Raw genomic sequence first — 264,413 nt, 5'->3', positions numbered from 1 at the left:
TAGACCTCATCATAGCACTGAGACTGCACTTGTGAAGGTGGTAAATTACCTTTTAATGGCGTCAGACTGAGGCTCTGCATCTGTCCTCGTGCTCCTAGACCTTAGTGCTGCTTTGATACTATCGATCACCATATTCTTTTGGAGGGATTGGAAACCCAAATTGGTCTACACGGACAAGTTCTGGCCTGGTTTAGATCTTGTCTGTCAGAAAGATATCAGGTTGTCTCTGTGGATGGTTTGTCCTCTGACAAATCAACTGTAAATGTTGGTGTTTCCTCAAGGCTCCGTTTTAGGACCACTATTGTTTTCACTATATATTTTACCTCTTGGTGATGTCATTTGGAAACATTTCGATGAAACATGGTGAAGCCCCAGAATTGCCCTCCCTGGAAGCCTGTGTTTCAGACATAAGTGGATGGCGGCAAATGTTCTACTTTTAAACTCGGACAAAACAGAGATGGTTGTTCTAGGTCCCAAGAAACAAAGAAATCTTGTGTTGAATCTGACAATTAATCTTGATGGTTGTACAGTCGTCTCAAATAAAACTGAAGGACCTCTGCATTACCCTGATCTCCCTTTTGACGAACATATGAAGACTGTTCCGAGGACAGCTTTTTTTAAATCTACGTTACATTGCAAAAATCTGAAACTTTCTGTCCAATAATTATGCTGAAAAATGTATCCATGCTTTTGTCACTTCTAGGTAATTTTTTACATTTGTTTAAGTTCACATTTATTTAACCAGCTAAGCTAGTTGAGAACAAGTTCTTGTTTACAACTGCGACCTGGCTAAGATAAAGCAAAGCAGTGCGACACAAACAACAACACAGACTTACACATGGAATAAACAAACATACAGTCAATAACACAATAGAGAAAAAAATCTATATACAGTGTGTACAAATAAGGTAAGATAAGGGAGGTAAGGCAATAAATAGGCCATAGTGGCAAAATAATTACAATTTAGCATTTAAACACTGGAGTGATAGATGGGCAGAAGATGAATGTGCAAGTAGAGATACTGGGGTGCAAAAGAGAAAAACATTTAATAACCGTATGGGGATGAGGTAGTTGGATGGGCTATTTACAGATGTGCTATGTACAGGTGCAGTGATCTGTGAGCTGCTCTGACAGCTGGTGCTTAAAGTTAGTGAGGGAGATATGGATCTCTAGCTTCAGTGATTTTTGCATTTCGTTGCAGTCATTGGCAGCAGAGAACTGTAAGAAGTGAACCCTGTGGCACCCCCATAGAGACTGCCAGAGGTCCGGACAACAGACCCTCCGATTTGACACACTGAACATTGTCTGAGAAGTAGATGATGAACCAGGCGAGGCAGTCATTTGAGAAGCCACGGCTATTGAGTCTGCCGATAAGAATGCAGTGATTGACAGAGTCGAAGCCTTGGCCAGGTCGATGAAGACAGCTGCACAGTATTGTCTCTTATCGATGGCTGTTATGATATCGTTGAGCGTGGCTGAGGTGCACCCATGACCAGCTCGGCAATCAGATTGCATAGCGGAGAAGGTATGGTGGGATTCGAAATGGTCGGTGATCTGTTTGTTAACTTTGCTTTCGAAGACCGCAGGGTAGGATAGATATAGGTCTGTAGCAGTTTGGGTCTAGAGTGTCTACCCCTTTGAAGAGCGTGATGACCGTGGCAGCTTTCAGATCTTTGGGGATCTCAGACGATATGAAAGAGAGATTGAACAGGCTAGTAATAGGGCTTGCAACAATTTTGGCTGATAGTTTTAGAAAGAGTGGGGTCCAGATTGTCTATCCCTGCTGATTTGTAGGGGTCCATGTTTTGCACCTCTTTCAGAACATCAGCTATCTGCATTTAGGCAAAGAAGAAATGGGGAGGCTTGGGCATGTTGCTGTGGGAGGTGCAGTGCTGTTGACCAGGGTAGGGGTGGTGAGGTAGAAAGCATGGCCAGCCGTAGAAAAACGCTTAATTAAATTCTCAAATATTTTGGATTTATCGGTGGTGACCGTGTTTCCTAGCCTTAGTGCAGTGTCCGGCTGGGAGGAGGTGCTCTTATTCTCCATGGACTTTACAGTGTCCCAGAACATTTGGGAGTTTGTGCTGCAGGATGCAATTTTCTATTTGAAAATGCTAGCCTTTGCTTTACTAACTGTCTGTGTATATTGGTTCCTGACCTCCCTGAAAAGTTGTATATCACGGGGGCTATTTGATGCTATTGCTGTACGGCAGAGGATGTTTTTTTGCTGGTCAAGGGCAGTCAGGTCTGGAGTGAACCATCTGTTCCTGGTTAAAAAAAGGTAATGGGGCATGCTTATTTAAGATTGTGAGGAAGCACTTTTAAAGAATAACCAGGCATCTTCTACTGATGGAATGAGATCAATATCCTTCCAGGATACCTGTGCCAGGTCGATTAGAAAGGCCTGCTCGATTAAGTGTTTTAGGGAGCGTTTGACAGTCATGAGGGGTGGTCGTTTTACCGCAGACCCATTACGGATGCAAGCAATTAGGTAGTGATCGCTGAGATCCTGGTTGAAGACAGCAGAGGTGTATTTGGAGGGCTGATTGGTTAGGATGATATCTATGAGGGTGCCTATGTTTACGGATTTGGGGTCAGACAGCTAGCGGGCCGGGGATAGCAGGCTAGCAGAAGGGCCTTAGAGGGACGTTGCAACGGAAGAAGTCTGTTGTTGTAGCCCCCTCGTGCAGTTACGTCAGCAGACCAGTCGTGATGGATCAGCAGGGTTCCGTGTAGTAAAAGGGTCCAGGCTAATTGGCAAAATAGGTATAGTAGCCCAAGAAATTGACTGATGGACCACTTCAGCTAACAGTCCGGTATGCTCTAGACAGCTAGCGGGCCCCAGCTAGCAGGCTAGCAGATGGGTATTCAGGGGACGTCGTGATGAAGGAGCCTGTTGAAAAAAAACTCTGGCGGATTATGTCGGTTGTCCAGTCGCGATGGATCGGCAGGGCTCCGTATCGGCAATAAAAGGGGTCCAGGCCAATTGGCAAAATAGGTATTGTAGCCCAAGGAGTGGCTGATGGACCTCTTCAGCTACCCGGGAGATGGGCCTAGCATAGGCTAGCTCCAGGCTAATAGGTGCTTGCTTCGGGACAGAGACGTTAGCCAGGAGAAACCAATCAGAGAGCAGCTAGCTAGCTGCGATGATCCAGGTGAAGAGGTTCAGAGCTTGCGGTAGGAATCCGGTGATATGGAGAAAAAGGAGTCCATTAACCTCTCGGTTGAAACACGCTGGACAGACTGGCTGGAGTTGTCCTGGCTAAAGGTTAGCTGATGACCGCTAGCAGTGGTTAGCTGACTACTAGCTAGTAGCTAGTTAGCTGGCTAGCCTCTGTCGGGGGTTCGGGTCCTAAAGTAAAGAGAAAAGCAGATCCATATCACATTGGGTGAGGCGGGTTGCAGGAGAGTATGTTGAAATTGGGGTTAATAAAAAAATAAAAAAAGATATGCGAAGAAAAAAGATATAAAAAGATATAAATAAAGATAAACAGTTGAAATCTGAAGTTTACATACACTTAGGTTGGAGTCATTAAAACTAGTTTTCAACCACTCCACAAATTTATTGTAAACTAACTATAGTTTTGGCAAGTCGTTTAGGACATTTGATTTTTCCAACAGTTGTTTACAGACAGATTATTTCACTAATTCACTGTATCACAATTCCAGTGAGTCAGAAGTCTGCATACACTAAGTTGACTGTGCCTTTAAAAAGCTTGGAAAATTCCAGAAAAGGATGTCATGGCTTTAGAAGCTTCTGATAGACTAATTGACATAATTTTTGTCAACTGGAGGTGTACCTGTGGATGTATTTCAATGCCTACCTTCAAACTCAGTGCCTCTTTGCTTGACATCATGGGGAAATCAAAAGAAATCAGCCAAGACCTCAGAAAAATAATTGTAGACCTCCACAAGTCTGGTTCATCCTTTGGAGCAATTTCCAAACGCCTGAAGGTACTACGTTCATCTGTACAAACAAGTGTATGCAAGTATAAACACCATGGGACCACTCAGCCGTCATACCGCTCAGGAAAAAACGTGTTCTGTCTCCTAGAGATGAACGTACTTTGGTGCTAAAAGTGCAAATCAATCCCAGAACAACAGCAAAGGACCTTATGAAAATGCTGGAGGAAGCAGGTACAAAAGTATCTATATCCACAGTAAAACAAATCCTATATCGACATAACCTGAATGGCTGCTCAGCGAGGAAGAAGCCACTGCTCCAAAACTGCCATAAAAAAAAGCCAGACTACGGTTGCAACTGCACATGGGGGCAAAGATCGTACTGCATGGAGAAATATCCTCTGGTCTGTTGAAACAAAAATAGAACTGTTTGGCCATAATGACCATCATTATGTTTAGAGGAAAAAGGGGGAGGCTTGCAAGCCGAAGAACTCCATCCCAACAGTGAATCACAGGGGTGGCAGCATCATGTTGTGGGGGTGCTTTGCTGCAGGAGGGACTGGTGCACTTCACAAAATAGATGGCATCATTAGGCAAGAAAGTTATGTGGATATATTGAAGCAACATCTCAAGACATCAGTCAGGAAGTTAAAGCTTGGTCGCAAATGGGTCTTCCAAATGGACAATGACCCCAAGCATGCTTCAAAAGTTGTGGCAAAATGGCTTAAGGACAACAAAGTCAAGGTATTGGATTGGCCATCACAAAGCCCTGACCTCATTACATCATTCTCTCTACTATTATTCTGACATTTCACATTCTTCAAATAAAGTGGTGATCGTAACTGACCTAAAACAGGGAATTTTACTCTGATTAAATGTCAGGAATTGTGAAAAACTGAGTTTAAATGTATTTGGCTAAGGTGTATGTAAACTTCTGACTTCAACTGTATACACGGTACATGACAAGACGAAGACAAGAGACGCTTGACTGCTACGCTATCTTAGACTACTGCAATGCTCTACTTTCCGGCTCCCCGGATTAAACACTTAACAAACTTCAGTTAGTGCTAAACACGGCTGCTAGAATCTTGACTAGAACCCCAAAATTTGATCATATTACTCCAGTGCTAGCCTCTCTACACTGGCTTCCTGTTAAGGCAAGGACTGATTTCAAGGTTTTACTGCTAACCTACAAAGCATTACATGGGCTTGCTCCTACCTATCTTTCCGATTTGGTCCTGCCGTACATACCTACACATACACTATGGTCACAAGACGCAGGCCTCCTTACTTTCCCTAGAATTTCTAAGAAAACAGCTGCAGGCAGGGCTTTCTCCTATGGAGCTCAATTTTTATGGAATGGTCTGCCTATCCATGTGAGTGACGCAGACTTGGTCTCAACCTTTAAGTCTTTATTGAAGACTCATCTCTTCAGTAGGTCCTATGATTGAGTGTAGTCTGGCCCAGGAGTGTGAAGGTGAATGGAATGGCACTGGAGCGCCAAACCACCCTATTAAAAAGTTGATTCACCAGCAGGATACAGTATGATTATTTAACCAGTTCTGAAAAAGAAAGACATGTTTCTATACAAAATATCATTATTGTTCCAAATGAAATACCTATGGGGGGAAATATAACTAGACTTTACAACAGTATGTGTTCGGTTTCTTGGTCCCGGTGACTCCTGGGCCCAGCTTGGTCTCATAGACTAGATCTAACATACTAAAAGTAAATCAGAGACAATCAAATGAGTATGATACAGTGTGTTACGTTCGGTATGTTTACATAAGACAGCAGGTTATGTTGGGGTTTGTTCCTTGTTCCTTGTCAATCATTGGCTCATTGGTGAAATTAGCATTCAGACAATATCTTAAAATAAATAAATCAAAAACCTTTGTTAATGCAAATGCAGACAGAAGTTAACAACAGGAACATAGCATGCATGTTTCCGAGTAAGTTCTGCAAAATAGCAAAGGGTCCAAGTTATTTTATTAAGCCCGAAGTCCAGCCTTGGTGATGTCACTGCCTACATCATTACCTTCTACTCATGAGACCAAGCCCATGCATACACAGCTATACAAACAAGAGTTTCAGTGTTATTTAAAGGCTCAGCAGTAAATGTCCACTCCCCAAGTTGATTTATAGTGGAATGTCTGACTAGTCTCTTATCTCTTTCACTCTCCTGCAGAGTTCTGTCTCACAGTCGCACATCCCTCAGACCGTTTCTATATAAGAGGCAGAGATGAGAAAAGACTGTGGAACAATATTTAACATTATAATGCATATATATATATATATTGTTAATCTGTAGTCTAGGACCCTATAAATGTAAGGAGGGAGGGGTGTTATAACCCCTCCCCTTCTATTAATACAACATAAGCATAATCAATTATTATAATACATCTAACATTTGGTACCGCCTCTATCATGACCCCACGGTGAACTTAACAATTACTGAAGGAAAAGAAAAAACGAAAGTTGGTTGGGGTGGATGGGTAGTCATATAGCGCAAATGTCTAGCAACCCAAAGGTTGCGTGTTTGAATATCATCATGGACAACTTTAACATTTTAACTAATTAGCAGCTACTTTTTAGCTACTTTCCATCTATTTAGCATGTTAGCTTATCTTTCCCCTAACCTTCATCCTTTAACCTAACCCTCACTTTAAGCCTTAACCCTAACCCCTAGCCTAGCTAATGTTAGCTACCTAGCTAATATTAGCATTAGCCACCTAGCTAACATTAGCAACAACAAATTGGAATTCATAACATAAGTTTAGCAAATCTGTAGCATATTGTACGAATTGCAATTCCTAACAAATCATACTATGTCTATTCCTAAGTCCAGGTTGCTGGGCCTCATTCATAAAGGCAGCATATCTCAGAGTAGAAGTACTGATCTAGGATCAAGTCCCCATGTCCATGTAATCTTATTAAGATCTAAAAGGCTAAACTTGTAGCATGATGTACTACAGTACCATTACTGCTCTGTAACTATATCCTGTTTTATCTTACTAAACATGCTCCAAGCTAACACCGAGGCAGACTGGGACAGAAATTCAACACTGGCAATTTAGCTACCCCAGCCTACATCACATCACCACAGCATTTCTCAATCTTTAATGTACCAGTAACAGCGAAACAGCTCTTTTTAACCAGCTCATGTTAAAAACAAATATGGTGATACAACTCACCAATAGAACTGTGCCTCTACTTCTGTTGTCTCCCTGCTGTCTGTTTCTGCATCTTCTTTGCTGCCAATGTCTGTCTGTGTTTCTCCTTGATTCACTCTGTTGTCACTCTGTCTATCTGTCTGTGCTTCTACTTCTTCTCCTCTGTTGTTACTCGGTTGGTCTGTCTGTGATTCTCCTTGATCTCCTCTATTGACTTTTCTGGGGCACTTGCCTCTCTTGCTTGCTTGCTTTCTTTCCTCAACTTTATGATGGTCCTGAGCGTCATCATTATCTGGTTCACTCTCTGTGCTAGTTCAAGCATCATCCCAGCTGTGAGTGAATAAATACACAATTATAGGAAACTGATTTGCAGATTTTAAGTGTGTCAATACGTAGACATAATTAGGATTATTGTGTTCATTAGTATTACATAAAAAGGAACTGGCAGTATATCTGTGTGTCTCCCTCTCTGCTTTCTTCGTACCTCCACTGCACTCGTCCCTGAGCTGCTTCTGTTAAACCTAGCATCCTTTCTCACGGCACTGGTACCAGAAGACCAGGGGACCACACTGCCTGTACTGAGCTCAGCAACAACTTAGGTGTGAATGAAACACATTTATTAGATAAAGAAGAAAACATATATTTTTGATTTTAGATTCTTCAAAGTGGCCACTCTTTGCCTTGGTGACAGCTTTGAACACTCTTGGCATTCTATCAACCAGCTTCATGAGGAATGCTTTTCCAACTGTCTTGAAGGAGTTCCCACATATGCTGAGCACTTGTTGGCTGCTTTTCCTTCACTCTGCGGTCCACCTCATCCCAAGCCATCTCAACTGGGTTGAGGTTGGGTGATTGTGGAGGCCCTGGTCATCTGATACAGCACTCCATCACTCTCCTTCATGGTCAAATATCCCTACATAGCCTGGTATGTTGGGTCATTGCCCTGTTGAAAAACAAATGATAGCTCCATTAAGCGCAAACCAGATGTGATGGCGTATCGCTGCAGAATGTTGTGGTTGCCATGCTGGTTAAGTGTGCCTTGATATTCTAAGTAAATCACTAGCAGTGTCACCAGCAAAGCACCCCCACACTATCACACCTCCTCCTCCATGCTTCATGGTGGAAACCACACATGCGGAGATGATCTATTCACCTACTCTGCGTCTCACAAAGACATGGCAGTTGGATTTTGTGACTGCACTTGAAGAAACTTTAAAAGTTCTTGACATTTTCCGTATTGACTGACCTTCATATCTGAAAGTAACAATGGACTGTTGTTTCTCTTTGCTTATTTGAGCAGTTCTTGCCATAATATGGACTTGGTATTTTACCAAATAAGGCTATCTTCTGTATACCACCCCTGCCTTGTAACAACACAACTGATTGGCTCAAACATATTAAGAAGGAAAGAAATTCCACAAATTAACTTTTAAACAGGCAAACCTGTTCATTGAAATTCATTCCAGGTGACTAACTCATGAAGCTTGGTGAGAGAATGCCAAGAGTGTGCAAAGCTGTAATCAAGGCAAAGGATGGCTACTTTGAAAAATCTCAAATATAATATATATTTTGATTTATTTAACTTTTTTGGTCACTACATGATTCCATATGTGTTATTTCATAGTGTTTATGTCTTCACTATTATTTTACAATGTAGAAAATAGTTTTAAAAAATAAAGAAAAACCCTTGAATGAGTAGGTGTGTCCTGGGGCCCATTGTCCTGCCATTCATCTGCTGCCATCACCTCATGTTTCAGCATGATAATGCATGGCCCCATGTCACACGGATCTGTGTACAATTCCTAGAAGCTGAAAATGTCCTAGATCTTCCATGGCCTGCATACTCATCAGACATGTCACCCATTGAGCATGTTTGGGATGATCTGGATCGACTTGTACGACAGAGTGTTCCAGTTCCTGCCAATATTCAGCAACTTCACACAGCCATTGAAGAGGAGTAGTTCAACATTCCACAGGCCACAATCAACAACCTGATCAACTGTATACGAAGGAGAAGTGTCACAGTGCATGAGGCAAATGGTGGTCACACCAAATACTGACTGGTTTTCTGATCCAAGCCCCAACCTTTTTTGGGGGGGTCTCTGTGACCAACAGATGCATGTCCATATTCACAGTCATGTGAAATCCATAAATTAGAGCCTAATTAATTTATTTAAATGTACTATTTTCCTTAAATGAACAGTAACTCAGTAAAATCATTGAAATTGCATGTTGTGTTTATATTTTTGATCAGTGTATATATTTATTATTTATTGTCAATTTCGACCAGCCCATCCCAATAAAATATGTCCGGCCCTTCTGGCATTTGCCAGAATTGCCAGACGGCCAATCCGCCCATGGCTAACACTATGGTGTCCAAGGGGCCAGGGTTCCGGTCTGGAAGCCCAATTTAGACTGCTCCTACAGTTTTGCTTCGGGTACTGCAGTTTAACTGATGCCTGGCGCAGAAAGACAATTTCCATACATGGCCACATAGAGAAGTCAGATTCAAAAATTGCTAATAAGACACTTTAGTCATCACCTTTGTGCACAAAACTTCCATTCAATTTGTTATAGAGTGATAAATGATGCTGGCTCATCTAACCAATAGGTGGCGCTTTCATCGGTCCTAGATTGGTAACCGTTCTGTGAGCAATAGAGATAGTTAGTTTAGTATTGGTCTCCGTGATAGATAGTGGAGTAAATCAGTTCCTAATAAATGACAAGCAAAGCTTACATCCTGTGTCCTCCAATTATATGTCGGTCTATTTAAGATGTTACAAAATTATTCAAACAATTGTCGCTGGGACCGATTTTTTTTCTCCAGCACTCACAGACAGAGATATTAACATTTTATTTTCATCCAATGTCTGCAATGTTTTTGGATGATGTGATGATGTCGTCGCTGCTCGCGTAGCTCCCTGTGCACACTGAGTCCTAGTACACATGTGATATTGGTCCATTGAAACCCGGATGCAACCCGGATATAGACGTCCACAAATCGGCGTATGCGAACGTAAGTAGATTACCTTGAAAACAATGGTCGGACATCTTGAACGCAGTCTCCAATTCTTATTATACCTCAGTGATTGTGTCCCGTCTCCTTACTCTTACATGGTGTCAGAAGTAAAAAAACTATGACGTTGATTGCCAATCTGTCTCCTGAAACAAGCTAACCTAATGTCATCCTCGGTGAGTGTGGACATTTACAAGCGAAAGGGAACCAGAGATGTTGTGCAAAAGAACAACACTTTTATACATGCTCGCTGAAGTCGTGAGGAAGCCCAGCAGCAGCATGTGTCTGTCCACAGGCTGACTGTGTATGTGGAGTCTTAGTTGCTAGGCAAAGCCGGGCCCTCACCGAGCAGCACGGTCGTCACTAGCTTCCATAGCCAAAAAGTCATAATTATGGATAAACCTCGCCCAGTTCTACAATTTCTCTTTTTAAAATTGTCTTTGAAACCTAACCCTAAATGTAACCTTAAAGAGATGCTCTTATAATTGTGTATACATTTTAGCCAGTAGTTCTGAAAGTAGTGCTCACGAGCCAAAAACAGTCCCTGAAAATTGCGTACAATCTCACATATGTGCAGATTTGTGCACCCTTACATTGTTCTCTCTCTGCTCTGCTGTGGGTGCATCATGTGCATCTTGCTAGCTGTCAGTCATATGGCAAGGTGCTGAAGCTTATTGGTTGAAGTCATTGCTAGCTCTCTCTCTCTCTCTCCCTGCTCTGCTGTGGGAGAATCATGTGCATGATGCGAGCTGTCACTCAGATGGAGAGGAGCTGAAGCTCATTGTCTGAAACTAGAATTGCTAGGGGGCTGGCCCACGTGGTGGAAAATGTAGGGAAATTGGCCTAGCACAGATCCAGAAAAAAAAGTCCCTTTCAAACTAGGGATTTTGTGTCTAATTAAGGTGAAACAGTAATTCTGCATATAGATTATGCTTATGAGCTACGAATTGACACAAAGCTCCAGAGCATGTCTTTAACCTTAACCACACTGATAAACTTATGCCTAACCCTAACCTTAAATTAAGATCAAAAAGCTCATTTTTGTTTGCATGAAATGTTATGATATTTCCAATTTTAACTTTGGGCATTGGAATCTAGTGGAAACCGAGCAGTACAGAAGGGACAGGAGAGGAGGGAAAAAACACTAGGAGGAGGAAAAGTGTCTCGGCAAGCAGAATAAAACAAAACAAAGATCGAAATGGCAGTGGCAGTTGTACATATAATCAATGAATCAATCAAATGTATTTAGAAAGCCCTTTTTACATCAGCAGATGTCACAAAGTGCTTTTACAGAAACCCAGCCTAAAACCCCAAACAGAAAGCAATGCAGATGTAGAAACACGTTAGCTATAATTCATCCAGAGCCCTTTGACTTCTCAAACACGGGAGAATGGCCAAGATGGATGAGGAGATTTGAGAGGTTTCGTCTGGCATCAGGGCTGAATACAAAACCAGAGGAATATCAGGTGAAATCTCTTAAATATGCTATGGAGGATGCCGCTGATTATATTTTGGGAGTATCAATGGACTGATGCAGATAAAAAATACAGTGCGTTCAGAAATGATTCAGACCCCTTGACCTTTTCCACATTTTTTTTCCACAAGCAGCTTTGGCAAATACATTTGCTAAATTTTCTAAAAACTAGTTTTCTCTTTGTCATTATGGAGTATTGTGTGTAGATCGATGGGGGGGAGGGGGGACGACGACGACAATTTAAGCCATTTTAGAATACGGCTGTAACTTAACAAAATGTGGAAAAAGTAAAGGGGTCTGACTACTTTCTGAACGCACTGTAAGTATGAAGCAGAAGAAGGAGCATTTGAGCAGCACTGTGTCTAAAAGTATTATTTTATTTTTGAGAGAGCTTAATTCAACATGAGATGTCAAGATGAGGGAGAGAGTGCAGAGGCATTCATCCCAGGTGTACACAAGCTGGCTGAGCATGGTAACGTTTTGGAGTGCTCAAAGAAAAATTGATAAGAGACAGAATTGTTGTTGGAATAATAGACTGTCAGGGGCTGTCAGAAAAGCTACAGTTTGACTCAGACGTGACACTGGCAAGAGCTATTCAAAGAGTCAGACAAAGTGAAACTGTAAAGAAACAGCAAACATTACCGCACAGCAATTCAGTAGGAGGAGTAACCACTACAAATGTGGATCCCATCAAAGCAAAATTGAATAAAATTCCAACAAAGTGCACAGACAACATACAAAGGTCAAAACAAGACGTGAAAAGCTAAGTGAAAAGAAGTGCAAAATATGTAGAGGAGGACGAGAACATAGATGGAAGGACTGTCCAGCCAAATGACATGGAATGTCAACTGCTCGGCATCTGACCGTAAGGCGCTACAGAGGGTAGTGCGTACGGCCAAGTACATCACTAGGGCCAAGCTTCCTGCCATCCAGGACGTACAGTATATACTAGGCGGTGTCAGAGGAAAGACCCAAAAACTGTCAGAGACTCCAGTCACCCAAGTCATAGACTGTTTTCTATGCTACCGCATGGCAAGCGGTAGCAAGCACGCCAAGTCTTGGACAAAAAGGCTCCTTAACAGCTTCTACCCCCAGTCCCCCCCCCCTCCATTTATTTTGTACACTGCTGCTACTCCCTGTTTATTATCTATGCATAGTAACTTCACCGTTACCAACATGTACAAATTACCTCGACTAACCTGTACCCCCACACATTGACATGGTACCGCCTGTATATAGCCTCGCTATTGTTATTTTATTGTGTTATTTTTTTGTATTTTTTTGTGTATTCAGTAAATATTTTCTTAACTCTTTATTGAACTGCACTGTTGGTTAAGGGCTTGTAAGTCAGCATTTCACAGTAAGGTCTACACTTGTTGTATTTGGCGCAAGTGACAAAGTTTGATGTGTCTCACACTCAATAAAAAGTGTGAGTTTGTCAAGGATGAAATCATTCTCTTGGGTCACAGGAATTCTGCTTTTAGGGCTCCCGAGTGGCGCAGGCACTGCATCTCATAGGCACCGCATCTCATAATAGAGCCATCACTACCGACCCTGATTCGATTCCAGGCTGTATCACAACTGGCCGTGATTGGGAGTCCCATAGGGCGCACAATTGGCCCAGCGTCGTCCAGGTTAGGGTTTGGCCGGGGTAGGCTGTCGTTGGAAATAAGAATTATTTTCTTAACTGACTTGCCTAGTTTAAATAAAGGTTAAATAAAAATATATATAATTCAGGACTGGAGCCAGATCACAACAAGGTTGAGGCAAGCAGGGAGATGCCGGGGCAATCAGTGTAAAAGGGGCCTTTGCTTGCCATGGAGTTGTGAAGACCATCGTTTCAGACAATGGACCGCAGTTCTCCACAGAGATCTTCCAAGCATACGCTCAAGAGAACAACTTCATGCACATCACGAGCAATCCGCGGCACCGCGGAGCATGCTGTACAGACCATCAAAAATCTCTGGAAAAGAGACCTGGACCAAAGCATAGCACTGTTGGTGTAGCTAGCCACACCATTGGCACATGGATTCTCTCCAGCACAACTGCTCATGGGGAGACATCTGCGCACAAGCTTACCAAAAACAATGACCAAACTGCTTGCCAAGTGGCTGGATGTACAGGCTTTCTGCAAAATGGATGAGGGAGGAAGGAGGAAGCAAGCAAAGAATTACAACCAACACTACTGCTCAAGACCACTACATGACCTGACATCTGGACAGAAAGTGTGGATCACTACAGAACAAACTCTGAGAACAGCCACAACACCGAGATCCTACTTGGTAGAGACTGACAGGGGCATGCTCAGAAGAAAGAGAATTCACCTTCATTCTGCACTTGAAGGCCTTCTTGCAAGACTGCCTTCCTACATATCCCTTGGCTACTAAGGTTCTGCTATTTTAGAGAATGCAACTGAGAAAATGTATGTTTTTTTTCCCATTCTTAAACTGACACTGATGAGGAGTGCGTCTGATATTTTCGCAGATCATCAATTCTGGATCAAAGGAATGAAATCCAATCTCGTGAATATAAAGGAAGCCTTTTGTGCTTTGAAATATAATTTGTGTTGTGCTTTGAAATATGATTAATATCATAACAATTACTGACTAAATAATAGTATAAAGCTAGGCAATTATTTTGCTAACAGTGCAAATTCATTTCAGGTTGCTTAGATGTTTTGTTTTTTTATCTTTAAAAAAAAAATTGTTCAGCCTACACCTTGAACACATAACGGTTTATTGTGTGGAGTAAGATGCAGCCAGTGCATTTGGAAATCCTAAAATGTTTCCATTTGAAGTGAAAGAATCCTGGAATCACATTGAAACTGTGACAGAGGCTGTTGCTAATCCGCAGACAGCCTGCACGGTGTTGCACAATGATCTCAGTCCTGAGAGATGGAAGATAGAAGATAGGCTAGCTATGATGTCATCATAGGAGCAGCCTGTTGACAGAGCAAGCAGGTCACCTGTGATACAAGTCAGTATTCGATGTCCATCCATGTCTGAGGACATCGGGAGATGACATGGAAACCAGCCACTAGGGGCAACAGTGAGCGCTGTTACCTTCAAGTAGACAACACTTTTGTTGAGTGTTGTGGGCAGATATGGCGGATAGGCAAAAGCACCTCTGGTTCAAATCCAGCAATAGACAGTTGTTTTTGATATTTTTATTTTAACCCTATCACAAACCTTAATCCTTACTTTAACCATTTGGAGTTAATGCCTAACCTTACGAATTCTGAGTTAACGCCTAACTTAATCTTGGAACGACACAGAGGAGTAACCAAGCACTTCGAAATTTGACATTTGGAACAACTTTGACATTCAATGTTTGAGAATCATGGATGAACATCTAATTCTGACGTTAGCCTGTGAGAGCTTGTCGCAGGACTGAAAACACGGAGCAGCCTCACAAAGGAGAAAGAGACTGTGAGTAGTTACATCTTTTGAACACAAGGAGGCACTAGGTGCATAGACAATGACCAGCATTTGTGTAGGCCATGTTCACAAAGAGACCATCTTGATCATCTTACTCACATGAGCATACAACCACTTCCTTTCTCTTCATTTTGATTGTTAGCACTTTATACCGTAGGGGTACAGAAAACGTGATTGACATTGTAACATGGAGGGCCTAATTAGGTAATAGCCTAAATTATGAATTGCGTGTGTTTGCAATGAACACCAAGTGTGATAAAATATTAAATTACTGAAAATTAAACAAATACCAAATATGATTTTGGGGTGGAGTTTTCCTTTAAGTGAGGGCCATTCTTCTGAAAAAGTGGTGGAAAAAACCCCAAGTAATTGAAAAAGACAACCAGAACCTATGAATAAACAAAGACTTGGAATAAGGCTCTATCGGCAAAATATATGATTTTGAGATGAGTCGTTTTCAAGTCTCAGATCTCCGAACTATTTCGTGACGTGTTCCTCTTTCATGACTCAATAAGTACATCACTTATATACAATCATTTTGTATTGACAACCCAGCTTTGTGTAGTTGGATTGTAGATAGAACCTTATAGCACCAAGTCCAATGGTTTTTGCACAGATACTTTTCATTGGGATGATTTACATTTTCACATATCTGATTAAAAAAAAACATGAGCTGGCGCACACCCTGAATAATAGTTTGTGTGGAGGTGCTGACTAATGGCGAATAAACTATCAAAATAAAGAAAGTTGCACACTCAATGTGTAATCTCCCAGCAATTAAATATGTATTTACCAATGTTTCGGCATCACTGTGCCTTCTTCAGGGTGAAGAACCCTGAACCCTGCACCCCGAAGAAGGCACAGTGATGCCGAAACATGGTTGTTCTGGTTGTCTTTTTCAATTACTTGGGTTTTTTTCTACCACTTTTTCAGAAGAATGGCCCTCACTTAAAGGAAAACTCCACCCCAAAATCATATTTGGTATTTGTTTAATTGATCCATTGTTGATATAATCCCAAAATGTTTTTCATGTCAGCAATCAAGTTTTCAAGATATATAACTTTTAAAATACAGAAATACAGCCAGTATGATGCATGTTACGTGTTTTGCATCATATGAGGCAACGTGCATCGTACCGGCTGTATTTCGGTATTTTGAAAGTTATTTTACCTTGATTTCTGTCATACAAAATATTTTGGGACTATATCAACAATGGACCAATGAAACAAATACCAAAAGATCGTTCTTGGGTGGAATTTTCCTTTAAGCTCTTTATGGTAAAAACAAATAAATAGGCTACATGTGCATTTGAGCATGGTTAAGGCCAATTGGAGGGACATTGCTGCGTTTGTCTTTTTCTATTTAAATATGAAAACCTTTACATAGGAGTATTTCACCAAAATTACAAACATACCACATTTTTATTGATAACTAGCAAGTCATTTACTGACTTTGGGTGTCAGAGACCAAAAAATGTGTCATTTTACTGATCCAGAGCTAAGCTTTAACAAAATTGTTAGTTCTCTATAGGATATAGTGCAATTGTCACTTTTATGAACTATCACTTTAACAAATGTGTGATGAACATGAATTAATATATTTGATGATGTGATTAGAAAGAATGAAAGCTATTATCTTTATTGAATCATTACATGTCTGTAATAAGTTTAACATTCTGTGCCATGTAGACTTTTATGGCTGAACCCAGGTGCGTTTCCACCCCCTTAAACAACGGATTTACAAACGTCTCAGGATTTTGATGCTCTGCACTTATTAAGGTACATTTAAGGTGAGGACCGTAATGGGTTATGAAATAAGAATTCACTACAACATCTGGGATGTGAAAACTTTGATGCTCAATATCTCAGAACTATGTTTTGCACAAATATAACCTTATAGGTCCATGGTCACGATATTTAGGGGTTCACTTCAAAGTCGAAGCCGTTCTGTGTGCGTATTTCAGAGGTTCCAAAGTCCTCCAGTTGCGCGGAACCACTGGCCAGATGTGTGTATTTTCTATAAATAGCCTACAGCTTTGTGCGACTGAGGTACCTCGGCGCCGCGACAACCAATCACAAACGCAGGGGGCTGGTTGACTTTGGAACGTTGTGTATGTTAAAAAATGACAATATATCGCAGATATCCATATCCGGTATTGCAGGATAACGTGTGCGTGCATGCGGAGGTGATTTGCAAATGCTTGGCCGAGGAGTGAAAAGGAAATCGGCTGAGAGGGGAACTGCACTTTATTTTGACCCCCCGGTGAGGGTGAGTTCTCTGTCGGGAGAAAGCAGGCGGAGCGCACTGGTGATGTAGGCAGCCCATACCCGGGATAGAGTACTATGTCTGTATTTAGTCTGTTCAGCAGCCTATATCAATGACTGTATGTTGCACTCCGGAAGTAATGGGATTATTCTCAATCACATAGTACTGTATATGGACAAGTGTTTATAGGAAATGTGGTGATTCTGCATGTGATATCGTGCTCAGTGTCCAAGGGCATTGTGCCTACTGTTCAATATTAATTTCATACGGGTACGAGCATAGCCTACAGGAGTGCATGCTCGGCTCAGCCTCATACTGTCACTGTTGACATATTCTACGAGTAGCCTATGAACCCAACCGATGGCAGCGCATTTGAATGATTGGTCTATTTATAGCCACCTCGATTGTTTATTTCCCCTATGCATTGTTTCAATAGCTTCTACCGAATTGCATCAACGCCCTCGACACACTCACGCTCCGATAAAGGGAATGACACTTGTCGTGACCCAGGGATAGGCTGCAGTCTATGTCTCATATAGGCTAAAGTACTGCTGTCACGTTGAATATTCACTGAGAGGGAATCATATGAAATAATGTGCTAATTTCCTCTCTTCGGAGAAAGCGTGCCGTTTAATGTGGCTCCAGGTAGTGCGAACACCCAAATTATGCCACTGTGGAGAGTGAGAAAACTGTGATTGTAATCGCAGACATAGGCGGAGGGAATCGCCGTGGTGATTATTATTTTTATGGACGCGCCCGGTGTGTATGTTTGCGCGTGTCAGTCGTGTAACACAATCATGTTACAGAGCTCGTAAATCGAGAGGAGCGCCAGTGCATCAACTACATCGATGTATTGATCTACCCTCATGCCGCTAGAAAGGACGCTCAATTTGTATGCAAACACAACGTGCCGCTGTAGCTAGAGGAGCCAAGAGAACAGAAGCAAGCAAGCAAGCAATTACATATTTGGTTGACAACTATTGCAGACAACTCACGAAGATTACCGACAAGGACTAAATACTTGCTTTTGAAAGTGGATGAGACTGTCTGCCTGTCATTCCCGTAGGACCGCAATAAGTACAGGTAACAACACAATAACCTAGCGGTTAGAGCGTTGGGCCAGAAACCGAGAGGTCGCTGGTTCGAATACCTGAACTGACAAGGTGAAACATCAATCGGTACTCTTGAGCAAGGCACTTAAACCTAATTTGCTCCAGGGGCGCCGTACTACCATGGCTGTCCCTGTAAAACAACACATTTCACTGCACATATTGCGTGTATGTGACATTTTTGTGTTGTTTTACTCTTACGCTGTTTACTAGTTTTCTGAGGGATATAAATATGTAGAACATGATGAAGGTTGAATGATCTGCTTCAGAAATCTTCCAATATGGGTGTAATTTTGCATTTGTTGCAATAGAACGATGGCATTCGTAAATTACATGTTAAATCTATTAACATAACATTATGCATGACCTTGTGTGTGTCAAAGAAATGCCATTGGCACATTTTGAGTTGTGATGATGGATGACCCTGTTTTTCCAAGGGGTGGACCCTCCCAGATGCCTTTCCTGGAACACTCAGATTGGATAAACTGACAGAGCTATAAAGCTCAGTATACCCAATTTCAAGTGAGGTGTCACAACCAATTCTGTTGTGAAGCATTTGGTTGACAAATTTAAATGGTGACATCCCCTGACAATAATTAATTTATGGTATTGACTGATGAAGCGCAGCCAAGGACGGGGACCTGGTCCGAACTGACGCCCCATAAATAATTAGAAATCAAAACACTAAACCTGTGGAATGATTTCACATTCACTGTTACCAAACAGTAATGGCTTTAAAGCTAGCTGAGGGATGGGCAATGGGGAAATGCAACCACACTCAAATTAATAGACTGCAAGGATTGATATCTAAATTACTTTGAACCATGAAGCTATACAGTGTTTGTTTGCATTTACATTGTTTACAAACATTGGAGTAAAACAAGCTTATATTTTGGGTTCTGATGGGGAATGACAGTTGAACTAAGCTCATGAGACAAGTTATATTCGTCAAGAATCAATACGTGTATATATCATTCATTTGTACGTCCATAAAACTGATACAGCAGACTCTATTCTCTTTCAGAATTCTAGATGCTACTTATTATTTATCCATATTAGGAGAACGTGGTCTAGTAAAGGCGTTGAAAGAATCGTCATGATGATTCTTTCAATCTGGACTAGTCTATACTGTATGACTCAGCTTGAATGTGATACCATGGTATCTAGAGATGTGGATAGGTGATTGAAAGTGACTCGGATCTCTGCTCCTCTGACAAGGATGTCGGACTCATTGCATCATTCACACTTAATATATTACCTTATTTTGTATCGTGAAGGGCGAGGTACATCATGGCTGCAGGCTGGCTGGTTCTTGATAGGCATCATAGTGGAGGAATCAATGTTTGAATTATAGAATTGCTGGGCACTGCCATACAAGTCACGGCACCCCCATAAAACACTGGCATCTCCTAGGCATACAAATATTATCTTTTGTCCAGGCCATTCTTACACATCACTCCTTAGAGTCCAACCACAAGGATAAGCATTGTGTTTTTCACTGGGCTCATTGTGTAGTCGTGAAATTGTCCTTTAGACCTGATCCAACATTACGTTTTACTTTCATCCCCGTAGTCAAGTTTATTTTCACAATAATCTGATCCCAGATCTGCATATAAGGGGGCATCTTCTGCTTGAGCACCATGTACAGTGCATTCGAAAGTATTCAGACCCCTTGACTTTTCAACATTTTGTTATGTTACAGCCTTATTCTAAAATGGATTAAATAAATTGTGTCGAGGCACAGATCTGGGGAAGGGTACCAAAACATTTCTGTGGCATTGGAGGTCCCCAAGAACACAGTGGCCTCTGTCATTCTTAAATGGAAGAAGTTTGGAACCACCAAGACTCTTCCTAGAGCTGGCCGCTCAGCCAAACTGCGCAATCGGAGATGAAGGGTCTTGGTCAGGGAGGTGACCAAGAACCCGATGGTCACTCGGACAGAGCTTCAGAATTCCTCTGTGGAGATGGTTGTCCTTTTGGAAGGTTCTCCCATCTCTACAGCACTCCACCAATCAGGCCTTTATGGCCAGACGGAAATCCACTCCTCAGTAAAAGGCACATGACCGCTTCTTGGAGTTTGCCAAAAGGCAACTAAAGGACTCCCATACCATGAGAAACAAGATTCTCTGGTCTGATGAAACCACGATTGAACTCTTTGGCCTGAATGCTAAGAGTCACGTCTGGATTAAACCTGTCACCATCCCTACGGTGAAGCATGGTGGTGGCAGCATCATGCTGTGGGGGATATTTTTTCAGCATCAGGGATTGCGAGACTAGTCAGGATTGAGGGAAAGATGAATGGAGCAAAGTACAGAGAGATCCTTGATGAAAACCTGCTCCAGAGTGCTCAGGACCTCAGACTGGGGACAAGTCTCTGAATGTCCTTGAGTGGCCCAGCCAGAGCCCAGACTTGAATCCGATTGAACATCTCTGGAGAGACCAGAAAATAGCTGTGCAGCGACGCTCCCCATCCAACCTGACAGAGCTTGAGAGAATTTGCAGGACAGAGAAGAATGGGAGAAACTTCCCAAATATAGGTGTGCCAAGCTTGTAGTGTCATACCCAAGAAGACTCCAGGCTATAATGGCTGCCAAAGGGGCTTTAACAAAGTACTGAGTAAAGGGTCGGAACACTTATATTTGCTCAAATTTAAGCAACAAAATGTTGCTTTGTCATTATGGGGTATTGTGTGTAGATTGAGAGGGGGGGGACGACAATTTATTCAATTTGAGAATAAGGCAGTAAGGTAGCAAAATGTGGAAAAAGTCAAGGGGTCTGAATCCTTACCAATTGCCCTGTAGATAGCATGATAAGTTGTGTTTTATATCCCACATGATCTGCTGTGTGAGCAGCACGAGTCGATGCAGAGCTAGCAGCTCTAGTTGTTCCAACCCATCTAGTGTGTTTGCTTAATCAGCCCTTGTGGCGTCGGAGTGAGATTAGCATATTATTGAGACACATTTAATCAAGCCAGGTTGTAATTATCATTGAGTTTGGAATTGAAGGCGGTGGGAGGCTAGGCATGGGTCATTCAGGCTAGAGGTAAACATCTTATTAACCATGTAGGAGTCTCTCACAGACTCTCACCACATAGGGCAACAAGGTTGTATTGGGTAGAAACGCACAGCTATAAAAAAAAGTCCTCATAAAAATACCAGAGCTTAATTAGGTTTATGGTCATTACGGTCCTCAGGTAATCTCTACTAAATGGAACAATTCCACACTACTAGCTCACTGTAGACAGAAAGGAACCCAATTTCGTAACAGCCTTGGTCACGAATAAAACATGCCGCCTCCATTGTAAAAAAAAAAACCCCAGAGCAAATAGAATCACCTAGAAGCCCTTAATGCCTGGGTGCTTGGGCGTTGGTTGGACTGTTCCTGTTTTCCCTTTTTCCCAAAAGCACTATCTGAGATGACCGCAGTCACACCTCGACCACAACCTCAGTCATTCCTGGTCAGGTCTTCCCCACATAAACACACATCTCCACAAGCACACATTGCATGGCACAATAAGGCTAGGACTAGGAGTGGCCCTTGGAATTGCCGCTACGGTTCTCCGGCCTCTAATGACAGAGTCCAGCGCTTAATTTTAGTCTGGCTTCGCCTCTCACCTCAACGCAAGATTTGTTTTTCTTTAGGAACAATTTCCCTGGACTAACGTATGTCCAGCTTTAGTCAAGCAACACATGTTTTGTGTGTGCACAAAAACACGCGCACACACACAGAGCCTACTAACTGAACACGTTGGCAGAAAACGGCCTAACAAGTAGCAGTTCAGCATTTGAGTCTCTGTGTAACTCTATCACGCAGATAGACACTGACTCAGGCATGCCGACTCTGTTCGGAAAGAATTTAGTTACTATTTTAAAATCAGATGCTGCTGGTCGAGTGTCTATTTATAGTCTACTTTATATACCTATGCAAATCCTCTCCGACGTAGTAGTGCCATTTCCTCATGTACAGAGGAAATGACTACTTCCTTCAGAGTCCAACTCAAGCTCATTTCAGTTTTATCAATGCCTTCATACATATTCCCCACCCCGTTACACTTCTGTATTATTGCATATGAGTAGCAGTCGACAGATGCTGTAAACACAATTCCATCTACTGCTGATTCAATTGCATTTCCTTCAATAGCTGCAGAGAGACTAGTTTAGTCTTGTGGGAACAGCAGGCAAAGTTGAGGGTAGGCAGTCTTCGAGGTCCTGAGGGAGGCAGAGGAGGGATGGATGGATGAGGTTTGAGCAGGCCGCCGGTCCAGCTGTCACCGACACTTGACTGAAGCTTGTGAACCAACAACAAAGCCCAGAGATGAGGATGCAGTGTAGGCATGGGAGGTAGAGACGTTAGGGTGAGGAAGGATAACTTGGAGTTTGATTGTCTTGCTAATAAAGAGATTTCACAAGGCACCTGTAAAGTTTACGGTGGGGCTTTTAATGCTCAATGCGAACACACAGGTGACAAGTAGAAGTGCTGTGTATAAACACACATTGATTAGTCAGAGGAAGGAGTTGCTGTATATTTCACTCCCTACTGCTTTGACGACCCATCTACTTCCTTGTGTGTTAGCCTTCCCACAATGCATTGCAGTATCCTCACACCTCTCAAGTGTCCTTCTTATTTGAATCCACTACTTACCTGAAAAGGCAAGTCACAGTCATCTCAAGTATCCCCCAGAGATACCTTACTCTTTCAAGTCTCAATGCCTTCTTTTGTGTGACAAATTACCTTCTTTCACCCCATATCTCAAGGCTAAGCTGAAATATTTCACAGATACCTTCTTCAGTCTGACATCAACATATTGGCGGTGGAACTAAAAACTAATCCATAACCCTTCTTTACCATATGTGTCAAAGCTTCCTGTCAGACCAGTGATCAACCATACAAAAGATGGAAGGAAGGAAGGACGCAGTCTAAGAGCTTCCAACCAGAACCCTTAAGGTTCCCCTCTGTCTGAATCCTGTACTTTCCCTCAGGCTCCTCAACAGGCCATGTGGCCTTTCTCAGTGCTAGGCCCTACCATACTGATCCATTCATCATTGATCTGTGACAGTGGAGCCACATACTCTGTTAGTAGGAGTCTGGCTGCGTAACTCCTTCTCCAAGGTGTGTGTTTATGTGCATTTGTGTAAAGGCTGTTACTGGCCAGACATGCCCGGGGTTTGTATTGGCCAACATTCATTAGCGCTCCCAGCGCTATGCCATCTCCCAGTGCTATGCCATCTCCCAGCGCTATGCCATCTCCCAGCGCTATGCCATCTCCCAGCGCTATGCCATCTCCCAGCGCTATGCCATCTCCCAGCGCTATGCCATCTCCCAGCGCTATGCCATCTCCCAGCGCTATGCCATCTCCCAGCGCTATGCCATCTCCCAGTGCTATGCCATCTCCCAGTGCTATGCCATCTCCCAGAGCTATGCCATCTCCCAGCGCTATGCCATCTCCCAGCGCTATGCCATCTCCCAGCGCTATGCCATCTCCCAGCGCTATGCCATCTCCCAGCGCTATGCCATCTCCCAGTGCTATGCCATCTCCCAGTGCTATGCCATCTCCCAGTGCTATGCCATCTCCCAGTGCTATGCCATCTCCCAGTGCTATGCCATCTCCCAGCGCTATGCCATCTCCCAGTGCTATGCCATCTCAAAGCACTATGCCATCTATTGCTACACTGCTGTTTTCATTTACACAGTACAACAAACAGGATGGTGATTGGGGTTCTATTGTTGCCTTGCATAATGTTGACAGTTGGTAATGGGGATTACTGATCGATGTGGAGGGAATTAGTTGATATTTCCCTGGTTCTTTGGTGGCCGTGTGGGATTAAACTTTTTGGTGTCTTTCATTTTGAGAAAATATCTCTGTATTAGTTGGTGAAGAAAGTGAGAATCCATCCTTGTCATTACCATCACCCTCATCATTACCTGAACTACAAATCATCAGAGACATTATAGTGCTCGGGTCAGGGTTGGAACCAAAATGTTTTTCCAATCATTCTGAGCAAAACCCCTATATCTTGGGAACAGAAAATTGACATTATTTACCGATTCTCATGATTTCAGAATAACATTTTTGTTCCGGAACACTAGAGATCACTTTCGTTCCAGGTTCTGTTTCCATTCTTCAAAATCGCTGTTTGGTTCTGTTCCCTGAACCGGTTCCAACCCGTAGCTCAGGTTGTCTTTTTTTCTGTCAGACTGGATATATGTCTTAGCCGTGTGAGAGTATGCTGAGGTAGATTGAGTTTTACTTCAGCAGGAGAGACAGGGGATATAAAGCAGAAAGGAAAATCAATGTCTTAACTAAAGGAGCTGGTAAATTATTGATGAGGACTATGTAATGGGATCCCTAGTGTCTGTTTCCTTACAACTTTGTCTGCTTGCCACTGTGCTGTGGGAGAGGAGCTTGGCTGAGCCAAAAACCAACACCCAGATTCTCTATGGCTCTCAGTGAGCTCACCATCTGAGACTACCTGATGTGCGCATACATGCATGCATACATGCATACATGCATACATACATACATACATGCATACATGCATACATACATGCATACATACATACATACAGTATATCACAAAAGTGAGTACACCCCTCACATATTTGTAAATATTTGAGTATCTTTTCATGTGACAACACTGAAGAAATGACACTTTGCTACAATATAAAGTAGTGAGTGTACAGCTTGTATAACAGTGTACATTTTCTGTCCCCTCAAAATAACGCAACACACAGCCATTAATGTCTAAACCGCAGGCAACAAAAGTGAGTACACCCCTAAGTGAAAATGTCCAAATTGGGCCCAATTAGCCATTTTCCCTCCCCGGTGTCATGTAAACACTAACGAGTCACAAGGTCTCAGGTGTGAATGGGGAGCAGGTGTGTTAAATTTGGTGTCATCGCTCTCACACTCCCTCATACTGACTGGTCACTGGAAGTTCAACATGGCACCTAATGGCAAAGAACTCTCTGAGGATCTGAAAAAAAGAATTGTTGCTCTACATAAAGAGGGCCTGGGCTATAAGAAGATTGCCAAGACCCTGAAACTGAGCTGCAGCACGGTGGCCAAGACCATACAGCGGTTTAACTGGACAGGTTCCACTCAGAACAGGCCTCGCCATGGTCGACCAAAGAAGTTGAGTGCACGTGCTCAGCGTCATATCCAGAGGTTGTCTTTGGGAAATAGACGTATGAGTGCTGCCAGCATTGCTGCAGAGGTTGAAGGGGTGGGGTGTCAGCCTGTCAGTGCTCAGACCATACGCCGGACACTGCATCAAATTGGTCTGCATGGCTGTCGTCCCAGAAGGAAGCCTCTTCTAAAGATGATGCACAAGAAAGCCCGCAAACAGTTTGCTGAAGACAAGCAGACTATGGACATGGATTACTGGAATCATGTCCTGTGGTCTGATGAGACCAAGATAAACTTATTTGGTTCAGATGGTGTCAAGCGTGTGTGGCGGCAACCAGGTGAGGAGTACAAAGACAAGTGTGTCTTGCCTACAGTCAAGCATGGTGGTGGGAGTGTCATGGTCTGGGGCTGCATGAGTGCTGCCGGCACTGGGGAGCTACAGTTCATTGACGGAACCATGAATGCCAACATGTACTGTGACATACTGAAGCATTGACACTTTGGGCCCAATTTTGACATTTTCACTTAGGGGTGTACTCACTGTTGTTGCCAGCGGTTTAGAAAGACCAAGATAAACTTATTTGGTTCAGATGGTGTCAAGCGTGTGTGGCGGCAACCAGGTGAGGAGTACAAAGACAAGTGTGTCTTGCCTACAGTCAAGCATGGTGGTGGGAGTGTCATGGTCTGGGGCTGCATGAGTGCTGCCGGCACTGGGGAGCTACAGTTCATTGACGGAACCATGAATGCCAACATGTACTGTGACATACTGAAGCATTGACACTTTGGGCCCAATTTGGACATTTTCACTTAGGGGTGTACTCACTGTTATAGCCCATTCAAAGGGAATTCTGTAGTGTCACAATACACTGGTCTAATGAGACATTAATGGTTGTGTGTTGAGTTTTTTTGAGGGGACAGCAAATTTACACTGTTAAACAAGCTGTACACTCAGTACTTTACATTGTAGCAAAGTGTCATTACTTCAGTGTTGTCACATGAAATGATATACTCAAATATTTACAATAATGTGTGTTTTGTGATATACTATACATACACAAATAGTCACGAGGCCTGCATACAGACACCGCCTGACTTACACATGGTTGCACATAAACACAGACAGAATGAGTTGGAAATGTATGTTTCAGTAGTCATTCAATTTACATTCAAAGGGAATTCTGTAGTGTCACAATACACTGGTCTAATGAGACAATGCATTGTTGATCAATATCACCCGTCTGTATGGAGCACAATAACAGGAGCTAAATGAACGGGGGCATCAATTCTACATGGATGTAGAAGGTAGAAGAATGAGCGGGAGGGAGGGAGGGATGTAGAGATGGGGAGGAAAAGAGAAAGTGAGGGAGAGCAGGTGAGACCTGAAAGCTGCCTTTGTGTGGCGGCTGGCAGTAGGAACACTGGTCTGCTCTGTGAGGTGTTCCATACACACCACAGACACACACACTGGGGAGTTATGGGGGGGATGCTTTGGCAAACATACCGGGTTGCTGTTTTCAAATGTAACAAAAAGCCACTCTCTCCCCACCCCAAGATTAACAGACATTACACTGCCATAAAGTGGCTCTATTTTCCCTTACTTTACCAATCTCCATTTTAAGTTGCTAAACGGCTCCCCGTTTCCTCCTCCACTGTATCTGACGCTGTTCAACCAGAGCTTGAAGTACGTGATAATATCAGAGCTGGCTGCTTGATGTTCGGCATACTGAAACCAAAACGCCACGGTTCCAGGACTGGATGTCAAAAGCATAACCAGACCAAACATTCAAACTACTTTGACCATTTTCAAATATAGAGTGGTGGTATGTTTAAACTTTGAGAGTCAATGTTTTTTTTATGTCTGTCTCACCAGAACTGTCTGCTATCTGAACTGAACTGAGCGAAGTCTGTGTTTTGAAGAGACTAGATTTCATCTTCAGTTCAACTCAGGGGGTTTTATAGTGACTTTTTAATGTGAATGAAATGACCACCGCTGTGCTAATTTATTGCTGAGTGTGTACACGCTTCATACTGATAGTGTATGTTTTGGTTTATACAGTATATCGGTATGAGCGTGTGTTGTGCATTACATAATGGTGTGAGACCGTGTTCCTTGACTTGTTAATGTGCATAGTGCTGCTGGCCTCTGGCTGTGCTGTTAAGTGCTCCTCGGGTTGTGTACTGAGCTGTGATCTCGTTTATTTGCGTCCTCAGGAGAGACCCGGGAGACAGCGGGCGCCATGAGGCGGCGAGGAGGGCTTGAGAGAGAGGAGACATCGTCCTTCATCATCCACAGCATCGGGCAGTGCAGGAAGTGCACGCACGCACCACAGAGACGGTCTAGCAAGAGACAGGCTAACGGCACCCGAATCTGAGCGAGAGAAACCGGAGAGAGTGGCTTCAACATCCATTTATTTATCCTCAATGGGCTCAAACTGGATGGGACCAGACTTGGAAGTGACGATGTCCAAGTTACCACACCGTTCTATATTGGACCCTCCTTGTTAGACCTTTCGAAATAACTCGCCCACTGCTGTGAGGCTTAGAACTGAGGGGCAGAGAGAGAAAAAGAGAGAAGGAGAGTGATAGAGGAAGAGAACGAGAGGCACTCTGGGCCCCATGCAGGCGCGTAAGAAGTATGTCCTGCTGGGGCTGTGTGCTTGCTGTTGGCTGCTGCTCTTCTACTGGGGAGGCGGGGTCCAGGTCCGTCTCTTCAAGCTGCTGGGGCGGCCGAGGGGTGAGGTGGTGCGTCCCTGGCCCAATTGGACCGACCGGGCCTTCCTGCCGGGCTATGCCCAGCTGGAGGAACTCCAGACGGGGCCGGGTTCCGCCGAGTCCCCCCGCCAGCGTCACCAAGCCTGGACGGGCATCTATAAAGACAGTCGCTGCCGCATGGAGACCTGCTTCGACTTTACGAGATGTCGACGTAGAGGGCGGGACGGGTTTAGAGTATACGTCTACCCGTCGGAGAAGGGCGAGCGCGTATCGGAGAGCTATCGTAAGATACTGATGTCTATAGGCGAGTCGCGGTACTACACCACGGACCCTCGCGAGGCGTGTCTGTTCGTTTTGGGGATTGACACTCTGGACCGAGACCAGCTCTCGGGGCAGTTCGTGCCCAACCTGGACGATCGTATCAAAGGTTACCCGCTCTGGAACGAGGGACGGAACCACCTTGTCTTTAATCTGTACTCGGGGACGTGGCCCAACTACAATGAGGACCTGGGCTTCAATATTGGCCAGGCCATCCTGGCTAAAGCCAGCCTCAACACGGAACACTTCAGGCCCGGGTTCGACGTCTCCATCCCCCTGTTCTCCAAGGAGCACCCCCAGAAGGGGGGCGAGAGGGGCTGGTTGGTGAGAAACACAGTGCCCCCACGCAGGAAGTACCTATTGATGTTCAAAGGGAAGCGGTATCTAACGGGCATCGGGTCGGACACCCGTAACGCCCTGCATCACATCCATAACGGGAAGGACATCGTGTCCCTCACCACATGCCGTCACGGGAAGGACTGGGAGAAACACAAAGATGCCCGCTGTGACCATGACAACCTGGAGTATGAGAAGTAAGTCAGGATTTGGCATTCTGCCAAACTTCCAATTCAGTTAGTCACTCATTGAAAACAATGCATGACTAAGTGAAAATTCGACTTAAGTGGAAGTTAGGAGTCTCCCCTTAGGGATAGGTTATTATTGTGAGGTGGTGTCATAACTTGTGTTCAGTTTCATCAGGAATACACGTTGGGTTGTACTTGTATTGCTTAGTTTTTACTTGTTCTGGCCGTTTATTGCGGCTCTTAGATTTAGGGGTTTTATGAGTTGGATTTTCTCTCATCTAAACTGAGGTCTCCTTCGGGATATTATCTGGCTTTTACAGTTACTGTTCCAGTTATCATGTTAGGATTATTGAGTGTTGGTTGCGTGTTGTGTTAGATTTAAAGTGTCCTGGCTGGCTGTGTAAGGTCTTGGTGACAAGTTTACACCCCTTTTAAAGCAAGTCAACATCCAAAGACCAATAGATTGTCCAAAGGCCAATAGAAAAGGTTCTGAAACCTCCTGAGAAGTGTATTTATTCATCCATGCGTAGAGGAGCAGTGTCACGATGCAAAGAGTGGGATTGAGGAGAGGGAAAGTTGACTGGAATAAGAATAGCAGTTGATTGGGTAAGAATAGGGGGAGGCTAGCAGTTGATTGGGTAAGAATAGGGGGAGGCTATCTTTTTATGTAGCTTCCAACAAAGTACACCAGTAATCTGGTCCTGGTCGGTTACCTCTAGAATAAGAGAGAGAGAGAGAGAGCGAGTGGAGGGACTTGTCTTACCCAGTAATAGCAGTTGTCATCTGGCCAGGACATAGCTACCTTTCTGGGTTGTTGACATTGGGCCAGTGGTGAAGGGAAGGGGATGGACCTCCCACTCAATACTGTATGAATGAGCTCATTTATTCCACACATAACAAACGGTCTGCTCAGACATCAGGGGGTGTGGGGGCTTATGTTATATGATAGTGATTTGGATATGGCGAGGGGTTAGATAGGGGTGACAAAGACCTCTCTCTGACTTTCATATCCCGAGGAGTGGGTGGGCTTTTAACATGAGAACCATGCATGGAAGTGGAGTCAGAATGAATTAAATGAAGGCTTTACGATATATAAATGTCCCATGAAGCTGAAGGATTCTGAGAATAAGGTTAGGTAACGACTCCCACCATCCATGTCTCTCTCTCTCTCTCTCCAAATGCCATTCTTCCTCTCCCTGTTTCTCCTGTCCTCCTTGGCTGTGGGCTCAGGCAGGCTGCAGCCTCTTAGCAGGTTGCACCAGGTTAATGAGCCCATGCATCTGGTCCACCAAGAGATTAACCCAGGAGGACCTGGGACTAGACAGGGTAGGGGGGTGGGAGACCTGAAGGGGAGTACAGGACAGGCAAGACATGGGGGTTAGATAAAGGGAGGGAGGGACGAAGAGGGGGAGAGAGGCAGACAGCAGGAAAGAGAAGAAGAAAAAGAGGGAAGGGGTAACAGATGGGGAGGAAGAGGAGAAGAAGGTAGGACTTCAGGCAGGGAAAGGACCCAGAAAGAAAGAGGGGCCAAGAGGGAGGGTGACGAAGCGAGAGAAAGAGGGAGGGAGAGAGGGGGATACTTTAGGCAAGGGAGAGGCTTTACCGCAGCTTAATGGCCTAGTTTCTCTTTTTTCTTACTTTGAAGGATTCCCTGAGAAAGGAAAGAAAAACCTGCATTGTACAGTGAATCTAAATGAGGGTGTGTGTGAAAAGAGGAGTGGAAATGAAGCACGGACTTTCAGGAGACACACACACATATATATATATATATATAACACGTACTAGTAGAATACTTTACAGAGTTGCTTTAGTTCTAGTTGAAGCACAGAGGTATAAGTATCAGGGACGTGGGGGAGGGCGGTGTAATGGCAAAAGGATGTACCTCTCCATTCAGCTTAAACGGATATTCCCATGACGACGGCCTTGCCAAGTGGAAGACGGTGTCAGAGCATAGGCCATTATTCATGACCCTAAAAGTACTCAAGGAGAGGGAGAAGAGGGGAATAAAAAGAGATGAATAAAAAGACCACTGTTCGCTACTGCAGTGCAGAATATACAGTAACCGTAGGAATATACAGTAATATACATAAATACACTACATGGCCAAAAGTATGTGTATACATGCTCGTTGAGCATCTCATTCCAAAAATCATGGGCATTAATATGATATGGAGTTGGTCACCCCCTTTGCTGCTAAAACAGCCTCCACTCTTCTGGGAAGGCTTTCAACTAGATGTTGGAACATTGCTTGCTTCCATTTAGCCACAAGAGCATTACTGAGGTCGGGCACTGATGTTGGGTGATTAGGCCTGGCTCGCAGTCGGCGTTTGATGGGGTTGAGGTCAGGGCTCTGTTCAGGCCAGTCAAGTTCTTCCACACCGATTTCAACAAACCATTTCTGTATGGACCTTGTTTTGTGCACAGGGGCATTGTCATGCTGAAATAGGAAAATACCTTCCCAAAACGGTTGCCACAAAGTTGGAAGAACCGACTCTACTAGAATGGCATTGTATGCTGTAGCGTTAAGATTTCCCTTCACTGGAACTAAGGGGCCTAGCCCGAACCATGAAAAACAGCCCCAGACCATTATTCCTCCTCTACCAAACTACATTTGGCACTGTGCATTGGGGAAGGTAGCTTTCTCCTGGCATCCGCCAAAGCCAGATTCGTCTGTCGGACTGCCAGACACAGTGAAGCGTGATTCTTCACTCCAGAGAACGTGTTTCCACTGCTCCAGAGTCCAATGGCGTCGAGCTTTACACCACTCCAACCAACGCTTGGCATTGAGCATGGTGATCTTAGGCTTGTTTGCGGCTGCTTTGCCATGGAAACCCATTTCATAAAGCTCCTGACGAATAGTTATTGTGCTGACGTTGCTTCCAGAGGCAGTTTGGAACTCGGTACTGAGTGTTGCAACCGATGACAGATGATTTTTACGTGCTACGCACTTCAGCACTTGGCGGTCCCATTCCGTGAGCTTGTGTGGCCTACCCCTTCATTGCTGAGCCGCTGTTGCTCCTAGACGCACTTACAATTGACCGGGGCAGCTCTAGCAGGGCAGAAATTTGACGAACTGACTTGTTGGAAAGGTGGCATCCTATGAAAGTGTCCACATACTTTTGTCCATGTAGTCTATATAGTACAGTAAAGGACAACATCATCATTATTACATGCATATTGCATTATAGGAATTATGTATCTGAAATAATTGTGATTTTTCTATAAATGAACTGAAACTAGGCATGGCCCTGACATAATAAGAGGCTTGAATTGTACTGTAGTTAGTGTTCCTGCAGTTCGACCATGGGTGTGTACTTGAAAGCATGCTTGTGTAAGTGTGTTTTGTTTGAATGGGTGGATTTGTGTGTGTGTGTGTGTGCATGCGTGTGTGTTTCTGTGAGTGCGTATGTGTATGCCTTCGTGTGTTTGTGTGCATGTATAATAGTGTGTGTGTTGGGATGTTGGCAGGCCCCAATAAGAAATCCTACACCCCACTGTAATTAGGGGCTGTGAAATTGTACCCCTGGAGAGCACGTGGTGTGTGCGGCTCGTGTTCCAGTCCAGAACAAACTCCTCTGTGTGTCTGTTTAAAAAAATGTGAATTGAGACAGAGCCTTATAGTTCTTTCTCTCTCTCTCCTGTTCTTTCTCTCGCTCTCATTTTTCCTCTTCCGGTCCTGATCTCCCTCACTCCCATCTCTCTCCCTCTGTCTCTGTAATTTTGTTCTTGACCTCCATCCCTAGCTCTCTCTCTCTCCTTTTCCCCTCTTCCAGTGTCTCGCCCACACTCCTGCACTCTCTTCTCTCTCCCTCTCTTTATTTAGTCTTCCTCTTGAACTCCACTCTTACTGCAAGTACTTCTCCCCATCGGTCTACACCCACTTTTTGATTTATGTTTTTTTTCATCACCGCCCCTCCCTCTTTTTAACATTCAATCAAATTGATTTATAAATCCCTTTTTTACATCAGCCGATGTCACAAAGTGCTGTACAGAAACCAGCCTAAAACCCCAAACGGCAAGCAATGCAGATGTTGATGCATGGTGGCTAGGGAAAAACTCCCTAGAAAGGAGAAACCTAGAGAGGAACCAGGCTCTGAGGGGTGGCTAGTCCTCTTCTGGCTGTGCCGGGTGGAGATTATAACAGTACATGGCCAAGATGTTCAAACGTTCATAGATGACCAGCAGGGTCAAATAATAATAATCACAGTGGTTGTAGAGGGTGCAACAGGTCAGCACCTCAGGAGTAAATGTCAGTTGGCTTTTCATAGCTGTTCATTCAGAGTCCAAAACAGCATGTTTGGGACAAGGTAGCACGTCCAGTGAACAGGTCAGGGTTCCATAGCCTCAGGCAGAACAGTTGAAACTGGAGCAGCAGCATGACCAGGTGGACTGGGGACAGCAAGGAGTCATCAGGCCAGGTAGTCCTGAGCCATGGTCCTAGGGCTCAGGTCCTTCGAGAGAAAGAGGGAGAGAGAATTAAATTCACACAGGACACCGGATAAGACCTCTCTGAGTCAAAGAGGGTCGCATTTAATTCAACTAAAAAGAGAGGTGGACCAGTGATCTCTCTATTGCTCTACTGCCCCCTATCAGTAAGCTGACCTCATAGCACCCAGTGGTGATGCCAGGTGGTTCCGTGTTACTATGTCTGGTTGCTTCTCAGATGGTTGTCTATTTTGTCTTGCTACACTGTAGTGGTAAACACATTCTTTTGAAATGCTAAACAGAATCTGTTATGCTTGGCAACAAAAATGTGGCTTGTTTGCAGTCCCACATTTGAATATTTTGTTACCTTTTTTAAATGTTCTGGTAAGAAAGACTTCCTAGCTCTACTGCCTCACAGTCCTTGGCTAATTGTTTATGTCTTAAGCAGACTCCCCCCAACTCTTTGCATTTAGCTATCCCTCTCCATTGGACCTGTGTATATTGAGTGGGAGAGTTCAGCCTGTCAGGTTGTCAGGTGCCTCTCAGGTTCCTGATGTGGAGCCGTTTGGCCCCTGAGGCCCACGCTGTCTTACCACCAGCCCACGCGGGGGCCCTGGCTCTACTAGTGTGGATGTCCTTAATGGGGACCATTCACCGGCCTAATCGGGCCGTTTATCCAGCCGGGCAAGCGCCATGGAGATCATTGCGGGAAAAGCCCCCGGCGTCCTCACTCCCTTTTGTCCGAGCCAACTGGAGCTGAAAGCCTTTGACAATATGGGAGAGACTATAGGAGATGGAGAGAGGGAGACTCCTGCCTTCTGCTGATAAGACTCTCCTTCCCCTCTCTCTCTGTTTTTTGCTTGTTTACCCGTTTTGATAGCCTCCACTTGACTTTCTGAACCCACAACTCTGTATCCAGAGATTATGGATGGTAGGGATTAGGAAAAAGGGGACATGTGAAACTAAGTGCTCCTTACACTATGTTTAATGTTACATACAATTAGGTGAAGTTGACCTTCAGCAAGTCTTGTCTTTCAGAAATGTCAAGACAAAAATAGAATACATTTATTAAATATACTTGTAAATGTGTGTTCATTAGTCATTTTTCTATGAGGGAAAAGAGGACTGCTTTAAACCATTGGTCTTAATGTCCCATTGGGTGGCTTGAGTCTTTGACAGATGGCTAGGGGCATGGTTCAGAGGCTATTCACTCATATATGTATGTTTGTCTGGTGTTAGGGTTAAATTGGGATTTGAAAGGGGTGGATTTAACCTCTTGAAACTAGGGGGCACTATTTTTATTTTTGGAAAAATAACATTCCCAAAGTAAACCGCCTATTTCTCAGGACCAGATGCTAGAATATGCATATAATTGACAGCTTAGGATAGAAAACACTCTAACGTTTCCAAAACTGTCAAAATATTGTCTGTGACTATAACAGAACTGATATTGCAGGCAAAACCCTGAGGAAAATCCAATCAGGAAGTGCCTCTTATTTTGAAACTGTTGTGTTCCTATGCACCCCTATTGGCCATTGAAAGGGATATCAACCAGATTCCTTTTTCTACGTATTCCCTAAGGTGTCTACAGCATTTTGAAGAATGAGCGTAAACGACTACATTGCGTAAGTGGCCAGCTGAGGGCTCTCAGAGTGATTCTTGCGTAAAAGACAGAGGTAGTCATTTTTCCTCTTGCTCCTACTGAAAAGCCAATTGTCCCTGTTGATATATTATCGAATAGATATTTAAAAAACACCTTGAGGATTGATTATAAAAAACATTTGCCATGTTTCTGTCGATATTATGGATCTAATTTGGACATTTTTTCAGCGTTGTCGTGACTGCTATTTCCGGTGGATTTCTCAACATAATGTGACCAACAAACGGAAGTATTTTGGGTATAAAAATAAACTTTATGGAACAAAAGGAACATTTGCTGTCTAACTGGGAGTCTCGTCAGTGAAAACATCCGAAGATCATCAAAGGTAAACGGTTAATTTGATTGCTTTTCTGATTTTCGTGACCAAGCTTCCTGCTGCTAGCTGGACATAATGCTATGCAAGGCTATCGATAAACTTACACAAACGCTTGTCTTGCTTTGTCTGTACAGCATAATTAAAAAATCTGAGATGACAGGGTGATTAACAAAAAGCTAAGCTGTGTTTCACTATATTTCACTTGTGATTTCATGAATAGGACTATTTTCTAGTAATATTTCTTGACCGTTGCGCTATGCTAATTAGTGTAGTTGATGACAATTCTCCGAGATCCGGGATGGGTAGTTCCAAGATTAACCTGACTTTATACTGTGATTTTCCACTTTCTGATTCAGAATACTCCTCCTTACCTGCCTCCTTTTTGAGGTTTGTTGAGCCCACTTCAACTGCGTCCGACTTCAGTCAACCCCTGTTAGTCGACAGACAAGTGGGCAGCTTTTTATAAGGCGACGACTTCATTTCACCTCATACCATACTGACGACTGACGACCAAGTTTGCATTACCCTAGCTGATTTATTCAGCTAGCATCTTCTCAACATGACATGAGCTACGGAGGAACCCTAGAATCAACAGTTACCACGTATCCACACTACATTTGCACCCAATAAAAACACTCTTATATGAAAGGGTGTGGCATCTACTACTGTGGGCCAAACCCAGACAATCTACCCTGGCCCAGATACCTCCTATAGGCAACTTAGGAAAATACTGAACACTATGAATAAGTCAAATAAAATCCAAATGTATTTGTCACGTGCTTCGTAAACAACAGGTGTAGACTAACCGTGAAATGCTTTCTTACGGGTCCTTTTTCCAACAATGCAGAGTTCAAATAAAAAAGAAATTCAGTTAATAATGAATAACAATAAAGTGTTAAAGTAACATGGCTTTATACAGGAAGTGCCGAGTCGATGTGCAGGGGTACGAGGTAATTGAGGTAGCTATGTACATATAGGTAGAGGTAAAGTGACTAGGCAACAGGATAGATAATAGAGAGTAGCAGCAGTGTGGTTGTGGCATCAGTATGCAATGTGTGTGTTGATGTCAGTGTAGGTATGTTTGAGTGTGTGGCTAGTCTGAGTTCTACTGTTCATCTCTTATTTAATGATAGCCTGGGAGCTAGCTGAGGCCAGTTTGGTGTTGAGTCCCCTGTCTCTGCAACACCTATGATAAATGAGACCGACTGGATGCTGCTCCCAGCTGCTCGCTCTGGGACTGTCTACTAGGTATAGACTGTTAAAATCCTATTCTGACGCTTGGCTATATGGGCTCTTGGGATGTTATTATTAATAATAGTTAGGTGGGTGCTTACATTTGCCCTATTTCATGTACATGTATTATATACATGAGTGTATTATATACATGAGTGAATTGGAAATTAGTTTTGTTGCACATCCCACTCCCCCTGAGACACTCTCGGAGAGTGGGGTCACGGCCAGGGATCAGCCATTATTGACTGTGACCCTGGAGCAATTAGGGTTAAGTGCCTTGCTCAAGGACACATTGACAGATTGTTTTTCACCTAGTCAACTTTGGGATTTGAACCAGTGACCTTTCGGTTACTGGCCCAAAGCTAGGCTACTCTTCTGTGCTCAAACTAGCACTTGTATATTTTTGTTCATGTTGTCCTATAGAGGACCACACATTGCTATGATATGTATTTGAACCCGGAGTTAGACCTATATGCTTTGTTACACTGTGATCCCTGTACCTCAGTTTGCATGTTGTTTTCAGAGAACATTTGAATTGCTTTACTCTCTGCCTCTTGCCTTTTTACATACTACACCCAGCCAACACACACTGCCCTTCCCACTGCCTCTACACACCACCTAGCCTATTTCAGTCATTTCCTTCACTCTTCCCTCTGACCCTACGCCCTACATTTCAAGCAGTCTCCACAATCAACTTCCTAGCCAACTCCATTCATAGCTCCATTCCGAGGACTATCCTTAGCTTGGTATCCACTACTATTACTACTGCTGCTCCTTCACCCAATACCCATGTCTCCGGACCCACACCCACCCCTCATATCCCACTCTCACACCACAGTTCAAGTTACCCACACCCTGGCCAGATTGCCCATCCTTGTCCCTGTGTTTCCAGCTGTCCCCAGGTTGTCACCCCTGTCCCTGTGGACCCACTAGCCTGTCCGGTGTAGTCAGGCTGGCAGGGCTGCAGTAACCAGAGCCTGCTCCTCTCTTTCTGTCGCAATGAGTCTCTCTCTTTCTGACACCCTCTTCCATTATCTCGCTGTTCACGCTCTCTCCTGCTATTTCTCTGCCCCATCTCCCGCTCTTTCTCGTTCTCTCTTGCATTCTTTGTTCCTCCCTTTCTCTTTATCTACCCCATCTATTTTCCCCTGCTGTCTTCCCCTAGATATCTGTCTCTGCCCCGTCTTTCTTTCTCTTAATTCCTCTCTCTCCCTCTTGTCTTCACACTCTCTCTCTCCTCTCTATGGCTGTAATGTGATCAGGTGCAGGGAGTGAGCTGTCTCCACTCCAGTAAATGCATTAGCCCCGTCTCCTCTCCCTATCCCCTAGCTAGACTACTCTGCTGGCCCCAGTCAAACCCCAGTGTGGCTGGACGGCCGGGTCACAAGGCCAGAGCCATTCCAGGAATGGACTTTATTGCTTCTGCAAACACGCACATACACAGATAGGTAGATATAAATGTGTGCATACACACACATATGCCCTAAGCAGGAAAATACACACTCATGCGCACACACACACACACACACACACACACACACGTTTGTTTTTCTGTCCTTTTGGGGTCCAAACAATTGATTCCCATTCAAAATACTATTTTCTCTAACCCCTAAACCTAACCCCTAATGTCCCCACTTTTCCTTGTTCTCCTATCCTTGTGGACTTCTGGTTCCTCACAAGGATAGGAAAACCAAAAACACACACACACTCCATCACTGCTCCTAATAGGGTGTAAGCTGACAGACAGAGCCAGAATCCCTCCGTCAGCACAGTGAATCTATATTCATTCACTAGCTTCACTGTGCGCTAGAGACGAATGAACTAGAGCGAATCCATAGATCCACTAAGCCCACTGATCTATTGAGAAACCCTCTCTGGAATGGAATCTAGGAATCTATATTGCATGGATCCATTCCCTACAGAATGGATTAGATAGCCATAGCGTTAGGACAACATAGCGAGCAGGTTATCAGTTTGCCACTACTGCAGTGGTAAGCATTTAGGTAATGTTGTTAGTGCAGCATAGAGCATAGCTCGTTTCCTGGTTCTCTTATCAGTAAATCACTTATTCAAACCTGCTGTTTTAGCTTGTAGCATTTAGCTTCAGTGGAAGCACCACAGTTGTATGCAATGAATCAAGAAGATTGAATAAGAATGTCTTTGTGAAATACCAGAGGAGAGAGATACAGTCTTAGTTAATAACTCATACTTACAGTACAAATATAGTAGGGCTATTAGCTGTGTGGTAGCCTCCAAATGAACTTCATTAACCCTTGCAGTACCCCTTCCCTCTAGGGTGGGAATGGAATAGCTGTTCCCGCTGCTGATTGGCTGGAGTCCTGCCTGTTATCTGGAACGTCTGTCTGTCAGGAGAGACGTCGTGGGGATACCAATCCATCAAAAGGTGGCTACGAGCTCCACTCATTTGAGCTACGTGTGTGGATGGGCCAGCAGGCCCTATTCGTTGCGTTCCACTCAGAGAGGAAGTCAGCCTTGTATAGTGTATATCCACCAGGGGGCTTGGGAGCAAGAGTAGCTTACCAATCAAGAGGGGCCGAGCCACTCTATTTGACTCTAGCTAGCGACGACATTTGAACTTCCGTGTTATGTGCCTGTTTACAAATGCTAGCTACATGTCAGGCTAGTCTGCTGTTCTATGCTTTACGACACTACGTTTTTAACCACAGAAACAAACACGTCTCTTATTGATTTGAACTGCAACAACTACTCAGGAGGAGAAGAAAAGAAAAAAAGACTGAGAAAATGGCAAGTTCTTCCACTGAATACTACAAGAGGGGACAATGGAGAATACATGTCTCTTGTCCAACCTATGTGAAGCATTGATGAGGAAAGACCTTTTCAAAACATTCAGAGGTTGGTTTGTTGACTTGCGAGGGGCAAGCCGCTGAAGCATCTCGCACGGGAGAACTCACAGCTCTCCAGTAAATGCTGCAGAAATGCTGAAATTTGTTTTTTGGCGAGTGGCAGCACACAGCAAAGTATCATTACGAGTTATAACTTATACAGTGGCTTGTGAAAGTATTCACCCCCCCTTTGACATTTTTCCTATTTTGACTTACAACCTGGAATTAAAATATATTTTTTTGGGGGGGGGGGGATTGTATCATTTGATTTACACAACATGCATGCAACACTTTGGGTATTTTTGGGTGAAACAAATAAGAAATAAAACTTAAGCGTGCAAAACTAACCCAAAGTCAATACATTGTAGAGCCACCTTTTACAGCAATTACAGTTGCAAGTCTCTTGGGGTATGTCTCTATAAGCTTGGCACATCTAGACACTGGGATTTTAGCCCATTCTTCAAGGCAAAACTGCTCCAGCTCCTTCAAGTTGGATGGGTTCCGCTGGTGTACAGCATTCTTTAAGTCATACCACAGATTCTCAGTTGGATTGAGGTCTGGGCTTTGACAAGGCCATTCCAAGACCTTTAAATGTTTCCCTTTAAACCACTCAAGTGTTGCTTTTGCAGTATGCTTTGGGTCATTGTCCTGCTGGAAGGTGAAGCTCTGTCCCAGTCTCAAGTCTCTGGAAGATGGAAGCAGGTTTCTCACAAGAATTTCCATGTATTTAGCACCATCCTTCAACTCTAACCAGTGTCCCAGTCCCTGCCGATGAAAAACATCCCCACAGCATGATGCTGCCACAACCATGTGGGGATGGTGTTCTCAGGGTGATGAGAGGTGTTGGATTTGCGCCAGACATAACGTTTTCCTTGATGGCCAAAAGGCTCAATTTTAGTTTCATCTGACCAGAGTACCTTCCATATGTTTGGGTAGTCTCCCACATGCCTTTTGGCAAACACCAAAAGGTGCTTATTTTTTTCTTTAAGCAATTACTTTTTTTTTTGGCAGCTCTTCCGTAAAGCCCAACTCTGTGGAGTGTATGGCTTAAAGTGGTCTTATGGACAGATACTCCAATCTCTGCTTTGCAGCTTCTTCAGGGTTATCTTTGGTATCTTTGTAGCCTCTGATTAATGCCCTCCTTGCCTGGTGCGTGAGTTTTGATGGGTGGCCCTCTCTTGGCAGGCTTGTTGTGGTGCCATATTCTTTCAATTTTTAATAATGGATTTAATGGGGCTCCGTGGGAAGTTCAAAGTATTGGATATGAATGCATACGCATGCACCACTTTTACATTTATTTATTTTTTTAATCATTTTTTGAAACAAGTTATTTTTGTTTTGTTTCACTTCACCAATTTGGACTATTTTGTGTATGTCCATTACATGAAATCTATTTAAATTACATGTTGTAATGCAACAAAATAGGAAAAACGCCAAGGGGGATGAATACTTTTGCAAGGCACTGTAAACTAGGAATCTCAACTGTTTGTGTCGTGAAAGTGTGCCAGGCTATCTGGAAAGTCCTGAAGGAGGATTTTGTTGCTTATCCCACCGTGGTACAATAGGAAAAAAATCAGCAGAGAATTTGGGAATCGTTGGAATTATCCATTTTGTGCAGTAGCTGTCGGAGGAAAACATTTTAGGATCCGAGATCCAGCAAACTCGGGCAACGATTACTACAAAGGTTTTTTCTCAATGGTCCTGATGGCACTCTGCAATGCAAGGTACTGACCATATCCAGGTAAGATACGCTAAATACATATGGATGTGAAAATTATACCAATATAGACATTTTAATGATATGCCTCACATAAAAGGGATCTGGCATCCCAATAAGAGGATGGGGGACTATGTCCAAACAGGCTACACAATTGTTAAAGTACATGTTTGATAGCCTTAATGGTACTGTTCAATAGAAGCACTTATTTTAGTCAAAGGTTCTTCTGGCCTTGATGACGCCGAGAAGATCTACAACTACTGCCACTCAAGAGCCAACAATTTCAGAAAGCTGCTTTGGGTTCCTTGCTGCAGGATGAGGGATCCTGGGATGAGCCCTTGATGTTGCCCCAGAGAAAGCTGAGACCATTGTGAAGGCCTGCGTGGCCCTCCGCCACTACCTTTGCACCACAGACACATCAACACTGTACATCCACCACACGTTTGACCACTCCACACCCACTAGGAACCTGCTTCCAGGAGAGTGGAGACAGTTGGCACAAGGCGGACACCAGCTTCCTGGACCCAAGAAACATGTAGACAGACAGGGCAACCAGAGTTGCTATAGACGTGCACAACAACCGAAAGGACTACTTCCTCACACCAGCAGGTCAGGTGTCTTTCCAAAATGCTGCTATCACACGTGGCACCCTACTCTAAATGTTGGAGTGTGGTTTAGAAAACAGGTGCACGCATACCTTCTCTTCTGGTTGATGATGGTTTGACTCATGTTGTGAGCCTCACACTTGGTTTTGCTGTTTGGATGTGGCTGCCAAATCCCAATAAAGAGTACTATGATGACTCACGTCATCCTTGTTTTAGTTTTTTTATATATTTAAAAAATGGTGAGGCTAGACCCTCAAGACATTTACCTAACCTTGTGTTACATGTAGTGGCCTTTCACCTTCCTGCTATAGTAAATGGGTTTGTCCAGCTGTAGACAACAAGGTATGCCACAAGTACAAGTAAGCAGACATACTTTAGCAGTACTTTTAGACAGGTGAAAAGTGTGATGACCCCCCGCAGAGGTGATGAACCAGGCCCGGGGAGATGATGAATCCAGGGGAGTTGAACCAACGGTAGATGGGCCCTCAGGGCTCAGCTCCATCTCTGGACTGTCCAAAACCACATACTCCTCTAACACCTACAAGCAGATGGCGAATACGTTAGAATACAATTCAACCAATCTAAAAACATGTTTCCCCAAAAAACTGATTTCATAAACATTTCAATCTAATTAACACACACATTACCTCTGCTAATCTTATAACACAGGAAATGAATATTTCCCACACACAATTTCTCCCATCCAGAAAAGAGCTGATTTCACATGTTCTAACTAAGTCTGCTAAACATAAGATCACAAACACACACAAATTGTACAAAAGGAATCGTTTGCATGACGAGTACATTGGTGTCTGTCTGACGATGTTTCACGTGAACAAGAAGCCAATCCAATTGTCTGACAATCGGTGGGACAGGCACCTGCGGCAGCCCCATTCCTCGTCTCCGTCACCCTTTTCAGATTCCAAACATACCGGTCTTTCTCTATGTTTCTTTGATATCCGTATCGGTGTTCAAATTTCGTGTTATCTCCTTCTAGCTGTTGTCTTGTGCTTGCTGGTCTGAATACAACCCCATTGAACAGCTATAAAGGTTATTGTATTGTCTCGCCAGCTCACAAAGATGCTCCTCCAAACTGGACATGGACATAATAGGAAGCTTGCAAGTAGTAGAGGCTAAGTAGCAGAACGTCCATCGCTTCTGTATTTATACCAGAGGAGATACCGGAAAATATGTGATGTAGACACTAGAGGTCGACCGATTAATCGGAATGTCCGATTTAATTAGGGCCGATTTCAAGTTTTCATAACAATCGGAAATCTGTGTTTTTGGACGGCGGTTTAAAATATATATTTTTTTTTTACACCTTTATTTAACTAGGCAAGTCAGTTAAGAACACATTCTTATTTTCAATGACTGCCTAGGAACGGTGGGTTAACTGCCTCGTTCAGGGGCAGAAAGACAGATTTTCATCTTGTCAGCTCGGGGGATCCAATCTTGCAACCTTACAGTTAACTAGTCCAACGCAATAACGACCTGCCTCTCTCGTTGCACTCCACAAGGAGACTGCCTGTTACGCAAATGCAGTAAGCCAAGGTAAGTTGCTAGCTAGCATTAAACTTATCAAAAACAATCATAATCACTAGTTAACTACACATGGTTGATGATATTTCTAGATATTATCTAGCGTGTCCTGTGTTGCATATAATTTGACTGAGCATACAAGTATCTAAGTATCTGACTGAGCGGTGGTAGGCAGAAGCAGGCACGTAAACATTCATTCAAACAGCACTTTTGTGTGTTTTGCCAGCAGCTCTTCGTGGTGTGTCAAGCATTGCACTGTTTATGACTTCAAACCTATCAACTCCCGAGATGAGGCTGGTGTGACCGAAGTGGCTGGCTAGTTAGTGACGCTATTAGCGTTTCAAACTTCACTTGCTCTGAGCCTTGGGGTGGTTGTTTCCCTTGCTCTGCATGGGTAATGCTGCTTCGATGTGGTGGCTGTTGTCGTTGCTGGTTCTAGCCCAGGGAGGAGCGAGGAGAGGGACGGAAGCTATACTGTTACACTGGCAATACTAAAGTGCCTATAAGAACATCCAATAGTCAAAGGTTAATGAAATACAAATGGTATAGAGGGAAATAGTCCTATAATAACTACAACCTAAACCTTCTTACCTGGGAATATTGAAAACTCATGTTAAAAGGAACCACCAGCTTTCATATGTTCTCATGTTCTGAGCAAGGAACTGAAACGTTAGCTTTCTTACATAGCACATATTGCACTTTTATGTTCTTCTCCAACACTTTGTTTTTGCGTTATTTAAACCAAATTGAACATGTTTCATTATCTACTTGAGGCTAAATAGATTTTATTGATGTATTATATTAAGTTTAAATAAGTGTTAATTCAGTATTGTTGTAATTGTCATTATTACAAATACAATTTTTTATTTAATTGGTATCGGCTTTTTTGGTCATCCAATAATCGCTATCGACGTTGAAAAATCATATTCGGTCGACCTATATTAGACACCGGGGCGGGACTTCCATTGCAAAACTCACTCAGTACTGCCCCTCAGTCTTCACAAGGAATGATATGTCGGGTCTCAATTTCCAGGTAGGAAAAAAATTGAGTTGAATGCAGAGCGTATTACAAGGAGCCACCCCTTTTATGACGAAAACAACATTGCAACACTGCACTATGCTCCGTCGGCCATGTTTGCACATTGTCCGTAGACCCCTATAGAGGGAGGGATAAGGAGTGAGTGTATGTGTGTGTGTGAGAGACAGAAAGAATGAGGTAAAATAGAGGATTAGGATGTGCAAGCGTGTGTATGAAAGAGAAAATGAAAGTGTGAGCGAGAGAAGGAGGGAAAGTAGGCCTACGTGAGTGTGCCAGAAAGAGAGAAATAAATACGGTCTGCTCTTTCTTTTTCTTTCTCCTCTTCTCCTTACGGTAATGCAGCATTGATCCTTGCTGGGAAAGATGCAGCTACAGTACTTCCCTGCTCTTTAAACCCGGTCTCTGCCTAGCGCTAATTGAAGTTGTCCTTATTGCTCCTGCTCTGATGCTCTCCCTGTTCTCTTGACTGGAGAGGAGACCCCGGTGAGAGAAATGTTTAACCAGTAAAGCTGACAATCCAGTTTAGGAGTGGTAGAAACAGAGGGTGTAGAAGGATGTCCCTTGGGGGTATCCATACCTAATGTAGGACATGTGAGGGTTAGGTTAATAAACAGGCTGGAGCTAGAACCTCGTTGTCGTGCTTCCTTATTGTAGCTCATACTACATGGTGTCAGAAGTGGTTTTAAAATTCACATAAACGTGAAGGACGTACCAAGTAAATCATACATTCAGGCTGTTTCAAAGCAGGGGGGGCACAGTGTTTGAGATAAAACAGCGCATATCATTATTTTGCTAGCTAACGAGCAAGGACTAAGGTACTGCTAAGCAACATGTTGCAAGAGGAAGAAGCTGGCGGGATTTCAGGGTTTGCGACTCCATGTTCAACGGGTTCTGGCGCAAACACGGACAGGCCAGTGGCTAGTGCTGACGGATTTCACATTAGTCCCCCAGAGAAATTTGTTTGTATGGACATTCAAAACTGGCCGAAATGGATCAGGCACTTTGAAAGGTACAGGGTAGCATCAGGCTTAAACGTGAAAAAATGAGGCATTTCAAGTTAATAAACTGATCTATTCTATGGGTGATGAAGCCGAAGATATATTAAATGCTTCAACGTTGACCGAGGAAGAGAAACTTAACTACGGTGCCGTTAAAGACTGTTTTGAAACGCATTTTGTAGGGAGACACAACATTATCTTTGAGAGAGCTAGGTTTAATATGCGCAAACAGGAGCAGGGTGAAACCACCAACAGTTTTTAATCACTGCTGTTCACAAACTAGCAGAACATTGTCAGTTTGGCGCGCTCAGGGAAGAGCTGATCTGAGATCGGATTGTAGTCGGAATAAGAAATATATCACTACAGTTTCCAGCTTACCTTGTCCAAAGCTGTAAACCAGGTTAGGCAGAGTGAGACAGAGAGTGTGGGAGAGAGTGGGGAAATACATGCATTTTCATACTGAGCTAAAAAAACAGAGGGGAACACAGAACAGAGACAGACGTGGAGAAAACAATCACTGACACCACCAGTAGCTAGTTCAAGAGTTTGTCGCAAATGTGGGAAATCCCCTTTCCACAGATGGACAGATTGCCCAGCAAAGGATGCGGAATGCAGGAAATGTCACAGGAGAGGACACTTTTCAGCTGTCTGTCGATTTTAAAGCAAATGCATGAGGTTTCAGAGGAGGTACAGCAGGACAGCATCTATCTGGGAGAAGTAAAGGAAAACAACGCTGGCTGGCATTCAGACATTAAACTCAATGGGGAGGTTGTGTCATTTAAACTAGACACTGGGGCAGCATTGACAGCTAACCCAACTAGGCTGTATAGATAGCTATAGCAGAGATGGCCCTTTGCTCTCTACAAACAAAAAACTGTACGGGCCCAGTAATGAGATTTTACCAGTGGTAGGGCAGTTGGTGATTAAACAGGAGAGTAAAGACAAAAGTGCCATCCAACCTGTCTTCGTCATTGACTCTCTAGCCAGACCGTTGCTGGGGCTGCCAGCAATTGAAGCATTGCAACTCATTGAGAGAGTGAGCGAACTGGAGGACCCAGGTGAGGTTTTCAAAAAGAAATTCCCAAAAGTGTTTTCTGGTCTAGGAAGGATAGAAGGTGACTACAAAATCCGCCTGAAAGAGGATGCTGTCCCCTATGCCCTTACCACCCCCCGCCGGGTGCCTATCCCTATTGGCCAGAGTAAAGGAAGAGTTGGGGAGGATGGAAGAAATTGGGGCGGTGTCTAAAATAGAGAGTCCCACAGACTGGTGTGCAGGGATGGTAGTGGTCCCAAAAGCCAATTGGGAAATCAGGATATGTGTGGACATGACTAAATTGAATGAGGCACTCTGCAGAGAGAGAGACACATCTTACCATCAGTGGAGCAGTCACTGGCTCAGTTGGATGGCTCGCAAGTCTTCACAAAGCTGGATGCCCGCTCAGGTTTCTGGCAGATACCGCTGTCATCAGAGAGTAGGGCGCTCACAATGTTTATAACACCGTTTGGACGTTACTGTTTTAATGTTTTGCCATTTGGAATCGCTTCCTGTCCTGAGCATTTCCAAAGACGCATGTCCCAGCTGTTGGATGGGCTGAGTGGCGTCATAGTCCATGCGGACGATGTGCTCGTGTGCGGAAGGGACTGAGCAGAACATGATTTAAGGCTCATAAGCAGTTCTGACCCGACTCGAGGAGACTGGCCTGACACTCAATGAAAAATGCACTTTTGCACAATCAGAGGTCTTGTTCTTTGGACACAAAATCAGTGCAGCTGGAATAGAGCCGGACCCGGAGAAGATCAGCGCCATCACAGATATGCCATCACAGATATGCCCAGACCCCAGAAGTCAGGACCTTCTTAGGCATGGCCACATATGTGGGTAAGTTCCTCCCACAGTTCTCAGATACAACCAAACCTCTGAGAGACTTACTAGCCAAAGAGAATTACTGGTCATGGAGAGGACATGCAACAAGTAGCGTTTGACAAAATCAAAGGAGATCTGGCCTCACAGAGAGTGCTGGCTCAGTACCGTCCCCACGTTAAGACAAAAGTATCAGCAGACGCATCATCCTTTGGGCTAGGGGAGGTCCACACATATGCATGACAACATGGAGTGGCGTCAAATAACATACATCTTCCGAAGCTTATCCGACACAGAGCAAAGATATGCTCAAGTGGAGAAGGAGGCGTTGGCTATCACATGGGCATGTGAAAGGCTCAGCCAATACCTTTTATTGGCCTGCAGTTTACAGCAGAGACTGACCACAAACCACTGTTGGCTCTGTTAGGGACAAAAGCACTGGACGCCTTGCCTCCCAGAGTTCTGGGCTTCCGCCTCAGATTGCTGAGGTTCACCTACAAGATGGTGTATGTGCCAGGGAAGGAACTGATCACAGCAGATGCACTCTCCAGGGCCCCAATTAAACGTCCATTATCAGAGGAGGAGCAATGTCTAGAGGGTGAGGTACAGGTGTCCATTAATGCAATAAGGGACAGTCTACCTGCATCTCAGACCAAACTGCAGCAGATTGCAGAGGAGCAACAACGAGACCACATCTGCCAACAGACTGCAGCAGTGCAAAAAGGGATGGCCCAGGCAGGAGGACCTGCCTCAACTGCTGAAGCCCTATTGGGTGCACCAAAGTGACTTCCACTGTAAAGGAGACCTTCTCATGAAAGGACAACGGATAGTTATCCCAGAGACTCTACAACCATGCTAGACAGAGTGCATGATGGACACATGGGGATAACCAAATGCAGACTGAGGGCTCAACAGTCAGTGTGGTGGCTTGGTCTGAGTACTCAGATTGCCAAGCTAGTGGCCCAGTGTGAGGTCTGTACAAAATGTCATCCGGAGCCAATGATGGCAACGGTGCTGCCGAAACGGCCATGGCAAAAGGTAGGGGTGGATATGTTCTATTAGAAAAATGACACTTATCTGTTAGTGGTAGATTACTACTCAAGATACATTGACATAGCAAAGACACCCATAACCACATCAGCTGGTGTTATCAATGGATTAAAGTCAATTTTTTCCAGGCAAGGGGTCGCTGAGGTCCTGGTTACAGATAACGCTCCCCAGTTCTCTGCGAGCACCTTTTCTGCTTTTGCCGCAGAATATGACTTCATACATGTGACCAGTAGACCCTACATTGGTAGACTCTACATTGCACACACAGTAATGGTGAGGTAGAGAGAGCTGTGAAAACAGTCAAGGGACTGCTGAAAAAGAACAAGGATCCATACAGGGCTCTGTTAGCTTACAGAGTTACACCACTGCATCATGGTCCATCGCCTGCCAAGCTCCTGATGGGCAGGAGGCTGCGTTCCCCATTGCCTGTCTCGCCGGCTCAGCTTAAACCCCGATGGTCTAACAGGAAGGCCTTCGCTGAGAGGGACAAGCGGCTGAAACAAACGCAGACTGGAGACTTTAAATCGGAGAAACCGTGCTAAGGAGAGGCCAGAGCTGACGAAGGTCAACGCGTGTGGATTACAAACTCAAAGACACCAGCAATAGTGCTGAGGAAAACGGATGCCCCACACTCCTATGTGGTGGACACAGGCTCAGAAGAGGTACGAAGGAACAAAACACACCTCAGAGCTCTTCCAGATCTACCAGCCACACAGACTGAGGCCACATAAAATGCACAAAAAGAGTGTGAAGGAGAGAGAATGCTCACAGAGCCACAAGCGCGCCCAAAAAGGGATGTGAAGCCACCAGAGTGGCTGAAAGACTATGTTACGTGAAGAGAAAACAACATACTGTTGGGGACCATACCCAGCAAAAAAGAGACTGTACCTAAGTTAATGTTCATACTGTGTGATTGAATGCTTTCATACTGTTTCAGGATGGGAAGTAGCATGTTCGAGAATAATACTGGTTTCCAAATTGCATTTCAGTTATGCTTCAGTGGTTATGCATGTTGAGTTCTTGTTCATGGGAGAGGGGAAGATGTAGTAGAATGTCCCTTGGGGGTATCCGTACCTATGTAGGACATGCGAGGGTTAGCTAGAACCTCGTTGTCGTGCCTCCTTATTTTAGATCATACTACAGAAGGTTTTTTGAAATGTTAGTTCTAGTGAAACATTTTGATTTGCTAAGAATCGGCACAAACAAACCTGTTAGAAAAACAGATCCAGGTGAAACTTCAGGTCTCCATTTCCTTTGATGTCAATTTCACGTGCCGTTTGATGTTATGGGAAGCCATACCTGTCAATGGCAGAAAGTGGGTTTTGATGAATTTATCAAGAAAGACACCATGGTCACTTGAATGAAACGGACTGTGGTATAGTGGAGACTTTGTTTATTATGGTCTGGCTCTGACTGAGGCGTGACATTTGAAAAATGCTCCATGCACATCGTCTCTGTGGTAACCTTCTCTTTGCTTAGCAGCAGCAGCTCTGACTGTCGGCTGAAAGAAAATGGCTTTCTTCTTGATGTTCTGTTTTCTCATCTGATTGGGCTAGGTGGGAAATTAATTACGTTTATAAGTCCTGTCTAACTTTCACAGATTTTTGTTGTTGAGGGCGTAGCCTTAGACTGCTAGGTTGTGTCCTGTCCTACCTTGTCAGATTGTCCCAGTCCAAAATCAACACCTAGCCCCTGTCCCTTTGCAGATCTGCAAAAATGGAAAGGTATAAGCAACAGTGCTTACATCTAGCCAATACTTTCACATCTGCCAACATAGAAGGGGCTTGGGGTTGTTTTCCCACCGACCGGGCCGTTCCATTTATATTATTCCTATTCAAATGATGGCAAATTGTATTTGTCATATGCTTTGCAAACCACAGATAGACTAACAGTGAGATGGTTACTTATGGGCTGTTCCAACAATGCAGGGAGAAGGAAAATAGATACATAATAGAAAAGTAATTACACGCAATAATAAATGCACAATGATTAACGATAACTTTGATATATACCCGGGGTACCAGTACCGTGTCGCTGTGCATGGGTATGAGGTAATTGAGGTAGATACAGTATGTACATATTAGAGGTCGACCGATTTTTAATTAGGGCCGATTTCAAGTTTTCATAACAAACGGTAATTGGCATTTTTGGACACCGATTATGGCCGATTACATTGCACTCCACGAGGAGACTGCATGGCAGGCTGACTACCTGTTATGCGAGTGCAGCAAGGAGCCATGGTAAGTTGCTAGCTAGCATTAAACATATCTTATAAAAAACAATCAATCTTAACATTATCACTAGTTAACTTCACATGGTTGATTATATTACTAGTTTATCTAGCTTGTCCTGCATTGCATAGAATCGATGCGGTGCCTGTTAATTTATCATTGAATCATAGCCTACTTTAAACCTGCATATTTAGTTAATATTGCCTGCTAACATGAATTTCTTTTAACTAGGGAAATTGTGTCACTCCTCTTGCTTTCTGCGCAACAGAGTCAGGGTATATGCAGCAGTTTGGGCCGCCTGGCTTGTTGCGAACTGTGAAGACTATTTCTTCCTAACAAAGACAGCCAACTTCGCCAAACTGGGGATGATTTAACAAAATAATATTTGCGAAAAAGCATAATCGTTGCACGAACTTACCTAACCATAAACATCAATTTCTTAAAATCAATACACAGAAGTATATATTTTTAAAACTGCATATTTAGTTACAAGAAATTCATGTTAGCAGGCAATATTAAACTAGGGAAATTGTGTCCCTTCTCTTGCGCTCATTGCACGCAGAGTCAGGGTATATGCAACAGTTTGGGCCGCCTGGCTCGTTGCGAACTAATTTGCCAGAATTTTACGTAATTATGACATAACATTGAAGGTTGTGCAATGTAACAGAAATAATTAGACTTATGGATGCCACCCGTTAGATAAAATACGGAACAGTTCCGTATTTCACTGAAAGAATAAACATTTTATATGATAGTTTCCGGATTTGACCATATTAATGACCTAAGGCTCGTATTTCTGTGTGTTATAATTAAGTCTATGCTTTGATATTTGATAGAGCAGTCTGACTGAGTGGTGGTAGGCAGCAGCAGGCTTGTAAGCATTCATTCAAACAGCACTTTCGTGTGTTTGCCAGCTGCTCAAACCTATCAACTCCCGAGATTAGGCTGGTGTAACCGATGAAATGGCTAACTAGTTGCTTTTGTGGAGCGATGGGTAACGATGCTTTGAGGGTGGCTGTTGTCGATGTGTTCCTGGTTCGAGCCCAGGTAGGGGCGAGGAGAGGGACGGAAGCTATACTGTTACACTGGCAATACTAAAGTGCCTATAAGAACATCTAATATTCAAAGGTTAATGAAATACAAATGGTATAGAGGGAAATAGTCCTATAATTCCTATAATAACCTCAACCTTATACTTCTTACCTGGGAATATTGAAGACTCATGTTAAAAGTAACCACCAGCTTTCATATGTTCTCATGTTCTGAGCAAGGAACTTTAACGTTAGCTTTTTTACATGGCACATATTGCACTTTTACTTTCTTCTCCAACACTTTGTTTTGCATTATTTAAACCAAATTGAAAATGTTTCATTATTTATTTGAGGCTAAATTGATTTGATTGATATATTAAGTTAAAATAAAAGTGTTCATTCAGTATTGTTGTAATTGTCATTATTACAAATACATTTATAAAATCGGCCGATTAATCGGTATCGGCTTTCTATGGTCCTCCAATAATCGGTATCGGCGTTGAAAAATCATAATCGGTCAACCTCTAGTACAAAAACTAGGAATAAAGTGACTAGGCAACAGGCTAGATAATACAATTGTATTTATATTGGTTTTGGGTGTTCTGCCCCCTGCAAGACTCAATATCATTGGCTCAGGACTGGTTCTGTGCATTCCCGTCAACTTGTCAAACTTAATGTACCACTAATCTCTCTTCTGTCAGCTAGAAGGTGGGAGTTGGATGAACTTCAAGCTTCTCTCCTCTTCGTACTTGTTCCCAAGAGCTTTAGAGACCCAACCAGATAAAAATGACGCCCTCCTTCTCGAGCACCTTATGCGAACATCAGCCCGAGACAGAAAATTGAGAGTGGGGTCGAGGAGAATGACTCAATAGTTGGGCGGGCACATCTCAACAGTAGAAAGTAGCTTCCTTACTTTGTCTTAGCTTTTTTAACAAAATGCACAAGTGACACACTAGAGTCATTCTAGGTTTCCTTCACATTGCTTTTACCGATCCTTTGTTCTCAGATGAGACCAGATCAAGGAGAGGAGACGAGGGGAGGAAGCCACTTTCGACTATTGAGATGCACCCCCTCCTGTATATATTTGAACTCTGTGTTCTTTATGCTGGAAGGGTTAATGAGGCTATACTGGGTCATGTTTGTGTAACCCTCACACACTAGTCTGGGGTCAGTGTTAAAGAGACACATTTGGACACACTGGTCAGAGAGTAAAAGCTTTGGTCTACTAGTATCCATATAAGTCGTCTTTGTCAGACGATGGCGTCATAATGGATGTGCATATTTGGTGGATATGAGTTATGTTATTCATTACTTTGACAGTAATAAGCTTAGCAAGCAAGGACGCGTATATCGTTAGCTCTTGTTTTCATATTATCGGGTTGAATATTTAATTGGGAATGTACTCCGTAGCACGTAGTATAAAGACTAGCACATTCTGCAAGACAACAGTTCTTTAATTATCAGATACCATTTCCCCCAGGGTCTTCCTCTTCTATCCATCCTCCCTTTCATCCACTCCCCTTCCTCCCAAGCCCATCCTTCATTCTCTCTCCTCCTCAGCCAAACATCTCCCATCCTCCCCCTCCCTCTTTCCCTTCCTCCACCGTCTCTCTCTCTCCTTCCTTGTCCATCCCTCCATCTACCTCTTTCTCTCTCTCTTCATCCCTCATCTTCCATCCCTCCCTCCCTCCCTCTCTCCCTCTCCATCCCTCCTCCCTCGTTCACCCCGTGTGTTATCTGAGATGGCCGTTCATACGTCTGTGGCCCAATTACTTGTAAACAAACAGTCAAACAACCCCCCCCCCCCCCCCCCCCCGAGCCTCTGTCGCGCCTTGCCAACCCGCGCTGTGCTTCACCTGAATCCATTTGAGTCTCTCCTATCACCCTGACCCTCTGATTAGAGAATGAGAAAGTGTGTGTGAGAGAGAGAGATGTTTTTACTGCGCTAGCTGTTTTTACTGCGCTAGCTGTTTTTACTGCGCTAGCTGTTTTTACTGCGCTAGCTGTTTTTACTGTTTTTACTGTGCTAGCTGTTTTTACTGTGCTAGCTGTTCTAGCTGTTTTTACTGTGCTAGCTGTTTTTACTGTGCTAGCTGTTTTTACTGTTTTTACTGCGCTAGCTGGTTTTACTGTGCTAGCTGGTTTTACTGCGATAGCTGTTTTTACTGTGCTAGCTGTTTTTACTGTGCTAGCTGTTTTTACTGTGCTAGCTGTTTTTACTGTGCTAGCTGTTTTTACTGTGATAGCTGTTTTTACTGTTTTTACTGTGCTAGCTGTTTACTGTGCAAGCTGTTTTTACTGTTTACTGTGCTAGCTGTTTTTACTGTTTTTACTGTGCTAGCTGCTTTTACTGTTTTTACTGTTTTTGCTGTGCTAGCTGTTTTTACTGTTTTTACTGTGCTAGCTGTTTTTACTGTGCAAGCTGTTTTTACTGTTTACTGTGCTAGCTGTTTTTACGGCACTAGCTGTTTTTACGGCACTAGCTGTTTTTACTGTGCTAGCTGTTTTTACTGTTTTTACTGTGCTAGCTGTTTACTGTGCAAGCTGTTTTTACTGTTTACTGTGCTAGCTGTTTTTACTGTTTTTACTGTGCTAGCTGTTTTTACTGTTTTTACTGTGCTAGCTGTTTTTACAGTTTTTTTGCTGTGCTAGCTGTTTTTACTGTGCTAGCTGTTTTTACTGTGCTAGCTGTTTTTACTGTTTTTACTGTGCTAGCTGTTTTTACTGTGCTAGCTGTTTTTACGGCACTAGCTGTTTTTACTGTTCTAGCTGTTTTTACTGTTTTTACTGTGCTAGCTGTTTCTACTGTTTTTACTGTTTCTACTGTTTTTACTGTGCTAGCTGTTTTTACTGTGCTAGCTGTTTTTACTGCGCTAGCTGTTTTTACTGTGCTAGCTGTTTTTACTGTTTTTACTGTGCTAGCTGTTAACAGCCATGTGTGTTTGCATGTGCACATGCGTATGTATGTACATGCATGTGTGTGTGTATACATGTGTATTTGTCTCTGTGTGTGCGTGTTCGCCAATCTTAACCAGATCTGTTTGGGCACGCTCTCCTGACTCATTGCCCCTTCCTATTTCAACGTCTGTCAGGGGGCTTGTAAAGAGAAAGTAAGAAAGAGGAAAGAACTAATGAGTCACTTCTGACTACCCCCCCTCACCAAGTCCCAAAGCAGTGCTTTTGAATTCTAGGCATGCACAAGACCAGAGCCGGGTTCAGCAAGGTAAACCGGAGGCTAGCAAACAAATCTGAAGAACGGTGCCGTATGCTTATGAGGGGTTAGTTTGAAGTAGTTTGAAGAGCCGGTCGTCACGGTTTCGCTCCACCTTGTTTGAAAGAAAGACAGGGTTGAGAAACACTCGAGAGGAGGAAAAAAGAGGCAGGGAGGGTGGGGTGTTGTTGGGATATCTTCTCAAGGATGTGTTTGTGTCTGTCTGATTGAAGTGCCACATCTGAAGAGGTGCTATTAGCTAGAGAAGGCCACTGAAAGCTGAAAGAGAGATGCTCTCTGCCAGACGTTTATGTTATACTGCACACTGGAGTTGACATGCTACTGAGGGTTTTTTGTGTGTGTGTGTGTGTGTGTGTGTGTGTGTGTGTGTGTGTGTGTGTGTGAGAGAGAGAGAGAGAAAAAGATGAGTGGGTGGAACACGGGTGCTCTTTAATTAATGTGCGTGTGCATGTGTGAGCGTTTGTGTGTGTGTGTGTGTTTCCATTTGTGCGGATACGAACGGTGTATGCTTTTATGTGATGTCTGTGTGCATGTGCGCGCTTATGTGCGTTTGCGTGTGATCATCCTCCCTGGAGACGTGGTGGAGGAGTGCAGCCCAGCAGGAGCGTTCCTCACCCTGGCTCCTTGGTCTAATTAACTGTGCTACTAATTACAGCACCATGCAACAAGGAGGACTGCGTGTGCTCGTGTTTGTGTTTAGGCAGAAGATCTGTCTGTGTGAAAGATCCAGATAATGTGTGTTTGTGTCTCTCCTATGTAAAAGTGTAATAAAAAGCATGAGCTGGCGCACAGCCCAAACAGTTGGTAGAGGTGCTGACTAACGGCGAGTAACCTATAGGCTGTAAACAAAGAGTACGGAGACTCGTACTCTATATACAAGCGCCCAGTCATTTATTGGGTAAACAACCGGCGTTCCGGCACCACGGTGCCTTCTTCAGGGAGGTGTGGAAGTGTGCCCTGAAGGAGGCACAGTGATGTCGGAACACCGGTTGTTTACCCAATAAATTACTGGCCGCTTGATTTTTATTTTTAAAAAGCTTGATAGAGATCCCAGATGCTGTCATATTCCACACCAGACCATTTTATTTTCCTCCAGGCCCCCATTATTAGCCAGATAATAATAATTTTGTGAAAAATGTCACGATCGTGTGGACCAAGATGCAGCATGGTATGTTTCCATCCTTTTATTTGGAAGAGAAACTCAAAGAACAAAAACAATAAAGTGAAAAAACTAAACGTGAAGCTCAAAGTAGTGTTCGCAGGCAACTATTCCTAGACAAGATCCCACAAAGCACAGTGGGGAAATAGCTTCCTAAATATGATCCCCAATCAGAGACAACGATAAACAGCTGCCTCTGATTGGGAACCATACCAGGCGAACAGATCATTAATCACCTAGATAAACCACCCTAGTCATGGTCATGCTCCAACCAACATAGAGAATAAACAGCTTTCTATGGTCAGGGCGTGACACAAAAACCCCAAGTTAGACATGCCCACTAGGTAAAAATGGGCCAGCCCATCTTGCATTTGTCCCTGTGTGTGTGTGTGTGCGTGTGTGTCTCTCTAGGTGTGAGCTTATTGCCAGAGACAAGCACTTAGCCATCAGACTGGGACAGATGTTTGAGTGGCTGCGGGTTGGCACGGTAACCATGGTGATAATGAGAGGGGGGCTTGGTTAATTGGCATGTGTGAGCTCTCTCTCCTGTCTCTGTCTGTCTGTCTGCTCTCAATGTCACCTTTTACCCCCTGAAGAGGTGCTCTATTCAATGCAGTGTGTGTGTGTGTGTATGTATGTGTGGGTGCGCATGCGTGCGTGGTGGAGACAGGATGGGGTTAACTAAATTAAGATATGTCAATCAAACAGAGTTTAGCTGTGCAGGATTATATACTCTCACCTTTTGCACAGATGCACACACACACACACACACACCTGCAAGCAGTCGTGCGCACAAGATTAACACATACCATCACATGTAGCCTATATCACATTCTTAGAATACTGTCAGATGAAAACCTTTTTATAAAATGTTTGACATGTATTGAAAACAGTAACTCCCTTCATGTATTGAAAGCAGTAACTCTCTTCATGTACTGAAAGCAGTAACTCTCTTCATGTACTGAAAGCAGTAACTCTTCATGTATTGAAAGCAGTAACTCTTCATGTACTGAAAGCAGTAACTCTCTTCATGTACTGAAAGCAGTAACTCTCTTCATGTACTGAAAGCAGTAACTCTCTTCATGTACTGAAAGCAGTAACTCTCTTCATGTACTGAAAGCAGTAACTCTCTTCATGTACTGAAAGCAGTAACTCTCTTCATGTACTGAAAGCAGTAACTCTCTTCATGTACTGAAAGCAGTAACTCTCTTCATGTACTGAAAGCAGTAACTCCCTTCATGTATTGAAAGCAGTAACTCTCTTCATGTACTGAAAGCAGTAACTCTCTTCATGTACTGAAAGCAGTAACTCTCTTCATGTACTGAAAGCAGTAACTCTTCATGTACTGAAAGCAGTAACTCTCTTCATGTATTGAAAGCAGTAACTCCCTTCATGTATTGAAAGCAGTAACTCTTCATGTACTGAAAGCAGTAACTCTCTTCATGTACTGAAAGCAGTAACTCTTCATGTATTGAAAACAGTAACTCCCTTCATGTATTGAAAGCAGTAACTCTCTTCATGTACTGAAAGCAGTAACTCTCTTCATGTACTGAAAGCAGTAACTCTTCATGTATTGAAAGCAGTAACTCTTCATGTACTGAAAGCAGTAACTCTCTTCATGTACTGAAAGCAGTAACTCTCTTCATGTACTGAAAGCAGTAACTCTCTTCATGTACTGAAAGCAGTAACTCTCTTCATGTACTGAAAGCAGTAACTCTCTTCATGTACTGAAAGCAGTAACTCTCTTCATGTACTGAAAGCAGTAACTCTCTTCATGTACTGAAAGCAGTAACTCCCTTCATGTATTGAAAGCAGTAACTCTCTTCATGTACTGAAAGCAGTAACTCTCTTCATGTACTGAAAGCAGTAACTCTCTTCATGTACTGAAAGCAGTAACTCTTCATGTACTGAAAGCAGTAACTCTCTTCATGTATTGAAAGCAGTAACTCCCTTCATGTATTGAAAGCAGTAACTCTTCATGTACTGAAAGCAGTAACTCTCTTCATGTACTGAAAGCAGTAACTCTTCATGTACTGAAAGCAGTAACTCTCTTCATGTATTGAAAGCAGTAACTCCCTTCATGTATTGAAAGCAGTAACTCTTCATGTACTGAAAACAGTAACTCCCTTCCCGTACTGAAAACAGTAACTCCCTTCCCGTACTGAAACCAGTAACTCCCTTCCCGTACTGAAACCAGTAACTCCCTTCCCGTACTGAAACCAGTAACTTCCTTCCTGTACTGAAACCAGTAACTCCCTTCCCGTACTGAAACCAGTAACTCCCTTCCTGTACTGAAACCAGTAACTCCCTTCCTGTACTGAAACCAGTAACTATTAATGTACTGAAACCAGTAACTCTCCATGTACTGAAACCAGTAACTCTCCATGTACTGAAACTAGTAACTCTCTTCATGTACTGAAACCAGTAACACCCTTCCTGTTTTGAAAGCAGTAACTATTAATGTACTGAAACCAGTAACTCTCCATGTACTGAAACCAGTAACTCTCTTCATGTACTGAAACCAGTAACTCTCTTCATGTACTGAAACCAGTAACACCCTTCCTGTTTTGAAAGCAGTAACTCTTCATGTACTGAAAGCAGTAACTCCCTTCCCAAAACAAGTTGTTGTTTTGTCATCCTGTGGAAGTACTGTAAAGGATATGATATTTGGCAAGTTCTTTTCTTGACTGCTGAGGCCTGATTTTGCAAAGGCAGTTACAGTAGCTGTTGGCTTGTTTGTGTTTCATTGTTTTGTAGAAGGAAGTTTGGCAATGCAAATGGCCCTTTGGGGATAATGAAGTCTCTAAGCTGTTGGAGTATTGGTGCTGTGTAGGCTGAGTTAGGGGGTGAGGAAATGGGTACAGGCAGGCGGTAGTTTTCTGTATTAGTATTTAAGTCCTATGTTAGGAGAGGCTGAGTTGTCTGTGTGCCATATTACCAGTAGTTTTGTGTTAGGGGTGGGTAAAAGGCAATAGTCTGTGTCAAATTATTGTGTTAGAGTGGGTCAGGGGTTGGTATACAATTGTTGTGTCGTTTGTGTATTGGTGCGATGTAAAGCTAAATGTTATGGGGTGGATAAAGTGAAGTGGGTAAAGACAGTTGTTGTTGTGCTTGGTGTTTACAACCAGTCTCTGGGCTGAATGAATGTTCTAGACAGCCTCTGGAGCAGGGCCAGTCTGGCCACACTGGGCTCTGTGTGTGTGTTGGAAAGGCCACTCTGTGGAAAAGCCAAAAACAGGACAGTTACTCAATAAGGCTGCAGGCTGCATGATGTGGCTCTGACTAGGTGTGTGTGTGTACAGAGACAGCACCTTGTCAACTCAACACGACCTTCACAGACCATTCTAACCCCATTCCCACAGTATTTGGTAATGGGACGGTTAACGGCCCTTAAAGGGATGGTACAGTGATAGGAGCAGTAAGTAGCCCTTTAAGGTTCCGTCTGGTTATAGGGAGGTTAATGGTCATAAGTTAGTAGCTGGACCTTAACCTCAAGCAACCAAAATGTGGGCATAATTATATTTTTGTTAAAGGAATGGTCAGTGATACAGGGCAGGTAATGGGGCAGTAGCTGGCCCTTAAAGGGATGGTCCATTAAATGAACAGTACCAGTCTCTCCTCTATAGGGGGTGGTCACAGGGTCAGGTCACACACTATAACACAGGATAGGAATTCTACTGAACGGCGTGATCCAAGGGAGAGCTAAACATTCCACACGTTCCTATGGGAGGGTGTGATGTGTGATGCATGTTGAAATCAGAGCGGTCACACGGAGTAGAAGGCCATATGATGGGTGTCAGATGCTATGTGAAATTGGTCTATTTTGATCCATGTGTGTGAGTGTGATGTACAGTGGGGCAAAAAAGTATTTAGTCAGCCACCAATTGTGCAAGTTCTCCCACTTAAATATGAGGCCTGTAATTTTCATCATAGGTACACTTCAACTATGACAGACAAAATGAGAAAAAAAATTCCAGAAAATCACATTGTAGGATTTTTTATGAATTTATTTGCAAATTATGGTGGAAAATAAGTATTTGGTCAATAACAAAGTTTATCTCAATACTTTGTTATATACCCTTTGTTGGCAATGACATAGGTCAAATGTTTTCTGTAAGTCATCACAAGGTTTTCACACACTGTTGCTGGTATTTTGGCCCATTCCTCCATGCAGATCTCCTCTATAGCAGTGATGTTTTGGGGCTGTTGCTGGGCAACACAGACTTTCAACTCCCTCCAAAGATTTTCTATGGGGTTGAGATCTAGAGACTGGCTAGGCCACTCGAGGACCTTGAAATGCTTCTTACGAAGCCACTCCTTTGTTGTCCGGGCGGTGTGTTTGGGATCATTGTCATGCTGTAAGACCCAGCCACGTTTCATCTTCAATGCCCTTGCTGATGGAAGGAGGTTTTCACTCAATCTCACGATACATGGCCCCATTCATTCTTTCCTTTACACGGATCAGTCGTCCTGGTCCCTTTGCAGGAAAACAGCCCCAAAGCATGATGTGTCCACCCCCATGCTTCACAGTAGGTATGGAGTTTGGAGTGTGACTGTTTGAGGTTGTGGACAGGGGTCTTTTATACTGATAACAAGTTCAAACAGGTGCCATTAATACAGGTAACGAGTGGAGGACAGAGGAGCCTCTTAAAGAAGAAGTTACAGGTCTGTGAGAGCCAGAAATCTTGCTTGTTTGTAGGTGACCAATTACTTATTTTCCACCATAATTTGCAAATAAATAAATAAAAAATCCTATAATGTGATTTTCTGGAATTTTTTTCCTCATTTTGTCTGTCATAGTTGAAGTGTACCTATGATGAAAATTACAGGCCTCGTCTTTTTAAGTGGGAGAACTTGCACAATTGATGGCTGACTAAATACTTTTTTGCCCCACTGTACATCAGTCTACTCTGTTAGCGAATATAAAGGATATAATTGTGATTCGGAGGAGGGTGTTCAAGTGTTTGGGAAAACAGAAAGGGCATTAAACAAAAACATTGAGACACACAGGCTCCGTGAAATTGCTTCCCTTGCCGTGACCTCTAGTCTCTGCAACTTATCTGTCCAATCACTCTCAACACAGACACACCACCGATTCCACTTGTTCCCAACACACACAGACGCAGCAGGAGGCCATTAAAACACATTCAAGAAGACACATACAAGCCTGCATGTTCACCTCAGATAGACCTGAGCGTTACCTAAAGCAGAACTACATGATACCCCAAGTTCCCTTCGGTGCAAAGGTAATCACCATCACCTGACGGAGCCAATAATCTGGCAACTCCACGAGCATGTCAACTAGGCTGCATTAACGTTCAAAACAGGAAGCTTAGAATACGCCAATAGGGGATCCATGGAAATAGAATTCTAAATCCACTGGTGTATTTTTTTAAACTGTTCATGTGTTACTCAAGTTACAATTTGTTTTTCCATTTCCCATTGCAAATGTAAAATAGCACGTTGGACCGTATAATTCCAAGGTCTCAACTATTTGTCGTTTTTCATCTTAGCCACACACTGTGTACACTGTCCATAATCACAGTGTACTTTATGATGGCAAACGGAGAGATTATTTACTCCCAAGAGTTTGTAGTGTTGCAGTTGGGGAAATATGAGATCGTAGGGGTTACATGGCAAAGAAAAACCTCATCTGTCTGACATAAGAACTTCCTGAAATAGGGTGGAGTCTTTATGTAGATTGCTTGCATATTTGAAGGATTTAATCAAGACCCACAATGCAGCAGTGTCTGGTTTGTCTTCTACGTTGGCATCTAACAGAATAATCCACACACGCTGATCTATCTTCACACACCAGCTCAGATGGAGGCACAATCACAGAGCTGTGGAATCCCGCATACACATATTTGTACTGATCCACGCATACTTCCGCACTGAGACACACACACACGGACTCACACATACACTCCCTACCTCCCAGGGGAGTGTGTCAGGGCCCCAACTGATTAAAGCTTGGCAGCGGGGGCTCTGTCAGCATCATAAAACACAGGCAGTCGTGTAGATGATCTGCCACCCATTTCCTAGGTGATATATTATCTTACATGTGCATAGGCTGAGAACAGAGTATTCTCTCTCTCTCTCTCTCTACCTATCAACCAAGAGGAATGACTCATGTTGATGACCCCTAGACGACAACCCATCTGCTTCGTGCCCATCACACACTTTCTTTTTGACCTCCCTCCTTTTCCTCTCCTATTCCTTTCTCTGCTTCTCCCATGTCTGCATCCATTATTCAATAGGGTGTTATTTTGTCCATGTAATAATGGGTGAAATGAGAACAGGGAAACAAGTAAACGTATACATTGCTCCGGTAATAATCATTCTTTTGTCCATTTAGGTATTTACTACAGATGAAATTGGACAATGGTCCACAATTCAGGACTATTGATTTCGTATGGTTTGTATCGGTTTTGTACTACTGGAAATATACAGCTGCCTAGCTCGCTAGCTTACACCCAGACACTTTAACGTCTATATTGACTCCGAGTTGTTGTTCATTGAGCAATGTCTCTGTTAAAGAAGCAGTGGGAGATCATGTCATCTTACTCATTGTGACAGTCCAGACTGATCCTAGATCAGCAGTCCTACTCTGAGATGCTTGATGAGCACTGGCCCTGGTTTGTGGAGTAGCTGACTGAGATGTATAAAGAGATCGAGAAACCAGACTGAATTCTCTCACATTAGGACCATAATCCTCTCAGAAAAGCAACAGCTCATCAATGGTGGACAACTGGACACGATTCTGAATCAAACGGCACGCAATTAAATGGGAGGATAGGAGCCCAAGAGAGGGAGATTGGGTGATGGATAGAGTCCACTAGGTTCAAACGACGAATTCAAATCAAAAACCAAATCAAATCAAACTTTTTGTCGCGTGTGCCGAATACAATAAGTGTAGACCTTACCGTGAAGTGCTGTTGGTTAAGACTAAAGTAAAAAATTATTATAAAAAGTAACACAATAACGAGGCTATATACAGGGGGTACGGGTACAGAGTCAGTGTGTGGGGGTACAGGTTAGTTAAGGTAATTTGTACATGTAGGTAGGGGTGAAGTGTCTATGCATATATAATCAACAACGAGTAGCAGCAGTGTACAAAAGGGAGGGGGGGGGGGTTAATGTAAATAGTTCGGTGGCGATTGTATTAATTGTTCAGCAGTCTTTGGCTTGGGTGTAGAAGCTGTTGAGGAGCCTTTTGGTCCTAGACTTGGTGCTCCGGTACCGCTTGCCGTGTGGTAGCAGAGAAGACAGTGACTGGAGTCTCTGACAATTTCATAGGCTTTCCTCTATTATATAGGTCCTGGATGGCAGGAAGATTGACTCCAGTGATGCACTGGGCTGTACGCACCACCCTCTGTAGCGCCTTACGGTCATTTGCTATACCAGGCGGTGATGCAAATGGTCAGGATGCTCTCGGCGGTGCAGCTGCAGAACCTTTTGAGGATCTGGGGGCCCATGCCAAATCACAGATGTTTCTGATGAAAAAAGAATTGGAATGAATAGTAGCTTTATCTTGTTTCCTTAAAACGCAGCCAGTCTTTTTTCTATGTATAGTCATTAAAGTTGGGGTAGTGAATTGTGTATTTTTTTGTTTTGTTTCAAGAGTATACAATGCTTGGCTTACTGTATAAATGGACTTGACCCATTTGACATGAATTGGAGTACAAGTAGACAGAATTGATGGGTATTTTCACATTGTAAATAATGTAGAAACATTTACCATGTTATCACTAAGTACCGAACAGGGATGTTGAAAAAAAAAAAAAACATTTTCTTAAATGAATACATGGTCAAAATAGTACTACCTACAGTACCAGTCAAAAGTTTAGACACACCTACTCATTCAAGACGTTTTCCTTATTGACTCTTTTTCTACATTGTAGAATAATAGTGAAGACATCAAAACTATGAAATATAACATATGGAATCATGTAGTATCCAAAAAATAAAAAAAAGTTTCACAAATCAAAATAGATTTTATATTTGACATTCTTCAAAGTAACCACGCTTTGCCTTGATGACGTTTGACTGGTACTGGATGTCCTGTTGGCCATGGTTTGTTTCCTTAGTGTACAACTTCATAGCGGCGGTCAGTCAACTCTGTTATACTGTACCTGCACCTGTGGATGGGCGTTCCATCTTCCGTCAATGACTATTGGTACAGCTGCTTACGTATTGTTCTAAATGTATTTGTTTAAGGCCAAAGTAGGTCTAATGAATAGTCTTTGAAGCCAGTGGAGTCATTGACTGATCTATTATTGCCAATGTTTATTTATCTACTATTATCTGCTGTTGGGTTAGGCCTATAGGTGGTCTGCTAATGATGACAAGCCTGTTGACGTTTCTCTGGTTTGGTGGTGTGGCATTAAGGGTGAGTGGTTTTAAGGGTGAGTGTGTAGGGAGGGTGGCAGACAGCAGTTGGTTTCTCTCAAGATGAGGGACTCTGGCTAAACACTAAAAAGCGTCTGTCTTTATTACTTCTCAAGATGTTGGACACACACACACACACACACACACACACACACACACACTAGACAGAAAAATACGCGCACACATAGCCACTCCACAGTGTTTTAATGTGTGAGCATGCAACACCTATTTATTTGCGAGCTGCATGGAAACACTGTCATTGATGTGTAAAGTCATAAATTATTCAACACCATTTCCTTCACCCAAAAGACAGCCTATTTTCTAAATCTCTCTCAACCTCTCCATCTCTTCCCCCCTTCCCTACAACTGGTTTTTTTTTAACTACAGAGAGTCTGATTTTTCATTTGTGGTCTCCAAGTCTGATGGACATGAGAGGAAGAGGGTTTAAATCTCATGGAAAATGAAAATAGGAAATGGAGGGAAGCAAAAAGGCAGTACAAGAGGAGGGAAGCAAAAAGGCAGTCCTACACACACGCACAACTCCCTCATTCATTTAGCTGACGACCTGACGGTGGTAGGCCTGATCACCGACGATGATGAGACAGACTTTCGGGAGTAGGGTCAGAGACCTGTCAGTGTGGTGCCAGAACAACAGCAAGACAAAAAGGAGCTGATCGTGGACTACAGGAAACAGAGGGCCTAGCATGACCCCTTTCACATCGACGGGTCTGAAGTGGAGCGGGTCGAGAGCTCCTCGTGTCCAAATCACTAAGGATCTGTCATGGCCCACACACACCAACACAGTTGTGGCAACGCCTCTTCCACCCTCAGGAGGCTGAAAAGATTCAGCATGGGCCCTCTGATCCTCAAAACATTCTACAGCTGCACCATTGAGAGCATATTGACTGGCTGCATCCACCTTTTGGCCTATTTCTCTCTCCTCTCTTTCTCACCCTCTCCCCCCTTCAATTTGATTACATTCCAGCACACTATTGGAATGAGTGGTAAACACTGCCCATTGCCAAAACAGTTGATAATGAAACAATCTTTCAGTCCCACTTCCCTTCCTCCCTTATGTTTGCCCTCCAAGCAGACCTCCTAATCTCTACCATAGCTTGCTTGCCTTCTTCTTCTTCTTCTTCTTCTTGCCATCCCTCCAGCCCTTTCAAATCAAATCAAACTTTGTCACATGCACCGAATACAACAAGTGCAGACTTTACCTTGAAATGCTTACTTACAAGCCCTTAACCAACAGTGCAGTTGAAGAACATAATTAACCAAGTAAACTAATATAAAAAGTAATAATAAAAAGTAACACAATAAGACTAACGAGGCTATATACAGGGGGCACCGGTACCGAGTCAGTGTGCGGGGGTACAGGCTAGTTGAGGTAATCTGTACATGTAGGTGGGGGCGAAGTGACTTTGCATAGGCAACAAACAAACAGCGAGTAGCAGTGTACAAAAGGGGGGGGGTTCAATGTAAATTGTCCAGTGGCGATTTTATGAATTGTTCAGCAGTCTTACGGTTGGGGGTAGAAGCTGTTGATGGGCCTTTTGGTCCTAGACTTGATGCTCCAGTACCGCTTGCCTTGCAGTAGCAGAGAAAACAGTCTATAACTTGGGTGACTGGAGTCTCAATTTTATTGTCTTTCCTCTAACACCGGTCCTGGATGGCAGGAAGCTTTCGCCCCAGTGATGTACTGGTGATGCAACCGTTCAGGATGCTCTCGACGGTGCAGCTGCAGAACCTTTTGAGTGTCTGTGGACCATTGCCAAATCTTTTCAGTCTCCCGAGGGGGAAAAGGTTTTGTCGTGCCCTCTTCACGACTGTCTTGGTATGTTTGGACCATGATAGTTCGTTGGTGATGTGGACACCAAGGAACTTGAAACTCTCGACCCTCTCCACTACAGCCCAGTCGATATTAATGGTGGCCTGTTTGGACCGCATTTTTCCTGTAGTCCACGATCAGCTCCTTAGTCTTGCTCACATTGAGTGAGAGGTTGTTGTCCTGGCACCACACTGCCAGTTCTCTGATCTCCTCCCTATTGGCCTCCTCATCGTTGTCGGTGATCAGGCCTACAACTGTTGTGTCGTCAGCAAACTTGATGGTGTTGGAGCCGTGATTGGCCACGCAGTCATGGGTGAACAGGGAATACAGAAGGGGACTAAGTACACACCCCTGATGGGCCCCAGTATTAAGAATCAGCGTGGCAGATGTTGTTGCCTACTCTTACCACCTGGGGGCAGCCAGTCAGGAAGTCCAGGATCCAGTTGCAGAGGGAGGTGTTTAGTCCCAGAGTCCTTAGTACGCACGAAGCTCATCACTAAGCTATGGTGTTGAATGCTGAGCTGTAGTCAATGAACAGCATTCTCACATAATGTTCCATTTCTCCAGGTGAGAAAGGGCTGTGTGATTGATTGTGTCATCTGTGGATCTGTTGGGGCGGTATGCGAATAGGAGTGGGTCTAGGGTGTCCGGGAGGATGCTGTTGATGTGAACCATGACCAGCCTTTCAAAGCACTTCATGGCTACCGACATGAGTGCCACGGGGCAGTAATCATTTAGGCAGGTTACTTTCGCTTCCTTGGGCACAGGGACTATGGTGGTCTGAATGAAACATGTAGGTATTAGACTCGGTCAGGGAGAGGTTGAAAATGTCAGTGAAGACACTTGCCAGTTGGTCAGTGCATGCTTTGAGTACACGTCCTGGTAAGCCGTCTGGTAATCCGCAGCAGCTTTGTGAATGTTGACCTGTTTAAAGGTTTTGTTCACATCGGCTACCAAGAGCGTCATCACACAGTGATCCAGAACAGCTGGTGCTCTCATGCATGCTTCATTGCTTGCCTCGAAGTGAGCATAAAAGGCATTTAGCTCGTCTGGTAGGCTCGCGTCTGGGTTTCCCTTTGTAGTCCATAATAGTTTTCAAGCCCTGACATATCCGACAAGCATCAGAGCCTGTGTAGTAGGATTCAAACTTAATCCTGTATTGACGCTTTGCTTGTTTGATGGTTTGTCCGAGGGCATAGCGGGATTTCTTATAACCATCTGGATTAGCCTCCCGCACCTTGAAAGCGGCAGCTCTAGCCTTTAGCTCGATGCGGATGTTGCCTGTAATCCATGGCTTCTGGTTGGGATATGTACATACAGTCACTGTGGGGACGACGTCATCGATGCACTTATTGATGAAGCCAATGACTGAGGTGGTGTATTTCTCAATGCCATTGGATGAATCCCGGAACATATTCCAGTCTGTGCTAGCAAAACAGTCCTGTAGTGTAGCATCCACGTCATCTGACCACTTCCGTATTGAGCGAGTCACTGGTACTTTCTGCTTTAGTTTTTTCTTGTAAGCAGGAATCAGGAGGATAGGGTTATGGTCAGATTTGGCAAATGGAAGGCGGGGGAGAGCTTTGTATGCATCTCCGTGTGTGGAGTAGGTGGTCTAGGTTTTTTTCCCCTGGTTGCACATGTGACATGCTGGTAAAAATGTGGTAAATCTGATAAGTTTGCCTGCAATAAAGTCCCCAGCTACTAGGAGCGCCGTTTCAGGGTGAGCATTTTCTTCTTTGCTTATGGCCTTATAGAGTTGGTTGAGAGCGGTCTTAGGAACAGTGGGTTAACTGCCTGTTCAAGGGCAGAACGACAGATTTTGTACCTTGTCAGCTCGGGGATTTGAACTTGCAACCTTTCGGTTACTAGTCCAATGCTCGAACCACTAGGCTACCCTGCCGCCCCCAAAATCCCACTAGCTCTATATTGTCCATATCTTCGTTCAGCCACGTCTCGGTGAAACATAATATGTCCGGTTGGTAGGATAATCTTAATCGTAGGTCATCGATTTCATTTTCCAATGACTGCAAGAAGAATGGAAGGCAATGGGAGTACACTCGCCTCCGGATTCTCAGAAGGGTACCCGATCTTCCGGCGTCTTTTCTTCATGCAAAAGGCATGGATCTGGGCCTGTTCCAGTGAAAGCAGGATATCCTTCTCGTGGGACTCATTAAAGGAAAACGTTTTTTCCAGTCCGCGGTGAGTAATCGCTTTTCTGATGTCCAGAAGATCTTTTCGGTCATAAGAGACGGTAGCAGCAACATTGTTTAAAATAAGTTACACAAAATGCTATTTTTTTAAACAAAATAGCAGAACCTTTCGCTGGTTGGTATTTATTGGGATGACCATAACCATACTGCTAACCTTATGCCTTACCCAATTTTTTTTTACAATATACAGTAAAGCCTATTTTGACCGCTGGCCCATGTAGTGGAAATCGGGAGCTCTGCGTCCAGGACAAGATTCATCCCAATAAACGTCCACCAGCTTCCCTTTTCACAATATCTATCTCTGTGTATCTCTCTGTCCCTCTCTACCTTTGTACAGACCACAGATGGCTGGTGAGGGCAGGACAGCTCATAACAATGGCTGGAGTGAATGTTTGTGTTTGTGTTTGATGCCATTCCAATTATTCCGTTCCTGCATTACTATGAAGCCATCCTCCCCAATTAAGGTGACACCAGCCACCTGTGATACATACAAAGCCCCCCCCCCCCTCCCCCTCCCCCTCCCAATCTCTTGCTCCCCCCTCACCCACGCTGTCTTTCTTCCCCTTCCTCTCCATGTTCATGCCGGCTCTGTATCCCACTCTCCCTGCTCCCCACCTTAGTACACACCCCCTAATATTTGTCTTTCTCTGCTACTCTCTCTTGTCACAGAGAGACAGGACTGTGCTTCTGCACTGCACTACACTTTAGCCTAATGGACAGTTGTCTCATTTCTATACATAACATCCTATGATGAAGTTTCTCAAACTCTCAGCTCGGAGTGTGTGTGTGTGTGTGTGTGTCCATGTTAGTGCTTGGTTGAGGAGTGAGTAATAGTGCTAAGGGATCAACTGGTGGTCAGGTCATATCAGTCCAGATTATAGAGCTTAGTCCCTTTATCCTCATCTCACTGTAATTAACAAAGAGAGACTGAGGGAGAGAGAGACACGCTCAGCGTGAGCTCCTGATTTGTTTCTCGCTCTTTGTTTTTAAAATGAGAAACACTCAAGACAATAAATAATGAGCAACAACTCTATTCAATCAGAATAGGGGGGAGGGGAAATAACTTTGCGCCTCAAATGAAGAATGATTGACTCTCAGTAGCTAGCTAACGTTACACAACAAAAACCTTGCCAGCAAGCTAACCAGCGAGCCAGAAAAAGCAAGGGGAGTTAATGTAACTACATCAAACCACCAAATTACACATACACCACATGGCCAAAAGTATATGGACACCTGCTTGTCGAACATCTCATTTCAAAGTTATGGGCATTAATACGGAGTTGGTCCCCCCTTTTGCTGCCATACAGCCAGCAATCTTCTGGGAAGGCTTACCACTAGATGTTGGAGCATTGCTGCAGGGACTTGCTTCCATTCAGCCACAAGAGCATTAGTGAGGTCGGGCACTGATGTTGGGCGATTAGGCCTGGCTCGCAGTCGGCGTTCCAATTCATCCTAAAGGTGTTCAATGGGGTTGAGGTCAGGGCTCTGTTCAGGCTTGTTCTTCCACACCGATCTGGACAAACCATTTCTGTATGTACCTCGTCTTGTACAAGGGGGCATTATCATGCTGAAATAGGAAAAGACCTTCCCCAAACTGTTGCCACGAAGTTGGAAGCACAGAATCAACTAGATTGTCATTGTATGCTGTAGCGTTAAGATTTCCCTTCACTGGAACTAAGGGGCCTAACCTGAACCAAGAAAAACAACCCCAGACCTTTATTCCTCCTCGGCTAGGTAGCGTTCTCCTGGCATCCTCCAAACTCAGATTTGTCCTTCGGACTGCCAGATGGTGAAACATCACTCCAGAGAACTCAATTCCACTGCTCCAGAGTCCAGTGGCGGCGAGCTTTACACCACTCCAGGCAACGCTTAGCATTGTGCATGGTAATCTTAGGCTTGTGTACCTGCTGCTCGGCTGTGGAAACCCATTTCATGAATCTCCCGACAAGCGGTTCTTGTGCTGACGTTGCTTCCAGAGGCAGTTTGGAACTCGGTAGTGAGTGTTGCAACTGAGGACAGATGATTTGTACGCGCTACGCACTCGCCGATCCCGTTCTGTGAGCTTGTGTGACCTACCACTTCGCGGCTGAGCCGTTGTTGCTCCTAGACATTTCCACTTCGCAATAACAGCACCTATAGTTGACCGAGGCAGCTCTAGCAGGGAAGAAATCTGATGAACTGACTTGTTGGAAAGATGGCAACCTATGACGGTGCCACGTTGAAAGTCACAAAGCTCTTCAGAAAGGCCATTCTACTGTCAATGTTTGTTTATGGAGATCGCATGGCTGTGTGCTCGATTTTATACACCTGTCAGCAATGGGTGTGGCTGAAATAGCCTAACCCGTTAATTTGAATGGGTGTATTTAACCACTTATTGTTTTTAGCAAAATTATCCTTGGTATAACCTTCTTTAAAAAATTCCATGTACCTTAGTAGAACCCCATCCCCCTTCCCCCAGCTTAGACAGGGCTTCGACTGTAATGGGTTAAGGAGAGAACACCACCACTAGTGGCACGCCCTCCCACAAGAGAGACTCAAACAGCACTACCCTGACCCCCACTCTCGCCACCCAAAAAGGCACATCCAGCACCTCTCTTCCCACCATAGTGGGATTGTGCCCTGCGACCTAATGTACACCTGGCCCACCATCACACCCTCCACCTGGACTGACCCCTCCGCTCTATATGGCAGCAAAGTATGTGGTCCACTTTAATAATTAATTCACCAAATGGGACAAACATCCAATCGAAATACTGCATGCTAGAGTTTTGCTAGACTGTATTTCAAATGCAGAGAAAACCTCAAAATAACTAAATGTAGAGCACAATTGGGCCAATACCCCTTCCTTATTCGAATTGAAAAAAGAGACATGAAATTTTACAACCATCTAAAAACAAGCGACCCTGGAAAATGTCATCACACAGCCCTACACTGAGTGTACAAAACATTAAGAACACCTGCTCTTTCCATGACAGACTGACCACGTGAATCCAGGTGAAATCTATGATCCCTTATTGATGTCACTTGTTAAATCCACTTCAGTCCGTGTAGATGAAGGGGAGGAGACAGGTTAAAGAAGGATTTTTAAGCCTTGAAACAATTGAGACATGGATTGTGTGTGTGTGCCATTCAGAGGGTGAATGGACCCCAACCCCATATAGCCTCAGGACAACACTCAGGAAATCTGGCCCAACCAAATTATCACAGAGCAAAAATAAAACACCTATTGGAAAGACACCGCAGAACTTCGATGCTATTTGGGTCTAAACAGGCAGACGACCTGACCACTGTGGCAGATAGAAAACGGAGTAAAACACTGGCTAGGTACAGACTCAGCGAGCACAGTCTGGCCACAGAGAACGGTCGTCACAGGCAAACCCGGCTGCCCAGAGAGACAGAACTGCATTTCCTTATTACACTGTGGAAAATACTTAGACTTAAGAGAATCTTTCTTTCCCAAAATTATAATTCAGTACAAAGGATTTGCAACTATAAGTGATGAAAACATTTCGTAATTATTAGGTGAAAATGTGCCCTCCCGCCATAACCTGAGGGACGGACAGTAAGAAGAGCAATGTAACGTCAATAATATTTGCCGTTTTGTTCTGGCTTTCATACCATGCCATGTGTCTTCTCAGTCATGTTGAGACTGGCCTACTACTATTGCTTTCATCTATTATTATTGTCATTAATATTGTGGTTGCTGTTAATGGTAATGCCATTTCCACTACTACTAGTATTATTGATGCCTTATTGCTGTTATACGTGTACTTTGACCTATGTAAAAGTTATTTAACTTACCATGTCAATAAAGTCTACAGAATTGAATTGAGAGATGGGGAGAGAGAGAGAAAGTGAGATGGAGGAGAATGAAAGAGAGACCGAGAGAAATGGAGATAGGCGTTAAAAGAAGCAGGCACTGATGTACGTACACACACACACACACATATATATAACCCCCCACCCCCCCACCCCCCCCCCACCCCCCACCTCCACAGAGAGAAGAGATTGGAGTGGATTGTGTGTCATGACAGGATGGACTGTATATGTGGATCTAAGTACTATGTCCAGAACAAAAAGCAGTGAGGATATGAACTAAGCTCTGTGTGGTTTCTACTAGAGAGCAGCTGTAGTTCAAGACCTCTGTAATATCCTAAGTTATGGGTATACTATACAGGCTGGGATGGGATCCACTGGGAAACTGGGCTGGACATCGGTCTGCCAAACAGTGGTCAATCAAGCTCTACCATGTGCCATATTTAGATCAGAGGTTGACATAAAATATCAGTGCAATTCATGTTGTCATACATTGCCTGTACAATATAGCTTATCCTTTATGCAGGAGTTCCTGCACTTACGTTTTGCTAAATGCACTGTATTCAAAAGGATAAAATGGGTACATTAATGCAGCGCTAAACCCAGTCTCAAATGGCTTTACTTCATGTGTAGGAGTAATTAAGTTCATAAACATCCACGGGTCACATTTTACATAAAATTTGCACGTCCGCCACTAATATGGATGATAGACAATGTTATACTTGTATAATATATGTGTGGATGCTATCCAATCCAATATAACTTTATTATCCCTTGTGGAAATGTTTTTATGTTCAAAAACAACACCGAGAAACAGAGCAATTAGCATAGCTCTTAGATAAACGAATCACAGGGGACCGGCAGGCACTAACACAGCTTCAAAAAAACATCAATAGCAGATATCCTAGAGACCCACGGAATTTGACACCATCACATCTCCATTCCTTCTTACATGTGGATCATTATCCGTGTTCAATAAAAACACTGGACAAAACCAGAAACGCAACGTGTCGCTCCCATGTTTCATGAGCTGTAGTAAAAGATCCCGTACATTTTCCATCAGCACAAAGATATTGTTTATTACAAATGTGTTTACATCCCTGTCAGTGAGCATTTCTCCTTTGCCAAGATAATCTACCCACCTGACAGGTGCGGCATATCAAGCAGCTGATTAAACACCATTGATCATTACACAGGTGCTCCTTGTGCTGTTGACAATAAAAGGCCACTCTAAAATGTATAGTTGTCGTCACACAACACAGTGCCACAGATGTCTCAAGATTTGAGGGAGTTTGCAATTGGCATGCTGACTACAGGAATGTCCACCAGAGCCATTGCCAAAGAATTGAATGTTCATTTCTCTGCCACAAGCCGCCTCCAACGTCATTTTAGACAATTTGGCAGTACGTCCAACCGGCCTCACAACCGCAGAACACGTGTAACTACACCAGCCCAAGACCTCCACATGCTGCTTCTTCAACTACGGGATCGTCTGAGACCCACCACCCGGACAGCTGATGAAATTGTTGGTTTGCACAACCGAAGAATTTCTGAAACTGTCAGAAGCCATATCAGGGAAGCTCATCTGCATGGTCGTTGACTGCAGCTCGGCATCGTAAGCAACCTCAGTGGGCAAATGCTCACCTTCGATGGCCACTGGCACACTGGAGAAGTGTGCTCTTCATGGATGAATCCTGGTTTCAACTGTACCGGGCAGATGGCAGACCGTGTGTATGGCGTCGTGTAGGCGAGCGGTTTGCTGATGTCAACATTGTGAACACACTGCCCAATGGTGGCTGTGGGGTTATGGAATGGGCAAGCATACGCTACGGACAACTATTTCATTTATTGATGGCAATTTGAATACACAGAGTTACCATGACAAGATCCTAAAGCCCATTGTCGTGCCATTCATCTGCCGCCATCACCTCATGTTCCATCCAGCATGATAATGCACAGCCCCATGTCGCAAGGATCTGTACACAATTCATGGAAGCTGAAAATGTCCCAGTTCTTCCATGGCCTGCATACTCACCAGACATGTCACCCATTGAGCATGTTTGGGATGCTCTGGATCGACATGTACGAGAGCGTGTTCCAGTTCCCACCAATATCCCGCAACTTCACACAGCCATTGAAGAGGAGTGGGACAACATTCCACAATCTACAGCCTGATCAACTCTATGCGAAGGAGATGTCGCACTGCATGAGGCAAATGGTGGTCACACCAGATACTGACTGGTTTTCTGATCCACACTTCTACCTTTTTTAAGGTATCTGTGACCAACAGATGCTTATCTGTATTCCCAGTCATGTGAAATCTGTGTTTCAGGGCCTAATGAATTTATTTCAATTGACTGATTTACTTATATGAACTGTAACTCTTGAAATTGTTGCGTTTATATCTTTGTTCAGTGTAAATAAATCATTATGATAATTTCCCTTTTAGATAAAGGAATCAAATGAATAAAAATAGATAAAGAAGATGCTGTCTAAGCTCTGATATTTTGGCTTGCTGCTGTTGTTAGCCTCGTCTTAGTCGGAAGACGCATTGAGTAATATATCAATCATAGCGACAACGTGTGTGTCAAGGGAGGACTTGGACAGAAGCCAGACAGACAGAGAGATAGATAGATGGGAGGGAGGAACAGAGGGAGGGAGGAAAAACAGGAGAGACAGGCTTATCTGTCTGGCTTCTGCAACTGTCGTATGGGGGAGGGGAGGGGGGCATCCATAGAAGATACAGACATACTGTATACAAGATGGGATTAAACATCTGCACACACCGTGACGTGCCCACACACAAAATACTTACACACAGCAGGAGATGATGCGCGAACACATGCACACATATAAACAAACACACTGAGCATAAAACATGCACCGGTCACTCAAAGTCTTGAGTAATAATGCACAGCAACCTATTGGCGTTTTCCGTTTACAGTGGAAGCGGAGATTCTCGCTCATGTAAGAGGATACTCGGAGAGCTTATTTCTCTGCACATTGAAACCTTAACTGCCTATAAAACCTTTCCCTCTCTCCTTTGGTCGCTCACTGCCTCGGTCTCTCTCGCTCTCTGCCTCCATCTCGCTCTCTCGCTCCACCTCCGTCTCGTTCTCTCAGTCTCTCCAACTATTATCTTAGGCATGTTCTGTGTAGGGTGTAACCCTGATCTTGACCCATAGCCATCAGATATAAAATTGCTACATAATGCCTCCTTCTCACACACCATATTCCTCTCTTTCTAGTTTTCTATTCATTGCTCGGTCTCTGCTGCAAATTCTGTTTGTCTTTCTATCCCCTATTTCTCTCCCTCTCCTTTATCACTCATTCCCCATTTCTTTCCTCTGTGTGTGGTGCTGGGGCTGTCCCAGAGGCATTAACAGCTGGCCACATCCTGTGCTCTCTCTTTCTGTCCCCCCCCCCCCCCTCTCTGGAAGCAGAAATGTCCAGTCTACTGCAGTATGGAATATGGATGGAGGCAGCACTGTGGGCTGTAGTGACATATGTAGGCTGGACAGACATGGTGCATGGTTGGAGTATGAGTAGTACTTCTCAGACTGTATCATCACTAATACATTCTGCCATTGTTGCAGTGTGGCAGGGACAGTGTTATGGCTGTTGTATGTGTTGGGATTAACGTTAAAGTCCATATGAACTGTATGATGGGTGTAGAAGTACTGTATGACAGTGGTGTGTGTGTGCATGGTATGCGTCTCAGGGTTAGCCCTTTTGTGTCCGCCGAGGTGAACAGAGCATGCACGGTATTGACTATTTAGCGAATCCATACTGCCCGTCAGACACACACACGTCACTGACATCTGACCTTTGCTAGAAAGAAATGTGGTGTGGTATTAACTGACCAGCAGCCGCTGTCAATCAACTGGTCGTGCCTCCTCCATGTGTGTCCATCTGTATTGGCTCAATACTCCCCCCTTTATTCTGCTTCATTACCTTTTCAATGTTTCATATGGGGCCCGTGACCACAGAAGGGAATAGAGGGAGGGAGAAGATGAGAGGGGGAAGATGAGGGGGGGAAGATGAGGGGGGGAAGATGAGAGGGGGAAGATGAGAGAGAAGAGGGGGAAGATGAGAGAGAAGAGGGGGAAGATGAGAGAGAAGAGGGGGAAGATGAGAGAGAGAAGATGAGAGAGAGAAGAGGGGGAAGATGAGAGGGAAGATGAGAGAGAGAATAGAGGGAAGATGAGAGAGAGAATAGAGGGGGAAGATGAGAGAGGGAAGATGAGAGAGAAGAGGGGGAAGATGAGGGCGAAGAGAGCGAGAGAGGGAGGACGAGGGAAATTGAGTGAAAACGAGGGAAGGAAGAAGAGGGGAAATGAGGGATTAGAGAGGGGAAATGAGGGAGAAGAGAGAGGGAAGATAGGGAGAGACATGCACGAGCTCACACTTAAACAGACCTTAATTCATACACAACCCACACATAGTGAGTGATGCATACTTTTTAAACATCCTTTTGGTGATAGCCGTACAACAGTGAGCCCTGGGCCTCAGCATGCTGACAGAAGCTGCCGTGCTGTGTGCACGGGTACCATCTGTGTACCATGTTTGTGTGCGCGTGAGTGTTGTGCATTTGTGTGTGTGGTCTGTTTAGTAGAGAAAATATGTATAGATTGAAACAATCTTCAGATTGTGTGTGGCTGTGAGTGTTTGAGAGAGTAAAAGATACCGACAGAGGACAGTGACAATGAAAATGGTGTGTGTGTGTGGGCGTGCATGCGGGCGGGAACAGTGCGTCTGTCGATCCTGGTTCTCCAACGTGGATTTCCGTCATATTCTATGTTTAATATTTAATAACCTCAGCCCCCCCCCCGCCCGTGGACACAGGGGATCGGAATAGCATCTGTGAGGCGTTTGCAGACCACACACACACACACACACACACACACACACACACACACACACACACACACATACATACATACATACATACATACATACATACAGTGCAAGCAGAACACACACCTCACACCAGTACACTTTATTACGGCACACTGCAGTGCACAATGTAAGTCTGTACACAGGCCTACTTTCTGTATTTCACACGTCGGGCACAGGAGGCTGGTGGCACCTTTATTGGGGAGAACAGGCTCGTGGTAATGGCTGGAGTGGAATGGTATCAAATACACCAAACACATGGTTTCCAGGTGTTGATGCCATTCCATTCCAATGGCCGTTCCAGCCATTATTATGAGCTGTCCTCCCCTCAGAAGCCTCCGCTGACATCATGGTTTCCCTGGACTATCTGCACAGGCTCAGGTCAGGCAGAGGTCAGTAATCCAGAGGTTGGGTATAGGACGGCAGGCAGGCAGGGTCAGGGGAAGGCAGAGTGGTCAGGCGGGCGAGCTCAGGGTCAGGACAGGCAGGGTCAAAACCAGGAGGACGAGAAGAGAGAGACTGGGGAAAAGCAAGAGCTGAACACAAAAATTGCTGGTAGACTTGACTAACTGGCAACAGCCAAACAGAGAACACCGGTATAAATACACAGGGGGGTGGAGACAATCACAAAGACAGGTGAAACAGATCAGGGTGTGACACACACTCATGCTCACACATGCTGCTGCTACTACTGTTTTTTATTTTACTCTTATTATTATCTATCCTGATGCCTAGTCACTTTACCCTGCCTTCATGTACATATCTACCTAAAATACCTCGTACCCCAGCACATCGATCTGGTACTCCTGCTACTTGTTGGGAAGGTCTTGTAAGCAAGCATTTCATGGTAAAGTCTACAACCCGTTGAATTCGGTGCATGTGACAAATAAGATCTGATTTGATCAGCAATCCACATGGACCTGCTTTCTAAAGAGTTGTAAAGGTGCCCAACATGTGATAGGGATGGGCAGTTATCCAAATATCCGAACGGCTGTTAGTATTCCGTTACTTGGGAAAGTTAACATTTTTGTTGTTGTTGTCTATTGTAATAAATAAGATGTTTTTTATGAGCGCACCCCATTAAAAAAAAGGAGCACTGGTAGCCTACACACATTTCACAAGTGTAGCTTGTTGTTTGTCGTCTGTCAATCAGAGCAGCACTACAGTCCGAGGCTCCATGTGTAGCAATTGGGAGATTTCTCATCAATGCCAAATGGAATTTAAATAACAGAATAAAGTTGGCTAAATGAGAAGGGGTAGGCTACAACAATCAACGAACAGGTAGGCCGTTTCATATGGATGGAGTTGTTGTAGACAAGCTTTAAAACACACGTGCATTATGGGTAACGTAGTGAGTTAACTTTCGTGTTTTGATGCAATTTGTTGTGGTGGCGGAGATGTAGCCGAACTGCGAGCCACGCTCTTCTAGCTCCGTTAAACCAGTAGTTTATTTTGTCATTCAGACTACTTCATGGTGTACAAGTTTAATAAACGTCACCTACGTCAGTGGAATTCCAGACTAACTCATTAGCAGCGGATAAGATCGACAAAATGTGGGAATTACCCGGCCCTGGAGCTAGGAAGTGAGGGCTCCCCTGAGCCGTCCGGACTACGGTCTGGAAGCGAGGCAGGAAAGGTAACACTGGGGACTCGTCCAGGATTTATCCTGCCAGTATCATTGAGTTTTTCACATTATACCGGAATAACAAAGAGAGAGAAAAAAAAATAAAGATTCACACTTTCACGAGGTAACGACTAACGAAGTTAATCATCATTGCTCTAGTAGTGGCTGACATTCTAACTAAAGTTGTAAAATGGCGGCTACAAGCAGGAAATCTGTTATTACGAGAAAGAATTTGCCTGAGGATTCGACGTGCTACTCAAACCCCAATCATATCGCTAACTACAGTGAATGAAGACATGCACTCAGAAATCTCATTTGCCAACTGGATGAACGAATTATGTTGCAAATGCTAACATTAACTGCAATCCATTTTTGCCAAGTTCAGATGTAGCTAATATGCAGCCAGCCGCAATTAATATGGCTGACTCGTGCCTTGAGTCAAAGACGTCTCCTCGACAGCCAAGGAGAGAAGCGAATCCATTCAAGTCTCATTGAAAAACAGAAATGTGGGTGACAGTGGAATCGAATCACAGCAAAGTCAACCAAAACCATACCAGCTGGCATGCTAGATGCTCACCTGAAAATGTTCTCTCTGGAAATGTGTTTCAACCAACTACTGAAATGCTGTATACTCTATGCACTAACCCTTTCAACTCTGCCAACCACAGACTCTATGCAGCGAGTACACCTGTAGATGCTGCTTACTCCCATTACCCATGCAGGAGGCCAGCAGCTCTGCCCTCCACTCCAGACAGGTATCTTGTGTATAACCACCACTCACAGTCATAAGACACCCATCAATGTATCTGGCGTGATGCTCTGCCCACTGAAGGGCATGAAATGTACTGTTATGAAAATGAAGTCTCACCCCAGGCGAGCAAGATCGAGTTCACACTCAGGCAGCCCCCGCGTGTACATTATGATATCCCATCTGACCGTGAGGACAAATACGCTACTCAGAAGGAGAGGATCCCCACACTACGACCAAGTCAGTTTGATGGTTAGGGCTCATAGAAAGAGGTATATATATTCTTTAAGACAGCGAAGCACAGAGAAATGTGCTGCCTTGGCGCTGTTACGACACCATTCACCCAGACGTTAAACCTCCAACTCCAGCTATCGACTGCATTCTCAGCAGGGCATTGGTTCTGTAAATGTCAAAGGAGAAGTTCATCTGCCCATTCAGGTTGGTACCCGCAGACGTGGCGTAGAGAACACCGATGCCATCGTCGGTCATCCATTCCTGGAGCAGTCTCGGGGAAGCCATGATTTCAGCAGCCGTAGGATTGTGCTGTTTGGTGAACAGGTGCCCTACTTCAGAACGATGGGGGATGTCGTAAGAATAGCACGCACAGCCGTTTTCGAATCAGGGTGCGAGTACATCGTGCAGAGGAACGCACACTTCCGTGAACCTGTCAGAGGTGACGTAGTGCTGAGCCCAACTAAAGGATTCATTGAGAAGCATAGGCCAATAATCGAATCCCCATCAGGCTCTACAATCCAGGAACAGAGTCAGTGAAAGTAAAAGGGCGCTATTGCTGGAATCCGTTCGGGCTGCAGCTGTTGTTCAGCCCACTGAACTAGTCTCGTTTCCCCAGTGGTTTCTTCTCACTTACAGTTGGTGTATACGGAGAGCTCTGCTGCACTAAGTGCAGACGAACAAAGTAGGCTTGCTCAACTCCTTAGTGCCGATGGGGACGTCTTCTCTACTGGACCCACTGATCTTGGTCGCACTGGTCTTGTACAGCATGACATTCGAACGTTGCCGGGGCCACCTGTGAAGCAGCAACCGTGGTGGATGGCATTCGAAAAGTAGCTCAATGCAGACCAGCAGTTCCAGCAAAGTCTTGAAACTGGAGTAGCCTCTCCAAGCTACGGCAGCTGGGCTTCACCAACAGCCATGGTACGCAAAAAGGACCAGACATACCATCAATGTGTGGACTACAGGGCTCTAAATGAGTGTGCTGTTAAGAATTCATATCCACTTCCTCGTATCCAAGACACTCTAGATACCCCGTGGACAAATGGCCAAATGGTTTAGCGCGGACTTAGCGTCAGGGCCCGTAAAGCAGCCGCTTTCTGCAGCAGGAAGGGCCTCTGAGTGGAATGTGATGCCTTTTGGGCTCTGTAACGTACCAGCGACGTTTCAACTGCTAATGGACCGTGTCCTGTATGGAATGCAATGGGCGACCTACCTAGTATATCTAGATGACATCATCATCCTGGGAAGGGATGTCACGGAGATGCTCCAGTGCCTGGCAGTGTTCTGTCGGCTACGCCAAGCCAACCTGAAATTGTAATGCTTCAAGTGCCGTTTCTTCCGCCGACAGGTAACCTACCTTGAACACATCGTTTCCAAACACGGCATCACCACAGAAAATTCTAAAAAGTCCAAGAACGGCCCCAGCCTACCGGTGTTTCAGAAGTCCGTCAGTTCATCGTTCTGACCTCAGACTAGCAACTATTTGTCAATGATTTTTGCTGATGGAGCAGTCTTGTCCCAGATGCAGGACGGTGAGGAACGCGTACTAGCGTATGGGAGCCGGCGGCTGTCCTCCACCGAGCAAAACTATTGTACTACACGGAGGAAACTACTGGCAGTAGTGGAGCTCACTACACACCTCCGTCAATACCTGCTCAGAAGACTCTTCATTGTGCACATTTACCACAGCAGCCTTTGGTGGCTCATAAGGATGAAGGAACCAGGTCAACTAGCGAGGTGGCTCGAGAAGCATAACTTCAAGGTCATACATCGTCCAGGACGCCGCCATGAAAATGCTGACGTCCTGTCCAAGAGGCCCTGCCGCCAGACTTGCCCCTGCACTATACAGGACCCTACCCAGAAAAATTATTACATTCTGGAAGCTACTTTATGGAGCTCCGCTCAGTGAGGGTAGGAGAAGACCCCATCCTACAGCCTGCACTCACTGGAGCGGCCTTTGACGAGGAGTCGGGTTATTGGGACAGTGAAGAGGACACGTTGGACGTGGAAAATATTTGCCTCAGACACAAGTGACTCTGTTCTCTTCCATGGATGGACTCTGACATGGGCCCCGTCAAGAGATGGCTCGAGGAAGAACAGGAACGCCCATCATCGGGGGATGTCGCCAGAGACAGAGACTGTATGTCAAGGACGGCATTCGCTTATGCGAATGTACCGAAGGCGCAGGGTTTTACCCACAGATACTCCTACCTCATTGTGTTCTGGACGGACATCGTGAAGCAGATGCACGACAGCCCTGTAGACGGACACTTTGGCGTGGAACGCACACTTGCCCGGCTGCAGACAAGACACTACTGGTACCGAATGAGAGAGGATGTCACACTACGGTGTCGTACATGTACCAGCTGTGCCGCTAAAGCCAGACCTCCAAGGAAGCTCCAAGCAACTATGGGGACTGTCCGCGTGGGAGTACCTATGGAGAAGATTGCCATTGATCTCATAGGCCCCATGAACAAGAGAGAACGCTACATATGGGTGGTTCAAGATTTTTTCACAAAGTGGGTGGAAGCTCATACATTTAAGTGCACCAATACCAAGTGCACACACACTGGTAGACAAATACAATCATGCGTTTCACACAAAGAACATTTAGATATTAGATCACTTACTGTATATCCCACACCCATGATAGGCATTTGAAAAACGCTCACACACACACACTTAACGTACCCCTGCAAGCAAACACGCACGCACACACTCAATGGGTCATGACGATGGAGTTCAGAAAGGAGACATGCTCCATGTCCCGTTAGCAGACAGAGAACAGTCTGTTAATACTGGCTCTGCTCGACACACACGTTTTGTTCTTCAAACCTCGTGGGGACCTAAAATTGATTTCTATTCTAAATCCCATTTTCCCTAACCCCTAAACCTAACCTTAACCAAAACCTAATCACTTACCCTAACCCTGATTGTAACCATAAACCATAAACACCTGAGCTTAAAATAGCATTTGTTCTCATCCCCACGAGGGATAATTTTCCTTGTTTTACTATCCTTGTGGGGACTTTGGGGGATTTTAGGTCACCACAAGGATAGAAGAACCAACACACACACACACACACACTTACTCACTCATTCAATAGGAAAGGAAAAGAGTGAGAGAGTACGACAGAGAGAGAATAACAGAGAGAGAGCCTGTTCATTTGTTCTTGGAAACAAACTGCTGTTAAATTATTTATTTGTTCCCTTGCATTAAGTAAATTCGCTCATTAAAAAACATCAGCGAACAAATCAGCATGACCCAGAGTGGGATGAAGTAGGTTGCCAGCGACAGGCTCACTCCACTCCCACCACATGCTGGGGAGAGCGCTCTCTCTCTCTCTCTCTAATGGGTAAGTGGCTATACAAGTACATCCAAACAGACGTTATACACACTTGCATGAGAAATAACACACATTAGCTCATATCCACTAACTATCGGACACACATATGCACTTGCGCACACACACACACACTGCAGTTCTGCAGAACTGGCTAAGCTCCCTCAATAGGTGGAAAACAGCACAACATTGCAGTATAGCGGTGGCAAACGGAAAACAATGCACCCTTTCACTACCCTAATTCTCTAGGGTGTTTGTGCCTTTTGTGTGCATGTATGTGCTTCCATACTGTATGTGTGTGTGTGTGTGTGTGTGTTTGCTGGTGGATGTTTGCATACATTATGTGAATGTGTGTTGTGCTGCAAGTGTTAGTTTGTGTGTGCACATTTCCGTGTGTGTGTGTGCGCAGATTTGTATGTATGTATACACCACAACCTTGACAGTGACACTCATACCACAGTTCACCGAGAAACTCACACCAAGATCCAAATCAATGCTAACATCAGCGCCTGTATCTCATCACTCACAGAGTGGTAAATAAACAATGGTCGGTACAGCCGAGACAGAGACAGGCTAGATTAGCGGCGGCCATATTTTATGCTGACGCCATCCTTGAGCATGTAAACAAGACTGTTGCCCTCAGAGCAGGAGAGACGAGGATATAGGAACTCTTTCGTAAAAAAAAAAAGTGTTTATTTACTTAGAGCAGTGAGCAACATGACGGGACGTTAAAAAAAGGTTCCACTGGCTTGATAATGGCTTACATTTCAGAGGTATTTTTTTTGCTGGGTTTCAACGTGTTTTACATTTAGAGGGTTGGGCTTGTGGGGAGGTCACCTGAGCTGCCTAGCTCAGAACTGTGAATGGCCCACCTGGGTGATGCGTGGTACCCATTTTGTACCAGAATGCACTCCAAACATTGGCAGCTTGCCACAGTTGGTTGGGAACATTGGGTTCTTTTGGTAGCGCTGGGGGCATTTCTAATGCTGACTATGCACGGATTTCAGATCACTCTGTCAACTCCCATCATAACCTGAACAGTTCTTTTCCACCCTTAACAACTGATTTATGATCAATTCGCCCTACCCATCGTAATTATGAACACAACTGGCCCTATACCAGTTCTTAACACAAAACCACAGTCACCATAACCCGGAGGGGATGCTGGTGCCTGAACAAATCATGACCGTTCACACCCAAAACACTGTCGGAATGATATCCATTCAGATGCCAGAATGACCACAAGTATAAACATAAATAGAGAGAAAATAGACTACAACACTCCCTACCGAGTTACAAACTGCCTCTGGAAGCAACGTAATGGTTTCGGGGCTTGGCCCCTTCGTTTCATTGATTCTAGCCGATTCTGTGCTTCCAACTTTGTGGCAACAGTTTGTGGAAGGTTCTTTCCTGACAGTGCACAAAGCGAGGTCCATACAGAAATGGTTTGTCGATCGGTGTGGAAGAACTTGACTGGCCTCCACAGAGCCCTGACCTCAAACCCATCGAACACATTTGGAATGTGAATTACTAATGCACTTGTGGCTGAATGGAAGCAAATCCCTGCAGCAATGTTCCAACATCAAGTGGAAAGCTGTTATAGCAGCAAAGGGGGGTACCAACTCCATATTAATGCCCATGATTTTAGAATGAGATGTTCATCACGTAGTGTATGTTGCTGGAATGGAGCAACTCATTGTGTCAAATGTTTTGAGGTCTGTATAATGCACGTCAAATAAAGTTGGATTGGATTTGATTAAAAGCCATACTGCGTTCCATTCCAACGCTATCATCCCCATCCGCCTATACCCGAGAGAACAAAGTATTTCACTCTTTGACCACCAACGCAATTATAATCACAAAGCATTAACGTAAACCATCTACCCTTACTTATACTTTGAAATTATGAACATAAATACTTAATGGACCAGGTCATCTTAGTTGGCAATATTGCCACTTTATACCATGGTTTCTAGCATGGTTTTCTACCAACAGCCTCAAGTCAAGTCCTGAGAGGAATGTGTACAGAATATGGGTACTGTTACGTTGTAGCTACAGTTGGATTTGATAGGATGTCTTTCAGTGTGACTGACTGTCCTTTTTAAAATACAAAACTCTAGAAGCGGACACTGAAGCTGACCCTGTGTTTTTTTTCTTCCCAGTTTTTTTTCTTCCCAAATCACAGCTCATGTAGTTCATACAAATGTAGTACATGCAACAGTCAGTGGCAATGGAATGGTATAGCTAAGATGTGGCCATGTCTTCCCATTGGACTCTCTAACACAAAACCAAATTGTATTATGTAACAGGTCCAGTTATTCAAATCAATCAAATGTATTTAGAAAGCCCTTTTTACATCAGCAGGGCTTATACAGAAACCCAGCCAAAAACCCCAAACATTGCAGATGTAGAAGCACGGTGGCTAGGAAAAACTACCTAGAAAAGGCAGGAACGAACCAGGATCTGAGGGGTGGCCAGTCCTCTTCTGGCTGTGCCTGGTGGAGATTAGGGTAAGGAAATGGGGAAACCTAGTCAGTTGTACAACTGAATGCATTCAAAGGAAACTTCTGCATTTAAACTGAATCAGAGGTGCGGGGGGCTGCCATAATCAGCGCCCAGGGAACAGTGGGTTGACTGCCTTGCTCAGGGGCAGAACTGATTTTTTACCTTGTCAGCTCAGGGATTTGATCCAGCAACCTTTCCGTTACTGGCACAATGCTCTAACCACTAGGCTACCTGTCAATTATACGAGTACAGCTTGTTCTTCAAGATGTTCAAATGTTCATTCGGTAGATGACCAGCAGGGTCAAATAATAATCACAGTGGTTGTAGAGGGTGCAACAGGTCAGTTGGCTTTTCATAACCGAGGTCAAGACAGCATATTGAGTGTGGGCGTGTTTGCTTGTGAATGTCTCATTCCCCAGCCAGAATTGTGCCCAAACACTGTTGAGTAGGTCTTTTAACAGAAGACTAATGTCAATAGGTCTCTCTTAAGTCTGTCTCTAGAACCTCTGGTCTTCATGGCAGAAATGGAGCCTTTGTAAAAGTGAATGCTGTTCCCACTGTAAAAGTGCAAGCAGAATATTTTTTTGGTCCTCCAACACTAACTCTCCATCCCACTCTTTCTTTCTCGCCTCAGGTTTGATTACCAAGAGCTGCTCCACAACTCCACCTTTTGCCTGGTTCCTCGGGGGCGTCGCCTGGGCTCCTTTCGCTTCCTAGAGTCTCTGCAGGTAGGATGCTAAATAAGGATCACAACACCCTAGCATGGTCCTAGAAGAATGCCAAATACTGCTCAAAATACACGGGCATGGTCGCAGATATGGGATTTGTTTGTGCCGTCTTGCCAACTCCTATAACTCCTGGGACCAAGCTACGTGCACGAATACACCTCTGAACAAGATTATGCATTGACGTGTATTGTGTTAGCAGTTACACAATTAGTATCATAGCCACACTGTCGTATGAATGTATGTGTTCTACTAATGTGTACAATTTAAGGTTAAGGCGTTAACCATGATGGTGGTGTTGACTGATTTACAAAAAAAGGGGGTGGGGGGTATTTGGTAAATATAACATTGAATGAGTTTGTCTTTCATTAAACTCAGCTTCAATAAACCATGTAGTTAAAGAAATAATGATATGGCACAAACTGTGTGGAATTACCACCCATGTGGATGTTTTGGTGATGGAGCTGTGTTCATGGTTTTACCTACCAATGAACCTCCCAGACTCTTGTGTTCCCTGGCCCTCTCTCTTTCCTTCGCTCTCTCACTGAGTCTCTCAATGGTCCGGAAGCCTTCATAGGGTTGCCAGTCTGCCACACTGCTGATCTAAGCTGAATGGGCAAATCCACTGAACACAGGGCTTGGCAGGGAAGCTCACTCTCACACAGCTAACTCATTCCTCCTCCGCACTCCCTCCCCCGCTCTCTCTCTCCATCTATCTCCTTTGCTTTACCATTCGGGCCAGTCTGAGATTTGTAAGATCTCCTTTTACTTTTCGTGCCAGCCCACAAAAAGAACGTGCAATTACCAGTGTGGTAGGAAACTTATTGTCTGCGTTCCAACTCTTGGTGCACGCACGCACACACTGACCCTGATGCTCCTCTCTTCATCTCCCAATGTAAACAACAACACACATATGCCCACATGCTGAGCTGCACTGGGATCTAGACAGGGGAATACTTCTTAGTCAGTCCGCTTCACAGCACCATGTCTCTGGGGAAGTGGCTCAGGCGAGCCCCAGGCTTCACGTCAGCTCTGGAGGCCTCAACATCTGGCTTGACCCTGTTACCTGGAGCGTAGCCTAGCGTATCTTAGCGTCGTCTGCATGACTGCCTTGGTGAGGGCTGGTCTCTGGTGAGGCAACTAGCGGAGCTTCAAACCGCCAGAGGGGGAATCTCAGTCGGAGTCGTCTGATCTCAGTCTGTAGCTGGTTCTGGCTGCTCTCTTGTGATTTAATTAGAAAAGTAAATAAAACCATCAACACCCAGGACCGCAGCTTGGAGAGAGAGGGAGGGAGATTGAAGGAGGGAGCTGAAAAAAGAAAAGTAGAACATCAAAAACCTGACTGTCAGTAAACAACGGGGATACGGCAACATCAAACTCAGCTTTAAAAAATATGATCTATTATACCCCTCTTCTCTCTCGCTCCATTTCACTCCTTCTCTCGCCATCCTCTCTGTGTAGTGTACTTAATTAGCAGACTAGGGGTCTGTTAAATCTGTGTGCGTGTGTGAGAGACGTAGCAGAAATGTGATCTCTTTTTCTCTAGGGCCTCCTGGGACAGGCAAGATAGTAGCTGTGACTCATGCAACCTCCCCAAGAGAGTGTCACACACACACACACACACACACACACACACACACACACACACACGTGTCATCAATTTCATTATCTGCTCAGACTGCCTTATTGAAGTACCAGCTGCTACTATGGTGGTATGTGTCAGAGACGAAGCCTGGAAATCTAGACAACATATTTATATTGAAAAATGGCCCGTCTACCACAAGCAGAGCAGATGACCAACGGTAGCATTACCACTGACCCTGCCCGTTTATGTTCTTGTCACACTGACCCACCCATTTCCCAAGTGATAGATTCTCTTACGCGTACATCTGCTGAGAACAGAGTATTCCGTCTATTCTCTCTCGCTGTCTCTAGGCGGCGTGTATTCCAGTGTTGCTCAGTAATGGTTGGGAGCTGCCCTTCTCTGATGTCATCCAGTGGAACCAGGCTGTCATAGAAGGAGATGAGCGATTGCTACTGCAGGTAACACACACACACACAGCGTCTCACATGTTCACAACAGGTCTGGAATCAATTGTTTGAACCCAGTTGATACAGGAAATAACCTGACATTCAGCTAACCAATCCCCCCCTATAAAAAAAAACATTTTCATTTTGGAAAGGACATGTTAAAAAAAATCATAGAATTGACTATTACAAATGGAATTGACCACAACAACGTTAGGCCCATGTGCACTCGCATGTACACACACACACACACTCCCCCTCACACACACGTGCCCCCGGTGGTTAGGGATTTGGAAATTGAATTTTGAGGGAATAAAGCTGGTGACAGGAGGTTGAATGGGTCCAAGCACATCAGAGTCAGGAGACCATTGAGAGGTGAATCTCTCTTTCAGATCAAGAGATGTGAGAGAGGAGGAGGGAGGGCCTTGGCTTCCTCAGGTCCCTATCATTAGAAGAGCTGTTATATGGTAGACTAGGTAGAGTCAACAGGCTGGCCTTTTAACATCACTGTAGAAGATGCAGACTTCCCTGCTAGGCTAACTTGATTTAATTCTAATAAAATCACATTACTTTATCCAAAGTAATCGCCTGGTGTAGGCTTACCGGTTAGGTGAGTCTATTCGGTATGTTTCCCATTTCTTCAGCTAGCCGACATATTCATAGTAGTTTAGGAGAATGAACAGGGTGAATTTGGGCTATTTTCATTTGGTGCCAATGGAGCGACCCTTTTTACTTTCCTCTACTAGAGCGTAGTGTCATCATGTAACATGGAACTTGCCTGAAATGTTGGTTTCAGGTAAGCCATGTGCTATAAATAGATGTAGGTGAGCTAGGATAGCTGCCGGGCACCTTTCCTGAACCCAAGCTCTCCCTCTTGCAAAACAATACCATTGATAGGGGATTTGACTCTGGATGGGTTGAGATAATGTAGCTAGTCCCTGACCACTTTCCCAGTCTTCCTCCATAGTAAGGGTTATTGACTGTCAGTGGGTTGAGTCAAGTATAAACTGCTAGGGGCTGTTTAAGTGGTTCAAAAGGTTTACAGCCACAGGTAAAAATGTAACATACTGTAAGAACATTTTATTATTTTACCAGGCAGTGTAGAGAGCAGTGTCAGTCTATGAAGCACATTTCATTCTGAAGATTGTGATTGTATGCAACGCGATAAAACATCGACCTTGCCTGCTCTGCCCTCTCACCTTTGCTCTCTCAACCCTCCTCTTTCTCAACTTGCACCCTCCCTCGTCTTCCTCTCTCCCCCAGGTCCCGTCTACAGTGCGCGCGGTGGGAAATGAGTGGGTCCTGGCTCTGAGGCAGCGCACTCAGATGCTGTGGGAGGCTTACTTCTCCTCCGTGGACAAGATAGTCCTCACCACACTGGAGGTAGGTGAGGAGTCCTGTTAATTAAGCACAAAACGGGAGAAAACAGACTGAAACAGTACCTGGCCATTGTCAAATGCTTGTTTTTGTTTTCCGTGGCATTTTTTTTTTTTTTTTGCTGCGATGTGCTCTAATGAACACGACCCAGGAACTAAGAGAGAATGGATTGACCTCAGATTCATTTGTATGGGATTGTTTTGGATTGGGTGTTTTGTTGTTATACTGGCACCGGCTGGTCAAAGTGAGGAAGTGCATGTACTTAAGATTGCTGTGTTTGTATTCTTGAGGTGATTACTTCGGTTTTACACACACAAAGTTGGCCAGCCCATATGGACATCGATAATTCATGTTTGAACTAATGGGTACATCAGGGCGTTCTCCCCTCACACGTTCTCACCTTGTCATCTCTCTCTCTCAGATAATCAAAGACCGGGTGTTCTCCCACATCTCCAGAAATAAGTACATGTGGAACGCCTTACCAGGAGGCCTGCTCGTCCTGCCAGAGTACTCCACACACTTGGCCCACTTCCCCTTCTACTACCTGAGCTTAGGTAGGGAACCACACCAGACTGGACTGGTCCCGACTAGTTCAGACCTACCTGACTAGACTGGCTCATCCATATAATTATACCTCATCTATAGGGTCTCCTGTAATAAAAACACAAATGTGTATTTCATAAAGTTTATAATCATAAGTATACAAAGCAAATCTAATATTTGTCTCCTACAGTAAATGTTACTTTCAAATATGAAACATGGTAGATTGTACTTTAACTAACTTCTCCTCCTCGTTCCTTCCTGCAGGGGTCAGTCCAGGTCAAGAGTTCACCGCCATCATCCATGCCGTCTCTCCGTTGGTCTCCCAGTCTCAGCCAATCATGAAGCTGCTTCAGGTGGTCTCCAAGTCCAAATACTGTTCACAGGTGAGTGTGTTGGTGAATAAGAGGTCATAGGTAGCAAATAGACTGCTCCATATTGCTTCATTAAGCCTATTAACCCTTATGCTTATTGTGTCTCACTCTATTCCCTCCCCCTCTAGATCATCATCCTGTGGAACAGTGAGAAGCCGCCGCCCCACAGGAGTAAATGGCCACCCATGCCTGTCCCCCTCACTGTGACAGACGGTAGGAGGAAGGTGAGTGACAATGACGTCGCCAAATCCCAAGTAAGGCTACAGGAGGGGCAGAATGACAGTCATTCCTGTCTGCCTCTCTCTGTAAGTCTACCCCCCCCACCCCCAAACCACACTGAATCTATGGGATTAAAAATCCTTCCTTTGTCACTGCTTGTCATTGACTCATCCTCGCTCTCCCCGAGCCACAGACCTCAATGGAACAGACAGTGTCCCTGTCATTCCTTCATTATCCCAAACACAAACCAACCACTGTCAAACTTAACAAGGAATGGAAATGACCATCTCTCTCAATTCCCTTCTCTCCAGACGAGCAGTCGTTTCCTGCCCAACGTGGCCATAGAGACAGAGGCAGTACTGAGTCTGGATGAAGATACAGTCCTGCTGACCAGTGAGGTATGACCTTCCATTACAACTATACACTGTGGTAGAAAATACACACACACACACTTTACCCATGCAACTGTATTCACTCTTCGCGCAGGTGAACTTTGCATTCTTGGTGTGGAGGAGTTTTCCTGAGCGTATCGTGGGCTACCCCCCTAGGAGTCACTTCTGGGACCCGGTGAAGCATGCGTGGGGGTACACCTCCAAGTGGACTAACGAATACTCCATCGTTCTGACGGGAGCAGCCTTCTACCACAGGTACTGTAACCATAGAGTCCATAGAACGGGCCTCCCCATTCAAATGAACCAGTCAATTTGCCAGCCCTTTCTATGGATTCTGTTTCTATGACTACCATCGTGTACAGCTGATCTGACACACAACAGAAAAACATAGTAAACCAACGAAGACCATTAAACAGATGGTCTATGAGCTGTGGCTACTACTTGAAGCCCTTACATTTTGCCCTTAGAATGTATCATCAGGCTTAATGTACAATATCCCAAACAACAACTATTTTCTTGCCATTTTAGTGATCACTTTGTTATCTCTGACCCTTCCATTACCTCTCCAACAGGTACTATCACTACCTGTTCTCCCACTACCTGCCCCCCTCACTACGGGCGCTGGTGGACCGCACTTCCAACTGTGAGGACATCCTCATGAACTTCCTGGTTTCCTCAGTCACCCACCTGCCACCAATCAAAGTGGCCCAGAGGAAGCAGTACAAGGAGCTGCCCAGCCCACAGGTGAGGAGACACCCATCGATGGTGAATTTGACCAATGAGCTGCCCAGCCCACAGGTGAGGCCACTCCCATCAGCTGGATGTCTGACCAATGAGTTATTTATTGCTGTAGTTGTGATACTGTATATAAAGCATAACATTTGTCCAAAAAAGATACATTACGTTTTTCTCAAATTTTAAGATCAACCAATACCAGAATGACTTGATAGACCGCTTATTAACTAGGGTTAGACTTGTTGAGAGTTCAACCTGTTATAAGATGTATTTTTACACAACAATAATCATTAAATCCCTCGCCACAGATAGTCGGTTATTGCTGCATAACAATAACTTGCTCCGGTTTATTTTTGTAAAGTTGAGATTATCCCAGACCGTATGTCACAGTGGCGGTTATCTCGTCCGACTCTGTCAGACTGGAGATAAGAACCCTATTTGTAGCAGTTCCCTAGTTTTCTGACAGGCAATACACTGTACAACATCCTATAACGAAGATTGAGAAATTGTGACACCAGTAATAGTCTACATTAGTGTACAGAACCATAATTCCATTTGTACATCCCGTCTGTACGTTAATGTTGTGCGTACGACGACCTGGGTTTCTAACTCACCCTCTTCTCTCTCCACATCTTTCATCCTCCCAGGGTACGAAGATGAGCGCTCCGTGGGCCAACCCAGAGCACTTTACCCAGAGACAGGAGTGTGTGAACAGCTTTGCCAGATGGTTCGGCTACATGCCCCTGGTCCACTCCCAGTTCCGCCTGGACCCCCTGCTCTTCAAGGACCAGGTGTCTGTCCTGCGCAAGAAGTACAAGGACCTGGAACGTGCATGACAGGGACCGAGACAGAAACACTGTGTGGAGGCCTGGTCTGGTGGTTAAATGTAGACAGAGCCTGGTGATAAAAGGAGGGAGGGGACCTAAAGCTAAGAGAGACTCCGCCTCCAGGGGTCTGAGACAACAGGCTATTGGAGTAAACATATGGAGGAAGCCTTATGTCCTCGGTGAATGAACACTTGAAGATGCCACTCACTCCCATTACTGTTTGAATGAAGTGGAACTTCATATCAAAGGAAGGCGCCAAGTGGACAGTTAATGGTGCAGTGCACTCCAGCTGGTGTATTTCTACAGTACACCGGCGAGTTGAGAATGTCGCACAGGGATTGGTTCATTCCACGTAACTATAAGACCAATAAAAACAGTGCAAACGGCAGATTTCAAAACATGTAGACTTCTGACATCACAAAGCATCACTTCAACTGCACTCACCAGACCCTTAAAAGTATCCAAGGCAAAGCAGACATTTCTCACAATGTATTTATTTTGTAGAAAAAGACTCAGTAACCTATTGCTTGTGCTTTCTCCGAGATCATGCGCAGTGTACAAAAATAGATTCACACTTCCTCAGCAGTCGGCATGCAATGTTCTTAACCCTTAAGGTAAGCAGGGGGGTGTTGCCCAGCACTCAGGAAGCTAACCTCAAGAATAATGCTAAAACACACAAACACCTGAGATAAATAGCTGCCAGTGGCGATGAGATCCCATTGTCTTCAACTCCGCTTACAGGTGACAGTCACTAGTTGGGACACAAAGAATAAGGGCTGATTTTTTTGCTGATACTAGATCAGCCTTTTGTGCACTGAGTAAAATTCACAACACTGAATTCAAGTTTATTTAGCTGGTCCTGAGTCAGTGCTTACCACTCAAAAAAAGGCAGGAAATTCACCTGAGGCTTGGCAAGTCTGAACTCATAATATCGGAGTAAAAAAAAAAGAAAAGATACTGACAGTACAAAACATTTGTAGTAAACTCTGTTCATTCAATGTCTCTGAAAGCACCATACTGTAAAGGTAGATCACCAAAAGCTTCTAGCAGTCTGTCTCACACAAGTACAACAATGGTTGGAGGTACTAGGGCCAAGAGTTTTCTGGGTCAGGAAAAACCCATGGCCCCTAGTTGGAGGGCATCGTGAAGTGCAGTGAGGGAGAGTTCATCTGTGATATCATTTCCTGAGTGTCAGCATTGCGTTGACGTCCCATAACAGGTTCCTCATCTGGTCCATCAGAATCTTCATCTCCTGGTTTTTCTGCCTCATCTTCTGTGAGAGGGACCATGACACACCGAACCCAATCAGATTCAAGGAAATGTAACATCTCTGTACTAACTATTGGTTGTCATCCAACAAACGATATTGAATCAGTGACATACAGAAGTGGACACGTCACAAACCTCCAGCACTTCTAGTCTCTCCTGGCTTACAGCCGGACTGCAGGGCTCCACTCTCACAGGGGCCATCTCCTCCCTTACATATGGCACCAGCTGGAAAGACAGACGTGTGATACACTAAGTTCATCACATCATTGGCACACATAAACCAACTACAGGACAATATACTGTCAAAGGTGACAAAGTACAGACAGACAGAAAAACAAGTAGAGCTTGTGTATAGCCAGAAAGACAAACACTAGAGGGCCGACCCGAATCGTACTGTGCTGGCTCGGATATTTCATTTTTCACGTGATCCATACCAGCATAGTTCCAGCAACTATGGTGAATGCATAACCAAGCCAGCCCAGTACAGCTTGGATAGACTCAGTAGAGCGAAAGGTCAATGGAATCTTTTTTTACATAGATTTAATTGAGCCCTACCTCTGAGGGTTCTTCCTGCAGGTCAGAGGTCATCTCAACACAGCGCTCGTAGAGAAGGCGGAGCTTGCGAAAAAGCAGGGCCAGCTGACGGAGGTGCTCCTGGAGTTTCCCAAAGCGGTCCTGATACACAGCCTGGCTCTGGGTCACCCCGTTAGGCAACTGATAGATGGGGAAAGATGGGGAAAGAGGGAGGACAACCACAGAATGACACTAAATAGTGTGTATCTTTTTGAACGGCAGTGTTTATGTATGTTGGTAATACACACACACATTCAAAAGTTTGGGGTCACTTACGTTTCATTGTTTTTGAAAGAAAAGCACATTGTGTCCATTAAAATAACATAAAGTTAATCAGTAATACAATGTAGACATTGTTAATGTTGTAAATGACTTTTGTCGCTGGAAATGGCTGATATTTAATGGAATATCTACATAGGCGTACAGAGGCCCATTATCAGCAACCATCACTCCTGTGTTCCAATGGTATGTTGTGTTAGCCAATCCAAGTTGATCATTTTAAAAAGGCTAATTGATCATTAGAAAACCCATTTTCAATTATGTTAGCACAGCTGAAAACTGTTGTCCTGATTAAAGAAGCAATAAAACTTCTTTAGACTAGTTGAGTATCTGGAGCGTCGGCATTTGTGGGTTCGATTACAGGCTCACAATGGCCAGAACCAAATAACTGTCTTTTGAAACTCGTCAGGCTATTCCATGTGAGAAATTGCCAAGAAACTGAAGATCTTGACCAACGCTGTATACTACTCCCTTCACAGAACAGCGCAAACTGACTAACCAGAATAGAAAGAGGAGTGGGAGGCCCCGGTGCACAACTGAGCAAGAAGGCAAGTATTAGTGTCAAGTCCTCAACTGGCAGCTTCATTAAATAGTACCCCCAATGCTGGCCTTCTAGGCAGAGTTGCAAAGAAAAAGCCATATCTCAGACTGGCCAATAAAAATAAAAGATTAAGATGAGCAAAAGAACACAGACACTGGACAGAGGAAGACTGGAAAAAAGTTATGGACAAACGAATCTAAGTTTGAGGTGTTCAGATCAAAGAACATTTGTGAGACGGAGGAAAAATAAAAAGATGCTGGAGGAGTGCTTGACGCCATCTGTCAAGCATGGTGGAGGCAATGTGATGGTCTGGGGTGCTTTGGTGGTGGTAAAGTGGGAGATTTGTACAGGGTAAAGGGGATCTTGATGGCTATCACTCCATTTTGCAACGCTATGCCCTGTGGATGGCACTTAATTGGAGCCAATTTCCTTCTACAACAGAACAATGACCCAAAGCACAGCTCCAACCTATGCAAGAACTATTTAGGGAAGACCGTATGGTACGTAAGAAGTGCCCATCAAGCCAATCCAACTTGTGGGAGGTGCTTCAGGAAGCATGAGATGAAATCTCTTCAGATAACCTCAACAAATTGACAACTAGAATGCCAAAGGTTTGCAAGGCTGTAATTGCTGCAAATGGAGGATTCTTTGAAGGCAAAGTTTGAAGGACACAATTATTATTTCAATTAAAAATCATCATTTATAACCTTGTCAACATCTTGACTATATTTCCTATTCATTTTTTCACTGATTTCATGTATGTTTTCGTGGAAAACCAGGACATTTCTAAGTGACCCCAAACTTTTGAATGGTAGTGTGTGTGAAAATCTCAAACACACACTACCAGTCAAAGGTTTGAACGCACCTATACATTCAAGGGTTTCTTTATTTGTATTATTTTCTACATTGTAAAATAGTTAAGACATCAAAACTATGAAATAACACACAGAATCATGTAACCAAGAAAGTTAAAACAAATATATATTTTATATTCTTCAAAGTAGCCACCCTTTGCCTTGATGACAGCTTTGCACACTCTTGGCATTCTATAAACCAGTTTCACCTGGAATGCTTTTCTGACAGTCTTGAAGGAGTGCCTACATATGCTGAGCATTGGCTGCTTTTCCTTCACCCTGCGGTCCAACTCATCCCAAACCATCTCAATTGGGTTGAGGTCGGGTGATTGTGGATGCCAGGTCATCTGATGCAGCACTCCATCACTCTCCTTCTTGGTTAAATAGCCCTTACACAGCCTGGAGGTGTGTTGGGTCATTGTCCTGTTGAAAACAAATGACAGTCCCACTAAGCGCAAACCAGATGGGATGGCGTATTGCTGCAGAATGCTGTCGAAACCATGCTGGTTAAGTGTGCCTTGAATTCTAAATATATGAGAGTGTCAGCAGCAAAGCAACCCCCACACCATCCCACCACCTCCTCCATGCTTCACGGTGGGAACAACACATGCGGAGATCATCCAAAGACATGGCAGTTGGAACAAAAAGTCTCATTTGGACTCAAGACCAAACGACAGATTTCCACCGGTCCAATTTCCATTGCTCGTGTTTCTTGGCCCAAGCAAGTCTCTTATTATTGGTGTCCTTTAGTAGTGGTTTCTTTGCAGCAATTCGACCATGAAGGCCTGATTCACGGAGTCTCCTCTGAACAGTTGATGTTAAGATGTGTCTGTTCCTTGAACTCTGAAGCATTTATTTGAGCTGCAATTTCTGAGGCTGGTAATTCTAAGGAACTTATTCTCTGCAGCAGAGGTAACTTGAGGTCTTCCTTTCCTGTGGCGGTCCTCATGAGAGCCAGTTCCATCGTAGCGCTTGGTTTTATCGACTGCATTTGAAGAAACTTTCAAAGTTCTTGAAATGTTCCACATTGACTGACCTTCATGTCTTAAAGTAACGACTGTCGTTTTGCATTGTTTTCTGAGCTGTTCTTGCTATAATATGGACTTGGTATTTTACCAAATAGGGCTATCTTCTGTATACCACCCCTACCTTGTCACAACACAACTGATTGGCTCAAACGCATTAAGAACAAAATAAATTCCACAAATGTACTTTTAACAAGGGACACTTGTAATTGAAATGCATTCCAGGTAACTACCTCATGAAGCTGGTTGAGAGAATGCCAAGTGTGTGCAAAACTGTCATCAAGGCAAAGGATGGCTACTTTGAAGAATCTCAAATATAAAGTATATTTTTGGGCTAATACATGATTCCATATGTGTTATTTCATAGTTTTGATGTCTTCACTATTATTCTACAATGTAGAAAATAGTAAAAAATAAAGAAAAACCCTTGAATGAGTAGGTGTGTCCAAACTTTTGACTGGTACTGCATTTATATATACACACACACTATAAACAGTATTATTTTGAATCTCTATGAGGGGGGGGGGGGCAGACAGCACATTCTTTAACTAACCTTAATTTCATCAGGTGAAATATTTCTCCCCAAACCCCCATAACAGCAGACATTTAAATGAGACATGGATTTGAATACATATGATGTGAAAGCATAATGTATAAAATTTATGTGTCAAACCTTTGGGAAACACTGGCATTACCTGTGTGGCTCGTGTGATCTGGAAGATCTCCATGGTGCGTGTGACGATGTCCTGGACGGTCTCCTGGCCGATTCGACAGAGGAACACAGGGGAGATCTCTCTCAGGGCTCCCTGAGGGAGCATGGCAGGCTGGCCGGGGCCTAAGCCTGGGGGCAGGTGGGACTGCTGCTGCTGGGAGAGCATACCAGCCAGACCAGGCCCCTTTTGAGGTAAGGGTGTAGCCATATGGGACCTAGGGAGGGGAAGAGGGACTCAAAGTGGAGGAAGGGAATGGGGAGGGAGGTCAAAGGGTGAGAGGGGGTGTGGCACAATGGAGTTCACAGGTAAGCAAGCACTCATTTGCAAATTTGCACAAGAAGCTTTTATCAAATATAAAAATCAAATACTGCTTTACTGAAAAGATTTGTTAAACCAAGCTAAAAGGTATTTGGGGGAGGCATTAACCCGTGTGGCTCAGTTGGTAGAGCATGGCACTTGCAATGCCAAGGTTGTGGGTTTGATTCCCACGGGGGACCAGTACAAAAAAGTATAAAACTGTGGGTTCTGGATAAGAGTGGTCTGCTATATGACTACAGGTGTTTTCACACTTGGTCTCTTTCAGACAGTTCGCTTAATTTTTGTGCAGTGTTGGAACTCAGCCTCTCAAGAGCCACAAAGCGAACTGAACTCAGACCACCCCTCGAGATGGTCTCAGTTTGGTTTGCTTTTGTAGCTCTTTTGAGGGGTCAGAGTTCCGTTCTGTTTCAGGGCAAATAGAACACAAAAGTTCCCCAGGTTCACTTGTCCTTATTCCCACACCACACACTAGGCTACTGCAACACTGTTTCCCCTGCCATAGCCCTTCACATTGGTGCCACAAAAAAGATAAAATTATGATGAGCAGTAGAGGTCGACCGATTAATCGGAATGGCCGATTAATTAGGGCCGATTACACGTTTTCATAACAATCGGAAATCGGTATTTTTGGGCGCCGATTTGCCAATTTTTCAAATATTTTTACATACCCTTATTTAACTAGGCAAGTCAGTTAAGAACACATTCTTATTTTCAATGATGGCCTAGGAACGGTGGCTTAACTGCCTCGTTCAGGGGCAGAACGACAGATTTGTACCTTGTCAGCTCGGGGGATCCAATCTTGCAACCTTACAGTTAACTAGTCCAACGCAATAACGACCTGCCTCTCTCTCGTTGCACTCCCCATGGAGACTGCCTGTTACGTGAATGCAGTAAGCCAAGGTAAGTTGCTAGCTAGCACTCATCTTATAAAAAACAATCAATCATAATCACTAGTTAACTACACATGGTTGATGATATTACTAGATATTATCTAGCGTGTCCTGCGTTGCATATAATCTGACTGAGCATACAAGTATCTAAGTATCTGACTGAGCGGTGGTAGGCAGAAGCGGGTGCGTAAACATTCATTCAAACAGCACTTTTGTGCGTTTTGCCAGCAGCTCTCCGTTGTGCGTCAAGCATTGCACTGTTTATGACTTCAAGCCTATCAACTCCCGAGATGAGGCTGGTGTAACTGAAGTGAAATGGCTAGCTAGGTAGCGTGCGCTAATAGCGTTTCAAACGTCACTCGCTTTAAGCCTTCTAGTACTTGTTCCCCTTGCTCTGCATGGGTAACACTGCTTCGATGGTGGCTGTTGTCGTTGTGTTGCTGGTTCAAACAATACTAAAGTGCCTATAAGAACATCTAATATTCAAAGGTTAATGAAATACAAATGGTATAGAGGGAAAAAGTCCTATAATTCCTATAATAACTACAACCTAAAACTTCTTACCTGGGAATATTGAAGACTCATGTTAAAAGGAACCACTAGCTTTCATATGTTCTCATGTTCTGAGCAAGGAACTTAAACGTTAGCTTTCTTACATAGCACATATTGCACTTTTACTTTCTTCTCCAACACTTTGTTTTTGCATTATTTAAACCAAATTGAAAATGTTTCATTATTTATTTGAGGCTAAATGTATTTTATTGATGTATTATATTAAGTTAAGTGTTCATTCAATATTGTTGTAATTGTCATTATTACAAATAAAAAAATTTTTTTACAAATTGGCCAATTAAATCGGTATCGGCTTTTTGGGTCCTCCAATAATCGGTATCGGTATTGAAAAATCATAATACATCGACCTCTAATGAGCAGTATTGCAGAAAAAACATGATTAGTAATTGTCAAGGATGCACAGAAATTCTAAAATGCAAGGAGTTTTCAGTTCAGATTATTTGTTTGCAATATGTGATCTATAGGCTAAGAGAGCTTCATAAACTGTTTATTCAATTGTGGGGGTTGAATAGTGTGAAAAGACAACCTAATTGGTGAGAATCACAACATAGAGCTAAAATGGATGTTGTACCTTTAAAGGGATGATACAGCATTATGTAATCTGTTAACAATAATATTTACAAGTTAAAAGTATCTTCTGATTACAATTATTATGACTAATCTTTTAAGCAAATGCAATCGATTAGCTTTCAAAATGCAAGTAGGTATATGGTATATCCAATAACACATTTTGAATAGCTTGTCCTGCACTTTGTAAAAACCCAGTGTATTGAGAGAATGTTGGGAAAAGATCTTGGTTCCTTTCTAAACAGAGCAATGTGAATGCAAAGATGACTCGGATCACAAAAACTGTGAAGTGAACTGGCAAAAGAGTTGAGTCCTCATTTAAAAAGGCAAGGACAGCTTGAATACAAAGAAACAGCTCTTTAGCTTTTAGTTTGTTTTTACCACACAGTTCACTTTAAAGAGGACTATGTTAATGTAATTAACAGCACCCTTGTTATGCTAGCTACTAATTTGCTAGCCCAATAATGGACTAAATAAGCTTAATGTTACTCATTATGGTCCAAGGATCTTGCATGTTCTGTTTAAAGGAGAATCTGCTCTGGAAGCCAAAACAGCCAAATACTTCCATCTACACGTGAATCGATTCTCAAATGCGGTACTGTTTCTAGAAACATACATCCCTGTACTTTCAAATCACATCAAAAATAATCTCACAAATTCAAAACACACACCGTTTTAACCTTTTTTTGAACGATAGGCTCGGAGAGGGGGGGGCGTGCCTGCCGATTGGCTACAATTGCACACTATTGAGTACCGAAGACGAATGAGTTCAACGACTCTTCTGTGTAATGGGATTGAGAGTCTCGACCAAGGGCTACTAAGCTAACGTTAGCTAGTTATTCAAGAAATAGAAACGTGTGTAAATGAATTGTATACCAAAGAGAATCATGAAAGGTCTAGACTTGGATAGCGTCGAATCCCGCCTAGCTAAATTAAACAAGCGGCGTGATTATGTTAGCCATAGCTAGCTAGTTAACGTGTTAGCTTGCTAAAGGATGAATTAAATACTGTGAAGCATGCTAGTGAAATGTAAAAAATAAATCAACTTACGGTGTAAAATGGTGTCCTTACAATTGTCAGCTGTGACTTATCGTAGCTACGTGTCTGTTTTATTTGTAAATGTGTTGTTCCGACGACTCAACAGCCTCTTTCAAAGAAGACAACCGCGTTAGCTTGTCAAACACGTCACTTCCGGCTTCTATGGGACTGTATTTGTACATTTATCCACTAGGGGATAGTACAAGCATAGAGAGCAATGATGGGAGGCACAGTCCATATCTTGAATCTAAGGCATACCATAATAAATCACAATTCCCAAACTCAGAATTGTCCTACAAATAAGGTGCCATCTTATTCAATAAGACAGTGGAATAAAGACATATACACTCTTAAATTCAGCAGTACTATCCATAAATAAAATGATTTGTTATAAAGAAAATAAAATGTTTGTTCTATTAATGCCACAAGTTATAGCATTTGTAAATACAGATGTGTGCAGATATTGTCTATTGAGTCCAGATATTGGTTACTTTTGATAAATAACTATGGAGAACCGTTGTAACCTTTTGTACAAGGTGAGTTTAAGTGCCTTAAACTTCGGACAGACACAGTGTAACACGGGTGGGTGTTACACTTCAGTCTGTCACGATCGTCGTAGTGAGGAGACCAAAGCGCAGCGTGATGCGAATACATATTTTAATGAAAAGACGGGAAAACACGAAGTACACTAAACAAACAAAATAACAAGACGACCGTGACCGCTATCAAAACTGAGTGCAAACATGCAACATCACATAAACAATAACCCACGAACCCAAACTGGAAATGACAACCTAAATAGGTTCCCCAATCTGAGACAACGATAAACAGCTGCCTCTGGGAACCAATCCAGGCCACCATAGACCTACAATATGCCTAGACTTAACACCTAGTGCGGCAGGGTAGCCTAGTGGTTAGAGCGGTGGACTAGTAACCTGAAGGTTGCACGTTCAAACCCGAGCTGACAAGGTACAAATCTGTCGTTCTGCCCCTGAACAGGCAGTTAACCCACTGTTCCTAGGCCATCATTGAAAATAAGAATTCTTAACTGACTTGCCTAGTTAAATAAAGGTAAACAATTTTTTAAAATTATACAAAACCCTAGATGAGACAAAAACACGCAGACCTAACCAAAATAAATAAAGAAAACAAAGAATACTCAGGTCAGGGCGTGACACAGTCGTAGCCTACCGAAGAGGAGACAATGAGTGAGGTGCCTGATAAAGAGCTCCGGGCCTGTCTAAGTCACTGACTGACACTGCTCCCTCTCTTTGCCATCGAAGCTCACTCCGCTTCGATGGCAAAGAAGGTACCACAACACCTTATCTGAAGCTGTGGAAGACCATCGCCCAAGACCTGCCTTCTTCTTCATGTGGCTTTCCGGCAGACTAGATGCTGTGTTGCCTATTGCTGCGGATTACACGTTTTGGTCACAAAAAAAGGGAAATGGGGAATGGGAAAAACTTCAAATGCCCACCATCAAACCCTGCACCTAAACAGTATCCCCTAAAACCCACCATCCCATCCCCTTACCTTTGGCCCTAAACAATCCTACACCAGGCCCATCTGCCTGGGAGGAAGGAACCTCTTTCTCAAAACTTCCTGTAGATCTTCTAGATTAAAATCTCTCACATTCAAATATTTCTCTGCTGCTGCAACTACATAATCTATCATCTGTGATTTTCCACTCCATCAGTGCAGTTGTTCACCATAGCAACTTTACTCAAACTCCTCCTCTCTGGCTCATACCTCAGTCATACTCACTGGGGGCCTCTCAGTCGACTCAATCACCCTTGGGTTATCCTCTATTCTCTTCACTGCCTCAGCATAGGAAACTTTCTGCCCCACTCAAACTCTGGCAATCTCAACCTCTCTCACAGGGCACTTCGGATCCCCAGCTGCACGGGCATCCCCTCAGTTGACACACAGTGCTTTCTCTATCCCAACTGTACACTCCATCTGACTATGCCCTCCTGCACATTTCTCACATCATGGGATCTCCCTTCTACACACTGCTGCAACATGTCCGAATCCTTGGCACCTAAAGCACCAAAGTAGATATCCTAACCGACTTGCACCACCCCATCCCCTTACTATAGTTTGTTAACAAGAAATTTGTGGAGTGGTTGAAAAACTAGTTTTAATAGTCTCCAACCTAAGTGTATGTAAACTTCCGACTTCAACTGTAAATACAGAGTCATTAAAACTTGTTTTTCAACCACTCCACACATTTCTTGTTAACAAACTACAGTTTTGGCAAGTCAGTTAGAACATCTACTTTGTGCATTACACAAGTAATTTTTCCAATAATTGTTTACAGACCGATTATTTCACTTATAATTCACTGTATCACAATTCCAGTGGGTCAGAAGTTTACATACACTAAGTTGGCTGTGCCTATAAACAGCTTGGAAAATTCCAGAAAATTAGGTCATGGCTTTAGAAGCTTCTGATAGGCTAATTGACATCATTTGAGTTAATTGGAGGTGTACCTGTGGATATATTTCAAGGCCACTTTCAAACTTAGTGCCTCTTTGCTTGACATCATGGGAAAATCAAAAGAATTCCGCAGAGATCTCAGAAAAAAAGTAGACCTCCACAAGTCTGGTTCATCCTTGGGAGCAATTTCCAAACACCTGAAGGTACCACGTTCATCTGTACAAACAATAGTACGCAAGTATGAACACCATGGGACCACGCAGCCGTCATACCGCTCAGGAAAGAGACACATTCTGTCTCCTAGAGATGAACGTACTTTAGTGCAAAAAGTGCAAATCAATCCCAGAACAACAGCAAAGGTCCTTGTGAAGATGCTGGAGGAAACAGGTACAAAAGTATCTATATCCACAGTAAAACGAGTCCTATATCGACATAACCTGAAAGGCAGTTCAGCAAGGAAGAAGCCACTGCTCCAAAACTGACATAAAAAAGCCAGACTACAGTTTGCAACTGCACATTGGGACAAACTTTTTGGAGAAATGTCCTCTGGTCTGAAACAAAAATAGAAATGTTTGGCCATAATGACCATGACTATGTTTGGAGGAAAAAGGGGGACGCTTGCAAGCCAAAGAACACCATCCCAACTGTGAAGCACGGGGGTGGCAGCATCATGTTGTGGGGGTGCTTTGCTGCAGGAGGGACTGGTGCACTTCATAAAATAGATGGCATCATGAGAATAAAAAAATATGTGGATATATTGAAGCAACAGCTCAAGACATCAGTCAGGAAGTTAAAGCTTGGTCGCAAATGGGTCTTCCGAATGGACAATGACCCCAAGCATACTTTCAAAGTTGTGGCAAAATGGCTTAATAAGGACAACAAAGTCAAGTTATTGGAGTGGCCATCACAAAGCCCCTACTCAATCCTATAGAAAATTTGTGGGCAAAACTGAAAAAGCGTGTGCAAGCAAGGAGGCCTACAAACCTGAGTCATTTACACCATGTCTGTCAGAGGAATGGGCTAAAATTCACCCAATTTATTGTGGGACGCTTGTGGAATGCTACCCAAAACATTTGACCCAAGTTAAACAATTCAATGGCAATGCTACCAAATACTAATTGAGTGTATGTAAACTTCTGACCCATTAGGAATGTGATGAAAGTAGTTAAAAGCTGAAATAAATCATTCTCTCAACTATTTTCTGACATTTCACATTCTTAAAATAAGGTGGTGATCCTAACTGACCTAAACCAGATAATTTTTACTTGGATTAAATATTAGGAATTGCGAAAAACTGAGTTTAAATGTATTTGGCTAAGGTGTATGTAAACTTCCGACTTCAACTGTAAATACATTCTCAAAATAAAATAGAAGTTGTTTTACGTTCTACTTCTTTGGATTTAACTAGAGTGGCTGCAAGTACAATAGAGAAACCATTGCAAGTGCGCAGAAATAGTTCACAGTGACTATAAACAGATTGCCTTCGGCCATCAGAATTGCAACCATCGCTCCTTGTAGGACACATCACTGCACTCTATACTCCTCTGTAAACTGGTCATCTCTGTATACATGTCGCAAGACCCACTGGTTGATGCTTATTTATAAAACCTTCTTCGGCCTCACTCCCCCTATCTGAGGTACATACTGCAGCCCTCATCCTCCACATAAAACACCTGTTCTGCCAGTCACGTTCTGTTAAAGGTCCCTAAAGCAAACACATCCCTGGGTTGCTCCTTTTTTCAGTTCGCTGCAACTAGCGACTGGAAAGAGCTGCAAAAAAAACACTCAAACTGGACCGTTTTATCTCCATCTCTTAATTTAAAGACTCAATTATGGACACTCTTACTGACAAAAAAGGCATCTGCATTGTGTCTCGCCACACACCACCCGCCACCCCCTCTTTTACGCTACTGCTACTCTCTGTTTATCATATATGCATAGTCACATATCTACAAGTACAAATCAAATCAAATCAAATTTTATTTGTCACATACACATGGTTAGCAGATGTTAATGCGAGTGTAGCGAAATGCTTGTGCTTCTAGTTCCGACAATGCAGTAATAACGAACAAGTAATCTAACTAACAATTCCAAAAAAACTACTGTCTTATACACAGTGTAAGGGGATAAGGAATATGTACATAAGGATATATGAATGAGTGATGGTACAAAGCAGCATAGGCAAGATACAGTAGATGATATCGAGTACAGTATAACATATGAGATGAGTATGTAAACAAAGTGGCATAGTTAAAGTGGCTAGTGATACATGTATTACATAAGGATGCAGTCGATGATATAGAGTACAGTATATACATATGCATATGAGATGAATAATGTAGGGTAAGTAACATTATATAAGGTAGCATTGTTTAAAGTGGCTAGTGATATATTTACATAATTTCCCATCAATTCCCATTATTAAAGTGGCTGGAGTTGAGTCAGTGTCATTGACAGTGTGTTGGCAGCAGCCACTCAATGTTAGTGGTGGCTGTTTAACAGTCTGATGGCCTTGAGATAGAAGCTGTTTTTCAGTCTCTCGGTCCCAGCTTTGATGCACCTGTACTGACCTCGCCTTCTGGATGACAGCATTACCTCAATCAGCCTGACTAACCGGTCCCTGTATGTAGCCTGTATGTAGCCTCGCTACTGTTATTTTTCACTGTCTTTTTACTGTTGTTTTTATTTCTTTACCTACCTATTGTTCACCTAATACCCTTTCTGCACTGTTGGTTAGAGCCTGTAAGTAAGCATTTCACTGTAAGGTCTACACCTGTTGTATTCGTCGCACGTGACAAGTAAACTTTGATTTGATTTGACAGTTGTGGCTGCTTCGCGTGATGTATTGTTGTCTCTAACTTCTTGCCCTTTGTGCTATTGTCTGTGCCCAATAATGTTTGCAACATGTCTTGTGCTGCTACCATGTTGTTCTGCTACCATGTTGTGCTGCTGCCATGTTGTGTTGCTGCCATGCAATGTTGTTGTCTTAGGTCTCTCTTTATGTAGTGTTATGGTGTCTCTCTTGTCATGATGTGTGTTTTGTCCTATATTTTTCTTTCATTTTTAATCCCAGCCCCTGTCCCCGCAGGAGGTCTTTTGCCTTTTGGTAGGCCGCCATTGTAAATAATAATTTGTTCTTATAAACTGACTTGCCTAGTGAAATAAAAAAGAAACCTTGTTAGTAACAATAGTTAGCCATGCAAATCAGCACTTTAAATGGCAGAATTTGCATTTGACCTGCCCCACCACTCTCACAGTTTGCAGGAACGTGTGCACGCAAATCACATCGAGTGAACACATTTTGAGAATGCCTCAAGTGACATTGTTTGTATTTCACTTGAGTTCATGCAACATATCTTTGTAAAAGGAGCTCTTTCTGCAGAGAAAGGCAGAAAGATTAGAGAGGGGAGGGATTGGTAAACTAAGTTTTGTTTCTTCCATAAACACAACTTCACCTAGTGAAAAAAACTGAGAAACATGGAAAAATGCCAAATGCAATAACTACATTGTTAATTGAATAGGACCATATTGGCTTGTTGGTCTTAGATGTGGCAGATTGCTCGGAGTAAGTTTCGCTTTACCATGAACAAGCCCTAAAGCTTCCCTGTTCATGGTAAAGCGAAACTTACTCCGAGCAATCTGCCACATCTAAGACCAACAAGCCAATATGGTCCTATTCATATAACAATGTAGTTATTGCATTTGGCATTTTTCCATGTTTCTCAGTTTTTTTCACTAGGTGAAGTTGTGTTTATGGAAGAAACAAAACTTAGTTTACCAATCCCTCCCCTCTCTAATCTTTCTGCCTTTCTCTGCGTCAGAGCAAAGAGCAGTACATTGTTTTAATTAGGCTAGATTCTGATAGCTTTATTGACATAGTAAACCTGCCATTCATACGCTGTAAATGGGAGCGTGTAGGGCAGATAATCAAAAATACAACATAGGCTACTACAATTTTACCCATTTACTCAAAAAGAAGACATTTCAAATTAGCACCATGATCTACACTAACCCATTAGAGATCTACTGTATCAGTAGTAGCACCACTGGCTATTTCAATTGCTACAATTATTGCTTCTACTAATGGTATCTTCTACCTCGGCTTATCTCTCTCATAGACATAAAAGTGGCCTACAACAGGAAATGTGTGGGATGATAAGGCAGGTGATAAGGATCTCCTACAAAGCCTTTGCATTGTCCAACAGTGCCTTCACACTTGGTGTGAGTACAGGGTGTTACCGGAAAAAAAAGGCATTTCCCTCTTTGACTCTGGTGTCCTTGGGACAGTTGGGTGTTCCACCGCGCGACAGGTGAGAAATGGAGGGAAATGAGTTGTATGATTACTCCATGGACCGAACCAAGTTTAATCTCCCACTCTCTTAATTAATATGCATGATAATTGGGCATGTTAACAGGGGTCTTCAAATCAAACCAAATAAAATTGTATTTGTCACATGCGCCTAATACAACAGGTGTAGATCTTACAGTGAAATGCTTACTTTACAAGCCCTTAACCAACAAGGCAGTTTTAAGAAAAAATAAGTGTTAAGTAAAAAATAGATAAGTTAAAAGTAAAAAAATAAAAAATAAATAAAAGTAACAAATAATTAAACAGCAGCAGTAAAATAACAATAGTGAGGCTATATACAGGGGGTACCGGTACAGAGTCAATGTGCGGGGGCACCGGTTAGTCAAGGTAATTGAGGTAATATGTACATGTAGGTAGTGTTAAAGTGACTATGCACAGATAATAAACAGAGAGTAGCAACAGCGTAAGAGTGGTCTGGGTAGCCATTTGATTAGCTGTTCAGGAGTCTTATGTCTTGGGGGTAGAAGCTGTTAAGAAGCCTTTTGGACCTAGACTTGGCACTCTGGTACCGCTTGCCGTGCGGTAGCAGAGAGAACAGTCTATGACTAGGGTGGCTGGAGTCTTTGACACTTTTTAGGGCCTTCCTCTGACATCACCTGGTATAGAGTTCCTGGATGGCAGGAAGCTTGGCCGTCGTGGAGTCGTGCCTGGCCATGCAGTCATGAGTGAACAGGGAGTACAGGAGGGGACTGAGCACGCACCCCTGACTGGCCCCATGTTGAGGATCAGCGTGGCGGACGTGTTGTTACCTACCCTCACCACCTGGGGACAGCCCTTCAGGAAGTCCAGGATCCAGTTGCAGAGGAAGGTGTTAAGTCCCAGGGTCCTTAGCTTAGTGATGAGCTTTTAGGGCACTAGGGGGTTGAACGCTGAGCTGTAGTCAATTAATAGCATTCTCACATAGGTCATCCTTTTGTCCAGGTGGGAAAGGATAGTGTTGAGTGCAATCAATCAAATCAAAATCAAATCAAATTTTATTTGACCAACAATGCAGTTTTAAGAAAATACCTACAAAAAAAGTAAGAGATAAAAAAAAAAAAAATAATTAAAAGCAGCAGTAAAAGAACAATAACGGGGCTATATACAGGGGGTACCGGCACAGAGTCAATGTGTGGGGGCACCGGTGTCAAGGTAATTGAAGAGATTGCATCATCTGTGGATCTGTTGGGGCAGTATGCAAATTGGGGTGGGTTTAGGGTTTCTGGGATGATGGTGTCAATGTGAGCCATGACCAGCCTATCAAAGCACTTCATGGCTACAGACGTGAGTGCTACGGGTCGGTAGTCATTTAGGCATGTTACCTTAGTGTTCTTGGGCACAGGGACTATGATGGTCTGCTTGAAACATGTTGATATTACAGACTTAGTCAGGGACAGGTTGAAAATGTCAGTGAAGACACTTCCCAGTTGGTCAGCACATGCTCGGAGTACAAGTCCTGGTAATCCATCTGGCCTTGCGATCTTGTGAATGTTGACCTGTTTAAAGGTCTTACTCACATCGGCTACGGAGAGCATGATCATACAGTCATCTGGAACAGCTGGTGCTCTCATGCATGTTTCAGTGTTACTTGCATCGAAGCGAGCATAGAAGCAATTTGGCTTGTCTGTTAGGCTCGTGTCACTGGGCAGCACGTGGCTGTGCTTCCTTTTGTAGTCTGTAACAGTTTGCAAGACCTGCCACATCCAATGAGCGACAGGAGCCATTGTAGTACGATTAAATCTTAGTCCTGTATTGAAGCTTTGCCTGTTTGATTGTTCGTCGGAGGGCATAGCGAGATTTCTTATTAGCGTCCTGCTCCTTGAAAGCCGCAACTCTACCCTATAGCTCAGTGTGGATGTTGCCTGTAATTCATGGCTTCTGTTTAGGGTATGTACGTATGGTCACTTGGGACGACATTATCGATGCACTTATTGATGAAGCCAATGACTGATGTGGTGTACTACTCAATGCCATCAGAAGAATCCCAGAACATACTCCAGTCTGTGCTAGTAAATCAGTCCTGTAGCTTAGTATCTGCTTCATCTGACCACTTTTTAATTGACCGAGTCACTTTTGCTTCCTGCTTTAGTTTTTGTATGTAAGCAGCAATCAGGAGGAAAGAATTATGGTCAGATTTACCAAATGGAGGGCGAGGGAGAGCTTTGTATGCATCTCTGTGTGTGTGGAGTAAAGGAGGTCTAGAGTGTTTTTCCCCCTCTGGTTGCACTTTTAACATGCTGGTAGAAATTGCATGCGGTCTTAGTGCCAGCTTCGGTTTGTGTTGGTAAAAAGACAGCTACAAAAAATATAGATGAAAACTCCCTTGGTAAATAGTGTGGTCTACAGCTTTTCATGAGGTACTCTATGAGGTACTCTACTCTAAAAAAAAAATAGCTACACAGACTGGAGTTAACCATTTACTGACCTTTTATTTCAATCTGTCTCTATGCCCACTCACAGGGCCCTACACAGTGTCACTCCAAAGCACACAAAATCACTCATGCCAACATTTGCTCACACACACATAATATGCACATACATGTATACTGACTCTACACACCCGTACACCCACTCACATACAAGCTGCTGCTACTCTGTTTATCTTATATCCCGTTGCCTAGTCCCCTTACCCCTTTAAAAACGAGATGTCGACCGATTAATCGCAATGGCCGATTAATTAGGGCCGATTTCAAGATTTGATCGGAAATTTTGGGACACTGATTTGGCCATTTTTTTTTTACACCTTTATTTAATATTTATTTAACTAGGCAAGTCAGTTAAGAACAAATTCTTATTTTCAATGATGGCCTAGGAACGGTGGGTTAACTGCCTCGTTCAGGGGCAGAACGACTTGCTCTGAGACTTGGAGTGGTTGTTCCCCTTGCTCTGCATGGGTAACGCTGCTTCGAGGGTGGCTGTTGTCGTTGTGTTCCAGGGAGGAGCGAGGAGAGGGACGGAAGCTATAGTGTTACACTGGCAATACTAAAGTGCCTATAAGAACATCCAATATTCAAAGGTTAATGAAATACAAATGGTATAGAGGGAAATAGTCCTATAATTCTTATAATAACAACAACCTAAAACTTCTTACCTGGGAATATTGAAGACTCATGTTAAAAGGAACCACCAGCTTTCATATGTTCTCATGTTCTGAGTAAGGAACTGAAACGTTAGCTTTCTTACATGGCATATATTGCACATTTACTTTCTTCTCCAACACTTTGTTTTTGCATTATTTAAACCAAATTGAACATGTTTCATTATTTATTTGAGGCTAAATAGATTTTATTGATGTATTATATTAAGTTAACATAAGTGTTCATTCAGTTGTAATTGTCATTATTACAAATAAATAAAATAAAAAAATCGGCCGATTAATCGGTATCGGCTTTTTTGGTCCTCCAATAATCGGTATCGGCGTTGAAAAATCAGAATCGGTCGACCTCTAATACAAACTAACATGGTCCAAGCACCCCAAGACAGTCGTGAAGAGGGCACGACAAAACCCCACAGGAGACTGAAATGATTTGGCATGGGTCCTCAGATCCTCAAAAGGTTCTACAGCTGCACCATTGAGAGCATCCTGGTTACATCACTGCCTGGTATGGTAACTGCTCGACCTCCGACCGCAAGGCACTACAGAGGGTAGTGCTTACGGCCCAGTACATCACTGGGGCAAAGCTTCCTGCCATCCAGGACCTCTATACCAGGTGGTGTCAGAGGAAGGCCCTAAAAATTGTCAAAGACTCCAGCCACCCTAGTCATAGACTGTTCTCTCTGCTACAGCACGGCAAGCGGTACCGGAGCGCCAAGTCTAGGTCCAAGAGGCTTCTAAACAGCTTCTACCCCCAAGCCATAAGACTCCTGAACATCTAATCAAATGGCTACCCAGACTATTTGCATTGTCACCCCCCACCTTTACACCGCTGATACTCTCAGTTATCATCTATGCATAGTCACTTAAATAACTCTATCTACATGTACATATTACCTCAACTAACCGGTGCCCCGGCATATAGACTCTGTACCGGTACCCCCTGTATATAGTCTCGCCATTGTTATTTTACTGCTGCTCTTTAATTACTTGTTTTTGTGGTCACATTCCAGTTCATGTGGTCTGGCTTATCTGATCTACTCTCTCAAATCCAGGCTCAGTCACTGTTGGTTTTTCATGGAGGTGATTTAAGGTTAAACATGGAATAGAAAGAGAACAAAGGTCGGTCGGTGATGAAGTTTGCTGACTTTTTAGAGGTCGAACACATCAGACAGGTTGTTGGCCTGCACAGTAGGGGGCCGCCTCCCTGCCTGGCACAACAATAAGTAACACCTGGCGGTGTGCCCGAAGAACTACGGCTTCTCTGGAAACAGGTATTACATACATCCGAGTCTAATACCCGTTTCAGACAGAAGATGTGCTATATTACCTGTAAAAAAAAATGTAAGGCGCCAATGTTTATATGACCCGCTTTCAAACAGCCTCTTATTTACCCCTTTCTTGCAGGTATATATACCCATTTAATACATATCGGTGGGTAACTGGCAAATTGGGAGGGGTGGGGGGTGTTGTTAAACCAATCGGGGCTGTTTGCAGTTAAAATTAGGGCACTGTTAAACAATATAAGTGTTCATGAATTTATCTGCAAAAAAGCTAGGAACCATTCACACAGACCTGATACCTGTTGTTTTGGTTACAGGGTCTGTGAAAATGCAGGAATCATGACTAGTACTTTTTGTGGATTTCTGTGGATTTCTTCTTTCAGATATGCTAAAAAGCAGGTTAAAAGAAGCAGACATGGTACATTTGTGGAAACTTTGTCTGTGTATGAAAGGGGTATAAGTCCAAATCTAACAGTTGTCTCATCCGAACCTCCACTACCACCAAAACAATAAAGCCATATATACTGTTATGTCCTCTTCAGTCCACAGAAAGTTTCATGACTGCAAGAGAGAGAGCCAGGTCTGACTAAAACTGTGGCACAGATTTTCACCGTGTAGAAGGGGAGATGCTACTTATCTAGTCAAATCACATTCATCTTCTTTAGTGTCCTCAACCTCAGCTACCCCCCTGGGCTATGCCATGTTATGTTCACGACGCATCATTCATTTGCTTACCTTTTTGATTTGATTTTACATATCAGGCACATTTCAGTATCTGCTCTCTCTGTATCCAAACCCTAAATGAAGCGAACTCGCGTCAGTTCAATTACAACTTGATTATCGTGACGTTAGACGTCCCCAATTGCCTCTGTGTCCGTGACTATATGAAACATTATTACTTTTGGAAAACTGGTAGCAGTATAAAAAGCCAGAGAGAAGGTCAGCCTCTGCCACAAAGCCAGGGGGAAACCACAGAAGACCAACTGGGAGAGAGATGGGGAAGTTTGTACTGTTTGCCTCTCTGGCCTTCCTGCCATTGGTTTTCATTGAGGTAGGTGATGCTGTGTACTGTATCTTTGTTCCCCTTTAAAGGCAATGGTTGGCACACAGATTCAAGCAAGGGCTATTCTATTACGTAGCAAAATATATGGAACTTGTCCATTTGAATGTATGTTTGCAGTAGCTAACCATAATCCTTTTAAATTCACATTGACTTTGCTTATGTAAAACATAGCAAACAAAAATGAGCTGTCCACGAGCTGATGTTTCTTTGCTTAGTCAAAGGTGTTCTGTTTTCATTTTTAATCACAGTGAAGGGTACAGTATTATATTACAAACCCAAATGTAGTATATAATAATAATACTACATGACAGATTTTTTTTAATCCAAAGTGATTTAGCATACATTTTACGTAAGGTTTGTCCTGGAAATCAAACCCAGAATCCTGTCCTGGCAAGAGCCGTGCTCTACCTACTGAGATACAGAGGGCCAATGTGTTTAGTAGCCTAAAATGTATTATTATAGGTAATGTTGATGAATGACATGACAGGACAGCATACATATGTACTAAGTCCTACTGACCCTACTTATTCAATGACACTTTGGGATGTTTGGCAATGGGGGCCCCTTTACCTACTTCCCCAGAGTCAGATGAACTCGTGGATACCCTTTTAATGTCGTTGGGCCAGTAACCGAATGGTTGCTAGATCGAATCCCCGAGCTGACAAGGTAAAAGTCTGTCATTCTGCCCCTGAACAAGGCAGTTAACCCACTGTTCCTAGGACATCATTGTAAATAAGAATTTGTTTTTAACTGACTTGCCTAGTTAAATAAAGGACAAAGAAAAAAGAACAAAAATATGGTAGTTTCGCGAGCCAATGCTAACTAGAGTTAACGCAATGACTGGCAGTCTACGGGTATGTGCTAGCATGATCATTGCCAAAATCTACACACAATACCCCATAGCAAATGTATTACAAGTCAAAAACTGAAATATCACATTTACATAAGTATTCAGACCCTTTACTCAGTACTTTGTTGAAGCACCTTTGGCAGCGATTACAGCCTCGAGTCTTCTTGGGCATGACGCTACAAGCTTGGCACACCTGTATTTGGGGAGTTTCTCCCATTCTTCTCTGCAGATCCACTCAAGATCTATCAGGTTGGATGGGAAGCGTGGCTGCACAGCTATTTTCAAGTCTCTCTAGAGATGTTCGATCAGGTTCAAATCCTGCTCAGGCTGGGCCACTCAAGGACATTCAAAGGCTTATCCCGAAGCCACTCCTGCATTGTATTGGCTGTGTGCTTAGGGTCCTTTGTCCCAGTCTGAAGTCCTGAGCACTCTGGAGCAGGTTTTCATCAAGGATCTCTCTGTACTTTGCTCCGTTCATCTTCCCCCCGATCCTGACTAGTCTCCCAGTCCCTGCCGCTGAAAAACAGCCCCATAGACACGGGCTGTCCTGTGTCTTTTACTAAGGAGATGTTTCTGTCTGGCCACTCTACCATAAATGCCTGATTGGTGGAGTACTGCAGAGATAGTTGTCCTTCTGGAAGGTTCTCCCATCTCCACAGAGGAACTCTGTAGCTCTGTCAAAATGTCACCATCGTGTTCTTGGTCACATCCCTGACCAAGGCCCTTCTCCCACGATTGCTCAGTTTGGCCATGTGTCCAGCTCGAGGAAGAGTCTTGGTGATTCCAAACTTCTTCCATTTAAGAATGAAGGAGGCAACTGTGTTCTTGGGGACCTTCAATGCTGGAGAAATGTTTTGGTACCCTTCCCCAGATCTTAGCCTCTAATTTAAAATTTAAAATTCATAGCAAAGGGTCTGAATACTTATGCAAATAACGTTTCTGTTTTTTATTCTTTATAAATTTGCAAACATTTCTAAAAACATTATAGAGTACTGAGTGCCGAACGATGAGGATTTTTTAATATTTAATCCATTTTAGAATAAGGTTGTAATGTAACAAAATGTGGAAAAGGTGAAGGGGTCTGAATATTTTCCGAATGCACTGTAAATAAACATGACACTATTAATATCATGCATATCAGCAATATTTAGGTTACCTAATGATCTGGGTTGCAGTAAACATGTGTTCATCCCATAGAGATATGTGTTCAACCCAGAGCTAGACAGCACAGAAAAACTCTCTGGACACTAGTGCTTGTTCTGTTATTTATACAATTAACAGCATTTGGTAACTATAGCATTTAAGGTATTCTAATCAAGCAGATAGAATGAACAAATCTAGGCCTCTGCATGATTGCTAAATAATTGATAGCTCTAAATGCTATTAATCACCAATAAAGACAACAATTCCCTGTCACCAATCTATCCTCTCCCTCTGGTGTCTGTCTGTGTATGGGAACGCTCCGGTGAGAGGAACAAAGGAGATAGGACTTATCTGCAAAAACAAAACCGACTACTAGATTAGACCAGATGAAAAGCAGAGTAGACAGGGAACACTTATATAACAGAGTACAGACTGCAACTATCAGCCACGAGAACTGAAGCCATATGCAAAGTAAGTGTGGCTGGTGCAGTCAAGTAGAGTCATGGGTGGTTGACCTTTTGTGGCATAGCCATGAGTCATTGTCGACCTCTCGGAAACAGTGTGGGAGGACTTAGTCTCTGGCATCAGACAATTGGAGTCAATCATTGGCTAAAGGCCACTATACACAAACTACGCAAACACAGCGACGGAGCATCGTTTTCACACATGGTAATGCAGGGGAAAACGACGCTCCTTTGCTCTGTTTACACGAAGTGTGTAGTGGTCTTAACACAGTCCAACCCTGTCTCACACATCACCATAGTGGATTGTATTTTATTTATTTAACCTTTATTTAACTAGGCAAGTCAGTTAAGACCAAATTCCTATTTACAATGACGGCCTACCCCGGCCAAACCCTAACTCGGACGACACTGGGCCAAATGTGTGCCGCACTATGGGAATGGCCTGTGTGTGCTACACTATGGGACTCCCAATTACGGCCGGTTATGATACAGCCCGGAATAATGAATGACTCATGTGGGAATTAGTTTAGTGCACTTTCATCAGTGCGTCTTTTCTTGAAATGAATCGACGTAATAATTAATGACATAGATGTGATATCTACAAATGATGATTGACTATTGGCATGAGGTATGTTACGCCATATGATGACTGGCATTACATTTAGATACATGACTGATATTACATTTAGATACATGACCATTCATGTATCAGGACATACTGAATATAAGGGTATTATTGCAGAGCATTTCAATTAGCTTTTTGCTCGTTGTTTGTTTCATGAGTTATAATAATATGTTATCGGATATATCTTTCTCCTATGATCTTTGACAGGCTACCAACATAACTACCAGCGCAACTGTTACCCCTTCAAACACTATGACAGTACCAGAAACCATCTCATCAAACCCAGTCAGCAACCAACCCTCAGAGAACACCACGTTTCCAATGACAACCTCCAATAACAACATCAGCAGTAACGTTACCATGGGACCTCCTACCATATCTGTCTCCAACCATACAACAACGGCCGCCACAACCCTTGGTACGCAGTCCACACACTCAACTCTAGTAACCGCCACGACTACCACAACCAATGTGTCCATGCAGACCACTGATTATACCACAGCAAACCAGAACAACATAACTGCTGCCAACCATATGTCGCCCACACCTCATGGAGGCACCGCAGCCCTGTCGGGCTCTTACAGTCTCCTCCTGGGGCCCCTGATGACCATAATAATCCAAATGGTATAGGAATAAGAACAGAGCCCTGTGGAACACTTTACTGGAAGAGTACTCTACTTCACAGTTATTCACTAACAACTGAAAAAAAACATATCTGTGTACAGTTTCACAGGTGCAGGCTTAGTAATAGTAAGTGATAATAATGAAAGTGCTATATAAAGGTGGAAATTGTAGTAGGTGAGCTGTGTATACTATTCATTAGGCATGGACATTGTATGAAGGAGCTATGAAGATGCTTTGGGACTGAAACTCTCAACAGACTGATCAAAATGACAAGCACTGAGCCCTTCCCCTATTTTCACCACTACCAATGATTGGTCCCTTCAACCTTATAAAAAGACCATGAACATGCATATCACCATGTGCAAAATGGCTGAAAACATCATCACTAGCACACGCAAAAAAATATATATAAAAATGTTTGATTGTACTGTAGTTGTAAATAAAAGACACACTTGTTAAGTAGTACCATTGTACTGAATTGTAGTACCATTCAGTTTTTTTTCTTCATTTTGAAGTAAGTACTAATTCTGGCCTATTTTATGTGGTAAAAATGACTGCCATTTAAAGGGGCGGTACACCAGCCTTTGAAATATGTGTTATTTCTATTAACAAAAAGTGACTCATCCATTGATCTTGAGAGAAAATGAGCCAAAATATTATTTATTTAATTACCCCACAGCCAGCATTAGCATAGCTGCTAGTGAAACACTGGCAGTGGAAGGGACTTTATGGCAGAATGTTTTAAAAAGCATGCCTAAATCCTCAGAGTTAGTTCAAACCAAATGTTATAGCAGCCCAAGTACCATAACAAGTTGCAGATAGAGAATATTGGATGATATAAAAAATTTCAGGGACGTGAGCCTACCAGACGAGCTAAATATCTTCTATGCTCGCTTCGAGGCTAGCAACACTGAACCATGCATGAGAGCACCAGCTGTTTCAGACGACTGTGTGATCACGCTCTCCGTAGCCAATGTGAATAAGAGCTTTACAGGTTCAATTTCACAAGGCTGCAGGGCCAGGCAGATTACAGGACCCATGCTTCTACACCTGCATTGCTTGCTGTTTGGGGTTTTAGGCTGGGTTTCTGTACAGCACTTTGAGATATCAGCTGATGTACGAAGGGCTATATAAATAAATTTGATTTGATTTGATTCGTACTCAGAGTATGCGCTGACCAGCTGGAAAGTATCTTCACTGCCATTTTCAACCTCTCACTGACCCAGTCTGTAATACCTACATGTTTCAAGCAGACCACAATAGTCCCTGTGCCTAAGAACATCAATGTCACCTGTTTAAATTACTATCGCCCCATAGCACTCACACCTGTAGCCATGAAACGCTTTGAAAGGCTGGTGATGGCTTACGCCAACAACATCATCCCAGAAAGCCTGGACCAACTCCAAATTGCATAACGCCTCAACAGATCTACAGATGAGCAATCTTTATTGCACTCCACACTGCCCTTTCACATCTGAACAAAGGGAATACCAACGTGAGAATGCTGTTCATTGACTACAGCTCAGTGTTCAACACCATAGTTCTCTCCAAGCTCATAACTATGCTAAGGACCCTGGAATTAAACCCATCCCTCTGCAACTGGATCCTGGACTTCCTGATGGGCTGGCCTAAACATGGGGGCCTCTCAGGGATGCGTACTTAGTCCCTTCCTGTACTCCCTTTTCACCCTCGATTGTATGGCCGTGCACTACTCCAACACCATCATTAAGATTGCCGGTCGTAGGCCTGATCACTGAGACCTGTTAGTGTGGTGCCAAGACAACAACCTCTCCCTCAGTGTCAGCAAGACAAAGGAGTTGATCGTGCACGACAGGAAACGGAGGGCCGAGTATGCCACTATCCACATTGACAGGGGCTGAAATGGATCAGGTCGTGAGCTTCAAGTTCCCCGGGGTCCACATCACGAAGGAATTATCATGGTCCACACACACCAACGCAGTTGTGAAGAGGTCATGACATCAACTCTTCACCTTCAGGAGGTTGGAAAGATTCGGCATGGGTCCTCAGATCTTCAAAAAAGGTTTACAGCTGCAGTATTGAGAGCATCTTGACTGGCTGCATTACCGCTTGGTATGCCAACTACTTGGCACCAGACCACAAAACTACATAGGATAGTGCTTACGGCCCAGTACATCACTGGGGCCGAGCTTCCTGCCATCCCAGACCTATACCAGGCGGTGTCAGAGGAAGACCCTAAAAATTACCAAAGACTCCAGAAACCTCCAGCCACCCAAGTCATAGACTGTTCTCTCTGCTACCGCATGGCAGTCAAATTTATTTATATAGCCCTCCTTACATCAGCTGATATCTCAAAGTGCTGTAAAGAGACCCAGCCTAAAACCCCAAACAGCAAGCAATGCAGGTGTAGAAGCACGGTGGCTAGGAAAAACTCCCTAGAAAGGCCAAAACCTAGGAAGAAACCTAGAGAGGAACCAGGCTATGAGGGTGGCCAGTCCTCTTCTGGCTGTGCCGGTTGGAGATTATAACAGAACATGGCCAAGATGTTCAAATGTTCAAAAATGACCAGCATGGTCAACAAATAATAATCACAGTGGTTGTCGAGGGTGCAACAGGTCAGCACCTCAGGAGTAAATGTCAGTTGGCTTTTCATAGCCGATCATTGAGAGTATCTCTACCGCTCCTGCTGTCTCTAGAGAGTTGAAAACAGCAGGTCTGGTACAGGTAGCACGTCCGGTGAACAGGTCAGGGTTCTATAGCCGCAGGCAGAACAGTTGAAACTGGAGCAGCAGCACAGCCAGGTGGATTGGGGACAGCAAGGAGTCATCATGCCAGGTAGTCCTGAGGCATGGTCCTAGGGCTCAGGTCCCCCGTGAGAGAAAAAAAAAAAAGAATTAGAGAGAGCATACTTAAATTCACACAGGACACTGGAAAAAATACTCCAGATATAACAGACTGACCCTAGCCCCACGACACATAAACTACTGCAGCATAAATACTGGAGGCTGAGACAGGAGGGGTCAGGAGACACTGTGGCCCCATCCGATGATACCCCCGGACAGGGCCAAACAGGCAGGATATAACCCCACCCACTTTGCCAAAGCACAGCCCCCACACCACTAGAGGGATATCTTCAACCACCAACTTACCATCCTGCGACAACGCCGAGTATAGCCCACAAAGATCTCCGCCACAGCACAACCCAAGGCGGGGAGCCAACCCAGACAGGAAGACCACGTCAGTGACTCCACCCACTCAAGTGATGCACCCCTCCTAGTAACGGCATGGAAGAGCACCAGTAATCCAGTGACTCGGCCCCTGTAATAGGGTTAGAGGCCGAGAGTCCCAGTGGAGAGAGGGGAACCGGCCAGGCAGAGACAGCAAGGGCGGTTAGGTGCTCCAGTGCCTTTCCGTTCACCTTCACACTCCTGGGCCAGACTACACTCAATCATAGGACCTACTGAAGAGATGTGCCTTCAATAAAGACTATAAGGTTGAGACCGAGTCTGCGTCTCTCACATGGGTAGGCAGATCATTCCATAAAAATTGAGCTCTATAGGAGAAAGCCCTGCCTCCAGTTGTTTGCTTAGAAATTCTAGGGACAATTAGGAGGCCTGCGTCTTGTGACCGTAGCGTACGTGTAGGTACAGTGGGGCAAAAAAGTATTTAGTCAGCCACCAATTGTGCAAGTTCTCCCACTTAAAAAGATGACAGAGGCCTGTAATTTTCATCATAGGTACACTTCAACTACAGACAAAATGAGAAAAAAAATCCAGAAAATCACTTTGTAGGATTTTTAATACATTTATTTGCAAATTATGGTGGAAAATAAGTATTTGGTCAATAACAAAAGTTTATCTCAATACTTATATACCCTTTGTTGGCAATGACAGAGGTCAAACATTTTCTGTAAGTCTTCACAAGGTTTTCACACACTGTTGCTGGTATTTTGGCCCATTCCTCCATGCAGATCTCCTCTAGAGCAGTGATGTTTTGGGGCTGTTGCTGGGCAACACGGACTTTCAACTCCCTCCAAAGATTTTCTATAGGGTTGAGATCTGGAGACTGGCTAGGCCACTCCAGGACCTTGAAATGCTTCTTACGAAGCCACTCCTTCGTTGCCCGGGCGGTGTGTTTGTCATGCTGAAAGACCCAGCCACGTTTCATCTTCAATGCCCTTGCTGATGGAAGGAGGTTTTCACTCAAAATCTCACGATACATGGCCCCATTCATTCTTTCCTTTACACGGATCAGTCGTCCTGGTCCCTTTGCAGAAAAGCAACCCCAAAGCATGATGTTTCCACTCCCATGCTTCACAGTAGGTATGGTGCTCTTTGGATGCAACTCAGCATTCTTTGTCCTCCAAACACGACGAGTTGAGTTTTTACCAAAATGTTATATTTTGGTTTCATCTGACCATATGACATTCTCCCAATCTTCTTCTGGATCATCCAATTGCTCTCTTGAAAACTTCAGATGGCCCTGGACATGTACTGGCTTAAGCAGGGGGACACGCCTGGCACTGCAGGATTTGAGTCCCTGGCGGCGTAGTGTGTTACTGATGGTAGGCTTTGTTACTTTGGTCCCAGCTCTCTGCAGGTCATTCACTAGGTCCCCCGTGTGGTTCTGGGATTTTTGCTCACCGTTCTTGTGATCATTTTGACCCCACGGGGTGAGATCTTGCGTGGAGCCCCAGATCGAGGGAGATTATCAGTGGTCTTGTATATCTTCCATTTCCTAATAATTGCTCCCACAGTTGATTTCTTCAAACCAAGCTGCTTGCCTATTGCAGATTCTCACTTCCCAGCCTGGTGCAGGTCTACAATTTTGTTTCTGGTGTCCTTTGACAGATCTTTGGTCTTGGCCATAGTGGAATTGGAGTGTGACTGTTTGAGGTTGTGGACAGGTGTCTTTTATACTGATAACAAGTTCAAACATATGCCATTAATACAGGTAACGAGTGGAGGACAGAGGAGCCTCTTAAAGAAAAAGTGAGAGCCAGAAATCTTGCTTGTTTTTTAGGTGACCAAATACTTACTTTCCACCATAATTTGCAAATAGATTAATAAAAGATCCTACAATGTGTTTTTCTGGATTTTTTTTCCTAATTTTGTCTGGGAGAACATGCACAATTGGTGGCTGACTAAATACTTTTTTGCCCCACTGTATGTACGGCAGGACCAAATCGGAAAGATAGGAAGAAGCAAGCCCATGTAAGGCTTTGTATGTTAGCAGTAAAACCTTGAAATCAGCCCTAGCCTTAACAGGAAGCCAGTGTAGGGAGGCTAGCACTGGAGTAATATGATCAACATTTTTGGTTCTACTCAGGATTCTATCAGTCGTATTTAGCAGTAACTGAAGATTATTTAGTGCTTTATCCGGGTAGCCGGAAAGTAGAGCATTACAGTAGTCTAACCTAGAAGTAACAAAAGCATGGATACATTTTTCTGCATCAATATTGGACAGAAAATGTTACGCATATGGAAAAAAGCTGTCCTTGAAACAATCTTGATATGTTTGTCAAAAGAGAGATCAGGGTCCAGAGTAAGGCCTATGTCCTTCACAGTTTTATTTGAGACGACTGTACAACCATCAAGATTAATTGTCAGATTCAACAGAAGATCTCTTTGTTTCTTGGGACCTAGAACAAGCATCTCTGTTTTGTCCGAGTTTAAAAGTAGAAAGTTTGCAGCCATCCGAAGCCTTCCAGCAAGGGCAATTTTGGGGCTTCACCATGTTTCATTGAAATGTATAGCTGTTTGTCATCCGCATAACAGTGAAAGTTAACATTATGTTTTCGAATGACATCCCCAATAGGTAAAATATACTGTGAAAACAATAGTGGACCTAAAACGGAACCTTGAGGAACCCCCGAAATTTACAGTTGATTTGTCAGAGGACAAACCATTCACAGAGACAAACTGATATCTGTATGACATATAAGGTCTAAACCAGGCCAGAACTTGTCCATGTAGACCAATTTGGGTTTCCAATCTCTCCAAAAGATCGATGGTATCAAAAGGAGCACTAAGGTCTAGGAGCACGAGGACAGATGCAGAGTCTCGGTCTGACGCCATTAAAATGTAATTTACCACCTTCACAAGTGCAGTCTCAGTGCTATGATGGGGTCTAAAACCAGACTGAAGCATTTCATATACATTGCTTGTCTTCGGGAAGGCAGTGAGATGCTGCGCAACAGCTTTTTCTAACATTTTTGAGAGGAATAGGAGATACGATATAGTTCTTTAGATTTTCTGGGTCAAGGTTTGGCTTTTTCAAGAGAGGCTTTATTACTGCCACTTTTAGTGAGTTTTGTACACATCCGGTGGATAGAGAGCCGTTTATTATGTTCAACTTAGGAGGGCCAAGCACAGGAAGCAGCTCTTTCAGTAGTTTAGATGGAATAAGGTCCAGTATGCAGCTTGAAGGTTTAGAGGCCATGATTATTTTCATCATTGTGTCAAGAGATATAGTACTAAAACACTTAAGTGTCTCCCTTGATCCTAGGTCCTGGCAGAGTTGAGCTTTGGAGGAATACGCAGGTTTAAAGAGGAGTCCATAATTTGCTTTCTAATGATCATGATCTTTTCCTCAAAGAAGTTAATGAATTTATTACTGCTGAAGTGAAAGGCATCCTCTCTTGGGGAATGCTGCTTTTTAGTTAGCTTTGCGACAGTATCAAAAATAAATTTTGGATTGTTCTTATTTTTCCTCCTTTAGGTTGGAAAAATAGGATGATCGAGCAGCAGTGAGGGCTCTTTGATACTGCACGGTACTGTCTTTCCAAGCTAGTCGGAAGACTTCCAGTTTGGTGTGGCGCCATTTCCGTTCCAATTTTCTGGAAGCTTGCTTCAGAGCTCGGGTATTTTCTGTATACCAGGGAGCTAGTTTCTTACGACAAATGTTTTTAGTTTTTAGGGGTGCAACTGCATCTAGGGTATTGCGCAAGGTTACATTGAGTTCCTCAGTTAGGTGGTTAACTGATTTTTGTCCTCTGACGTCCTTGGGTAGGCAGAGGGAGTCTGGAAGGGCATCAAGGAATCTTTGTGTTGTCTGAGAATTTATAGCACTTTTGATGTTCCTTGGTTGGGGTCTGAGCAGATAATTTGCAATTGCAAACGTAATAAAACAGTGGTCCGATAGTCCATGATTTTGAGGAAAACATTAAGATCCACAACATTTATTCCATGGGACAAAACTAGGCCCAGAGTATGACTGTGGCAGTGAGTAGGTCCGGAGACATGTTGGACAAAACCCACTGAGTCGATGATGGCTCCGAAAGCCTTGTCTGGAGTGTGTCTGTGGACTTTTCCATGTAAATATTAAAGTCACCCAAAATTATAATATTATCTGCTATGACTACAAGGTCCAATAGGAATTCAGGGAACACAGTGAGGAACGCTGTATATGGCCCAGGAGGCCTGTAAACAGTAGCTATAAAAAGTGATTGAGTAGGCTGCAAAGATTTCATGACTAGAAGCTCAAAAGACGAAAACGTCAGGTTTTTTTTGTAAATTGAAATTTGCTATCGTAAATGTCCTCCGCATTTGCGGGATGCGCGTGGGATATGGTCACTAGTGTAACCAGGGGGTGAGGCCTCATTTAACACAGTAAATTCATCAGGCTTAAGCCATGTTTCAGTCAGGCCAATCACATCAAGATTATGATCAGTGATTAGTTCATTGACTATAACGGTCTTGGAAGTGAGGGATCTAACATTAAGTAGCCCTATTTTGAGATGTGAGGTATCACAATCTCTTTCAATAATGGCAGGAATGGAGGAGGTCTTTATTCTAGTGAGATTGCTTAGGCGAACACAGCCATGTTTAGTTTTCCCCAACCTAGGTCGAGGCACAGACACAGTCTCAATGGGGATAGTTGAGCTGACTACACTGACTGTGCTAGTGGCAGACTCCATTAAGCTGACAGTGTATGATCGCTGGATGATTCGTTTTAAGTCTAATACTACAGGTAATGGAGTCGCCAATGACTAGGGTTTTCAATTTGTCAGAGCTAATGGTGGGAGGCTTCGGCGTCTCAGGCTCCGTATCGGGAAGAGGAGAGACCAGAGAAGGCTTGGCCTTAGACTCCGACTCGCTGCTTAATGGGGAGAACCGGTTGAAAGTTTTGGTCGGCTGAATGAGCGACACCAGACGGCATTTCCCTCCAGAAGCCATGAGAAATTTGTCCGGCGACGGGGACCGTGCGAAGGGATTTATACTACTATCTGTACTTACTGGTGGCACAGACGCCATTTCATCCTTTCCTACACTTAAATTACCCTTCCTAACGATTGCGTCAACTATCCTCGCCGTAGGGCGATCGTTCTCCTGTATATTATGAGTACAGCGACTGCAATTAGAAGGCATCATGTTAACGTTACTACTTAGCTTCGGCTGTTGGAGGTCTTGACGAACCATGTCCCATCAACATTGAGATCATCAGAGGAAACCGATGCACCAACTCTGGAACTAACAGGACCATGAACAGCAGCCCCCCAAGCCATAAGACTGCTAAATTGTTAGTCTGGCTAGCTATTGATTAGCTATTTAACTATCTGCATTGACCCTTTTTGCACTAACTCTTTTGACTCATCACATACACTGCTGTTAACTGTTTATTATCTATCCTGCTGCCTAGTCGCTTTAACCCTACCCATATGTACATACAGTGCATTTGGAAAGTATTCAGATCACTTGACTTTTTCCACTTTGTTACATTACAGCCTTATTCTAAAATGGATTGAATAGTTTTTTCCCCCATCATCAATCTTCACGCAATATCACATAATGACAAAGAAAAAACAGGTCGTCTTCTTGGGTATGAAGCTACACGCTTGGCAAACCTGTATTTGGGGAGTTTCTCCCATTCTTCTCTGGAGATCCTCTCAAGCTCTGTCAGGTTGGATGGGGTGCATCGCTGCGCAGCTATTTTCAGGTCTCTTCAGGGAGTTAGACTGGGTTCAAGTCCAGGGTCTGGCTGGGCCACTCAAGGACATTCAGAGACTTGTCCCAAAGCCACTCCAGCGCTGTCTCGGCTGTGTGCTTAGTGTCATGTTGGAAACTTTGCTCCAGTCTGAGGTTCTGAGCGCTCTGGAGCAGGTTTCCATCTGCACTTTGCTCCATTCATCTTTGCCACAATCCTGACTAGTATCCCAGTCCCTGCCACTGAAAAACATCAACACAGCATGATGATGCCACCACCTTGCTTCACCATAGGTATTGTCCAGGTTTCCTCCACACATGACGCTTGGCATTCAGGCCAAAGAGTTCAATCTTCATTTCATCAAACCAGAGAATATTGTTTCTCGTGGTCTGAGAGTCCTTTAGGTGCCTTTTGGCAAACTCCAAGCGGGATGTCATGTGTCTTTTACTGAGGAGTGGCTTCCGTCTGAAACCCTACCCGTTGTCCTTCTTGAGGTTTTCCCATCTCCACAGAGGAACTCTGTAGCTCTGTCAGAGTGACCTCGGGTTCTTGGTCACCTCCCTGACCAAGGTCCACACTGTATTGTTAGGGGATCTAAAAAAAACACGGTCAATCAGTGGGAAATATAATTTAGGGCAATATCGGTAGAAATGTTACAAATAGGGAGGTTCAGGACCCTCGTAAGACATCTTAGTACACTGAACAAAAATATAAAGGCAACATGCAACAATTTCAAAGATTCTACAGAGTTACAGTTTCTATAAGGAAATCAGTCAATGGAAATATATTAATTAGGCACTAATCTATGGATTTCACATGACTGGGAATACAGATATGTATCTGTTAGAAGAAAAAATAATTAAGTAGGGGCATGGATCAGAAAACCAGTCAGTATATGGTGTGACCACCATTTGCCTCATGCTGTACAACACATCTGGAACACGTTAGAGGTTGACCGATTATGATTTTTCAACGCTGATACCGATACAGATTATTGTTATTATTATTATTATTATTATCATAGATATCATCCTAACCAACTTGCCCTCTAAATACACCTCTGCTGTCCAAGATCTCAGCGATCACTGCCTCATTGCCTGCATCCGTAATGGCTCAGCGGTCAAACGACCTCCACTCATCACTGTCAAACGCTCCCTGAAACACTTCAGCGAGCAGGCCTTTCTAATCGACCTGGCCGGGGTATCCTGGAAGGATATTGATCTCATCCCGTCAGTAGAGGATGCCTGGATATTTTTTTTAAATGCCTTCCTAACCATCTTAAATAAACATGCCCCATTCAAGAAATTTAGAACCAGGAACAGATATAGCCCTTGGTTCTCCCCAGACCTGACTGCCCTTAACCAACACAAAACATCCTATGGCGTTCTGCATTAGTATCAAACAGCCCCCGTGATATGCAGCTGTTCAGGGAAGCTAGAAACCATTATACACAGGCAGTTAGAAAAGCCAAGGCTAGCTTTTTCAAGCAGAAATTTGCTTCCTGCAACACTAACTCAAAAAGTTCTGGGACACTGTAAAGTCCATGGAGAATAAGAACACCTCCTCCCAGCTGCCCACTGCACTGAAGATAAGAAACACTGTCACCACTGATAAATCCACCATAATTGAGAATTTCAATAAGCATTTTTCTACGGCTGGCCATGCTTTTCACCTGGCTACTCCTACCCCGGTCAACAGCACTGCACCCCCCACAGCAACTCGCCCAAGCCTTCCCCATTTCTCCTTCTCCCAAATCCATTCAGCTGATGTTCTGAAAAAGGTGCAAAATCTGGACCCCTACAAATCAGCCGGGCTAGACAATCTGGACCCTTTCTTTCTAAAATTATCTGCCGAAATTGTTGCCACCCCTATTACTAGCCTGTTCAACCTCTCTTTCGTGTCGTCTGAGATTCCCAAAGATTGGAAAGCAGCTGCGGTCATCCCCCTCTTCAAAGGGGGGGACACTCTTGACCCAAACTGCTACAGACCTATATCTATCCTACCATGCCTTTCTAAGGTCTTCAAAAGCCAAGTCAACAAACAGATTACCGACCATTTCGAATCTCACCATACCTTCTCTGCTATGCAATCTGGTTTCAGAGCTGGTCATGGGTGCACCTCAGCCACGCTCAAGGTCCTAAACGATATCTTAACCGCCATCGAAAAGAAACATTACTGTGCAGCCGTATTTATTGATCTGGCCAAGGCTGTCGACTCTGTCAATCACCACATCCTCATCGGCAGACTCGACAGCCTTGGTTTCTCAAATGATTGCCTTGCCTGGTTCACCAACTACTTCTCTGATAGAGTTCAGTGTGTCAAATTGGAGGGTCTGCTGTCCGGACCTCTGGCAGTCTCTATGGGGGTGCCATATGGTTCAATTCTTGGACCGACTCTCTTCTCTGTATACATCAATGAGGTCGCTCTTGCTGCTGGTGAGTCTCTGATCCACCTCTACGCAGATGACACCATTCTGTATACTTCTGGCCCTTCTTTGGACACTGTGTTAACAACCCTCCAGGCAAGCTTCAATGCCATACAACTCTCCTTCCGTGGCCTCCAATTGCTCTTAAATACAAGTAAAACTAAATGCATCCTGCCCGCCTGTCCAACATCACTACTCTGGACGGCTCTGACTTAGAATACGTGGACAACTACAAATACTTAGGTGTCTGGTTAGACTGTAAACTCTCCTTCCAGACCCATATCAAACATCTCCAATCCAAAGTTAAATCTAGAATTGGCTTCCTATTTCACAACAAAGTATCCTTCACTCATGCTGCCAAACATACCCTTGTAAAACTGACCATCCTACCAATCGTCGACTTTGGCGATGTAATTTACAAAATAGCCTCCAATACCCTACTCAACAAATTGGATGCAGTCTATCACAGTGCAATCCGTTTTGTCATCAAAGCCCCATATACTACCCACCATTGCGACCTGTACGCTCTCGTTGGCTGGCCCTCGCTTCATGCTCATCGCCAAACCCACTGGCTCCATGTCATCTACAAGACCCTGCTAGGTAAAGTCCCCCCTTATCTCAGCTCGCTGGTCACCATAGCATCTCCCACCTGTAGCACACGCTCCAGCAAGTATATCTCTCTAGTCACCCCCAAAACCAATTCTTTCTTTGGCCGCCTCTCCTTCCAGTTCTCTGCTGCCAATGACTGGAACGAACTACAAAAATCTCTGAAACTGGAAACACTTATCTCCCTCACTAGCTTTAAGCACCAACTGTCAGAGCAGCTCACAGATTACTGCACCTGTACATAACCCACCTATAATTTAGCCCAAACAACTACCTCTTTCCCTACTGTATTTTATTTATTTATTTATTTTGCACCCCATTATTTTTATTTCTACTTTGCACATTCTTCCATTGCAAATCTACCATTCCAGTGTTTTACTTGCTATATTGTATTTACTTTGCCACCATGGCCTTTTTTTTGCCTTTACCTCCCTTATCTCACCTCATTGGCTCACATCGTATATAGACTTGTTTATACTGTATTATTGACTGTATGTTTGTTTTACTCCGTGTGTAACTCTGTGTCGTTGTATGTGTCGAACTGCTTTGCTTTATCTTGGCCAGGTCGCAATTGTAAATGAGAACTTGTTCTCAACTTGCCTACCTGGTTAAATAAAGGTGAAAAAATAAATAAATTGGAGGAACAAAAAAAAGCAACAATACTGAATGAACAATGAACACTTTTATTTTTAACACAATATATGAAGCATGTTCAATTTGGTTTGAATAATGCAAAAACACAAGAAGAAGAAAGTAAAAGTGTAATATGTGCCATGTAAAAAAGCTAATGTTTAAGTTCCTTGCTCAGAACATGAGAACATATGAAAGCTGATGTTTCCTTTTCACATGAGTCTTCAATATTTCCAGTTAAGAAGTTTTAGGTTGTAGTTATTATAGGAATTATGACGCGTCGACTATTTCTCTCTATACCATTTGTATTTCATATACCTTTGACTATTGGATGTTCTTATAGGCACTTTAGTATTGCCAGCCTAATCTCAGGAGTTGATTGGCTTGAAGTCATAAACAGCGCTGTGCTTCAAGCATTGCTAAGAGCTGCTGGTAAACTCAGTAAAGCACTGTTTGAATGAATGTTTACGAGCATGCTGCTGCCTACCACCACTCCACTCAGTCAGACTGCTCTACAAAATCATAGACTTAATTATAATAAACCCACAAAAATACAAGCCTTTGGTCATTAATATAGTCAAATCCGGAAACTTATTTAGAAAACAAAAGTGTATTCTTTCAGTGAAATACGGAACCGTTCCGTATTTTATCGAACGGGTGGCAACCCTAAGTCTAAATATTGCGGTTACATTGCACAACCTTCAATGCTATGTCATAGTTGTGTAAAATTCTGGTAAATTAATTACGGCCTGACTCTGCTTGCACTGAACGCAAGAGAAGTGGCACAATTTCCCTTCTTAAAATAAAGTGCTGATCTTAACTGACCTAAAACAGGGAATTTTTACTAAGATTAAATGTCAGGAATTGTGAAAAACTCAGTTTAAATGTATTTGGCTAAGGTGTATGTAAACTTCCGACTTCAACTGTATCTGATGCTACAGAGAGTAATGTTATCTGTTTTAATTACTGCTAATACTATGTAAGTCTATGTATTTTACACATAGATAATCCATCCACCTGACAAATGTGGCAAATCAAGATGCTGATTAAACAGCATGATCATTACACAGGTGCACCTTGTGCTGGGATCAATAAAAGGCCACTCTAAAATGTGCAGTTTTGTCACACCACACAATGCCACAGTTATCTCAAGTTTTGATGGAGCGTGTAATTGGCATGCTGACTGCAGGAATGTTCACCAGAGCTGTTGCCAGACAATTGTATGTTAATTTCTCCAACATAAGCCGCCTCCAACATTGTTTTAGAGAAATAAAAATAGTTTTTTTTGCATGGACATCCTTTGATGTTGCACAATCATACATCTTCTTTAGCCCCAAATGTTTACAGATGAAATACAGAGAAATGTTCTTTGCAAATTAATGGGCAAGGCTTTGGCAACTTTGCATTCATGGGCGGCTCCCGTTCTGTAATGTGGGCTGGTCAAGGTTGTTTCCTGGATGGACGTTATATAAGACCAGGCTCACCCTCAGCTGTAGTCAGACTCTACACAGCCAGATCAGACCAAGGATAGCAAACCCAGGATTGTAGACCCAGGACTAACCCAGGACAGCAGTTTCCTCTTGTATCTGACCCATAAGACACCTCGCCTCTCTGCAATATGAAGTACCTGGTTCTGGGACTCTGCACACTGGCCCTGCTGGCCTCCACCATGGCACAGGTAATGTACTTAAACCTAACTCAGTAATAATAGCTGAACATGTTTTAAACTCATTAGCATTCCACTCTTAGCAATGCTCTGCAGGGGGAAAAAGAGAAAGAAAGGATGAAAGATGGGGAGATGTGACTCTAAGTGCAACTAATGGTGGATAGAGGGCAGGATGGACAGTCAGACTGGCAGACTATATTGACCTGTGGTATAGTAAGCGCTTGGAAAAGCGTAGTGAATAACAACAGGGATCCACTATACGCTAGCTTCACCTTCATGTTGGTGCAAGCTGGCAGGCTTGTAATGCTAGGTGTCAACAGCCAATCCAGTAGGGTCTGGAAACTATAGCGGGCTTCGATCGATCAATAGCAAAGCGATGCCACGGGAAACACGTGACAAAAGTTCAGCTTTCCCCAACCCTTTTCACTCGCCCTCACGCATGCTTGCATCGCCAACTTCTCTTCCCTTCATTGAAAATGAACGTAGCTCCCTTGTTTCATCACCCCCTAACACGCTAGATGAATTTCTGCCTTTAGGGAAGTACCAAAACACCTTGATAGAGGAGACGCATGCAAGCAAAAGATGACATTTGGCTGGGATGGAAGAAATTATACCACCCCAGCAAATTTCAAACTGTCCCTAATTCATTTCAATTTCAAACAGGGGTGAATCAATGCTGAATTAACATGTAGCCTAATGTAAATTATTCCATTTCAACCAACAGAATTCTACAACAACACCAACAACTGAGCAACATAATTCTACAATGGGATCAACAAATGACCCAAAAAATTCTACAATACGACCAACAACTGACCAAAGAAATTCTACAGTACGCCCAACAACTGACCAAAATAATTCTACAATACGACCAACAACTGACCAAAATAATTCTACAATTGGACAAACAACTGACCTAAAGAATTCTACAATTGGACCAACAACTGCAGAAATAAAAGCCACATGGCCAACCACTCTCACCACACCAGCAGGGGGCAGCCGTGTCTTCAGTTACTCCCTGACTCTACTGTTTGGTTCGACAGCCACCCTGATCCTTCGTTCACTATGGCAATGATCGCCACCTAGACGACAAGAGTCACATTGACCGCAAAATCCTGAGAGCGTGTTGGAAACTGAATGAAGAGCACAGGAGAATGAGCTGTACAGCTTTCTCTTTTCTCTGACAATGTGTTTTTACAATGACCTTGAGGTTTGTGTGTCCTCTGTGTATTTCAAGATGCATTATTAACATACTCTGGTTGACAGGGTATATTGCAATGCCTAAAATATATGAATGTTTTGTAATCATACAAGCTGTGAGTTACTTTGAACAAAATAGCTTTCCAAATTGTGAATCATTTATTTTCTCATAGTACAAATGTTGATCAGTAACCAAATAAAAATCGTATTGCTATGTGACCCAGTTAAATATTTATATATTAATGTATCATGTATTTTATTAAAGGTATTATCTTGTATCACAGTAAATAGGTTTATCTGAATTGCTCTTGCTATTAATCTTAATATCAGTTCCATTGTTGAGCTTTGTAGGGCACTTTAAGGTTAATGTATAAAAAGTGTCCACTCCGAAAGTTCCTTCAAAGGAAAAATAAATATATTCTAATCTAATTTAAGATAAAGTTATGAATGAACCATGTAAGTATTATCAAAATCTATCACATACAGTGTGACTACACTTAATTCAGGTACAAAAAGAAGCTAAACTAACTATAAAAAGGTGTATCATCTTTAACTATGATAAGGTTTATCATCTTACCAGGCTTTATACCCCAGTGTACAAACATTAGGAACACCTGCTCTTTCCATGATCTACATAACCGGTCAAAAGTTTGAGATCACCTACTCATTCAAGGGTTTTTCTTCATTTTTACAATTTTCTACATTGTGGAATAATAGTGAAGACATCAAAATGGTGAAATAACACATATGGAATCGTGTAGTAGCCAAAAAAAGTGATAAACAAATCAAAATATATTTTATATTTGAGAATCTTCAAAGTAGCCAACCTTTCCTGGATGACATCCGTCCAACTTGACACAACTGTGGGCCAGCGTTCCTGTGGAAAGCTTAGGGGATCTTGTCCATGCCCTGACGAATTGAGTCTGTTCTGAAGGCCAAAGCAGATGCAACTCAATTTTGTACACACAGTGTATTTGTTAATCTACTTCTGCATGGTGTAATAAAGAAATAAGGAAATAGGGTGCATTGAGTTCTAAAGAGAGAAACAAAAGAGGGGGTAAGTGGGTGGTACGCTCCACATTGAGTTCTAAAGAGAGAAACAAAAGAGGGGGTAAGTGGGTGGTACGCTCCACATTGAGTTCTAAAGAGAGAAACAAAAGAGGGGGTAAGTGGGTGGTACGCTCCACATTGAGTTCTAAAGAGAGAAACAAAAGAGGGGGTAAGTGGGTGGTACGCTCCATTTCCACAGAAAATATACACTACAACGACAATGCTGTCTTGTTGTTGTGCATTGTCACGGAGTACACTTTCCAAAAGACAATTATTAAACTGTATCTACTTCCCCATTACCGGTAAATGTCTTCTCACTTCAATATAACACATCAAACAATAGCATACTTCCATGCCGTTATCAGGTTGTTATGTAACTAATGGGCCAATTTATGTTTTATGAGGCGCTATTACAGTAGTTTGTGGTTGTGACATGTCACGGTTTTCTGTAATGATAACTCAAAGAGTTATTCTACGACACAGACAAACTGAACAATATCTCAAAAGTGCATTGTAGGCCTACCTGATCTAAATATACAGTGGATTATGGGCATATATGATCTAAATATAGAATGATGTGTTTAATTTTGACTGTGAAATTCAGGATGGAGATGGGGAAGTCATCTTTGTTGCTCTTCTGTATAACATGTCTGACCTCAGCTGCTCAGCTGCTATATCAACTATCTGGTAAGAGGAAGCGTGATATCATAAAAAGTCTTCTTCAGACTTCAACTTTAACCCCATACAATCCAGCAGATGTGAGACGGTAATCTGTGCAGTGAAGCTGCAACGCCACTACCGGGAAGTCTATCAGACAAGGACGTAGTTTCAAATCCAGAGGATGCAGTTTCAAATACTGACTGGAACTAAAATGTTTTAAAAAAGAAGCTATAAAATATATATGTTGAAAACAAGGTCTACGGTCTAGGCAAAACAAAATAACTCAAATCAAATCAAAGTTTATTTGTCACGTGTGCCGAATACAACAGGTGTAGACCTTACAGTGAAATGCTTACTTACAGGCTCTAACCAGCAGTGCAAAAAGGTATTAGGTGAACAATAGGTAAGTAAAGAAATAAAAACAACAGTTAAAAGACAATGAAAAACAGTAGCGAGGCTATAAAAGTAGCGAGGCTACATACAGACACCAGTTAGTCAGGATGATTGAGGTAGTATGTACATGTAGATATGGTTAAAGTGACTATGCCTATATGATGAACAGAGAGTAGCAGTAGCGCAAAATGGGGGTTGGCAGGTGGCGGGACACAACTCATGGGTTGAGGTGAAGGAAGAGTAAGAATAAATGTTGTTGTTTTATGCATGATGTGTGAGATATAAGATATATAAGATATAGTAGATTGTCCATTCAACAGACGTCATAGAGAAGGGGGCACAAGTTGTTAGTGGGACTAATGGTCTTTGATAGCCTAGGTCTGGTGTGGTTGTTAATGGCTCATAGAGTTAAAGTCAGAAGTTTACATACACCTTAGCCCAATACATTTAAACTCCGTTTTTCGCAAATTCCTGACATTTAATCCTAGTACAAATTCCCTGTTTTAGGTCAGTTAGGATCACAACTTTATTTTAAGAATGTGAAATGTCAGAATGATAGATAGTAGAGAATTATTTATTTCAGCTTTTATTTATTTTCATCATAGAAGTTTACATACACTCAATAAGTATTTGGCAGCATTGCCTTTATATTGTTATATTGTTTGCAGATCAGTGGAACGGTAGTGTCCCACCTGGCCAACATCCGGTGAAATGGCAGAGTGCCAAATTCAAATGAAATTACTATAAATATTAAACTTTCATGAAATCACAAGTTCAATACATCAAAATAAAGCTTAACTTGTTGTTAATCCAGCCAAGGTGTCAGATTTCAAAAAGGCTTTACGGCGAAAGCGAACCATGCGATTATCTGAGGACAGCATCCATCACACAAATGCATAACAAATCATTTTCAATGACTTTTGCGACACAAAAGTCAGAAATAGCCATGTACTATATGCCTTACCTTTGAAGATCTTCTTCTGTTGGCACTCTAAAATGTCCCGGGAAACATCACAAATGGTCCTTTGGTCCAAATGGTCCTACTTTTTATGTCCCAAAAATGTCCATTTATTTGGCGCATTTGATTCAGAAATACACCGATTTCAACACGTCCAACATGCCTACAAAGTATCTAATAAGTTACCTGTAAAATTGGTCCAAACATTTCAAGCAATGTTCCTAATCCTTCCTCAGGTATCCTAAAACATAAATAATCGTTCAAATTTAAGACGGGATAAATTGTTTTCAACACAGAAGAAAAATACCACGGAGCACTCTCCTGTGTACACGCAATAAAAGACTTCAGCCCTTCACAATGACAAAAACAATTTACAGCCATACTTATTCATTCCTCAAAAGAAAAACCTCATCCAATTTCTAAAGACTGTTGACATCTAGTGGACGCCATAGGAACTGCAACCAGAGCCCATATAAATCAGGATTCGCAATGAAACCTAGTGGAAAACACAATGAGCTCAAAATACTTTTCCCTGGATGGATTGTGCTTGGGATTTCGTCTGCCAAATCAGTTCTGTTACACTCACAGACATTATTCTAACAGTTTTCGAAACTCCAGAGTGTTTTCTATCCACATCTACTAATTATATACATATCCTAGCCTCTGGGCCTGAGAAACAGGCAATTTACTTTGGGCACGCTTTTCATCCGGATGTGAAAATACCGCCCCCTATCCCAAAGAAGTTTTAACTTGGGTCAAACATTTCAGGTAGCCTTCCACAAGCTTCCCACAATATGTTGGGTAAATTTTAGCCCATTCCTCCTGACAGAGCTGGTGTAACTGAGCCAGGTTTGTAGACCTCCTAGCTCCAACATGCTTTTTCAGTTCTGCCCACACATTTTCTATAGATTTGAGGTCAGGGCTTTGTGATGGCCACTCCAATACTTTGACTTTGTTGTCCTTAAGCCATTTTTCCACAACTTTGGAAGTACGCTTGGGATCATTGCCCATTTGGAAGACACATTTACGACCAAGCTTTAACTTCCTGACTGATGTCTTGAGATGTTGCTTCCAAATATTCACATAATTTCCCCCCCTCATGATGCCATCTATTTTGTGAAGTCCCCACGTCCCTCCTGCAGCAAAGCACCCCCACAACATAATGCTGCCACCCCCATGCGTCACAGGTTGGGATGGTGTTCTTTAGATTGCAAGCCTCCCCCTTTTTCCTCCAAACATAATGATGGTCATTTTGGACAAACAGTTCTATTTTTGTTTCATCAGACCAGAGGACATTTCTACAAAATGTACGATCTTTGTCGCCCATGTGCAGTTGCAAACCGTAGTCAGGCTTTTTTATGGCAGTTTTGGTGCAGTGGCTTCTTCCTTGCTGATTGGCCTTTCAGGTTAGGTCGATATTAGACTCGTTTTACTGTGGATATAGATAGTTTTGTACTTGTTTCCTCCAGCAAGGTCCTTTGCCGTTGTTCTGGGATTGAGTCACATTTTTTGCACCAAAGTAGGTTCATCTCTAGGAGACAGAATGAGTCTCCTTCCTGAGCGGTATGATGGCTGCGTGGTCCCGTGGTGTTTATACTTGCGTACTATTGTTTGTACAAATGAACGTGGTACCTTCAGGCGTTTGGAAATTGTTCCCAAGGATGAACCAGACTTTTGGTTTTCCCATGATGTCAAGCAAAGAGGCACTGAGTTTGAAGGTAGGCCTTGAAATACATCCACAGGTACACCTTCCATTTGACTCAAATGATGTCAATTAGCCTTCTAAAGCCATTACATCCTTTTCTGGAATTTTCCAAGCTGTTTAAAGGCACAGTCAACTCAGTGTATGTAAACTTCTGACCCACTGGAATTGTGATACAGTGAATTATTAGTGAAATAATCTGTCTGTAGGCAATTGTTGGAGAAATGACTTGTGTCATGCACAAAGTAGATGTCCTAACCGACTTGCCAAACCTATAGTTTGTTAACAAGAAATGTGTGGAGTGATAGAAAAACAAGTTTTAATGACTTCAACCTAAGTGTAAACTTCTGACTTCAACTGGTATATGGGACTGCTTTAAAAAGTGATTTGGTATCTGGCAATTTCTGTAATAAAAATAGACCTTTTAATCAAAGAATGATTTCCCACTTTTACAAGTAATTTGTGTGATATGGTGCTAAGGAATTTGCTAAGCAACATCATTGTCCCTGGACTGTGTTTGTTATAGCAACTATCAGTATGATATTTATTTATACATTTACCCAAATGAAGATTTTCCATCAACAAAAACAGTAGAGTAAATAGTTATGGAAAGGTGGTGTAAAACACCTTGTGATAAGTGTTGAACCTTGACGCTGCTGTTTTGTACACTGACCGGATATGTCGGACTAAACTGCCAGGAAAAAAACCCAATCACACGTGCACATACACACATACACAATCTTCCTGGAACCAGAGGAACGTGGTGTGTTCAGGACATAGACTCTACAGCACTCGATACACTGAGGACCATATCTGGATACATAGACAAATCAATTCAAATTTGATTGGTCTCATGCACATGGTTAGCCTGATGTTAATGCGAGTGTAGCGAAATGCTTGTGCTTCTAGTTCCGCCCATGCAGTAATATCTAACAAGTACTCTAACAATTTCACAACTACCTTATACACACAAGTGTAAAGGAATGAATAAGAATATGTACATATGAATACATGGATGAGCGATGGCCGAACGGCATAGGCAAGATGCAGTAGATGGTATAGAGTACAGTATATACATATGAGATGAGTAATGTAGGGTATGTAAACATAAAATAAAGTGGCATTGTTTATAGTGGCTGGTGATGAATTCATTACATCCAATTTTGAATTATTAAAGTGGCTAGAGATGAGTCAGTATGTTGGCAGCAGCCACTCAATGTTTGTGTTGGCTGTTTAACAAGTAGTGGCTCGGGCGGTTGTTGTCCTTGATGATCTTTTTGGCCTTCCTGTGACATCGGGTGGTGTAGGTGTCCTGGAGGTAGTTTGCCCCCGGTGATGCGTTATGCAGACCTCACTACCCTCTGGAGAGCCTTGCGGTTGTGGGCGGAGCAGTTGCCGTACCAGGCGGTGATACAGCCCGACAGGATGCTCTTGATTGTGCATTTGTAAAGGTTTGTGAGTGTTTTTGTGAGGCACTGCTGTGCCTTCTTCACCACGCTGTCTCTGTGGGTGAACCATTTCAGTTTGTCCGTGATGTATACGCCGAGGAACTTAAAACTTTCCACCTTCTCCACTACTGTCCCGTCGATGTGGATAGGGGGCTGCTCCCTTTGCTGTTTCCTGAAGTCCACGATCATCTCCTTTGTTTTGTTGACATTGAGTGTGAAGTTATTTTCCTGACACCACTCTCCAAGGGCCCTTATCTCCTCCCTGTAGGCCGTCTCGTCGTTGTTGGTAATCAAGCCTACCACTGTAGTGTCGTCTGCAAACTTGATGATTGAGTTGGAGGCGTGCATGGCCATGCAGTCATGGGTGAACAGGGAGTACAGGAGAGGGCTGAGAACACACCCTTGTGGGGCCCCAGTGTTGAGGATCAGCAGGGTGGAGATGTTGTTTCCTACTCTCACTACCTGGGGGCGGCCCGTCAGGAAGTCCAGGACCCAGTTGCACAGGGCGGGGTCGAGACCAAATATACAAGCTTGCATTTTGGATTCTGATGGGGTACGACAGTTGAACTAAGGGCTCTATTCGATCCGTGTCGCAGAAATTCAACTTTACAGTGTGATTGAAATGGAAAGGCAACGCGTTAGCGGAGACTGCATTCACTGGAAACGCTGCACATTGTCCATCTCCATCGTAAATTACCTTTCACATTTCTAGCGCGCAATCTGTAACGCTTCAGCGATCCAGATTGAATAGAGCCCTAAGCTCATGAGGCCTTTATAAGTTATTTTCTTCAAGAATCAATAGGTACATATCATCCATTAATAAATCCAAAAATGGATCGAGCAGCTAAGGATTAAAGCTTTTAAGGGACATTGCACTTTCAAATAAAAGTTTGTTAGACTTTTTCTAACCTCTAAAGTAGTCAAGACGAAACTATATCCAATGACATTGGTTGTGTAGATCCAGCTCTGCGCCTCCATTTCAAATGAATGGAAAAGATGAGCACCGAATAAAACCAGGAAATCTAGGAAATTAGACAGTGCTAATCCATTAATTTGGGATTGAGGCCTATAGCCAGATCCACACAATTAATGTTTCATCTTGACACGAGTCTACTTTTGAGGTCTGAAAACATCTGACAAATCTTCATTTATGAGTGAAATGTCCCTTTAAGAATGCTTTGCAGTCCACATTCTTCTATCACACACAATCTTCCTGGAACCAGAGGAACGTGGTGTGTTCAGGACATAGACTCTACATTCTCTATCATATTATATATATTCTCTATCATTCTCTGTATTCAGGATACTAATGAACCGCTACTCCCGCAACGGCTGCTCCAACAATGGCTGCTCTAACAACAGCTGCTCCAACAACGGCTGCTCCAACAACGCCTGCTCCAACAACCGCTGCTCCAACAACGGCTGCTCCAACAACGGCTGCTCCAGCAACGGCTGCTCCAGCAACGGCAGCTCCTGCAATGGCTGCTCCAACAACTGCTGCTCCTGCAATGGCTGCTCCAACAACGGCTGCTCCAACAACGGCTGCTCCTGCAATGGCTGCTCCAACAACGGCTGCTCCTACAACCGCTGATCCTGTTCCTCCTACAACCGCAGCTCCTGCTCCTACAACCACTGCTCCTGCTCCTACTACAACCACTGCTCCTGCTCCTACTACAACCACTGCTCCTGCTCCTACTACAACTGCTGCTCCTACTACAACTGCTGCTCCTACTACAACTTTTGCTCCTGCTCCTACTCCAACTGCTGCTCCTGCTCCTACTACAACCGCTGCTCATACTCCTACAACCGCTGCTCCTGCTCCTACTACAACCACTGCTCCTGCTCCTACTACAGCCGCTGCTCCTGCTCCTTCTACAACCACTTCTCCTGCTCCTACTACAACCACTCCTCCTGCTCCTACCGCTGCTCCTACTACAACCTCTGCTCCTACTACAACCACTGCTCCTGCTCCTATCGCTGCTCCTACTACAACCTCTGCTCCCGCTCCTACTACAACCACTGCTCCTGCTCCTTCAACCACTGCTCCTGCTCCTACTACAGCCGCTGCTCCTGCTCCTTCTACAACCACTGCTCCTGCTCCTGCTCCTACTACAACCACTGCTCCTGCTCCTTCTACAGCCGCTGCTCCTGCTCCTTCTACAACCACTGCTCCTGCTCCTACTACAACCACTGCTCCTGCTCCTACTACAACCTCTGCTCCCGCTCCTACTACAGCCGCTGCTCCTGCTCCTTCTACAACCACTGCTCCTGCTCCTACTACAGCCGCTGCTCCTGCTCCTTCTACAACCACTGCTCCTGCTCCTACTACAGCCGCTGCTCCTGCTCCTTCTACAACCACTGCTCCTGCTCCTACTACAACCACTGCTCCTGCTCCTTCAACCACTGCTCCTGCTCCTACTACAGCCGCTGCTCCTGCTCCTTCTACAACCACTGCTCCTGCTCCTACTACAACCACTGCTCCTGCTCCTACTACAACCACTGCTCCTGCTCCTTCAACCACTGCTCCTGCTCCTACTACAGCCGCTGCTCCTGCTCCTTCTACAACCACTGCTCCTGCTCCTACTACAACCACTGCTCCTGCTCCTACTACAACCACTGCTCCTGCTCCTTCAACCACTGCTCCTGCTCCTACTACAGCCGCTGCTCCTGCTCCTACTACAACCACTGCTCCTGCTCCTACTACAACCGCTGCTCCTGCTCCTACTACAGCCGCTGCTCCTGCTCCTACTACAGCCGCTGCTCCTGCTCCTACCGCTGCTCCTACTACAACCGCTGCTCCTACTACAACCACTGCTCCTACAACAGCAGCACATATCCCACCCACCACACCAAGTGGCAGACGAGCAACCAGAGCATCTCTGTTGTGTTCTGTGGTGCCTCCTCTGCTCTACACCTCGTGGTTCTAAGCGGTGCAACCCCCCTGGCCTGGAGCTTGTATTGCTCAGGCTAAATAGACTGACTGGCTATGAATGATACCAAAGCTAATGAGCAAAGCAAATATGTATCTGGAAGTATGGATTTTTCTCTACTGGAACATCAGTCATTGACGTTTCATGTTAGAGGTTAAACTTTGCATATGGACATATTAGGAGAGAAGCAAGTTGTTCTTAAACTTGAATTTGTTGTAAACAGTCACCAAAGGGTAAAATTCTTTGCGCATATATTTGTTGCCGGTTTTAGGAACTTGCCTCCACTGCCCTTTTAGACCATTTTTGTCTGCTTGTTTTTTAAATGCACTGGTTAGAAGGAATGAACGTTGTAAAAAATATACTTCATTGCAATCCAATTTTTATTTTCATAAAAGTATGTATGGAAGTACACTTCAAATTAAAGTATACTTGAAGGTGTGACTTTACTGTAACATTAGGCATTATGAACATTAGCAATAGGACAAAGTTTGATTTTCTTGCATTACCGTGCAGGAATGAGACATAGAGCAATACAGATGTAGGATCTTAATTTGATCCCCGTGTTGAAGGAGAACTTTCCTGCAATGCAGGGAATGTAATGTTTAAAAAGACTTCTGAAGTTTGTAATTTTCACTTGATTTCAGACTTGATTTTTCAACCGCTACAATATTTGGTATTAATTATAATCCACATAACAATTCACATATCCAGTTGATGCAGGATTGTTTTCCTGTTGTAGCAAACTGGCTCAAATTAAGATCCTACATCTGTCTACTGTAAATACACAAATGTGAATAGTGATATGTAGGCTGAGCTAATGTGAAATTGTACACAAAACTCATTCCTTTAGTCTTCAGATCGACAGATAGCCAGCAGTGCTTGTAGGTGATCACCTTTGAATTGTTTCTGTTGAAAAACATTGGAACATAAAAATAAAAAATGTAATTAGTTTTATTGAAAGACTGTGCTGCTTGGTTGAGATACTGTAAATAGGTACTTTCATTGACATGCCTTTCTACTGTAATTTGTTACAGGAAATAAATACATAGATTTTGTTTTTCATTCCTCAAACAGGTGTGCTACTGGCATGCAGATAAGTGTGTGTACATGTGGGAGTCTAAATGTGCATTACATCTGGTGGGTGGGTACACACAGTGGTGTAGTGGTGCCTGGAGAAGTAGGCATACTCTAATTCTGCCCAAAATTTCCCAAATGGCCAGCCCGGTGAAGGAAAGGCAACCTGTGTGAGAAAAAATATACTTTGTCCTATATTTCTTTCAGATTTTCACTCCCACAAATTGGATGTTAAGAGACTGGTAGGCCATCCTTGCACGGTCATTTAACACAGCCACAAAGTCATAATTACTCCATTTCTAAGTGACTCCAAAACTTTTGAACGGTAGCGTATATCAGACATGATTTATGACAACAACATTTCTCTTTGCCATTAACCTGAACATTTGCCATTAACCTGAACATATTTCAGATGTATCTTAAGGAAATAAAAATCAGTTCCATAGCCTAGTGGTTAGAGCGTTGGACTAGTAACCGGAAGGTTGCGAGTTCAAACCCCCGAGCTGACAAGGTACAAATCTCTCGTTCTGCCCCTGAACAGGCAGTTAACCCACTGTTCCCAGGCCGTCATTGAAAATAAGAATATGTTCTTAACTGACTTGCCTGGTAAAATAAAGGTAAAATAAAAATAAAAAAAATAAACCTGACACACTTTCCATCTACACTTCACTGCCTGATGATTGCATTACAATCAACTGTGATTTTGTGGAATTATTTACTAGCCTCCTCCTGGAAAACAACACATGGTCCACAGAAGGCTCTGATGAACGACCAGGTGCAGCAATTAGTTGAGGAAGACATTAAAGAACACAAAAATACATATATAACAAGAAATGAAGACAAGTATAAATAAACAGAAATGATAAAATATGTTATGAGGAAAACTAAATAAAAGACCTAGTTAATATAACCTATAATAAATGACAATGTCTGTTTAGATTTGCTCTGGGATGCAATAGGGATGCTAGGATGTTCTAGCGCAGGGCTGTCCATCCCTGTTCCTGGAGAACTACCCTCCTGTAGGTTTTCACTCCAACCCCAGTTGTAACTAACCTGATTCAGCTTCTCAACCAGCTAATTATTAGAATCAGGTAATCTAGATGAGGGATGGAGTGAAAACCTACAGGACGGTAGCTCTCCAGGAACAGGGATGGACAGCCCTGCTCTAGCGTGATGACGTCATTGGAGAAGTTTGCGTCAGAAAAGGGAGTGCAACTGGGGAGGAAATTGAGCTGAAGCGTCTTCTTCGGCTGGAGGCACAGCAGCCATGTGGCTCTGTGGCAAACTGCTACAGTAAGTGAATCTTTTTTAAATTTGAAATCATATTTCTCTCTGATATGAAAAATAAGAGGCATATCAGCATATGTTTTTAAAAAAATGGTTTGAAAGCAACGATTATTAACGTAATACACAGCGTCGGGATTGTACAGATGTAGGATCTTAATTGGAGCTAGTTTACTTCAGCAGGAAAATAATCCTGCAGCGACAGGAAATGTGAATTATTATTTGGATTATAATTAATGGTTATTTTTGTAGGGGTCGGAATTTCCAAAATGGTATTTAAAAACTTTAGAAGCCTTTTTAAAACATCAAATGAGTGATCAAATCAAATCAAAAAGTAAGCTCCTACATCTGTAGTTCACATGAAGTCAATAGTGGGTGATGTAAGACGGAGAAGAAGGGTTTGAGAGCTGCATTTGTGTAGGCTACTTTATGCATGATTTTTCTATTGTTCTACATAATATCTTTTTTGATTGAACCTTTAGTTTATCAGGGAGTCATATTGAAACCAAGATCTCTTTCACAGATGAGTCCTGAATTACAGAAAATACACACATCAAAATACAAATACAAAATGCAAGCAGGAAGAAGAAAAAGTGTCCATAAAAAAACGAACACATTCATCAGTAATAACATCCTCAATCAGCTTTCTGAAATGCCCTCTAGGCACCAGAACCTCAAATTTAAGAACATTTGAAGATTGTTCCACAAATAAGTTGCAAGAAAACTAAAAGCTGATTTAACTCAGTAGAGACCAAATAGATTTCCAGAGTTAACCATCCCCCGAGACCGGGGGTGTTAACTCAGATGTCTAAAGTTTAGTATTGCTGTTAGGTACAGTGGGAAAACACAGCAATGTATTAACCTATGTGACACCAACCAATGTTCTGGTAGAGAATGCATTGATGAGCACTAAAATTGTCTCCCGTAATATAATATATGATACGGCGTATACCTCTACTACAATACTTTGATTCGCATCAGTGGGGATGAAGACGTGAGTATAGGCAATGCCCATGTAAAAAAAAGTGGGTATACCTGCCTGTAGACCCCACTACACCACTGGGTACACATACAGTGTACATATGACTGTATATGTTTGTGTGTGTGTGTCCATGCGTATGTGTGTGCCTGACCTGTAGGGCTGTATAGAGTGAGGTGCCCGTCTGTCTGAGATAAGCCACTCTCACACACAGCAGATCCTCCTCACTGTGGGACACCATCACCCCCTGGACTATGGCTGCCTGGAGGGCACAAACAGAGTTTAACCAACCAAACACCCCCAAAGACAGACAAGACGGACGGACAGACGGACTCATGTGTTCAGAACACGTTTACCTTCATGGTCTCCAGTCTCTGAGCCAGGTAGAGGTTTGGGCTCTGTATGCAACGCACTGTTATCAGAGAGAAAGGTTAGTGATCCTTTGTGTGTGAGTCCCTGCACATATTCACATACCTCTACTGTATGTACAGTGCACTCCGTGCTCTGCTGCTTGTGGGCACGTTTTCACCAGACATCCATTTAATTAGTAATGATGTAAGCTTATGATGTAAGATAGATGTACACATGAAACACATGAAACACATGACACACACACACACACACACACACACACACACACACACACACACACACACACACACACACACACACACACACACACACACACACACACACACACACACACACACACACACACACACACACACACACACACACACACACACACACACACACACAGGGATGCACACCCACACACATGCACACACATTCCAGTGTTTTACCCAATGTTTTCAGCCCAAGTCTCACATCTCCACTGAATGCTTTCTCTATTGCTTTATCCACTGTCTCTTGCTTCTCACTCTCCAAATTGACGAACACTGCACGCACAACACAACAGTGTTACATAAAGTTCAATCTAAAAAAGGCCCACACACATGCATACACAGTAAAACCACACACACACACACACACAAACACACACACACACACACACACACACACACACACACACACACACACACACACACACACACACACACACACACACACACACACACACACACCTTTATTAAGATGTTCAGCGTCTCTGGTAGTCAGAATGGTGATCCATGGTCCAGGATCTGCCTTCGCCTGATTGATAGCTTCAGCGAGAGCCTGCTCAGTCACAAGCACATACGATTAAACACACACACACACACCACTCAAAAATACATGGTGTTGTACACTCGTGCTTTACACACTGTACGTACCTCTGTGTCTCTTTGCACCATTCCTACTACCTTTTTCTTCTATTGAGTGTGAAGCAGTAGAGGAATAGAGAGGAAGAGAGTGGGATCAAGATCAGTATTTTTAAACATTTTTAATTATATTATTTGCCTGTTTAACCCTTGTGTTGTCTTAACTTCTTATGGCTGCAGGGGCAGTATTGAGTAGCTTGGATGAAAGGTGCCCAGAGTAAACGGCCTGCTCCTCAGTCCCAGTTGCTAATACACCGTATATGCATAGTATTATTAGTATTGAATAGAAAACACTCTGACGTTTCTAAAACTGTTTGAATGATGTCTGCGAGTATAACAGAACTCATATGGCAGGCAAAAACCTGAGAAGAAATCCAAACAGGAAGTGGGAAATCTGAGGTTGGTCGATTTTCAACACAGCCCCTATTGAATACACAGTGGGATATGGACAAAGTTGCACTTCCTAGGGCCATTAGATGTCAACCATCTTCCATCTTCCATTAGATGTCAACCATCTTTAGAAACTTGAATGAAGCTTATACTGTGTTGTAGAGCCCAGATGGGAGCTCTTTGAGTCAGTGGTCAGGCAGAGAGCCAGTTCCTGTCACGCGCATTTCATATGATAGCGACCTGTGTTCCATGGCTTCTCTACAGACATCTACAGCCCTGCATTTTCACTGGCTGTTGTCATATCGATCCCATTAACGGGATTGCAGCCCTAAGAAGATTTATGGGTCAAAAATGACCAGCCACTATGTTTAAAAGCAGAGAGAACCCCGAAAATTATATTTTTCAACTTGAAATTTGATTGCTTTTCCTAGAGTGACCCCAACATAAAAAAATGTGAAACATTGCCTTTGTTCATATTTCCATGAAAGCTGTACACCACCAGGGTACAACGATTGTCTTAGAGCAGTTATAAAATCATTTGCACACCACAAAAACACACAAAAAACAAAACGCACACAACCAGCAGCACCTGAAGAGGAAGATCACCACGGTTGGCACAGTACTAAAAAACAAACCTGAGCTCCCCCCTGCACTCCTTGCAACAAGGGGGAGAGAGGCTTTCTCATCAAAGTTTGCCTTCACCCCCACCACCACTCTAGTATCTTAACGCCCTAAAAATAAAAAAGAATGTGGTCGTCCTGGGCACACTGCACTAAACGGCTGAGATCAGTAATTGTGAGAAGAGGAAGCCAGACATCATCCTGGCCTACAACCACAACAAAGGAGGTGTGGACAACCTGGACAAGATGATTGGAACTTACAGCTGAAGGACTGCCCACTGGCCCCTGGTGGTCATCTTCCATTATATCATTGATGTGTCCTCATGCAATGCCTTCATGATATGGAACAATATCAACCCTACCTGGATGCCTGATAAGTGGAACAAGTGGAGGGTGTTCCTGAAGCAGCTGAGACAGGTACTTATAACCCCACACATTCAAAGAAGGGAGCACCTCCCCCGCAGAGCATCCTCTGCAGCGCTTGTGAAAGCTGTTCAGGGGGCTGAATCTTGTCCTTATCCACCTCATTGTACAGTATATAAGAATATATCACTATATTGCCAAAAAAGTTCAAGACTGTTATTGTTTCCCTTCAATAAAATGCATTCAAAACTACTTTCTGCACATTTCTGCTACTTTCTTAGGCTGTACAAGTGCTACATCTTGCTAAAAGTTTACACCTATGCAGTACCTTTAGCAATAATAATAAACCTCTACTTTAGTAAAGAAAACAATTATGACAGGTGTATTGTAATAAAAACAAGTGGTGTCCACTGATTAAATGCAGTCTTTCTGCATTGTGGAGAGGTAAAACCCAGGTATTCACAAAGTTTGTGATGAATGACCGGTTGTTTCTTCATGCAAAATAGATTTGGGGTTTAAAATTAAATTAAGCTGCTTTATTTTAGGGGTTTATTGAAGGCGGGTTCATTTTTTTACCCTTAGGACAAGGGGAGTATACAGAATGATAAGACTACACAAGGGTTAAAATGTACATGTACAATTTAGTCATTTATCAGACAATCTTTCAGAGGATCTTCTAATAAGTGTAACATGTTGGTGTCTTATAACAAGGCTCCAGTGAAGAGGATTTCTGTCCGGGAGAGGAGAGGGACAAAGGTTTACCTTGAGTAAGGCCAGGACGAGTTTGGCAAAGTCCCCACTGGTCTCACCCTTCAGGTCTGTCTCCAGATCCTTATTATACTCTAAACACACACAAGTTATGGGGACATTATTTGGCCTCTGAATACTTTGGTGATGACTTCATTAGAACATATCACAGTAGAACAGTATTGATGGAAGAGCAATTCTGCCATTGCGGTGTTATGAAGGGATTGCAGCGATATAGATAATGGTGTCTTTTATAATATCCTTGAAGTGTTGTAACTTACGCTCCTTGTAGGTGGAGGTGATGTTGGCAAGCGCCTTGGGTGACCTGGTGCACAGAATCTCTAGCAAACCCTCCTCATCTGTGCCAATGCCCTGGATATAATAAAAATACACTTTCTCATTTCAATTACTGTATGTTGCTCATCTGCACATTTACAGTATGTCTGATCAATGTTCAATGCACCTGCCCTCCCTCACAGACTTCACTAGGATGTATGATCAGGATCTTGGACTCATTTCTATTGATGAAGATAACATTTTTGAAAGTGTGGCATGCCTATCTGTTTAGGAACATGAAAGCGTTTGGCCTGGGTAGTGGGTTTAGATCATTGTCCTCTGGGGCTTCAGTTATGGTAAATGTGGGGGGTGGGCTGAGCCGGCCAGTCCCAGTTAGAAGAGGGATTAGACAGGTGTGTCCACTCTCGAGTCAGCTCTACTGTCTAGCTATATAACCACTGCTGTGTAGGCTGAGGGAGAGGCTGTAGGGGATGGCAGTTCCGGGGACAGTAGGTAGGGTTCAGTTAAGTGCTGGCTTATGCTGATGATGTGGCAGTGTTTGTCAAGAGGGAGGGAGATGTGGATGAGGTTAGCATGGCTTTTCTATTGTTTGAGGTGAACTGGGAGAAGAAGGAAGGGTTGGTTATGGGGAGATGGGCCAGAGCAGGATGTCCTAGACTTACTTGGGGGCGACAGTGGGCCAGAGCAGGATGTCCTAGAATTACTTGGGGACGACAGTGGGCCAGAGCAAGATATCCTAGACTTACTTGGGGGCGACAGTGGGCCAGAGCAAAATGTCCTAGACTTATTTGGGGGCGACAGTGGGCCAGAGCAAGATATCCTAGACTTACTGGGGGGCCACAGTGGGCCAGAGCAAGATATCCTAGACTTACTGGGGGGCCACAGTGGGCCAGAGCAAGATATCCTAGACTTACTGGGGGGCTACAGTGGGCCAGAGCAGGATGTCCTAGACTTATTGGGGAGCCACAGTGGGGCAGAGCAGGATGTCCTAGACTTACTGGGGGGATGCAGTGGGGCATAGCAAGATGTCCTAGACTTACTGGGGGGATACAGTGGGGATGAGCAAGATGTCCTAGATTTACTGGGGGGATACAGTGGGGCATAGCAAGATGTCCTAGACTTACTGGGGGACTACAGTGGGCCAGAGCAGGATGTCCTAGACTTACTGGGGGGATACAGTGGGGCAGAGCAGGATGTCCTAGACTTACTGGGGGGCTACAGTGGGCCAGAGCAGGATGTCCTAGATTTACTTGGGGACGACAGTGGGCCAGAGCAAGATATCCTAGATTTACTGGGTGGCTACAGTGGGCCAGAGCAGGATGTCCTAGACTTACTGTGGGGCTACAGTGTGCCAGTGCAGGATGTCCTAGACTTACTCGGGGGCTACAGTGGGCCAGAGCAGGATGTCCTAGACCTACTGGGTGGCTACAGTGGGGCAGAGCAGGATGTCCTAGACTTACTGGGTTGGTACAGTGGGGCAGAGCAGGATGTCCTAGACTTACTGGGTGGCTACAGTGGGCCAGAGCAGGGTGTCCTAGACTTAATGGGGGGATACAGTGGGGCAGAGCAAGATGTCCTAGACTTACTGGGTGGCTACAGTGGGCCAGAGCAGGATGTCCTAGACTTACTGGGGGGCTACAGTGGGCCAGTGCAGGATGTCCTAGACTTACTGTGGGGCTACAGTGTGTCAGTGCAGGATGTCCTAGACTTACTGGGGGGCTACAGTGGGCCAGTGCAGGATGTCCTAGACTTACTCGGGGGCTACAGTGGGCCAGAGCAGGATGTCCTAGACCTACTGGGTGGCTACAGTGGGGCAGAGCAGGATGTCCTAGACTTACTGGGTTGGTACAGTGGGGCAGAGCAGGATGTCCTAGACTTACTGGGTGGCTACAGTGGGGCAGAGCAGGATGTCCTAGACTTACTGGGTTGGTAGAGTGGGGCAGAGCAGGATGTCCTAGACTTACTGGGTGGCTACAGTGGGGCAGAGCAGGATGTCCTAGACTTACTGGGTTGGTACAGTGGGGCAGAGCAGGATGTCCTAGACTTACTGGGTGGCTACAGTGGGCCAGAGCAGAATGTCCTAGACTTACTGGGTGGCTACAGTGGGCCAGAGCAGGATGCCCTAGACTTACTGGGGGAATACAGTGGGCCAGAGCAGGACGTCCTAGACTTACTGGGTGGCTATAGTGGGGCAGAGCAGGATGTCCTAGACTTACTGGGTGGCTACAGTGGGCCAGAGCAGGATGTCCTAGACTTACTGGGTGGCTACAGTGGGCAGAGCAGGATGTCCTAGACTTACTGGGGGGCTACAGTGGGCCAGTGCAGGATGTCCTAGACTTACTACGGGGCTACAGTGTGTCAGTGCAGGATGTCCTAGACTTACTGGGGGGCTACAGTGTGCCAGTGCAGGATGTCCTAGACTTACTCGGGGGCTACAGTGGGCCAGTGCAGGATGTCCTAGACTTACTCGGGGGCTACAGTGTGCCAGTGCAGGATGTCCTAGACTTACTCGGGGGCTACAGTGGGCCAGAGCAGGATGTCCTAGACCTACTGGGTGGCTACAGTGGGGCAGAGCAGGATGTCCTAGACTTACTGGGTTGGTACAGTGGGGCAGAGCAGGATGTCCTAGACTTACTGGGTGGCTACAGTGGGCCAGAGCAGGGTGTCCTAGACTTAATGGGGGGATACAGTGGGGCAGAGCAAGATGTCCTAGACTTACTGGGTGGCTACAGTGGGCCAGAGCAGGATGTCCTAGACTTACTGGGGGGCCACAGTGGGCCAGTGCAGGATGTCCTAGACTTACTGTGGGGCTACAGTGTGTCAGTGCAGGATGTCCTAGACTTACTGGGGGGCTACAGTGGGCCAGTGCAGGATGTCCTAGACTTACTCGGGGGCTACAGTGGGCCAGAGCAGGATGTCCTAGACCTACTGGGTGGCTACAGTGGGGCAGAGCAGGATGTCCTAGACTTACTGGGTTGGTACAGTGGGGCAGAGCAGGATGTCCTAGACTTACTGGGTGGCTACAGTGGGGCAGAGCAGGATGTCCTAGACTTACTGGGTTGGTAGAGTGGGGCAGAGCAGGATGTCCTAGACTTACTGGGTGGCTACAGTGGGGCAGAGCAGGATGTCCTAGACTTACTGGGTTGGTACAGTGGGGCAGAGCAGGATGTCCTAGACTTACTGGGTGGCTACAGTGGGCCAGAGCAGAATGTCCTAGACTTACTGGGTGGCTACAGTGGGCCAGAGCAGGATGCCCTAGACTTACTGGGGGAATACAGTGGGCCAGAGCAGGACGTCCTAGACTTACTGGGTGGCTATAGTGGGGCAGAGCAGGATGTCCTAGACTTACTGGGTGGCTATAGTGGGGCAGAGCAGGATGTCCTAGACTTACTGGGTGGCTACAGTGGGCCAGAGCAGGATGTCCTAGACTTACTGGGTGGCTACAGTGGGCCAGAGCAGGATGTCCTAGACTTACTGGGTGGCTACAGTGGGCCAGAGCAGGATGCCCTAGACTTACTGGGGGAATACAGTGGGCCAGAGCAGGACGTCCTAGACTTACTGGGTGGCTATAGTGGGCCAGAGCAGGATGTCCTAGACTTACTGGGGGGGCTACAGTGGGCCAGAGCAGGATGTCCTAGACTTACTCGGGGGCTACAGTGGGCCAATGCAGGATGTCCTAGACTTACTCGGGGGCTACAGTGGGCCAGAGCAAGATATCCTAGACTTACTGGGGGGCTACAGTGGGCCAGAGCAGGATGTACTAGACCTACTGGGTGGCTACATTGGGGCAGAGCAGGATGTTCTAGACTTACTGGGTTGGTACAGTGGGCCAGAGCAGGATATCCTAGATTTACTGGTAGGCTTCAGTGGCCCAGAGCAGGATGTCATAGACTTACTGGTGGGCTACAGTGGGCCAGAGCAGGATGTCCTAGACTTACTGGGTGGCTACAGTGGGCCAGAGCAGGATGTCCTAGACTTACTGGGTTGGTACAGTGGACCAGAGCAGGATGTCCTAGACTTACTGGTGGGCTACAGTGGGGCAGAGCAGGATGTCTTAGACTTACTGGGGGGCTACAGTGGGCCAGAGCAGGATGTCCTAGACTTACTGGGTGGCTACAGTGGGCCAGAGCAGGATGTCCTAGACTTACTGGGTTGGTACAGTTGACCAGAGCAGGATGTCCTAGACTTACTGGTGGGCTACAGTGGGGCAGAGCAGGATGTCCTAGACTTACTCGGGGGCTACAGTGTGCCAGTGCAGGATGTCCTAGACTTACTCGGGGGCTACAGTGGGCCAGAGCAGGATGTCCTAGACCTACTGGGTGGCTACAGTGGGGCAGAGCAGGATGTCCTAGACTTACTGGGTTGGTACAGTGGGGCAGAGCAGGATGTCCTAGACTTACTGGGTGGCTACAGTGGGCCAGAGCAGGGTGTCCTAGACTTAATGGGGGGATACAGTGGGGCAGGATGTCCTAGACCTACTGGGTGGCTACAGTGGGGCAGAGCAGGATGTCCTAGACTTACTGGGTTGGTACAGTGGGGCAGAGCAGGATGTCCTAGACTTACTGGGTGGCTACAGTGGGGCAGAGCAGGATGTCCTAGACTTACTGGGTTGGTAGAGTGGGGCAGAGCAGGATGTCCTAGACTTACTGGGTGGCTACAGTGGGGCAGAGCAGGATGTCCTAGACTTACTGGGTTGGTACAGTGGGGCAGAGCAGGATGTCCTAGACTTACTGGGTGGCTACAGTGGGCCAGAGCAGAATGTCCTAGACTTACTGGGTGGCTACAGTGGGCCAGAGCAGGATGCCCTAGACTTACTGGGGGAATACAGTGGGCCAGAGCAGGACGTCCTAGACTTACTGGGTGGCTATAGTGGGGCAGAGCAGGATGTCCTAGACTTACTGGGTGGCTATAGTGGGGCAGAGCAGGATGTCCTAGACTTACTGGGTGGCTACAGTGGGCCAGAGCAGGATGTCCTAGACTTACTGGGTGGCTACAGTGGGCCAGAGCAGGATGTCCTAGACTTACTGGGTGGCTACAGTGGGCCAGAGCAGGATGCCCTAGACTTACTGGGGGAATACAGTGGGCCAGAGCAGGACGTCCTAGACTTACTGGGTGGCTATAGTGGGCCAGAGCAGGATGTCCTAGACTTACTGGGGGGGCTACAGTGGGCCAGAGCAGGATGTCCTAGACTTACTCGGGGGCTACAGTGGGCCAATGCAGGATGTCCTAGACTTACTCGGGGGCTACAGTGGGCCAGAGCAAGATATCCTAGACTTACTGGGGGGCTACAGTGGGCCAGAGCAGGATGTACTAGACCTACTGGGTGGCTACATTGGGGCAGAGCAGGATGTTCTAGACTTACTGGGTTGGTACAGTGGGCCAGAGCAGGATATCCTAGATTTACTGGTAGGCTTCAGTGGCCCAGAGCAGGATGTCATAGACTTACTGGTGGGCTACAGTGGGCCAGAGCAGGATGTCCTAGACTTACTGGGTGGCTACAGTGGGCCAGAGCAGGATGTCCTAGACTTACTGGGTTGGTACAGTGGACCAGAGCAGGATGTCCTAGACTTACTGGTGGGCTACAGTGGGGCAGAGCAGGATGTCTTAGACTTACTGGGGGGCTACAGTGGGCCAGAGCAGGATGTCCTAGACTTACTGGGTGGCTACAGTGGGCCAGAGCAGGATGTCCTAGACTTACTGGGTTGGTACAGTTGACCAGAGCAGGATGTCCTAGACTTACTGGTGGGCTACAGTGGGGCAGAGCAGGATGTCCTAGACTTACTGGGGGGCAACAGTGGGCCAGAGCAGAATGTCCTAGACTTAATGGGGGGGCTACAGTGGGGCAGAGCAGGATGTCCTAGACTTACTGGGGGGCAACAGTGGGCCAGAGCAGAATGTCCTAGACTTACTGGGGGGCTACAGTGGGCCAGAGCAGGATGTCCTAGACTTACTGGGGGGCTACAGTGGGCCAGAGCAGAATGTCCTAGACTTACTGGGGGGCTACAGTGGGCCAGAGCAGGATGTCCTAGACTTACTGGGGGGCCACAGTGGGGCAGAGCAGGATGTCCCAGACTTACTGGGCGGCTACAGTGGGGAAGAGCAGGATGTCCTAGACTTACTGGGGGGCTACAATGGGCCAGAGCAGGATGTCCTAGATTTATTGGGGCAGTTTAAAATGGCAGTGTTGAAGACCAGAAAGTATGAGATGCAGCGGGTGGGATGTAAGGATCACAGAGCTCGGCTGACACTGGATAATGCTTACTGTGGTGAACCATCTGGGGGACCTTGTAGAGGTGTGGGGATCTATGTACAGTGGACGACGAGGAGTGGCTTGGTTTGAACTGTTTATTACTGTTACAATGTAGTAAAGAGTGTACTAAAGTGATGTAAATTATTGGACCAATAAAGGTATTTGTTTTATTTAAAAAGTCTCTCTCTCTCTCTATCCCTCCCTTCCACCCTCTTTCTCCTGTCTCCATCTGTCCCACCATCCCTCACCTCCATGGATTGTCTCAGACGATAGGCCTCAAACTGCAGTGGGGTCATCAGCAAGGCCAACAGCAAATTCTCCAACTCCCCAGACAGGGCCTTCTTCAGCCCAGAGGACAGCTCCTGGTTCAGGGGGACAACACATAGTCAGTGTGTCTGAACTATGGTCAGTTTGGAATTTTTAGCTGTAATGGCTGAGTTTAGGATTTGAAGTGGGTAACCATGTCCCAGTATTGTGGTTAATAGTTACCTTCTCTGTGATGGTTTTGAAGACCTGAGCGATGATTTGTCTTTGAGCATTGCTGCGGTTGGTCAGGATTTTTATCAGAGTAGGTGCATCTGTAATCAGACCGGAAAGGAGATCTTGTTAAGAATTTTTAAAATAAAATAATGCAAATCATTTTTAATACCCAAGGGTAGAACAAAACGAGACTTGAAGCCCATATACTTTATAATCATTATGAGTTATGATGACTGAGGCTGTACCTTTCTGTTTCAGAGCAGTCTGAATGTTCAGAGCATCTCTCTTAGCATGGAAGTTAAGGAAGGGCCTTACAGTACCCAAGGTACCCCAGGACATCTCCTAGGAGAGGACCAGCGAAAGCATGGGTGAGAGAGGAAGGGCAGGCCAATGGAGGAGAGGATAGAGGGCGAGGATAGGGGAAATAGACAGATAGAGGTGTAGGGTAAGACAGAGAAAAGGCATTGGAAAGGGGACAAAATGGAAGAGGGTGAAGAAAATAGTTAAGTGGAAGGACAAGGAGACAGATGAGAGGGTGGGGGGGGTGAGAAAGGGGAGTGAGATAGAGCTCAGCAAAACAGTGACAAGATGAGGACTGTGAGGGGAGTGAAACCGGCAAATGTGCATTTTGCCTGGGCGGGCATTATCCTGAAGGTTTCACACGCTTCCATTTCACAATGGAGGATTGTAAGAATTCTAAACGTACAATCGTCAACCATCGTGCAGGAAAAAGAGGCGGTAGGACAGGTAAGGCGAATGAAAAAGTGACGAAACTAAGATGCAGAGATGTCGACAGATAAAGAAGAGATGAAAGATGGAAAGACAAAGGGGACAGAGATTCCTAACACTCACGTAGGATGGCAAGTACTCCATGTCCATGTCTGAATTTCACCTACGAAAGAGGAAACGAGAAGAGACCATTTAATACAACTACACCACTGTTTCATGCATGAATGAAGACATGTGAGGAATGAGGGAACGTGTCATTGCTGAAAACTCAGATTTGATCACCGAAGCAGTCATGAGCCATCATAAGTCAAATGAAATGCATTTGTTAAATGTTGTTAAATACATTTGAATGCATTGATAGCCTTTATAGAAGTGGGTTTTACACAATCACCACCTGTAATTAAGGTTTATTAAGTCTAAAATGCTTTGTAGTGTAAAAGGCACTATAAATGCATTAAATATGCCTTATATACAGGTGGTTCATAGAAAGTGTAACCAATGTCCTCTTTCTTTTTTCTTGACTTTTCTTTATATATATTTGTATTTGTTATACTATTTTGATATTGATTACTGCACTGTTTGATAGAGCTTGCATTTCACTATACTTGTGTATGTGGCAATAAAACTTGAACTTAACCCACAACATAAAAGTCTGAAATTCATAAAGGATGCCTGCCCAAAAAACAGAAACCACTCTAAAGTCACTCACATTTTTGTAATTTGGCAATATGGTCACTAATATACACACTCAGATAAACAATAATAGTACTAGTTCCTACCTGTGACAAAGACAACCAGTAGTCAGAACGAAAGGTGAGCAAGTAGCTAAACTGCCCTTACAACAACAAAACTGCCCTTACTGCACCCGCCTCCTTCTCTTCCACTCAAATTCCTCTTGCAAAAATCCTATTTTTGAACCAATGGGAGCTCAGTACCCACACGCAGGTCATTGCCATTGGTCCGTCAGATATCTATGGCAACTCGCGTAGATAACTAGGAAATGTCTAACATTCCTAGCTGAGGAGACATCTGGGCTATCTGGTTAAGGCCAAAGAGACCCTTGAACATCTGCTGATGTCAAAAGGGCTTTATAAATACATTTGACTTGACATAGTTGACCATAAAAATGATAACTAATAACGGTCCATAATAGTAATAGGAGGGCTGGTTTGTTTTTATATACATAAGGTATCTTTAAGCAGGGAATACTTTGATTGGGGTAAAGGAAGATGTCATGAATGGCATTATGAACAGCTGAGTTTAATCGAATAATCTACAAGATAAGCCACAAGATAACTAACCTCACCATTCAACATACCAAACCAGCTCACAATCTAGGAGTCTATTCCAGCGTTTCCCAAACTCCATCCTCGGGACCCACAGATGATCCAAGCTTGATGATGAGTTGACTATGTGAATCAGCTGTGTAGTGCCAGAGCTAAAAACCAAAATGTGCACCAAGTATGGGAAACCCTGGCCTATTCAATCAGATCTGTTATCTGGGTGTCCGGGGTAAGTTCCTTCTTGCAAAGGTAAACGCCGCCTTTGAACGCTTATGAGGGTGAGGTTTTGTGCAGGGCAAGAAAGTTTTCCTCAACGTTTAACACAGAAACGAATTGTCCGGTTTTGACTGAATTGAATCAAAAGACTTTCCTTTGTGAGAGAATTGTAAAGAAGAAAGAACATGTATCAAATTCTGAAGACAATCTAGGTAAAACGAAGCCCAAATACATTTCAGGTGAATTCAGGACAATACTAAAACAGAAAACATCTGATTTGACCCTTCTGTCCAATATGTTCATTAACTTAACTTGTAGCGCCTGAATCTTGGCGTTGCCTCTTAACTTAAACAAGAGGGACTGAAACCTTAATGTTTAGAATGGACAGAGTCCAACAAAGAAGCCATGCAACACCCAGGACATGTGAAACCCCCTAAGATCAGATATCCATTCAACAGCTCTGACCTTGTTCCTCCCGTTGAACATTACAGAGAGCGAGAGAGACAACATTCTACTTCTCTCTGTATTTCCACGTGACTCAGTCAAAGATTATTGGACTTGAAATGAGAGAGGGAGACAGAGGGAGAGAGCGACACAGAGGGGATGGTGCGTTGGCGGCAGCTCCAAAGTAAAAAGAGACGTAAATGTACAGTCACATGAAACAAGCTGGTGATTTACAATGACATTTACACATTATTTCTGATACATACATTTACACATCATTACGGATACATACATTTACACATTATTACTGATACATACATTTACACATTATTACTGATACATACATTTACACATAATTACGGATACATACATTTACACATTATTACTGATACATACATTTACACATCATTACGGATACATACATTTACACATTATTACTGATACATACATTTACACATTATTACTGATACATACATTTACACATTATTACTGATAAGTACATTTACTAGACAAAGAGGCAGCTGGGTTTCCATTACAAATACAATGCTTACCTGGTTTGGTGAGGAACTTGGAAAGTTCCACTCTCTTTTCCTTACTGTGTCCACCTTGTGCCTAGGATATTGTCTGTACTCTGTTCCTGGGGCAGAGTGAAATGAGATATGTGGGTTTTACTGTGTGTGTCCACTGTCAACAATGGGACGTTTCGGTGTGTATCGGTTGGACGGATATGATGCACGATTGTTCCACTTTAGCTTGCCGGATATAAAAGTCACCATTTTAAAATGTATCCAGTATCATTATGTCTTACCTCTATTGCCATTTAGTTCATTGTACTCTCTGTATAAATGCAGGCTTGAGATGTGCCAATCTGTGAAGGATTTGACTACGAATAAATCCGATGCATTTAACCTGGATCTACAAGTATGTACTTATGCATAGTATGTTCTGTACAGAGTAGGGTCAGTTGACTTGTCTCGCTCTTAACAGTCCTGTATCTTGTACGCACATCACCATGGTATTCAGGACAGCTTGCTCAGTGTTTCTAGATTATGTCTGTGTGGATCCTGATAGCCAATCTAGATGACGGTCAGACACAGTACAACTGCTCACCCCTCACCGTTCTGTATTATAATAACATGTGAAAGCACTGGATGACACAATACATGACAGCATACTGTAACTTATCTATAATTGAAGATCTGCGAAAGAACAAGACACATTTCAGATGAACAGCACTTCAACAATTGATATGTTTTATTTAATATTTAAACATGATATTTTAAAAACACGTTTATTTCCATTCACATATTTTTGGTATAAAAGAATGCACAGAGAAGCAAGGCATTTGGTGTTATATAACAAATAGAGCAACCTGTATGTTGACAGTGAATGGCCAATGTATGATTAATATCTATGCAAATACAGACGTAATACCATAGTGGAATAGAAACACCAACTTGATGAACATACTTGTAGCATTAGAGAAGAACTGCATAAAAGCCCACAGGGTCATTATACTGCATCATACATTATTATATGTATTGTGTATGTATTATACTGCATCACGAATACACTTCCCCATCCAATGTTTTCCCAAAACGTAGTACACTGCATAGTCAAACAAAATACAAAAAAAAATCTTAAGTCAATTCAGAAAAAAATGTGCATAGATGTGGCTTCCTTTATGAATCCATCTTTAATATACTTTAATATACTGCATATAGCCACAGATAATGTACCATTTAGTAGATGTAACTTGGACCTTCCCAATAATCATTGGTGACTTCAAGTGAATGGTTAAGTCCACTACTGTGTGTGGGTAAGCCGGGTCATACCATCCAAGTCAAGGAAGAATGTGATAGGGTTGAATGTCTGTAAATAGAATAATCCAAATATACATATTTAAGGAGGAGGAGGGGGGGAGGGGAGCATTATCCTTCCCATCCTCTCCAGTTGATTCAAAAGGCGCTGGTTGTTTATTGTCGAGTCGTTCGTATGCTGCGGCCCTCGCGTCGAGGCAAAAAAATGATCATCCTCGTAGGATTTTTCACGGAATGAAAGAAAATCCCTTTAACTACAATGAAGACGTTCTCAGATCATCTTGAAGTTGCCTGGTGATGACAAGGATAAAGTATGTGGTGCTTCCTAATGTCCATCCACAGACTGAAGAGCAGGAGTTCTGAGGGCTTGGTGATATTGCAATGTATTGTTTTGGAGGAGCGGGTGAAGGGTGTGGGTTGAGGGAAGGTTATTGGAAGGTTATAGCAGCTCCAACTCCCACTGTTGGCAAGGCCTCTCCTCACTCTCTGGTAAAATCACCACATGGTCTCTGTCGTACTGCTTGCCACCTGAGAGATACAATTATATCATTCATTTATAGCATGCTTATCAATAAGTGATGTGATTATTTCTTGAATCAACAATGCCTATTTAATACATCTATATCTTATCAGTAGCCTTTACTTCCTATATATGTGCCCATCACATCCCATAAATACGGTGGCAGCAATGTTCCCTCTAAGCTGCCGTCCACTTCCTCCAGAAGAAAGGCCAGGCCGTGGCAGAGACGCAAGAGATTGAACTTCACTGAGTTCACCCCATTAGTTTCCGCGATATAAATCAATGTTTTTTTCCCGTGATTGAATCAACATTATATCAGTCCCTTTTCAATGCAACAAGAGTAGAATTCTATTGGCGTGGGGAGCCCACGAGCAGTCTTTTAATCACCTGCAAGTGAATGTGCTGTTCAGATCAGTGCGCGTGTACATTTGTTGATATTCTACGCTAGCTAGCGAGTTATTAGCCCAGTTATATACAATGAACAAACAAAAAAATGTTTCAAAAAATATTGTGGACATTTCTGCCAATTGCACGCTCCCTCAAAACTTGAGACATCTGTGGCATTGTGTTGTGTGACAATACTGCACCAGGTGCACCTGTGTAATGATCATGCTGTTTAATCAGCTGCTTGATATCCCACAACTGTCAGGTGGATGGATTATCTTGGCAAAGTAGAAATGCTCACTAACAGGGATGTACACAAATTTGTTCACAATATTTGAGAGAAATACGCTTTTGGGCTTTTGGAAAAATCCTGGTATCTTTTATTTCATATCATGAAACAAAAACTTTATATGTTGCATTTATATGTTTGTTCAGTGCATTCGGGGAAGTATTCAGACCCCTTGACTATTTCCACATTTTGTTATGTTACAGCCTTATTCTAAAATTGATTAAATTGTTTTTGTTTCCTCATGGTCTGAGAGGCCTTTAGGTGCCTTTTGGCAAACTCCAAGCAGGCTGTCATGTGTCTTTTCCTGTGGACTGGCTTCTGTCTGGCCACTCTACCATAAAAGCCTGATTGGTGGAGTTCTGCAGAGATGGGAGAACCTTCCAGAAGGACAACCATCTCCACACAGGAACTCTGGAGCTCTGTCAGAGTGACCATCAGGTTCTTGGTCACCTTCCTGACTAAGGCCCTCCTCCCCGGTTTGCACAGTTTGGCCGGGCGGGCCAGCCCTAGGAAGAGTTTTGGTGGTTCCAAACCTCTTCCATTTAAGAATGATGGAGGCCACTGTGTTCTTGCAGACATGTATTTATTTTGGCTACCATGGCTATGCCCCCATAGGATGACAATGCCCCCATCCACAGGGCACAAGTGGTCAATGGTTGAATGGTTTGATGAGGATAAAAATGATGTAAACCATATGCCAAAGGGGTCGCGTTTGTGTTTTTCCACGCAGAAAAGGAAACACAGGTCTAATATGCTTCTTATTGTAAATTCTGCTCAGCTTTAGTCAGGGTACTCTCTAAATCATGAACGGAAAAGGTCAAATTTTGTTCAGTATAGATAAGTATAGGTCAGCAATGGGGAGTTAATGCTTCCTACAAGAGCACAAAATGTGTAGGCTACAGTTCAAGCTGTCTTTGAAAAGCTAGTCACGTAAAAAGCTTACTTAAAAGGGGCAGTGTTGTATTTTGAGACAGGCTTGTGAAATAAGCCAATGGGCAGCCTACACTGTCTAATTCTCTGTATGTTAATAATTAGAATGACTTTTATATTGTAAAGTGGTTTCTTGCATCATACAACACAACACAATGCAATTTACAGTCACCTGTTTGGCCCATAGTGTTATAGACCAAGTAAAAAATAATGAATTAATGTCAAGCCCTTTATAATGTAAAAACGTTATTAAAAGTCACATGCAAGTAGACATTGGTTTTGTTGGTATGACTACATTATGCTCAAATAGCCACAATAGCCTATTGGCTACTGTCTAAAACTGTAAGGGTACAGCCTCAGTGTTCACTGTAAATGCGCTGGAAGTTGCACAAAATACTAACACGGTTCAAATTTCCGCTCACAAGACCAAACATTTCCCCAGTGCCCCAATTTGTTTTAGAGAACATGGGGGGTGGGTTGCATGAAAGCACAAATCATGTGTGTAGTTCCTATCATTTCCCTCCTAAGATGACAGTAGTGTCTCACCCTTGATGTCCAACACCATACCAGGGAAGGTAAGGCTGGGGATGGTGCCTCTCATCTGGGCTGACCAGGTCTGGACAGGCTGCCGGGCCTCTGACCACAGCACCACCTTCGCCCCCGCCTCCACATTCCCCATCACCTGCAGGCTCATAGTAGGAGCCAACTAGAGAAAGACGGACATAAGAAAATGTAGAACTCTGGTCAACTGTCTTTGTTTTCAGTAGAAAGACACAATAAGCTTCCATATTTATTTGGATTACTATATGACTAGCAGATTGATCAACAGTCAATGTATATGTGAATCTAAGACCAGGCCTGGGAAACTCCGGTCCTCAAGGGCTACAGTGTATGCCAGTGCTCATCTTTACCTTTTAATCAGAGACGAATGTCTACCTGGACAAACAGGTGTGAGCCCTTATGGTCAATCAATCAATAATTGTGATTGATAAATGTATCAATCAAGTGCCAGGATGGTATCAAATCACATTTATTTGTATTTTTTAAACAGCAAAAATGCAGCTCTTCAGAACTGTAATCCGGGAACCCATGGGGTTGCGCGAGGGAGTCCCATGGGTCCCAAAATGATCATAAGAATAAAGAACATTTGAAGAAAAGTTCAGGTACTTTATTCCTTGCAAAGCAATACCTTGTTCTTGATGAGGCCCTCCTGGTAGAACCAGATGTCGCTCATGCCCTCCACCTGCTCGATCACCACCACGCGTCCCGACTTCATTTCCTCCACGCCGCCCTGGATGGACAGGAAGTGACCTCGCTCCTTGCTCTTGATGCGGAAGAAGCGCCGCTTCTGCAGGGAATGGAAACAGTCACATGTCAAAGCAAATAGAAGTGGCGTAAGTTATTCATAACTTTGTATAAGAAAGCATGAGATTTTATGATGTCTTATTATAAGGCTTATAATAAATTAGGCCCCTATGTAGAAAATGTTCAACTGACTCACAATGGCAGTGATTTAGTTAGGATCACTATTCTAAGCAAAACATTTTTTTTCTTACAGTGTATATTATAACCAGAATGAAGTAAAGAAGTAGAGTGGGATACGAACCTGTAGTACTGGGTACATTGAGCCAATGGTGAGAAGCTGACTGAACTTAGGCCAGTTGGTGATTTCAATGGGTTCTAATAGGAACTGGCGCCCCCTGTAGTTACTGTGCTCACACAGCACCCAGCTGCAAAGAGTGCAAGTGAGGTATAGGGTGAGAGAGTTAAACAAGATCACAGAATGTCAACACTCAGAATAATACACACACGCGCAACACTCACCAGCCTCGGTTGACTCTGACAGAGAGTAGATGGTTGTTGTAGCCCTCCTCCAGCATATTGACCACCTCTGTGTCCACTGTGATCTCCCTGCCCTCCAAACACTCCAGACCAAACAGAGAGATGGAGGGCACTGAGAATACCTGGGGAAACAAGGGGATAAAGATATACAGTGTTAAGATGGACTTTATTAGTCCACACGGGATGTCTTCTGCTTTTTTCACCCCCAACCCCTCCGATATACACCTACATTAGGTTGAATAGCCTGGAGCAGTGTTACAGTGGGTCAGGCTATGGGGTTGAGAGGAGTAATGGTATGGGGAAGAGGAGGGGGAGAGAGAGAAGGCTGGGAGCATTAAGCCAAACATACCGAAATACTATGATGAACAAATTGATTCATGAAGTGATTGAAAATAAAATGCTGAGAGACAGACAGACAAAGTGAAATGTGATGGTGAGAGGGAGGTGAAAAGGCCAGTCTATATACGAGTGGGACGAGTATATGAGGATTGTTCTTACCAGTGGGACAGTCTTCAGCGAGCGTATGACACAGTTCGGAGGACAGCCCATGCTGGTGAAGTTGGGGTAGTCTCCTTCTGACAGGATGTACAGGTTCCCTGAATACTCACGGCCCTCGTACACCACCCAACTGGGACACAGAGGTGCACACAAAACCCGTTTAAAACCCATTTACTAACCCCACATGCTCATCAGTACAGTTCATCTCCTCTAAGCCTGTGTATCCTTCCATCGCCTCCTAATTCTCCATTTGTCCCTCTCAGACCTTTGTCAACTACACTTGGTGTGTGTGTCTGCATGCATGCATGTGTTGGTTCTGTCCCACCTTCCTCCCACCAGCTTACTTGGCGATAAACTTGTCAGAGTAATAATTCCGTGATGGCTCATCTCTTATAAGTCCTCCATCCCACTGTTTCTCAACTCTGGTCATCGAGTACCCCCAAGAGTACACATTTTTGTTGTGGCAGCCGACGAAGCACACCGGATTCTACTTGTCAACTACTCATCAAGCCCATGACAAGATTAATGAGGCGTTTATCCGGGGCAACAACAACAAGATGAATCTCCACACTCTTAGAAGAAAAGGGTTACTAAAGGATTCTGCGGCTGTCCCCCATTGGAGAACTCTTTAGTTCTAGGTGGAACCCTTTTTGGTTCCAGGTAGAACTCTTTTGGGATCCATGTATAACCCTCTGTAGAAAGGGTTCTTTATGGAACCCAAAAGGATTCTACCTGGAACAAAAAGGAGATCCTCAAAGGGTTCTCCTATGGGGACAACCGAATAACCATTTTTGGTTCTAGATAGCACCTTTAATTCTAAGAGTGCACTAAAGCCTGTGTAACCTCCTAAATTCTCCTTCATGCTTTCCTCTCTTTGGTTACTGCCAGATAGTTAGCTCTGTGTGTGTGTTGGTCTCGTCCCACCTTCCTCCCACCACCCTGAAGGACTTGGCGATGAGCTTGTCAGAGAGGGACTCCTGGTTCTTGTCACACAGATGGCATTCACCCTGGAAATCTGGCTCCGTGTACAGCATCACCTGAGGAGGACAGAGACAGCGAAGGAAGAAAGAGTTAAACCATCTGTCACATTTACCGTAGACATAGTTCAAGTGAAAAGAGATGGCGTGACTGCAGAAGGATATACGATTGCACAAGATGTCTCACCTCTCTTCTGACGTTGCCCTGGTTTTCACTCGGAGCCTGAAACAGACACACGACAACTGAGTGCACGGAGTAAACATCAAAATGTCAAACATCCTTTTCATATTCCCCTCAGGCTGACAAAGCGATCAAAACATTGCAACATTGAAGGAGCAGCGGGTGTTCTCTCAGTTCATTTTCCTGTCTGTTTCCGTCTCTCCACTGTCAACTCCGGTAGAAAAGAGTCTCCAGGCTCCTACTCACCTGTAGGATGGGCTGGACAGAGCAGATGCGGTTGTCTGAAGAGCCCCAGTCAGCAGAGTTACTGTAGAAACCTTTCTCCAGGATATACTGGTCACCAGAGAAGTCCACGTGAGAGTAGGCGATCCATCTGAAGAAGAGAACAACGGAGTCAAACCTCTACTAATACTCTAACATCCTTCAATCACTGTTGGAGGGACCTTGTGTTTAATTTATTATGCCTATAATGTAATAAAAAATCTTCATATTCTTCTTAACTTATCAGCCAGGATCAAGTTATTACCAGAGCCATATCTATATTGGCTCTAGTGATGATCATATTCTTATTAACTTATCAGTCCTCTGACACACGAGCATTATATCCGTCATTACTATGCTATTACTATATAAAGCAGTGGTGAAAGTAAGGCGGTGCAATCCGGTAGAACTTCCCGGCAAAATACATAGCGGGGGTACGCTGTACCGGCTAAACTTAAGCCTAGATCATAATAATGAAAAGAAAACGACAAGAAAACTGCGCGATCCAAAATGCGATGTGGTCGACGAGAGCGCGGACATTTTGCCACGGCAGAGATGAGCTAATGACACGGAGACACGCGTGGACGGCAGTGGACTTATACATCCTGGCCTAATGACAGTCACCAGTGTCATTGCCCGTTGTGCTGTTTTGTGTAACAGGATGTCTCTTTACATTCACCACTGGTTGGAGGCTGGAAATATGATGCCAGTGGAAGATGGTGCGCGGGGTATCCTCGTTAAAGAAGCCCTTTGACGTGATTGTTTGACAAATCAGATGAGACATCATGACTGGCTGTGTTCACGTCACAATAAAAAGGTGATACATTCTAAAAGTTAAAGGACACATTTTTAGGACTAGAACCCACAGAGATCCCATTGAATTAATAGAGGTTCTATTTGGAATTCTAATGATTAGGCCCATAAAAAAATACAGGAGGTCCAATACCGGGAATAACTGTATTATACGGTCACCCTTGTATATAACAATAGACTATACCCCGTGAGACTAAACCCCGTGAGACTATACCCTGTGAGACTATACCCCGTGAGACTATACCCCGTGAGACTATATCCCGTGAGACTATACCCCGTGAGACTAAACCCCGTGAGACTATACCCCGTGGGACAATACCCCGTGAGACAATAACCCGTGAGACTATACCCCGTGAGACTATACCCCGTGAGACTATACCCCGTGAGACTATACCCTGTGAGACTATATCCCGTGAGACTATACCCCTTGAGACTAAACCCCGTGAGACTATACCCCGTGGGACAATACCCCGTGAGACTATACCCCATGAGACTATACCCCATGAGACTATACCCCGTGAGACTAAACCCCGTGAGACTATACCCCGTGAGACTATACCACGTGAGACTATACCCCGTGAGACTATACCCCGTGAGACTATACCCCGTGAGACTATAACGCTGCTCGTCACAAGCGTGTGTACTTACGCTCCACTGAGGACCTGTATGGAGCGCGTGGTGGTGTGGTAACCAAACAGCTCCACGTCAGGAATGGCGTTGGTCACCTCAAAGGTGTTCTCCTGCTCCACCACCTCCTCCTCCTCCTCGTCTGGCTGCTCATACATCACCAGCATGGGCTCCGTCAGGTCCTACAAGGGGACAGAGGGGTCAGAGGTCACATGCTGTGGCTCCAGGTAGGAGTTGTCTTTAGGCACAGTTGTCTCTAGGACCAGCTACATCCTGAACTTAACCAGCAGGGAAGGAATAGCTACAGTAAGCGCGCTGGCGCCCACAGACACAGTGAGGTCTTGATGTGGTGTGTTCCACTGTCCTTCCAGATGCCATCTGTTGTTCCGTTTCTGGTCAAAAGTATTTCACACTGATTAGTTCAATGGAACTACATTTGTTTTTGAGTGAATGGCCACGCTGCTCTATGGCAACAGGGGACAAGTTAATTCTAGATATTAATCTTAACCCCAATCCAAAAGCCTAACCTGAGTATGTCCCTGTGCCTGGGTCATCTAGATATAATACAGGTCACTGCCAAAATAATGGAAACACGTGAAATTGTTGCGTTTATATTTTCTTTGTATCCCGCATTTACTCAACAATTTCACTGAGTTAGCTTTATTACAGACAGAAATACTCCTCAGTTTCATCAGCTGTCCAGGTGGCTGGTCTCAGAAGATCCCACAGGTGAAGAAGCCGGCATTGGAGGTCCTGGACTAGTGTGGTTAGATGTGGTCTGCGGTTGTGAGGCCGGTTGGACGTACTGCTAAATTCTCTAGAATGACGTTGGAGGTGGCTTATGGTAGAGAAATGTAAATGAAATTCTCTGGCAACAGCTCCGGTGGACATTCCTGCATGCCAACTGCACGCTCTCTCAACTCGAGACATCTGTGGCATTGTGTTGTGACAAAACTGCACATTTTAGAGTTGCCTTTTTTTGTCCCCAGCACAAGGTGGTCCTTCTACACAGGTGTTGTTCCTGAGTTAATTAAGAAATTAACATCCCATCATGCTTTGGGTCATGTATAAAAAATACTGGGTAGGGAATTGTTTTGGCTACCATGGCTATGCCTCCGTAGGATGACAATGCCCCCATCCACAGGGGAACACTGAACGCAAAAGAAAGTTATGAAAATTGCGTCAACTGTTAGGACAAGGGATAACAGCTAAACGAAATCCAACTGATGCCATTGCGTGAAGATGCACACAACGTAAGCACGAGCTGACAATATTTGACTATTTTTGACTGCAGTCATATCAACACTTCCATTTATTATAATGCCATTATTTATTTTGTGCCGAATTTCACTATTGATCAAGGCCACTTGGTGCTTATAATGTTTAGGCTACTGATGTTTTCATCGTTTGACCACGCTTCTTGGTGGTTGGTGTATTTGATTTGATTTTGTCGTTATAACAATAAGCTGTTACTACGTTCAAACACATATGCGTTCTGTTTCATAGTTGTAACAAACGCACTCCATGAATAAAATGGATTGAACAGGTTTCATTATTATTATTTTTAGTTTTTAACATATAGCCTACAGTAACAAACTAATGAAAATGCTATTGTGTTATTTGAAATAAAATACAAATTCTAAATGTTACAATGTTACACTGCAGTCAGAATGACTAGCTTGAAGGGAGGGGTCCATCGACACCCAGCGGTTCCAGTATCAACTCGTCTCATACCCTTCATTTATACTCATTGAAGTGGTTTTAACAAGTGACATCAATAAGGGAGCACAGCTTTCCCCAGTGTATGATAAACATGCCATTTAGGACATGATCATTCTTGCAGCATCTGGATACAAGGTCCTGACAGAGATGGGGGTGTAACGTGATGGTATGGCCCACTCACCGCTCGTATGACTCTGACGGAGCGCAGCTCGGAATCGCAGCCCCCCCACACCCTCCAGTCGTGGTAGTCTCCCTCCTCCAACAGATACTGGTGGCCTCGGAAACCCTCCTTCTCATAGCCAACCCAGCTACAAGTACAGGGAGACAGAGGATGAGATGCAGGAAGTAAGACACACACACACATACACACACTTTACTCACCAGCCTCCCTGTACTTGGATGGATCCAGGGCTGTACATGAAGGCAGTCTGCTGTCTATCCAGTCTGGTCATGAAGTCTCTCATGTTGGTGTAGATCGTCCTCTTCTTCCCAGTGAAGTAAGGCTTGTCATACAGCACCAGCTGGAAGCAACAGGGAAAAACACGCTTCATTTGCTTCGCGTTTGTGTATTTAAATTGAGTTGATTGTTTGATTGACTCGTTCCTTCATTTCCGTATCATGGCCATGGCATTGCCGTATCTCTTACCTTTGGCTCACCGGGTTTCTCCACTCTCGGTTCACCCTGTAAAAATGCAATAAATAAATAAATACAAATACAAATACAAATGCAATGCATTTACCTTGTTCCCCTGTAAAATGACGTTGCATGGGAATGTGTATTCTACTAAATGTAAATCTAAACCGTGTACATTGCCCTGATTGTCTGTTCAATTCTAGAAAGGTGAAAAGGTGTTCCGGAGGTGGAGGGGATACTTACGATTTTGAGCGGGTGCACTGAGCCCACGTAGGGTTGTTCCACGCCCCAGGCTGCAGGGTTGGGGAACCCCCCCACCTCCAGGACACGTGGTACGCCCTGGAAAAAAGGATGCGGGTACACCAGCCATCTGAAGAGAGAACATCCAAATCAGAACAGGGATATCATAACAGAAGCTCGACCTCACAAAGCCATGTCATTATGTTCGACAAAACAAACAATATACAAAAATGTAATCATCTACTTTCATAAAAAGGTTGATCCTTTTCCTCCTAAAAAGGTAGTTGGCCGAGCCGACTCTGTTACTCACAGTCCAGCGTTGATGATGATGGAGTTGGCTTTGATGGGGAAGCCGAATATCCTGGCGTCATCTGACGTGTCTCTGAAGGTCACCTTCTTCCCCTCGGCATTCTCCTCTGGGAACAGACTGATCTCTGGCACACTGTAGTCCTGCGGGGGCAGAGAGAAATGTCAAGTATGGTACTTTGACACTAGAGGGTACTAGTTTCACAGAGAGAAGCGCATTTGTGATACAGGCTCTAACAAAGAGGACGGCATTTCGAGACAGCAATCCGTAAGAGTGCCAGAGTCTGTCAACACATGTACTGAACCACACCTAATCAGAGTGGCATAACTCTTGCCTTGTGGCATCCATCAACCCTTTTGAGACTATTTGGCTTGAGCCCATTTTAGTTGCATAATGAGTTCATTTATAATTGCATAATCCGCTTATTAGTAGTAATTGTTATTGGCTATGATGTTGGAGCTGGAAAGTGTTAATGCAACGACAAGGGAAGTACAGAAAGTGTCTGTATGTCCAGATATGTTATTGTTTTATGTTAATATTTCTAAGGAGGTTAAGTGAAGGGCCACAATTGAGTCTCAGTTCCTGGTAAGGTCAGGCTAGTTCCTGTGGAACTAGGGCAGGGAGAGACGTGGAGTACAACATTGAGGGCAGGACAACAGTTGGAGAAGAAACCTCTGGGAAGGCGGGGCTAGAGGGGACCATCTCAACAATATTCCAACTGTAGACGTATCTCTCTCACATACACAGACAGGTTCTGGACTGGGCCATGATAATACCAATAGGAGGAACAGACTCAGTTCTTACCCGGCAACAAAGAATCTGTCTAATCGGAACGTATAAATACATGCTTTTGTGAATTGTATGTGTGCTATTCAGCTGCAACATCCAGTTTGGGCGTAAAAAAATCTAGCCTGAGCTTCCTATCTGACTGGATTCGTATAAGAATTTAGAACCTAACATGCCTAAAGCCTTTGGAATTAGCGGCTACTCAAAAAGGCCTGATTTGAGAAACAATGCTCTATGGCTTATCATAATAGTAATCTGTGACTTCTTCTTCTTACCCTGACTGCTCTTCGTACTGATCCTATGATGAACCTCCTGGCCGGCTTGGCCTCCACAACTTCTTCTCCTCCCTCCTTCTGTCCGTCCACTCCATTTTGCTTCTGTTGTTGTTCCCCTTCCTCCTCAGGGGCGTCGAAGGGGTAGGTGAGCTCTATGTCCCCCTCGTCCAGAGCTATCTTTTCCCCTTTGAAGTTGGGCTTCTCATACAAGACCCAGCTGCAGAGAGGAATGGAAAGACAGGAAAATGAAGAGTAAGGGTCCATGGTCAAAACAAGATTCATTTGAACACAATGCATGACCTATATTGATTCATTCATAATCAATAATTCTACATGGAAGACATGAGGAGAGTCGAATAACCCTTTTAGGTTCTGGATAGTAACCTTTTTGGGGCCCTTTGTCTCTCCAATTTCGTGAATTCCAAACTTGTCTCATCGCTGCAACTCCCCAACGGGCTCGGGAGACAAAGGTCGGGTCACGTGTCCTCCGAAACATGACCCGCCACATGACCCGCCAAACCATGCTTCTTTATTATAAAAAAAAACCTTTTTCGTGATATCCAATTGGTAGTTACAGTCTTGTCCCATCGCTGCAACTCCCGTACGGACTCAGGAGAGGCAAAGGTCAAGAGCCATATATCCTACAAAACACGACCCTGCCAAGTCGCACTGCTTCTTGACACACTGCTCGCTTAACCCAGAAAACAGGCGCACCAATGTGTCAGAGGAAACACTGTACAACTGGCAACCGAAATCAGCTTGCAAGCGCCCGGCCGGCCACAAGGAGTCGCTAGAGCGTGATGGGACAAGGAAATCCCGGCCGGCCAAACCCTCCCCATAACCCAGATGACCCTGGGCCAATTGTGTGCCGCCTCATGGTTTTCCCAGTCACGGCCGGCTGTGACATAGCCTGGGAACAAACCCGGCGCTGTAGCGACGCCTCAAGCGGGGCGATGCAGTGCCTTAAGACCGCTGGAGGCTCCAAACCGCGCTTCTTAACACCCGCCCGCTTAATCCGGAAGCCGGCCGCACCGATGTGTCAGAGGAAACACCATTCAACTGACGACCGAAGTCTGGATGGGACCTTTGATTCTAAGAGAGTGTACAGTAATAGGTTTTGAGAGACTATTTTCATTTATTTCTTTAGAGTAGGCAAATTATAACAAGAGGGAGAGACAGGTAGACAGATATGCAAATATTGCAATAGAGCATGCCAAGATCTTAGTCCCCTTTCCAGAGATCTCCTCAAAAAGTCACAGCAGCACAGAGAAAGGGATGTGTGTGAGAGACGTAGAAGATTCCCGCTGCAGTGCTCGCACCCAGTGCAGGTGTTGGACTGCATGCCCTCTATTTCCTGGAATAAATCGTCCATTCCCTCTCTGGATTAATAAAAGGACTATAGTGTGTATTACTACTAGGTATTTGGTTGAGATCATACTGCAATTATCTTGATCATAATTCTATGGATTAGTGTGTGTGTGTGTGTGTGTGTGTGTGTGTGTGTGTGTGTGTGTGTGTGTGTGTGTGTGGATTACTGCTTAAAGCGTGTCCAATTTCAGACATTGGTGTTCAGTTCCATGTATCTCAGCGGGTGATAGGGGGGCATTCAAGATCTACATGATTTGGCAGCATTGGAGATACTTTAATAACCTTGACAGGATAGTTTAAATATTGTTTCTTGCTTTGAGGTTGGGCCAAATATATGGAAGTGACATGTGACACGAGGAAAAAGTGTGACCTTTGGTTTTGTTTGCTGCTGGAGGCAGTAAAATATAGGCACCAATGACACCATCTCTCTGTGGCTCTGTCTTTTTTCCAGGACACATAAGGTGCTTTGGAACAGGTGATTACATCCATTGTCGATCTGTTCACAACTGACCGTTTGTGTGTGTGTGTGTGTCCCTGCATGTCATATACCCGTGTGTGGGTGTGTGCATCCCCTCAAGTCTAATGTCCATGAGCAGTTCTAACTACAACAGTGAGTGAGTGAGCGAGCGTGCATTTGAATACTTACCCTCCCCTGACAACCCTGATTGAGATAGTCTCCTGTAGTTGCCAGGGTGTGGCATCAATGACATCACTCCGCACCTCAATCCGCTGGCCACACATTCCTGGCTGGTCAAAGATGAACATCTGGAAAAGACAGCACCATTTCATTAGAGATGCTCAACTTAAAAGAGCACACGGACACTGTACCGTGCTCCATCCTCTATACTAGCATGGATGCTAGATCTGTTTGTGCTTTAGCCAATATCTCTGACGCACATTAAAACGTTCTGATCAAGGCCATTGTAAAAAAAGGGAATGTCAAGCTTTTGATAGGTCGCTCAAATAAAACATCATGCTTTTAATGGTGAGCGAGGTTTGCGTCCCCGTTTCTTTTCAACGATGATGTCATTTTTTGGTTTGCACAGTTGACTCACGTTTGTGGAGCGCCCGCCACTTCTTACTGTATATTAAAGGAACAAGCTAATCACATGACCAGGCTAACTCTAGCCAGCTCTTTCCTCCATCACTGGAGGCAGCAAACAGCAACAAGAGTGTGACGCAACTTAGCTACAGCCGCTTTGTGTTGTTAGCCATGTGAACGTTCAGGCAAGGTACCGTATGCTATTGTGTATCACAGCCAGGCTTCTTTAAATCAGAACCTGTCGGAGCTAAATGTCAAGCAAGTCCGTAGGTGCCATGACGAGTTCCATGTTGACGGCGAAAAGCTAATTGGAGCATGCAGGAGCAAGCTTGACATTTATCTAGTTTCATAATCTTAATGGCAAAAGGCAAATAGGGCAGGTATGTAGCTAGTGTTACTTAGTAACCCCACCACGGTAATTTAAATACCACAGTAATTGTCTGAGCACAGGATCGTTTGACTGGAGCACAAAAGCATTGGCAAGGCATGGATGTAACTTCTGCCAAAGAGGAAGTAATTGTGAATGGCTAATAATGAGAGACTTGAAACCATAACCAACAATAAAACTAAAACATGCCGATCAAGTACGCCCAATGTTTTTGAGGAAAAGCGATCAAAGTTCATTCGAGTTGCCTCTTTGTGAAACAAGAAAGAGATAAGCTTTTGGCATAAACGCGTCGGCCATCACCAGTGAGCTGCTCATCATTGGGTAAATAAATCAGTGAAACTGGAAAGCATTTTTAGGACCATCATTTCCTGTTCATATTGTAGCCTACAATATGACTGCATACACCTAGGCCTGGGCTATTGATGTTTTTATTGATCTCAGATTGTCAGAGTAGCCTGTCATTTCGATCATTTGTACAGTATTAAAAAAGATTCTGCCAAAGTCTCCAGTCATGAAATGAGTTTAGAAAAAGAGCACATTTTCCCCGGACCCTAGGCTACTGAAATGCCTCGCCTCTACAGCTCTATTCCACTACGCAAATGCGATGATATGCATGCAATGCTTTCTGCTTCCGGTACCTCAGAGCTGCCCAGGTCACCCCCCTCTTTTGTTCACTTTTTGTTCCGGAACCTTCCGATTTACAAATAATGCACTGATTATGATTTGATTTTCTCTCAAATAAAGCACTGCAAGCTTTGGCGACCCTATGCTGGGGTTGCGACCCTTAGGTTGGGAACCCCTACTCTTGTAGTATGTTAGGACTATAGTGAATGAACTGGGCTTTCAGTAATATTGTCCAAACCACAAAGTGTGCATTGGAAAAAAGACAATGGCTTTCTTTCCACTTCCACACAGATCTAATTGATTGATCCAAATGTTCAACAGCCTAAATAGAGAATGATGTTTGGCTGAGTGAATCTGAATGGAATCGTACTCATCTCATTTCCTCAGCTTTACCATGCTCTACATGAGATCCCTCTCCTCATCCTTAATTACTTGCCTTCGGCAACTAACTGTCACTTTGGGGTACGGTGAAGTGTTAAGCCATTAATTCACTTTGAATTATCCTCATTAATCCTAACGGCTAACCTGGTGAAAAACAGCTAATATGGTGGCTAACCTGGTGAGCAGTCATCCTTCACTACATCTAAAACAAGGTTGCAATGGAAACATTGACCTTTACTTCAGGACACATTGTATACTGTAGGACAAAGACGATAGATGAGGGATAGAGGTGTAGTTGTTTGCAATGGGACATTGACCTTTACTTCAGGACACATTGTATACTGTAGGACAAAGACGATAGATGAGGGATAGAGGTGTAGTTGTTTGCAATGGGACATTGACCTTTACTTCAGGACACATTGTATACTGTAGGACAAAGACGATAGATGAGGGATAGAGGTGTAGTAGTTTGCAATGGGACATTGACCTTTACTTCAGGACACATTGTATACTGTAGGACAAAGACGATAGATGAGGGATAGAGGTGTAGTTGTTTGCAATGGGACATTGACCTTTACTTCAGGACACATTGTATACTGTAGGACAAAGATGATAGATGAGGGATAGAGGTGAAGTTGTTTCACAGTCAGACAGACACTCACCTTTCCTGGCCGAGGGTTGAGCTTTCCATGTTCTTTCTCCTTGGTGAGCTGCAGACACACAGAGAAAACAGCCATCTAGTCATTTCATACTTTATCAAACCACTATAAATAGCACATAGTTATCTCACCTATCAATCTTTTAAGATGAATGCGGTAAGTTGCTCTAGATAAAAGCGTCTGCTAAATGATATTTTTTTTATGTAACAGTGCATCACTAGACTTTCTACAGTATGTCATGTTTAACTTGTCTTGGACAACACATTAGGGATTGGAATCTAAATAGTTAACATGCCAAACCTCAAAATATCTCAACTACTGCAGCAACAGTACCCAAACAACTACAGAAATGTTCAATCTAAAAACCCCAGCCACCCTGTCAACCTGTTTTGCAATTACTGATGAACACACACAAGGCCACCCATGTCCCATTACTCCCTGAGAGAATGCAAACATCAACTTCACATTGAGAGGCATGAGACAGACAACAACAAACTACTGTGTGTGTGTGTGTGTGTATTTCTGTCCACACAATTAACCATTCAAAAGTGGGAATACCCTTTGCAGTGATTTACTACTGTTGATCTATTTCACGTTATTTCAGCCAGTAAGAGACAATTTCAGTATTCCTCCATCTAGGAGAACTGGTTCTGAGGAAGACGAGGAGAGGGGAGCGGCCATTTTGAAAGCGCAACAACCTAGAAGGAAGTGAGAAAGACGCATTCTTGTGTCATTTGTTCTCGTCTCACCAGACCTTGACATTCCTTGGTTACACCTGTTTCTCAATGAAATGTACTAGTGGCATGTAGCTGGAATGCAATAGAATGTGTCCACACTGCAGTCTGTAGTCCTTCACCTTTCTGGGTGGACAGGTAGAGAGTTTGTGTTTGTTTTGTGTGTGTGTGTGTGTGTCTTTATGTGCAAGTCATTAGGGTATCAAATGTCTGCTTGACTCTTTGCAGTAGGAGCTCATAGGAAATAGGAACTTATCCTCTAGATCGCTTTACACTCTATAATCAAAGATCAAATATGGTATGAAAGTCCTTCCTACTTCCTGGATCATATCCAATCCTGTTTTTGAATGGCCTTCAAAATCATATCATCAAATTCATGAAAACTCGGTCAATTAAGATATGTACAATTTGATTCGTATTAGTGGATTAATTTACTTCTACCCAATGTCATCTACGAAGGCTTTTGGTTACTAAAAGAAACCACTATCGAAAACCTTAATGAAAGGCATCAGGCAGAAGTAAATGAATCCCTGAATACAACTGGAATTTTACATATATCTTAAGTGACCGCATCTTCATAAATTTGAAGACAATCTTGAAGGCCATTCAAAAATAGCATGGGACATGATCCAGGAAGTAGGCGGGACTTTCAGATCATATTCAGGTCATGAACAGAATCTGTTGCTGCTCCAATCCACACATTGCTTATCCTGGCATGACTGTCTAGTAAGACTTGCTGCCTTAACACTGCACCCTGAAACGTTTGTGGCTAAATGAGTCTTGAACTATAACAAAGTGGCCCTCGACTTCATTCAGCTTGAGCATTCGAAACAGTAACAGGACACCGGTCGACTGTGTCCCACTCGCTCACTTGAAAACGAGGGGAGGATTGAGCCACAGCTTAAAAGACCTCCGATACTACCTTGGCTTTGCAATTTCACAGGGAAAAAGAGGGGTTGGCGGGTGGGACACAATGCAGATAGCACGGTTAGCCAATGTGCGAGGGCACTGGTTGGTCGGCCCAATTGAGGTAGTATGTACATGAATGTATAGTTAAAGTGACTATGCATATAAGATAAACCGAGAGTAGCAGCAGCGTTAAAAGAGACGTGCCAACATGAATGAAATAATGTCATTAAGTGCAATTGAAGATTATAAGGCAAGAAAGGTTCATGCTCTTTTTTTTTCATGCATCTTCGCTTGCAGAGGGAGATGCCTTAGTCAAAACAGTCCGGTACCGGAACGTATTCAAAATGCCGCAGGTGCGTTGTGTAAGCCGTAAGTCAACGTGTACAGTCATTAAACACACAACGTGTATCTCTGTTGTCTTTGGGGGGGGGGTAGGAAAAAACTGACTGAAACTGCTGAGAGACGAAGTGAGCACATCCCACAATAGAGGGATCATCATTTGATGACACAGCGCTGCCAAGGTCCTTTTGTCAAAGGTGATTGAGTACTGCGGTATTTATCCAGTTTGTTTACGTGCGGAGTGTGCCTTTTCAGTTTGCGACAGGAAAATGGTTGTAAAGGACACTAGTCCATGCTAAAGACAATTGACCTGCATAATTCATAACGCATATGGCGCTTTCCATGATCCATAATCCCTTATTGGTGTCACCTGTTAAATCCACTTCAATCAGTGTAGTTGAAGGGGAGGAGGCAGGTTAAAGAAGGATTTGTAAGCCTTGAGATATGGCTTGTGTGTGTATGTGTGCCATTCAGAAGGTGAATGGGCAAGACAAAAGATCAGTGCCTTTGAACGGAGTATAATATATACAGCCAAAAGCAAACAGGAAAACGCTCATCGAGAGGCAGCGCTCCGATTGGCTGGGGACTTTAATGCAGGGAAACTTAAATCCGTTTTACTTCATTTCTACCAGCATGTTAAATGTTCAACCAGAGGGAAAAAAACTCTAGGCCTCCTTAACTCCACACACAGAGACGCATACAAAGTTCTCTCTCCCTCCATTTGGCAAATCAAGACCATAATTCTATCCTCCTAATTCCTATTTACAAGCAAATACTAAAGCAGGGAGCACCAGTGACCTGGTCAATAAAAAAGTGGTGAGATGGAGCAGATGCTAAGCTACAGGACTGTTTTGCTAACACAGACTGGAACATGTTCCGGGATTCTTCCGATGGCATTTAAGAGTACACCACATCAGTAAGTGCATCGATGATGTCATCCCCACAGTGACTGTACGTACATACCCACACCAGATGCCATGGATTACAGGCAGCATCCGCACTGAGCTAAATAGAAGAGCTGCCACTTTCAAGCAGGCAATACAGGACTAATACAGGATTGAATTGTACTACACCGGCTGCGGCGCTCGTCGGATGTGGCAGGGCTTGCAAAGTATTACAGACTACAAAGGGAAGCACAGCAGCGAGCTGCCCAGTGACACAAGCCTACCAGATGAGCTAAATTACTTCTATGCTCGCTTCCAGGCAAGTAACACTGAAACATGCATGAGAGCACCAGCTGTTCTGGACGACTGTGTGATCACACACTCCGCAGCCGGTGTGAGCAAGACCTTTAAACAGTAATCCAGACGGATTACCAGGACGTGTACTCCAAGCATGCGCTGACCAACTGGCAAGTGTCTTCACTGACATTTTCAACTTGTCCCTGACTAAGTCTGTAATACCAACATGTTTCAAGCAGACAACCCAACATGTTGGTATTACAAACACTAAGGTAACCTGCCTAAATGACTACTGACCTGTAGCACTCACGTCTGTAGCCATGAAGTGCTTTGATAGGCTGGTCACGGCTCACATCAACACCATTATCACAGAAACCCTAGACCCACTCCAATTTGCATACCGCCCCAAAAGATCAACAGATGATGCAATCTCTATTGCACTCCATTCTACCCTTTCCCACCTGGACAATGCTATTCATTGACTACAGCTCAGCGTTCAACACCATAGTGCCCTCAAAGCTCATCACTAAGCTAAGGACCCTGGGACTAAACACCTCCCTCTGCAACTGGATCCTGGACTCCCAGAAGGGCTGCCCCCAGGTGGTAAGGGTAGGTAACAACACATCAGCCTTGCTGATACTCAACACGGGGGCCCCTCAAGGGTACGTGCTCAGTCCCCTCCTGTACTCCCTGTTCACTCATGACTACATAGCCAGGCACAACTCCAGCACCATCATTAAGTTTGCCGATGACACAACAGTGGTAGGCCTAATCACCGACAACGATGAGACAGCCTATAGGGAGGAGGTCAGAGACCTGGCCATGTGGTGCCAGGACAACAACCTCTCCCTCAACGTGATCAAGACAAAGAAGATGGTTGTGGAAAAGGAGGACCGAGCACGCCCCCATTTTCATCGGGCGGGGCTGTAGTTGAGCAGGTTGAGAGCTTTAAGTTCCTTTGTGTCGACATCACCAACAAACTATCATGGTCAAAACACACCAAGACAGTCGTGAAGAGGATACGACAAAGCCTATTCCCCCCAGGAGAATGAAAATATTTGGCATGTATCCTCAGATCCTCAAAACGTTCTACAGCTGCACCATCGAGAGCATCCTGACTGGTCCCGTCACTGCCTGGTATTGCAACTGCTCTGCCTCCAACCGCAAGGCACTACAGAGGGTAGTGCGTATGGCCCAGTACATCAGTGGGCCAAGCTTCCTGCCATCCAGGACCTCTACACCAGGCGGTGTCAGAGAAAGACTCCAGCCACCCTAGTCATAGGCTGTTCTCTCTGCTACAGCACGGCAAGAGGTACCGGAGCGCCAAGTCTAGGTCCAAAAGGCTTCTTAACAGCTTCTAACCCCAAGCCATAAGACTCCTGAACAGCTAATCAAAGACCTACCCAGACCCCTCTTTTACACTGCTGCTACTCTCTGTTTATTATCAATGCATAGTCACTTTAACTCTACCTACATGTACGTATTACCTCAACTAACCGGTTCCCCCGCACATTGACTCTGTACCGGTATCCCCTGAATATAGCCTCACCTTTGTTATTTCACTGCTGCTCTATAATTACTTGTAACGTTTTTTTTATTTATTACTTAACACCTATTTTTCTGCACTGTTGCTTAAGGGCTTGTAAGTAAGCATTTCACTGTAATACCTGTTGTATTCGGGGGATGTGACAAATACAATTTGATTTGATAGTAGGTGCCAGACGCATCGGTTTTTCACGCTCAGTTACCCTTGTGTTTCAAGTCCACCACCCAAAGGACATCCAGACAACTTGACACAATTGTGGGAAGCATTGGAGTCAACATCGGGCAGCATCCCTGTGGAACGCTTTTGACACCTTGTAGAGTCCATGCCTCGACAAATTTAAGCTGTCCTCAGGGCAAAGAGGGCAGAGGGGGTGCAACTCAATATTAGGAAAGTGTTCTTCATGTTTTGTAATCTCAGTGCATAAGAGTTAGATAATGACTATAACCCACACAATAGTAGTGAGACATCAGTATGTGATGTTGATTGAAATGCCAGGCATAGGTCCACACGGCAAAGTTACATTTTTACCAAAAATTCACACAAGCCGGGGACGGGCAGAGTACAGAAGCAATCTTTCCCCAATGAAAGCTGTGCAGAGGACGGGCAGAGTACAGAAGCATTCTTTCCCCAATGAAAGCTGTGCAGAGGACGGGCAGAGTACAGAAGCATTCTTTCCCCAATGAAAGCTGTGCAGAGGACGGGCAGAGTACAGAAGCAATCTTTCCCCAATGAAAGCTGTGCAGAGGACGGGCAGAGTACAGAAGCAATCTTTCCCCAATGAAAGCTGTGCAGAGGACGGGCAGAGTACAGAAGCAATCTTTCCCCAATGAAAGCTGTGCAGAGGACGGGCAGAGTACAGAAGCATTCTTTCCCCAATGAAAGCTGTGCAGAGGACGGGCAGAGTACAGAAGCATTCTTTCCCCAATGAAAGCTGTGCAGAGGACGGGCAGAGTACAGAAGCATTCTTTCCCCAATGAAAGCTGTGCAGAGGACGGGCAGAGTACAGAAGCATTCTTTCCCCAATGAAAGCTGTGCAGAGGACGGGCAGAGTACAGAAGCATTCTTTCCCCAATGAAAGCTGTGCAGAGGACGGGCAGAGTACAGAAGCATTCTTTCCCCAATGAAAGCTGTGCAGAGGACGGGCAGAGTACAGAAGCATTCTTTCCCCAATGAAAGCTGTGCAGCCAAGCCTGAATTCAAGCAATAACGACACAAATAGTAAAACATGTTTTTTATATATTATAACTGGATTAATACTTATTTTCCACCATAATTTGTAAATAAATTCATAAAAAATGTGATTTTCGGGATTTTCTTTCTCATTTTGTCTGTCATAGTTGAAGTGTACCTATGATGAAAATTCCAGGCCTCTCTCATCTTTTTAAGTGGGAGAACTTGCACAATTGGTGGCTGACTAAATACTTTTTTGCCCCACTGTATATGCAGATCCAGTCTTATACTCAGCTGGCATCTCCCTGGATTTTGTGTTAAATGCTCTACAACAAAGCTTTCTTAGTGTCCAACAAGCTTTCTCTGCCATTAATCTTGTCCTGAACACCTCCCAAACAAAGGTAATGTGGTTTGGTAAGAAGAATGCCCCTCTCTGAACCCCTCTCTAAACCCTCTGATTACTACTCTGAGGGTTTAGAGCTTGAGGTAGTCACCTCATACAAGTACTTGGGAGGATGGCTAGACGGTACACTGTCCTTCTCTCAGCACATATCAAAGCTGCAGGCTAAAATTAAATCTAGACTATTGTAATCGCTCCTCTTTCACCCCAGCTGCCAAACTAACTCTAATTCAGATGACCATCCTGCCCATGCTAGATTACAGAGATGTAATTTATTGATCGGAGGTTAGGGTGCTCTCGAGCGGCTAGATGTTCTTTACCATTCGGCCATCAGATTTACCACCAATGCTCCTTATAGGACACATCACTGCACTCTATACCCCTCTGGAAACTGGTCATCTCAGTATACCTGCCGCAAGACCCACTGGTTGATGCAAATTTCTAAAACCCTCTTAGCCCTCACTCCCCCCTATCTGAGATATCTACTGCAGCCCTCATCCTCCACATACAACACCCGTTCTGCCAGTCACATTCTGTTAAAAGGTCCCCAAAGCACACATCCCTGGATCACTCGACTTTTCAGTTCGCTGCTGCTGATAGACTGGAACGAGCTGCAACAAACACTCAAACTGGACAGTTTTAACTCAATCTATTTATTCAAAGACTCAATCATGGACACTCTTACTGACAGTTGACTGCTTTGCGTGATGCATTGTTGCCTCTACCTTCTTGCCCTTTGTGCTGTTGTCCGTGTGCAAGAATTTTTGTACCATGTTTTGTGCTGCTCCCATGTTGTGTTTCTACCATGTTGTTGCCATGTTGTGTTGCTACCACGCTGTGATGTCATGTGTTGCCGCCTTGCTATGTTGTGGTCTTAAGCCTCTCTTTAGGTAGTGTTGTCTCTTGTCGTGAAGTGTGTTTAGTTCTATATTTATTTTATGATTCTTTTTTAATCCCATCCCCTGTCCCCGCAGGAGGCCTTTTGCCTTCTGGTAGGCCGTCATTGTAAATAAGAATTTGTTTTTAACTGACTTGCCTAGTTAAATAAAAGGTCCAGGACGATAACAGTGTGGCAATACTCTTTAGTATCGTGGCAAGGAAACAAAACACAAAGCAGATGTGACTTCTTTATGAAAACAACCCTAACGTTGGAAACAAACATCATTGTGTTGTCATCCAGCGTCACATGTATTTATTTTCCAAGCTATAGCTCACAATATTTTACACACAGCAGGTTTTTAAAGGACTAAAGAGTTTGGTCTGCTTGGTGTTTTGCGATACTGGCATTGTCACAGCCCTTCATGTACCCACGCCTCTCCACCTCCCAAGTGTTAACCCCCAGCCAAGCACCGCAGGCTGGAAATGTGCTTACAGATTACATCGCGCCGTCTCAGCACGATACGTTCAGACTGTGCACAGACTTGTATAAGAGCGAGATGAACGGAACAGCGGGGGGAAAGACAGAGAAGACTTAATCGTTCCCCCCCCCCCCCCTTCCACCACCCTCCCTCCTCTCCTGGGCCAGGCTGTCGACTCAGCTCTGTCAGATCCAGCAGTAAGCAAAGGTCAAAGTTGAGGTAAACGAAAGATGAAAAGACGAGGAGTGTCAGCCCAAGCAGGATTCGATCGCTGGGTGGATAAGTGCTGCCGAGAACACTGTGCCAAAATGAATTATGCCCCTAATACTATCTGGATGGGTAGCTTTCATTCATGTCATAGATGTACAGACATAGATGTACAGTGTGTCCAAGGCCTGTTGCCATAGACGCATCTTATTAAGATCATGTAAATTCCTGTATATTCAAATTCCCCCTCCTAAACTCCAACCGTTGTGTTCTGATAGGTATGTCTCTGCATGTGTTGGACTTTCTCGTTCACCCTTTCACGCTCCCCATCTCTAGCGCTCCTTCTCTTGATGTCTCACTCTCCCTTTGCTTGTTTCTCTCTCTCTCTCTCTCTCTCTCTCTCTCTCTCTCTCTCTCTCTCTCTCTCTCTCTCTCTCTCTCTCTCTCTCTCTCTCTCTCTCTCTCTCTCTCTCTCTCTCTCTCTCTCTCTCTCTCTCTCTCTCTCTCTCTCTCTCTCTCTCTCTCTCTCTCTCTCTCTCTCTCTCTCTCTCTCTCTCTCTCTCTTCTCTCTCTCTCTCTCTCTCTCTCTCTCTCTCTCTCTCTCTCTCTCTCTCTCTCTCCTTCCCTCCCTTTTCCTCTCTGTTGGCAAAAGGAAAGCAGGATGAGGCTGTAAAAGCCAACAGTGGGCAGTGAAAACAGTCTCCAAAACACATGCCTGGCAACACCCAGATGATAACAGGCCACTCATTGTACCTGTTCTGGTGACGTAGAATTCATGTTGGTCAGATAGCCACCAGCATTACAGGTTACTGAACTGCCCGTGTGACTTCTGTCCCGAATTCTTAGCTGAGATCTAGGCTATGCATGCCCAGAAACTCTTGCATAAATCATAGACTCATGTCAACTTGAGTCTCACACGTGGATCTCACATTCAGATGTATACAAGGATTCTACCGATATAACGGAGGTCAGAGAGCCAGTTCCATTGAGGAGCCAAATCACACGGTGAAAGGGTCAATAATAGTCTCAGTGACAGAAACATGAGCTGCTCAGGTCTACCTGTGGCCTGAGGGGAGGCAGGGTTATTAGATATCCGGACCGGCACACAAACAGAACGCGCGTGCACTGTGCCAACTGCAAAACACAGTTTGCATAGGATAAGTGTCAACGTCTCGGTCGAATGGTGAAAGATAAAGCTCCCCACTGGACGAGCGGTGCTCAGTATCTCCTAATGTCAATATGTACACGCACCTGTGTGGCTGATGTATATGCCTGACAATGTCATTAGAGGAAACATAAGGATGTGGCCTCGTGGGATGTTGTAACTCCTGCCATGTCCCGTCAGAGATGCGTCTTGTCCCGCTTTTTTTTGCTGCTCATCTGTATTGTTTGCTGTGACTGTATTTATTAGAGCTGACAATGTGTATTACGAATGCAGATGGGAGGAGCTAGTAGCTACATGAGACGGGAGCACGGATACTGTGGCTGATGTAATGCTTCTAGCCATGGGATCCATTGCGTTTCATCAGCCTCCGGTACCATTTCACCGCCCTCACCCTTTCATCCGGAAAGGGCATCAGCGTCACCGCGGTGGAACTCGTCAAGTGAAAAGGTAGAAAAATCAGGAACCTACAATGGTCATTTGCACTTTTTCTCAAATCAGATTGTCACGTAAATCCCTTCCTAAACTCATCTGTTCTTCAAAACGTCCATGTAAACCAATGACAAAAATGCTCGGTAGGCGTGTAAAACATGTACATCCTGAAAACTTAGGCTGAGTTCCATTTCTTCCTATCCCTCCTATATTCTTCTCCTCTCACACTGTGTTCTCCCAATCTCTCACTAAACATCTAAAAAAAAATGTGTCATGAGGCCAATGGTGAAATACGTGTGCAAGACAAATCCAATCCAATTGCAGTCCTATTAAATGCCCCTATTCCCCCTGTACTAGACCCCTTCCCAAATGACTCTTTGTCATGAATTCTATCACACTCCTTTTACCATCCCCGTGATCCCAGTATTCACACAATCTTCCTGAAACCTTTTCCAACTAAAAGTACTCACATAGGCGTCGGGGAAAGCTCTATACTTCGGCACCAGGTTCTTCTCTGGCTCTGGACTGAAGTGAGATCCTCCATGGACAGACCCCGTGTTGAACAGTGGTGAGTTCAGGCCTTCGTTACTGAAGCTCCTCTGCAGACCCAGACCAATAGAGCCCACAGAGCCCATACCACCCAGTCCCGGGCTGAGCTTGGACTGGGAGTCGTTAGAATTGTCGAACGACCTGTGGATGTCCAGAGATGAGCTTGTGGGACTGACGAGGCTTCCGAGGGTAGAGGTGAAGCTAGGGAGGGGAGGGGGCCTGCTCATTCGAGAGTTGGTGTCGGTGTTGTTTCCGGTTAAGGAGCCAGACATCAGGGAGGACAAACGTTCGTAGCGGAAGGGGGTAGAAGGGTCAGTTCCGGCTCCAGATTCAAATTCAAGTCTGGTCCCAGGCCCACCAGCCATGCCCATACCAACCCCTGAGCTCATGCGGTCCTGGTTAGGCCCTATGTCCGGTAGGGAGCTCGTACGGAAAAGAGAGGGCCGCTGGCCTGGGCTATGGGCATTGCCATTCTCCTGTGGCTGATCAATCGATGCTGAACGATAGCTGGAGAAGAGGAACGAGTTGTCCAGGCGCGAGGGGCTTGGAGACTGTTTGTTGCTCCCTCCGTTTAGTATGGGGGATGGCGAGTGCTCTGAGGACGAGTCACTGCCCAAGGAGCTCTTCCTCACGATGATGCTGTTAAGAGCCGAGGCTCGGAGTGGGAGGTTGAGGCTTCCACGGTTCAAATGGTGGTCCCCAGCCTGCTGCTCCTGCTGCTGTTGGAGCTGCTGGAGCTTCATCAACTCCAGAGGGGAGCGCATCTCTTTGGCGGCACCCCGTTTGAGGCCCAGGTCTGCGGGAAGGATGTAACGGTTGTTAGGGACCTCCAGCGAAGACCCAGCGGGCACCTGGGGAGATTTGGTGGTGGTGGGGGTGGAGCAGGGGGCATCCTCCACGATAGGGGAAAGGGAGGAGAAGATGGAGGGGGCAGTCGTCCCACGCAGGCTCCTCTGCCTCTGGACCGGGATAGGGTTCATGCTCTTCAGGGTGTCCACCAGGCATTCCATGTCACCGTGATAGGGGGAGCCTGGGTCAGGGGTCACGGGAGAGGAAGAGGGGGAAGGGTCTGAGAAGGAGGGGTCAGGGAGCAGCTCCACGAGTGTGGCCTTGTACACCCCAGAGAAGAAGTCACTGCTGTCTCTGCTGTAGTCCACGTCTTCAATAGACTGACCCGCCGAGGAGAAGTTTGAGACTGGGAGCGACTGTGGATCACAGCCTGATTTTATCTTCTTTGCCACAGACTCTCCCGCCCTACTCTTTTGCTCTACCCCTCTCTCTCTCTGTCCTGCAGGTGCAGTGGCTAGCTCCTCCTCCTCTTCCCACTCCCTCCTCCTCCCCCTGCCTGTTTCTGGCTCGCTACTCTCATGGCTCAGCTGAACTTCGCTCCTGTCGCTCAGCCAGTGACCGTTGCCGGGGGAACTGGGCATGTTCGAGGAGTGGGAGGACAGGCCAGGTTCCTGGAATGGCGGCCCGGGGGAGGTGAGGTGTTGTCTGTACACAGGGAGGGAGGGGGACAGGGAGGAGTACAATCCATTGTACGTGGACACTCTTGACTCATTCGACTGAGAGTCAGAGCGCCAGGACACCCCTGTGGGGTCGAAAGTGGTTTGCGCCCCCTCATCCTGGTTTCTCCATTTGTATTCTGGTACGACTGGACCTAGGTCACTTTCAGTTCTATTGGGGTCAGTGATAGTGCTTGTACTGTAGTCCACACTGTATTCAGTGTGGTCTGTGGTGTCATTGTCGGTGACCTGGGAGACTTTACGGAAGTCCTGTTTTGATTCCTCCATGCCCTTGTGGGTGGGAGAGGGTCTTATAATGAGAGTGGAACGGAATAATTTCATCTCGCTGTCTGACTCCAGATAAGCCACTATCTGCTGAATTTCTGAATCAGAGCCCTCAGAGTCTTTTAAAGCAGTACTGAGAACAGCTGAAGCATCCAGAGACCTAACAGGTAGGAGACAAACAGAATGGCACAAGTTAATAATAGTCATTGACCAATCATGGCAGTGTGTTAAGGACTGTTTAGTCAAGAGGTGGTGATTATCTAGGTAAGCTATGAAAATCATAGAGGTGAACTTTAGGTCTGCAGAATTGGGTGTACTGTAAAAAAGTTAACAGAAGCTAGGCTACATGCTTCACCAGCAGTGTGGTTTTGTGTCATTGATTGGGAAATGTAACAATGATGGCCCAAAAACTGTATACATCTTCTTGTGTATAGTTAGTACATTACTATTAAGGCCAATATATATTATACGTTGTGTGGTGGGCCAATTTTCTTTCAGACTGTCCAACCTAAAATGTATACTGGGACAAAAAAAATTAAAAAAATAAACTTACACACATTGCAACAATGTTTAACCAGAGATTAGTTTGTGTTTACAATGTGTACGAAGAGTTGCTGAAAGCTAAAGGTTACTTGAAGTCAACAGGTTTCAAATGATGCCAGGCCAAACCTACTGTGATACTACTGTGGATGTAACCATTTGTTAAATGCCCTTTGAGCTTGAATGTCACAGGTTTACGTGACAAATTCATTTGAAATGAATCACTATTTCGCAATCGCCTTCAAAAATGCCTTCAAACAAAGCATTACAGGTTGAGTCACTTTTGAATCTCAGTACTATTCCACACATGACTCAAATAAGCGTTAACAGCTATAGTGATTACTGTTCTGTTACAGCTCTCTGTGTTGGGAGGTGGCATGAACTAAAGTGCCCTACCTACTCTTGGGGGGAGGGGGGGGGTTTCAAGAAGCACTAGAGGTCAAAAGATCAGAAAATAGCACTGTGTTGTGATAACCTTTCCACAAACCTGTTGGTGTACAATCTGAGCTCTCTCATACAGTGCCAGTCAAACGTTTGGACACACCTAGTCATTCAAAGGTTTTTCTTTATTTTTCAAAATGTTCTACATTGTAGAATAATACTGAAGACATCAAAACTATGAAATAACACATATGGAATCATATAGTAACCAAAAAAATCAAAATATATTTCAGATTCTAGCCACCCTTGATGATAGCTTTGCACACTCTTGGCATTCTCTCAACCAGCATCACATGGAATGCTTTTCCAACTGTCTTGAAGGAGTTTCCACATATGCCAAGCACTTGTTGGCTGCTTTTCCTTCACTCTGTGGTCTAACTCATCCCAAACCATCTCAATTGGGTTGAGGTCAAGTGATTGTGGAGGCCAGGTCATCTGATGCAGCCCTCCATCACTCTCCTTCTTGGTCAAATAGCCCTTACACAGCCTGGAGGTGTGTTGGGTCCCTGTACTGTTGAAAAACAAATGATAGTACCACTAAGTGAAACCAAGATGGGATGGCGTATCACTGCAGAATGCTGTGGTAGCCATGCTGGTTAAGTGTGGCTTGAATTCTAAATAAATCACTGACGGTGTCACCAGCAAAGCACCCCCAAACCATCACACATCCTCCTCCATGCTTCACGGTGGGAACTGCACATGCAGAGATCATCCGTTCAATTACTCTGTCTCACAAAGACACAGCGGTTGGAACCAAAAATCTAAATTTGGACTCATCAGAACAAAGGACAGATTTTCATCGGTCTAAGTCCATTGCGCGTGTTTCTTGGCCCAAACAAGTATCTTCTTATTATTGGTGTCCTTTATTAGTGGTTTCTTTGCAGTAATTTGACCAAGAAGGGCTGATTCACACAGTCTCCGCTGAACAGTTGATGTTGAGATGTGTCTGTTACTTGAACTCTGTGAAGCATTTATTTCAGGCTGGTAACTCTAATGAACGTATCCTCTGCAGCAGAGGTAACTCTGGATTTTAATTTCCTGTGGCGGTGCTCATGAGAGCCAGTTCCATCATAGCGCTTGATGGTTTTTGCAACTGCATTTGAAGAAACGTTCAAAGTTCTTGACATTTTCCGGATTGACTGACCTTCATATCTTAAAGTAATGATTGACTGTCGTTTCTCTTGGCTTATTATATATATATAACTTATTATATAACTTTTAACAAGACACACCTGTTGTTAACTGAAATGCATTCCAGGTGACTACCTCATGAAGCTGGTTGAGAGAATTCCAAGAGTGTGCAAAGCTGTCATCAAGGCAAAGGGTGGCTACTTTGAAGAATCTCAAATATAAAATATATTTTGATTTGTTTAACACTTTTCTGGTTACTACATGATTCCATATTTCATAGTTTTGACGTCTTCACCATTATTTTACAATGTAGAAAATGGTAAAAATAAAGAAAACCCCTGGAATGAGTAGGTGTGTCTGAACATTTGACTGGTGCTGTACGTCAAATCAAAACAGATGCCAGACATGCATTCCTCATAGGTCACTGTTGCATAATTACTATGTTTTGAAGTATGATTAATATGCTTTCAGCAGAAGCGGTAACACTTTAATTGGATAGTCCATCTGTAGATGCTCTACAGACAGACAATCTACAGACTAGTCATGTGGGAATCCAAATCAAACCTGGTCCTGGGGACTCAAAGGGTTGCACTCCCCTGCTCTAACCCACTGAACCATGAGAACCACTGACTTACGATCAGACGAAGCATTTTGATTTCGTGTCCATAACAAAAATGTGTTGGGTCTGTTCAAACATGTAGGGTCTCTCTCCAGGGACAGGTACAAATAGACAGATTCAACATAAAGTGTACAATATGCACACTACTAGAGAGACAAGTGGGGTGCCAAGTCAGACATAAGTGTCCTATCTATGTGTTCCAGACTAAACAGCAGTCCTTTTATGAGTTGACAACAAATGTTTACCTACGTTAAATGGAGTTCATCTATCCTCACAACTCCTCCCTGATTTCATACTACCATTTTGGAAAGATTTGACAGCACATCACTACAACAGCGTAGCAGCGCATTTCTTTTTCTAAACTACTTCTTTATCCAACTTCTTTCCGGTGTTTTTCTTGGTAGTGTGCTATGGCACTTCTCCATCCGTCCGTTTCAGCAGGTAGATCAACTCATCACAACACCTGGCCCCGGGGAAGAGAGAAGGGCTTAGCTACCACATACCACTGCACCTCTGCTGGAACATGCAGCTTTAAAGAGCGACTGCACCTAAAAAGCAACTTCTCGTTTTTTAAAATGTTTTAAGCGGCCTATGTGTCATTGGTATGAATCAAATATTTATTCCAGTGTCAAAGTTTAGTATCATGTGTAAATAAGATCATTTTGGTCATAAAATCAGTCTCGTCCAAAACTAAGATTTGTGAGATGATAGGAAAAGATTGTATGTCATGGAATGAAGGGTAACATAACAGTTTCCTATGGGTTGGGTTTATTTGAATCCTGCTCACATGCCCTTAGCTGGCAGCACCCAAGTAATCATCAGTTCAGAGCGCAGCTGCACGCGACCTGATCGTAATACCCATGATCAATTTGGTTTGACATTACTATGGGGCGAGATAGGGACCATCAGGAAATTACACAATGTACATGGGACTACATTTTAAAAGGCCAATAGGTCAACTTCACCACAGTCGCACACCAGGCGGCTGAGGCTAACTTGGCTAATCATTTGGTTAACTCTTCGCACCTGCGAACACACACAAGAGACACCCGCATCAAACCAAACCCCAAAATCAACTCCCGTTTGAATTCAATCATGGCTGCTAGCATTTCTTAAAGAACCAAATCTAAAATAAGGCCGAATCAGGAAGTGCAGTCAAATCAACACAAACTCACAATAATCTGCTCCAACATGAGAAATTGGGAATTCACACACACACATGCTGACAAACCTGTGCTGGCGGAGTGATCCCAGGAAAATAACCTGTCCCTCAACGTCAATACAAAGGAAGGATCTTATTGAGGACTACAGGAGACAGAAGGATCTTATTGAGGACTACAGGAGACAGAAGGATCTTATTGAGGACTACAGGAGACAGAAGGATCTTATTGTGGACTACAGGAGACAGAAGGATCTTATTGTGGACTACAGGAGACAGAAGGATCTTATTGTGGACTACAGGAGACAGAAGGATCTTATTGAGGACTACAGGAGACAGAAGGATCTTATTGTGGACTACAGGAGACAGAAGGATCTTATTGTGGACTACAAGAGACAGAAGGATCTTATTGTGGACTACAGGAGACAGAAGGATCTTATTGTGGACTACAGGAGACAGAAGGATCTTATTGTGGACTACAGGAGACAGAAGGATCTTATTGTGGACTACAGGAGACAGAAGGATCTTATTGTGGACTACAGGAGACAGAAGGATCTTATTGTGGACTACAGGAGACAGAAGGATCTTATTGAGGACTACAGGAGACAGAAGGATCTTATTGTGGACTACAGGAGACAGAAGGATCTTATTGAGGACTACAGGAGACAGAAGGATCTTATTGTGGACTACAGGAGACAGAAGGATCTTATTGTGGACTACAGGAGACAGAAGGATCTTATTGTGGACTACAGGAGACAGAAGGATCTTGTTGTGGACTACAGGAGACAGAAGGATCTTATTGTGGACTACAGGAGACAGAAGAGGGAGCATGCCCGCATCATCAGACGGGGACGCAGTAGATAGGATCAAAAGCTTGAACTTCCTTGGTGTACACATCACTGATGACACTGAAATGGTCTCACCACACCGGCACTGTGGTGAAGAAGTGCAACAGTGCCTCTACAACCTCCTGTGGCTGAAGAAATTTCCTGTCGGGAATATATCACCACCTAAGATTTGACTGAGTTACAGTTCATATAAGGATATCAGTCATTGAAATAAATAAATTAGGCCCTAATCTCTGGATTTCACATGACTGGGAATACAGAAATGCATCTGTTGGTCACAGATATCTTAAAAAGGGACGTGGATCAGAACCAGTCAGTATCTGTTGTGACCATCATTTGCTTCATGCAGCGCGACATCTCTTTCACATAGAGTTAATCAGGTTGTTGACTGTGGCCAGGGAAATGTTATCCCACTCCTCTTCAATGGCTGTGTGAAGTTGCTGAATATTGGCGGGAACTAGAACATGCTGTCATTCACATCCCAAACATGCTCAATGGGTAACATGTCTGGTGAGTATGCAGGCCATGGAAGAACTGGGACATTTTCAGCTTCCATGAATTGTGTACAGATCCTTGCGACATGGTGCCGTGCATTATCATACTGAAACATGAGTAGATGGCGGCGGATGAATGACATGACAATGGGCCTCAGGATATCATCACGGTATCTCTGTGCATTCACATTGCTAATCGACAAAATGTAATTGTGTTTGTTGTCCGTAGCTTAAGCCTGCCCATACCATAACCCCACCGCAACCACGGGGCTCTCTGTTCATGCCGTTGACAAACCGCTCACCCACACAACGCCTTACACGTGGTCTGCGGTTGTGAGGCCGGTTGGACGTACTGCCAAATTCTCTAAAATGATGTTGGAGGCTGCTTATGGTAGAGAAATTAACATTAAATTCTCTGGCAACAGCTCAGGTGGACATTCCTGCAGTCAGCATGCCTATTGCACACTCCCTCAAAACTTTAGACATTTATGGCATTGTGTTGTTGTGACAAACTGCACATTTTAGAGTGGCCTTTTACTGTCCCCAGCACATGGTGCACCTGTGTAATGATCATTCTGTTTAATCAGCTTTCTGATATGCCACACCTGTCAGGTAGGTAGATTATTTTGGCAAAGGAAAAATGCTCATGTAAACAAATGTGTTCACAAAATGTAAGAGAAATAAGCTTTTTGACTGGATGGAACATTTCTGGAAACTTTTATTTTAGCTCATGAAATATGGGACCAACACTTTACACTTTAGGTTTATATTTTTGTTCAGTGTAGTTTCTCTTGTGTAAATTCCCCTTGTGTACATATGTATAGATTGCATTGATACTGCTACAGTGCTATTTGGGTTGTTCATTGGATTTGTCCGTCAGTTATTTTCTCAATTTTCTCCATTAGAATTGATTGACATTTGACTGCATTGTTAGGAGCCAGTAACAGAAGAATTTCATTGCACTGCTAAAACGCCATCTAAAATGTGTACACGACTCATCAACTTATTTTTTGTAACTCTTTTTTTCCCCCCTCTATGCTGTCTGAAGGGTAAGGTGGAGGAAGGCTTTGTGGTCTAAGGAAGAACACGAATATCCACACACACTCTTTGCTTGTTCTTACATTTTAATAGCAATGCATCAATCACTAAGAGATGTTAAAATCAGGCTACTCCTGTAGCTAAACACACTGGGATGTATAATTCCCATAAGATAATTAATTTTGCCGGCATTACTGATGTACAATCTCCGGTATTTTGGCGATTAAAAATTTATTTTTTAAACATCCTGCTTTGGGCTGATGTGTCAATGTGTAGTTACACATGCATAATCTATGAGTGGAATTACCATTTTACCTCAATTAGCCACGAAATCCTTAATTTGTTAAACTGTTTTCTTAAAGCTGTGCCGTGTACTTTTCCCTAAATTTCTCCCCAAGTGGGCCAGCCCCCTACCAATTCGAGTTCTAGCCAATGAGTTGCTGCCCTGTGCATTTGAGTGACAGCTAGCAAGTGGCCTGCCCAGCCTTATCCAATGAGGTTACAGGGCGGGCCCAATGGCTCAGTGGACGCAGCAGAGAGAGAGCAATGACGTGGGGCACATATCATCTATTTCGGGGACCACTTTTGGCACGTGATTGCTACATTCAAATCTACTGGCTAATAAGTATACCAAAGTACCGGAGAATCTCTTTCACTTGTCACTCACGGCTGACTGTTTTTCTAACATGTTTTAGTGGCGAGGCCACTAAAACCTCTTATAACCGAGGTATTCTTCACAGGCCAAAATTGTCTTTTTTAATTACAGGTAAAGAAATGTTGGTTTGATATATCTCTTTTGAAAGTGTTGCCCTCATGTGGTGAACACCTATCATTGCCCATGGGTAAAACTATAATGTATGGGGCGCAGTATGCTAATCAAGCTATGTCCTTAAATGTGCATTTGTTGTCAATTGTTGACTTTTCTTGAAAGTTTACCTTTGGCATGTTTCTGATGATTGCTTCCATCCTGGTATTCATGAAAGAAAATTGAATGTCATAGAAAATCTAAGTAGGTTCGTAGACAAAGAATGGATGGCGCCAATGACAGCACCAGATGACACAGTGTCAGCAGACATTTGGCCCTCCCGAATCCCTGTAGCAAGGTGGCCTCCGAGTCCAAAACACTTAACACATTGAGGGTTATTCCCTTTAGCTTAGCTTCCACCTAGATGTGAGATGTGTTAACATCTCTGTCAATCAGAGCTCCAATCTCATACAAGAGGTGGAAGTTTTGTCAATTGGCAGATTATGACAGCACTTCCTGGTTCATAAAAGAGATGTTGGACAGAGTGTAACATACTCTACCATCCAGGACCTATATACTAGGTGGTGTCAGAGGAATGCCCCCAAAAATTGTCAGACTCCAGTCACCAAAGTCATAGACTGTTCTCTCTGCTACCGCACGGCAAGCGGTACCGGAGCGCCAAGTCTAGGTGCAAAAGGCTCCATAACAGCTTCTACCTCCTTTTATTTTTACACTGCTGCTACTCGCTGTTTATTATCTATGCATAGTCACTTCACCCTACCTACATGTACAAATGACCTCGACTAATCTGTACCGCTGCACACTGACTCGGTACCGGTACCCCCTGTATATAGTCTCATTATTGTTATTTTAATGTGTTACTTATTTTATTTGTGTATTTTCTTAACTGCATTGTTGGTTAAGGGTTTGTAAGTAAGCATTTCACGGTATTCGGTGCATTTGACCCAAAAAAAATTGATTTGATTAAAGCAGAGGCTAGCAAACCATTTTGTTTCCTGTGTGACTTTCTAGAAACTGCCTACATTCACACATGCTGATTCTTTCTATTTTTCACCCTTATATATAGTGTAGAGATATCTCTTAGTGATATTGTAATAAGTAAGTGGACCACTCCATTCTTAACTCAACCATATGTATATGCCACCATCTTGTGGGGCAGCAGGAAACAACAGCTGATATGTTTATTTTTATTTAACCTTTATTTAACTAGGTAAGTCAGTTAAGGACAAATTCTTATTTTACAATGACTCCCTGCCCCGGCCAAACCCTCCCCTAACCCGACCAATTGTGCGCCGTCCTATGGGAATCCCGATGACAGCCGGTTGTGATACAGCCCGGGATCAAACCAGGGTCTGTAATGACGCCTCTAGCACTAAGATGCAGTGCCTTAGACCGCTGCACCGCTGGGAAAGACAATGGGAAAGACAACAACAAAAAGACAACACTACTTACAGAAGGGCTATTCAACTGGTGGCCTGCGGGCCCGATCCGGCCCCTTTCTTAATTTCATACTGGCCCTTTGATAAATTCTGAAGAATAATACAAGATCTGCTAAAAAACACTATGGTCCTGGTCTACACTGAGTGTACTAAACAGCAGCTCTCTCCATGACATAGACTGACCAGGTGAGTCCAGGTGAAAGCTATGATCCCTTATTGACGTCACCTGTTAAATCCACTTCAATCAGTGTAGATGAAGGGCATTAGACAGGTTAAAGGATTGTTAAACCTACGAGACAACTGAGACATATGTTGTATATGTGTGCCATTCAGAGGATGAATGGGCAAAAGAAAATATTTAATGCAATTGAATGGAAATTGGTAGTAGGTGCCAGGGGCACTGGTTTGAGTGTGTCAAGAACTGCAATGCTGAAGGGTTTTTCACCCTAAACAGTTTCCCATGTGGTTTTTAGAGGCTTCAAGAACCTATGTGGCATGTTTGACTAACTTTTGATTTGGTTTTGACATTTGTATTTTTAAGAAATGCATATAAAAAAATAACCCTGATGCATTCCTCATCCCTTCCCATCCTACACAGCAACCAACGTTGCTTTTCAGTCCCCCTCCCACCCCTCGACCTTGAAAGAAACAAATGTATGACATGTAAAAAACTGAAATAAAAGATTGACATAATTATTCAGACCCTTTGTTGAAGCACCTTTGGATGCGATTGCAGCTTAGTCTTCTTGGGTATGACGCTACAAGCTTGGCACACCTGTATTTGGGGAGTTTCTCCCAGTCTTCTCTGCATATCCTCTCAAGCGCAGTCAGGCATTTTCAGGTCTCTCCAGAGATGTCAATCAGGTTCAAGTCCAGGCTCTGGCTGAGCCACTCAAGGACATTCAGAGACTTGTCCTGAAGCCACTCTTGTGTTGTCTTGGTTGTGCGCTTAGGGTTGTTGTCCTGTTGGAAGGTGAACCTTCACGCCAGTCTGAGGTCCTGAGCGCTCTGGAACAGGTTTTCTTCAAGGATCTCTGTACTTTGCTCTGTTCATATTTCCCTCAATCCTGACTAACCTCCCAGTTCCTGCCGCTGAAAAACATCCCCACAGCATGATGCGGCCACCACCATGCTTCACCATAGGGGTAGTGCCAGGTTTCCTCCAGACGTGACGCTTGCAATTCATTCCAAAGAGTTCAATCTTGGTATCATCAGACCAGAGAATCTTGTTTCTCATGATCTGAGAGTCTTTAGGGGCCTTTTGGCAAACACCAAGCGGGCTGTCATGTGCCTTTTACTGAGCAGTGGCTTCTGTCTGGCCGTAAAGGCCTGATTGGTGGAGTGCTGTAGAGATGGGAGAACCTTCCAGAAGGACAGAGGAACTCTGGAGCTCTGTTCTTGGTCACCTCCCTGACAGTTAATTATTATTTGCAAACATAAAAAATAAAAATAAAGTTTTCACTGTCATTATGGGGTACTGTGTGTAGATTGATGTGAAAATAAGGCTGTAACGTAACAAAATGTGGAAGTCAAGGGGTCTGAATACTTTCTGAATGAACAGTGTATGTATGCATGTATGCATGTATGCATGTATGTATGTATGTATTAGTTTTAGGTAGCATTCCACAAGCTTCCCACAATAAGTTGGGTGAATTTTGGCCCATTCCTCCTGACAGAGCTGGTGTAACTGAGTCAGTTTTGTAAGCCTCCATGCTCGCACATGCTTTTTCAGTTCTGCCCACACATTTTCTATAGGATTGAGGCTTTGTGATGGCCACGCCAATACCTTGACTTTGTTGTCCTTAAGCCATAATTTGCAAATAAATTCATAAAAAATCCTACAATGTTGTTTTCTGGATTTTTATTCTAATTTTGTCTGTCATAGTTGAAGTGTACCTATGATGAAAATTACAGGCCTCACTCATCTTTATAAGTGGGAGAACTTGCACAATTGGTGGCTGACTAAATACCTTTTTGCCCCACTGTAATTTCCTGGAATTTTCCAAGCTGTTTAAAAGGCACAGTCAACTTAGTTTATGTAAACTTCTGACCCACTGGAATTGTGATACAGTAAAATATAAGTGAAATAGTCTGTCTGTAAACAATTATTGGAAAAATTACTTGTGTCATGCACAAAGTAGATGTTCTAAACGACTTGCCAAAACTATGGTTTGTTAACAAGAAAATTGGGGAGTGGTTGAAAAACGAGTTTAATGACTTCAACCTAAGTGTATGTAAACTTGCGACTTCAACTGTACATACAGTGGGGAGAAGCTGCCTGCCTATTGTCCTGTAGCCCATCCCAGCCTTGTGCAGGTCTACAATTTTATCCCTGATGTCCTTACACAGCTCTCTGGTCTTGGCCATTGTGGAGAGGTTGGAGTCTGTTTGATTGAGTGTGTGGACAGGTGTCTTTTACACAGGTAAGGAGTTCAAATAGGTACAGTTAATACAGGTAATGAGTGGAGAACAGGAGGGCTTCTTAAAGAAAAACTAACAGGTCTGTGAGAGCCGGAATTCTTACTGGTTGGTAGGTGATCAAATACTTATGTCATGCAATAAAATGCAAATTAATTACTTAAAAATCATACAATGTGATTTTCTGAATTTTTGTTTTAGATTCCATCTCTCACAGTTGAAGTGTACCTATGATAAAAATTACAGACCTCTACATGCTTTGTAAGTAGGAAAACCTGCAAAATCGGCAGTGTATCAAATACTTGTTCTCCCCACTGTATAAATAAATAAAACAAACTGGTTTTGTATGTGTGGGGCTTTAGCTGTTCTTTAGTAACATAATAGGTCGAAAGCATTGAATATTTAAATTCATGCACTTCTAAGTGAATCATATAACTTTGACCCAGAAGTATTTAAACTGCAGAAGCATTTGACCCAGAAGCATTTGACTACCTAACCTTTTTAACTCCCAGTTACATTGTTATTTCAATTCTTTTTCAAAGTGTAGTGTACTTGGTTTAAGGGATATATCAGTGAAGACCACCTCTTCCAGGGCATATCTCTCTATACTCAGTCAGAAGTGTCATGTCTAAACCCATTTAGAAAGGGGCAAAATGCTAGAGCCTGGAAATATGTGGCATGTGATTATGTTGTCTTTATATGAATTTGTCTTTAGTGTTTGAACGGTTGAGGCTATAAAATATTTTGACCCCATTCCTGCAATGTACAACTCTAAGAAACATGTACATGCATTGGTTTCCCTCTCTGATACTAATAAGAAGTTAGTGTGAACAAACACGCACCTAATGAAGGAGAAATTCATTCAAAGCATAGTTCCTTCAGACTGGAATTTGGCATTGTCTGATTTGACATTCAGTACCAGTCAAAAGTTTGGACACACCTACTCATTCCAGGGTTTTTCTTTATTTGTACTATTTTCACGAGGTAGTCACCTGGAATGCATTTCAATTAACAGGTGTGCCTTGTTAAAAGGCCGTGAGTAATTTCTTTCCCTCTTAATGCGTTTGAGCCAATCAGTTGTGTTGTGACAAGGTAGGGTTGGTATACTGAAGAAAGCCTATATTAATGGCAAGAACAGCTCAAATAAGCAAAGAGAAATGACAGTCCATCATTACTTTAAGACATGAAGGTCAGTCAATGTCAAGAACTTTGAACATTTCTTCAAGTGCAGCCGCAATAACCATCAAGCGATATGATGAAACTGGCTCTCATGACGACCGCCACAAGAAAGGAAGACCCAGAGTTACCTCAGCAGAGGATAGCTTCATTAGAGTTAACTGCACCTCAGATTGCAGCCCAAATAAATCCTTCAGAGTTCAGGTAACATACACATCTCAACATCAACTGTTCAGAGGAGAGGAGCATGAATCAGAGGAGCATGAATCAGCCCTTCATGGTAAGATTTCTGCAAAGAAACCACTACCAAAGGACATCAACAAAGAGACTTGCTTGGGCCAAAAAACAAGAGCAACGGACATTAGACCGGTGGAAATCTGTCCATTGTTCTGATGAGTCCAAATGTGAAATTTGTGTTTTCAACCGCCGTGTCTTTGAGAGACATAGAGTAGGTGAACGGATGATTTCCGCACGTGTGGTTCCCACCGTGAAGCATGGAGGAGGTGTGATGGTGTTTTGCTGGTGACACAGTGATTTATTTTGAATTCAAGGCACACTTAACCAGCATGGCTACCACAGCATTCTGCAGCGATACGCCATCCCATCTGGTTTGGACTATAATTTGTTTTTCAACAGGACAATGATCCAACACACCTCCAGGCTGTGTAAGGGCTATTTAACCAAGAAGGAGAGTGATGGAGTGCTGCATCAGATGACCTGGCCTCCACAATCACCCGACCTCAACCCAATTGAGATGGTTTGGGATGAGTTGGACCGCATAGTGAAGGAAAAGCAGTCACCAAGTGCTCAGCATACACTACCGTTCAAAAGTTTGAGGTCACTTATGTAGTCACTTCTTCGCCTCGCCTCCCTCTTCATCCTCTTCTTACTCCTCCACCCCCTCTTCCCCCTTTTCCACTTCCTCAAACAAGAAGTGTCCTTGTTTTTGCAAGAAAAGAGACTTTTTTGTCCATTAAAACAACATCTAATTGATCCAGTGTAGACATTATTAATGTTGCAAGTGACTATTGTAGCTGGAAACTGCAGATTTTTTATGGAATATCTACATAGGCATACAGAGGCCCATTATCAGCAACCATCACTCCTGTGTTCCAATGGCACGTTGTGTTAGCTAATCCAAGTTTATCATTTTAAAAGGCTAATCTAGTTTGAGACACAGACGCCTCACAAGTCCTCAACTGGCAGCTTCATTAAATAGTACCCCCAAAACACCCTTCTCAACGTCAATAGTGAAGAGGCGACTCCGGGATGCTGGCCTTCAAGGCAGAGTTCCTCTGTCCAGTGTCTGTGTTCTTCTGCCCATCTTAATCTTTTATTGGCCAGTCTGTGATATGGCTTTTTCTTTACAACTCTGCCTAGAAGAATATAAAATATAAAATGTATTCTGATTTGTTTTAACATTTTTTTGGTTACTACATGATTCTACATTATTCCATTTGTGTAATTTTATAGTTTTGACATCTTCACTATTATTCTGCAATGTAGAAAATAGTAAAAATAAAGAAATATCCTTGAATGTGTGTGGCCAAACTTTTGACTGGTACTGTATCTTTGTGTTATTTATTGAGATCCTTAGTTTTCAGATTATTTTAAAATGACTAAATACATTTTAGAAGATTTTAATAGTTAAAAATGGTGAGCAAGCCTTGCGCCATTTCCATGACAATGACAATGAAATGTTTTGGTTGCACCTTGACTCACGTAGTTGAGGGCCCTCCACTTCTTTCCGAATAACTTTTAGCAACATTTAATTTTAAGAAAAGTACATTATGGGTGGTTGTAAATTGCTCTTTAATAAAAAATAAAAAAATAAAAAAAAAATATATATATATATTATATATATATATATATATACACATGTCACGCCCTGGTCTTAGTATTTTGTGTTTTCTATATTTATTTGGTCAGGCCAGGGTGTGACATGGGTTTATTTTGTGTTGTGTTTATGTATGTTTTTTTTCCGTAGGTTTTGGGATTGTGGCTTAGTGGGGTGTTCTAGCAAAGTCTATGGTTGCCTGAGGCGGTTCTCAATCAGAGTCAGGTGATTATCGTTGTCTCTGATTGGGAACCATATTTAGGCAGCCATATTCTTTGAGTGTTTTGTGGGTGATTGTTCCTGTCTTAGTGTTTTGTATTCACCAGATAGGCTGTATAGGTTTTCACGGTTTGTTGTTTTGTATTTTCGTGTGTCATCTTCATTAAAGATGTATCGTATTAACCACGCTGCATTTTGGTCCGACTCTCCTTCAACGGAAGAAAACCGTAACAATACAGTACTTCTGAAGAATAATGCCATGTGGAAAATGTCCCTGCTGTACTGTATGTTTTCAGATGGACTGATAACAGTGTGGCTTGGCTATATAAACTTTCCTGTGTGGGTCTACTGGGTACTTAACGGTGTTCCAAGAAAAAAGGCATAAGTCCAAGATTCCATGATCGTGCAAAAGGCCTGACAATCAGGTAGACCATGTAAGGCTGCGCCTGAGTTAGGCGGAAACAATAAACATAGTGTACCTATCTTAAAGAATGAAAACCATAGGCTACGTTCTTATGTCTTTCATGCTTGGCTACACAAAGAGTGTTCACACACACACACACACACACACACACACACACACACACGTCAATGATGTTTTAAAGCCACCAGAAGTTATTTTACTATGACTCCTCACAGCCCATCCCACTGAGAGGGTGCAGAGAGCAGTCACCACAAATACGTGGTCGGACGGGTGAGGCTAATCAGCACTTCCACAGTCTGGCTTGGAGACGTTCACATTTTTGTGATTCACCCGGAAACTGGCCAATTCAACAACAACAAAAATGGATGCCATTGTCAATGAAGAAATGTCCACAAATAAGAAATATTCCAAAAGGTGACAGATAAAAAAAAGAACAGGTAAATAAATACCTGGTAAATATTGTAGTTGTTTCACCTGAGAAATGATTACGTAATGTTTATGGTTCCGGTGGCCAGGTTACTTAGTTACTTAGAGCCACATGTCATGTATCAGGACGCTAAAGTAGACCTTGGTCATGCCTGTCTGTCTGTACATAGGTAGGAAAGTTCTGTATACAGTTGAAGTCGGAAGTTTACATACACTTAGATTGGAGTCATTAAAACTCGATTTTAAACCACTCCACTAATTTCTTGTTAACAAACTATATTTTTGGCAAGTCAGTTAGGACATCTACTTTGTGCATGACACAAGTAATTTGTCTAACAATTGTTTACGGACAGATTATTTCACTGTATCACAATTCCAGTGGGTCAGAAGTTTAAAAACACTAAGTTGACTGTGCCTTTAAATAGCTTGGAAAATTCCAGAAAATTATGTCATGGCTTTAGAAGCTTCTGATAGGTTAATTGACATCATTTGAGTCAATTGGAGGTGTACCTGTGAATGTATTTCAAGGCCTACCTTCAAACTCAGTGCCTCTTTGCTTGACAACATCGGAAAATCAAAAGAAATCAGCCAAGACCTCAGAAAAGAAAATGTAGACCTCCACAAGTCTGGTTCATCCAAGGGAGCAATTTCCAAACACCTGAAAGTATCACATTCTTCTGTACAAACAATAGTACGCAAATATAAACACCATGGGACCACGCAGCCGTCATACCGCTCAGGAAGGAGACACGTTCTATCAATCCCAGAACAACAGCAAAGGACCTTGTGAAGATGCTGGAGGAAACAGGTACAAAGGTATCTATATCCACAGTAAAACGAGTCCTATATCAACATAACCTGAAAGGCTGCTCAGCAAGGAAGAAGCCACTGCTCCAAACCACCGTAAAAAAGCCAGGTTTGCAACTGCACATGGGGACAAAGATCGTACTTTTTGGAGAAATGTTCTCTGGTCTGATGAAACAAAAATAGAACTGTTTGGCCATAATGACCAACGTTATGTTTGGAGGAAAAAGGGGGAAGCTTGCAAGCCAAAGAACACCATCCCAAATGTGCTTTGCTGTACTGGTGAACTTCACAAAATAGATGGCATCACGAGGAAGTAAAATTATGTGGACATTTTGAAGAAACATCTCAAGACATCAGTCCGGAAGTTAAAACTTGGTCGCAAATAGGTCTTCCAAATTAACAATGACCCCAAGCATACTTCCAAAGTTGTGGCAAAATGGCCAACAAAGTCAAGGTATTGGAGTGGCCATCACAAAACCCTGACCTCAATCCCATAGAAAATTTGTGGGCAGAACTAAAAAAGCATGTGCAAGCAAGGAGGCCTACAAACCTGATTCAGTTACACCAGCTCTGTCAGGAGGAATAGGCCAAAATTCACCCAACTTATTGTGAGAAGCCTACCCAAAACGTTAAACAACTTCAGGCAATGCTACCAAATACTAATTGAGTGCATGTAAACTTCTGACCCACTGGGAATGTGATGAAAGAAATAAAAGCTGAAATCATTCTCTTGTAACGTCGTTCTTCGTTTGTCGAAAGAGAGTCGGACCGAAATGCAGCGTGGTGGTTACTCATGTTCTTTAATGAAGAAAACGTGACGATACATGAAATAACTTAATAAATACAAAAACAACAAACGGAACGTGAAACCTAATACAGCCTATCTGGTGACACAACACAGAGACAGGAACAATCACCCACAAAAGACAAAGCGAAACTCAGGCTACCTAAATACGGTTCCCAATCAGAGGCAACGAGAATCACCTGACAGCTGATTGAGAACCGCCTCAGGCAGCCAAGCCTATACAACACCCCTAATCAGCCGCGATCCCAAATACAACAAACCCCAATACAAAATACAACACGTAAACTCCTGTCACACCCTGGCCTGACCAAATATATAACGAAAACACAAAACACTAAGACCAAGGCGTGACAGAACCCCCCCCCCCCAAGGTGCGGACTCCCGGACGCACCTCAAAACCAAAGGGAGGGTCCGGGTGGGCGTCTGTCATTGGTGGCGGCTCCGGCTCGGGACGTGGACCCCACTTCATTAATGTCCTCGTTCCTCCCCTTCGCGTCCTGGGATAATCCACCCTCGCCGCCGACCATGGCCTAATAGTCCTCACCCAGAACCCCACAGAACTAAGGAGCAGCTCGTGACTGAGGGGCATCTCGGGACTGAGGGACAGCTCGGGACTGAGGGGCAGCTCGGGACTGAGGGGCAGCTCGGGACTGAGGGGCAGCTCGGGACTGAGGGGCAGCTCGGGACTGAGGGGCAGCCCGGAACTGAGGGGCAGCCCGGAACTGAGGGGCAGCCCGGAACTGAGGGGAAGCCCAGTACTGAGAGGAAGCCCAGTACTGAGAGGAACCCCAGTACTGAGATGAAGCTCAGGTAGGTAGTAGGCTCCGGTAGATCCTGGCTGGCTGGCGGATCTGGAAGATTCAGGTTGACTAGCAGATCTGGAAGATTCTGGTTGACTGGCGGATCTAGCTGCTCTATGCAGACTGACAGCTCTATGCAGGCTGACAGCTCCTTGCAGACTGGCAGCTCTTTGCAGACTGGCAGCTCCTTGCAGACTGACAGCTCTGACTGCCCCATGCAGGCTGACAGCTCTTTGCAGACTGGCAGCTCCTTGCAGACTGGCAGCTCCTTGCAGACTGGCAGCTCCTTGCAGACTGGCAGCTCTGGCTGCTTCATGTAGACTGGCAGCTCCTTGCAGACTGGCAGCTCCTTGCAGACTGACAGCTCCTTGCAGACTGACAGTTCCCTGCAGACTGGCAGCTCCTTGCAGGCTGACAGCTCCTTGGAGACTGGCAGCTCCTTGGAGACTGACAGCTCCCTGCAGACTGGCAGCTCCTTGCAGACTGACAGCTCTGACTGCTCCATGCAGGCTGACAGCTCCTTGCAGACTGGCAGCTCCTTGCAGACTGGCAGCTCCTTGCAGACTGGCAGCTCCTTGCAGACTGACAGATCCTTGCAGACTGACAGCTCTGGCTGCTTCATGCAGACTGACAGCTCTGACTGCTCCATGCAGGCTGACAGCTCCTTGCAGACTGGCAGCTCCTTGCAGACTGACAGCTCCTTGCAGACTGACAGCTCCTTGCAGACTGACAGCTCCTTGCAGACTGACAGCTCCCTGCAGACTGACAGCTCCCTGCAGACTGACAGCTCCTTGCAGACTGACAGCTCTGGCTGCTTCATGCAGACTGACAGCTCTAACTGCTCCATGCAGGCTGACAGCACCCTGCAGACTGGCAGCTCAGGCTGCTTCAAACAGGCAGGAGGCTCTGGCAGCGCTGTAGAGAAGGAAGGCTCTGATAGCGCTGAACAGGCGGGAGACTCCGACAGCGCAGGAGGGAAGGAAGGCTCTGGCTGTGCTGAACAGGCGGGAGACTCCGACAGAGCAGGAGAGGCGAGGCGCACTGTAGGCCTGATGCGTGGTGCGGGCACTGGTGATACTAGAGCGAGGACACGCACAGGAAGCCTGGTGCGGGGAGCTGCTACCGGAGGACTGGTGTGTGGAGGTGGCTCTGGATAGACCGGACCGTGAAGGCGCACTGGAGCTCTTGAGCACCGAGCCTGCCCAAGCTTACCTGGCTCGATGCCCACTCTAGCCCGGCCAATACGAAGGGCTGGTATGAACCGTACCGGGCTATGCACCCGCACTGGAGACACTGTGTGCGCTCACTAGCATAACACGGTGCCTGCCCGGTCTCTTTAGCCCCCCGGTAAGCACAGGGAGTTTGCGCAGGTCTCCTACCTGGCATAGCCATACTCCCTGTAAGCCCCCCCCCAATAAATTTTTTGGGCCGACTCTCAGGCTTCCATCCGCGTCGCCGTGCTGCCTCCTCATACCAGCGCCTCTCTGCTTTAGCCGCCTCTAGTTCTTCCTTGGGACGGCGATATTCTCCAGGCTGAGCCCAGGGTCCTTTTCCGTCCAGTTCCTCCTCCCATGTCCAATACTCCAAGTGATGCAGCCTCTCCCACTGCAACTGCTCTTCACGATTAGCAGGGAGAGTTGGCTCAGGTCTGACACCCGACTCAGCCACTCTCCCTCTGAGCCCCCCCCCCCAATACATTTTTGGGGCTGCTTTTCGGGTTTCCTTGCCAACCGTGTTCCCTCGTATCGTCGACTCTTATCTCCGGCTGCCTCTGCTCTCCTCAGTGCTTCCACCTGTTCCCATGGGAGGCGATCTCTTCCAGCCAGTATCTCCTCCCAAGTGTAACAACCTTTGCCATCCAATACGTCTTCCCATGTCCATTCCTCCTTTCGCTTTTCCTGCGGTCGCTGCCTGTTTCCACGTTGCTCGGCCCGTGTGTGGTGGGTGATTCTGTAACGGCGTTCTTCGTTTGTTGAAAGAGAGTCGGACCGAAATGCAGCGTGGTGGTTACTCATGTTCTTTAATGAAGAAAACGTGACGATACATGAAATAACTTAATAAATACAAAAACAACAAACGGAACGTGAAACCTAATACAGCCTATCTGGTGACACAACACAGAGACAGGAACAATCACCCACAAAAGACAAAGCGAAACTCAGGCTACCTAAATACGGTTCCCAATCAGAGGCAACGAGAATCACCTGACAGCTGATTGAGAACCGCCTCAGGCAGCCAAGCCTATACAACACCCCTAATCAGCCGCGATCCCAAATACAACAAACCCCAATACGAAATACAACACGTAAACCCCTGTCACACCCTGGCCTGACCAAATATATAACGAAAACACAAAACACTAAGACCAAGGCGTGACATCTCTCTCCTATTATTCTGACATTTCACATTCTTAAAGTAAAGTGGTGATTCTAACTGACCTAAGACAGGGAATTTTTACTCTGATAAAATGTCAGGAATTGTGAAAAACTGAATTTAAATGTATTTGGCTAAGGTTTATGTAAACTTCTGACTTCAACTGTAAATTCAATTCGTTATTATAGCTTGTTACCATGTTACCAAGGTAAGTGTTTGCATTTCCAATAAACAACATTCCAGACACATTGCAGAGAAAACGGACATCACCATCTTGTCCTCTATTCCACCTACTACCATACCATACACATACAATTTACTGCACAGCAGACATGACAGATCAATTAGTCCTATTGTTGTCGAGTCTCCACATTCCCTCACACTCAGACACACGTGTTCAATCTGCGCACACACTCACTCATTTAGTATAGAACGATCACATGAAACTGCCTCCATTTCAAAACACACACATCAAGAAAAGTTAGAAATCAGAGTAAGGACATCAGATTAAATGGAATCACTTACCCTTCTGGCTGGCTGAGGCAGTTGACTCTGTTCTTCTGTGAGTTGAGGAATGTGTCTGCAGTGACTGACAGCTTCACTTCCACCTGCTCTGGCTCTGCACCGGGTCTCTCTGTGTCCTCAGTGACAAGACCGCTGGCTCTCTTCCGAAGTCTCTCGAGGATTGGGTCTCCTGTGACTGGATGATTCACTGCCACCTGCTCTGACACTGGCTCTCCACTGGCTCCGTCTGTGTCCTGAGTAAAAATGCTGTCTATCCACTCAGTACTGAGTGTCCCTTTGTGTTCTCCCTTTGCAGTGTATGTGTTGGACTCGGACTCAGCGCTTTGTGCGAATGTGTCTGTCGATGTCTCTTCTCTGTCTGTGTCAAGTGGGAGTCTGTTCTCACCATCTGCACTGTGTGCGACAGTGTCTATGTTTGTTTTCTGGTCAGTGAAAGAGGGTGTGCTCGGTGCACCCGTGTCCTCGACAGTACGAGTGACTAAGTCCACTATCTCTGTTGTATGCGTGTCTAAAATCCTCTCCTCTCTGTCGGCAATGTGTGTGAGTGTGTTGTGTGTTTTGAGTGTGTCCTCTCGCCCTCTGTTGTTAGAGTGTTTATGCTCAGCGCTGCGGGACTCGTTCACTCCCTCCTGTGGCTCTTCCTGGCATGGGGTCTGTGCATTTGTACAAGTGCAGGCCTCTGTTCCCGGGCAAGCATGCGTAACCACACTCCGGTTACTCCCTGACCCCTCCTCCTCTCCATGCTGCTCTGTGGTGAAAGGTAGGGCTGGCGACTCACATTCCATGAGCGTGTGCACCTGCTGAACCAGCAGGGCTGGTTCCACCCCCTCCTCCCTCTTTTCCTTCACCAGTGGCCAGACTTCTCTCGCTTTTCTCTCCTCCACCTGCACTAGGCTCGCCGGGTCACTCTCGTCTTGGCACTCAATGTTTCTCTTCTCTTTGTGGGCTTCACTCTCTTGACCTCTATCCCTCGTTTCGAACATTTCTTCAGTTTCTTTCTGCGACGCCACACTCCATCCCATTTCGGTGGTTTCATTACCATTCCTCCACTGTCTGCCCGTGCCTTTCTCTTCCTCTGCTTTTACCTTTTCATCTCCACTCTCCTCCATGTCATCGTCCAGGATGCTGTAATAGACCACTGATATAGTGACCTCCTTTGCACTGCTGTTCTCTGGTATGGTCACATAATGTGAGCTTGCCCTGACAACTTCTGCATCACAGGGCATATGTTCCTCAATCTGTCTATTAGAATCTATGATGTTGGCCTCTTCCATCATCTCTGCTTCTTGAACTTCCTCAGTAGCAATTGTGGACACGTCATTAGATTTTTCCCTGACGATGTCAGGGTCACAGTTCAGAATATTTTCCGCTTCCATAATCTCTACTTCTGCTTCTTGACCGGTCGCAGTTGCCATCGTTTCAGAGATTGTAGAGGAGCCGGAAGCGTCAATGGTGACTGGTTTTGTGACAAAGGATTCCCCCTGTGTGGACTCAAGAGAACTGGAATTCTCAGGCTCAGTGAGGGAGATATCTGTGTTAGGGTCAGAGGTGTCTATTTGAGGAACAGCAGGATCCTTTCTTTCAAGAGAAGTGTCCATATTATGAGGTGGAGTGTCCATCGTAGCGTCAGATGTCTCCATGTCTGGGTCAGACGTGTAACTAGTGACGGCAGATCTGTCAGATATGTGATGTGAGGGAAAACTTTCAGGAAAAAGAGAGTCATAAAAATCTTCAAATACTGGTTTTGAGTCACTAACAGTGAGGTTAGTTTTAGGGGAAGCAGTGGTGTCTGTGTCAGGATGGCTGGCATCCATTTTGGAGACTACAGTGGCAGGTATGTCCATGTCGGCGACAGGGGCGTCAGTGGCAAACCGTAATGGAGTTGATTGGGTGGTGCCACTGACACTAGCTTCAGTGTGATCAATGGCAGTTTCAGACTCCTGTTTAACTGGTTCAGGTATAAATAAGTCAAATGGGTTATCCAAGGACAGGTGTGGGTCAGTGTCATAAATCATGTTTAGGTTGGTGTCAAGACCTCCCTCAGTAGAGTGGGGGTCTGATATGGCAGATTTGTGTTCCGATGTGAAACTTTGAGGAAATAGCGATTCATACAGAGTTCCATATGCCTCTTTGTTGGCAGAGGACGTGTCAGTGTTGGGGACAGTGCCGGTAATGGAGTAGACCGTGCTTGCAATGGAGGCTAGCATTTCAGCTGTAGATTTGTCAGTGCTTGGAACGGGGATGACCATTTCAGCGGGAGAGGGGCCAAGATGAGGAATAGCGGTGCTGACCTCTTCAGAGGTGACGGAGTTGACAGTTTCAGGCATAGATGTACCCGTGGTAGAGACAGAGGTGTCATTGATGGAGGTGGTGCCAATGGTAGTAACAGTGTCAGCAAGGGTGTCCACATCAGTAACAGAGTTGAGCGTGATAAGAGAAGAGCTGACAGTGATGAGAATAGGGGTGTCAGTGTCATCCGCCAAAGTATCAGGGTTGAGCGCAAAGGTCTCGGTTTTAACCACAGGGACAGGTGTGTCTGTTTTAGTCACAGAGGTTTCTCTATTGGGGTCCAAGGCAATGGGAGAGGGATCAGTATTAGGGGTAACAGTGCTGATATTTTCAGCAACAACAGGTTGGCCAATGGAGAAGGTAACACAGGACTCAGCTTTGGTAAGTGAGAATTCAGTAACATGAAAGACAGAATCAGAAAGACCACTACTCACAGGGTCAGAGCTGGGTAATAGGGAGTGGGAAATGTCATCTCTCTGGTTTGTGGTGTAAACTGTAGTAGGAGGAGAGCAACATGGTGTAGGTGGGTGAGATGGATAGCAGGGTGGTGGGATAGATGGGAAAGAGGGAGGAGTCGGGTTAAAGCGATCAACATCCATATAAGTTGTGTCAGTATGGTCTGTTGAGGCATAAGGGTTGTCACACTGAACATCCGAGCTCTCCTCTTCCTCTGAGGTCTCGTCCCACACCATCTCAGGCATAGCTAAAGGGGCTTTTCCTGTAGCCTGACCCACTTCAAAAGGAATAATCTTATCCATCAGGGATTCCTGGGATTTTGATTGGTTGGTGACAGTCTTAGGACTGTCCATCAGGGGCTCCTGGGCCTGCGATACGTTGGGGACAGTGGCAGGAGGACAGGAGGTGACCCGTGTCGTAGTGTTTATGTCAGGCTGAGACATAGCGAACCTTACGCTCTTGTTCAGAGTGCCGCCCTGGCCAATGTCCCAGAGGCTGAGGTCCAAAGCCTCCTCCTCCTCTTGCCCTTTGACCTCTGGATTGGGGCTGTGGAGGACCACGACACTCTGGGATAGATCCCCGTCACTCTTCTTCTTACTCCTCTTCAAGCCGAAGGTGAAAGTGCCGAACCTCTTGGGCTTGGCACGGAGGTCCATCTCCGAGTAGCTGAGGTCCTTGGCCTGTTTGCGAGCGATAGACGGAAAGGCAGAGGGAGGGATAGTGAGTGAGACAGGGGGAGGGAGAGGGGGGACAACATGCTAAAAGAGAAAGATAGAGGCAGAAAAAGATGGGAGAGAAAAGAGAGACCGAACATTACTTGGAGTATGAAATGTTCATTCCGAAGCTATCAACTGTTTCGTAGAGAGCCAATAGGCTCACTGTATGATTTGCATGCGAATAATCTCTCGATTTCATAAGAACCAAACCCCAATTACTCAGAGCTTGCAACGCTCCACTGACAACAAAAAGGCAAGAATCACTGGTATGTATAGAACAGAAGTTATAGCATCCTGACAGTGTTTGTTCATCGGAGTTCATCTGTCTACACTTCAGTGAAAAAGGGAGCACGGAGACACCCTTCCAAGGCATACTTCAAAGTGTACTCCACCCTTAGTTTGAACAACATCAATTCCAGAGATACTTAAACCTGAGTGTGGTAATAGGAGAATGATTTCGATCCGCAGTGGTGTGTCAGATAGTGGGGATGAGGTGTGAATGATTGGGAGGAGAGCCACAAAGTGTTTGGTAGCTAATAATACAAACCATATCCTATCTGTCTGGACACCGTTTTCCTATGATTATGTTTGATAAGACATAGGTATGTTATTCTGGTGAGTGTGCCTTTGTTGAACCTTGATGACAATGGAGAATGGAATGCAAAGCTTTCAAGTCTGTCAGACTTGAATCTGGGCAGAGTTGAAAAGAATTCCTCTGAGCGAAACGCAGAAGATGACAATGGTAGTGAAACCTGAGTCAATCTACAGTATATGGATGGAGCAACTATGTGTTATGACACAAAGACACACACACACTAAATGTGGAAAAAAATGTTATATCTTTCTTGATATGCATTTCTCAGATTTGTTCCCCCCCCTTTTTTGTGGTAGCCACAGGTATAAGAAAATGTGAAATGCAAATATGATAACTGAATATATCAGAATAAATATGATGTTGAATGTTATGGGCTTGAGAGGTATACCGGGGTATTTGGAAATAGCCACGGGATGGTTTTTCAATACCATTAATATCATTGAAACTATTTCTTTGAAGTTGTTCAATACATTTTAATATTTGTAGCTCATGTTTATGTAAATACATACAGTCAACTTGTGCAATACGAGATAAAGCAGATAGCGTTCTTCATTTCACATTATTTTACATTATGAAGCTTAACATAGTTCCCCAGAACAGCTGAGCCAGTCACACAGCCAGCTACATTTCCTAATGTTTTGCTTAAAGTTAATCTTGTATTTTACAGAGAAAAGTAGGTTGTTTTACACCAAGAAAAGTACCGGAGGAAAGTAGCTACACACGGATAGAATGCCGTTTGTGAATTCTCATCTGGGTGGAGAAGCGCAACTGAAGCACAAAATGTGTAATGCAGAGCAGAAATTACAATAAGAAGCATTTTACATCTGCGTTTACAAAACGCAGCAAGATATTAAGCGTTTTATTTATTTTTCTGCGTGAAAAATGCTGAATTCTGCATTAACTAGCAAGTTAAACTTTTGGGTCGCATTATCTAAGTAAGTGGCTGAAAAAATAAGGTGACGGGGCACCATATTGTGTTAGCTTTCTGCCATGTCTGCCAATTGGATAAATTATTTGTAATTAATGCCACTATCTTGATTTCCTTGTGTATTTCTCCTGTCTGTTCTCGGCCCATCTTCTTCTCCCCCCTTTTCTTCAAGAAGAGCAGGCAGGCCCATTTCCCTAGCGACCCCAGACTCCACACAGGCACAGCGTGTACACATGCTGCTTCAGAGCCAGTACTGTTCTTCCTTCAGACAAGGATGCATCCAAAAGTTAGTTAATTTGCACAATGTCTCGTTCACATTCGCTTGTAAATGTCCAAACTCACCAAAAATGACATTCAGTATCTCATCCCTGCATTCGGAAAGTATTCAGACCCTTTAACTTTTTCCCACATTGTTATGTTAAACTTTGCAAAAATATACAATAAAAAAAACGTTTATATTTACGTAAGTATTCAGACCCTTTACTCAGTACTTTGTTGAAGCACCTTTGGCAGGGATTACAGCCTTGAGTTTTCTTGGGTATGACGTTACAAGCTTGGCACACCTGTATTTGGGGAGTTTCTCCCATTATTCTCTGCAGATCCTCTCAAGCTCTGTCAAGTTGGATGAGTAGCGCCGTTGCACAGCTATTTTCAAGTCTCTCCAGAGATGTTCGATCGGGTTCAAATCTGGGCCACTCAAGGACATTCAGGGACTTGTCCCGAAGGCACTGCTGCGTTGTCTTGGCTGTGTGCTAAAGGTCGTTGTCCTGTTGGAAGGTGAATCTTCACCCCAGTCTGGAGGTCCTGAGCAGGTTTTCATCAAGGATCTCGCTGTACTTTGCGCCGTTCATCTTTACCTTGATCCTGAATAGTCTCCCAGTCCCTGCTGCTGAAAAACATCCCCACACCATGATTCTGCCACCACAGGTATAGTTCCAGGTTTCCTCCAGATGTGACTCTTGGCATTCAGGCCAAAGAGTTCAATCTTGATTCATCAGACCAGAGAATCTTGTTTCTCATGGTCTGAGAATCGTAAGGTGCTTTTTTGTCAACTTCAAGCGGGCTGTCATGTGATTTTTTATTGAGGAGTGGCTTCCGTCATGGCCACTCTACCATGAAGGCCTGATTGATGGAGTGAGATGGTTCTCCCATTTCCACAGTTGCATGATTTGTTATTGTTTTGAATGTTCTCTTGAGGACAGATGCCCGAATGAACGTTCTACTAGCTACTCAATGACATTTTCTGAGCTGCAATGTTCTGATGAAGATTTAGTCTAAAGTGCATTATAGTTACTTGGAAAAAACAATAAAATTTCTAAAAGGAGGCAAATCATTTTGTCATCACTGTAATAGTCAGATTGACTTTAGATGGAGCATAACTTTAGCTATCTAAGATTGAGTGACAGGACCGGCTTTTAACTAGCTAATGTTAGCATTTTTTTTTACAAACGTTTCTAGCTATGGCAATTGCCATCTCTAAGTAAATTTGACAACATGATAACAATGGCAAAGTTGTTTTCTACTAATTACTTGCCTACTTTAGCAATGTCATTGTATTTCTAGGCCACTATTGTGTCTCCTCAGATAATGTTAGTTAAATTGCTAGCTACCAAAGTCTGTGAGCTAACTAATGGTAGCTAGCCTGTTGACTATTGTTCAAGCTGCAGTCAGTCAGTCACCCAAAAAGGACTTGATTTAGATTGTCGTCTTTTTGTGTTTGTGTTTTCTTTGATGACTGTACAACATAAAATGCTCTAATTTACAATTTGAAGAGTATTTGTTATTAGGTATTAGAGCTAAAATTATTGGATTTGTAGCTTCTATCCTGACAGCCAGAAGAAGGAGAGAGGGTAGCTATTATTATTAGTTGGCTAGATAACCCATTAGGTGTCTGTTTATCTGTGATATGATTCCTACAAAAAATTGTGAGCCTTCTGGCTGTTGAATGGACAAATGAATGTATAACTCCTTTGATAAATCATGTGACTTATGAAGGCTCTGGTTGGAGGTATAACTGGTTCCATTTTGCTACAGGCATAGATGATCATATTATTTTAGTTATGGACTATCAGATATCAAATTGTTACGTCTTCTCAAAATGTGAGAGTGAAAGGGATTAAAAATATAACTTTGCCAACAGGTTGACAACAATTCCCTTACATTCATGATCCCCTTTTTTATGTGCTAAAGGGTCATCACTGAAGAAGGCCTGCAGGATGAGGAGGAACATGAAGTCATGGACTTCTTGTAGGAAGATTATTTTGATGAGGAGCTACTTGGTGAAGACTATTACAAAGAGTATGACCATATACTATGGTTTAAATGCTGTAGTCCTACTATATTTATATGCTATAGTATTTACTATAGTCTTTACTGTAGTATTCATTGTAGTATACTGAATATAGAAGTAGAGTCTTTCTCCTTGCGGAAATCTACTGGAGAAATACTAAAAGAGCTAATTTTCCATAAGCTTTAGATAGATAGGACTGGGATATGAACAGAGATCAGAGCTCTTGTTATAACCTGTATGGAACACAATATGGTCAGGGTAGCCTAGTGGTTAGAGCGTTGGACTAGTAACTGAAAGGTTGCAAGTTCGAATCCCTGAGCTGACAAGGTACAAATCTGTCGTTCTGCACCTGAACAGGCAGTTAACCCACTGTTCCTAGGCCCTCATTGAAAATAAGAATTTGTTCTTAACTGACTTGCCTGGTAAAATAAAAGGTAAACATTTTTTTTTATTTTTATACTAGGCATGTAGGTTTCTCACTTACGGGTGGCATAAATTGGGATATGGGAGAGGGGAATGGGCAGGGTATTTGCTAATGAAATCCTATAGTATTTAAGAAAGTTTTAAAAAAGTACTGTTTTTGCAGACATACATTACTGTAGTAATTACTAGTTTTTTTGTTGTTGCAGATAATACTGTAGTATTTACTATAGTATTCTACCGTATACTGCAACATTCTATATAGTAAGTATTAATACACATGATCGAGGGATACTACAATGTGTAGTATACTATTCTACAATATACTACAGAATTCTATAGTAAACTGTAGTATTTTTACATGTGGGCAAACAAGTGAACATCGACTGGCAGAGAAGCAGCTTAACTTGTGTGCCCCTCCCCTCCGAGGTTGATGCTGGTGGTGGGTGCTGGTGGTACAAATGTTATAGCCTGGTCCCAGATCAGTTTATGCTGTCTTGATAACTACTAATGTATGATAGTTGTAATGCCATGTTACCATAGCAGCTGTCTTGGCTATACATATGAGTTGCCTTCAGAAAGTATTCAAACCCGTTGCCTTTTTCCAGATTTTGTTGTATTAAAGTGAAATCAAAGTGGGATTTAATTGTCTTTTTTTGGTCAACAATCTACACAAAATACTCTAATGTCAAAGTGGATTAAAAAAAAGAATAATGAACACTAAAATATCTTGATTAAATAAGTATTCAACCCCCTGAGTCAATACATCCCCTTTGGCATTGTTTACAGCTGTGAGTCTTTCTGGGTAAGTCTCAGTCTAATGCAATACACACACACACACCCACACGCTTTCAGACATGCACACAAACACTAGCAGAAAAGAGTGTTTACACCAAATATAAAAAGTTCCCATGTCTCCAGACTCTCTAGAACACTTTGGAGAAGTGTTCACTAATGTGCTAGAAATATAATAGGTTTTTCGTTTTCATAATTTAATTGAGGTTTAACCTCTCTTCTGAGGAACAATGAATCACTGATGATGACTGACAACAAAACCTATTGTATGCTTGGTGCCTGCAAACCTCATGCATGGTAACTCTGGCTCCCTCTATTGGGCAAGGGAAGGACTAACCTATTATACACTATATGGCCAAAAGTATGTAGACACCTGCTCGTCGAACATCTCATTCCAAAATCATGGGCATTAATATGGAGCTGGTCCCCCCTTTGCTGCTATAAACAGCCTCCAATCTTCTGGGAAGGCTTTCCACTCGATGTTGGAACATTGCTGTGGGGACTTGCTTCCATTCAGCCACAAGAGCATTCGTGAGGTCGGGCACTGATGTTGGGCAATTAGGTTTGGCTCGCAGTCGGCGTTCCAATTCATCCCAAAGGTATTCGATGGGGTTGAGGTCAGGGCTCTGTGTAGGCCAGTCAAGTTCTTCTACACCGATCAACAAACCATTTCTGTATGGACCTCGCCTTGTACATGGGGGCATTGTCATGCTGAAACAGGAAAGGTCCAAACTGTTGCCACAAAGTTGGAAGCACAGAATCATCTAAAATGTAATTGTATGCTGTAGCGTTAAGATTTTCCTTCTCTGGAACTAAGGGGCATAGCCTGAATCATGAAAAACAGCCCCAGACCATTATTCCTCCTCCACCAAACTTTGCAGTTGGCACTATGCATTGGGGCAGGTGGGGTTCTCCTGGCATCCACCAAACCCAGATTTGTCCGTCAGACTTCCAGATGGTGAGGCGTGATTCATTGCTCCAGAGTCCAAAGGCAGCGAGCTTTACACCACTCCAGCCAATGCTTGGCATTGCACATGGTGATCTTAGGCTTGTGTGTGGCTGCTAGACCATGGAAACCCATTTCATAAAGCTCCTGAAGAACTGTTATTGTGCTGATGTTGTGTCCAGAGGCCGTTTGGAACTCAGTAGTGACAGACGATTTTTATGCGCTACGCATTTCAGCACTTGGCAGTCACATTCTGTGAGCTTGTGTGGCCTACCACTTTGCGGCTGAGCTGTTGTCGCTCCGAGATGTTTCCACTTCACAATAACAGCACTTACAGTTGATCAGGGCAGCTTTAACAGAGCAGAAATTTGACGAACTGACTTGTTGGAAAGGTGGCATCATGTGACGGTGCCACGTTGAATTGAGCTCTTCAGTAAGGCCATTCTACTGACAATTCTTGTCTATGGAGATTGCATGGCTGTGTGCTCTATATTTTTAATATACCTGTCAGCAACAGGTGTGGCTGAAATAGTCGAATCCACTAATCCATATACTTTTGTATATATAGTGTGTCACTAGGCAGGTTTCCATTGACCAAGGTTTATTCGACAAAAGTATGTCGCAATGGAAACGGCAGATATGAGACATTGTCTAAAGATTGCAAAAAAAAATGTTCGAATGGGTGGATTTTTATTTTGTCAAACGTTCTTTATTGAGAAAAAATATCATGGAAACTGTGTTTTTCTAATAAATGATGATTGACAAATACTTTTGAAGGTAAGCGGGGCACCTGATGTCAAGTATACTCCCTTTCCGGCCTCTAGGTCATCAGGCTGCTGATTATCCCGCACACCTGTCACCAACGTCTGGCGCACCTGGGCCTCATGACACTCCCCTGGACTCAATCGCCTCCTTAATTATCTTCCCTATATCTGTCACTCCCATTGGTTCTTTCCTAAGGTGTTATTGACTCTGTTTTCATTTTGGTGCGTTGTTTGTGTTTCGTGTTCATTGTCTTTTATTTATTAAAACACTCACTCCCTAAACTTGCTTCCCGACTCTCAGCGCACTCGTTACAGAATAACACCTCACCTAAGCATCAGGGAGTGTTTTTATTTAAATAAAAATGTTTGTGTCAGAGTCATGACGTCGGGTCCGGGAACTGCTACAGGCTCTCATGCCTCAACCAGATCGTCAGGCTTCCCTGCCTCAGCCGGATCGTCCGGCTTTCATGCCTCAAACGATCTGTTTGGTTCCCGCGCACCAGCTGACTCGACAGGTTCTCGAGCATCAGCTTGTCGTGACCGGTCACCTCCTGATCCCCGGGTTCGTCCCCTACGACCGCGTCTTGCGGCGGGAGCCGCGCGTCAGGGAGGGGTTACTGTCACGTATACTCCATCTCCGGCCTCTAGGTCATCAAGCTGCTGATTATCCCCGCACCTGCGCCTCATGACACTCACCTGGACTCCATCACCTCCTTAATTATCTTCCCTATATGACTCTGTTTTCATATCGGTGCGTTGTTTGTGTTACGTGTTCATGGTTTCATTTTTTAAAATTAAAACACTCACTCCCTTAACTTGCTGCCCGACTCAACTCACTCGTTACACCTGATGTCACTGCATAACTATAAAGCACCACTCCACACTTAATTCTAAATGCCTCCTGCTTGCAAAAAGAATAAAAAAATGGATTGTCCAGACTTTCAAGAATACATGAATTGCTTCACCTTGCTTTTCTTGTTGCCTGGCAAGTTTAACAATCCAATTACTTCAGATCTACAGGAGTGCACGTATGACCATGGTGATAAGTTGGCACATGAGAATTATTCAAATGTGGGAAATATTAGTCAATTATTACCCATTTAGGAAAATTGAGTGTTCATAAATTGGCAATGTAAACACTTCAACATTTCTATTGAACACTGTATTCAATGGATGCTCACCCTAGCAGACCATTGTTACCATTGTTACCATTGTTACATACTGTTAGAAAAAGGGCCACACACTAAACTTTAAAAGACCATATGCATTTTCTAACACAAACAAAAATAAGCCCCAGAGTATATTCCTGCTCTGAAAAGCCTTGAGAAAACTAAAGAAAAATACCCCAACGGTTTCTCAATTAAAATGACAGACACCACATTAACACCAACAAAAGCAGTAGTTGCCCTTATGAGATGAGGCATTCTCAAACAGACACTGACCAGTTAGGAGTGAGCTATTGTCATACTACAGTAAAGCACATTAAAATGGATACCATACACATGAAAGCTGAAAAAGAAAGACATTGCACACAAAAAAACTTTTTTTATAGAATTGTAACTCTGTGATTCTTTGAGCACTGTGGACAATGACTAGAGACCAAATGTCCACTTTAATAATGGAACACGAGTCACTTTAATAATGTATACATACTACTTTACTCATCTACTGTATTTTTAATCAATACCACTCCGACATTGCTCGCCCTAATATGTATATTTTTCTTAATTCCATTATTTTACTTTTAGATGTGCGTATTGTTGTGAATTGTTAGATATTACTGCACTGTTGGAGCTAGGAACACAAGCATTTCACTACACCCGCAATAACATCTTCTAAATGTGTGTGTGACCAATAAAATTTGATTTAGAAGTTAGGTTCGGGTTTGATAATAAAAAATAATCACGGTTTTCAGATTGAACATTTTTTTTAAAACATGAAATACATTATGAAATAATGACATTACAATGATTTTAGAGCTTTTAATTGCAATTCCAAAGCCAAAAATGTTGAACATTCCATTGCTAAAACACATACCATTGTCTCGGTCAGGTACACATTGGGTAGACGTCAATAGAAAAAGTAGGAAGTGACTATTTCAATTGTGTATATTACTTTGTTTTTATTTGATGACCATTTTTTTATTCCTTAAAGTAATCATCTCTGTCCAGGCAATAGCAGCCAGCCAGCCCACCTAACATTTTGTGCTCTCCATTATTTTTATTTTTTTCCCCCCACCAGGTAGGCAAGTTGAGAACAAGTTCTCATTTACAATTGCGACCTGGCCAAGATACTGCTTTGCTTTTCGACACAAACAACAACAGAGTTACACATGGAGTAAAACAAACATACAGTCAATAATACAGTAGAAAAATAAGTCTATATACAATGTGAGCAAATGATGTGAGATAAGGGGGGGGGGGGGGGGGGGGGTAAAGGCAACAAAAAGGCCATGGTGGCAAAGTAAATACAATATAGAAAGTAAAACACTGGAATGGTAGATTTGCAGTGGAAGAATGTGCAAAGTAGAGATAGAAATAATGGGGTGCAAAGGCGCAAAATAAATAAATAAATACAGTAGGGGAAGCGGTAGTTGTTTGGGCTAAATTATAGATGGGCTATGTACATGTGCAGTAATCTGTGAGCTGCTCTGACAGCTGGTGCTTAAAGCTAGTGAGGGAGATAAGTGTTTCCAGTATCAGAGATTTTTGTAGTTCGTTCCAGTCATTGGCAGCAGAGAACTGGAAGGAGAGGCAACCAAAGGAATAATTGTTTTTTGGGGTGACCAGAGAGATATACCTGCTGGAGCGCGTGCTACAGGTGGGTGCTGCTATGGTGAACAACAAGCTGAGATAAGGGGGGACTTTACCTAGCAGGGTCTTGTTGATGACCTGGAGCCAGTGGGTTTGGCGACGAGTATGAAGTGTGGGCCAGCCAACGAGAGTATACAGGTCGCAGTGGTGGGTAGTATATGGGTCTTTGGTGACAAAATGGATGGCACTGTGATAGACTGCATCCGATTTATTGAGTAGGGTATTGGAGGCTATTTTGTAAATGACATCGCTGATGTCGAGGATCGATAGGATGGTCAGTTTTACGAGGGTATGTTTGGCAGCATGAGTGAAGGATACTTTGTTGTGAAATAGGAAGACAATTCTAGATTTAACTTTGGATTGGAGATGTTTGATGTGAGTCTGGAAGGAGAGTTTACAGTCTAACCAGACACCTAGGTATTTGTAGTTGTCCACATATTCTAAGTCAGAACCGTCCAGAGTAGTGATGTTGGATGGGCGGGCAGGTGCGGGCAGCGATCAGTTGAAGAGCATGCATTTAGTTTTACTTTAAGAGCAATTGGAGGCCACGGAAGGAGAGTTGTATGGCATTGAAGCTCCTCTGGAGGTTAGTTAACACAGTGTCCAAAAAAGAGCCAGAAGTATACAGAATGATGTTGTCTGCGTAGAGGTGGATCAGAGACTCACCAGCAGCAAGAGCGACATCATTGATGTCTACAGAGAGGAGAGTCGGCCCAAGAATTGAACCCTGCGGCACCCCCATAGAGACTGCCAGAGGCCCATACTGTACTGTTTTGAGTCATCCCATTTAGCTAGCCTGCCTAAGTATGCTGCAGAGCTGTCTGACAAAATCATTTTACTAAATCTCAAAGTAGATAAGGCATACTTGTTTTTGGAATGATCTTGGTGAGAGCGAAACCTCTCGCTTCGCCTTATCCTCTGATCCGTCTCTGTCTGAGCTGGAAAATTCCAAAGGATTATGGACATTGTAGTTAATTACCAAGTTTCTGCACTGAACTAGGTTGAATATTTGCTCAATGAAAACTACAACTCCCATCAGCCCAGCATCCCACATAGTTCTTGACTTGATTTCTCTTGTGAATTATTTGATTTCTCTCTAGATAAAAAAGGGCACAGGGCATTGGCTCACAAAAAAACCCTGAACTAAATGGAATTCAAGCAATTGATCTGACGTCTGTCAATTCGTTGTTTAATAACTGATAAAAAAAACTAAATGTCAGTTAATCGCTCAGCACTGGAAAGTTATTTTCGTAAAATATTTTATATAGCCTACTATTTGAAACTGTTTCCAAATACATACCACTAAGACCAAACAGATGTTTTTGTTGTACTGTATGTGTGTTTCTAGTTTTGTTTAATGTTGTGTTAGTGTATGTAAGTTGTTTGGTCTGAAACGTTGTTCCCCATGCAGCTATTGGACCAGGTCTCTCTTGGAAAAGAGATGTTATCTCAATGAGAAAAACCTGTATAAATAAAAGGTATAAAAAAAGAAAAAGAAAAAAAATTGACCTGGGTTCAAATGCACTGGTATTTTAAATATTTGTATTTTCAAATGCATGCTAATACTTTCAAAGTGTATTTCTAAATACAGTATATTCCAATACCTCTATTTTCAAATAAAAAATATTTTAAAAACACTTCCTATGAAATGCATGTGAAAGCTATTGAAAGAGTATTTGAACCCAGGTCTGGAGCACGCCACGTTCCCAGTTCTCCAAAAGAACTGACGGGGGTCAAGGAGTCCAACTGACCTTTGACCTGGGAGCAGTCAGAGATCTGGTCTTCTTGGTGCGATTAACATCAGGCCAGTCTTCAGCATCCCTCCCCTGGGCATCACCACCAGATCCATTGGTCTCAGCAGCACTGGTGAACACACAAACACATCCTGATTTGTTGTGCTTGCTGAAGGCAAAGCACGATTCTAGATTTCTTATATACTTCTTATTACAATTATTCCACTCGCTCTAGCACTTAAACCACTTGAGCTATTTAACACTAAATCAACTTAAAAAATGTGCAGACTGACCGTATTCAGGTTGCTTGAGAAAATGTTTGAAAAGTATTTATACTTTCCGTACTTCAACCATATTTGCATAAAACTAAATGCAAGTCATGACTTGAATGGTAAAAAAATTATGTAAATAAATGAATCCTCTTCCACCATTTAAGGCATGCTATCAACACTATCCAACGTTGGGGTGTTTAGAATGCTTGTCAAAGACGGATATTATAACAAATTAAAATATGCAATATTTACATCAGTCAATGGCGACCTTGAGAGGTAGATATTCACACTGCTTTCTAATCATTCCAGCTAGAAACTCTAGTCTAAACCCAACTGCAGGATGATGGAAACACTTCATATATTCTTTCATTCCTCCATCCTTTAATCAGTTAAAAATGGGCAGACATTTTCATATTAGAGCAAACGCAACAGCACTGTAACCGTATAAGCTAGAAACACAAAACAAAATGTTTAAATTGTGCAGACCGTTCCAACTTAGAATGCTTGAGAAAATGTTTTGGATAGCATCTATACTTTTTGTACTACAACCATATTTTTAAAATGAGCCACCATTTCCATGCATTTCAATGACAATAAAAGGGCCATAGACTTGCATTGGGGGATCATTTGACCGTGCTACTCCTCTTGAAGCGCTTAGGTGATCAACTCTAAACCGATGCCGAAATGTGCACACTGACTCAACATATATTGCTTGCATAGAGCCTTTCGGTACCATTTATACTTTTAGAACTAGAACCATTTTAAATGAGCATAAATTAACATGGGTTTGAATGAGAACCAAAGGACTACAGTGGTAAAAAAAATTAAAAAAAAGAACAAATCTAAAAATGTTCTGACTTAAAAACCTATCCTGACTTCAAATTTCTAAAACTTTTCATTTACACACAACTTCATGGATTCAATGCCAATCATATGAACACTTCCATTTCAAATGCTACTTCTTTTAAACCATTTCAGCAACACACATTAAAACTACTAACAGATTCTAAATATTATTAACAATTCAAATTTGCATAAATGAGCCCACTAACAGTAATTATCAGTCTTGATTCGTTCAAGCTAGAGACACCAAGCCAACTTTCACATGTTCAGGCGATCCTATCAACAAACCAACCCACCCATATACCTACTTTTCAAACTATAACCAGTCACTACCACTACTTATTTCAAAACCATACATACTTTAAATCAAGCTAGCAAGCACATCACAATTCTTTCAGGAAATGTACTTCTCTACTTATTATTTGTTTTTTATGCGTTGCCGAAAGTACCAAGGGTAGCATGTTTCTAGGTCTGTTTGTGCTGTCTTGCCAGAAACATATCTAGGACCAGGCTATACCAAAGCCACTTCTCTGTATGAAAGAGGAGTGAGTAAATAAACCTGACATGTTTTTAATCAGCAGCATAGTTCTGGCTCATAAACTGGAAGTACAGTTGGAGAGCATCGTTCATATCCACTAGAGCACTTGAGGACATGGTTACATACTTTTGAGAAAATAGAGTCTACACATTCCAACTGAAGTATACGTCAATGCACAAACTAAACATTTTAATGCTGTACATAAATCAATTCATCCGACAAGTAGAGAATGCAGAATATTTCCAATGCACAGCAGGCTTAACAGCACTGCAGGTTCTCCTTGGAAAAGCTGCATGTAAAAATAACTTTTGCACAGGCAGAGGATCTCAACAAGGGTGTCCCTGCAGTTCTGCATTGTCTTTGAAACCGTGCATGGTGAATGATTGGGATCATAAGGTTGACGTGATAACCTTGTTATCGTGCGATTGTAGGATCCAACCAAAATCTAAACCCTGACAATCGCTATAAAGTGGAGTTGGAGTTTGTACAGAAAGGTTTCAGAAGTTTGAATACACCGATACAAAATCAAATACACCGAAGTCGGACAAAATGTCCCTTTAGCATGCAAAAAGAAAAATCGACACAGTACTGCACAATCTCTCTGAATCGGGTTTCATTTTTTTTCTCGTTTCTACTGACATAATTATTACAGTGAATGACAAATGGCCCCTTCCTCAATAACGCTGCCAGTGGGTCCAGTGTGTGGCTGTAAACAGAGTGGCTTCCTCCATAAGCAGCTGTCATCACAGCAGAGCTCTCCAAAGAAGGAGCGCCACAAAAGCCTCTTTCAACACAGCTAGAATGTCTTTACATTGCTGAATGAAAAAGGGTCGAGGTAAGCTGCAAGCAAATGAAGCTACAGAAAAACGTATCTCTCTCTTTGTTACAATAGACGGACATCGACAATGTCACGACGAAGCATTGCATGTGAAGGGAGTGAGGTTGAATGATTGTGAGGTGGATGATCCAATGGAATGGTCAAATTCCATATTTTTACCTCAGGGGAAGAGCATCACTCCCTAAAAATACAGCATAAGTTTGCTGTTTAGGAGAGACTGTCAGGTGCTATTAAAAAAAGAGAATCAGACCGGTCCAGTGGCTTCTACACACACAAACAAACCCCAGCAACTCACTTCCGGGTTTCTACTCTGTCATCTAAAGTGCTCGGCCTGTCAATCATTCTGTCCATCCATCATCACACAGAGAAGACAAACATGGTGTCCCTCTAGCCCAGAGGGAGGAGTGCTGATGCATTGTGAACGGGTCACGTCCTCTTCCGTGATCCTTCACTAGCGACATGTGTACACACGGACAGAAGCACAACATCTTGCTTGTGTCAGGCTTCAAAGACTTCATAGAAAAAGGCTCATAGACTTACGCAGCTTCTTATCTAAGACATGATTTGGATGCAGTTCAACCGGGCATTCCTAAAGAGCAGGTGACAGGTGCCTCCTTCAGATTCACAAGCAGAAATATATAGAGGGAGGGAGATGGAAAGTGAGGAGCGCCTCAGTGCAACTAGGGTGCTTTAACAGAGCCGGATTTGCATAGAGATGTTGGTTGTCATTCACAGCTAGCCAAGCCACCTGGTTTTTCCTATTCAAATGATTTAATATACTGTAAGGCTCACTTTAGGGACTTCGTCAGAAGTTCATTTTGAGATTGTCAAAATGCTGCGCGAATGGTGAGTTATGCCAAGTGGAAATGTTAATACAATCACACGCCATATAGTGCATTCGGAAAGTATTCAGACCCCTTTGATTTTTCCAAATTGTGTTATGTTACAGCCTTATTCTAACATTGATGAAATACATCAATCTACACACAATACCTCAAAATGACAAAAGAAAAACAGTTTAGACATGTTTGCAGATTGATTAAAAATTAAAAACAGAAATACCCGACTTACATAAATATTCAGACCCTTTGCTATGAGACTCAAAATTGAGCGCAGGTGCATCCTGTTTCCATTGATCATCCTCGAGATGTTTCTACAACTTGATTGGGCATTAATTTATTGGACATGACTTGGAAAGGATCACACCTGTCCACAGTTGACAGTGCATGTTAGAGAGAAAAAACAAACAATCCATGAGCTCGAAGGAATTGTTCATAGAGCTCCGAGACAGGATTATGTAGAGGCACAGATCTGGGGAAGGGTAACAAAAAAATTACTGCAGCATTGAAGGTCCCCAAGAACACTGTGGCCTCCATAATTGTTAAAGAAAGTTTGGTACCTCCAAGACACTTTCATGAAAAAAAAAAAAGACTTTTCACTTCGTCACAATTTTATCCATTTTAGAATAAGGTTGTACTGTAAAACAAAATGTGGGAAAAGTCAAAGGGTCTGAATACTTTCCGAATGCACCGTATATTGCCTAATTAAGGTTGACAACTGAAACTAGTACTAGGGGGGAGATTGGTATTGACCCACATGTGCAAGCATGCATGTATATTATGGAGTGCTGTTAGAGTCTAGAGAGTTTTAACCAGAGCCTGAGGGATGAAGCATACCTGTGTAGCTCCTAGTTATTGTGTACAGTATGTGAGAGACCTGGGCCACACCTTGGTAAAGGTGCTGTAGACCTTATTGCACAACATTTGAGTTGTTTTTCAATAAATAGTGTTATAAAACACGCACATTTTATAGAGTAAACTACTATTGACAATAGGCTAAACATAAACAATAGAATGTAACGCAACATGCAGAGATGGGAGAAGGTAAGACGCTGTTATTGTGACGCGTTGTTGTTTTCACTATTGATTTAGCTATGAAGCTAAATCATTGCTAAAGGAAGAGGGGAGTGTAGAGGAAGTCGCATGTGGAGAAAACTGTACGCTGAAGTAGGATGACCGTTCTCATATTGGGTTTCAGTTGATGCTTTCATGTATCATGAAACCAACAGAGCAAAAAATATATACTGTGTAATGTATGGAGGGGACACCTGTGCTGAGTAATAACGCTCAACAATCCAGGCCCAAACTCACATCTAAGAGAGAGGAATCATATCGCACTGAATTTGTAATCTGGCAGATATTAGAATAATAATTGAAGATAAGATTAAATTGTTTTTGAATGTCTCGATATGACAGCACATTCTTAATATGCAGACAATTTATTTTCTAAAAACGGTAAATGTTTCAAATAAACTTCACTAGCTACATATTTGTCAGATACATCATTCACTTCACTTCAACTGAATGCCACTATAATTTTACTAAGACGATGCCAACAGTGACATCAAGCATAGATGCCCCCGGCAACAATAACATGTAGAGGAAATGCAGAGGAAAGACACCTGGAATGACAGGTTCCTCTTCGTGTCCCTTCGCTTAGCTAAGACACAAATAAGTCCTTAGACAGTCCTCCTCGGATACAGATACTGTAGCTCAAATTCTGGCTAGAAGAAGGATGGCTGTGAATAAGCTACGCTAATGCACAAGGACTGAACGGAGTGGGACGCGTCTCGAGTTGTGTCAAGGCCGATTTGATCTTTAAAAATTGGCACAAAGGGTTATGCTGGGGCCAGGTTGCCTCGTCACACAACGCTCTGAGCACCACGCGATAAATTCAGTTCACACTCCACACTCCCATGAAGTACTCCATATGTGGAAGTATTTTAACCTGTTTGGTTTTGGCAATGCTGACTGGGTATCGTAAAGGTCTTTCATGTAGTTCTATGAGTCGGATTCTCATGCCAAACCACACTGACATACGGGATAAATGTCCGTTTTATTTATGTATTTTTTTTACAACGATTATCTACCATTGAAGAGATTCAGACAGTGAGTTTACATTTTCATGGAGACGTGTACTTAAACCTTTTCCTTCACCACTCCCTATTGAAGAAATAAAGGTGATTTAACTAGAATGCCCTATATATAGGGTGTCCAATCAAAAACTAAAATAATGTTAATTGTGACGATAATCCTCTAAGAAAACCAATGGTCCAATGGCCAGAATTAGGGTGAATAAATCAAAGGCAAGAGAAAAAAAAACGTGGTCAAAAAAATAAATAATAATAAATCGGGAAAATTGCATCACGTCAGCAAATAATCCCTTGTTTCAAATAAAACGCTGGGTCTAAATGAATTGTTTACTAGGTTTAATGCTTGATTTGTTAAGTTAAATTAATTTGGTAATGACTCGAAAGTATTATGGGAACAATTATTATTTATTTTTTTCCAGTAAGAAAATGCTAGCCATTGGCTGCTAACAGCGGAGAACTGCTAGCTAACCAGCAACCACAAAAACATCCAACAACTTCGGGATTACAGACCCCTAATAATCGTCCGATCGCCATCTAGTGGCAAAAGTAAGAACCGCCGAAAAAGCACAGGTCTCCAAAGTGCCACGGTGATCTAAGGTACTGCATCTCAGTGCAAGATGCTTCACTACACTCCCTGGTTCGAAACCAGGCTGAATCCCAGCGTCATCTGGGTTTGGAGTCATTGTAAATAAGGATTTGTTCCTAACTCACTTGCCTTGTTAAAATGATATATATATATAGTTTTTTTTTGTTAAAGGAGAATAATTATTCTGTCAATGATTTTTTGTTAAAAAATGTATTATGGCATACTATGACAAAATAATCGTGACAGTGTGTAAATGATAACACTGTGAAGGAAATTAAGAAATGTATTAAAATGCTGGAAGTGAATGCTGGAATTAAATTATTAACTATGCAAATGAGCAAAAGCTGTGTGCATTAAGGAATTAAGACACCTGGCTCAATTAGATGCCTTGGGCAGATACAACCATGAATAAGTGCATGTTGTGTTCAGTGATTTAAATGGTAATCATATTTGTCTTGGTAAATTGTATTTTATAACTTCAGGAAGTTACATATCACCAAAGCACATTTTCACCCACACTGGGCAGGATGGGTGGACACCCTACCCTATACCAAATAGTCACAAACATGCCAACTACCCTTGATAGCCTGGAATAAGTGAACACCAAAACAAAACATTGAATAAACCTCTAACTCGTGTTTTACTGGTTAGAACCTCCTGCCTTTGAATGAAATATTATATGAAAAGGAGAAGTTTACTCTTGCTGTTGATCCAGGCCTTGAGGTGTATAGTTGGCACGCTTCAATTAAGGCGAACTGGTGTATTGGAGCCTATAAAATCAGATGTCAACAGCTGCTTTCCAAAAGGACAAACCACATGATTGTTATGTCATGTGCTATGCTACTCATTCACCGGTGTGCTCATGTTCAACCAGGAAATTAGGGTCAAAGTATCTGCTGCTCATTCATACGTGCATACTCTAGTATACCTTGACTGTCAAGGAATTTCATCACCATATGGTATACCTAAATAAAGCCATTGAGAATGTTGTAGGATTGACAGAAACATAGATATTGAATGTTCGGGCTACCCTCAGACGAGCATACAATGTGCATAGTTTGAAGCGGTGGCTCTTGCATCCTGTCTAGCGTGTAACGCCCTGCAGTGCGTGTATGGTTTCAATCAGATTCTCGATGCATGCTTAATACAGGTTGCTACTTCCATCCAGTGTGGTGTAGATCATCTTGTTGTTTTTGCAACGGTATCTTCTGAATCAGAGAGCCTATTTGTTAGACTAGCTTAACTGTTCCCACTGTTAAGAGATGATGCATGCACAAATAGAACAAAAGTGTGTGAATTCATTTCAAGTCCCGCACAACATAAATAAAGTGCGCTGTTCAAAGTCCGTGGACTACAGTAGAACATTCTAATGGTATCACGACCATCAGTTCAAATAGAAAACTAAGACACATTGTTGCAACAAGTAGACTGGAACTTTTCCAGTATTTGGCATATAGCTGCCTACCTGAAGTCCACTTGCTTCTCTTCAGCTTTGCCGTGTTTCGTATTTTTCTTGAATTTGAAGAGTTGGAACTTTTTTCCTCCACGTTCATCTTTCTCCTTCTTCACGGTCAATTTGGCTTCGCTTTTAGAAAACAAGCTTTTGAATGCCTTATTGGAACTACTCTTTTTCGCCATCTTTACGTCTATTCCAAACATAAATGGCAAGTCACCAAAATCAAAGTTTCACTTGTCACGAATCTTGACCTGAAAAACACTGCAAGGTCCTCAGAACCTGCAGACATCAACCGGAGAGCTGATCCTCGCCCTTCACTTTCTCTCCGGCATGCGCAGTCGCACACAGGTGAGTGACACGCCCTAGAGTAGCTTTGGGACACAACATCAGGAGTCTGTGCATTGATTGGACACTCTGATTTGTGCATCGTTATGGTGGGTATTCACAGAAAATAACCCTACCACAATATAGCCGGCTTCACCAAAAAACAAAACGTTTCCAGTCAACGAAGGTATATGTACTGTAATTCTCAAACAATCACGTCAAAGGGCTCTTTTACTAGGCTACCCGCGCACGTTCTTCCACTGGCAACATATTTCCAGCCTCCAAACAGTGGTGAATGTGAAGAGACATCCTGTTACACAAAACGCCTAATGACATTGGTGATTATTTATTAGGCCAGAATGTAGGCCTTTACATCCGCGCGCGTCTCGGCCAACCATCTCTGCCTTGGCAACGTTTCAGTTATTTTATCGAACCACATCAGATTTTGGAGTTCAGGCTATGCCACCCGTTTTCAAATCCATTCGCTCATTTTCATTATCATTGCCGCTGTCATACGGTAGGGATAAAAAGTGGTGTAATATCCTACAGTTTTTACCTTTATTTAATTATTGTGGGGTTCATGTTTTACCTGTATGGTTTACCCCCACTTTATTTTGCTGGGAAGCTGTACAGGACCTTACCTCCTTACTTTCAACCCTGCTCACTATGAAATAAACGTCTGTAACTCAGTACAATTGTTGCGTTTTTACACATTTTTATGACTAGGCCCACATAGAATCCCCGTTAATTCAATACTATGTGTAATTATATGATTAGGCCCAGAACTCAAACCAATACACAGACTCCCGATTTTGTGTCGCAAAGCTCACACTTGCGATGAGTTAGCCGAGCATCTTAATTAAGGAAATCCACATGCATGCAGATGCACACGTCGCTAAAATAGACAAACGACTGATAGCCAGATTTTCGGACAAATATAACATGCTTTTTGGCTAGATAGCCTAATCTCATATCCGTGCGTTGGAGACAACTGACAGCTAAAAATATATTATTTAAACTCCGACTGGGAAAAATCTGGGGATCCCGCTGCATTCAAGACAACTGGGAACTCGGTTATCTCCGACCTCTGACTTCAGCACGCTCAAGAAAAGTGGGAACTGGGAAATAAACTAGCTCTGACTGGGAAAATCGGTTTGAAAGGTCATCCAAGTCGGAAACTCAAGCATCTTTCTAGCTTCCGAGTGGTGCAGCGGTCTCAGGTAATACATCTCAGTCCTAGAGGCATGACTACAGACCTAGGTTCGATCCCAGGCTGTGATTGGGAGTCCCATAGGGCGGCGCACAATTGGCCTAGCGTCATCCGGGTTAGGGGAGGGTTTGGCGACTTTCCAACCTGAAGGTCACTGATGGTAGTGGGAAGCAGGGGTCCGTTGGCGGTCCGCCTGTTGTTGATACCTGGAGGTGGTCTTGAGAAGAGTGGCCCGGATTCTCTTCCAGGTACTGAAAACATCTGGGAAGATGGTACACTGACCTCTTCCTCTTGCTCTGGGAAGAGCAGGGCTGTACAGATGTGAGAGTGTGTCAGGTTTCACATTCTTGGACCCCGGGCAGTAGGACATAGTGAAATGGAAACAAGTGAATAACAGGGCCCATCTCGCCTGCCTGGAGTTGAGGTGCTGGGTGCTGCGGAAATATTCCAGGTTCTTGTTTATTTTTATTTTTATTTCACCTTTATTTAACCAGGTAGGCAAGTTGAGAACAAGTTCTCATTTACAATTGCGACCTGGCCAAGATAAAGCAAAGCAGTTCGACACAGAGTTACACATGGAGTAAAACAAACATACAGTCAATAATACAGTATAAACAAGTCTATATACGATGTGAGCAAATTAGGTGAGATAAGGGAGGTAAAGGCAAAAAAGGCCATGGTGGCAAAGTAAATACAATATAGCAAGTAAAACACTGGAATGGTAGATTTGCAGTGGAAGAATGTGCAAAGTAGAAATAAAAATAATGGGGTGCAAAGGAGCAAAATAAATACATGAATAAAATAAATGCAGTAGGGAAAGAGGTAGTTGTTTGGGCTAAATTATAGGTGGGCTATGTACAGGTGCAGTAATCTGCGAGCTGCTCTGACAGTTGGTGCTTAAAGCTAGAGAGGGAGATAAGTGTTTCCAGTTTTCAGAGATTTTTGTAGTTCGTTCCAGTCATTGGCAGCAGAGAACTGGAAGGAGAGGCGGCCAAAGAAAGAATTGGTTTTGGGGGTGACTAGAGAGATATACCTGCTGGAGCGTGTGCTACAGGTGGGAGATGCTATGGTGACAAGCGAGCTAAGGGGGGACTTTACCTAGCAGGGTCTTGTAGATGACATGGTCCGCCCACACCAAGAATTTATGTTCTGTCCCTTCTAACCAGTGCCTCCACTCCACCAACGCCATCTTAAATGCAAGTAATTCTCGATTTCCCACGTCACATTTCCTCTCAGCGGGGTTAAGACGATGTGAAAGGAAGGCGCAGGGATGCAGCTACTGGTCCGGGGCAGAATGCTGGAACAGGACAGCCCCCACTCTGACGTCTGAGGCGTCGACCTCCACCATGAACTGACAGTACGGGTCCGGATAGATTAAGATGGGAGCTGTAGTCAATCGCTGCTTGAGGTCTGAGAACGCCAATCAGCTGCCGGAGACCATATGAACGGAACCTTAGGAGAGGTGAGTGCAGAGAGGGGAAAGCAAGTTTGCTGTAACCCCGGATGAAACAGCGGTAGAAATGAGCAAACCCCAGGAAACGTTGCAGCTAAACTCTGGATGTGAGTTGAGGCCAATCCACCACTGCTCACTCCTTGTCAGGGTCCATCAATATTCCCTGCAGTGATGATGTATCCTAGGAAGGAGATGGTGGAGCTATGGAACTCAAATTTTGCCACTTTCACGAAAAGCTGGTTCTCCAGGAGATGCTGGAGGACCTTTCGGACATGGAGGACGTTCTCTTGAGCTAGCAGGGAATAAATGAGCATGTAGTTGAGGTAGACAAACAAAAATTGGTTCAACATGTCACAGAGCACGTCATCGACCATGGCCTGGAACACTGCAGGAGCTTTGGTCAGTCCAAACGGCATCACCAAGTACTCGTAGTACCCGCTAGCCACCACTCGCCTCCTTCCCGTATCTGAACCAGATGGTATGTATTCTGAAGGTCCAAGAAGATGACGGCCCGATGGAGAAGCTCAAAAGCCAAGCTGATGAGTGGTAGCGGGTAACGGTTTTGAACCGTAATGTCATTAAGGCCCCGGTAGTTGATACACGGACACAGGGTCTTGTCTTTCTTCTCCACAAAGAAGAACCCTTTACCGGTGGGGGTGGCAGTTGGACGTATAATCCCTGCAGCGAGGGAGTCCTCAATGTACCCCTCCATCGCTTTGGTCTCCGGACCCGACAGGGAATAATGTCACCCCCCGAGGCGGTGTGGTGCCGGTGAGAAGGTTGATTGCACAGTTGTAGGGCCAATGCGGAGGAAGAGATGTGGTGCGGGCAGAGTTGAAAACCTCCTGTAAGTCCTAGTACTCCGCGGGAACAGCGGAGAGATCCGAGGCTTTACCCAAGCCCGCCAGGAAACGTCCCGGGACAGGTTGCGCCGACTTCAGACTATGTGCATGGCAAAATGGACTCCAACCCATGATGGAACCCGTAACCCAGTTGGTTAGGGGGTTGTGCCTCTAGAGCCATGAAAACACCAAAACCATGGGTACATAGGAGACTCGAGGAGCAGAAACTGCATAGCCTTACTGTGGTTGCCTGACACTCTCAGGTTGATAGGAACCGTATTGTGGGTGACTCTGCCAATAGTTCGCCCATCCAGTGCTCTGACGTCCATTGGGATGGAAAGGGGTTGAGTGGAGAAACCCAGCTCCGACACCAGGATAGTGTCCATAAAGCTCTCGTCGGCCCCAGAGTCAATGAGCACCAGGATGGATTTGGACTGGTCTCCCCACAACAGGGTAGCATAGAGGGGGTTACGAGTAGTGAGAGTTTGGAAACTCCCCATACAACTCAACAGTGTACTCATAACTACTGATGAGCTTGGTCTTTTAATGGGCAGGTAGATAGGAAATGTCCTGGAGCTCCACAATACAGACTGCTATTCAGTCTGCGTAAGCGATCAGCAGGAGACAATATAGCCCTGCCAAGTTGCATGGGCTCCGGAGGAGGCGAGTCGACAGTCCTCAGTGATTTCCGAGGATGACACTGGATTCTCTCGGAAATGAAGACTTTGGGGATTTCCAGGATTCCTCGGAGGCGAGGTGGAATTTGAGTACGAGCGAGGGCGACAGGGATCAGACCCCCTCTCCTTCCTACGTTCCCATAGCCGCCCATCGATCTGGATGGTGAAGGCTGTGAGTGAGTCGAGGTGTATGGGCAGCTCCCAGGCTGCGAGCTCCGATAATCCGTGAAGGAACGTGTCAAACAAGGCTTCCGGATTCCAGACTCTCTCAGTCGCCAACATGTGAAAATCCACTGGAGACTTGACATAGTTGGAGCAGCTTACGAGCAGCCTCTCTCCCGGACAACAGAGAATCTAACACATTCTCCAGACTGAGGCAAACAGTGGACTGTTGCACCCACACCGGCGTAGCCCAGACGAGGGCCCTCCAGGACATCAGAGTTATCAAGTACGCTATCTTCAAGCGGTCCAAGGGGAACGAAGAAGGCTGCAGCTCGAAGATGAGGGAGCACTTTGAAACGCCCGACAGGTTCCAGAATCTCCAGCGTAGCGCTCCGGAGGAGGTAAGCACATGGTCATGGCATTCTGCCAGGGTATGGAGTCCATCCATAAGGCTTTGCAGTAACTCCTCATGTCTTCCAAAGGTGGCTCCTTGAGGCTAAGATGGGAGGGTAAGATTCAGGTGCAGACACAGGTGGCAGATAGTAAGAGTCTCAGAGTTTGTTACAATACAAGGGGCAGGTAATCTATAGGTCAAGGCAGGCAAAGAGTCGTAATCCAAATCAGAATCAGGCAGGTACAGGACGACAGGGTCAGGACAGGCAGAAAGGTCAGAGCTGGGAAGACTAGAAAACGCAAAAACTAGAGCACAGGAAACACGGGAACATGCTGGTAGGACTAGACGGGACAAGACGAACTGGCAACAGACAAACAGAAAATGCAGGTATAAATACACAAGGTAATGGGAAACACCTGGTGGGGGTTGGAGACAATCACAAGACAGATCAGGGTGGAGATGATCATACCTTGGTGCGAAAAGTGCAAATCAATCCCAGAACAACAGCAAAGGACCGATGTTAGAGGAAACATGTACAAAAGTATCTATAGCCACAGTAAAACGAGTCCTATATCAACATAACCTGAAAGTCCACTCAGCAAGGAAGAAGCCACGGCTCCAAAATCGCCATTAAAAAGCCAGACTACGGTTTGCAACTGCACATGGGGACAAAGATCGTACCTTTTGGAAAAATGTCCTCTGGTCTGATGAAACAAAAATAGAACTGTTTGGCCATAATGACCATCGTTATGTTTGGAGGAAAAAGGGGGAGGCTTGCAAGCTGAAGAAAACCATCCCAAGCACGGAAGTGGCAGTATCATGTTGTGGGGGTGCTTTGCTGCAGGAGGGTCTGGTGCACTTCACAAAATAGATGGCATCAAATTATGTAGATATATTGGAGCAGCATCTCAAGACATCAGTTAAAGCTTGGTCGCAAATGAATCTTCCAAATGGACAATGACCCCAAGCATACTTCCTAAGTTGTGGCAAAATGGCTTAAGGACAACAAAGTCAAGGTATTGGAGTGGCCATCACAAAGCCCTGACCTGAATCCTATAGACAATTTGTGGGCAGAACTGAAAAAGTGTGTGTGAGCAAAGAGGCCTACAAACCTGACTCAGATACACCAGCTCTGTCAAGAGGAATGGGCCAAAATTCACCCAACTTATTGTGGGTGTCACGCCTTGGTCTTAGTATTTTGTGTTTTCTTTAATTATTTGTTCAGGCCAGGGTGTGACATGGGTTATTGTGTTGTCGTATTGTTTTTTTTTGTAGGCATTGGGATTGTGGTTGATTAGGGGTGTGTCGAGTGTAGGCTTGGCTGCCTGAGGCGGTTCTCGATCAGAGTCAGGTGCTTCTCGTTGCCTCTGATTGGGAACCGTATTTAGGTAGCCTGAGTTCGCTTTGTTTTTGTGGGTGATTGTTCCTGTCTCTGTGTAGTTTCACCAGATAGGCTGTAATTAGGTTTCACGTTCCGTTTGTTGTTTTTGTATTTATTTAGTTAGTTCATGTATTGTATCGTCATTTTTCTCATTAAAATATCATGATTAACCACCACGCTGCATTTCGGTCCGACTCTCCTTCAACAAACGAAGAACGCCGTTACAGAATCACCCACCACATACGGACCGAGCAGCGTGTTAACAGGCAGCAGCGAAAGGAGGACGTTATGGACAGGAATGGCATGGAGTATACGACGTGGGAAGAAATCAACAGGTGGGCGGCCGACCCAGAGAGAATGCCTGAGCCCGCATGGGATTCGCTAGAGCAGTGCGAAGAAGGCTATAGGCGAATGGAGTTGGAGAAAAGAAAGACACGGCGGCGCAGAGCGAAGCCCGAAAAGCAGCCCCAAAAAAAATGTATTGGGGGGGGGGCTCAGAGGGAGAGTGGCTGAGTCAGGAGATAGACCTGAGCCAACTCTCCCTGTTTATCGTGAAGAGCCAAGGAGGAGACCAGAACCAGAGCCGGTGTTGGAGGTGAGCGAAACAGAGACTGTGAAGGAGTTAATGGGGAAATTGGAGGAGAGAGAAATGAGGGAGTTGCTGTGTTGGTGCTTTTTGCATGGAATTCGCCCGACGGAACGTGTCGGGGATTTGATGGCACCTGGGTTAGCGCTCCATACTCGTCCTGAGGTGCGTGTTAGTCGGCTGGTGAAGTTGGTGCCAGCCTCACGCACCAGGCCTCCTGTGCACATCCCTAGCCTTGCACGTCCTGTGCCAACACTACTCTCAAGATCTCCAGTACGCCTTCACGGTCTAGCCCATCCTGTGCCACCTCCACACTCCAGTCCTCCGGTAGCAGCTTCCCGCACTAAGCTTCCTGTGCGTGTCCTCGATCCAGTACCACCAGTTCCAGCACCACGCATCAGGCCTACAGTGCGCCTCGCCTCTCCTGCGCTGCTGGAGTCTCTCGCCTGTTCAGCGCAGCCAGCGCTTTTCTCCTCTCCTGCGCTGCTGGAGTCTCCCGCCTGTTTAGCGCAGCTAGAGCCTTTCTCCTCTCCTGCGCTGCCGGAGTCTCCCGCCTGTTCAGCGCAGCCAGCGCTTTTCTCCTCTCCTGCGCTGCTGGAGTCTCCCGCCTGTTTAGCGCAGCCAGAGCCTTTCTCCTCTACAGCGCTGCCGGAGTCTCCCGCCTGTTTAGCGCAGCTGGAGCTGCCAGCCTACATGGAGCAGCCAGAGCTGTCAGTCTACATGAAGCAGCCCGAGCTGCCAGTCTGCATGAAGCAGCCAGTCTACATGGAGCAGCTGGAGCTGCCAGCCTGCATGGAGAAGCCAGAGCGGCCAGCCTGCATGGAGCAGCCTGAGCTGCCAGTCTGCAAGGAGCTGCCAGTCTGCAAGGAGCTGTCAGTCTGCATGGAGCAGCCTGAGCTGTCAGTCTGCATGGAGAAGCCAGAGATGTCAGTCTGCATGGAGCAGCCAGAGCTGTCAGTCTACATGGAGCAGCCAGAGCTGTCAGTCTGCATGGAGCAGCCAGAGCTGTCAGTCTACATGAAGCAGCCCGAGCTGCCAGTCTGCAAGGAGCTGCCAGTCTGCAAGGAGCTGCCAGTCTGCAAGGAGCTGCCAGTCTGCAAGGAGCTGTCAGTCTGCAAGGAGCTGCCAGTCTGCAAGGAGCTGCCAGCATGGAGCAGTCAGAGCTGTCAGTCTGCAAGGAGCTGCCAGTCTGCAGGGAGCTGTCAGTCTACAAGGAGCTGCCAGTCTGCATGGAGCAGCCTGAGCTGTCAGTCTGCATGGAGCAGCCAGAGCTGTCAGTCTGCATGGAGCAGCCAGAGCTGTCAGTCTACATGGAGCAGCCAGAGCTATCAGTCTGCATGGAGCAGCCAGAGCTGTCAGTCTACATGAAGCAGCCCGAGCTGCCAGTCTGCAATGAGCTGCCAGTCTGCAAGGAGCTGCCAGTCTGCAAGGAGCTGCCAGTCTGCACGACGCTGTCAGACTGCAAGGAGCTGTCAGTCTGCAAGGAGCTGTCAGCCTGCATGAAGCAGTCAGAGCTGTCAGTCTGCAAGGAGCTGCCAGTCTGCAGGGAGCTGTCAGTCTGCAAGGAGCTGTCAGTCTGCAAGGAGTGCCAGTCTGCAGGGTGCTGTCAGCCTGCATGGAGCAGTCAGAGCTGTCAGTCTGCATGAAGCAGCCAGAGCTGCCAGTCTGCAAGGAGCTGTCAGCCTGCATGGAGCAGTCAGAGCTGTCAGTTTGCATAGAGCAGCTAGATCCGCCAGTCAGCCATGATCTTCTAGATCTGCCAGTCAACCAGATTCTTCCAGATCAGCCTGTCAACCAGATTCTTCCAGATCAGCCTGTCAACCAGAATCTTCCAGATCTGCTAGTCAACCAGAATCTTCCAGATCTGCTAGTCAACCTGAATCTTCCAGATCCGCCAGCCAGCCAGGATCTACCGGAGCCTACTACCTACCTGAGCTTCATCTCAGTACTGGGCTTCCTCTCAGTACTGGGCTTCCTCTCAGTACTGGGCTTCCTCTCAGTACTGGGCTTCCTCTCAGTACTGGGCTTCCCCTCAGTTCCGGGCTGCCCCTCAGTTCCGGGCTGCCCCCCAGTTCCGGGCTGCCCCTCAGTCCCGAGCTGCCTCAGTCCCGAGCTGCCCCTCAGTCCCGAGCTGCCCCTCAGTCCCGAGCTGCCCCTCAGTCCCGAGCTGCCCCTCAGTCCAGAGATGCCCCTCAGTCACGAGCTGCTCCTCAGTTCTGTGGGGTTCTGGGTGAGGACTATTAGGCCATGGTCGGCGACGAGGGTGGATTATCCCAGGACGCGAAGGGGAGGAACTATGACATTTATGGAGTGGGGTCCACGTCACGAGCCGGAGCCGCCACCATGGACAGACGCCCACCCGGACCCTCCCTATGGTTTTGAGGTGCGTCCGGGAGTCCGCACCTTGGGGGGGGGGGGGTTCTGTCACGCCTTGGTCTTAGTATTTTGTGTTTTCTTTAATTATTTGTTCAGGCCAGGGTGTGACATGGGTTATTGTGTTGTCGTATTGGTTTTTTTTGTAGGCATTGGGATTGTGGTTGATTAGGGGTGTGTCGAGTGTAGGCTTGGCTGCCTGAGGCGGTTCTCGATCAGAGTCAGGTGCTTCTCGTTGCCTCTGATTGGGAACCGTATTTAGGTAGCCTGAGTTCGCTTTGTTTTCGTGGGTGATTGTTCCTGTCTCTGTGTAGTTTCACCAGATAGGCTGTAATTAGGTTTCACGTTCCGTTTGTTGTTTTTGTATTTATTTAGTTAGTTCATGTATTGTATCGTCATTTTTCTCATTAAAATATCATGATTAACCACCACGCTGCATTTCGGTCCGACTCTCCTTCAACAAACGAAGAACGCCGTTACAGTGGGACGCTTGTGGAATGCTACCCAAAAAGTTTGACACAAGTTAAACAATTTAAAAGCAATGCTACCAAATACTAATTGAGTGTATGTAACCTTCTGACCCACTGGGAATGTGGTGAAAGAAATAAAAGCTGAAATAAATCATTCTCTGTTCTATTATTCTGACATTTCAAATTCTTAAAATAAATTGATGATCCTTACTGACCTAAAACAGGGAATTTTTACTGGGATTAAATGTCAGGAATTGTGAAACAGAGTTTAAATGTATTGGCTAAGGTGTATGTAAACTTCAGACTTCAACTGTAGGTCCTGGATGGCAGGAAGCTTGGCCCCAGTGATGTACTGTGCCGTACGCACTACACTCTGTAGCGCCTTACTGTCAGATGCCGAGCAGTTACCATACCAGGCTGTGATGCAACCAGTTAGGATGCTCTCGATGGTGCAACTATAGAAGTTTTTGTGGATCTGGGGACCCATGCCAAATCTTTTCTGTCTCCTGAGGGGATAAATATGTTGTTGGGCCCTCTTCACGACTGTCTTGGTGTGTTTAGTTTGTTGGTGATGTGGAGATCACCAGGCCCCCAATGCTAATGGGGGCCTGTTTGGCCCACCTTTTCCTGTAGTCCACGATCATCTTCTTTGTCTTGCTTACATTGAGGGAGAGTTTGTTTGTCGTCTCTGCACCATTGCAAAATGTGTTGAAATACAGGAAGTTAGTAGTTCTCCGTCCAGCCTGTGCAGCACAGCTGGTAGGGGAAACCACTCAAAGTCACACAAAATGGAATATAGCTTTGCGGATAAAGACGGAATTACACAATTTCACATGTACAACATCTAAAGACTTACATCACTATACTGAGAGCTTAAGGCCCCCAAAAGGCTAGAACGGGCCCTGCCCATAATGCATAATGAGCCGTGAGGACGTCTATTGCAGCCGGGTAGACACTGGGGAGCCCACCCAATCAGATTTGTGTTTTTTATGCGTTCTACTTGTCAGCGTTCCAACCGGGACATCATTTGTATGTTTACCTAAACATGCAAATACCATATCAGATATGATTCATAGCAAGCAGTGCTCTGGAATGACATTTCAGGTGAACTGGAATGACATTGACTCTCATGGGATGGGTGGCCAAAAATAATTAACAGAACAAAAAGAACCATCTAAAAGCACAACCAAATTACAATGGAAAAACAATGTTTTATTTTTGGTTTCGTTGTCATCTAGATGTGTTATCGCTGCGCTTGCAAACATTTAAAAGCACAACGAAGTTCAAATGGGAATACAATATCAGATATTTTGTATGTAAGGGAAAGGGTAAGGGACAGCAACCCTTTCGGTTACTGGCCCAACACTCAACCACTAGTATACAACAACTCAATGTGTTATCGCAGTGCTTCATTTAATAGCACAGCATAGTGATCTGGATTGCAGTTAAGATGACATAAAAATGACAGTGCAAATTGATCAATGCTGTTCAAGATTATAGCAATTATGAAAATCTCCTCAGATCTGTGACCTTTGCATGCTATCTTGAACATGCACACTTTCCATGATTACATAAGAGGAGATTTCGGGAGTGAATCTTATTTATATTGAGGGCTACTGGATTTAATTTAATTGATTTGAAATGGAAATGGATGGAAAATGTATTTTTAACTGGCCCTCCCCGTGTGTTTGAAACAAAAACATGTAACCCTGCCCCTCCAACATGATCATTAAAACAAAATAGCAGGAAATATTACATCACTTTTTATTAGGCTATCAATGTTGCAGTCAAATCAATCCGTGGTGAGAACCACTGCTGTATTCATACCATATTCATGTTGTCCACTAGAGGGAGGCATTTACCAATTTAATCTTTAAGGACGATAACTATACCAATACATTATACATAACTATGAAACGTTGGTGAGCATCCACACCAGAGAAACGTTTACCGTTCTACAGTAGCCTACACCTGTCAATCAACTGATCAACGCATCCTACTGCACGCTGTAGGCCTATTGATAATGTAGTAATACAGACCATTCAGTGCTCCAAGGTGTGTTCGTTGTCATAGTGACAACTGCAAATAACACTTCAATGTAGACTACATGTAGCCTAATGAAAAATAATATAGACACTTGTAGGCCTATTTCAATTAAATGTAAAAATTCAACAACAAAAGCTGTTGAGCCTGTGCATCTTTTACATCATGTAGGACAAAAAGGCTTCTCAACAGATTTGACCCCCCAGCCATAAGAGTCCTGAACAGGTAATCAAATGGCTACCCCCTCCACCCCCCCCCCCCCCCCCCCCACCCCCACCCCACTGCTGCTACTCTCTGTTTATCATATATGCATGGTCACTTTAACCATATCTACATGTACATACCACCTCAATCAGCCCGACTAACCGGTGTCTCGCTACTTTTATAGCCTCGCTACTGTATTTCACTGTCTTTTTACTGTTGTTTTTATTTCTTTACTTACCCATTGTTCACCTAACACCTCTTTTTGCACTATTGGTTAGAGCCTGTAAGTAAGCATTTCACTGTAAGGTCTACCTACACCTGTTGTATTCCGCGCACGTGACAAATACACTTTGATTTGATTTGAAGTGGTTTGCTTTCAATTTCCATTTTTCGTTCGGATTTTCTTTTTCACTGTGCTCATCACTGTCTGTCCTCTGCAATCATGTAATACCTGGTTATCTAGGGCTCAATTGAAAGAAACAACAGAAAGCTGCAGACACTAGGCCCTCCACGGAATGAGTTCGACACCCTGCTATAGCATATTGCGCACGGGAATAGCTGAAGAAGAGGTTAGAGTTGTGTAGCCAAAGAAGCTAAATATTAGCTCGAAATTAGGCCACTCATTAGCTAAATAGTAGGGCTATAAATATTTGCCTGTCAAAGTGCATTCGGGCACGCAAAGTCGGGCACGCAAAGCTCCACTATTGATTCGGGTCTACGTTTTTAGAGAATAACATTATTATGCCTAAATTACAACCACACAGTGCAATGAGGAATGTATTGTTGATTATTGTTATCAAGTGACGCAATTATTGGATTAGGGCTGTAAAACTGCAGTGATGTAGGCTAATTATATATACATATATTGGGTGTGTATTTTATTAGGATTCCCTTTATGGACTAAACACTATTTATAATTTTAATGAGGGATACCTGGAGAAAATCGTACCTTTCCTAAGATGAAAATGGATGTCCCTCGTTTAAAAAAAATCTGAGAGCATGCAGTCGAACCGATAAATTTCGATTTCTATACGGGCTATTGTTAAAGGAAGAGGATAGTCTAAATTTGGAACCGTGCGAAAGTTCAACTGTTAAAAAGGTGTTGTTTAACACAGCATCTGCATATCATCAGTATAAGCCTATAGGCACTTGTAACTTTTGTCATTTGGGAAACTATTATTTTCTAATTGATTCTATTTTATTACATGATATTGTTGTTGCAAAATAGATTTGTGTGGACTGTGATTACGGCATGGGAATACAAGATCATCTGCTAGGCTAAATGAACAAACTAGGCATGTATAGCTCACGGCGTGATCCTCAAACCAAAGACTGGCCAAACTCGTGTTTCTGAAAGTGAATTCAAAGGCACTGTAGAATGACTGTATAGTCTAATATTTATACAGCTTAATTTCTACATTTATAGGCATGCTGTTGAAGTGCTGTTGTTGATGTGTTGGTGAAATGCTGAGCGTTTCTGCCAGCCTGTATGTTTCAACATGTATTTCTTAAATGGAAGACTATAGCCTTGAACTAATAATAGTAAAGCCTAAATAATTCATTTTTGTTCATTTTCTATAGGGTTTTTCTATTTATTACAGAAGGGTATCATATCACTCTATCTTGCCTTTTGAAAATCACCAGAAACAATTGTCTAGTTCAGTTGCAGGTAGAAAATGTTGTTGCTAAATAACCTAGAATAATAGTGAACAGAGCATGAGGTAAACGTCCGCATACAGTCTGGTATGACTCTCCTAGATCAGTTGAATACGGATGCAGCGCTATGACATCCTAAGAATGAGCACTTCACAAGCGCTATATAAATGAATAAGCACGTTTTATCTGTACCTTTAGACCCAGGTTACTGTAGCTGAGCGCCTGTATCTCTCATTCAGTTTATCACCGTCTGCACTCTGCCCTACATATGTCGTCAGAGATGGTGTGTAATGGAAAGACAAACAGCCAAGGACAGTGACGAATGGACCAGGGTTGAACACCAAGATAAAATGTCTCTGTGTTTCATTTTTGATCCAAGTCCATAGTTCCCCCCCCCCCCCCTCTTTAAAGAAAAGTTATATTTGTGGTCTTTTTTTATGCCTTATTGGCTAGAGAAGAGACCGTGGGAAAGATGGGAACCCATGCTGCAGCAATATATGTGATTGAGTTTAGACTGCTACACTACCCTAGGCCATCAATCAATCAAATGTATTTATAAAGCCCTTTTTTACATCAGCTGATGTCACAAAGTGCTGTACAGAAACCCAGCCTAAAACCCCACAAGCAATACAGATGTAGAAGCACAGTGCCTAGGAAAAACTCCCTCGGAAGTCCAGAACCTAGGAAGAAACCTAGAGAGGAACCAGGTCTGAGGAGTGGCCAGTCCTCTTCTGGCTGTGCCGGGTGGAGATTAGAACAGAACATGGCCAAGATGTTCAAACGTTCATAGATGAGCAGCAGGTTCAGATAATAATAATCACAGTGGCAGTAGAGGGTGCAACAGGTTAGTAGCCCATGTGCCTCAACCTAATAATTTGGTCTATTTTCCCCTCTTAATTCTGCCTACTGTTCTGACTTGGTGGTGCACATGTAGCCATTTTGTAATTTGTTTATATTAGGATCCCCATTAGCTAACTCCGTAACGCTAGCTAATCTTCCTGGGGTCCAACACCAATTAACAAGAAATTACAAACAACCACAAATCAAGACTTCACAAACATTCAACTAGTAGATAATACAGACAATTAAAATACCTCTTTCTCTTTCTACTTGATGAAATTCTAACATGCATTGCCCTTCCTTCATGATACAATATTCTATAAGGGTATATGACATGGAGCCATCACTTGGAATCATAGCATTCCTCAACTTGTCCTCTTTGCCTGTAAAATATTAATTAAAGTAGTTTGCGATGTCATATGGTTTTGAAATAAATATACCTTCTGGATTCAACAAAAGAGGTGGACATGTTCAAATTCCTACCCATAATAGTGTTCAACGTTCTCCGCAGTTTTTTCCCATCAACCTTTACTTCATCAATGTTGTGCTGATAGAATCCCTCCTTCTTTCCTTCAGCTTGGTCACACGATTTCTTCATTTACAATAACTTTGCTTATAAAAGTGTGCCAGATTTATCAGCAATTTTTTTTGCCGTTGTAATGTTGAATCATTCAATTTCTCAGCTCATCATCTCAGCTCAAAGTGCATTTTCTTAAAGGGGCTATACTCATAAACAAACTTAGTGACATTTCAGGATCATCCTTACTACACACTTCTAACCATTGCACATTCTTAATCTCATCCACAAATGAGTCCTGATTGAACCCTCTGTAGGACCTTCGGTAGATTACCTTAGCCTTTGGTATTTTAGGTTTCCTAATGAGTGCAACCAAGTTATGATCACAATAGTGAACCTAGTGCCACTGATACAGCTTCAGAACAATGTTCAGCCATGTTAGTAAAAATTGGATCGATACAAGTTGATGATGTGATACCGGACCTATTAGTGAACGTTCTGGTTGGTAATGTCACAACTTGGGTCAGGTTACATACATTGGCAACATTGGACAGTTGGTGTTAAAAAAAATAAAAAATATTCATATCTCCCCAAAAATAAATGTCCCTATTTTCATCAGACACCTTATCCAACATTTTGCAAATTACATCAAGATATTTCACATCAGCATTTAGTGGCCTATAGCAGAAACCAACTAGTATAGGTTTCAAATGTGGTCAATGCACCTGTACTCATAGTGTCTCTAATCCATTCAACATTAAGTCTATACGTTGTATTGCTGGAATATGACTCTGGATGTAAACTGCAACTCCACCCCCAGATCTATTTCTGTCCCTCCTGAACAAATTGTATCCAGAGACCTCAAAAGGAGAGTCCATGTGAGTCTCTGATATTGCCAATACATGAATATTGTTTGACAGCATATTTCATAAATTTTGTTCCTTAAACTGCATATATTCAAGTGAGCAATTACCAGACCTTTCTTTGGTCTGGTAAATGGGGGGGGGACTGTAATTACTTGTGTCTGTTGCTCCTCCGAACTCCTTGAGAGGGAGGGTGAACAATCAGTTTGTCATACCTCAAATATGCTACATGTCACCTTGTTCCCTTGCAGCCTTCATAGCTGGTATTAGTTCCTTCCTTCTTTGACGGACTGCATCTGAGAAATCCTCATTGATGAAGACGAAGGACCCTTTAAGGCATTTGCCTTTTTCAAGGACTGTAAGCTTATCCTTGAACCGGAGGAATTTCACTACCATTGGCCTGGTTCTGGTTCCATTGGCATCACCATTGGCACCACCTGTGACCCCTGGTTTCCCAGACCGGTGAACACGTTCCAGCTCAACCTGTTGATCCAATTGTAGCTCCCCAGAAAACAGCTTTCGAACTTTGTCCTCTAATTCAGCCCACGTCTCACTTTGGCTCTCCTGGATACCTTCTATTACAAGATGATTTCTCCTCGATTGTCCATCCGGGCAATCAGCCTTCCCAGACATGTTCTGGAGGCCCTCCCCGACGGTGGTGATTTCATTCCGCATAGAGGAACAGTTTCTGGAAAGTGTATCCTGTGTGGTCTTCAATACATCCACATCCTTCTGTGTGAACTGAAGGCTTGTTTTAATGTCTTGTACATCTTTAGTCAGGTCGTCCAGCCGTTTGTTGGTCGACTCCATGATCATCTATATGAAGCTTTTAAAGTTATTTTCCGGCTGAAGTATCATTTCCTTATAGAAAACTTTCTGCTTCTCCAATAATTCATGTACTTGCCCAGCAGATATGTGGGTGTAAGGGATTTCCTCCTCCTCTTCCGAAGAGGAGAGGCGAAAAGGATCAGAGGACCAATATGTGGCGTGGTAAGTGTCCATGGTTCTTTTAATACGTAAATGTACACATGAACAACTGAATACAAAAACAAGAAACGTGAAAACCCCAAAACAGCCCTATCTGGTGCAAACACAGAGACAGGAACAATCACCCACAAACACACAGTGAAACCCAGGCTACCTAAGTATGATTCTCAATCAGAGACAACTAATGACACCTGCCTCTGATTGAGAACCATACTAGGCCGAATCATAAAAATACCCAAATCATAGAAAAACAAACATAGACTGCCCACCCCAACTCACGCCCTGACCATACTAAATAATGACAAAACAAAGGAAATAAAGGTCAGAACGTGACAGTGGGCAAGTACGTAAATTATTTGTTGTCTTTTTTCGGAGGCATGACAGTACTAATAGTAGGATGAGCCTGCTATTCACTCCGTGAAATGAGAAACTCTGGAAATCGGTAGTCCTAAAACTGAGACAAATAGAAGTGCTGCCCTAGCTACAAGGGCTAACCGCTTAGCGTGCTTGGTTTCTGGCAATAGTAGATCAGGTTGCCTAGCTTGATAGGCTAGCTTCTTCGCCAACGTAGTACCACCTTGTTTGAGCACGGATCCCGGGACATATATCAGTGGCCCCAGCGTTAACGCTAACTGCGTCCCAGGATCCAGATATGAATAGGAAAACTATTGTAAACTTTTATTATCTAACTAGGTAGTTAGATTTTAAACTGTTTAAGAGAAATGTAATCATTAAATATTGTAAGAGCTTTCAATGTCTGCTTATATGCCCCCTTTATTTATCCTATGGTTCTGACTTGATGTACAGGGAGAATTCTGTAAGAATGGCCCATGTTCTGAATTCTGTCATTGTAATTTCTAAAAGTGCTGAACAAATAGTTATATTGACTACGTCCGTCCTAGCTCGCTCATCAATGTCTTAATCTAAATTACGGATTGCCTCTTATCCGCTCGCCGTCCCCTTATGCCATGGACTGTACATCTCAATTGTCAGTTGAAACGACAGTTGTTTAAGCAAGTCAGCCGTATCAGATATGTTATTTTTAAAAGGCAGTAAATGAGGCTGAATGAAGTGTTTTGCTGCCAAACAAGGCTCCGCTGATAGCCAGGTGTAGCAGTGGTAAGGTGTTGGGACTGCTTTTGGGACTCTGCTGTTAGGACAGCTTTATGTAGGCACCGTTTGTCACCATTATAGTGCAATTCATGTTTTGTTTAGTGTTGTGTAGTGGCTTTGCTGGCATGAGTCACACATTTTTAGGGGGGTTTGACCCGCCAAGATTTACATGCTAACTGATTACCACTTTGCCACTGATTGCCACTGATTACCCGTGCTTGCTCTCAAAGGCCAAGGCAAACAGGACAGGCTCATCAGCAGTGGTGGAAAAATTACTCAATTGTCATACTTGAGTAAAAGTAAAGATACCTTAATAGAAAATGACTCAAGTGAAAGTCACCCAGTAAAATACTCCTTGAGTAAAAGTCTAAAAGTATTTGGTTTTAAATGTACTTAACTATCAAAAGTAAATGGAACTGCTAAAATGTACTTAAGTATCAAAAGTAAAAGTATAAACCATTTCAAATTCCGTATATTAAGCAAACCAGACTGAACCATTTTCTATTTTCTTTATTGACAGATAGCAGGGGAAAACTCCAACACTCAGACATAATTAACAAATTAAGCATTTGTGTTTAGTGAGTCTGCCAGATCAGAGGCGTTAGGGATGACCAGGGAAATTATCTTGAGTGAATTGGACCATTTTCCTGTCAAAATGTAATGAGTACTTTTGGGTGTCAGGGAAAATGTATGGAGTAAAAAGTATATGATTTTCTTTAGGAATGTACAGTAGGGAAGTAAAAGTAAAAGTTGGTAAAAATATAAATAGTAAAGTACAGATACCCCCAAAAAACTACTGAAGGGGTATTTAAAATTATTTTTACTTAAGTACTTTACACCACTGCTCATCAGTGTAGTGTATTACCTGTGCTTGCTCTCAGAGGCCAAGGCAAACAGGACAGGCTCATCAGGGAAATTTGATGACATCATATGGCGTCTCAAACTACAAAATAAAGCCCTCCCGATAAGAAGCCAGTTGTTAACTCAATTCCAATATATGGCAGGACTGTGGTGTCAACCTAATGACTATTATTCTATGAATCAATCAAAGTAGGAATCATGTAAGGTGCCATGGATTTCCCTTTATCTAAAAAAGGAAGTCTGTTGGCATAGAGCTCACACGCACGCACACACACACACACACACACACACACACACACACACACACACACACACACACACACACACACACACACACACACACACACGACCCAGGCTAGGATATAGAGGTCTATGGCCGATTTTATTAGTGTGCCTTTACTTTTAACATCTCTAATGAAATGGTCTTTTGAGGTGAGGAGTGATCTCGTTGATGCCACACCCTGGCATTTACAGGAGACGATCTCTATCAGGGTTGTCAGAGAAGGGTAAGTGTTCACACACATTTATGAACACACACACACACTTCTACGGAACACATTCAGAACAGTTTCTTCTGAGGAAAAGTAATGAACTAGTTGTACCTTTACTTTATCAGTTTCATGCAAATAGGCACGCAGAGTTATGAGTGATGGGTTATGGTGCCGGAGTAATGTTGTTGACATTTTTTTTTTCAACCGCTTTGGTGCTATTTTCACAAGAATGTGGTGAATTTTCAAAACTCTTTGTACAAAACTCCAAACTGGTAGCACTTATAACGCAGCAAGTAATTTTTCACCACAGACCCATTGATTCAAATTGTACATTTATTGTGAAATAGCTTGAGAACATTGATCTAATCCAATAGCAGAAAATGCAATAAACTTGTTTCAAAAATGCCCTATGAATGTAATATTATACAGTACATTACACTTTTATCACATTAGGCAATACACTTGCACTAGCAATCAAACGTAACCCATCAAAACTTTCTAGCCCATGTGTGATCAATGGCGTGACCATTGAAGACATTTTTCACAATCATTGATAAAGAAATATATTGTTCAGATATAACTACAACATAGGTGTACTGTAATCAAATGAAAGTCATGTGGGTAACACATGAAACACATCTAACACACAAACACATCTAAAATCCAACACATCTAACATCTCACACACCAAGACATCTAACATCCAACACATCTAACATCTCACACACCCAAGACATCTAACATCCAACACATCTAACATCTCACACACCAAGACATCTAACATCCAACACATCTAACATCCAACACATCTAACACACAAACACATCTAACATCCAACACATCTAACATCTCACACACCAAGACATCTAACATCCAACACATCTAACATCTCACACACCAAGACATCTAACATCCAACACATCTAACATCTCACACACCAAGACATCTAACATCCAACACATCTAACATCCAACACATCTAACACACAAACACATCTAACATCCAACACATCTAACATCTCACACACCAAGACATCTAACATCCAACACATCTAACATCTCACACACCAAGACATCTAACATCCAACACATCTAACATCTCACACACCAAGACATTTAACATCCAACACATCTAACATCTCACACACCAAGACATCTAACATCCAACACATCTAACATCTCACACACCAAGACATTTAACATCCAACACATCTAACATCTCACACACCAAGACATCTAACATCCAACACATCTAACATCTCACACACCAAGACATCTAACATCCAACACATCTAACATCTCACACACCAAGACATCTAACATCCAACACATCTAATACATCAGTGGCTTGTGAAAGTATTCACCCCCCTTTGACATTTTTCCTATTTTGACTTAATATAATTTGATTTACACAACATGCCTACCACTTTGAAGATGCAAAATATGTTTTATTGTGAAACAAACAAGAAATAAGACCAAAAAACTGAACTTGAGCGTGCATAACTATTCACCCCCCCCCCCCCCAAAGGGATTTTTGCCCATTCTTCAAGGCAAAACTGCTCCAGCTCCTTCAAGTTGGATGGGTTTTGCTGGTGTACAGCAATTTGTAAGTCATTCCACAGATTCTCAATTGGATTGAGGTCTGGGCTTTGACTAGACCATTCCAAGACATTTAAATGTTTCCCCTTAAACCACTCAAGTGCTGTTTTAGCAGTATGCGTAGGGTCATTGTCCTGCTGGAAGTTGAACCTCCATCCCAGTCTCAATTCTGTGTAAGACTGAAACAGGTTTCCCTCAAGAATTTCCCTGTATTAAGCACCAACCATCATTCCTTCAGTTCTGACCAGTTTCCCAGTCCCTGCCGATGATGTTCTCTGTGTGATGAGAGGTGTTGGGTTTTCACCAGACATAGCATTTTCTTTGATGGCCAAATAGCTCAATTCCAGTCTCATCTGACCAGAGTACCTTCTTCCATATGTTTGGGGAGTCTCCCACATGCCTTTTGGCGAACACCAAACGTGTTAGTTTATTTGTTTCTTTAAGCAATGGCATTTTTCTGCCCACTCTTCTGTAAAGCCCAGCTCTGTGGAGTGTACGGCTTAAAGGGGTCCTATGGACAGATATTCCAATCTCCACTGTGGAGCTTTGCAGCTCCTTCGGGGTTATCTTTGGTCTCTTTGTTGCCTCTCTGATTAATGCCCTCCTTGCCTGGTCCATGAGTTTTGGTGGGAGGCTCTCTCTTGGCAGGTTATTTTTTCAATTTCACTTCACCAATTTGGACTATTTTGTGTTTGTCCATTACATGACATCCAAATAAAAATCCATTTAAATTACAGTTTGTAATGCAACAAAATAGGAAAAAAGCCAAGGGGGATGAATACTTTTGCAAGCCTCTGTAACACAACAACACATCCAACACACCAGCACATCTAACATCTAAAACACCAACACATCTAACACACCAACACACCTAACACACCAACACATTTAACATCTAACACATCTAACATTCCACACATCTAACACACCAACACAACTAACATACCAACACATCTAACACACCAACACATCTAACACACCAACACATCTAAAGCACACACACATCTAACACACCAACACATCTAACATCCAACACATCCAACGCATCTAACATACAACACATCTAACACACCAACACATCTAACGCACCAACACATCTAACGCACCAACACATCTAACGCACCAACACATCTAACATCCAACATCCAACACATCTAACGCACCAACACATCTAACATCCAACATCCAACACATCTAACACACCAACACATCTAACGCACCAACACATCTAACGCACCAACACTTCTAACATACCAACACATCTAACATACCACAACATTTAACACACCAAAGAGAGAATAAAGTAGATGTCACGGGTCAAAATTTTGATTGATGACCCTATGTGAACTCTATGTGAACCCTATGTAGTGATGACGTGTGCATGTCTTCTGGTCAGGCAAGCCTGGTTAGGTGGGGGCTATGGGGTGAGTAAGGGTCCATTTGACAGGCCGTTAATGATTGATGACCCAAGCCTGATAGACAAGCCTGGTTAGGTGGGGGCTATGGGGTGAGTAAGGGTCCCTTTGACAGGCCGTTAATGATTGATGACCCAAGCCTGATTTATGACCCTATGTAATGATTTATGACCCTATGTCATGTAGAAGGGTGCATGCCCTGGGTTGAGTAAGTGACCATGTGTCAGGTCAACCTGTTACTGTTTCTCACGGTTTGGGTTGGTTAAGGCCCCTTATAAAGTCGCTGAACAATACCTGTTTAAGAGTGCACAAGATCTTAAGAATAACCATGGAATTTGGGATCGGTACCAAAGCAGTGATGACTGTAACAACTGAAACAGGCCTTCGGGTTGCCCATAGAGCAAGGGCAAAGTATCAACCAGCAATATATGATGCGCCAAAAAAACGTTTTTTAAATGTGTATAGAACCCAAATACCGCCAGCAAATGCTCTGACAGATCAAGTGTTGATGTCTAATGGCCAGCAGTGGGGGTATCGGTTTGATTACCTGGCCTGTAGAGTGACCCTCTATACGGTAGATGAAGGAGAAGAATATACAGACCAGACTGTAGGCTTGGAATATGGTGTTGAAGACTGGTCGGTTTTTCGCAAGGTTGTGTGTCCTGAACTGAGCCTTATCACCAAGGGGTATAGTGTGTTCACGGGCCACGAGACCCGTTGGGAAGGTACCCCGGACTCCTCAGGACAAATATTTCACAGGGTGAAAATACAAAGAAAGAATGGCCGACCGTGCGGCAGCGTGGAGTTCTATATCGGCACCGAGGCAATCCGAAACCACAAACTTAGGGGTGGTGGCCTGACTGGGGATACCCGACTGCGTCTGCTTATTCCTTTTAACAGTTGGGATGTACTGGAATTGAAAATGTTGCAACCGTTGGATGCTCTCTTTGTACAGAGCCAACAGCGTCAGAGCCTTGTTCATTTAAAGAAGTGCATAATATATACGAATCGTAAAGATTACGATGCAAAAGAGCCTCAAGAAGATACAGCGTCAGAAGAAAACTAAGTAAGCGGATGCTTTAACCCCGCCCCCCCAGATACCCAAGGGCCTTGTTCTACAATAAAAAGAAAAAAAGCAGACAGTTCTTCATTTCAGCATACACCATGGATCTCCAGACCATCTACGAGGAAGCCACTACGTCATGGGGGCCCGACACTAAAGACTCTATGCCACGAAGCCCTACACTCTACGCACCCCTGGCAAGACCCGTGACACCCCCGACATTTACCCAGCCTGAGGATGTGTTTGATGGGGTGGCCAGTACTGTTTTTGTGGATACAATCAAGGCCTCTGTAGCTACACTTTTAAACGTGGTGATTGGCGAATATATACGAGAAAAATGCATCGGCTGTGAGATCAATCATCCCAGCCAGCGTCGTCATCCTTGCCTCTACGACCCTCCTAGATACTACTTTTTCAATCATTTTGAGGAGCTGGTGAAAAGACTGTGGTCCTGCCGTTTTATACCAGCGCTGGTCATCGCCCTGGAGTCTATGGGTATTGCGCCGTCTATCCCTAGAGTTTACGGGGTAACCGAAGCCTTCCTACATGAACTGAAGGAGGCCCTCTTCATCCATGAGAAACTCAAAGAAATCCGACACACCCTGGTGGACGACAACAAATACAGGGAAGCTGTGATGGCTGATGTGATGCTTTTCTGGCTCAATAAATCCCAAGAGACCGAGTGACATTTTGTTTATTTAGAGCTATGGGTAACTATGTGTCTACGATGTTTGAGCGAATAAATACATTTTTTCTTTTGAGAGACCTTACAAATGTTATGCATCAGATTATTGAAAATAAAGTGAACAATGTAAAGTTCTACACAACCCACAATACAGGGGTTATTGTAGAGCGTGTGTTAAAAATGGAGCAAATCATGAAACATGTCCGACATACGGGCGAGAGTTTACAATGGTCACATATGGTATCAAGGCTTGTTGAGGATTCTGAAGAACTAGAAATAACTTTGGCTAAGATTTTACATTATTTGTTTGAACCACCCTTTAATGTGAATGTGTATCATATTTGTTGTTTATATACTTATATATCAGACGTGTGTGTTTTAAAAATTCAGCGAAACAAACCTGTAAATCTAAACAATATATACAGGGTGTTGCATGCTGTGATTGTTGAGAAAACGGGGACTTGTATCTTGCAACAAATCCTGAATTGTCTGTATACGTAATAATTGTTGCATTCTTAAAATAAAAATTCACAAACTGAAATGTTGTCGTTATATGAAAGTGGCTCATTACAGTTATTGTACCTCAGAGAGGCAAGAAGGATGGCTGAGCAGCTGTTGAAAAACATATATTATAATCCCTCTAACCCCGGGTCTTATGGGGGTAAAGAGCGTTTACAGAGAGCTATAGTCGAAGAAACAGGGAGTCTGTTAAGCGATGCTAAAGTGAATGAATGGTTATCAGAGCAAGATGCCTACACTCTACATAAACCTGTAAGAAAACATTTTCCAAGAAATAGAGTTTTTTCTACGCATCCATTATCCCAATTTCAGGCGGATCTATGTGACATGCAGTCCCTTGCCGATAAAAATGATGGAAATCGCTACATGCTAACGGTTATAGATATTTTCTCTAAATTAGCCTATGTAAGGGTGTTAAAAAATAAGAGCGGGGCAGAGGTGACCAGGGCCTTTGAATCGATCTTGAAGGCAGGAGGCGCCCCCAAGAAAGTGCAGACGGATGGCGGAAAAGAATTTTTTAATAAAACATTTCAGAAGCTAATGAATAAGTATAATATAGTACATTTTGCTACAGGCTCTGATTTGAAAGCTTCGGTTGTGGAACGCTTTAATAGGACTTTGAAAGAGCGGATGTGGCGCTATTTTACAGCTCACAACACCAACCGATATACAGACATAGTTCAGGATTTAGTAAACGGTTACAACCACAGCTACCATAAGACTATACGTATGAAGCCCTCGGAGGTCTCTTCGGAAAACTCTTTTCAAGTCTTTAAAAATATGTATGGTTTGTTCCCACTTCGCCGTAAGAAAAAAATGACTTTTAAATTCCTAGTGGGTGACTTGGTGCGTATATCAAAGTTGAGGGGTGTTTTCGACAAAAAATACGAACAAGGCTTTAGCTCGGAGTTGTTTACCGTTACCGAATGTCTGCCACGCATTCCGCCGGTCTACAAATTAAAAGATTATGACGGGGATCTTATAGAGGGATCTTTTTATGAGAAGGAATTACAGAAGGTCCAGTTGGGTAAAGACAAAGTCTTTCACGTGGAGGAGATTCTAGATCAGAAGAGAGAAAAGGGTAAAAAATGGTTGCTGGTCCGCTGGAAAAACTGGCCTCAAAAGTTCAACAGTTGGGTATTGGAGCAGGATGTGGTGGAGGCAACGGGGGTTAATTTAAACCCCTAGTCATGATAACTAGCGCATCATTCGCGTGTACACAGTTGGGCATCATGGAACACAGCGGCTTCTACCTGACTCTCCCCAGTAATGCGTCGGCACAGATATATCGTAATAATCAGAGTTCGAAGTATACAACCAATTTTCCAAAGCCTATAGAGTTATCAGAGGCTTGGGAAGTAGGTCTCAGCGAGATTACATACCCCCATAGTTGGTATAATATCAAAGCTAAGGACCGTGATTTTTATTGCAAAAGGTTCTCGGAACCTGCGAAACTTATTAAGCTTAAAAAAGGTTTCTATAGAACCGTCGACAGGATCGTCTCAGAGTTGAATGAACACCTAACCCTGAACAAGATGGAAATATTCCTATTCTACAATCCAATCCATAAAAGGATACAAATCTCAGGGCCTGCTAACGGAGGTATAAAGACCAGCGGTAATTTATCCTACATGTTGGGGATGGGTCCCAATAAATGGACGTATGTGAACGATAAATTATTCCCATTCCCTGCGGATATACATGCAGGCTTTTACAACATATTTGTCTATACCGACATCATAACCTATCAAAGGGTCGGAGACAGCTGTGTCCCCCTCCTGCGAACAGTTCATATAGACGGCAAGGATGGGGACATCGTCACTGTCAATTATGACAAGCCGCACTACGTACATGTCAGCAAGAACTATATTGAAAACATTCTGGTTGAGCTTAAAACGGATCAGAACGAAAACATTGAATTTACTTATGGTAAAACGATTGTAAAACTCCACTTTAGACCCACCAAAACCTCTCTACATATATAATAGCTGTATTATATTTATAAACATAATACAAATAAAAGGGTTATGGAGCTCCATCAGCTCGACCCTAACCGTTATGTTTCATACTATGTGGATCAAGTGGGTAATGGACTACCAGGATATCATGGAGCGCCGACAATGTATGGTTCGGGGATAGGAGGTATATTCCGTAACCTCTTCAGGATGGTTTTACCGTTTATGAAGAGAGGCTTCAGCATAGCCAAACCACATTTAAAATCAGCGGCTAAAAATATAGTAAGTGAGGTTGTAGCCAATGCTATGACCCGAAGGGCGTCACCAGAGGTGGAGCATCAAGAAGGCTCGGGGCTTATGATATTGTCACGAAGGCCAAAAAAGAGACCTCCTGGTTTAAGGCGTAGACCTGCACCTAAAAAGCGGCGGTTAACTGTTAAAAGAACCTCAGTAAGTCAAAGACGGGGTAAAGTGAGGAGGTCTGTACCAAAACAGGCTAAAAGAATACTAGGAAGTATTTTCTAAAAGAATAAGTGACATGGCTCTTTTACATCGAATGTCCTCTGAAGCTATAAAGACAGAACTTGATCTTTTCACGGCACCGTTAACGCAGCATTCAATAGATAGATCCAGTTATGTGGAGATAGCCCCTCTCTCTGCTATTACCGATAACGGGCCTATCGAATTTTTCATACCAGGCCATGGTGACAACTATCTGGACCTCAACAACACCTTGGTGCATTTACGTCTAAAAGTGACCAAAAGAGATGGGTCTAATATTGCAGACGATGCCAAAGTGAGTCTCATTAATTACCCCTTGGCCACCATTTTCTCCCAAGTTGATGTGACTTTGGGTGAACGCCTAATCAGTCAAAGCAGCGCTACATACCCTTATAGAGCCATCATGGAGTGTTTACTAAACTACTCCGAAGACACTCTCAAAACCCAATTTAGCGCCGGGCTGTTTAGCAAGGATACTGCAGGAGCCTCTATGGAATCGACAGACCCTTCCACCGGTGCAAACAAAGGACTAGCGGCACGAGCTCGCTACTGCGCCGAATCTCGAGAGTTTCATTTGCTAGGCCCTATACACTCTGACATTTTCTTTCAAGAACGGTTACTCTTAAATTCGGTTGATTTAAGATTAAAATTAACCAGGGCCAAGGATGATTTTTGCCTGATGTCTCCCCAAGACGGGGATTTTAGTTTGAAAGTGTTGGGGGCAACCCTTTTTATTAAAAAAGTATCTGTATCTCCGGCCGTGCGCCTGGGTCACTCACATGCTTTGATGAAAGGAAATGCCCTTTACCCTCTCCAAAGAATTACCATGAAAACCTTTAGCATACCTGTGGGCAGTAGAATCTGCAGTCAAGAAAACCTATTTCTAGGCCCTTTACCTAGATATGTGGTTATAGGTCTGGTTGATCACGCCTCTAATACGGGCAGTTTAGATAAAAACCCCTTTAATTTTCAGCACTTCAATGCAGAGTATGTAGCGCTCTGTCAGGACGGACGTCAGGTTCCGGCGAAGGCTTTCCAACCACAATTTAATAACAACATATCTGTGCGAGAATTTTACAATCTATTCCTGGCTACAGGGCGACATCTAAAAGATCTCTCTTTACCTATTGACAGAAATGATTTTGCAGAGGGTTACACATTGTATGCTTTCAATTTATCACCTGATGATGACACCTCAGGAAATCTGTCTGTGGTGTCCCAAGGTAACCTCAGGCTGGAAATGCGTTTCCGTACACCTTTAGCCTGTACAGTTAGCATGATTGTTTACGCATGCTCTGATTCAATCTTGGAAGTGAATGCCCGAAGACAGGTCTTAGTGGATTATTATTAAGGACCTTTGAACAAAGACATGAATACCCAAGAGTTGGACGGGCTCATGAGCCGCTTGATTGGAAAACAATTTTGTGGAGTGTTGGCTTGTGATGAATTACCTATGGAGATATGGTCTGAGAGGCCTGCAATGTTTATTGTCAATACCCATCCTAAACACATGCCTGGTGAACATTGGCTAGCTATGACATTAGAACAGGAAGGTGGACGAAAAATCTCAACTTTTTTTGATTCCTATGGCTTTCCCCCCGGTTTTTCACATTTCCCTAAATCTATTAAAGATTTTTTGACCCTAAACGGTACAAAGATCTACTACAACATCAAACAAGTGCAAGATAACCTTTCCACTACATGCGGTCACCACTGTGTATTTTACCTGTGCCAAAGAGCCCGGGGAGTTTCTTTTGAAGATGTTATGTCTCTTTATAAGGATGATTTAAGAAGTAATGATAACCTTGTATCTTGTTTTGTTAGAAAATATCAAAAGTGTTCAAATGTGTGTCCTTTAAGAACGCGTAATCAAGGCGTATGCTCACGTCATATGTTTCAAGAATGCCACAAATGTTAACTTGCTTATTTTTCAAATAAAAAATTTATTGAATTTAATCATAGTCATTCAAAAGTCATTTTCAAAAGTCTAACCACGCCGAGAGATCGGGTTTAGGAAAAGGTCCTGAGACGTTCATGGGAGTAAATGAGTTAGCATCATCGCTTTCATATGGGGCCGGTGTCGTTGGGGCATCTTTAGGGGTGCTGTATCTCGTTGAAGGCTTTTGTTTTAAAGCTTGAATCTGTTGACGAAGCTTATGGTTGGGTACACCGGAGAGGGGGATGTTGAGGATTGCCAGGGCCTTAAGAAACTGACGCCAGCCGGGAGGCCTTCGGTCATCAGCAACCTTGTGGGCAGCCGTGGTACTTTTAAGCAAGTCCTGCATATGGGACCCCCTAACCACAGAGCCCTGAAGGATAAACTCTCCAGAGTCGTTCCAAGCAGCTATCCCCTTTGAGTCTTTTATCTTGTTCATAATGTATTTAACATTCTTCCTGTTACGTAAAGGCACATGTGTCAGTAGGTCATGCATAACTTTATCTTCAAATGGCATTTGAGCTTCACCCGACATATTATCGCCACTAGGTAAGATCGACGGTACAGGCCTTACAGGGGCATGGCTATCGTTAGGTTCGACATCTGTTAAAGGGTCCGGTAGGGAAAGGGTTAAATGGTTAGTCTCTCTCTCCCCTTGCTTTACCCGAGTCAAATACCTTTGCATTAGGTTTGTGTATTTTTGAATCTTATCATAGGGGTTCAATCCTTTTCGGTTCAAAACATCCTTCATGGCCTTATCCAAATCATTTTCCGCTGTTTGTCTGATATCTTCAGGACCCTGCATTTGTTTTTTAAGTCTATCCAACTCTTGTTGAGGCACCAAGTACATTTTAGTGGCCATCACACCCACGTGTTCAACCACCACGTCTGGCCGCAATAAGGCTGGTGATGAAGGGCACGGCTATACTGAGTAAAGGTAGAAGAAAACCCCCAGACTGTTGTATACTATGTCTTTTCTTTTGAAGACTGGCCCTTTTATTGGCAAAGAGTTTGATCGCTGTCTTTTGTCTCCTTAATTTTTTCAATTGGTTCAGGGTGAGTGGAATGCGTCCTTTGAGAAGATTCAAAGCAATCTCACATAGGGCTAATATGAGATCTGAAGAACAGCGACCCAAGATGGCCTTCCGTTCTTTAGCTGTAGAACCTACTAGCCTTCTCAAGAGGGGGAGGTTTCTTTTTAAACGCAGAGACATAGCGTTTACTTTTTAGGAAGGTATGCAGCAGGCCTCTCCCCCGGAAACAGCCCTGTACGTAGCCTAAGGTGTTCTGGAGTATTTGCTTTTAAATCCACGATTAAATAAGAAAATGGCTCTTTGGTAGCGTCCTCATAGCTCTCCATAAAGTATGATTTCCGTCCAGGGTACATCTGCTGAGCTAGAGTGCTAATTTGCAGTTTGTCTCTAGGATTTTTAAACAATACCATGTAGTTGGCATTCAAGCTAATGGTCCGACTATTTTTACCTTGGTGAAACACATTCTGGACCAAGTAAAGCACGGACAGGTTTCTATGATGAGTATATTGGGTAAAAGCTCGTGCAATTTCAGGGTGTTCGCTACCAGCAAATAGCATATCGTCCAAAACCAGCAGATTATTTACATGTGGGGGGAGAAGTTCATCATCAGACAGAGAATCGGGTATTCCTTCAACAAACTTGATTTTTATTGTCTTCAATAATTCATCATACAGAGGTTGGTAACATGAATAACACCATACAATATTGTCAGGCTTTTGAGATAACACATGTTCAGAATTCTCTAAAATACTTTTTACAAAAAAAGTTTTGCCACTGTTTGAAGGGCCGGCAATTAATGCTGAAAAAGGCAATTGTAGCCGGGGGTCAAAACCCTCGACAGCAGTCATAATATCTTAAGCTTTAAGACACACTGGGGCTTGTAGCATAAGTCAGTAGCCAAAGGGCAATGTGGTACCGTCAGGCAATAGCTGTCTCTTGTCATAGACTACCCTGAATCTTTTAGTGAGTGGTGCGTTTCTTAGATGGAACCCCTTTTTATCCCTCACTATTTTGTTGTAGGAGCTCAAAATCTCCAAGTCACTATTCTTGTCCTTTACGAACCCCTCGACCAAGCGCGTGATTGATTCCAAGTTTACACGCGGTGCATTTTCATAGTTTTGAGTCACGCCTTTGGCTTTCAACACCACGTGATTGGCTTTAGTCCTAAAAGCATAGCTTTTTGGACCACATGAGGACCATTCTGTAATATGGTCACCCTCTTCGAGTTCACTCGTTAAACCCCCAAGATAGTTGCTAAGTGGGGGGGTCCAATCCCCCGGTTTGCTTACATAGACCACAGAGTCTGTGTCGTGGTAAAGAACCCGCCTCTGAAGCTGTTCCATGAGGGTGTACAGTTCAAGGCGGCCATAGGCTGTGGTAAATGCTGCAAGAAACACATTTACATTACCCGGGGGTAGAACCCACTTTTGGTGGCGCCTCCATTGCACCAAGGCAATGTCTTGACTCAAGAAGGAAAAATGTGAAATTTCGTATTGGTCCGAAAAAACAAATTCCAAAAATTCTTCGGGGTCTTTAATGATCGAAGTTGTTAGCATATTGCATCTCTGCGCTAATTTCCCCCAAAGGGAGTTCAAGTACAATTTCGACACATTTCTTTTGGTTTGTTGACCTCTATTCTGTCAGGGTCAAGAAGTATGCCTTCTCTGTCATGGTAGTCTTGAATGTACTGGTCTTTACTTTCTTGATCTGTGACCGATGCAGGATAGCCTGAAGCCATCTGCTTGCATCTCAAGAAGGTTTTGATGTACTCTTTAAAAAGTGTGTCTGATTTCCTGGAAAAGTTCCACACTTCAAAGATTTTGGCCACACGATACCCCTTCTCTAAAGCCTTAGAGAATTCTACAGTGACCCATACACCGGTCAGGGCTCTTTCTTGATCTGTGTGATCACAGGGGTTTTCCTGGTTGTGGTTTTCACAGCATGTGCGACAAAGGGGAAAGAAAAGTTTTCCTTTAGGACCCTTGTAAGGCAACACAGGTATAAACAGCCCCCTAGGAGGGTAGACAGTCGCTTTGATTAAACCAAAATAATTTTGGGGTTCGTCAAAGTCGCTGTGAATAATTTCAGGATGCCCTATAGGATAGAATGAGGAACTCATTACATGAGGATATAGGGATGTAAAATCTACATAGCCTATTGTCTCGTCGGGTTGAGCTACATAACGCAATGTCAAAGCATTGGTCCGGCCTCCAAACAAGGCCTGTCGCGGTTCCAGGGGCTCTGGAGGGTCATAATGGGTAAGGAAGGCCTTAACACTAGGATCTGCCTTTTTGAGGGCTGTCCATTCGTGCTCCCACAAAACCACAACTTTTAACCCGTAAGTAGCCTTTAAAGAATTCAGTTTGTCTTGAAACTCTTGGTACATTTCCCCAAAAGTCTTTTGGGTTAGGACACACAAGGTGTGGGGGACAAAGCATAATTTACAACCGTGGAAGAAACAACCGTTGTACTCATACACTGTCTCAACCCCGTCAATCTGTGTGTATCCATCTACATGGTAAGGCCCAAAAGCCTTCTCCCCCCGATTCAAAGCATGTTGGATAAAAATATCTTTATCCTGGGCCAAGTACTCCAACCATTGAATGGAACCACTAGAGTAGGCCTTGAATTGGCGTCGGTAGTTGTCTGGCGATGGGATAGCTATAGATTCAGGAGTTAGATAGTGTGTACGATAGGTTTTCATGCACGCTGATGCAATAGTTGTACAGCTCCAGGGGTCAATGCCCGCATCTTTGATTACCTCTTCTCTGAATCTGAGGCATCCTTCACGAAGTATAACAACGTCATTGTCACAGTATGATTCCATCTCTTTATGGAAATCAAAAGTGCCATGTCTTACGGTCTCGTACCATGTCATGAATCTCTCACGCTCTTTGGGAGACATTTGATCACACCCGTACATTTCGGGGGCTGGATAAGATCCTATATAATGTAGATTCTCCTCAGATGTGAAGAAATGAGGGAAATAGCCTTTGACAGAGTTTTCAAAACCCAAGGCCTCTGGCATTTGAGCCAATCTCATGGGTAAGAAGCTTAAGCTGTCAATGTATCTCTGTTTGAAGGCGGGGTCAACAAAGCATAATATTTTACTCCCTTGAGCTATGACACTGGGTGCCACGCCTTGCTGTATCAAAGGGTTCAGAAGCAGATAGGAGTCATAGGCCCTAGCATTGTGAGCTATAAACGTGAAGTTTCTGTACTGGGCTTTTCTAAAATGTTTTAGAAAGAGTCGGGCACAATCGGGTCCCTCGGCCGACCATTTTTCACCCTTGAAAGTCATGGTTGACACAAAAATAGGCAAATGAACCCCTGATTGCTGAGTTGTCTCAAAATCATAAAACACATATTTCTCTGTATGTTCATCTTCAGCCAAGGGCTGAATGTAACACTCATGTGTTACTTCTTGAACTGCTTCCGCGTCTCTGCTTTTCAAAGGACCTTTACAGATTGGGCAGTGTATAATTCCACAAACATGAGGTTTAGGGCTATCTATTTTAAGGTTGTAATTGCAATGACATTTTGGACATTTCTTGTTAATGTCACAACTGCTTACAGATTTACATGCCTTGGGATGCCATGTTTCAGTTTTGTGTTTTTCGTAACAGTAGGCCGAACGACATGTGCGGTGACAATCCGCACAGGGGTCAAGTTTAGCGGCTGCATAGGGCAATGTTTATCCAGACATACTGAACAGTTGTAACGGCACGAGTGCCCCCCATGCGTGTGTAGCCGGTATGACAGGCTGGACAGACATATGGCGCGCCTAAAAAGGCTGTGATGTTAGTTACGGCATAGTAAGGCTCATTTTGCACATAAAAGTACATAGTCTTAGGATGTGGTTCGGGTATATTTTGGAACTTGAGGAGAGCGTCATTAGCCCTACTGTGGTACAAAACCACAATCTTGATGTTCAGAAAGTTTTCAAATTTGACTATGTCTGAGAAGCCACAGCATCCTGTATAACGAGACCCACCGCAGTTTGTAGCTCGAGAGCTTTATG

At 43.8% G+C, this 264,413-nt stretch overlaps 4 protein-coding genes and 1 long non-coding RNA gene across 12 annotated transcripts; 2 read left to right on the top strand and 3 right to left on the bottom strand.

Moving 5' to 3' along the window:
* The first annotated feature begins 17,099 nt into the window (after nt 1-17,099).
* Nucleotides 17,100-93,227, top strand: ext1c (exostoses (multiple) 1c). 4 transcript variants are annotated; one of them, XM_020505664.2, is made up of 12 exons: nt 17,100-17,271; nt 27,715-29,066; nt 86,257-86,350; nt 88,283-88,390; nt 89,639-89,758; nt 90,174-90,306; nt 90,560-90,678; nt 90,795-90,890; nt 91,197-91,283; nt 91,372-91,532; nt 91,850-92,075; nt 92,660-93,227. In XM_020505664.2, exons 2-12 carry the CDS (start codon nt 28,120-28,122, stop codon nt 92,846-92,848), a joined length of 2,280 nt encoding a protein of 759 aa, XP_020361253.1. In that variant the 5' UTR covers nt 17,100-17,271; nt 27,715-28,119; the 3' UTR covers nt 92,849-93,227. The 4 variants fall into 4 exon arrangements, with proteins under 4 accessions (XP_020361253.1, XP_031649620.1, XP_020361252.1 ...); XM_031793760.1 differs by having other exon boundaries at nt 17,101-17,271; nt 91,850-92,021; XM_020505663.2 differs by lacking the exon at nt 17,100-17,271 and adding an exon at nt 17,779-18,351.
* Nucleotides 93,228-93,313: 86 nt separating this feature from the next.
* Nucleotides 93,314-101,644, bottom strand: zgc:114119 (Med30 domain-containing protein). Of its 2 annotated transcripts, XM_031793763.1 has the most exons (6): nt 101,492-101,644; nt 99,187-99,285; nt 98,076-98,307; nt 94,664-94,822; nt 94,244-94,333; nt 93,324-94,112 (listed from the first exon to the last, which is right to left on the bottom strand). In XM_031793763.1, the coding sequence occupies exons 3-6, from the start codon at nt 98,298-98,300 to the stop codon at nt 94,017-94,019; spliced, it is 570 nt and encodes a 189-aa protein (XP_031649623.1). In that variant the 5' UTR covers nt 98,301-98,307; nt 99,187-99,285; nt 101,492-101,644; the 3' UTR covers nt 93,324-94,016. The 2 variants fall into 2 exon arrangements, with proteins under 2 accessions (XP_020361256.1, XP_031649623.1); XM_020505667.2 differs by lacking the exon at nt 99,187-99,285 and having other exon boundaries at nt 93,314-94,112; nt 101,492-101,643.
* Nucleotides 101,645-131,473: 29,829 nt separating this feature from the next.
* On the top strand, nt 131,474-133,062 carry LOC116354474 (uncharacterized). The gene is made up of 2 exons (XR_004203790.1): nt 131,474-131,655; nt 132,368-133,062. It is a non-coding gene; the product is annotated as an uncharacterized LOC116354474 (long non-coding RNA).
* A 9,284-nt stretch (nt 133,063-142,346) lies between these two features.
* On the bottom strand, nt 142,347-159,055 carry anxa14 (annexin A14). 4 transcript variants are annotated; one of them, XM_020507120.2, is made up of 14 exons: nt 158,951-159,050; nt 156,580-156,619; nt 155,973-156,069; nt 155,737-155,825; nt 155,496-155,609; nt 148,982-149,072; nt 148,716-148,795; nt 146,593-146,631; nt 146,407-146,497; nt 146,125-146,220; nt 145,678-145,733; nt 145,476-145,583; nt 143,117-143,224; nt 142,347-142,890 (listed from the first exon to the last, which is right to left on the bottom strand). In XM_020507120.2, exons 2-14 carry the CDS (start codon nt 156,604-156,606, stop codon nt 142,831-142,833), a joined length of 1,056 nt encoding a protein of 351 aa, XP_020362709.1. In that variant the 5' UTR covers nt 156,607-156,619; nt 158,951-159,050; the 3' UTR covers nt 142,347-142,830. The 4 variants fall into 4 exon arrangements, with proteins under 4 accessions (XP_020362709.1, XP_020362708.1, XP_031649619.1 ...); XM_020507119.2 differs by lacking the exon at nt 158,951-159,050 and adding an exon at nt 157,236-157,332; XM_031793759.1 differs by lacking the exon at nt 143,117-143,224 and having other exon boundaries at nt 158,951-159,055.
* Nucleotides 159,056-159,638: 583 nt separating this feature from the next.
* Nucleotides 159,639-230,545, bottom strand: LOC109906934 (uncharacterized). Its single transcript, XM_031793758.1, has 22 exons — nt 230,249-230,545; nt 222,793-222,904; nt 208,030-211,532; nt 185,876-187,904; nt 175,971-176,018; nt 173,520-173,638; nt 171,506-171,722; nt 170,448-170,587; nt 170,141-170,267; nt 169,910-169,945; nt 169,645-169,784; nt 169,445-169,571; nt 167,563-167,723; nt 166,087-166,213; nt 165,847-165,882; nt 165,607-165,719; nt 164,683-164,812; nt 164,167-164,306; nt 163,949-164,072; nt 163,532-163,690; nt 162,889-163,048; nt 159,639-160,747 (listed from the first exon to the last, which is right to left on the bottom strand). The coding sequence occupies exons 1-22, from the start codon at nt 230,440-230,442 to the stop codon at nt 160,659-160,661; spliced, it is 8,031 nt and encodes a 2,676-aa protein (XP_031649618.1). The 5' UTR covers nt 230,443-230,545; the 3' UTR covers nt 159,639-160,658.
* Between the last annotated feature and the right edge of the window lie 33,868 nt (nt 230,546-264,413).

This window comes from Oncorhynchus kisutch, linkage group LG17, assembly GCF_002021735.2.
Source record: "Oncorhynchus kisutch isolate 150728-3 linkage group LG17, Okis_V2, whole genome shotgun sequence".
Lineage (NCBI taxonomy): Eukaryota > Metazoa > Chordata > Actinopteri > Salmoniformes > Salmonidae > Oncorhynchus > Oncorhynchus kisutch.
This window is presented reverse-complemented; position numbering and strand designations above follow the sequence as displayed.

Coding starts and splice junctions, on each gene's coding strand:
- ext1c (XM_020505664.2), top strand. CDS start 28,120: ATGCAGGCGCGTAAGAAGTATGTCCTGCTGGGGCTGTGTGCTTGCTGT. Junction 90,307..90,559: donor CTTCTACTACCTGAGCTTAG/GTAGGGAACCAC, acceptor TCCTTCCTGCAG/GGGTCAGTCCAGGTCAAGAG. Junction 91,533..91,849: donor GGAGCAGCCTTCTACCACAG/GTACTGTAACCA, acceptor CCTCTCCAACAG/GTACTATCACTACCTGTTCT.
- zgc:114119 (XM_031793763.1), bottom strand. CDS start 98,300: ATGGCTACACCCTTACCTCAAAAGGGGCCTGGTCTGGCTGGTATGCTC. Junction 94,823..98,075: donor AGATCACACGAGCCACACAG/GTAATGCCAGTG, acceptor CCCATCTATCAG/TTGCCTAACGGGGTGACCCA. Junction 94,113..94,243: donor AGAGACTAGAAGTGCTGGAG/GTTTGTGACGTG, acceptor TCCCTCTCACAG/AAGATGAGGCAGAAAAACCA.
- anxa14 (XM_020507120.2), bottom strand. CDS start 156,606: ATGGACATGGAGTACTTGCCATCCTAC. Junction 155,610..155,736: donor TCAAAACCATCACAGAGAAG/GTAACTATTAAC, acceptor CCCCTGAACCAG/GAGCTGTCCTCTGGGCTGAA. Junction 142,891..143,116: donor TGTGTACCCACCCACCAGAT/GTAATGCACATT, acceptor GTTTTTCAACAG/AAACAATTCAAAGGTGATCA.
- LOC109906934 (XM_031793758.1), bottom strand. CDS start 230,442: ATGTTTGGAATAGACGTAAAGATGGCGAAAAAGAGTAGTTCCAATAAG. Junction 170,268..170,447: donor ATCATCATCAACGCTGGACT/GTGAGTAACAGA, acceptor TTCTCTCTTCAG/ATGGCTGGTGTACCCGCATC. Junction 164,073..164,166: donor GTCAGAGTCAACCGAGGCTG/GTGAGTGTTGCG, acceptor CACTCTTTGCAG/CTGGGTGCTGTGTGAGCACA.